General features: G+C 39.2%; 6 protein-coding genes and 1 long non-coding RNA gene across 17 annotated transcripts; 3 read left to right on the top strand and 4 right to left on the bottom strand.

The window, feature by feature from the left end:
- Positions 1 to 45,740: 45,740 nt before the first annotated feature.
- Positions 45,741 to 85,175, bottom strand: ino80d (INO80 complex subunit D). Its single transcript, XM_002936387.5, has 11 exons — positions 84,355 to 85,175; positions 81,814 to 81,889; positions 81,424 to 81,670; positions 80,215 to 80,951; positions 66,442 to 66,550; positions 58,202 to 58,426; positions 57,430 to 57,539; positions 56,416 to 56,549; positions 50,013 to 50,230; positions 49,034 to 49,191; positions 45,741 to 48,604 (listed from the first exon to the last, which is right to left on the bottom strand). The coding sequence occupies exons 3-11, from the start codon at positions 81,639 to 81,641 to the stop codon at positions 47,439 to 47,441; spliced, it is 3,075 nt and encodes a 1,024-aa protein (XP_002936433.3). The 5' UTR covers positions 81,642 to 81,670; positions 81,814 to 81,889; positions 84,355 to 85,175; the 3' UTR covers positions 45,741 to 47,438.
- Positions 85,176 to 98,612: 13,437 nt separating this feature from the next.
- On the bottom strand, positions 98,613 to 102,493 carry eef1b2 (eukaryotic translation elongation factor 1 beta 2). Its single transcript, NM_001006876.2, has 6 exons — positions 102,368 to 102,493; positions 101,681 to 101,803; positions 100,426 to 100,561; positions 99,840 to 99,906; positions 99,101 to 99,226; positions 98,613 to 98,831 (listed from the first exon to the last, which is right to left on the bottom strand). Exons 1-6 carry the CDS (start codon positions 102,445 to 102,447, stop codon positions 98,677 to 98,679), a joined length of 687 nt encoding a protein of 228 aa, NP_001006877.1. The 5' UTR covers positions 102,448 to 102,493; the 3' UTR covers positions 98,613 to 98,676.
- A 378-nt stretch (positions 102,494 to 102,871) lies between these two features.
- ndufs1 (NADH:ubiquinone oxidoreductase core subunit S1) lies at positions 102,872 to 127,853 on the top strand. Its single transcript, XM_002936386.5, has 19 exons — positions 102,872 to 103,018; positions 106,010 to 106,074; positions 106,248 to 106,339; positions 107,343 to 107,450; positions 109,303 to 109,379; positions 111,442 to 111,523; positions 118,018 to 118,148; positions 118,360 to 118,545; positions 119,014 to 119,148; positions 119,444 to 119,558; positions 119,647 to 119,792; positions 120,901 to 121,029; positions 121,581 to 121,710; positions 121,917 to 122,077; positions 122,901 to 123,055; positions 124,495 to 124,670; positions 124,796 to 124,930; positions 125,021 to 125,093; positions 127,146 to 127,853. The coding sequence occupies exons 2-19, from the start codon at positions 106,014 to 106,016 to the stop codon at positions 127,235 to 127,237; spliced, it is 2,184 nt and encodes a 727-aa protein (XP_002936432.3). The 5' UTR covers positions 102,872 to 103,018; positions 106,010 to 106,013; the 3' UTR covers positions 127,238 to 127,853.
- An 8,253-nt stretch (positions 127,854 to 136,106) lies between these two features.
- cops8 (COP9 signalosome subunit 8) lies at positions 136,107 to 143,182 on the bottom strand. Of its 2 annotated transcripts, NM_203775.1 has the most exon segments (8): positions 136,959 to 137,498; positions 137,552 to 137,828; positions 138,281 to 138,343; positions 138,812 to 138,919; positions 140,568 to 140,700; positions 141,347 to 141,395; positions 142,764 to 142,834; positions 143,001 to 143,119. In NM_203775.1, coding segments are annotated over 7 exon segments (582 nt in total). In that variant the 5' UTR covers positions 143,079 to 143,119; the 3' UTR covers positions 136,959 to 137,498; positions 137,552 to 137,748.
- A 49-nt stretch (positions 143,183 to 143,231) lies between these two features.
- LOC116407539 lies at positions 143,232 to 154,596 on the top strand. The gene is made up of 3 exons (XR_004220397.1): positions 143,232 to 143,416; positions 147,351 to 147,441; positions 153,984 to 154,596. It is a non-coding gene; the product is annotated as an uncharacterized LOC116407539 (long non-coding RNA).
- Positions 154,597 to 160,833: 6,237 nt separating this feature from the next.
- On the bottom strand, positions 160,834 to 187,164 carry gpr1 (G protein-coupled receptor 1). 5 transcript variants are annotated; one of them, XM_031893429.1, is made up of 3 exons: positions 186,889 to 187,164; positions 170,594 to 170,766; positions 160,834 to 161,926 (listed from the first exon to the last, which is right to left on the bottom strand). In XM_031893429.1, the coding sequence occupies exon 3, from the start codon at positions 161,910 to 161,912 to the stop codon at positions 160,857 to 160,859; it is 1,056 nt and encodes a 351-aa protein (XP_031749289.1). In that variant the 5' UTR covers positions 161,913 to 161,926; positions 170,594 to 170,766; positions 186,889 to 187,164; the 3' UTR covers positions 160,834 to 160,856. The 5 variants fall into 5 exon arrangements, with proteins under 5 accessions (XP_031749289.1, XP_031749287.1, XP_031749288.1 ...); XM_031893427.1 differs by having other exon boundaries at positions 160,834 to 161,932; positions 186,889 to 187,163; XM_031893428.1 differs by lacking the exon at positions 186,889 to 187,164 and adding an exon at positions 177,905 to 177,947 and having other exon boundaries at positions 160,834 to 161,932.
- Positions 187,165 to 191,672: 4,508 nt separating this feature from the next.
- Positions 191,673 to 211,128, top strand: zdbf2 (zinc finger DBF-type containing 2). Of its 6 annotated transcripts, none has more exons than XM_004917749.4 (7): positions 191,673 to 191,767; positions 193,269 to 193,370; positions 193,831 to 193,882; positions 196,259 to 196,313; positions 198,501 to 198,606; positions 201,299 to 201,426; positions 205,289 to 211,128. In XM_004917749.4, exons 3-7 carry the CDS (start codon positions 193,831 to 193,833, stop codon positions 207,969 to 207,971), a joined length of 3,024 nt encoding a protein of 1,007 aa, XP_004917806.2. In that variant the 5' UTR covers positions 191,673 to 191,767; positions 193,269 to 193,370; the 3' UTR covers positions 207,972 to 211,128. The 6 variants fall into 6 exon arrangements, with proteins under 6 accessions (XP_004917806.2, XP_004917803.2, XP_002936437.2 ...); XM_004917746.4 differs by having other exon boundaries at positions 191,694 to 191,865; XM_002936391.5 differs by having other exon boundaries at positions 191,694 to 191,885.
- Positions 211,129 to 227,277: the final 16,149 nt, after the last annotated feature.

The raw sequence follows: 227,277 nt of genomic DNA, 5'->3' as shown, positions 1-227,277 counted from the left end.
ACAAGTATGGCACACACTGGCAGCATAGGGCAGGCGGAGTATGGGACACACAGGCAGCATAGGGAAGGCAGAGTTTGGCACACAAGGGGCATAGGGCAGGCAGAGTATGGCATACACAGGGGGCATAGGGCAGGAAAAGTATGGCACACACAGGCAGCATAGGGCAGGCAGAGTATGGCATACACATGCAGCATAGAGCAGGCAGAGTATGGCATACACAGGCAGCATAGTACAGGCAGAGTATGGCACACACAGGCAGCATATGGCAGGCAGAGTATGGCACACACAGGCAGCATAGGGAAGGCTGAGTGTGGGACACACAGGGAGCATAGGGCAGGCAGAGTTTGGCACACACAGTGGGCATAGATCTAAGGTGTAAACAACTGAAGGGCCTACACATGTGACCAATTGAGGAACTTCCAGTTGGACAGCAGTGTACTACATGGGCGTCCACAGAAGGGGGCAAGAGGGGGCACTTGCCCCCCCCCTGGAAAAGTAGCAAAAAAAAAAAAAAAAACCTTACTCCGTTTCTGTCCCCTCAAGCCCGTTTTGCTGTGCTCTGATTGGATCTTTCTTCTTGTGGATTCTCCAATCAGAGCACAGCTTCCTTGACAGACAGTAAAATTGACCAATCAGAGCACAGATGCACACAGGGATCGGGAGATTTTGCAAACTGGAAACAGAAATGAAGACTGAAAAGAAGAATCTGCAGCTGTAACTTTACCTAAGAACCAACTCTCAACTTTTGCTGCAGTTTTCATCCCACAGGTACTATACACAGGCACTATACAGTTCTAAAGAATCACTAGCTAACATTAAATTGTTTTTTGCCTGACCTGACATCTATAATAATTTATAATCTATCCCCTACCCTAACAGATGGAGGGTAAGTTAACTCTTTCCCTCTGAAAAAGCTCATTGTGTGTTTATATATTTGTTGTTGTTTTTTGCACTTACTATTTTTTTTTTTTTTTTGTCATTGTTTTGTTCATTTATAGTAAGTTACAGTGGGGCCAATGTTGTATATCCGTGCCAGTGTTATAGTGCCAGGGCCTGAATATCTGCCATCTGTACCCACTGCTCCTCATGGCATATAATGTGCTGGTTTTGTAAATAAGGACTGCGTCTCACTGTATATAATGGGGAGTCAGTATCCACTGCCTTTCTTGCTATAAAACTAACATAAACACATCTAAAGTATGCGCTTTGGGTCCCACGGGAGAAAAGTGCTTTACAAATGTTTGTTGTTGTTGTAAAGGGGTGGTTTACTTTTAAGTTAACCTTTAGTATGTTATAAAATGGCCTATTCCTAGCAACTTTGCAATTGGTCTTCCTAATTATTTTTTTTTAATAATTTGCCTTTCTCTTCTGCCTCTATACAGATTTCAAATGGGGGCCAAAAAATATTGCTCTGTGAGGCTACGATTTTATTATTATTATAATTTTGTATTTCTTATTTTTCCAAGTAGGCCCCTTAACTATTCATATTCCCATCTCTTGTTTAAACCACTACCTGGTTGCTAGGGTAAATAAGACCCTAGCAACCAGATAGCTGCTGAAATACCAAATGGAGAGCTGCTGAACAAAAAGCTAAATAACTGAAAAACCAATAAAAATAAAAGTGAATTCGAATGCGAACTACCCCTTTAAGCTAACTGATCACAAACACAAATGTTTGCAGATCCCCTAACAGAAGTGCGCGTATAAATACTTTTACATAATAAATATTTTAGGGTAAAAAAAAAAGCCCCCCCCGCACTTTTGTACAGTATCCCTGGGAGTCAGTGGGAACGGCAAGAGGTAGTTGGGAGGTTAACTTTTTACGCCAGCAGCGAATCCACTAAGTGTCACATTAGCTGTAGGTCAGTCTGTGTATGGGCCATCTTTAGCCTCCCCTAGTATCATCCTGCAAAAAAAAAATATATATATTTATATATATATATTTGTCTGTTGCAGGATGATGCTAGCTTACTTGCCCCCCCTTGGAAAATTTTCTGCGGACGCCCATGGTGTACTATATTATTAAGTTTTATTTGTTTGCTGACAGTAAGGGGCCTATTACAGGTACAAAGCTGTGTAAAATAAACAGCAAAGTTATCAAGGAGTGTGTTTTATTTAGTGACAAGTAAATTCCGTCAAAAAAAAAAAGTACAAAAAACATGATGGATAAAAGTTGTATTTTACCATGGCATTTTTAAATGTCACTGGATTTTTACACAGAGGTATACACAGATGATAGCTGGAAATCATTACACAGCTTGATAAGTACACTGTTTATTACACAGTGATGCTTGAATACCACATCCATTTTTTTTACGTGACCACGCCCAATTTGACACCCAATTTGATATGCGACAAAAAAATTTCCGGATAACGAATTTTCACAAGTTTCGCAAAACAATTCACCAATGGCAAAATGCAGAAATTCACTGCGAATCCATGCCTGGCGCAAACATTCGCTCATCACTAAGGGAGATGTCTGATCATGAAACCCTGGTTAGGGAGTGCAACCACATACTAGCCTCCTCCATTGACTCACTTGCATACTCAGGCTCAAAACCACTGCCACTGGCTGAATTTACAAACCAGATTCTTACACTCCAGTACAAGGTCTGCAGAACATATTTGGAGGAAATCCAGTATGCAAGTATGCTTTATCCATTATAAATTCCTATTGTCATGCCTCAACTCCGCGTTTCGCCATTGGTGGATTATTTTGCGAAATGGGCACAAAAATTCACCACGGCAAAAAGTCACCAGGCAACAAAAAAAATAATGTGCCTCAAAACCATGCACACGTGTCAACAAATGACGCAAGCAAAATAAATTGTGTCATTCATGTCATTTTATGCGTTTTGCACATTTTTAGCTGTTTCGCTAATTTTTTCACAGTTTTGCGCATTTTACAGCAAATCGAAATGAGACAGATTCACTCGTCACTACTGCGTACATAAGTAGCACTTTAATAAAGATATACATACATAATCAGAGGATGGCTTTTTTTCCAAATGCTTTTGCTTTGTTCTGCGGAATGACCAAATGATTTAGCAGGGTTCAATTGGCTGATATGGAAATAAAAAATATATATAGATATAGATTCAGTAATCTTTTCAAAACGTTCATGAAATATTTTATGACTTTCTTCTCATATAGATGTAGGGATCTAATTAGTGCACGTAACCTAAGATGGCTGCTGGTTACTTTCTGGCAGGTTGTATGAATCCTAGTTTGCTAACTTATGTTAAAACTGTAGAGTTTACCTAATAAGCAAATGTTTCAGATCTGTATTGATTCCTCAGCTAATACACAGACTGTTTAACTGCACCTGCCGTGGATTCATTTGTGTGCAATTTTATCTCAATAAGGATAATTGTGATGCATAATCCCATACAGCAGTGATCCCCAACCAGTGGTTCGTGAGCAACATGTTGCTCCCCAACCCCTTGGATGTTGCTCCCAGTGGCCTCAAAGCAGGTGTTTATTTTTTAATTTCTGGTTAGGAGGCAAGCTTTGATTGCATAAAACCCAGTATAAAGCCAAACACAGCCTTCTGTAGGCTGCCAGTCCACATAGGGGCTACCAAATAGCCAATTATAGCTCTTATTTGCACCCCCAGGAACTTTTTCCATGCTTGTGTTGCTCCCCAACACTTTTTCCATTTGAATGTGGCTCACGGGTATAAAAGGTTGGGGATCCCTGCCATACAGAGCGGAGGCACCAGCACTACATTCAAAGAGCAGAGTTATCCTATATTAAGCGGAGGCTCAGGTCTGCTATTACCTAAGATTCATGCCATTAAACATGCTACTGTGAATATATATTACCACCAGAGATTCATACATAACCTGTTACATACCCAATTCTTTGCATAGCCTTTTCCAGTCCTAAAAGTAAGCACTTGCTACAATGCAAGTTGCACTCCATTCCTTGATCCAAATTTTAAATCAGCAGAGTTCTTTGCTTGCAGACTAAAAGGGGCCCGGCACTAAATGCCTGTCTTAAATTGGCAGTAAGGGCAGGCTTCAAATGTGCTTTATGCCAGACAGCTCCCATAAGGCATATGCTGTTTGGCCTCCCTAAGTTTGACTACATGCAAATGTGCAAGCTGCTCCTGACAACATAAGTGCATCTTGGGGGTGAGATGCAGTGGGGGCAATTAACATGGAAACGGCACCTGCATTTTGCACCTTCTCCCCCTTAATAAATGTGAGTTTATAATCTATATTTTGGCATTAGGACTGATTTATTTAAGGTCACAAGCTTAAAACTAGCTTAAACAGACAAATTCAGACTTTCTTTAGGTGGTTTCTTTATGGGTTAGCTATATGGGCACATAATAAGCAAACAGGGAGGTAATGGTACAGTCAGGATTTATTTGCTCACAATCCCTTTATGGAAACAGCAAAGTAAAATTGCTCACAGGAACTTAACTTTAGTGGTAAAGTGTGTCCACCCAGACTACTAAAATAACGTTCCCAGTAATTCTTTTACAGTATCTCAAAATAATATTCTAGTTGCAGTCACTTACAGCCTTCAGGCAGTTCAGCCAAGGAATGAAGTCCCTTTGAGTATAAGAGCTGCAGCTAGGGCTGCCCCCGACCTAGTGTAAATCATCCTTTAGGGCCGGGGTCAATACAGAAAATTTACCGGCAATGTACTTGGCCACCTGGGACTGACCCTATTTTGACCATGACCTAGATGAATGAAAATCTTCGTAGTCATATCTGCAAGGATTTTGTATGTTCTCCCTGTGTCTGCATGTGTTTTCTCTGAGTGCTTCAGTTTCATCCCACACAAAAAGACAGGAAGGTTGATTGGCTCCTGATGAGTGATTAGTGTCAATGCACCTTAGATTGTAACTGCCACTTGGGCAAGGACTGATGTGAATGATGTATAAAAATATGTTGGCAATATATATAAATAAATTATATTAACGGTCAAATAATAACTCAGGACAAAATCACTTGCAGTGTCCTGTTAAATCATCAAGACTGCCTGGTTGGATTGCTTCTCCATTTTCTTCAGAGGTCTGTGAAGTGTACCAATCAGTCCACTCTGATACAATCATGTGGATGTGAGTTTTCCCCATCCAAACAATGCTGCCTAGGTTCATCCAGTGATTGAATGAAATGTGTGTCATTCAGAACATACACAGTGCAATGTAAAACACAGATTCCAGCACTCACTTAGCACTGTCTAGAGCCTAAACCCATTTCAAACATTATTGGCTTTAATCTTTTATTTAACTATACACCAGGACAGCCACCATGAAAATACAGTAATGCTTCAGTGAACCCCTATAGACCTTGACAATCCAATCACCACCATCTTATAAAGCCATAGATAAGCCAGTTGGTACCTGTCATAAATAATACAGTAATACAAAATAATATTCAAAGAGAGGAAGACCTTCCAGAGTTTTATGGCTCTGACATATGGTTATTCTATTAGAACAACCATAGCAGACAGTGGACAGAGGCCCACTTCTTTCAACTGGGTAAGTGGCCTATCAAAATGTCTGGTATTTTGATCAGTGCTATTCAGAAGCACAAATCATGGGCCATGGCCCTTCCAATATTCCAATCATTCTGAGAGCTGTGGAACCCAATGGCAAATAATTGTCTAGTCTTGTAGTAAAGGGGACCTGTCACCCTAAAAAATAATTTCAAATCCTTTTCTATTATATCAGCAGAATAAATGTTACAGCTGGCCGGCACCATTTTGTGTACAGTATTATTAAGGCAAGCTTTGTATCACCCCAAAATCTTATGCATTTGCAAGTGATATCTAGAAAGTACTGAATGGAAAATTAAAGTAATTGTAATGAAAAATCTGAGCTGTCAAGCATATATTGCATGCCCTGCATCTATGCCTCATAGTTTCTATGCACAAGACCCTCCAAGAACATATTTTTCACTAATAACAAGTGCTGGGAAATCAATGGGAATGCCAAACAATTACAGGGTAGTAACCGCAGGTACACTAGAAGCAATGCCAATTTACCATGTTTTTTTCAGACCTTAGGTATGATACAGGATAATAAAATATTTTCAATTATTTTATCTAACAGTCAATTATTATGTTTTTACAGCCTTATCCATTTATTTATGTTTAGAATCAAAACCCAATTATATTCAAATTAAGCTGCAAAATGAAAGTTTTGAGCTCATAAATTACAATGTAAATGTGGGGTGTTGGTATGGGAAATCAGAATGAGTTCTTAACCTGTATGAAAGAAAAGTATTGCTAGAGAAGGGTTAGGTTTTAAAGCAGGTAGTAAAGAAAGTCAGTTTACAGTGTAAACATACTTCCATGCCCCACAGAGCTATATTTCTATTTTATCTGTAATTTGTAGAATTCACATATTTCTATTCTTTATAATAAGTTACTGTACCTCCAAAGCTAGCTAGATTGTGTAAAGTTGGCACTTGCATGGCTGCATCTTGCAGCAGTATGTGAGTTGTGTATAGGCAGAAAACGAATGTAATTAGAGAGATTGCATTTCAGATTAAAGTGCAGGTATAGTTTTAATGTCTGCAGTACTTTATTAAATGATGTCATTTAAGGTTAAAGCAAGCAGTAAAATGCATGAGTCAATTGGGCCTTTATTGAAGCCACACAAAAAAAAGCTAAATCTTGGCAGAACCCAGAGCAGAAGAGAGTAAGTGGAAGAAAGAAATTGCTGGCTGATGTAAAGAAACCATAAGTGTGTATTTAATTAAAATAATATCCAAGTATTCAGCAATACTGCCTGGTCAGCAGAAGATGGATTGTAATCCAGTTTTCTTAGCTTGGGTTATTGATGCATAGTTGTTTAATGCTTTAAAGTCACAGCATTTCCTAATATATGTGCATATCATTCAGATAGAGCCGAAACAGGATTATCTGAATAACAAAGGCTCAGTTGTTTCTTAAAACATGGAGATTATATCCATATATTTCTATGTTAACCCCATTTTGAAGCATATCAACTCAAAATGACCCATCTACCCATAAGTAAAAACAAAATATGCTATAGAAGAACTGAAAATCAACTGGATGTAAACAACAATAAAGGGGACATTTCACACTAATAAATAAATTCAAACTCTTTTCCATTATGTTTGTCTAGCAAAATAAACTTTACTGACACTATGAAATTACTTAAATCCATTTTGTGAACAGTTAATAAGGCAAGATTTGCATTATCCCAAAATCATTCGGATCACCAAAATGGGGGACCTGATGCCCATGCTACAAAATAATAGACAATGATGGAGTGGGAATGTGAGTAGTGCAGTGACATTTAGGAAGTGCTGAATGGAAAGTGAAAGTCTTGCCTTATGCCTGAAGCATAGAGGCAAAGCAGGCAATATATGATTGACAGCTGAGATTTTGAAATACCTTAACAACAGGTATGAATGTGTTCAGAAAAAAATGAATTTTAATTAATTTGAAAAGGACTTTTATTATACAGCTTTTTATGTCTGGGTGACAAGTCTGCTTTAAAGGACATGGAAACCCCAAAAATATTTTTTTGCCTAATAAAAGATAACTCTGAGCAACTTTCCAATACAAATTTATTACAAATTGTTAGTGCTTTAAAAGTTGTTGGTAAATGTAATTGCTACTGAAAGTAGCATTTGCTTAACTCCTGGTTATCATTTTTTAAACAATGTTGCAAAGGCCAGTCTCCCGAAGCAAAACAGGTCTGTCAGTCTGCTGCCTTGTGTTACACTGTTTCAAAAGCCAGAGCCACCAGGGCAGAGAAAAGAAAAGTTTTGTCAAACACTCCTTTTAATAGCAGTTATATATACAGTACAAGTAATTTAAAAACCATTACAAATATGTAATGAATGTATAATGCAATGTTGCATAGAATTGTGTTTCCTTATGTAGGGACCCATAGGGTTAAGCTCCCTATGGCTTTATCCCCTACCTCTTCACACCTTTACTATTATTGGGCAGAGGCCCTTGTACTCAGTTTACAGTTGTAAAGCTATCCCTTATAGGTTTAGCCTGGTTGTACACGCCCCCGCAGACTGATATAGTGTCTGGCAGGAGGGTGTGACTTCCTCTTTGGCTGCCGGTCTGCTACCTGAAGCACCTCTCTATTGAGCCTGGCTACAGAACCGGCCCATAGCCATATTCATCCAAATTAAAGTCGGGGACAGGGCCCCGTGAATGAGGCAAAGACAGCATAGCAGCGTTTGTAATAGCACCCTCTAGGAGGTGTGAGTTCAGTCAGACTTATTTAGCAAGGGCAGTCTTTAGCCCCATCTAGGATAATAGGAAAGGAGCAGTCTTCCTACTAGGCCTTTATTGCCTTATTGTAGGGACACAGAAGTGCTAGGGAATTAGGTTAGCAAATATGCCTTGCCCGACCTCTTGATGAGAAGGGACTACATTATATGCCCAAAATAGTGAATGTCTTGTATTTGTGACTTATGATAGTGACAGCCTTCATAAAAGTGAATGAAACCTAATTATGTAGTCTAGAAATGATGTACATAATGTTTTCAGAGTCTGTACCAGCTCGTGGCCCCCACTGTCCTTTAGCAGTAAAGATCTGTGAATCTGAAGATTCCCCAGTAGTTCTCATGGCAGAAACCAGTTCAGTTTGCATCACAATTTATTGATCAGTTCTGTAGCATTAGCTTCCATGACAGATGATTTTCTGCTTGATGATTTGCAACAAACCCAAAGCTGCAGCTACCCAGAGCACTATTAACTGACTAGTAGTCGTTGTTGACTACTAACAAATCAAAAATGTTGACCCCCCCCCCCCCCATACACAACTTTTAGGGCCTGTTACTTTAGGCTGCTCTATTAAGTTTAGTATATAAAACACAGCTTTTCTACCCATATTTATTTGTAGGGTTTAGTTTTCCCTTAAAACAGGAGGTATTCATATACCTTATGCTACATACATAGCAAGATAAAAGGTATAAGGTAAGATAAAATAGTGAAATGCTATTATCTACCCGTACAGGTAGAATTCAAAATTTCTAGTTCCTAAAGCTTACACGGTGTATATTAATGTGTTTTGAAACCTCTATATGTCTGAACAACAATGACTCCAGAAAGTTCCTAGTAAGTTGGATGTTAAACTATGTGCCATTGATTTCCTAAACCAGGGTTCCCCAACCTTTTTAACCCATGAGCCACATTCAATTGTAAAAAGTGTTGGGGAGCAACACAAACATGAAAATTTACCTGGGGTACCAAATAATAAGGGCTCTGATTGGCTATTTGGTAGCCCCTATGTGGACATCCAAGGGGTTTGTGATGTATGTTGTTTCTGAGGGATGGGTGTCTGGGGATCACTGTTCTAAACACCCATACTCTGACAGCTTGGAAATGGGATCACACTGCGCAGTGATTTTAACTTTATAATTTTCCTTCTTTATCTATTCTTTTCTTTTAACTTTAGGATTTTAAAATTAAATTTAATAAAAAAAATTTTTAAACGTTGTATAGTGGAGTGCCGAGATTTGTGTACTTTTTTCTATTTTTTCATTTTGTGATCTGTAGCAGTGGCTCAACAACTATTCCTGTTCTAAAAACTAATATTATACTTAATACACCTTCAGTCTTTGCAGCTGGAATACAATGGAGAGATGATATTATTTCATTCAAATCAGAGACAGTGTAGCATTTTACAAAGTTACCACTGATCATCAGGCTAATTCATATTTTCAGTTGCTACTCAATATAATATTAATGCTTTGTTTCAATCAACAGGAGCAGTCAGTATCCTTCAATCTGAAACTACAGAAGATTTACTAAGGTTATTGCATTACTTGACTGGCGAGGCTCCAATAGAAATGTCTTTTTAAAGTTCTAGCCTGCAGAGTGGAAATTAAGCAGATTCATCAATGTGACTACAAAGCTTCTCCCTGATGTTGTGACTGTGTAAAAACACCAACTCCCAGTAACCAACCTTTCGCCTGAGAAATGAGCCATTGGAAATTAAAGTGTTTTGTTTATCCAACACACAGCCACTGCACAGTGCAATTTTCCTCACTCTGTCTTATTAATGATCCAAGTCATTTAAAAGCACAGGGGAATCAGATTCAATTATCACTTTACCCTTGATTAGTATCCCTCTGTAATGATAATACTGACTATGATGAGTGACCACATAGGCACAAACCTCAATAAACATATTCACCTATACGGCAGTTCACAGCAATTCCCCACAAGCAAAATCCTGCCACAGGAAACAAATTAAGATGGTCTAAATCTATTCTCTAGATTTAAATTTTAAAAGAGAGGGAAAGGCTAAATCACTGAGGGGTGGCAAATGTTAGGCACCCCCCAGTGATTGTAATCGCTTACCTGAAACCTGCACCGGCCAGGGGTTAATGAAGGTGTGCAAACCTCTTCCTTCTCCTTTTGAAGAGATCCCAGAGCCCGTGCATGCACAGTTTAGCGAAAAGCCGCACTGAGATGGCTGCCTACACACCAATATTACAGATAGAAAAAATATATATGTTGGTTCAAGAATAACATTTTAAATGGGAGAGTGAATTATTTGCTATGTTAGCAATGTAATTTAGAAATAAAAAGTATACCATAAAAATCATGACAGAAACCCTTTAATAAGCAAGATCTATTAACAGAAAACCTGGAAAACTGGTGTCAGGAGCTACTGCAACCTTTCATTGTCTGGTAGTCAACACTTCCTTATCTGGCACTCTAGCAAATATAAGCATTTTGAACTATAATCTTCTCTTGGTCTGCTAGGGTGAAGACACATGGAGCTACTAGTAGCAGCTACTTGTTGGGGCTACTAAAATAGACAGTGCTGACCATTTACTGATAATTGTCTCTACGTGTGTTTTAGCAGAGGCAATTCTCAGTATTGTCTATGGAATAGCTGCTACAAGTAGCTCCGTGTGTCTTCACAATTAGGGCAAGAACCCATGGAGTGAGTTAGTCACCCGAGATAGATTGCTGCTATTGTGACCGAATAACCACTCCAAAAAGGCTTTCCGCCGGCAATAATAGAAGTCGCCAGTGGAAAGCCCTTTGCATCGCTTCAGTAATCTGAAGTTGCACAATTTACTCCTGCAGGCAACTTCGTGCAACTTCGAAAAACTAAGCAATATGCAAGGCTTTCCACCGGTGACTCCTATTGTTGATGGTGGAAAGCCTTTTTAGAGCAGTTACTTGCCCACGAGTTCTATCTTGGGTGACTAACTTGCTCCATGGGTTCTTACCCTTAGGGTTGCTAGCTATGGGACTTGGGCACATGCTTCGGGATCCATAGGTAAAGCCTTGCACATCACAAAGGGGACAGTGTAAACAATCCTTACAGGTGAAGAAAAGGTTAATGATTCAACTAATCTACTTCTGCAGTGCTGCACTACAGGGAAGTGGGCTATTCCATTTGAGCCCACATTTCCTGTACTGCAACCAAGCATACCAGATGTTAGACAGCTAAATCACAATTTAGAAGGGTATAAAGTGTAATAAGAGAGGTAATGTATGCAGATTATAAAAAGAGACAGATTACTTATGCGTTGATAAATCCAGTCCAACTCACCTACGTTTCTTTTTAAGTTCAAATGAGCAAACAAAGGCACTTTCTAATAAAAGACCTACAGCTGAGCACTGCTCCGACACTTTGTTAAAAGCATGCTTAGCCACTAAAACAGAGCATGACCTCACGGTGCTAGCACCAAACACTGGACATCATGATTCCAGCACATTGGCTGAAGATGATAACCCATCAGTATCATGACTGAAGCAGGTCCAGCATGATAACCCTCCAATGCTGCAACTGGGACACCATACAACCCAACAGGGAAGTCACATAACCCTTACTTCCAAACTTTTGAAGGAATTGGTAAAAGTCCTGGACAAGGCAAGGGGTGTGCTCAATCCAACAGCATATTCTATTGTCAATAATGTTCTCTACTTGTATTCAACACTTGTTGACCATTCACAATAACTGGAAAAGGATTATTGTTTATTATAAAAGAAACAATTTTCCACCACAGGCTTAACAAGGGTAGCATGGAAAGCAAAGGTATGCATATGTTTGGAGGCACCAGTAGACAAAAGGCTACTGGACTTTCCACAATAGCAAAAGGACCAAGTTTGGGAGAAGCAAAATTGAGATGAATGTTCCTAGTGGACAATCATATTGTTGGAACTATGAATAGATTGTATGTTGTTTGTCAACAAATGTTTTTGTGAGATTTCACGAAAAAATACTGGATGCTTAAAATAAACACACAAAAAATAGGTTTGCCTGTGAATCTTGAGAAAAGTTGTTGTGAGGGAATTCAGCCAAAGAATGATGGTTAGCCCAATCATCTTGGGTAACATATGTGACACCTGATAAATTGCTTCAATTGCTTCATTTAGCATGAGAGTATTGTGTGTGTCAGAAGGTGCCACTAAGCAAAATTCAGAACAGGAAGAACCATCAAGTGCAGCTATTTGAAAGTGCAAGGAGCACATGTTGATGCAAGTAACTTTAGGGAATAGAATTTTTTATGCAACTGCATTTGCTGTCATAAATATAGGGAGGGGGATCTTTCCCATTAAAGGCTACTTTGCTTCTTAGCTCAGAAGTAAGCATACTGCTTTACTCCCTTGTACATCAAACACTTCAACACCTCATATGTGTTAAACATAAAAAGCTGTGTAAAAGCTATAAGCTATATATAAAAAATATACCTTAAGCGTAATTTACTAAAGCACCAACAAGTGCAGGTGCTCTAAAATGGATGCAATGGAAAACACATATTGATGCAATTCATTAAGCATCTATTTATGCCGGGGGAACCCTGGAACTGGTCGTAGGTCTGGGTTCCCACAGCAGGTTGCATCCACAGGAGCATTAGACTTGTGGCACGAGAATAAGATGCAGATGCTGTTTAGAACAGGTGCTTAAGAATTGACGCAATCCTTACTTTGAAAACACTAGATAAAACATTCACTCAACTTGTGTCAGTTGTGCCCATTATAACGCGTCAGGTGCAACTGCAGCAGACTCAACATGGAGTGTAGCCCCAATAATGCCAGGAGTATGGAGAAATTCTTGCAGTTCATACATGGCCTCTCTTATTTCCCTACAGCAAAACATAACACAATAACATTTTTAATTGTCTTAATATTGTTAGATTGTTACACAGTTAGTGAGGTTATATATAGACATGTCTATTAACGTTAACCTTTGCTAAATCCTTTCTGTATTGATACAGGAAAAGCAAACATCAGCCTTGCAAACCAGTAGGAATGAGACTGAATAGAGGAAAACATCCCTCCTGACCTGATAACTGTCAGTCAGAAACATTGTGGATCAAATAATTTTATTTATGAATTTGTAACTTTTCTAGAAAAGCATTGAGCCTATATTAAATTGAATCAGCCTGATACATTGATGTACTTTAATAATAATAATCAACAATCAATGAGTATACATAGCATATACTTTACTATAGAAGCTTTAATACTTCTATAATTTTTATGTAGTAGGGTTAAGGTTTTGTTACATTTACTTTAAGAAATCTCCAGATTTCAGCCTAGGGTTGGGCCTGTTTAGTGCTGAGAGAGAAAGCTGTTTTCCTTTCCTTTCCAGGTTAGAGTTTTCCCTGGTAGTTTATTTTTGGCTATGGGTTTATTGGTAAGAGCCCACGGAGTGGTTCAGTTGCCCGTGATAGATTTCTGCTATTGCAGATGACTAACCACTCTGAAATGGCTTTCCACCGGCAACAATAGGAGTTTTTCTGAAGAGGCGCAAAGTTGCTGCAGGAGGAAACTTTGTGCAACTTCGGAATATGGAAGCGATGCAAAGGGCTTTTCACCAGCAACTCCTGTTGTTGGCGAATTCCATTTCGGAATGGTTAGTTGCCCACAATAGCAGAGATCTATTGCGGGTGATATTCAGAAAATAAACAGTTAAGTGATACTGACACTGAGATGCTACTCTTCAAAATATTAATGTACAATAGAATATAGAAGGAAGTGCACACATAAAATAGTATTGTCTTAATTAATTAAAGATCGGTAGTAAACCACAAAGTATTCAAAGAGGTGCCTGGAGAAGTATGTTGCAAAAGATCCACCACTGTGACACTTTTCAGGATTCCACGTTTTGGCTATATATTCAGAAGATTTTTCAGAGTATTCATGCATATAATAATATCAATCCTTCGGCTTATAGTTTCCCTCCAGTCATTCACCAAGTGATAGAATAAAAATATAAAGCAAAATATAGAATATTATTGCTTTAATAAATATTAAAATCACTGAAAAGCAACCTATTTTCTACTCACAAGGATAGCCAAATGGTAAAGCACATTCTGATGAATTTTACTGATCGCATAGGAAAGAGCCTTCAAAAAAGTGGATTCAGCCAGCACAGGTATAGGATCTATTATCCAGAAATCAATTATACATTAAGCTCCAAAATATAATGTCAATTCCCACAGATAACATTTTAAGGTTTTATTTAATGATTTCATTTTTCTCTATAATAATCATGACTGTAACTTAGCATAGCTACTATTAAATAATAGTAGCTATGCTGCATAAATCCATATCTGTGGCAAAATAATCCTTCAGGGTCTTTTTGTCTTCAATGTTTTTCGCAGACAAACATATAGTGATCCAAAATACAGATAGATCCCTTATCTGGAAAATGCTAAACATTTCAGACAGATTTCATTACACTACCATTACCAATACTAATCTAATCCACTGTGAAAAGTGTAAAAAAATAAACATTTACACTGGCCATAGCATCCTATGGAATTCAATATCTCACATCAATCATTATTTTGTCAGTCTGAGATAATGATTTCCTAATCAGCCATTTTGTTGGGATGCACTACTTAATAATCGGGTAAGTTTTTTTTAAAATACAGGAGTTTAGAAACACTTAAAAGCCAGTGTATGGTTCCCACATGAAACTCATAAAAGCACTTCTGGGTCAAGTGCTATATGACATCTTGTAAGAAAAAAAACAAAAAACGGTGCAACGTGAAACTTCCATATAAAAGTCTATCATCTCAATTGTAACCTTAATAATCTTAATAACAGCAATGCATTTGTGGAGATCACATGCTTTTACGTTTCATAGCCACCTAGCTACATCAGTCAGAAGCAATCTGATCCCATAGTGCTTAACTACACCATTAAATACATCACTAGTATACACCCATCCCAGTTTAAATACATTAGCCCTTGCTTGTCTGCACAAAACCAAATAGAGAAAACCTTGGTCCTTGCCCCATCCCTGTTTTGTCAGGGCCACATTTTTCAAGCCCACCTTGTACCTCTCTAAAGTATAGAAACCTTATACCCAAAGCCACTGTTCAAATATCTTGTGCACTATAGAATTCCTACTCAGTCTGCAACAAAATTACCTCCATTCACAACCTTTTCAGTACTAGGTTCTTTATTTTATTCGCAATAACTGAAACCTGGCTTTCTTTTACAGACACTGCCTCACCTGATGCTCTGTCTGCTCTGGGGGTCTACACCTCACTCGCACTCCCAGACCCGGAAACGGCAACAAAATTCACCCCTGCTGTCTCTAAAATCATGTAACTAACATCCTTCTATGGTTTATCTCTGATGTGCTTTGATTCCCCCTCCCACTCCAATGGGAACTCCCTGGATCTTATATTTACCATATTCTGCTCAATTTCCAATTTAATTAACTGTCCTTAGCCCCTCCTTAAACACAATCTGCTCTCATTTCAGCTCTCACTAACTCCTTCCACACCCTCTGTAGTTCACTAAACACTAGGCGAGTCTTATCTCTCTTTTCTTTCAAAAAATACTTCTAATACTTCTTGACCTCTTAGCTGCTTTTGACACTGTCGACACCCTCTCCTCCTCCAGTCTCTTGGCCTTCGTGACACTGCCGTTGTTCTACTGTCTTGTCCTGGCTTTAATTTTATCTCACAAATCCTTCTTTCACTAGTGATGAGCAAATCTGTCCTGTTTAGATTCGCCATAAAATTCGCAAAATGGCAAGAAAATTTGCGAAACGCATTTGTCGGGCAATTTTTTTGTCTCCTACAGTCTTTTTTGTCGCCCGTGTCTTTTTTGGTCGCCCTCGCCTTTTTTGGTCGCCCTCGTCTTTTTTTTGTCGCCCATTTTTTCTCCCATTTTTTATGCGACCGTGCCCAATTTGTCTTGAACCACGCCGAAATTTTCACCTGTGAATTTTCACAGAAGTTTAGTGAAACAATTCGCCAATGCGGAAATTCGCTGCAATTCCATGCGTGGCGAAAAAATTCGCTTATCACTATCTTTTACTGTCTCTTACAATGGTGCATCATCTTCTCCCTTACCACTTTCTGTAGGAGCTCCTCAAAATTTTGTCCTGGGCCCCTTATAATTTTCTCTCTATACTTTCTCCCTTTGCAAATTACTCATATGGTTTTTAATACCACATCTATGCTCTACGCTTATAATACTCAGATCTGTCTCTTCTCTCCTAATCTCAGCACCGAGCTCTTCCTGCCTGTCTGCTATCTCTACTTGGATGTCCCAACTCTACCTCTCTAAGACAGAATTGGTTTCTTTTTTCCCCATTCAACACCCATAACTTCCCAGTATCTATCACAGTTCAGAATGCCACTATTACCCTATCTCTCCAGGCCTGGTGTCTTGGGGTTATCCTTGATTCTGCTCTGTCCTTAACAAATCGTGTCACTTTCACCTAAAGGTGGCCATACACAGACCGATTCTAGCTGCTGATATCGGTCCCTTAGGCCGTTACAGCAGCTTAATGGCCATGTACGGGCACTAACGACGGGCCTGCCCTTTTTTACAAAAGCAAAGATCTCTATGGGGCACATTTACTAAAATGCGTTTTTTTCTGGCCTTGAAACACAATCTGGTATAAATTTCGAAGTGACCACAATAATTTCTGTAGTTCTAAAATACCTCAGCAATGCTTTTATCGTTCGTATGAGAGTATCACAAATTAGTTCCGAAAGTCACAAAATTTTCAGTCCCAAAAGTTCACAAACACCACAAAAACAGTTCTGGATTTGAAGCCTTCCATTGCTGGCTTTGGAAGCCTTCCATAGAACTCAATGGCACTCGACAGATCATACCTTGCAAAAATAAAGTCCCAATGAAAGTGTAACCAAAGAGTTAACGAATTCCGAAATGTTTGTATTCTTTGCGCAAAATATGATTTTAAAATACCACATTTTCGCATACATTCCGAAATGTTCTATTTATTTTTTTAATGTTCAATTTATTTTTTTAGAAAAAATATGAATTTATCTCCTAACACTTCTACGTCAATAGGGGAATACCACCACCAACAGGGCATAATAACACTAGGGGATCTCTCACAAAAAAGAGGAACACTAAACCTTAATGCTCCTTACTTTCATTCAGTGTGCTTACCGCTCACAATTTTGCGTAATGGTGTTTAATCTTAGGCCTCCCCAACATGAGTAATGGTGAATCAATAACATCGATCTGCAATCAGAGTTCAGATCCTGATACATTTATGTTTCTGTGATGATATCTTGAAAATATGCCCAGCTCGATAAAGGTTGGGAAGTGAAGATAATTCACACCTGATAAAGAATTAGAAAGGCTACACCTTAGATTTCGGTCATCTTCCCACGACCGCAAGAGCAACGTTTAGCAATGAAGCTCTGTGATTCCAAACATGCCAAAAGAAGCTTAACATATATCTCTGCTGTCAGTTACCTGAGCATATACAGTATATAATATGGGCCCTATATATATTTCGTATTTTATGAGTGGGCCCCTAAACTCAGGTAGCTGACAGCAGAAAAGAAAGAAATATTTCCTAACAAGATTAGTAGTGGATAATATAGGGATTCTGTACCTGTGGGCTTGTACAGTAAGTTCAATAAAATACAGTATTACTTTTTATGAATTAGTTTTCTTTTAAGTGAGTTCTACAAAAAATCAAGTTAGAAACAAAAAATAATGCAATTTAACATTGATTTCAGTTTTGTTAGCTGAATCTTTTATAACTGTTTCATTAGTACTTCCTTGAAGTGGATATTGATTCATGGTTAATAGTAAGGGTTGTAACTTAAGAACTCTTAGGGCAGAAAATTCTGCTGGTGTACATTAAAATGATAATCCTTAGGATGAAATTCTTGTTATCATTTGACAGTAGATTGTTTCAGGCTGCAATATAACAAATGCTGTACTCTTATCTAATACATCCCATGAGAGAAGGGATGCAGAGAAGGAAAATTCTCAGTCACTCTTATCATAGTCACTCAGAAAATAACTGGCTCTAATATCTGGGAACAAGAAAGATCATGCAAATAATAACAATTAGTTATTTAATTCTATAATGAACAGTAATGGTACAGTAACAAACCACAAAGTACTGCAGCAATGGCTAGTGTTGGTAGTTATAAATAGGCACACTTTAATCTAATTTTTAATAATATACTGGAGTTAAGAAATATCATGAATAGGTTCAATGATATTTAATAGGATCAAGTATGAATGTGTAACAATACCAAGGGGCTGATTTACTAATCCACGAATCCGAATCCTGAATGGGAAAAAATCGGATTGGAAACGAACATTTTGCGACTTTTTTGTATTTTTTGCGATTTTTTTCGTCTCCGTTGGGACTTTTTTGTGAATTGTCACGACTTTTTCATAGCCGTTACAACTTGTGCGAATTGTCGTGACTTTTTCGTAGCTGTTACGACTTGCGCGAATTGTTGCGACTTTTTCATATTGAGCGCTAGTAAACGGCGGGCAAACCTTTCTGATTTTTTCGCGACGGCTACGAAAAAGTTGCGACAATTCGCGCAAGTCATAACGGCTACGAAAAAGTCACGACAATTTACAAAAAAATTGCAAAATACCGATCATTGCGAAAAAAACGCATTCGGATGCTTCCGATCCGTTCGTGGATTAGTAAATCGGCCCCCTAGTGTTCTAATGGGGCAGCGGGGACGCCCACCATCTTCTTTCACTATACACATGCGTGCATGTCCGGCGCCTTTTTGGCGCACGTTCTTTCGCCTGGCACACGTCTTTCCGTTCAGCGCAGCGTGTGATGTCATTTTGGTGCTAAATTTGAATATTTAAAGCTCTCACTGCCCTGCACTCATTGCCCAACGTAAGTCAATTCTAGATTGTTCCTGCGTGCTTTCCTGTTCTGATTTCCTGTGCTTTGACTCCTGCCTGTTCCTGACCTTTGCCTCATTGCTGTCTGAACTGAGCTTAGCCTGTCCTTTGACCACGCTAACCCCTTGCCTGTTCCTTCTGTCAAACGACTTGGTTACCCTGCCTGCTCAGAACTCTAGCCTTGGGTCTCTCACGTTAAGTCTTGGCAGCATCCGAGTAGCGAAGGGCTCCCCCCGACGTGAAAGGCAGCTGTTATAGGCAGAAGCATGAGCCGTGACTGGATCCTTGGCGTCTGTTCTGAGTTTGGGGATACCAATGGTGACAGAATAAATCAAATACAGTGATGCTTAAAAGTTTTTAAACATATAGATTTTCAATATATATTCAATATTTCTGCATGACTATGTCCTAAAATGCAGTTTGTATTTCACAAAAGTCCTAAAACTAGATAATGAGAACCCAATTAAACAAATGAGTCAAAATCATAATGCTGGTGCATTTATTGACTGAGGAAATTGATTCAAAGATGCAAATTTGCATCTAGAAAAAGTATGTAAACATTTTGGAGGAGAAAAACAAAGTCATGTGTTTAAATCAAATGGGATGATAATCAGGAGTGTGGCAGGCCCTCCCTTATTTAAAAAACTGAAATTTGGGTTTTCACTATCGTAGGATATCAGGGCCGCCGCTCCCTATAAGCAGAGTACTCAGTCTGCATAGGGCACCAACTCCCAGAGGGGCACCATCCCAGCTGCTCCAAAAAAAATTTTTTTTATATATTATAACATACCCCCCAACACTGTCCCGACGGTTTTTATAGCGCATCCCGCTGTCCCGGATAGTTCAATCAATCTATGGGGGCAATTGGGGGCACTTACTATGGGGCAATTGGGGGCACTGTGTGTGGGGCTTAGGGCACCCATTTGGCCAGCAGCGGCCCTGCTGCGAACATTATATAAAGTAGCACTGTGGCAACCTATGACCAATGAAAAATACTAATCTCTAATCAAGCAATGAGTTTTAGGTCCAAAGTGGGTGGTTAACTGACGACTACATGTGTCAATAAATAAACTAATTCTTTAAAAAGAAGTATATGCATTTCAATCAAGAAACAAGTGTAATGATCTCAAATCTCCTTACCCAGGCCTTTCACATGATTTAGTTTAAGCACATTCTCTATACATTATATCCTCTATATCAGTGATCCCCAACCAGTGACACCCAACTCCTGTATGAAGAGAGAATGAAGAGAAACTGATGCTGAGAGGAGAATTTTGAAGATAAACAGGTCGGCACACCTGAAACATATGAAGGACAGTATCCTGGTGGGTCAATGAATTATTTTATTGTTTATCAGTATGTACTGATACGGGACTTTGCAGTGTCCTGCATACTCCTACAAGCAGCTTGTGGTAATAATTATTTTTCAGAGAAATTAGAAAGAATACAACCCCCTTTGTATCAGATGTACAATATTACAAAACATGCCTTCACAGCCTTAATTGCAATTATAATCAGGTATAAATAGTGCATTAACCAATCTAGGAAAGTGAAATGCCTGATAATTTCACGTGCTTAAAAAATGCACAATTTCAAAACCCGCAATTAATATGATTTAAAAAGAACCAACTTAAAAAAGTGCTAATATAAAGTGCTTGTGCTCCAGTGCTGTATTGTACAATTAAAAAAATCCCACTTGTAAACAAATCACAGTATATAGATTAGTTAATTGGTTTTATATTAGCACTTTTTTAAGTTGGTTCTTTTTAAATCAGATTAATTGTGGGTTTTGAAATTGTGCATTATTTAAGCACGTGCACTTTTTAATCACCAGGCACAAGTCACTTTCCTAGATTAGTTATTGAATTATATATACCTGATTATAGTTGCAATTAAGGCTGTGAAGGGATGTTTTGTAATATTGTATGTCTGATACAAAGGGGGATGTCTTTCTTTCTAATTTTTCTAATGTTGTATATTACAATCCTAAGAGAACACTAATCTGGTAGAAGTAGTATACTAGATGAGAAGGACTCCTTTTTCCCTTCCCTGTTTTCCTTCATAACATCAAATACCTATTTTTTGTTATGAGCTGGTGGCCCTTTCTGTGCTCCCTAAAAGCCTGGTCTTGAAAAATTGAAACAAGCTTTTGTTCCTGCCCTTGCTCACCCCAATTCTTTCAATTACTTTATAGTTAATGCGAATGTGTCAAATGAAGTGGGAGATATTTTTCCCCCACAATTCTAGTATCTAGTATTTACAGTATATTGTATTATACCATTTTGATAGGAAATTGTATCTGGAGAGGAAATTTGCTCAATGTGTACTCTCTTCTCCAAATTCAGTTTTGTCATTTCCTCTAAGAACGCTAGAGCCAGTGTCTTATCCAGATCCTCTGCTGAACCTATTCCATTTACTCCCAAAGTGATCATTTCCTAGTAACATGATATTTAAACAGTGCTCTTGTCTTTCTAGAATCCATTAAGTAAGACACTCCTTCCCCTCCTAACTGTCCAGACCCCATGGCGACAAAATCATTGTCGCTTCTCAAACTGCTGTTGTTGTGCAAGGCCATCCAGTGTTTGAAGTTCAATATACTCTGGATGAGATCTAGACACAAGCTTAAATTTCTGGCTGACCAGAAGGGATTTGCCCTTGAAGAGGTGCTAAATATGGTAATGCTTAATGTTTACAAGAAGAATCAATCAATTGAATGAATCAATTTGAACCCAAATCTACAAAAACACAGTTACATGATGTTAGGGGCAATTCTCGGCGGCTATACTGCTTCCCGCACACCCGTGCCTTTCCTTTCCATCACTGGAGGGCTCCAGGGAGAGGTACATTGCTAGTGCAGAGAGTTCTGTTTGACAACCTTGGTAAATAATGGAGCACTGCTGCCTGAGGGAAGGTACTTACTTTGCCTCATGGCAGGAGCGCCTTTTAATTTAGCATATAGTGTTGCCACCTGTTCGATTTTAACCCAAACAGTTTGGTTTTTCTGATGCCTGATCAGGTCTTAACTGTCTGGTTTTCAGTCTAGTGAAACTCAAACAAGGATTTGGCCAATAAATGAAAAACACTGAAATATTAAAATGCTCACCATGATTTTGTTCTATCACCATGGCTTAGTTAGTTAGCAAATCAGTAAAAAAATAGACATTGTTGTTGGTTTTTTTTTGTAATTAGCATTGGTGTATTTCAGAGCTTTCCAAATATTTGTATAATAGATCCCATACTTTTAATTTAAGGATTGGAGTTACTAATTAGGCAGAATATAAATAGAGCTAGCATTGCCAATCATTGGATTTTAAACTAGACATCCCAGGTTCAAAGGGCTGGTTTAAAACCAGCCAGTTGTGTCTAAGTGATACAATAACCCCACCCCAGCATCATAACCCTACCCACATTATTGTGTGTGCCCCTGACATTATCATGCCCACCCCCAGCATCATGCTCCACCCTTGATGCCATCAGCCCCACCCCTTTGTGGCAACCCTAGTAACATAGCTCCTGATTAACTGGTCTACGATGCTATAAGATTTCCACAAAACATGCAATGTTGTATGAAGTTAAGTTAGGGAACCTATGATATTACATGCACTAAAGTTAGGACTAATTAGTAGTCATTCCAGACATGTGTAGCACGGTTGCATATTAACCATCTGAGGTTGCAGCAGGCATCCAGACATTCAAGTGGATTTTGTAGGTACTCTGGTTTCTAAAGATTAGATGCCAATCCTTATCCAATCCATTTTTCCTTAAATTGTGCTGACAAAGCATATGAAAAAGGGTTTTCTGCTAAAGGTCAATGTGAACAGTGAATTTTCTATGACTGATTTTTAAAAAAGAAATGAAAGTGAATAGAAGGCATCCAAAACACAAAATGTAATTTATACTTTATGGTTTGCTTTCCAACAAGATGCAGAGTATAGACAAGCTTATACAGACTGCTTCAACAGAGGAAAAAAACATATCAACACTTAGGGGGGATTTATTAACATTCGGATTTTCGTTGTTTTATCTTTTTTTAAAAACCAACTAAACGCATTTCCATGAATGGTGGTCATTTACTAAAAAATCCAAATTGAAAAAGCACGAACAAAAAAAAAAAGGCATAGAAACAACACAACTTTTTTGTATTGCAGCAAAAAAGCCAGCGTCAAAAAACCCTGAAAATGAAGCAAAAAAGGATCTTTTAATTGTAAAAGGGACATCTGCCATTGCCTTCTTCATGATATCAAAAGATATTAGTTGGCTTATTTTAGCTTTCAGAATTGTTGTGGTTTTGTCGCATAATAAACCACAAAAAAAAATAATATTTTTCTGCAACAAAATCAAGTTTTTGGGAACAAAAAAAAACTAACCGACAAAACAAGCTTTACTAAAGGCCATAATCTGAAATCTGTTTAGTGAAAATGCACATAAAATACACAGCACAATGTAATAGAAAACACAAAAAAGGTTAACATTTTACATGCTTACTGCTACAATTGCACATCTGAAAAACTATAATTGGGGGATAAATGAGTACCCAGTACCATACTATTAATAGCAGTTTTACTGAAAATGGCAACTCTGCAGTTACAAGAGTTACCGAGAGTATATCGGGTGGGTCTGAGCTTTTTCATGATTCTGCATTGCAATATAAAATAGTTGATTGGCACCTCTTGCAACTCACCACTTGGTAAGAGAGTCAAACTGCAGTGGTAGAAGTCCATCTTTTGGCCATTATATACATTTTCCTCATTCTCATTCTCCCCAGCAATTACGCAATCTTACTGTCTCTCAGAATAGATCTGCCAATCAGGATAGTACTAGATACTGTGTACTAGATATTTAAAGTACCTCCAGTTGTTTTACACTTGATGCATTAGTACAGCCTTGTGCCTTAACTATAGAGCACTGATTTTGTATTAACATGTTGCCAGAAGGCCAAATCCAAAAGAATCCAGACAAATATAATCCAATCACATAGCCTCCACTTGTTGAACCTTTGCTACTTTATTGGGTGTATTATACAGTAATGCAATGGGGCCCAACAAATCATTGAACAACCCCAATACGTAATGAGAAAATTGATTTTAAAGCTTTTCATTTATTTCTCAGATGTTCTATTGGCATTTTAGTCAATTGTTTTACATAATGAATTCATTATTGATTGGAAGTCATTTAATGTTAAAGTCTGGAAGGATATAATGTCCTTGATAACATTTCCTTCTTAGTGGACTATTTAAGAACAGAATTCAGAGCACAATTTTTCAAGAAAAGATTTAGAAATTATAATTTTACACAAAGTTTTTCTTTGTAAATGATGATCTCCTGCTGTGCTCCTTTTTTGCACCAGCACAGACAATATAGCAAACTGTTCATATCCATTGTCAAAAAAAACAGTAATAGAGTAAATTCTGATCGCGTTTTCTCTACTGACATAGTGTGACATTAGCCTTAATGTTAAGAAAAAGAATGGTTTAAGTCTGCTCTTGTGTTTTCAATATGTTTCTTGCCTTCTAGCAGATGGACAGAAGCATTTGCAAAGCACAGTCCATTAAATATCAACATCAGTAACACTGTACCTATCCATTTACAGCTACAGCCAATACAACAGACATCACTCAATGAATTTTAACTAATCCATAAAACTACTTAAAGGGACAGTATAAACTCTTGTTCAACATGAGTTCAATAAGTAGGGCTTTGACCTACCGTCTTAATTATGAAAAAGTTTTTTTGTTATATCTTGGGCTAAACAGTGCAAACGGGAAAACTGAAGCTGCTCCATGTTTGGTTCTTGGAAGGCAATTAGACTACTTAGATTAGATTACTCTGCTTTTCACTCTACTGCGCATGCACACGCGCGCAAAGACAGAAAAAGGAAGAAGAGACGCTCACTCGCAGCTACCATGGCCTGGTGCTGTTTTCTCCTAACAGGGGCACCAGCCTGGGGTACATGGTAAGCAATTAAAGTCACTTGGGGGTGCCTAACATTTTGGCACCCCCCACTGGCTTAGCCTTTCCTTCTGCTTTAATACATTTTGTATATTAAGCTACTAAAAGATGTCCCCCTATTAACAAAACAACAATTGTTTGTCCAATATTGTTTGACCACTATATTTTTAACATATACAATATACTGTATATATGGGACATTTTTTGCATTTAGCTACTAATAAATGTCTAATAAATGTCCTTTAAATAAATGTCCCTTTAAAGGAGAAGGAAAGGCAAAGTCACTTGGGGGTGCCAAAATGTTAGGCACCCCCAAGTGACTTTAATCGCTTACCTTCCACCCCAGGCTGGTGCCCCTGTACAGAGAGAACAGCACCAGCCCGGGGTAGCTGCCAGCGCTTCCTCCTTCCTAATCGATCGCGCACATGCGATGTAGAGTGAAAAGCCGAACTTTAACAGAGAAGTCAGCTTTTTACTCTACTGAATATGCGTTTGTCCGGGACAATTTGCTAGCGAGCGAATAGGAAGGAGGAAGCACTGCGCTACAGCTACCCCGGGCTGGTGCTGCTTTCTCCTAACAGGGGCACCAGCCCGGGGTACAAGGTAAGCAATTAAAGTAACTTGGGGTGCCTAACATTTTGGCACCCCCAAGTGACTTAGCCTTTCCTTGTCCTTTTAACAAAGTTGAGATTGTTTGTCCATATATTGCAGTTTATTCAAGTCATTCCTTGTCTGGCCCTTACTTTCACTAAGAATTCTGCTGCTTCATTATACCAATAAAAAAGGAAAGCATTTGGAGGGGTTTAACCTTGAAAGCAAGCAGGTAAAAACTAGTACCTGAAAAAATGTCTAAAAAAAGTAGTAGAATTCTTAATGATTCTTAAGATTCTTAATAGTTTGCCAGCTTGAATATATTACAATATATGGAAAAACAATCCCTGTTTTGTTTAAAGGACATGTGAACCCCAAGAATAATTTTTGGCCTAATAAAAGAATTCTAAGCTTATTCTTATGTCTTTTTAAACAATGTTGCAAAAGCCAGTCTCCTTCAGCAAGACAGGTCTGTCAGTCTGTTGCCTTGTGTTACATTATATTAAAAGCCAGAGCCACCAGGGCAAAGAATTGAAAAGGACAGGCAAACCCTGCTTTTAATAGTAATAATATATATAATCAATTTAAAACCCATTACACATTTGTAGTAAATGTATATTGAAAAGTTGCTTAGAATTATGTTTTATTTTATTAGACAATTTTTTTTCTCTCTCAGTTGACATGCCCTTTAAAGTGGAGGGCATAATGGGTGAGTGCAGAGGACTGTTGTCTTTGTTTGTATGAATTTTGTGGTCACAGCCTCATTAAACCCTTTCATAATAGTTTAGTGGTAAGCTCAACTTTTCTAACCAATTAATAAACAAAGATACTAAAAATACAATCTTTAATACACATCTGTTATTAATGACAAATCAGTTAGCATATGGGTCAGTACATATATTAACTCTCCGTTTACAGATAACATGTGTATTCAAATAACAAAGCATTGGTTATGAAATCGCCTAGAATGGCAGAGACCTGCAATGATGCAGCAAATGTAAGTGCGTCTATTTTCATTTGCCAGATGCTGCAGGATCTGCTGATTGCAAATACAACAAGAATCTTAAGAAGTCTGCCACATCTTCCAATTCACTCTAATGTGAAGGCCTACAGCACCACTTAGTGGCCACAAGGTAAACATTTACTGAGATGGAGTTAGCATGAGTTAGCATGAGTTTGGCAAACATACCAGCAATGAAATCCCTAAATAACTGTGGGGTTGCTTCTATGGTTCGTATGGGAAGATACGTTCTCTGAATTGCCTATTATATTATTAAAAGTATCTATTAGTTCATAGCTTTAGGGACTAGTCCAACTGCCTTATTGGATTCAGGAAGTAGCTTTTCCCTTTTAAGGCAAAGTTAAGACTCTTCATATGGGATTTATATTTGCCTTAGTCTCAATCAACTAAAAGTTAAACAGGTTCACTTAGACAACAAGGTAAGTTGCTATATTATGTATATATGTGTATGTATGTATATATATTTTTATTATTATAGTGCTACTAGTAAGAGTAGCCAAGTACAATATCACAATACATTAACACAATATACATGGCTCAATACATTTTACTGTGAAGTTAAAGAATTTGAATTCTACTGCACAGAGGGGCCAATTCACTAAAGGTCGATAGCGCTTATAGAAATAACGCTTTGTGATGTGAAATGCGTCTTAACGCATGCGAAATGACTTTGATGAATCAGTACTTATTTATCGCATGCTTTTTAACGCAAAAAAGCATGCGATAAATAAGTACTGATTCATCAAAGTCATTTCGCATGCGTTAAGACGCATTTCACATCACAAAGCGTTATTTCTATCGCATTTCGTTAATAGAAATACAAGGATGGGACCCATTATGCAGAATACTTGGGACCTGGGGTATTCCGGATAAGGGATCTTTCTGTAATTTGGATATTCTACCTAAAGATTGCTAAAAACATTATTTAAACAGTAATTAAACCCAATAGGATTGTTTTGCCTCCAATAAGGATTAATTATATCTTAGTTCGAATCAATTACAAGGTATTGTTTTATTATTACAGAGAAAAAGGAAATAATTTTTAAAAATGTGAATTATTTAATTAAAATGGAGTGTATGGGAGATGGCCTTTCATGTAATTCGGAACTTTCTGGATAATGGGTTTCCGGATAAGGGGTCCGATACCTGTAGTACTAAGGCATGATTCACAAACACATATGAAGCATTAAATGAGCAAAATATCGTTTTAATCTGTGCGAATATTAACACCTACTTGGGATAGGCGGTACTTAAACAACACTGCGGTTCGTGAGCGTTTGGCAACACAACATGGAGTTTGCAGTCGGATTTTTTCAAGTATGTGATCACCCTAGAGTGATGCATCCTCCATATTTCAGGGAAATAGTAATTTTCAGAACTGTAGTTTTCAGAAAGTAATGGTTATGTGCGGAATATTGTGCTAATATCGTATGCGGCGAAATATATTGCGGGCGGCAAAATAACGCAAGAAAATCGGGAGATAAATAACGCAAAGAACATCGCTTCTTAATTATGACAAGTGTCCTTTTCGTGAATCGAGCGTTAAGTTGCAAAAAATAAGAAGTGATAAAATTTTTAACGCATGCTATAAATAGCACTCGTTTTATCGACCTTTAGTGAATCGGCCCCAGAGTATTAAAAAAAATTTGGCAGTGTAGTTAAATTGTGTTGTCACTTTATACCATGGTGACTACAGTGAATCAGAGATCACAGCTTTCTTATGACAACACTGCTGCTACCTTTCAGGTTCAGTTATGTGACTAAACAATAACAATTATCCACCATTGCACTACAAAATTTCTATCCTTCACTGTGCTGCTCTTTTTTTAAAAAAAAGGGGGTTCTTTTAATTCACTCCCACTTTCTTGATTTTTTTTATGCATGACCCTTGCGTGCCTGCTTCCCTTGCCTCCTTTCCCTTCTATTATTATACTGCCCATTGTATGTTAAATGAATGTATTGTTTTAATATAAAAATATACAGTACATACATTATTTGTATTACTCTAGATGAAGTACCTGAAAAACAGCATAAACGAATCTGTCTGATTAATTTATCAGTCACATACTGTAGATTCATTGAATTCATTGAAACTTTTTTGGCTTCAACCAAATGAATATATCCTAAATAACAGAAATAAACTATTAGTTAATTCGCCAGCGAATGCTAATATTTAGCTCAATAAATTCACACAAGAGTTTTCATCCTCTAGGTAAAATAACACAGGTTTGGCCCAATTATCATCCTTATATGTTGTTATGCTAGTCACAAGCCTTTTAGAAGGATTACAGCTGAATGATTGGTGTAAATAAATCCATTTAAACAATATCACCTTTGAAAGTAGATTTCGTATAACAAGGGTATCTCAGATTTTCTGTTACAGTTCAAAGACTTCCTCTTATATGGAATATACTTGTCCTTATACAAACCCTGAGCAGTGTAATTTACTGTAGGCTCCTCATAATAGATGTGGTAAAATATACAAATAAATTGTTTTTACTTTGCTACCTTGGCTCGCCCCCCGCCTTCTTTGCTTTCCTCTGAATATCCTTTCTTATCATTTAAAAATCCAACAGAACAAATAATGAAACGGATTCAAATTATTATATTATATTTTATCCACCTGTAAGGCAACAAAACGGTTATTTACGAAGCCCAACTGGATCATTTGGGAAGCAATTTTTTTCCTGCTGGCCCCTGATGTACACACAGGTGTGAGTCACCTGGAAAAAGATTAGAATGTTTTTCTGCTTGCTGAAGAAACAAACTCATGAAAGATGTGAATAAGACTCCGGGGAAGACCCATAAACAGCATTGCTCTTGTGACTCTTACTGAACAAAATGAATAAGATATGATTAAATTGTGAATACTATATGGCTCACTTATGACTGCTTGGCACAGTAGTAGGTGCTAAAATGGCACAGAACAGTGCCCATGAAAATGGCATACATAATCTGCTTGCTCCTACTTGCATGTATCTATGCACCAATTTATACCTCTGGCTCTAACTTTGGCTCCTGATTGTGGCAAGTGCCCCTATATGCTGATTAACTGATTTCTGGCTCCTGACCTTCTTGATTTGACTCCTGCCTACGATTGACGAAACGACCACAAAATCTCTCAACCCTTGATTGCCGCATACCGGATTATTTCCTACCTAGTCTGTACATCACCTTCCTGCTTGGTGCTGACTCCAACCTGTAATCCACTAGGCCCTGACAGTATACTTGGGCCAAGGACCCTACTAGCGAAGCATCCCCTGATTTGAAAAAAGGCTTAAGCAACATGGCAACCCGCATGGAGGTTGGTCCTGGAGGCCAGCAGTTCCACCACCCCACAGCTACAGCTAAGGAACTCTGCATTCCACCACCTACACACTACAGCAGGGATCCACAGTCCTGCAGGGGTTTTGTGAACCAGTGCCTCATACAAGTTGAACTGCAACCTTCTCAATTTGCTTCTAAACTAGCTAAGGAGGGATACATCATCTTCACGCTGGAGAGCAAAGCGCTGGAATGGGCATCTCTTTTCTGTGAAAAGTATTTTCCCCTCATCAATGACCAAAGCCTTCTTTCTGACCTTTCACACTGTCTTTGATGCCCCTGGCCGTGTAGCTGCCTCTTCATGCCTCATGCAGATCTGCCTAGGATACCACAGTGAGTATGCCATTGCATTTCATACTCTGGCTGCAGAGGCTGCCTGGAACAACAAAGCGTACATTGCTCCTTATTGACAGGGGTTGTCTGAAATGTTAAAAGATTACCTATTCTCCAGAAAACTTCCTGAACAGCTTGAGGATTTCATTGACACCCGCCTTAGAGATTGTCAGGCAGAGAAAGAAAGTGGCAAGAAGTTCCAGGCCATCCTGGCTTCTCAAATCCAAAGGCCCCTGCTCCAGAGCCCTGCTCCTTAGGTCCCATCCAGTTTCCCTGAGGAACCTATGCAAATCGGAAGGGCACATCTCTCCGAGCGTTCAGCTGGCCTGTGCTTGTACTGTGGGGGCAAGGCTCACTTTGCCTACAGCTCCCTTCTGAAGCAGGGAAACACCAATGCCTTAGTAAGATTGGGGAGTCATATCTGGGTGGCATCAAACCTTCTCCCCAAAAGAATTCCCACAGATTTGTGCCCCCTGGGCAGTTCCAGCTGGCTTCCAGAACAGTTAACTTTCAAGCCTTCCTTGATTCCATTGCCAATTCCAAGGCCTACAACCGCTTATAAGGACTTTTCGGATGTCTTATGCATGAAGTCCACTGAAACTCTTCCTCCTCATCACCCCTACGACTGCCCCATCAATCTCCTTCCTAGAACCATGCACTCCAGACCCAAGCTATGAAGGAGTACATACAAGATAACATTCAACGTGGGTTCATACTGCCCTCTTCCTCTCCTGCCGGGGCCAGATTCTTCTTTGTAGAGAAGAAATATGGAGGTCTTCATCCTTGCATCAATAGGGGCCTCAATAAGATAACTACTAAGAACTATTATCCCTTTCCCCTCATCTCTGAATTGTCTAACTAACTGAAAGGGGCTAAGGTTTTTGGTAAACTAGATCTTTGTGGTGCCTACAACCTGATGCAGGTATGTGAGGGGGACGAGTGGAAGATGGCCTTTAACACCAGAGATGGGCACTATGAGCATCTAGTAATGCCCTTTGGGCTCTGTAATGCCCCTGCTGTCTTCCAGGAATTTGGTAACAATATCTTCCAAGATCTTCTGGGACAGTCTGTGGTTATCTATTTAGATTACATTCTTATATTTTCAAAGGACATATTTGAAAAATATATTGCAACATATGTGAAAAAATCTATGTGATATATGATTACAGTGGAGGTATTTCCTAATTTTTTGCTAATTATTTTGGGTTGAAACCCAAGATACTGTTCTTCAACTTCAGCTTATTCTTCCGCTTTTTCTTCTTATTCTTAGCTCCCCCCATTTTCTAAACGCTACTCCTCCTACAGTTTTAGGGGTGCAACACCCAAACTCTCCACACTCCTTCACCCTATAGCGGAGCAGGTTGCTTGTGCTTTTCTAAGCGATACCGCCCCCCTACTTTATGTGGCGCCACTCCGAACACTTGTTGACTTTGACAAGGAAGCTTTTCAAACTACTGCCACTCTTACAGCTTTGAATCTACACCCCCCAAACTTAAATAACATAATCATGGGGTCACCCTGAATAAAACAGCGACATTTGTTGGATTATCTAAAGTGGGAGGGGCCAACAACAGGCAATCAAATTTCCCCCGTTGACTTTAATGGGAAAATTGAAACTGCTACCAATCTTACGGCTTTCAGGCTACACTCCCCAAACTTGAATCACATAGTCATGGGGTCAGCCTGAATGAAAATATGATGATTGTTGGATGCCCAAAAGTAGGCGGAGCTGTGAACAGCCAATGAGATTTTACCTATTGACTTGGCGGAAATCCAACCTGCACAGAGGGGACAGCCGTCCCAGGCCCAGGAGATGTTACCATTAAAGGGGGCCCGGCCGTGCTATAGTTTCCTTAGTAGCTCGGGCCATCTTTAATTAATTTCGGGCCCCTGTCATTGGTGGTCAGCAGTAATCCTATTGGTTGCGCCCCGTGCGTACGTGTGACATCAGTACGCACGGGGCACAACCATATAAAAGTGAGAACGCAGCAGAGGAAGCCTGTGGACACAGCTGTATGAAGCAGGGGGGTCACAGCTCTACGAAGCAGAAGGAAGCCATCCAAAGCAGGAGGAAGCCGTAGGACGCAGGGGGAGCTGGAGGATGCTGAGGAGGACGCTGGGGGGAGTTAGAGGATGCTGGGGAGAATGCTGGGGGAAGAGTTGGAGGATGCTGGGGTGAGAGTTTGAGGATGCTGGAGGGAGAGCTGGAGGGGGAGAGTTGGGGGATGCAGGGGGGAGAGTTGGAGGATGCTGGGGTGAAGGTTGGAGGATGCTGGGGTGAGAGTTTGAGGATGCTGGGGGGAGCTGGAGGATGCTGGGGTGAGAGTTTGAGGATGCTGGGGGAGAGCTGGAGGATGCTGGGAGGGAGAGTTGGAGGATGCTGGGGGGAGAGTTAGAGGATGCTGGGGGGAGAGTTGGAGGATGCTGGGAAGGACACTGAGTGGGGAGCTGGAGGATGCTGGGGAGGACACTGGGGGGAGTTGGAGGATGCTGGGAAGGATGCTGGGGGAGAGTTGGAGGATGCTGGGGGGGAGCTGGAGGATGCTGGGGGGGAGTTGGAGGATGCTGGGGGGAGAGTTGGAGGATGCTGGGGAGGACGCTGGAAGGGAGTTGGAGGATGCTGCAGTGGGGAGCAGGCCATAGTATAAGGACACTGGGGGAGGACCAGCAAAGTTTTAGGGGGCTCTGGGCTGGCTAGCAAAGTTTTAGGGGGTCCCTGTCCTGGCACCACAGCAAAACGTAGCCCCACCAATGTTTTAGGGGGCCCTGGCTACCAGTATCTGTGTGTCTTTTGTACTTGATGGGAGAGGTCACTGGGGTAGGGGCCACTGGGGGGCAAAGCGTGGGAGAAAGGGGGGCCCAGAAAATTTTGTTGTGAGGGGCCCGTGATTTCTGATGGTGGCCCTGCATTCCCTATATCAAGCACATTCATATACAAAATGTTTGGTATAGTATCAATGGGCTGGTGGAAATTGGTTGTAATTTTAATATTAAGAAAAGGTGGAGTAAAACAATATTTTAGTTCCTGCTAATAAGTAGAGTTCATTATGTATAACAATATAGTAGGTAGGATGCCTATGTATATTTATATATCTATGGCTCTCTGTGTCTTTCAGCCCCATCATGTACATATTAATAATGTTAAGTCACAAAGCAGAACCTTCTAATCCAATTTTTCAACTAAACGTTTAATCAGCAATGCCACCCACATTTAAACCACCATGCCCTGCAATTGCCCATTTTGAGCAGCCCCAGTGGTATCAATTACCCTGTCAGACGATTGGTTAGTCATCTTTAACAAAATGAAGCACAGGAGCCCCTCCCCTCAATATATACGGTACCACAGTGATTCAAGAAAAACACAGAAACACGTTTACAGGAAAACTTGGTGGTGGTCACAGGATTGACATTAATAGCCAACTGGGGCTTGGGCTTTCCTAACAGCCAATGATTTACAGACCACTTGCCATCCCTGGAGTTTTCCCTTCAACAGGGCATAAATAAGTGCCCCCAGTATCAATAATAGAATGTAACATCTATGAAACTGCTGATTCTCTGCCTCTCTGCTCCTGCAGAGCTCTCTCTCTCTCACTCTGGCAGCTGTTGCAGCACTCATAGCTGGTCACATGACGTGCTGCGTGTTGTTCAATATGGCTCTGCTTCAGTGTGGATGAGGCTAATTGCACGTGTGTGTACTATCCCAATAAGTTCCTCTCTATACTTCCCTATATATAATGAAAGTTCCAGTTGGAACTGAAACGTTGGACTAAATAAAACCTCTTTTTGTTTTCTTTAACCCTGTGACTCCTGCGTGAAAATCCCTGTGCGTGCCATCAGCCCTTGTATATACACATGTGCAGTAGTCCTCAATGGAGGGATCAAAAAAGCCAGGTTTTTAAATAAACAGCATATGCAAGAAAGTCTCCATGTATTCAGACAAGGTTCTGACTGAGGATATGTGCATAATGCATGAAAATTGTCAAGATCCCGAACTGCTCTCTTTCTTTAGCTTAAACAGATGCACAGCATCTCAGGAGCCCAGAGGCTCCATACTCCTTATTACCCACTTTGTGTCATCTTTTTCCTCTTCTATATGCTGGGGTAAAACACATTGCCTTCTATAAAATTCTGGGGTGGGGGCACTCACTATATTTATCATGAAATGCTGGGAGGGGCATTTGCTATACCTTTAGTGAAATTTTGGGGGGCCACCCCCTGTGCCTTTAGTGAAATGTTGGGGGGCCACCCCCTGTGCCTTTAGTGAAATGTTGGGGGCCACTCACTGTGTTAGTCATGACATGCTGGAAGTCATACACTGTGGCTGGAGGGCCACTCACTGTGCCTTTCATCAAATACTATGGCTGCTGTGAAATGTTAAAGGCTCTGTGTTGTCATGAAATCCTGGGGGGCCACTCACTGGGTGGGCATGTGCTGTACCTGTTAAAAGTAGTGCCCATTGGGCAACTATGGCTTTAGTGTGAGTTTTAATACATACATTCTTCATGCATACTCTTGGCTGTCTAACCTAGTAAATATAATTACTGTAGTGGTAGACAGCACTTATTATTATTACTTATTATTGTAACTGATAGATATTACCAGGTTGTTACTTACAAATCAGCCACTGTTGTTAGTATTTCATTGTTTTACATGCTGCAGGTATTATTGATGCATGAAGTTATTTGCAGCTATATTATATATATATATATATATATATATATATATATATATATATATATACACACACACACACACACACACAGTAGCTTGCAAAAGTATTCGGCCCCCTTGAACTTTTCCCCATTTTGTCACATTACAGCCACAAACATGAATCAATTTTATTGGAATTCCACGTGAAAGACCAATACAAAGTGGTGTACACGTGAGAAGTGGAACGAAAATCATACATGATTCCAAACATTTTTTACAAATAAATAACTGCAAAAGGACGACAACCGTGCTATAAAACATTTGTCAATCACTTTTGAGGGTTTGTACAGATTCCATTTGTCCTAAGTATTGAACATCCACCCAGCAAGGAAAACAGTGGTATTCACATCTACTTATGTCATGTTTACTTATTTTAAATTACTTATTACTGTTATATATAGGTGTAGAGTAGCTAAGCAGATTGGCTAATGAAAATATCTTCAGAATCCACACAGACATCCACAAACAATTTTTGCTTGGCTGTGACAGTTCATGTCTGCCCTGTGAGTCAATTTCTTCGGAAGCAGTGGGTAATATATTGGAGAAATCCGGTCAACAAAGAAAAAAATAATGTATGTGATGCATAGCATAGGCATCTGAAATACAGGAGTAGCACCCCTTGATGCCAGTGCACATGAAAAGTAAGGTACCTACTGATGACCAAAGATAGGGTAAATGGTGGCTTGCAGCTCTCTTATGCGAATGCCAGACACAGTCCACACAAGCTGGACTTTCTGTATTAGAGACGTATTAAGACGTTTTCTCACATTTGCCTAAAACACAGCATGCATTGGGGGAAATTCAGAGCTATGCAAAATAATTTACACTAAAATGGACTTGTCACCCAGACAAAACAGGCTGTATAATAAGTCTTTTGCAAATGACATGAAATCCAAACTTTGTTTTTATTAAAACATCTGTATTAGAAATCTGAGTTGTCAGTCATATATTGCCTGCCTCTATGTCTTAAGGTGGCCATACACGCACCGATAATATCGTACGAAACCTCGGTGCGTGTATGGTATGTCGGCGAGTCGACCGATATCGCAGGAAGCTGCTGATATCGGCCGACTCGCCGATCGGACCAGTTGGAAAATTTTGATCGGGCGCCATAGAAGGCAGAAGGAATCGGCAGAAGGAGGTAGAAATCCTATTGTTTCTACCTCCTTACCTGCCGATTCAGCCCTGAATGGTGTGTGGCACATCTGACGATGTTTCGTGCGACCGATGCCTTTAGGCATAGCAGGCCGACTTCTCATATAGCGATAATGGTATAGGTACAGTAAGTGGCCACAAGCATTAGATATTTTAAATAGAGTCTAAATTTCATTGGTGTTGGGTACATTCTTTTAAATGTGTGCTCATTGTTAGCTTCTTATTTTAATGCACAAATCAAGCATAACTGCAGGAGAATTACTTCACAGCAAGATTTATTAATACATCCAAAAAAAGAAAGAAAATCATTTTGTCACACTATATACAGATAATACACAATTATTTATACACTTATGTCATATTTTTTTTTTCTTCTTTTTACACAAGAAAAATATACATAAAATGTAAACTTCTGTATACAAAAACCCTTGAACAAATCAAACAAGAACCAGATAATAAAAGATCAATCTATTATTTTCTGCTGTAGTTGGTTTTAACTCCTTAGATGCCTGAGAGGTCCTCAACACCCTGCAACGCAGTGGTTGCTGACCGCCGGCACCCACAAAGTTAAGTAGAAAGGTGGTACATTCATTGCCAGAACAATGGGGAGATGCCAGCGAAATTGCAGTACAAAAGATGTGTAATGGACATATCTGCTGTATTCCTTTATGAGCCTTGGCAAGCAGCTAAGTATTTTGGAGGTCATACATTGAGCAGAATTTTCAACAGAGATATTGGACTAACCCCTTCAGAGCCCACATATTAGCTTGTTTTATGGTCCATGAACTGGTTATTTTTAAACTTATATAAAAATGCTTGAGTTGCTCTATACCCCTAACTTGACTGCAATAACACTAAGGCATATGCATCTATATTTGATTAACCCAAGATAAAAACAAAGGGAGATGAATTCCACTAGGAACACCCTTTGTAATATGGGTCACATTTGTTGAGAAGCATTAAGCAATATATTTGCAAGCACTGATAAACCCTTTTACAAACTGTGAAATTCAATTTGCCATAAGACAAATTCAATGGTTTGCAATAACATAAATGAAGATGTTAATAAAGGTGTTTTCATATGTAAGCCATTAACTTTGTTGCAGTTCTACGTATGATGAAGATAGATTACTGTTTCAAACACTGAAGGGGTTAAACCAAATGACAGCACAGTATTCAATTCTAGTTGCTGCCTAAAATGGGTTTTATACATAAAAGACAAAGAGCAAATTAACCAGTGTGCTGCCAGGGACACTTCGGCAGAACAATGAATTGCAGGACTCTGGCAGAACCAGGTTAATAATTACAAACAAGTCACATACGAGAACAATGCATTTAGAAAATGAGCCTTTCCTTGCTACCATGCAGCTACTATACAGAATGGAGGGAAATGTTTTTGTACTAAATAAAATCTAGAGGCCAGGTGCAACTTAGATCTCAGGACTATAATATTCACACAAGTAGAACATGTAACAAAAAAGCAACAGAGAAGTCTTAAAATAGCAAACAGCATTTTGCATTTAAAAATTAATTTAGTGGGAATAATGCCAAAATGTTGATTTTAAGCACAGTGCAGCTTCTTTTTATTGCAGTCATAGCATGTTAGACTTTAATCTGGAAAATTGTTTCAGTCCTAATAAAGTAACCCAAATCTGTTTGAAGTCATTAAGATATAGTCAGAATTATGATCAGGGTGGACTCTGGCATTAATAAGCATACATGGCATACTTATATAAATTAAGCACAAATACATGCAGCCAACTAGGAGCTGTATGAAAATATTGTGAATAAACAGTAGTTCTAAAAACATTTTTATCTATTCCTATAATGGTGCAGGGGCAGAGACTGCAACTGAGTCAGGAACTTGAGAGAGTCCCTGGAAGAATCATGGCGATCAACAACTCTCTGATTCTGACATTGTTTTTAGTTGTAGGTTCTCCATAACACCAGAAGGTGAAAATTGCATATAATTCTTAATTTCACACATTAAAATAACTATCTCACCTAAAGACTTTAAAGTTTAAATTAACACTTTCTTTAGCTATTACAAACACTTTCTACACATTCGATACATCTCATATTCACAAGACAACGCACTTATTTTTAATAATTTCCTGTATTTATATAGTGCCACACATTTTTCGCAGCGCTTTACAGAGCACTTGTACAGTCTTCAGCACGGAAAGAATTAGGGATAGGGGGGATATTTAGTAGTTAATAGATATAGCTTATTGAGAATTAAAATTATCATCTGCTGGATGAAGTTAAAATCATTTTATGGGTATTCAATGTAATAAAATCACTTTAATTTAGCATTTTCTGTACAATAACATGGGCATTAATAAGCACACTGTAGGGTGCTTAGAAAGGAGTTCTATTTTTAGTGAAAAACATACTAAACAGTCAGTATATGATCAACAAGTATAGATTTCCAGCACAGACCTGCAAGGCAGCAAGGAAAGAGCAACACCCCAACACTGTATTTCCAGTGTAGCAAGGCATATAACTATTTCTCTTCATATATCAAAGTAAAATAAAAGCCTGTATATATTTTTATAGAACTATTAAATACACATATGCAACATAATTTAGTACACTTGATACAGCTTTAGTATAAAATGTATAATTTAAGAGGCAATGTTAGCATAAATTAATATAACTTTTCTCTTAAAGTCTACTTTAGGCATTCAAAAAGCTCAAGAGGAGAGTAAGGGATTGATAACTTTAAATAAAACATTAAAGCTGAGAACAAAATGGATATAAAATGCTCTGAATATATATCAATCTGGAGAGGAGGGCAGAAACATCAGGAAGATTTTTTTTTTTTTTTTACTTAACTAGAATTTTAAAATTGTGTTAGTACTATAATCTCCCTTGTTTTGAACAAGGGAATCCCTGAGATAATAGATTGTATGGCAGCTACTAGGGTGCAAAACTGGACCAATGCACCCAATAATGATGCATATAACACATGGTGGTAGCAGTCAAAAGAAAACATAATGGCATGGAATATGAAGCCTGTTATGAAAAGTAACAACCTGTTTCTGGTAAATAGGATTATTAGCATGATAAAGTAAAGTCCTAGCATTTATATTGGAAGATTATATTTATTGGTATTGTGAGCACAATAGCATCCTAGTATTCTTGCCCCTATTTGTTTCATGGTATATGCTGTATTCAGAACCTGTAATAAATAACTATTTCAAACAAAGTTGTAGTCTATACTCATTACATCTGAGCCTCCATATGACAGTAATGATCCAGGGATTCAAAGTTGTAAACAGGAGCTCCCCATCTTGGATTCTGTTAGATTTTTTTCTTTGCTAAGTGTGCTCTGGGCAGCTTTTGGAAAGCTGGACTTAGGGGTTGTAGCAAATTTTCAAGCAGAAAATATAATATATACAGGGCTGATTATTAAATTCTGTTGTTTATTGCACTGGTTTCAGAGCAGCCATGTACTAATAATCTGATTTACCAATCAGCCTTATATTTTGACACGTATATTTTATATATACAGTATATTGTGAGTCAGTCCCTAAGCTCAGGTACCTCAACAGCAGCACAGAACATGTGCAGTGAATCAACAGGAAAGATGTGGAGCTACTGGGGCATCTTTGGAAGTCCAGATCTAAATTGCTGTGGTCGTCTTGTGTTTGTACAGAAGCCCAAAACATAATCTACAACATTACTTCTTTTGTTTAAATTTAGTTCTCCTTTAAGGTTCACCATAAGAACCCACCAATAAAATGAATACATACAGACCCACTCTTATCTAGTTTTGGAATGGAAAATTGCAGAATTAGCAAGAAAACTATTGGGAAAATACCAGATACCTGTGCCAATTATAGCTAAAAACAAGAACATGAATTATTAAATCCTCTACATAATCCTCCTGACTGCTATGGATACCTTAATTCGAAATCTTGATGATTAGACATGAATGGTTACAGTTACAAATAAACTGCAAAACTGAGCTATTTCAATCTGTCCACAAAATATAGAATCCATGAAAGATTTCATCCTCAAGGGTGGCATCTTTAATAAGATGCGACTTCACTGAGATTTTCTTATAATACATATTTCAGATATATTCCTATGGACGCCCTGATCAAAAGATTTTGCAGAATATAACCCTCAAATGTGCCAATTTATTACGCCACCCAGGGCCGTATTTACCATAAAGGCACTCGAGTGCCTGTGCCTAGGACAGCAGCTTTAGTAGGAGGCCCTCAGATGTCTATATGTTAATAATAAAAATTATGGTTGAAAAAAAAAAAAAAAAAACCCTTTCCATAGTCACTGGATCCATTTCCTATGAAATTCGGTGACAGGGGTAGAGGGGTACCTGGTGAGCACCACAGGTGGATGTGTCACGTACGTGGCATTGACGTCATGTGCAGTATTTTGCACAAAGATGCCACTTCCGCCAAGGGGTGCAGCAGCAGTCCTTTGTCTAGGGTAGCACTGGATCGAAAATAGTGCTGTGACCCACACTCAAGCAAGCTATATAGAAACAAGGTAACCCATAATTGTTGGATAAGTCACCAACAGACCTGATATCATTAAGTCTCTGAGCATTAGGAATAGTACATAGGTACAGGAGTATAGAAGAATACTAAATTGCAAATTCCTTTTTAACAATTTAAAATAAGGGGGTGGAGGAAAACGTATATAATTTTGCTGAATCATGCCTAGGACTTGTAGTGTAAATTGCACAATAACCCATACAAAAGGTTATCAATAAGCTAATATTTCAGCTCACTGGGGTTGCCTAAAATTTTGGCACCCCCTCAGTAATTTAAAGGAAAATAACACTAAAATTTTTTAAGTAAAAAAATCTATTCTACCCTGCACCAATAATTGCCCTATCCTGCAAACCATTTAGTATTTTGAATGCTTTATCAGAAAATACCTGCTAAAACTTGGCTTTTGGTCATTTGAAATAAGGCGATACGGCGAAGAAAGGAGCAGCACCCACTATACGACGATCAATTGATCGAGCCTAGCCTGACTCCTTCCTATACAGAAGGAAGGCTAGGCTCGATCGTCGCATAGTGGATGCTGCTCCTTCCTTCGCCATATCGCCTTATTTCAAATTACCTGAAGCCAAGTTTTAGCAGGTATTTTCTAATAAAGCATTCAAAATACTAAATGGTTTGCAGGACAGGGCAATTATTGGAGCAGGGTAGAATAGATTTTTTACTTAAAAAATGTTAGTGTTACTTTTCCTTTAAACTTTAGTTCTTTAAAAACAGCAAATTCAGTCAGTAGAAGTCAGTATAGCTATAGAACTGCCTTACATAGTATATGGTGCATTTCTCTGTGCTGACACAAACTATGCATTTCTTTAGAAAGGTTTAATTTTATTTCATTGGAGATAAGGGTTAAATGCCACAAGAAAATGTTTGGAATGCTCCTGATGTATTAGGCTGTCCAAAACAGACCACATTGCAATGGATAGTTCAAACTTTACTAGCATATTAAACACTCTATACCTATCACCTAATCAGACTCTACAGCACTTGCACTAAAAATTATGTGAGTAGGGACTGGCTGACCGGTGTGCAAACATATTGTGACTGGCTGTGTACCAAAGGTAGGTAGGTGGTCACTATACTGAAAATTGTGTAAGCACATTAGCTGCAAGAAACATGTTCAGCGGCGTAACTACATATCAGCAGAACCTGCAACTGCATTGGGCTCCAGAAAGGAGTGAAATCCCCTCAGCACCCTCATTCCTACATGCAACCATGCTCTTAGATCAATTTGCTTGTGCGCATGGGGCACAGGAAATGAAATGTGCAGGGGGCACAGGAAATGAAGTTACAACACTGCCTGAAGTGATGAACATTATGTCAGCAGTATACATGGATGACAGACACAGATGACCCTCGATGCCACACCTAGGTTCTTGGGAATAAAAAAAAGCCACTTTGGTTTGCACAGAGTGCAGGAAGCACGGTGATATTTCTCACGCAAACAAGGGAAGACTACTAAAGAGGCATTCCGCTGCAAGCATTTTCCCTTCAAGCAATATCATAAGGGTTCCCATTATAACATTTACTTTTACTGAAAGTTTTCAATTTTGGTTGGGGTAACAAAAGCTGATGTAAATATTGGTATCTAAAAAGCTCTTTATAAACAAAGTTGCCCCCCAAAAGTCATATATTGTTAATAATACTGATACAACTTATAAAGTAGAGATGCTGGCTTACTCATCTCTGTAATATAGGTACATTGTAGCTATTACTTTAAAATACCTAAAAATGTATGGCTTCACTTGTAAAAGGATTAAAAAAAAAGAATAGCTAAAAAAGTGCTCGGTAGTGAAGGAAAAGCCAAATGGGGCTAACTCTATTAGCAAACAAAACATGGTGTATGAATTTTCAAACATTCTAAATTGACAGAAGGAAAGTGCTATGGTAATGGTTATAGATACAGATGTGGCAAAAAAATTGTCCTCCTAGCTGCTAGAAAAGGCTAAATGCACGTTCAACTATATCAATATTGTTAACATGGAGAGGACTTTGAATACAGTTTATAAATAAGTGCAGGTACACAAAGCGGAGTAGAGGTTGGCGTTTGCGTTTTTTGGGCCAATCCCTGCTCCTCTCTGTGTACCTGCACTCAAGCGGAAACTGTACTGGACCTGCAGAAGGGAGCAGATCCAATTCTCTCAGCCTGCAGAAAAAAATACAGGCTTAGAGAAGTGAAGCAAACGTGTGCTCATGGCCTAAAGCCCAAAGCTCAATTATCAAGCCAAGACCAGTCACTAAAATATGCTTAAAAAGCCAGTTACCGCCATACGGGTGATGGCACACGTGTACATTTGTCGCCTGCGGCAGATATAAGTGCGGGCAACAAATCTCCCCGTTTGCCATTACCCTAAAATGAAAATGCCCTAAAGTAGTTACAATGTGCAGTTTGGACTCTTCTTTATTACTATAAAAGTATATTTTTTTACAAAACCACCTAGGGGAGAATTTATTAGCATTGAAGACAAGCATCACTAGAGCTGTTGCCCATAGCAACCAATCAGCAATTAGATTTGAACGGTCTTCTACAAGTTACAAGACAAAAGCAAAATGGTTGCTATGGGCAATATCACAGGTAATGTTTGTCTTCAATGTTAATACTGTAAATACACCCACTTAATGTTTTTCTGGTAGGTGTTGTTGGGACCGATCATAATTATGTATACTTTGAGGCTCCACTGAATGAAAAAATGAAAAAGAAGCAGAGCTTTTAGACAATAGATGAAAGATAGCTGAACAGAGCAGACTGGACAAAAACATGCTACAACGAAACTCAGGACTTTTGCTTATAACTAGGGATGCACCGAATCCCGTATTCGGTTCGGGATTCGGGCCGAATCCAGTCTTTTTTTGATGGTTTCGGCTGAATCCACGGTCCCGGCCGAACCAAATCCGAATCCGTATAAATTAGCATATGCTAATTAGCATTCAGAAAGGGTTAAAATTTAGAGGGGGGGATTTTAGCAACTTTTTGTTTGTTGTGGCAACTTTTAGCCCTTCACGATAATTAGCATATGCTAATTAGGATTCGGATTCGGTTCGCGATTCGGCAGAACCCAAAAAAGTGGGTTTGGTGCATCCCTACTTATAACAGATTCTTACATATACATGATATAAATAAGCATAACTGTTACACTACTTATTTTAATTTTTTGTTGCAACTGATCTTTTAAGGTTAGCCAGTGGGGTCAAAATAAAGCTGTAAAGTTAACTTTTAGCATGATGTCAACAGTTACACTGAGAAAATTTACATTGGTCTTCATTACTCAATTTTTAATGTGCCTCTCTCCACCCTGAAATTTAAAATAACTGTCCTCAGCTATCGGAAAGCCAACAAATCATGCTGCTTGAATTGTATTGTTATTTTTTTTATCTTTACTTATCTTTATATCATAAAATACCGGGTGCAATTTTGTGACTCCAATTTTACTGTCCGCCTTAGGCTAATGCCAGACGAGGCGTAGGGCGGAAATTTCGCATTACGCCTCCTACTTGTGCCTGCACCCGAATGAATAGAATACGCTCGGGTGCAGGCACATGTAGCGGAAATACACATAAAGGCACAAGTAGGAGGCGTAGGGCGGAATTTTCAGCAAGTGTTTTTCCGTTTGCCGAAAATATCCGCCCTACGCCTCGTCTGGCATTAGCCTTAATTTTAGTAATTTTTAGCAACCAATAAGTGTGAAACGTTACCTGTATGAAAGCAAACATAATTAATTATTAGGGGTTACTAAAACTGGTGCAAACTTTTATTACCTTTTATCTTAAATTCTAAACTAGAGAGCTGAGGAAAACACAAATAATTTAAATCTCCAAACTGACAAAGTGAGCAAATGTTAAATTCTCTGTGCTCTCATCGTAAACCTAGCACAAGGGTATGTAGAAATGCCACATCACCAACTATAAATGCAAGTTCAAAATCTAGCAATCACCTATATTTAAGGGGTATTGGCTTATCAGATATATAGAATACACAGCATATCTGAGCTGTTAACTGCCATACAAAATGTTTACTTTGAGATATGAATGAGATATACATAAATTATAGGATGTTATATATATATATATATATATATATATATATATATATATATATATATATATATATATACAGTTCAAAATGTACAGCACTCACGAAAATAGATGATCGCCGATTGCCTGGGTGCAGTCCTCATTAGCGTAGACAGTAGATGAAAATGGATCGCATCACACAGGACTTATAGAATAATATAGAATTTATTTGGGTGCAAAGCAAAGAACTGACGTTTCGGCTACAGCAGTAGCCTTGAGAAAGGCTACTGCTGTAGCCGAAACGTCAGTTCTTTGCTTTGCACCCAAATAAATTCTATATTATTCTATAAGTCCTGTGTGATGCGATCCATTTTCATCTACTATATATATATATATATATATATATATACACACATATACATACACACATATATACATATACACACACACACACAAACACAAACATACATATACACAGACACAAGAACTTTTTTCTTGAGTAACCAGAATTCCTCATAAATGGGGTTAAAATGTCCAGGGTGTATTGAGTGATCAATTCCACACCTGCAACAAATACTCAATACCTTTGAGACATAACAACCACAGATAAATGAACATAGCAAATAAAACCTATGACTGATTTTAAAAATGATTGACGGGTGTTATTGTTACTATCTAGTCCAGTTTTATATTTTTATTTTGGTCGTAAAATATAAGTTTTTTATGTTCTAGCAACAACATATCGTGGGTATATATATATAGTTGGAGATATATATATATATATATCTATATCTATATATATATACACATACATATATACACATACATACATACATACATACATATACCAGCTAATATAGATATTTCTATACACATGACTCTTTTGATTTAATTGATAATAAAGATTTGAGATGGGAGAACATACCTGAAGAAAGATAGTCATCAAAAGCTGTAAATTCCTACAACAAAACATCCACTTTTTTATTATTGTTTTTTTAAACTTAGTGCTCAGTTTCCACAAACATGCTCCTTTTTCAGGTTTCAAAAAAACTTGAGAAAAGGAAGTTTTTTTGCACATGCTGTGCATGTGGTATAAAATTTAAATTGAGCAACAACCATTTAAAGTTTAGATAAGCTGCATCATGTACTAACCATAGGACCTGGTATGGACTAACTAGTTGCAGATACTTTTTGTATCCCACAAAATGCCAGATTATGATTACAAAGCAATAATTTAAGGTAACTCTTTATAATACAGGCTCGTCTTTAATTCCTTTTCAATAGCTTATTGACCGGAAATTCAATCAATCACCACCATTGTCTGAAAGCATGGCATGATCTGACTGCTACATTTTGCATGCAGACAACCACATAAAACATTTTTTACACCAAACAGCTTAGGCCCAGATATTTAATGCATAGGCTTACCAAACTGTGGGCCCCGCTGCCTACGGGAACAGAAAGGATTGAGTGGGAGACCAAATTGAGGATCGGTTATGGTCCTACCTAGGCCAAGTGCTCATTGGCTTGCAAGAGACAAAAGGCAATCCGAGCACAATAGCAGGGTTACAAACCTATATAAAGCATTTTTGTGAGTTAATGGGCAAAATGTTGTATTTGATATTAACATAACTATTTATGTGACTGCTACAAAGAAGCTTTTAAATATGCTTTTAGCCATATTGTGAGTTGAAAGAGGCCCTGCCAAAAAGTGAACTTTAAGGTGGGAAAAGATGCGAAATATAAAAGTCTCAATATTTTTACTTTAATATTTGAGCAAAATAAAAACCCTACTTAAAAATAAGGTACACCTTATACTATAACAGAGCTTGCTAAAGTTTTGTTTATTCTTATGGAAACTGTATAATCCAACACCATGCTAAGATTGTCATAGTTAAAAATAAAAAAAAAATTATGAAGATGAAGATGAAAAGGGAAAATTAAACCTGTTATATACCAGAAACATCACAAAAGAAGATTCTTCCAAACTTTTGCTTTCGATTTATTTGTCCCAGACTAGCACTGTTTGATGTAAACAGTTAGTGCTAACTTCTCCTCTGATCTTTAGCCTTAATGTTTACTCTGAGGTATGATCCAAAAAGTCATTTTAAGGCCAAATCAGAAAGGAATGGATGCCTTTGGAAGGGAAAATAGTGCCAAAATTATTTGCCAAAGGTTCTGCAGGGCTCCCCTCCAGAATTCAGAACACACACGCACACACACAAATTCACAAGATCAAAACTGCTGGACAGATACAGGTAATTACTCTTGATTTGTACTGCAACAAATCATTTCAAAGAATGCAGAGTTGCAGAATTGTACAGCTCTCCAATTATATTTGTGTTTCCTGCCACGGTTGCTAAAATTTGCCCTGCGGTCACTAGTCTAATCATTTCCATCTCCTAGGTGAAGTCATAGTATATGGAACAAGTAGTTAATGAAACAAATGTATGTTCCCTGGAATAAGTAGGCCATACGTTAGAACCTGATGTTACTCCGCTGAAGAGAAATAAAGTGAAAAAAGTGAACCTAAACAAATTCTAGAAGCACCAGTGCTGGCATAGCACAAAAATACAGTGCAGAAAACTATTTCTTCTTTCTGCAATATTGTGTTTGGAGGGAACAAATATTTCAGAAGGAATAAAAGAGCAACACAAAACATTTACAGGGACAATCTCCCTTCCATCCAATTATGAAACATGTACTCAGTTAGGACTTGCAAATGAGGAGGAAGCGTTGGTGGTAGTTGTAGATGTGGCACCTGTTACAGAAAATCCTGTAGGAGGAGCAATGGAACTATGGCTGGGTTGAAGGTCTTTGGGGATGCCACTGTGAGAGGTCAGCTGATGGCCAAATGCTGCAATGAACTGAGGGAGCTGATGTTTGAGGGATGCAGAGTCCATGAGTTCAGAGGCTGGGGGACTTAGGCCACTAAAGCTGGTCTGTGGTAACCCTGGAAGCATATTAGAGCTATTGGGGGTCACAGTGGAGAAGGTAGGCTGTGTTGTCTCTGAATGAGAAGTAGCCGGTGGGGTGGACAAAGATGTTGAAAGCAGGTGTCCATCAGAAGTGATGAACGTACTGAAACCTGATGGATCACTAAGATTAACTGGCAGATTTCCCCAGTGAGTTCGGTTCACCACTCCACTCAGAGGCATATTCAGCTGGGTGGTTAGTAAGTGCTGTGTAATAATAGGTACATCTGAAGAGAAGGCAGCAGACAAACTGTCAGCAGAGTAGGAGGTGGCATGTGGGGATGTAATTTGGTCACTATAAGGAGAGGGAACATGCTCACTGTCATAATGGCTTCCTTGGGGTGAAGAATGTGAATGGTCACTATTATATTGCTGCTGTGAGGTGATTAGATCATCTGCCTTGATCAAGATCTCTGCCTGAAGTGTCCTTTGGGGTGCACTGTTACCTTCATGAAGACCATGAAATGTACCAGGTAAAGCTCTCTCACCAAGTGAGCTCTGGCTGATTAAAGTGGCAGAACTAAGGCCAACATTGGCAGGTGATGAGAACTGCCCCTGAATATGTCCACTCAGGGGTGCTGATGGGCTGGATAAGGTAGTAGAACCAAGTAGGTTCTCATCCAATTCCAGACTGGTGAAGTTATTATGACCTATACGCCCATTGAGTAGATCTCCAAGGTCTGTTTGATCTTCCCGACTCAGTGATTGTATTACTGAGCCTCCAGAACCGGTTGAGAATGCTGCTATCCCACGATCGGACAGGTCTTGGCCAGCTGCATTGTCAGCTTGAGTTAGCACTGCTATAGAGCTTAAGCATTCCAGAGATGTAACTGCTTGCAGGGCCCTCTCCAACTCTTCAGCTTCTTCAGTGGTAGGAAGAAGTTCACCATTTTTACCTATCAAACATTAATAAAAGTAGGTTTTCATTTGAATGCAACACTGTGCTAACCAACTTTACATAACAGTTCCATAAAGAACATAAAAAGGAAAATGCTAATGTGGTCATTTTGTGACCAACTTGCACTATACAATCAATTTTATTTAGATAAACTTTTCCCATTTATAACATAACACAGGGATCTTTAAGTTTCAGTTGTGGAAGACAAGACAATGCCTAAAATGGGTTAGTACAATAAAAAAAAACTATTAGCATTATTTTTTACTAGAATATAGGATTTGCAGAAAAAATATAAATTATTAATTAAATAGTTCTTAAACTCATATTAAGATTTGGTGGTATATAATCAGTTTCACATCTAAGAAAACAGTAATTTTAGCTAATTACAATTATATAATAATATAGTAAGACTTTGTAAGAATGTAACCTTCAAAGAAGTCAAAGTCTTGCAGATCATCAGGCAGACGTGGCAGAACATCTGAGAAGTCCTCCTGATTGAGCTCTAAGTCATGGGGAATGTCTGTTATCTCACTAGTGATGTCATCAGGCAGCTCTTCTGTGCTCAGATCTGGTGTGGAAGGACTCCTGTAATACAAAGAATTTAAGCACAAAAGAACATTCATACATGGCATAAACGGTTTTGTATTGTATATTACAAATATGTGCATATGTTACATTTATTGGGCATTAGTAGTATCTGACTTGAAGAATGAAACCAATTCCAGTACCAAAATATTCATGAAAAAAAAAAAAGACCAATTATTTGATTTACCAATGTAAATGGCTTTTAAACAAATTATCAAACACAGAAAACAATTTACGTGGCAAGAAAATCCATTATTTAACAAGAAACTTGTCATAAGCTTGTCAGCTTAGATGTTTTTTTTAGTCTGGTGTAGGTAAAAAAAAAAAATGAAATAGTAAATGGATTAAGGCTTGACAATTTGTGAAATTTAGACAAAATATTCTAGCAGTAATTTACATTATTTTCCTTGTCAAGTCAAAATATTACGAACACAGATTTAAAAAAATGTGCAAGTTGTGAATTGAAGTAGATATATAAGGGCTTCTGAACAGTTTTGGCTAACGATGAATATTCGACTAGATAGGTCCTCTGCGCCCAGCCTTCCAAACCTCATGCATCAAACCCCCAGCAATAGAGCCGCACTCTCAGCCAATGACCAATCGAAAACTATATATAGGGGGGAGCACAAGACAAAATGCAAAATTGCTGCAAAAAAGGTTTTTATTTTGTATGGCATAAAAATAAAAGCACTTTTTTTGCAGCAATATTGCATTTTGTCTTGTGCTTCCCCCTATATATATATTTTTCGGCTAACGATGAATATTGACTGATGAGCCTAAACCAGAAAATAATACAGGATTAATTACAAAATGATACTGACCTTAGGCTGGAGACCTCCATTGGCAGTGAAAGGCTGCTGGGCATACACAGGTTGCCCTGGGGCACAGCAGGTGGAATGGGTTTCTGAGGCCGTCGTGGACCTCGCCTCCTTTTCTTCTTATTCTTTTTGGTAAGCGCAGGGGGTTTGGTCTTTTTCCTGGGTTTCCTTTGTTGCTGGTGCTGAACTTTACGCGAATTGTCCCCTCGCAAGAAGTTATCCTGGTTAAGAGAATAAGAACACTTTATGCTGGCTGCCAAAGAAATGTAATGTGACTCTTCTCAAGAGTAACTACCACATTAGGCAAAGGAAAACAGAGAATAAAAAGTTCCTCTTGTAGTAGGAAACTAAAAAAATAACAACAATAATTCATTTTTAAACACTGCAGGTGCAACCTTTTTTCAGACAGAAAATCTTTAGCAGTACACAAGATACAGATCACATAGGCCTTGTATGCAAGAATGTGATTACAGAGTGAAACTTCTACTCTTTTACCAAACTATATATTTCTTCCGCAAAACAAATTTCCCCCTTTGCCACCACTGCTCTGTTAGGATAGAGAAATATAAAGCTGTTGGAGATAATTATTAGGTACTTTGGGTAGCCAGTGTAGCAATGGGAAACAATGGATAATAAATGACTGGGGTAATGGTGATGCCTCATTCAAACTACACAACGTTTTAAAAAGTTTTAACAGCAATGTGTCATAGAGGGGCTATTTACATGATTAAACCCATTATAAGAAATAAAAGGCACATAAGTCAGTTTACTCACATAATATTTTATATACTGGAAGATAACCGTCACAACTAGTAATGGACGAATCTGTCCTGTTTTGCTTCGCCCAAAAATTTGCAAAACAGCAAAACATTGCAAAATGCATTGAAGTCAATGGGCGGCAATGTTTTTTTTTTAAAGCCATTTTAGTGTACAGGTGTTTTTTCATAGTGAAACCTTTGCTCGTCACTAGTTGAAGCTTATTAGTGTTATAAACAAAGGCAAAAATTCCCCATAGAGAATGAGCTTTAGACAGTAAAGAGTCAGTAAGACAAATTAAATGCAATTTTTATTGCAAACAGAACTGATCAAATTATAGTAAGGAATTCACTTAAGGTTGCAGCAGCCTAGATTAAAAAAAACTATTTCTAGAGTAGAAAAGTAGTTTTTCTTGGATATTTATTCAGAGATGCTTTCCAACATCTAAGAGAGCCACATTTAAGCCTAAAGGAGAATTAAACCCTAAAAATGAATATAGCTAGCAATGCAATATTTTATATAATAAACTGGCTGGACTGGCTTAAAGTTTCAGCATCTCTATAGTAGGTCTTTACAGTTGTCACAGTAGCTTCCTATCCTGGATTCTGTTAGAACTGTCCGGGACAGTGCAAATGCTCAGTGTGCCCGAAACAGCTGTTGAGAAGCCAAGATTGGGGGTCGTTGTAAATTATCAAGCAGAAAATGAGATGTCTGTCATATAAGCTGATTCTATAGGGTTAATTATTCAGTTTTGATGCAATTGCCCTGGTTTCAGGTCATTTAATGTGAATCTGAATGAATTACTAATCAGCCTTTTACTGATACATTTCTATTCTATTTATGTAGTATATTTTGAGTCGGTCCCTAAGCTCAGTAACTGAAAGCAGCACAGAACATGCGGTGGGCATCTGTGGAGGCACAGATCTTCCCTGCTAAAATGCTGTGGTTGCCTTGGGCTGGTACAAAAGCCCAAAACATAATGTACCTACTTCTTTAGTTAGGTATCCTACTTCTTTAGTCTTTAATTCTCCTTTAGTTTTCATGTGTTATGTTAGGTTTGGTTATAAATTACTGGAGAATACCATCTTTTAAAACTTAAACAACCAGGTCAATATATGGGTGAGTCCCACATTAGATGTAAAAACACTTTAAACTTAATAGCAAAAACTGCTCTCTCTCTCCTCTTCTGTGCCTTCCTTTTCTCTCCCTTCCTTTCTCTTCCCTACCTCCCCAGGACCCACATTAATGGAGACGTACTTGGTGATACAAGCGAGGGCATCCGGACCTCAAGCGACTCATCTGGTAAGACACATTCACTAACAGTATACCTCTCACAATGGGTGACTTAAAAATTATATCATGGAATGTTAGGGGCCTGAATGATAAAATCAAGAGATCTCTGGTCTTTAACTACCTCAAAGCCCACAATCCACATATCTTACTATTACAAGAAACACACTTAAAGGAACAGTAACACCAAAAAATGAAAGTGTATAAAAGTAACTAAAATATGGTGTTACTGTTCCTTTAACAGGCCAAAAAACTCTCGCTCTAAGAAAGCCTTGGGTAGCATACGCTTACCACTCTACTTACTCCTCATACAGCAGAGGAACCTCAGTTCTTATAAGGAAGGGCGTACCTTTTCACCTGGGGGAGATGCGCACCGACAGGTCCGGCAGGTACCAGATAATTGCATGCACGGTAGCAGGATCTCCTATGACCTTAGTCAATCTGTACATCCCACCACCATTCTCAGAAACAGTGCTACTTGACATATCGTCTATTCTAGCACAACTACCCCCATCCCCCGTCTGCATAGCAGGTGATTTTAACACTTACCTAGACCCAGCATTAGACAAACTTCATCCCTCTACAATCCACCCCTCCAAACTTGTGGACTGGCTTAAAGCATATAACCTAACTGATATTTGGAGGTGGAAGTACCCACACACCAAAGATTTTACGTGCCACTCATCCACGCATCATACCCTGTCCAGGATAGACTTAGTACTGGTCTCGCCAGACCTTTTGCCCAAAGTAAGAGAGATCAAATTTTTACCCCGAGCAATATCAGATCACTCTCCAGTATACTTCTCCCTACAATTATCAACGCACCCTCACCACAAACAGTGGAGACTGTCACCAGCCTGGCTCAAAAACCAAACAATAGCAAATGAATCTGCTACTTCACTCCAGAACTATTGGTCAGAGAACACAGGCTCGGCCAGTCCGAGTGTTGTTTGGGATGCAAGCAAAGTGGTACTGCGAGGGGTCCTGATAGCTTCAATATCCAAAGTAAGAGCTACTTCTAAAGACCACATAGCCACCCTAAACTATAACGCAGCTCAGGCAGAACAAAAATTTATAGACAATCCTAACCCGCAAAACCACGCCGACTTTGCTGCAGCCCTCAGACAGGCGGACTTGCATAGACTAGACCTCACTAAGAAACAGCTATTACACTCAGCCAGTAAATCATTTGCTTTAGGAGACAAAAACGGTAAACCGCTAGCTTTTCTGACCAAGGTACTGGAAAACACTACAGCAGTCCCCAAACTGATCTCACCACAAGGCGAAGACATTCTCTCCCCATCCGACATCGCCGCAGAATTTGAGAAGTACTACTCAGACCTATATACTTCCAAGGCACAATACACAAATTAGGATTTACACACTTACTTAAATACAATCACCCTCCCTTGTCTAACACAACAACAGACAAAATACATGGACAATCAAATCACACAGTTAGAAATTGCAGAGGCCATTATGTCTATGCCAGCAGGGAAATCCCCCGGTCCTGATGGATTTGGCATCGAATGGTACAGGCTCCATATTCGCCAGCTAGTTCCCAAACTGCTAGAAACATTTATGTATGCACACGAAAACTTTCTACTCCCGCCCTCCTTCTCCGAAGCAACCATTATTGTCTTACCCAAACCAGGCAAAGAACCCACCCTTTGTGCTTCATATAGGCCTATATCGCTCTTAAACACTGAAATTAAGATCCTAGCCAAAATCCTTGCAAGAAGACTAACAAAGGTAATCACCACACTGGTTCACCCAGACCAATCTGGTTTTATGCCCTCCAAGTCTACGACCATTAACATTCGCCGCCTCTATTTTAACTTGCAAATAAACCACGAAAATGGAGGATCCGGCTTGGTAGTGTCCCTTGACACTGCTAAGGCGTTTGACTCCAGTGAATGGCCCTACTTATGGGAAATTTTAACCAGACTAGGATTTGGCCCCAGTTTCGTAAAATGGATCCGCCTGTTATACAGCAAACCCGTGGCAAGAATAAAAGTGAACGAAGTACTATCCTCCCTGATCACACTAACCAGAGGAACTAGACAGGGATGTCCCCTATCCCCCTTGTTATTCTCCCTAGCCATAGAACCAATGGCGATATTAATTAGACAGAACCCAGAGATACAAGGGCTCAAATACAAAGGCACCGAAGAAAAGATCTCTTTATATGCTGACGACACCCTGTTATACTTAGCCGACCCATTAAAATCCCTAGAAACAACCCTTAATACAATCTCTCTATTTGGAAAGTTCTCAGGCTTACAGATAAACTGGGACAAATCCCAAATCCTTCCACTTACAGCCCGAGCATCTCAATCTATCAACCCTGCAATTAATCTCAAGACAGTGGACACCTTCAAGTACTTGGGAATCAATATACACAAAGACCCCACCAACTTCATCTCCTTAAACCTACAACCTCTCATACAACAAATGAAAAACACACTATCACGCTGGTCCGCACTACCCCTTACACAAATTGGCAGAGTTAATATATGCAAGATGATATATCTCCCCAAACTACTCTATGTCTTCACCAACTCGCCTTGCTATATCCCCAAAACCACACTACGAACAATAGACCGTATACAAGCTGACTTCGTCTGGGCCAAGAAAGCTCCAACAGTAGCTAGGACTACTCTCCATGCATCAACCTCACAACTGGGATTAGCAATGCCCAACTTAGAATTCTACTATCTTGCAGCACAGGCAGTACATGCTTCAAACTGGAAAACATTTGACACCGAAAACCCGGCTTCTCTACTAGAAGCACTGTATTTTGGCTCCATTGAATCCTTACACCATGCTCTATATAGACCAAGCAATTGTCTACCCCCCCTAATACCTCTTTTAAATCCCACCAAAAAAACCTGGGACATGTTGTATAAAACCTCCAACATAAAAAACTCAATCTCACCTGACACACCTCTGTGGCACAATACCCTTCTTAAAAATTTTGCAACTTTTGAAAAAGGCGCTACATGGGCAAGAGCAGGGGTCAAACAACTCCACCATCTACTACACTCAGGATCCCTAAAAACCTGCAGGCAATTCCAGGAACTTCCTACCCTGGCGGACCGGTCGGTGCTCAGTTACATGCAAATACGACACCTCTTCCTTACACAATTTCAGCAAGATACCCACCCCATAGAATACACGACAGTAGAAAACATAATCTCTGCTCCAGACAAGCGTAAAACCCTCTCCAAAACATATGCAGCAATCACTTCTCACAAATATGACCCCAGACCCAGAGTCAAACTCAAATGGGAAACAAGCGGCCTCCACCTAGACCCAGATGACTGGGAAGAGGTGATAGACAATCTTTATTTCCCATTAATAAGCACAAGAGACAAACTAATTCAGTTCAAAATTATACACCAAACATACTTAACACCTAAGAAACTATACCAGATGGGTCGCTTGGAACACTCCCGATGCCTTCGCTGCAATGAACCTGATGCGGATTATATGCACTTGCTTTGGAATTGCCCAGACATCCAGAGATTCTGGCAACAAGTTATGCGCTTCCTAGCAGACGAACTTTCCTTACCTCAAGTTTTAAACCCAATCACATGCTTGCTGGGCCTCGTAGACTCCCTACTACCAAAGACAGCCTCGAGATCACTTATGAGAGCTCTGCTATTCTATGCTAAGAAAACTGTGGCCCTACACTGGATGGGTCCCCAACCTCCTACTTTGAATAAATGGATAAAATTGATTAACTCTCAACTTGAACTCTACAGGTTAACATACCTAGCCAGAGGATGCCCACTAAAGTTCGAGAAGATTTGGAACCCATGGCTGGAGTCTCCAGCAACAACGGTCTAAAGCACCACAATACGCTCTCCATTCCCTACTTCCCCTCCTCTCCTCCCTCCTTCTCTCTTTCTTCCCTCTATCATTTCTCTTGTTTATAAAAAAATTCAATAAAAGTTGACTATTAAAAAAAAAACTTAATAGCAAAAACACAGGTTACCTATCATAAATCCAAATCTGTTTTACTATCTTGATCTGCATACAAGTTTAAGACTTCCAGGCTAATAATATATAACTGAAATGTGTTTCTGTCTCCCATGCAAGCACAATACAAAAATAATCATGGTTTAACCAGTGTGGTGCCAAAATGCAAAGATTGATTATTGAAAAGAAGGAAAAGCACACAATGTTGATTTTCAATCCTGAAGCCCACTAATTTATTTTGAGCTTCTAGATCAAAATTGTGTGCAGTTACTTCTTTACATTTTCTTTGCCATGGTGTGACAAAGGAAATATCCTTACCTGGACAGGTAATAATAATATCATATTGCAAGATTACCTCCATTTTTAAATAACTTACCATTTTCTTGGCATGTTCTTCACACAAAGGAGTCTGATGTATAATATCAAAAACAGGCACAGAACATTGCTGGCCATCTGCAAACTTTGCTGTGCAGCTAGAAAAAAGCTGTTGGGAGCTGTTGGACAAGATATCTGTAGAAAACTGTTAAGAACAACAAAAAGCACAAATAAATACAATTAGCACAGTGTCAGACTGAGCTTGTGGGGCACACCAGATAACCTCACACCCAGGGGCCAAAATATACTATACACATGCACCCACTAGCTGCTGCCAAACACCACCCATTATGTACTAAGCCATTTAACCCCAGACCTGCCAGTAAGATCAGTGCAGAAAATGGGTAATATAAACACATTAACCAATACAGACATGTCAGAAAGATCAGTGCAAAAAATGTGTGGAACAGAAATGTGTGAAGCAGAAGATCACCAACATCTGATTCTCTCTGAGCACTCCCATTTTGTAAGGTAAATTGGATAATACCATATCTCAAAAACTATAGATATGGCACTTTTTTTTTTTTTAAATAACAAAATACATATCCACATTCAGGACAAGTTCCAATGAAAATAAAAACATTTTCTTTCTAAATTTTCTGTAGCAAGAAATTAGATTAAAAACCTGCCTTTCTGGCTTTATATTGAACAAACATAACATATTACAAATATCTGAATGCTTCAAGAAACAAATAAAATCAAGTCTATCTTTACAAAAACATCCCGTTTTAGGCAATAGTTTAAATACATCAATTCTATTTGTTAGAACCATTCTAGCCCATTTAATCATTAAAGCCCTGTTCAGCGCCGGATTTCTGCTATCACCACCCCCCCACCACTGCGTACGAACACGCATGTGCAAGCGCCAAACTTAAATCTCCCATACGGAGCAGTGGGAGATTTTTGAGGTACACAGACTTTGTGCATGGGTTTCCGTAAAGAATAAACCTTTAAACTAAAAATTGTTAATATGTTAGAAAATAGTGTGAAAACAAAACAAATTGAAAAAGGATACGCTGAAAGCAGTTGCGTGAGTAGGGTAGGGCTCTGTTCTTACATGTCCTGTTACTGATAGTTGCACTGCAAAGGGTTACTTCTGTCTCTCTCAATTCTGGTTGAATTGGCCTGTAACAAAAAGAACCTGTAACCTCTACACTTTACAAATTACACCCTCAGTCCGCCACTACTATGCTTGAAACACTGGATTTTTTTCAATAGATAACTTGCACTGGATTCCTTATGAGAGTGGCACCATACATGTGTGCATATACATATACACATCTAAAAAAGGAACCACATTCTGGATTTAGCACAAATAACTAAATTTTATTAATGTGTCATCATATTTTATTGGGGATTTCTAGTCCGACAAGTCACCTCCTATGTATGCAGGTGAATAAAAATAGAATAAGAACGGTGGTAGTAGTATTTACAAATTGTAGATTTAGTTAAATTAAATGCCAGTATGAATGATGGCGGTGAATTGTGTGGCCATATTTAAACTCAAGTATTAGTCCATGTATGCCAATATAAATAATGAAAGCTGATTTAAGTATATACAGAAAAGAGGCAATATGGAAGTATTTTAATTACACACCTCTTTCTCATTCTTTTTAACCCCCCCCCCCCCAATTATTTCCCGTTGCGCTTACTAAGCTATACAAGCTTTATATTGATATTTTTAGCTTTGTAACAACATACATTTACATATACAGTTAGTTTACAAGATCCGTTGTTACAATGCACACCCCAAAATGACAGACCACAAATTGAATGCTGCTCCTAACCTGGTCCTTATGCATGTGGTTCTTCGCAGTTCCTGAAGCAGCTGCCCTGTGGTCTCTGGTTCTCTGAGGGCAGCCTGCTGTAAGGCTCTCCGGAATGTATGTCTGTATTTTTTCTGACAGGATTCTGCTCGCTCCAGGCGGCAGAGGTGCTTGTATTTTTGCTGAAAGTAAGTGCAAAGTTGTGCAATCCTGGAGCTCCTACCGTGCGCTTCTTCAATATCTAGCCTGAAGAGAATAAAATTTCATGCTATTAAATGATTACATTTCCCCACCATATAATGTGGAGCACCATGCCTTAAGGCGAATAAATACACAGTGATTAAAATATGGATTCTTTTGTCATACACATGGATTTGTGCTAGCATAGTCAACATTAAATTACTGTTTATTACAGAGAAAAAAAATTAATCAAAACTATGTGACATTGCATTTGCCTTATTTCAGCTCTATAGTAATAGTTCCCATACCTCTCAAGTCTTGAAAGGACTGTAAATTTTAGTAAACTTAACTCTTTTACTGCCAAGCACGTATGGCATACGTGCTGGCAGTAAAAGGGCTTAAACGCCAACGACGTGTCTCATACGTCGTTGGCGTTTAAGCGCTGCCCTCTGCAGCGGCGGCATGTGCCGCCGCTGCAGAGGGCTTCTAACAATGACAGCCCCCCTGGGCAATGTGCCAGGGGGGCTGTCATCAGGGTCCTGCGAGCCGATCGCTCGCAGGACCCTCCAGGAAGCAGCAGACGCGATCGCATTGCATCTGCTGCTTCCTGCTTCCTCCCTCTCCCCCAGCGCCGGCCCAAATGAGGAAGGAGGCGATCGGGTCTTCAGGAACAGGTAAGGACTTTTTTTTTATTGCATTTACACACTTTTACACACATTTACATACATTTATACACACTTACATACATTTACACACACTTACAGCACACATTTTAGCATTTTTTTTTTTTCATTTTTCACACTTTTATACACTTATTTACACTCATATACACACTTACACACTATCACACAACTTTTACACATGTACACACATGTATACACAAACACTTTGGGTTTTTTTTGTTTTGCTTTTTTTTTTTTTTTTTTCATTTACCACTTTGTTTTTATTTTCTTTTACCTAAAAACTGTTTATTTTGACAGCGTAACTATTGGATCAGATATTCTGGCCACTAATTACACTGTCATGTAACTTATTTTGTTGTTTCACTGATTTGCACAATTTTTGTGGTTTTATCACATTTTATCCCTGTATAAGTGTTCCTAATCTGTTTTTAGCGTAGCTTTGCCAGGTGTAACTTTGGTGTACAAAAATAACTTTACCTATTTTGAATTCATCAGAATGTGTACTTTCCAAAAATATATGGTTTTGTGGGGGATCTGTATAGTTAGGGGAAGTTTCGGCACATAATACACTGACAGGGGGCTCTGTGTGCAAAAGCTGAGCTGGCAGGCGAGAAATCCTTATGCGCTATTTTCATTTAGGGTTCAGTACATACCGCAGACTTTGGTATATCTATGCATATTGGGCATCAAACTGTTCAGTAGGCCTCTGGTGTTCCTATTGGGGGTGATTTGCCTTTGTACGCAAGAAATTGTGTGAGATAAATGCGACAAATTGCAACATTTTTAGGCGATTTTCTGAAATGTCATAAAAACCAATAAATTTAGGAAAGCTCTGCAGATTGGTACTTTGGTGCAGAAAGGACTCTTTACCCTTGTTGGATTTGTCAGAATGTGTACCTTCCAAAAATATATGGTTTTGTGGGGGTCACTGTATGGTTAGGGGAAGTTTTGGCACATAATACACTGACAGGGGGCTCTGTGTGCAAAAGCTGAGCTGGCAGGCGAGAAATCCTTATGCGCTATTTTCATTTTGGGTTCAGTACATACCGCAGACTTTGGTATATCTATGCATATTGGGCATCAAACTGTTCAGTAGACCTCTGGTGTTCCTTTTTGGGGTGATTTGTCTTTATCTGATCTTTATCAAGAAATTGTGAGAGATAAATGCGGCAAATTGCAACATTTTTATGCGATTTTCGAAAATGTCATATAAATCTGCAAACTTAGGAAAGCTTTACAGCTTGATACTTTGTAGCAATAAGAAATATTTACCCATTATAGATTCGGGGGGATGTGTATTTTCCAAAAATATATGGCTTTCTGGGGTGAATGTACTTTTTTTGTAGCATTATCCCACATAAAGGATGTAAATGTGTTGATTTTGCAGGAGCTGAAATGATAGATCATATGGGGGTATGTTCCCATTGGGGCCCCTACATGCCACATACTTAGGTAAACCTATACATATTGGGCATCAAACTGTTCAGTGGACCCCTGGCGTTCAAATTCAGGGTGTTTTATCTTGGTACCTAACACTATGTGGGAGATAAGATGCTGCAAAGTGGAAGCTTTGAGGCGATTTTTGGAAATGTCATCAAAATTGCTAACTTTAGAAAAGCTGTGCGGCTTGGTACTTTGGAGTAGAAAGACATGGGTACCCATTTTAGATTCGGGGGAATGTGTACTTTCCAAAAATATATGACTTTCTGGGGTGAGCGTACTTTTTTGTAGCTTTATCCCACATATAATGATGTAAATGTGTTGATTTTGCATGAGCTGAAATGACAGAAATGACAGTATATATGGGGGTATGTTCACATTGGGGCCCCTACATGCCACATACTTAGGTAAACCTATACATATTGGGCATCAAACTGTTCAGTGGACCCCTGGCGTTCAAATTCAGGGTGTTTTATCTTGGTACCTAATGCTATGTGGGAGATAAGATGCTTCAAAATGGAAGCTTTGAGGGGATTTTTGGAAATGTCATCAAAATTGCTAACTTTAGAAAAGCTGTGCGGCTTGGTACTTTGGAGTAGAAAGACATGGGTACCCATTTTAGATTCGGGGGAATGTGTACTTTCCAAAAATATATGGCTTTCTGGGGTGAGCGTACTTTTTTGTAGCTTTATCTCACATATAATGATGTAAATGTGTTGATTTTGCAGGAGCTGAAATGACAGAAATGACAGTATATATGGGGGTATGTTCACATTCGGGCCCCTACATGCCACATACTTGGGTAAACCTATACATATTGGGCATCAAACTGTTCAGTGGACCCCTGGCGTTCAAATTCAGGGTGTTTTATCTTGGTACCTAATGCTATGTGGGAGATAAGATGCTTCAAAATGGAAGCTTTGAGGGGATTTTTGGAAATGTCATCAAAATTGCTAACTTTAGAAAAGCTGTGCGGCTTGGTACTTTGGAGTAGAAAGACATGGGTACCCATTTTAGATTCGGGGGAATGTGTACTTTCCAAAAATATATGACTTTCTGGGGTGAGCGTACTTTTTACTAGCTTCATCCCACATATAATGATGTAAATGTGTTGATTTTGCAGAAGCTGAAATGACAGAAATGACAGTTCATATGGGGTATGTTCACATTGGGGCCCCTACATGCCACATACTTAGGTAAACCTATACATATTGGGCATCAAACTGTTCAGTGGACCCCAGGCATTCATATTTAGGGTGTTTTATTTGGTTACTTTATGACCTGTAGGAGATAAGATACTATAGACTAGAAGCTTTGAAGCGATTTTTTAAAAAAATCACAAATTTTGATAAAAACCAATAACTTTAGGAAAGCATTGCGACTTGATAGTTTGGAGTAGACAGACAGTTGTGCCTATTCTGTATTCCCCAGAATCTGTTCTTTCCAAAAATGTACAATTTTCTGGGATAAACCTTCTGTTAGTGGAATTTTGGCCTTGAAATCCAAAGTATGCAGTTTTTTTGGAGCAGTGCTTTGGGAATTTGGTAGTGTACTGCTGGGAGTTTTTGACCTATACAAGTGAGAAATCTCCATAAAACTATATATATTTGGTATTGGCACGTTCAGGAGACATGGAACTTTCCAAATCAGTTGTATATTCGTGCATAAAATAATTTTTGTTTCTAGTATGTGTGATTATATTATGGAAAATTTGATTTTTTTTGCATTTTTAGACATTTAGAAGCCTATATCTTGTTACAGAATTGGAATTACACAAAAATTCTACCATATTTTGAAAGCTTAGGTTGTTCTGAAAAAAACGATATATTGTTTTCCTTGGTAAACTAAAAGTCCCCCCGAGGAAAGGCCCCTAAAGTGAAACAGTGCAAAATGTTCAAAAACTGTCTGGCAATACAAGTTCCGCTTTGACCAAAATGGCTGGCAGTAAAAGGGTTAAAGAACTGCAGTCACTATAAGAACACAGTGTAAATATCAACAGCCAGTTTGAAAAGAACACATCCATACTGAGCTGTTGTAACTTTATTGCACTGAACCAATATGGTCTGGTCCTGCACAAATTGACTGGCATTCCAGTTATGGATTGCTTGACTGTACATCCCCAAAGCTGTTTCCCACAGATTAATAATCAGCCTTTGCTGTGAGATCTCATGCAAGAGACACTGGTTTGATTCTCTGTGGCAACTTGGAATTGTGACTTGAGGACACAAGAAGGAAATAGTTTATATAGTGCTTTTTCTCCTGTGGGACCCAAAGCGGTTTTACAGCAATCATGGCAGCCCATCACAGGTAATCTAAGTATGCTGGGGCACTGGCAGGTTAAAGGAGAACTAAACCCCCATTGGTACAAATTCCCACCTAAAGTGCCCTCCATCACCCCCCTTACCACACCTTATATTACAAAGACAAGTGCCCCTACTTGAAAACCTGAAATGAAAAACACAAATCAGCACAGCAGAGTTCAGAACAGTTTCCCTGCACTTTTCACTGCAGGTTTTCCAATTGGGGAACTTTCTATGTAAGGTCAATGGAGGACAGTTGAGGGGGGCTTGTGTACCTAGGGGGGCATATTTAGTTCACCTGTGGCGGCTGCCTTGATTGCTGTAAAGTTGCTTTGAGTTCTACAGGAGAAAAAGCACTATATAAACAATTTCCTTCCTTGCACCCCATGGCACAACAGAAGTGCCACAAGGCAAAAAATGGGCAGCAAAATCTGGTATTTTGGAACACTTTCAAATATAAAATCCATTGGCGAAGAAATCTCTCCCACATGATGATTCTACTGAAGTTGTATTATGCTGATCCTGGTTGCTCCCAGATACTAGACAAGTATGGAAATATATTCCTAATGCTATATGCATGGGTAAGTGAGTGGTTTTAAGCAAAACTATCTTGAGCTTTTATTTCCAAAAATGTTAGGACACTGTAAAAACAGAATGGAATGATTTGCAAATCATTTAAACCCTATATTTAATTGCAAATAGTATAAAGACCACATATATGTTAAAACTGAGAAATTTAATGTTTTCTTAAAAAAAAAAGACAATTTTGAATTTGATGCCAGAAAAAACATTTTAAAGTGTCATTGATGTAAAAATGGGGAAGGGTACACCACCACAAAAACATTGAACAAGCAAATATCACAATAATTTAAGAATAACATTCCTCAACATAAAAATAAATATATTTTTATATTTTCTATTCCTCAAGATAAATACAAAATACAATTTACATATAATGTAAATAATATAAAGAAAAAATATAAATCAAAATATATATATAATAAACAAACTTAAAATTAACATATCATTAAAAGATTCAAAGAATCCAGAGAAATCTATGTACACAATGGTCAAGGCCCAAAACCAATACTAGATGGGCCTTCAGACAGCACAGCATTAAAAAAGTCATGATTTTGTAGTGGAAATTACTGCATAGGTTTAGCAATCCTTCCAAAAATTGTCTACCGTCTGTGAATATAGTTCATTGCTACATCTAGAAATACTGTACAAGTTAAAACTCTACTATGCAAAAAAGAAACCATAAATAAACAGGATCCAGAGGCACCACAACCTTTTCTGGGACCATGCCAATTTACACTGTAAGATGGACTGAGGACAAAGTGAAAAACTGTCTTGTGCTATAATTAATTACAATTTTTTACTTTTTGGAAATCATGGACATAACATCCTCCTGGCTAAAGAGAGAAACCATCTGTCTTGTTATCAGTACACAGTTCAAAAGCTAGTAACTATGATGCATTAGTGGACATAGCATGAGTAACTTGTGTATCTGGGAGCTTGCTAAACAATACATAACGGTTTTGAAGCAAAATATGCAGTCATCCAGGCAACATCATTGCAGGCCTTGCTTATTTCAGCACAACAATGACAAACGGCATTCTGCACATATTGCAACAACATGGCACAGTAGCAAGAGTCCAGGTGCTCAACTGGTCTGCCTGCAGTTTAGAACTATCACCCACTGAAAACATCTGGCGCATAATGAAATAAAAAATTTGTGCGGGCAGAAAGAGGCTCTATCTGCCAAGCACAAACCCCACACGTTCTTGGGCAGATATACCAAAGTATGCAGTATGCATTGATCTATCTATGCATATAGGGCATCAAACTGTTTAGTAGACCACTGGTGTTCATATTTGGGGTGTATGTAATACACTGTGCAAGATAAATAAGCCGACTTGAAACATTTTTAGGCAATTTTGAGAAATGCGGTCAAAACCCCTTACTTTGGTAAAGCTTTGCCTTTTGATACTTTGGGGTACAAATAAATATTCAGTCATTTTTCATTTGTCTGGCTGTGTACTTTCTAAAAATATATGGTTTTCAGTCATCCTACTACTTTTTTGCAGCTTTTACCCCACATAAAATTGCTATGTGTTTGGATTAGGTAAATGTAAATCATGAAATTAGTATGCACAAGTTATATTTTGGGGTCTCCAAGTGCCATGTGCTTTGATAAACCTATGTACAGCATGCATCAAACTGTTCAACAGACCTCTGGGGTTAATATTTAGGGTATTTTAAATAGTTACCTAATAACCTGTAGAAAATAAGATGCTGCAAATTGTAAGGGGCACATTTACTAATCCACGAATCAGAATCACGAATGGGAAAAAATCGTATTGGAAACTAAAATTTCGGAAGATCGCAAATATCACGAAAATGCTTACGAAAAAATCGTATTAGTCACGATAATATCGTATTGGTGATCCAAAAGTCACTACATTTTCGTACCAAACAATTGTAAACAGCGGTAAAACCTTTCCGATTTTTTCGTGCAAACGTCCGAAAAAGTCGTGCGGCGTACGAAAAAGTTGTGCGCCGCGCGAAAAAGTCGTGCGGACGCCCGAAAAAATCGGCGAAAATACGCTCGGAGTGTTCGCATGAACGCTCGAGCGTTCGTGCTTTTGTAAATGTGCCCCTAAGTTTTGAGGTGATTTTTGGAAATGTCAAAAATTGGCGAATTTAGGAAAGTTCTGCAGCTTGGTACTTTGGAGTAGAAAGACATGTGTACCCATTTTTAATTCAAGGGAATGTGTACTTTACAAAAACATATGGCTTTCTGGGGTGAGCATACTTTTTTTTTAGCTTTATCCCACATAAAATGATGTAAATGATTTACATTAGCTGAAATTGCAGAAATGATAGGGGCAAGGGGTATGTTCAGCCCAGGGCCCCCTAAATGCCAAGAAAAAAAAAAAATGCCACATTTTTAGGTAAACCTATACACACAGGGTATTAAACTGTTCAGTGGACCTGACTGGCTTGCTATGTTTCTGGTATTTGTGTTTGTTTTTATATTATGGAAAAAAAAAATCTTTTTTTCCTTTTTTAAGATATTAGAAGCCTATAGTGGAATTACAAAAAAACCTAGTAGATTTTGAAAGTTTAGGTAGTCCTAAAAAAAACATATATCATCCTCCAAAAAAAGGCCCCTAAAGTGAAAGAGTGCAAGATTTTGACAGACTGGCAATAACGGTTCCGCCGTGACAAAATCAGCTGGCAACAAAAGGGTTAAAAGCACATTTTTTCAGAAAACAATAACATTTCTAAGATTCAACATTTGATATTAAATACAGGATTTAAATGATTTGAAAATCATCCCATTTTCTTTTTTTCAAACAGGCAACTAGCAACATTACACTATTAATATGCCCTTTATACATTTTTACTTATTATTCACTTAGTGAACAAAGTTTTAGGTACATATTTTACAGGCATAGTGTATTATGCTGAAAGATCGACAAACTGTGCACTCATACTATGTTTCTGAACAAACATTTTTAAGAGCAGTCCTGCAGCTCACTAGCTGCTGATTAACAATCACTATCATCAATTGCAAGCATAAAAAAGTCAGCAACAGGGACAGTTATTCTTGCATGCTACAAAACAGAAAAGTATAAAATTAAAAACATACTTTTTGCAGTCATATTGGAAACTCTCTCTGAATGACCACGCAGTGCGGTATGGGGATGTTTGGTCACTGTCCTCCTGTTCTTCTCCACTGTCTTCTGACCAGTCCAGACCTAATAAAAAATAAATAAAAAGCAATCTAAATCATAAAAGCAATCTTCCATAAGTCCCACATCCTACCCAAGTTAAATGCTAGCTAAAAAAGATGCCAAACTGATTACCAAGTCTTCATTTATATAAAATAGCAATATATGGTTACATTTATTGAAATGTGAATATTACATTAATCTTACAATTTCTTTTATAATTATTTAGTTTAGAAAAAGTTAAAATTACCTCTTCAAATAAGGTTGCATAAAAGATTATAATGCAGTGCTCTTTTTCAGCCACAAGAGGTCAGAGAAAACCTACAGTTGAGCAGTGCACAAATTTTACTGAGCTTTCAGGGATACTTCAAATACAAAACCTTTGGTTAAAAATGAAAGATATAAAAAGTAAAAATATTTATATTATTTTGAACAGGAACTGAACAGTATATATATCAGCTGATAGCAATGCAATATTAATATACCACTAGAATTTCTAGCCATATTTAAAAGGCCAGCCTAATGTTCCTAAACTTATAAGGGTCCCTTTTAAATTTCTGCTATATTTTATGAACGGATCAGCGATACCTCTGTCTTCTATCCTCCTGCATGTTGTGCTCTGCCAGAGATTCCCAGGACAGAGATATAGGTTAGGGGAGGACAAGGTGAAACTGTCCAGCGCACAAATAAAAAGACAGCAGCCTCTGCACTATAAAAGACAGAGCACACTCTCAGTCCCTGACCCAGTGTGAGAACCCAATTCACCCAAGGAGACGAATGCATACCATTGCCAATAGTTGACTCAAGTCTGTCACAAATGCTCCTCCCAGGACAATTAAACATCAAGGTAAGCCTGTGAGCTGTGAGTGTAGCAGAAGAGATTCAAGAGAAAAGGTGGCAGGGTAAACTACCTAATTGCCCTGTTAGGTACTGTATTGAGATATTATAAATATATTAAAAACTATTGATTTCATATAGATATATTAACCATATTAACTCTTAAATTCCGGTTCCCAATAACTGCGCACACTCCAATATTTTCGAAAACAGTTTATTCCATAACTTGCAGCATCAACGTTTCAGTTCTAGTCTGGAACTTTAATCAAGATGTCAAACCCTAATCATTACACAAAGTTAGACTATAAAAAGGTACATAGTTCAACCCACCAGATCTGCATCAGTGTACCGACTTCACACCCCCCAGGTCCCAAGCATACCCGGTGGCCAAAAGTTGATAATCATATGGAAAATGTACAAACCTAACAGTATATAAATATGGTAATAACAATGCTCACACGTCATCGAACATCAAGAAAACAATTAAAAGAGCAATATTCATTAAGGCCCTTGGGACAGTGTCCAACTTTTTGATCCAAAATGTTTCACACTGCAACAGAAGCATTTCGGCATTGGCATATGATCAATGGCTATATAGTTAAAGGTTGGAAACCTATGTCCCATCTATGTTACATCTATGTGTAAACGCAACATAAGATCAGTTTTGCCCATATATGACAACCCACAAGAGCACATGATCAGATAAATCATGTGTGGCAATACAGGTTATATGGTGCATAATCTTAAAACGTCTTAAAACTAAAATAGTACCCACCTTTTGATTTCAATGGGGCAGAGCCAGTAACCACTCTTGCTATATCTAAATAAAGAAACTGCACCTCCCTATCACATGTGATGCAACATGTAATAAGAGGTGCAGTTTTTTGATTTACAGCTTAAGATTGAGGGTACCAGGATTGGATACTTTCTGTATAGAAAAGTGACGGATTGCGACACACTGTCGCATGCCACCAGTGCTCACGCACCTGCTCTGAAGCGTTCTCTCTCATTCTGTAGGGTTTCGGGTAATAATTCTGATACTACTACTTGTCAACAGTTGGCTTATGTGAAAAACAGATTTTTAGAGCTTGGATATGGAGAAAAAGCCTTGGAAATAGCTTTAGATAAAGCAAGAGTTAGTTACTGGCTCTGCTCCATTCAAATCAAAAAGTTTAGTTTTTTCCACAAAATATAATAACCTATCCCATCAATTCGGGCAGTCAATTGGACCATTATTAAGGCGGATGAAACCACAGGTAAAATACATCCTAATCCCCTTGTGATGAAGTAAAATAGGGGCAAAAGTTTACGTGACCTACTGGTGGTTCAGTGATTATTATTATTAACATTTATTTATAAAGCGCGAACATATTCCGCAGTGTGTTACACGTGGGAAACTGGGTCATCTTCAGGGCTTTCTGCAAATAAAGTTGGTTGTATTAGATGTCTTATGTACCTCCTGTTGGTATATGACACCAATTTTTTGGAGGTGGGACATAGGTTGCCAACCTTCAAATGTATAGCCACTGATCATGTGCCAATGCAGAAACGTGCAGGGGATAGATCGAGACTGTTGCAGCGTGAAACATTTTAAGTTGGACACGGTCACCCAAGGGCCCAAGGTGTGCACCTGCCTCATATATATTTAATAAAAGTAGCTTATTTATTCCATTTAAAAAGTCTGTACTATTGAAAACAGTCTCATGTCAAATTTCAAAATTAAATATAAAAAAAAAAAAAATCTGATTGAGCTTTTAAAAAACAGATTTCAATTCAGGATTCTGCCAGAGCAGCTCTGTTTAATGATTCTAATAATGTTTTCCCATGGCAGTATTCCTTTAGGGCTCTGGCACACGGGGAGATTAGTCGCCCGCGAATCTCCCCAAACTACTATCCCACCGGCGAACATGTAAGTCGCCGGTGGGATGGTACACGCTGCGCAGGCGATTCCGGCAAATCGCCAAAGTTACCTCGCGAGGCTTTTTCGGCGATTTGCCGAAATCGCGCCGCCGTGTGTGCCATCCCACTGGCAACTTACACTTTCGCCGGTGGGATGGCAGGTGATGGCAACTCGGGGAGATTAGTCGCCCGCGAACAGGGAGATTTGTCGCCGTGTGCCAGAGCCCTTAAGGCGTATAACTTGTTGTGGGTGATAAAGCTTGTTTGGAATGTGGTTACAAGATAAATAAGTAGTTCTATATTCAAGTTGCTACTGACCTTTTCAGGCTGCAGATCTGTATTCCAGGTACAGATTAGTTTGAAGCATTGTATCCAGTTTTGATTCCGAGTTGCCTGCTGACTCCTTTTAGGTAAACCCTAAAGGCTCTGGCACACGGGGGAGATTAGTCGCCCGCGATTAACTCCCTGTTCGCGGGCGACTAATCGCGTCTGCCATCCCGCTGGCGACTTACATGTTCGCCGGTGGGATGACAGGGGTAGGCAACTCGGGGAGATTAGTCGCCCGCGAACAGGGAGTTAATCGCGGGCGACTAATCTCCCCTGTGTGCCAGAGCCCTAACTGCACACATTACCTCTCCTACAACAAATCGCTTCCCGACCCGGCCTGTCAGACCTCAGATATGTAAAGATTACATGTCTCTGTGGAATACAGTTCCAACAACCGCCACAAATACAGTACTCAGACCTAGAACATCTGATAATTCAACTAAGCAAAACTAAACTGCTTTCAAACACCTACAAGCTCTTCATTATTAAGAGATATGACCCACGGCCTAGGGTAAAGCTTTAGTGGGAGACTTCAGGGATACAATTGAATCCCGATGATTGGGAAGAAATCATAGACAATCTATACCAGCCCCTGATAAGCACAAGAGACAGACTTATACAATTTAAAATTATCCATCAGACTTACCTTACCCCACAAAAACTACACAATATGGGGAAAACTGACTCCTCTAACTGTCCAAGATGCAAAGCCCACATGGCCATTTTCATGCACCTAATATGGGACTGCCCTGAAACACAAAAATTCTGGAGCAAGGTCACAGAATTCATGGGAACAGAATTGGAACTACCACACGTATTTAACCCAGCCACTTGCATACTGGGCACCCTAGACACCCTGGTACCCAGAAGGAATACAAAACTACTAATGAGACTGCTATTCTTCTATGCCAAAAAAACCATCGCTCTGCACTGGATGGGCCCGACACCTCCATCTCTTCGCAAATGGATTAACCTGGTCAATTCGCAGAGGTTGTCGGGCAAAATTTGAATACATTTGGTCTCCTTGGATAGACTCACCAGCCACAACAGCACAATAACTGTTTACTCTCCAATCCCTTTCATACTTTCCTTTTCTCTCCTTTTTCCTTCTATTCTATTTTATTGTTATAAAAAACAATAAAAAATAACCTTTAAAAAAAAAAAATAATAAAAAAAAAAAAAGAAGAACATGTAAACCCTACATTTTCTTAACAAGTAAATTTAGTTGGGCAGACAACTAAACAGAGTTTCTATGGGAACAAGCAATGCCATCTCTACACTGGCTGCTAGACTGGAGGACGTGTTTAGTAATCTGAGCTGAGAAGAACTGAGAATGCTTAGTAGCCAACAGCCAAAGGCAATTCCTGAGGGAGGGGACCGAGTGGATTAGAGGAGGAGAAGGAATCCTAAGTGATTAAGGGGATGCTGCAGCCTTACTACTAATCTTTAAATAACCAGAATGGCAGGTATTTAAAGATGTTAAAAGAGGCTGTTCACCTGTGGGGTTTACGTGTCCTTTAAGCTGCAGTTGATTTGGTGTTCACTATCACCCACTATCAGTACTGTGTAAAGGGGGCACTAAAGTTATTCTTTACTCTGTATATCAATGAGACACTTAGGGGCTGATTTACTTACCCACGAACGGGTCGAATGGAGTCCGATTGCGTTTTTTTCATAATGATCGGTACTTTTCGGATTCTTTACGAATTTTTCGGATCCAATACGATTTTTGCGTAAAAACGCGAGTTTTCCTATCCATTACGAAAGTTGCGTAAAAAGTTGCGCATTTTGCGTAGCGTTAAAACTTACGCGAAAAGTTGCGCATTTTTCGTAGCGTTAAGTTTTAACGCTACGAAAAATGCGCAACTTTTCGCGTAAGTTTTAACGCTACGCAAAATGCGCAACTTTTTACGCAACTTTCGTAATGGATACGAAAAACTCGCGTTTTTACGCAAAAATCGTATTGGTAACGAAAAATTCGTACAGAATCCGAAAAAATCGCAAAACATACGAAAAAGTTGCAAAATGTTCGTTTTCAAGTCGGAACTTTTCCAATTCGGGTCGGATTCGTGGGTTAGTAAATCAGCCCCTTAGTAATTGCATACTGGGTATTGCACTACAGGTGTTTTTGCATTTAGGGCCACTCAGCAGTTTAGTTTAAAAAACCTTGGTATATCACAAGAGTGGGTGGGTCTATCTAGGTATAAAATCATTGAACATACTGATACCATTAGAGTGGCACCTGGCCATAACTGATCCTTTATGTCTTTTTACATTAAATGTACATATACTGACTTGTCAGTGTAAGAACTCCATATCTCACGCATTCATTAAAACAGGTCATCTTAATCACTACATCTGGTCCAGCACTACAGCCTTAGACTCATCAATGTTACTCTCCGCCACAATCCACACATTGAAAATATGGAGAAGGATGAAATCCAACCTGTCTCCCCTGGATTCAATCAACCAATTATTCCTTAACAACCCAAAATATCAACCGGGGACTACCACTTATTTTCTCAACAAATGCAAACAGTGAGAGACCCGATCAATCCAATTAATAAAGAGATCTGCACTTTTGACAACTCAATATTGAAGTTCCCCCAAGGGACCCTGCAATTCGTCTAATATCTCCAGCTTCATCATTTTGCTAAGCCTCTCTCAGACCATGCCAAAGCCTTGCCACCTATGCCCTTCGAGACAATAGCCAGACTAGGTCTTCCTGAAAAATCTATAAACTACTCCTCCAACCTCAACTGATGGATCACCCATACACCAATACATGACCAAATGAGACCCATTTGTTCATCACCCCCTAACAGATAAAGACTGGATCTCTATATGGGAAAATGCGAGAAAAATAGTATGCTGTAGCAAAAAGAAAGACCAACTATATAAAGTCTTAATGTTCTGGTACCATACTCTGGCTAAGCTACATACGCTTTTTCCTAATTGCTCTTCATTATGTTGGAGAGGATGTGGTGACAGAGGTACCCTACCCCATATATTTTGGTTTTGTCCTATAATTCAACCTCTATGGGATGAGATTGCAGCTCTCACAAGTAGACTACTTTACAAGCCAATACAAAAAGAGACTAAGCTTAGGGAACGTAGTAAATTATCAAAACAGCACATCAGGTAATATAGAAGTTAAATAATAATAAGAATCATAATATGCAGAATGCGCTGGTTCCGGTGTTGCCATGTAATTTAGTGTGGGTTTTAGAGTTTTTGCATTGTTTAATGAAGCATTTCCCAGCTCTCCAAAGCCAGTGGCTGCATAAATATGCAAAATAATCCTCCAATGAGAGTCCCAGTTGATCTGTGTAAATATTTCCTGTTCTTTGTTCCTGCAATTTGAATTGGGAGCATTAAGCACAGTTTCCCAGCACTAAACAAGTCTGTCCCTTTATCCCCATGTCTGATTCCTGTGTGATATAATGAAGGGAAAAATTATGTAATGATCTCTATATACAAGATAATATCAAAATGGCTCATATAGTGCTGGGGACCTAATGAGCATTCTGATTGGTCAATTCTCTTGTGTATATAATTTTTTCCTTCAACCTCTCTAGAGAGCCAAGTGGAATCTAAAAATGAATCCATAAATTATACTGGCCAAATGATCCCTTTGGCATAGAAACACAGGTGTATCTTGGATGCAGGTACATATAAACTAGTGCTGCCAAATATTACCATATCTCCATCACCCAAAATATTAGTTTAGAAAGTAATTGTGGCTTTTTCTAACCAAAAAACATTCTGAATTCTATTATTCTACAAACAACTTTCTCTGACGATGTTGAGTCATCGCCTGTGAGTCCTACCCGAAGGCATGGGCTCCGATGCCCACGTGTCCAAGGCCAATGAACAGCATGTGCGGGCAGATCCACCTTCGCCGAAGCTAGGGTGAGAACCATCAAGTCTTGGCCTAGGGTCAAGCCCAGAGGACTATGACACCTATCCAGGGTGCACAAATCAAACACAAAAAAGGTGCAGAAGTGTACGGGTGCAATGTCATTAATTGCCTTAGTAAGGCTTCAGCTGGCAGCTGGAAAGGAAAAAAGGAAAATACCTCCTGCCCGCCTAATGGCTGGGGCAAAGGAAGTGAAGCTTGATTAGGCAGAAGGAGCATGTGCGAAGCCCCCAACGAAAAATAAGCCAGCAGCTCTTCCCTAATGGGAACACAGCTCTCCGCTTTCATCAAGCCTCAGCTTCAGCACAATTAGCAATAATCTCGCCTCGGTTAGACCTCATTGGCTATGATACTGCCACAACTTTCTCTGACACTTTAGTTACACCGACAGTTACAGCACAACCCAATCCTTGACCAAAGCAAAGGTTTGCTGAACAGACTGGGGGTTTCATACACAGCCTGTTTATACAAACCGGATTCCAAAAAAGTTGGGACACTAAACAAATTGTGAATAAAAACTGAATGCAATGATGTGGAGGTGCCAACTTCTAATATTTTATTCAGAATAGAACATAAATCACGGAACAAATGTTTAAACTGAGAAAATGTACCATTTTAAGGGAAAAATATGTTGATTCAGAATTTCATGGTGTCAACAAATCCCAAAAAAGTTGGGACAAGGCCATTTTCACCACTGTGTGGCATCTCCCCTTCTTCTTACAACACTCAACAGACGTCTGGGGACCGAGGAGACCAGTTTCTCAAGTTTAGGAATAGGAATGCTCTCCCAATACAGGCCTCTAACTGTTCAATCGTCTTGGGCCTTCTTTGTCGCACCTTCCTCTTTATGATGCGCCAAATGTTCTCTATAGGTGAAAGATCTGGACTGCAGACTGGCCATTTCAGTACCCGGATCCTTCTCCTACGCAGCCATGATGTTGTGATTGATGCAGAATGTGGTCTGGCAGAGATGACGTCTGGATGGGAGCATATGTTGTTCTACAACCTGAATATATTTTTCTGCATTGATGCTGCAATTCCAGACATGCAAGCTGCCCATGCCACACGCACTCATGCAACCCCATACCCTCAGAGAAGCAGGCTTCTGAACTGAGCGTTGATAACAACTTGGGTTGTGCTTGTCCTCTTTGGTCCGGATGACATGGCATCCCAGATTTCCAAAAAGAACTTTGAATCGTGACTCGTCTGACCACAGAACAGTCTTCCATTTTGCCACACTCCATTTTAAATGATCCCTGGCCCAGTGAAAACGCCTGAGCTTGTGGATCTTGCTTAGAAATTGCTTCTTCTTTGCACTGTAGAGTTTCAGCTGGCAACGGCGGATGGCACGGTGGATTGTGTTCACTGACAATGGTTTCTGGAAGTATTCCTGAGCCCATTCTGTGATTTCCTTTACAGTAGCATTCCTGTTTGTGGTGCAGTGTCGTTTAAGGGCCCGGAGATCACGGGCATCCAGTATGGTTTTACGGCCTTGACCCTTACGCACAGAGATTGTTCCAGATTCTCTGAATCTTCGGATGATGTTATGCACAGTTGATGATGATAGATGCAAAATCTTTGCAATTTTTCGCTGGGTAACACCTTTCTGATAACATTGTGGGAATTGGTGATCCTCTACCCATCTTGGCTTCTGAGAGACACTGCCACTCTTGAGAAGCTCTTTTTATACCCAATCATGTTGCCAATTGACCTAATTAGTGTTATTTGGTCTTCCAGCTCTTCATTATGCTCAAATTTACTTTTTCCAGCCTCTTATTGCTACTTGTCCCAACTTTTTTGGGATTTGTTGACACCATGAAATTCTGAATCAACATATTTTTCCCCTAAATTGTACATTTTCTCAGTTTAAACTTTTGTTCTGTGATTTATGTTCTATTCTGAATAAAATATTAGAAGTTGGCACCTCCACATCATTGCGTTCAGTTTTTATTCACAATTTGTTTCGTGTCCCAACTTTTTTGGAATCCGGTTTGTAATAGTGAGAGCACAAACTCTGAACTCAGTGTCAGTCACTTTGCAAATGCAATTCAGCATGTCTGGGAAGGAACATAGTGTTTGGGCAGAGGTTCCCCCTGTACATATAATTTTGTTCTGCCTATATATATGCAAAGAAACCCCCATGCAACTGGCTTCATAAACACTTTGAGAGAAGTTATTGGTCTGTTGTGTACTAAAGTTCTAAAGTGAATAATGTTCTGTATCTAAGGCTAAGATAGAGGAGATTGTAAGGTGCATATGCAAGTCACTGTATTACAAACAGAAAAACATTTACAATGGGAAAGTTTATTCTCAGATGGACTGTTTTGTAATAGCAAAGTGTCTAAAACATTTGTCACAGCTTCTGCCTATGTTTCCAACCTTTGAAACTTATATTTGTTACACAGCTTAGTATGTGCAATCATTTCAAGGTGGAAAGAAAAGTCACACAATAACAATTCAGCTAAAGTCTAGCTCCAAGTTCAAAGTACCAGAGCGGGACTTTCTTTTTTAAGGAGCAGCCAGACAGGACTGTGATTGGTTGGCTAGACAGTGACTAGAGCAAGCATAGGAAAGAAGAATATTGTGAGTGGGCAGTTTTGTGTGTGCTACTGCATTTGGTCAGTGCCAGCCTTTAGGTTGTGGGTCATTTAATATATTAATGCTGCATTTTTAGTGTTAGCCTTCTAGTTTTTTATTTCAATAATTTTTATTTGTTTTTTTAAACTTTTACAGAACGGATATTAAAGTAAAACATTTTCATAATGAACAGCTTATATCCTAAGAGAATAGAGGAAAGAGGAAGAAGGAAGGAAGAAAGAAGTCCCATTTTAATAACAATGGGTCGAAGGGTGAATAAGAAAAAGGATAGCATAGTAAACATGTAAACTAAGCATTGAGTTGACAGTTCTTTTAATCATTAGATCTAGTGGTCTTTGAGTAACGGTGCCTTTGAGGTCCCATAATATAGACAAAATTCAGAAAGATTAGCGTCTGTGAGAGTAAGGTTCATATATAACCCAAATAAATTTTCTTTTTGTTCCTATGTCACCAGAGTATTATTTCATCTTTTGGTTCAGGATGTAAATGAATATAGGTTATTTGTATTTGGGAAGGAATAGGTATACCATGGTTCCCATATCTTCATAAATTTGTCATGTCTATCCACAAGTACACTAGTTAGTCGTTCGTTAACCATGACCCAATTCATCTTATTTTTAAAGTGCGAGATGGGAATTTCGGTTGTTTTCCAAAATTTAGCAATCATTATTTTGGCTGTCAAAAATCTGGTATAATTGTTGAGGTTAGGTATTCTAACGTTCATATTTGCGTTACCGAGTAGATAATATTGTATATTCTGGACCAAAATCTTTGAACGTTAGGACAATCCCACCAAATGTGGATCATTGAACCAGTTTGTCCACATCTCCTAAAGCAGTCTTTACTAAATTGGGGATTTATCCTACGTAAACGAGAGGGGACCATATACCAACGCATAAGAACTTTATATGTAGTCTCCAGCAATTACGTATTTCTAGAACAGCTAGCTGTAGTTTGCCATATCTGGGTCCAGCTTTCAACAGTAACCGTGGTATTAAGATCTTTATGCCATGCTTGGATGTATGGTAGGGGATTTTGTGAATGTGTATTCAGTAACAAATTGTATAGGTTGGAAATTAACCCTTTTGAATATGGGTATTTAATGCAAACCATTTCAAAGTAGGTAGGGGCTGGGGTGGAATTATCTTTATTAACTGTACGAATGAAATGGTTTATCTGTTGGTAATGAAAGACCTCTGAAGAAGGTGGATCATGGGTGTTTTGTATCATTGGCCATGTTTTAAGGCCTGATAGGGAGCAAAAGTTATATAAAAATTGAAAACCTTTTGACATCCATCATTGAAAAGCAGCAAAGGAGAGTCCCGGAGAGGAAAATGGGTTACCAAATAATGGTGTTGCTGGGAGGGTTGGTGACATAAGTTTGGCAGAATGTTTATATTTATCCCAGACCGACATAGAGAGGGTCAAGAAGGGATCTGGATATTTTGGGCGTTGTAGAGGGGGGGACCAAAGTAATGCTCATGGAGAAATTGGATATAGTTGGTGTTTTAGTATGGCAACCCATTTAGGAGGATTAAGAGCGTGTATATGAATCAATGGGGCCAGCTGTGCTGCTATATAATAATTTTGTAAGCATGGGACACTCAACCCTCCTTGTTGCTTGGACCTATACATAGTTTGTCGAGTAATTCTGGGGTGTTTATCTGCCCAAATAAATTTAAATATTTTTCTCTGCATGGTCTTGAGGTCTTTGTCCAGGATAGGAATTGGTAATGTTCTAAACAGGTAAAGTATCTTAGGTAAAAGGGTAATTTTAAAAGCATGAATTCTCCCTAACCAGAATAAGTCAATTTTGGACCATGATTGTAAGTTTTCTCCTGCTATTTTCCAGAGTTGTGGATAGTTATATTGATATAGGGTTGATGTGTGAGATGAGCCTTCTATTTTTAATGCAGTTAGTAACTTATGTGCATTGTCATGGTATTTACAGTTAGGGCCACTTAGTTTTCTAAACTGCATGCTTCAGGCCAAGCCTTCTGTCTATTAGGCAATTTATTATAATGAGAGTTCTGGGAAGACCTCCTGGGTCCAATGCCATTTATTATTCTGTATACAATTTAGCACCAGGGGCTTCACGGCCCCTTTTGAGTTTAGGCCATTGAATATTTTAAGATTGTGTTTATTACTGCAAGCCCCATACAATATCTGGTTATATTTGGTTATACCAAGGAAAAAGTGCAGTTGTATTGTGCTATCAGGTTCTGCTGTTTATTATTGGATACTGGATATATGGCAGACGCTGGTACGTCAATATGTCCATTCATTTTTTTTTTAAATTCATTTTTCTATACTCAGGTATGAGCAATTGAGTTCAGTTTAATGCTGGGTTGTTCTGATCTATAGCAGTACTCTTATACAAATAGAATATAAGGTATATTGCGGCAGTTGGTCTGCAGTATAGTACAGCAGCTCAGTACTTTGGTGTGTATATATATAGTATATCTCTCATCATTATTGACCATGTTGTCTTTGGTTTATGGCTGTTAGGGGCATAAGGGTTATATTTTACAATTGATTATAAGTAGAATATTGCAGGCTGGTTTCTACAACTGACCATTGGTATGATGCTTCTTAACTACCTACCTTAACTACGCTGGTATTGGTAACTGTTACAACAGTTCTGCACAATGGATATACTCTCTATTACACATTCTGTATGGATAGCTGGAATTGAACTGCTCAACACTACATTATTCCATTGTTTTTTTTAATGAAGGGCATATCATAACTGTCTATTTTTATACTTGGGGTTACTATGACTTTGTGCTTCTCAGTTTTAGAATACCCGTGTTTTTTGTTTAGAACTACTCATAGGGGTATTCAGTACAGACTCATTTACAGACTGCTGATACAGATGATGGACAGCTTCGGATTCTAGCAGCACTAGTATTGCATGGATGAAGATTTGTAGAAGATATCTTCTAGACATACGGCAGACCAAGTATTAACACAGTCCTTTCTTCTACTACTGTATTAGAATCCTAGGTTACAGTGGACAATTCCAATGTAGGCATATTCTGAGTATTTACCATAAGTGACTTTACTTTGTTTCAGCAGTCACTCACTATTTGGGGACTAGGCCACAATGGTAGGTGTCCTCTGTCTTAAGGTTGACAGTGTGGTTTTTACATTTCATCTCGGCTTTTCAGTGCTAACACTGTCAGATTTGTTGTTCTCTGGCTGAGTATCAGGAATTCTACCTGTGTTCATCTTGTTTTCCCTACACTGGGCCCATTTCAGGGAATATCATGTCCAGTTTGGGAGAAGGGAGTATTTCTGGTAGGGCATATTTCTTGTGCATTGGTGGTGTTTTATTTTACTGTACTAGAATCAAAAAGAGGGCTTGCCTATTTGGGAATGTTCCATCCTCACATATCACCTTTATGCAAGGAGCATAATGCCTTTAGCTTTGGTGCTTTTCAGTTTTAATGATAATGATAATCAGGAGTCTAGTTTTTTCCCACCCTATTCGATATCATAAAGGAACTGGCAGCTTGGTACTTAGACACCTGTGTAAATTGGTGGAAAGGCTTTAAAGTCTTCTCCCTGGGGTCAAAGAGGAGGAGCTAACCCATATATAGTGGACATAGATATGACCAGGAATGGAAAATCGCAGTAAGTATGATGCAATTTTACTTTTAATTCCATATAGACATTGCAACCTCGTTGGGGTGTTTATCATAACATAATCCAGTATTACCAACAAAGAAGCAGATTCACCCCAGGAGTGTAAGAATTTTGAAACAATTCTTTTGGTGAAAGGTTAATGGAAGCTAATATAATGTAAAATGGTGTTACAGTCAGTGGACTTATGATATAATTTATAGCCAAGGGATACACTTTCCATAAAAACTGCATTTTACTTTCACTTACTGTAAGGGTTAAATGTACTGGGAAATGTGAAGCATTTTTTTCTGGTTGCAGTAAAACAGTTTGCTGGCACCAGGGGCTACTGGCCATATACAAACAATAAGACAGTAAATCAACCTATAATGATTACATTGAATACAAGTGTATTGTCATTATTTAAAGCACAGGGCATCAAATAACAAGTTATATAACACACACACATGCTTCTGGGTTTACTTACCAAAATGTGGGAATAAATCAGTATCCAGCTGCTGCTTTCGTGTGCACAGTTTAACTAGTCTCTGCAGTCGGCTCACATAATATGAGTAAGCTGGTAAGGCGGTGGCTGCCAACTGGATCCTGTCAGTCCGTGGCAATTCTGTAACAGGAGGTAAGACAGAAAAAGGTCTCTTGCTAGACTGATGCCTTGTTTGTGCTACTGTGTTTGTGACAGGCGATACTCCCTGTACTGGTTGGCTGGTGTTCGGAGGTTGAGGTGACTTGCAGACCAAATTCTGTGGTATCCCAGTGGGTTTCGACAAGGTTGAAATTGGCTGTACAAGTGCGTGCTGCTCCTGCAAAGATGGAGAATGAAGTGGAGAAGGTGCAGGATGAGGGCTAAAGTGCTCTTGATGAACATTTACAATTTCTGTCTCTCTTAGACGCTGCCGGTTTTGAGCCAATTTGCTCTGGAGCTTTTTCTTTACAGATGTCCCTTTCTTTAGCTCTTGCTTTTCTTCCTCAAAACTGAAAGGATCTTCCAAGTCAGTTTCTAAATAGTTAATCGGAAGCCTGGCCCCTGGGGGAGAGAGATTCATTCCATCAAGTCCATTAGGCATCTTCAAGGGTGGCACCGTAAGGCTAAAAGCCATGGTTTCCATCTGATGCCTGGCCTTCACATCCTCCAGTGCATCGTTCTTTTTCTTCCTTTCCTTTTTTGGAATAAATCCGAGAACCTGCAGATGGCTATTGCAGTACCTTTTGGATTGGGAGAAAAGAGTTACTCACATGACACAGCAAATTCTTTAGATGTTCATGAAGCTTTTAAAAAGACTGGGAATCATCCAGCCCACAGGTCACAATATGACCAGTCCTGCCTAAACCCCTCTCATTTCTACTCAAGAGAGTATTGTTTTTAGGAAAAGTCTGAAAACAGAGTAATCTTCCCTACTGTAAGATCTGTGTCTTATAGGAGGGGCAACTGCACTTCCTGAGCAGAAAAGAGGCAACCTAAGGAAACACCTGAGGACATAGGAACTAAAACAAGAGCTTAATACAATATTTTAAAAATATTTTAAATGTTTGAATGATTTATATTAAGACCCGGTCAACAGCATCATTATAAGATTTATTTTTATGCTGTTTTACTTTGCTATCTGTTTCTTCACATTACTATGAGAGGATAATAGGAAAAATGCTTGCTCCATTATTTGGGATGGGATTTACGTACCTACGGTCCTCAGATTTAGGGATGGGGTTAGTGCAACGCTGGCTATTGTACTTGGCCACATATTCACATTGCTTGAAAGGTGCTGTCTTATCTTCAAGAACGTGGCGGATACAGAAGGCGTAACCATTGAGTCTTCGCTGCTTACAAAGCTTTGGGCTATAGGAGCAAAGGGGCTTGTTGTCAACCTCGGAAAAGTGTATGTGTTTGCCTTCATACATCACGTGACTCTGTTCCGTGTGAACATCAGCTGGTGAAAGAAGAACAATTATTAAGGGCAACAGTTGTTGCATTGTGTTAAAATCAATCCCCTGATGGGGGGTTGGTAACATTATCCACCGCAAGTTCCGGTCATTCCCGGAAACATTTGTAGCTTTAATTAATATCCTTTACCTGATTTTAAACTCTGTGCACCATATCAGTATCAGGGAACTTCCTCATGGACACCTCTTGCAGTGCATATGATACCCTGAAGAAAAAAAAAATGTGTCAAGCCAAAAAAAAAAAAATCTGTACTGTGATTCATAACATTGTAGATAAACTCAACTCACAGTCAATTCTCAACACCAAAATGCACCATATAATGCCATCGAAACAATGTTAAAAAAAAAATCACTCAAATATATTCTCAAAACTACTTCAACATGAAGTAAAGAAAGGGGCTTTGGATTTAATCATTAGCTTAATTTTTCAATTGCAAGTGAGATGGAAGTGCAATTTACAGATTACCAATGGTATGGTTCAGTGAGAACATATGGGGAGCATTCTTTTAAAAGAATAAGTAACCTTGGTAACAATCAATAGTCCTAGAGCTATCAATTTCCACCATTGTAACTGTTGGAAAGGTTTGGGTAAATAATTCAACACAAACACAAACACAATTAAAACATCTCTATGAAAAGCAAATTTACGTATTTTTCAAGGGAACTGAAGTGTGCTGGTCTGGTTGTGCTACAATAAAGCAATCCAGCCTTTTCTAATACACATTCTTTAATACCCCTTTTAAGTAAATCACGGTTCCATCAACTACATTAAAAACAAGGAAGTACTCCAGTATTTTAAAGAGCAGTTTTGTACTGTGCAGAGTTGCAAGTAAATTGGAAAAGATAAGGCATTTCTGTCCCTACAGTGTGTACTGACCTTACAGGATGCTCTGCAGTAACAAATGCTTTCTCAACTCCTACTGGTAGCTCTCGTATATCTTCTCTCTACTAGTCTGTTTTACAGTTCTACAGGATTAAATGGGAAAGATACTAATGTTGTCAATTGATGCCAACATTTAGTAGAGTGCTTGGTCCATTAAAAATGTGAGGAGATAATAGAAAGTTCTATTACAAGACACTCTATATGTTTATAAGAATTCCCCATGTTTGGCCTGAAATCAGCCAGTTCTCGATTGGACAGGTTTGATTTTTCCGAAACACAGATCAGGGACCTCATTGGCTCGTTGATGCGGTCCCCGAACCGTCGGCAACTATGCCTGCTGTTTTAATGCCATTGTTTGGCCCTAGGCCCAAATGATTGAATTAGACCAATATCGCCCACCCATAGGCGGGCATATCAGAAGATCCGGTCACTTGGCGACCTCGCTAAAGTAAAATACAAGTGTATTTTGTAGCCCAGTGTGAGCAGTCTGAATGCTAATTACACAGAGTAATTATTTATTTTATTTTGGAGATTCGAATGCATTTGTAGACAATACAAATTTCAGTTCTGCATTACTGTTGATTGCTTGCTAGTGGTCCTAAAACATTTACTGCACAGGGAAAGTAGAATTATCAGTGAGTAATAGTGATATCAATCTCACTGTGTAATAGTTTTTGTTTTTCATCCTTTTGTATTCATTTTATTTGATTTTTTGTGTGATTTTATAGCATAATTCATGATTACTAGCTTTGGTGCCCCACCCCCCCCAGGGTTTCCTTGTCATTTAAATGCAAAATACTTTACAACCGGCACTTTTCATCCTAAAAATGCTTTAGTGACAGCACTGGCACTGGAATGGAAGGCAGCATTTGCAATTTCTGCAACTCTTTGAAATGTTAAAATTAAAGTATCTTTCCAGCCATTATTTTGCTACAGATAATTAGCAAACACAAATGGGTACCACGGTACTCTACAAGTATAAATGATGAGGGGGGGGGGGGGAAGCAGAGGTCCGTCAGTCATAGTGGTCACTAACTAAACGAAAATGGACTTAGGATTTCAATGAGCTAATAGTTGAAATAAGTTGAATGTAATGTACAGCAGAATCATTTTCTAATCATCGTGCTTTCCCTGACAGGTTAACATTGCACAGTATATGATGATGACACGGTTGAGCTATTTTTTTTTTTTTTTTAAAGGAACGGACACTATCCTTACTAGTAGAACCTGCGGAGCTCCAGCAGCAGTATAACTACAAATACCCCCGACAACCTTGAGCTGCCAGAGGTTGTGAAAAAGTCGGCAAAAAAAAAGCTGTAGGGCCGCAGGTGGCACGTACTGTTGGGAAGACGCGGGGGATGAAGCAGTAGGACCTGCGGAACATATTCCCATGGACCTAGGTACTTCTTGATGGCCGGTAAGCCGCAAGGGACTGGCAGTCGCTTATGGGTCGAACATAACCCTAAAAAACATAGAAGGCGCCTCCTGCATTCGGAAATGTATCCCTGATGCAGGGATAAGGGGCGGGAAGGTCCGGGAACTAAAAACCGGCCTAATAAAAACAAACCGGCAACTTGCTCAGTGTAGAAAATCTTCCCTTTCCATTTTATATCCTTAAAACGCGTAAGAAAGCTAAACATGTATAATCGATGAGGGAGAGGCCTAGCGCGGCCTTCCGAATCCTCGGCCTCTAGTGCGCTGTGTCCCCGTCTCCCAAGCTCCTGCGCAAAGCCTGCTCGGCTCACTGTAGGCCGAGGCTCCAGCTGGGGCCCAGTTGTCTCCGCTTACCTTTTCAGGCTGCCTTTTTTTCTCCTCCTTTCTCCCCCCTTTTCTGTTTGGCTGTCAGATTGCAGGACCTCCCCAGCCGGCTACGAGCGAAGACCGGGGGCGCTGTGTTCCTCTCACTAGATCTCCTCCTTCACAACGAGCCCCCCACTAACATGTACACAATACCAAATAATTTCTATGAGGGGAAGGTGGCGAGCATTAAAAAAACCACACACAGTAATCGTAAAAGTGCAGGGGGGGTCGGTGCTTAGGAAGGGAATCCCTGAATATATAATTCTCCAGCAGCAGCAGCAGCGGGGAAGGCTGGGCTTTCGCTTCCTAAGAAGGGCCAGCAGCCTCCTACAGCACCACTACAGGCGCACAGAGGACATAGCACCAGGGCTGCCTCCCCTGCCCTCCAAAACAACAACTTCTCAACCATCTTGGAGCTACTGCACTTATATTCACGTAAGAAACATAAAAACTCAGAGGAGATGGTGATACGATGTCAGTAGAGACTGCATGGCATAGCTGGAGGTTAGCTGGTTTGTATGAATGTTCAGATTTTGTATGCAGAAACAGATACGCAGCACCTTTGTGCAACACCACTACATCTGCCAGTAACTAAACATATGAGCTTTCTATTGCATGGGGGCAGAAAAGGGTTGAGGGAAATGGCATTGTCCTGGTATCGCCTTCAGCCTGGCACTGTCAGCCATTCCTTTTGGAATAAGTTAAGGTCTAAATCCAATTTCTCATCTTGGCTTTGTTACTTACTTAAACTTGTTGAGAAGTATTTTGTAAATGATACTCTTTTTTTTTTTTTTTTTTTTTTAACAAAGTATTTGTGTCAGTTTTTTAAATTCTGAGAGTAAAAATAAATAAAGGCTTGGGAACCATGGAGGCATGACAAGTATCAGGGATAGGTAATGTATTTTGTGACCCTTCTTGTGTTCAGCTAAAGCTCCCTCATTTTTCAAGGCTTTTGCCAGTTCAAACCCGAGTAAATGTTTTTTTTTTTTTTTCAAACCTTTGCTAGTTGGTAGGGCGAATACGCATACCTTTGTTTATAGTTAACATTAAGCACTTATAGTAACGTACAAATTTGTAGTTGTACTTTGACTAAAATACCTATTATTATTTATATAGCACCACCATATTCTGCAGCTCTGTACATAGATTATAGATCATTCCCATCAGTACCTGTCCCAGTGGAGTTTATAGTCCCTATCACATTCACACACACTGGTCATTTTATTAGAAGCCAGATAACATGCCTGTTTGTCGTAGGAAGTAATGAGAGTACCCAGAGAAAACTCAATCTGACACAGGGACACCTGTACTAAAGGGCGAATTGTCTTTTTCTGCTAAACATTGGCCAAAAAGACAACTTGCAGCACATTCTACAATTTACCTAAGGGCAAAGGAGAAAAAGCTAAGCGCTTGAGAATTTTTGCAAAAATTTGGTAATTTATGAAAGGGCGAAATGTTTTTTTCATTCCCATTTTCGTCAAAGTTTATTTTGCCTGGTTCTGACTTGTGAATTGACAAAACTAGATCCACAAAATGACTGTATCATTGATATAAAATCCTGCATTCTCAACAAAAACTTCATATTTGGCGTCAAATTGCATGCGTTGCTTCATTTAAAGGGATATTCTTCATATAAGTTGTAAATTTAAAACATATTTGACATAAAATATTTTGAATACCTCCTGTATTGTTAATGACTGTGCATTTCACACATGCCCATCCTCCGACAAAGATATTTGGTTTTGTGGTTTTTTGTTTGTTTTTTTTAGTGCTCAAATGATTATAAATAAATAACATTTTAACCTGTTAATTGTTTGTGGTTCAATAAAGTCAATAACATATTAATACTTTGTCCAGGTATTAATACGTTCAGAAATTTCAACCCCCATATTGCAATTTGTTAGAAAATATATTAATGTTGTTGTACTGTAACAATGATTTTTCTTTCTGCGTCTGACTTTGTTCTTACTGCAGCTGACGAGAGTTTGCAACATTATTAATAAATACACACATCTGTCCTGTATATCACCATTGCTTTCAATTAACACTAGTTCGCCGGTGGGATGGCAGGGGAAGGCAACTCGGGGAGATTAGTCGCCCGCGAACAGGGAGTTTTGCCGCGGGCGACTAATCTCCCCGTGTGCCAGAGCCCTTAGAGAAAATTCCAGGGCTGTGGCTTAGTAGGAGTCGGTTCATTTTTTGCCGAGTCCGACTCCAGGTACCCAGAATTGTCTCTGACTCCTCGACTCCGACTCCACAGCCTTGGAAAATTCCATAGGAAAAGTAGGCACTGGCAAAAATTTGTCAGCTTTCTCTTGCTGTGCCGAAAATTTGCATTTTAGTGAATAAGCCTTTTCCATATGAATTCCCACCTATAGTAGTTTCAAGTGTTGCGAAGCTTCCCAAGGCAAAACTTCACTCCTTAGTAAATGTGCCCCACAGAGAGAACATACAGACTCCTTGTAGATAGTGCCCTGGCTGAAATAGAACCTAAGACCCCTGCACTACAAGGCATTGCACCACTGTGCTATGGGAAGAGATTTTTGAGAACACTATTCTGTAATTGACATTTGAATTTATTGAAAATAATGGTTCTGATGTTTTTTTCTGAAGTTTACATGTATAATGCAATTTAATAGTTTGAACTTGCTTCCTTATATAATTAAATTATTCATCATATGCAGCTATGTTGTTGCGATCTATTATTATTACTAACATGTATTTGTAAATCGCCAACATATTCCACAGCGCTGTACAATAAGTGTGTTTATACATTGGACATACATAATAACATACAAACAACGAATAACCGATACAAGAGGTGAAGAGGGCCCTGCCCAAAAGAGCTTACAATCTATAAGGATAGGGGGTAAGATGAAAACCAGCACAGGGCAGTGTCATGAAGGCCAAGAGAGTGGATGGACTGGAGGAGAAGAGGGTGATCCACAGTGTCAAAAGCAGCTGAAAGATCAAGTAGTATTAGTAGTGAGTTGTGGTTCTTGGCTTTAGCCTATAAGAGTTCATTAGTTAGTTGGGTTAGAGCAGTTTCTCTGGAGTGTTGTTAATCTACAATCTAAAACCAGATTGTAGGGAATCCAGCAGGTTATTATCAGTGAGGTATAGCATCAGTAGTTTGTAAACTTACTAAAACGATACTTACATAACGATACTTACATACCACATACGTCTAAACATACTTATCTATCATCACTTCCTCAGTCTAAACTAAGACCATTATCGGAGTTTTTACAACATGGATTTGGTATCAAAAAAAGTCTGGCAAAGATATATAACTTTTTTATGAAACCAAGAGATACTGTACATCTAAAATTCCATGATTAAATGGAAACAAAGGTTCAGGAAACCTATACTGTACAAGATTGTCAAAAGGCTATTTCTAAATCGCAACAATTGACTAGGGGGCTGATTTACTAATCCACGAATCCGAATCCCGAATGGGAAAAAATCGGATTGGAAACGAACATTTTGCGACTTTTTCGGATTTTTTGCGATTTTTTTCGTCGCCGCAGCGACTTTTTCGGAGCCGTTACAACTTGCGCAAATAGTCGCGACTTTTTCTTAGCCGTTATGACTTGCGCGAATTGTCGCTACTTTTTCGTAGCCATTACGACTTGCGCGAATTGTCGCGACTTTTTCGTATTGAGCGCTCGTAAACGGCGGGCAAACCTTTGCGACTTGATTTTTTTTCCCGCATGATTTTGGAAGCCTCCCATAGAACTCAATAGCACTCTGCAGCTCCAACCTGGCCCAAGGAAAGTCACGATACTGAAGCTTGAATGAATCCGAAACTTTCGTACTGTGCGCGTCAGTACGATTTTTTCGCGGCGGCGACGAAAAAGTTGTGACAATTCGCGCAAGTTGTAATGGCTACAAAAAAGTTGCGACGGCGACGAAAAAAATCACAAAATACCAATCATTATGAAAAAAACGCATTCGGACGCTTTCGATCCGTTTGTGGATTAGTCAATCGGCCCCTAAGTGTGTTATGCACCAAGAAAATTAATGCAGAATCCTATATCATTTTTTGTACCTAACCCTCTCAGGAATTTAAAACATTTACACTGGAAATTTATTAGCTCTGGATGGCTAATATCCAAACCTAGTACATTTACTAGTTATTTTTCATTCTTCCTAATTTTTTTTCTTTTTGTATCTAAAATTTTTATTGGAAAGTTTTATTTCAAAGAAAAAAAGACATCATAATCTATTATACATTAGTCTCATCTGTAGCACAAGCTTATTAGGTGGAGAAAAGGAAAAGGCACATGGATATAAGTACAGTTTACATAAGGTAAAGTTGTCCTATTCATTTAGTACAATATTTTACAATTGTTGATATTTAAAATCAAATACAAAGAAAATTTCAAGGAGAAGTAAACCTGGGTAAATTGTTAACATCAGTAAGAAGAGGGGGGGAAACAGAACATGACCATGGCTTCATAGCAAATATGGTTTTTGTATGACGGTTGCTACTTCTAGTTCTAGGCATTCTTCTCAAATTTAAGGAAAAGCTACCCTGGGAAACCTATGGATGTTATATGTGAGTGCTTTGATACTGGTCACACAGCTTATAAGTGATTTCTAATATTCTCATATTTTACAACATTGGGTACAACTTTCAATGACACACATTATGGCACAAAGCAACAATCATAATCAATTACATCACTAAGCACCATTTATATGGGATTCATGGCTTTTCAGTACTTTATAGAAAATAATGTACACCTCATTTTAAAATATAGTGAATATTGTACCCCCTGTTGTAAAATATAGGGATATTATATATATTATATATATATTGTTATTGTCACAAAAGAGTTCCCTGACCATGGAATTCAAAGGTGACATCTAATATCCTCATATTTTTACAACAGGTAGGGCATAATTATAATACGCAGATCTAGTGGATCATGTGACAGAAATTTCATCAATAAGTGATATAATTTACAGGATATTCATGGCTCTCGTGTATTACAACACATTATAGCACAGAGGCTTAGGGGCACATTTACTAACCCACGAACAGGCCGAATGCGTCCGATTGCGTTTTTTTCGGAATGATCGGTAATTTTGCGACTTTTTCGTATTTTTGCGATTTTTTCGGCGTCTTTACGATTTTTGCGTAAAAACGCGAGTTTTTCGGCGTCTTTACGAAAGTTGCGCAAAGTCGCGATTTTTTCGTAGCGTTAAAACTTGCGCGAAACGTTGCGCCTTTTAAGTTTTAACGCTACGAAAAAGGCGCGACTTTGCGTGCAAGTGTTAACGCTACGAAAAAATCGCGACTTTGCGCAACTTTCGTAAAGACGCCGAAAAACTCGCGTTTTTACGCAAAAATCGTAAAGACGCCGAAAAACTCGCGTTTTTACGCAAAAATCGTAAAGACGCCGAAAAAATCGCAAAAAATACGAAAAAGACGCCAAATGTTCGTTTCCAATCGGAATTTTTCCAATTCGGATTCGAAATCGTGTCTTAGTAAATCAGCCCCTTAGGGTACCTGAGCTAACTTCTATGTCTTGGTCAGGCATAGTAAATCAATAATTTGTGTGATATGCACAGGGATGCCACACGTGTCATTGCCTTAAGGGAACAGTTCAGTGATAAAATGAAACTAGGTAAATAGCCTGTGCAAAATAAAAATGTTTATAGTTAGCCAATAATGTGCTGGAGTAAGCGAATGTCTAACATACTTGCCAGAACTCCGCTTCCTCCTGCAGCTCTCCAACATGTAACCAATCAGTAAGTTATCAATTTTCCAGATAAGGGATCTTTCCACAATTTGGATCACCATACTTTAAATCTACTAAAAAATCATTTAAACATTAGGTTATTTTAAAACTCCCAACAATTAATTGTACTTTAGTTTTGATAAAGTAAAAGGTGCTTTTTATTATTACAGAGAAAAAGATCATTTTTAAAAAATGTGAATTATTTGATATGAAATTGATATGAAATTTTTGCTTATACTTTCTCAGAATGTAAATAATATTACTCCTCTGTTCATATCTCTCTGCCTCCATTGTATGTCGCATACATGATCATGCCCCATGTTCAAGAAAATTTTGTGTTACATTCAGAAAATAAACATTTCAGAAATAAAGGCTACAATTTGTCCTTTTTCCCTCTTTGTCCTAACAGCCATTTGTAATGATGCTAAGACTGCGCTGGATGTGCGCTGGATTACTTGTAAAATGGTATTTACTGTCATTTTTATTAAGAATTAAACTTACAAAATGTATTTTATACAGGTATGGGATCCCTTATCTGGAACCCATTATCCAGAAATTTCGGAATTACAGAAAGGCTATCTCAAGTACCTTGTACTTGATCCCAACTAAGATATAATTAATTCTTATTGGAGGCAAAACAAGACTATTGGGTTTATTCAATATTTAAATGATTTTTAGCAGACTTAAGTTATGGAGATCCAAATTACGGAAAGATCCCTTATCTGGAAAACCCTGGGTCCCGAGCATTCTGGATAACAGGTCCCATACCTGTATCATAATTTTCTAGACAAAAATACAATATACAACTATTGTAAACATTAAAGATACAGAATTCCAAATGGATTTATCTTTATGTAATTTCGTTGTAGCAAAACTATTTATAATTTGTTGGTTTATTTTTATATATACTGAAATGAGGCAATTTCTGAGAACAAGCAGGTTGTATTGTGTTTGAAAGTCTTGAATAAACAGACCCAAAAAATTTTTTGATTATCGACATATGAATGAAGTAGAATTTTGGAATACTTTTGCTTTCTTTAAGTTAAATTTTTTAGGTATGTAATCTACCATTGGATTACAAAGATATGCGTAAATCAGAGCCATAATAGTGAAATTACAGGGAAAAACATAATATTTTGCTCTACTAGTTATTTTTTAGATGGTCTTTGAATTGGAGCGATGTTTGTAGGAAGTTTGGTAATAGCAGATTCCCACTAAAAAAACTCACCAGCTAAGTATAACACCACATATGTATTATGTCTAAGGCAAATGTACTTGTTCTTAGGTTGTGCACCAGTTTTATTACCCAGTCTTTTTTTAAGGACAAGGAAAGTCAAAATACTTTAGTAGAATTAGTAGAATTTCATACTAGCAGTAGGCAGCCCAATAAGTCCTGATGTCTGTGTAATCAATTAACCCATAACATTAGTTTTGAACACTAGTATGTCAGTATCTATAACTCTAAAAATGTGTGCACAGTAAGTTCCCCAAGCCCTGCGCATGCACATTTCAGGGTTAAAAACTCCTGCTCTAGCAATAAAACACGCCCTGCCTGCCGGTCCTCTTATTCAGATTAGCTTTGTGTTTTGTTGCCATAGCACCTGCTCCCCCCTCACTTCACTTATGCTGCTGTCTGGCTGAAGGGGGAAGTGACCTGTGGAGTCTGAAAATGCTGGTCCCTAGCCTCTGTTTCATCAATATGAAATCAAACATTCTGTATGAAATCTGTATCATCAATATGTCAAAAGTTCCTAAAGTTGTGTTTCCTTTTGATTTTACTATATTCCATTTGGTGATGCAATTTCCTTTCAATTCCAAGGTTGAAGCCTGAACTTGTGTCCCTGCAATTGTACCATCCATGAAGTAGTGGTGTCTCTTGGAATAATATTTCTGCACATTACTGTGGTATATTTCTAATCCTCTAATGTGGCAAAATTCTGTGCTATTTTCCGTTATTTCATATTTTTTAAGGTGTGTACCTGATCCTTTCATTAAACAGTCGACAATGCTCACACTCATTGTATTGCTTTTCAACTTTACATCTGTTTACATTAATTACATTACAAAAGACAGAAGCATATCAACATTTTAATCACAAGTTCAACATTAAAATGTACATTTTTCTTTGTTGTGGATTCCAGGAATATGTACACACTGTATTTGGCGGACTATCCTGGGCTGTCAAACTGTCCGTCTACAATCAGGAATACTGGTTTGTCTTCAATTTTGTGCAAAGTGTTACTTTGCTCTCTTTGCCAGTGATGATTAATTTATGCAAAAGATATGTGTGCTGGTTTTGATAATGTGTTGATTTGCTAACTTGTTTTAGTCCAAGGATCTTCATGTGACTGACTTGGTAACAGTTTGAACCACTCAGTAGAATAGTGGACATCATTAAATTACCTACTGGCTTTTGTCCTGTTTTTTGGTTGACTGTCCCAAAGATGGAATTTGTGCCTTTATAACATTCAGAACACACACTTAAGATTGGAGATGAACAACTGATTCCTCCCTTGCATCTAGCTGAAATTAGTATGTTATCAAGGCATGATTCAAAATCCATAAATTTGTTTTCAGTTATAAAGTCCTCATTTTTTGTGTTGGTAGACCACTTCAGAGTCAGTTGTGGAATATATAACAGTATCTTCTTGCTTTTTCTTTGTTAATAACAAGCTTTCTATAGAGGGCAGATAAGATTTTTCAAGAGGATCAGCACCAGTGATTTCACTGCTTTCCGCTATTGTCTCCAATAAGTCCTCAAAAGGTTGATAAATATCTGGAATTTGAGAATGACTAGGACCATCAGAAGCACTTGTTTACAAGAGAGATGCAAGTCCATGTTTGAAAAGTGGAATTTTGATTGTTATTGATTTGATTATATTTGGTAATGATGATTCAAATTCCAAGATAGACAAATTTCTCTGTGATCAATGAAAAATTCCGCATTGTATACATTTATGCTTCTGCGGAAGATGTGTCTGAAGAGCTTTGTTTTTAGAGAACTGTTTAGGATTAGTATTCATACCAATTGTCTTTGTATTGGAAAAATAGAGAGAGTGGCTCCCGGTATCATCAAGTAATGGATTTTTTGACAATATAATTTTCTTTTTATACTATGAAGTAGCAACCTGGTGAATTGAAATGCTTGGTTGGAAATCACTTGTAATAATAGATTGAGAGGATGGTGATATTTGAGAGACAAGTGCACTAGATGTTGATGGTTTTGATAATTCAGTTGTTTCGATAACAGTAGTTGATGAACTTAGCTAAGAGATACTTAAATCCATTGAAGTTGTTGAAGATGTGGAGGCTCATGTAATATCGCAAATATTGCCAGATTGCATATTTTTCTGAAGTTCCCTTGGTCATATGGTCGATTTTATTTCATTTCCTGTGCTGGCAGATAGTGGAGAAGATTGAGAAAACACCCTTTTTGTGCCTTGGTACGTACTGTATAGCTGTTACTAGAGAAATGTTTGAAACACATCCTGAAAGTGTAAGAAATTAACATGTTGGTTTTACATTATATTTGTGTGTATGTATGTATAGTTTATATTCACTATGCCTTATGGGTAAAGTAGGCCTGCTAGAAAACCACTGGTCCATGTCACACCCAAAGCCAAATCTCAATATCAAAGGGTTTTCATGTGAATGGTGGTTGGGCAGTATGTTTGCTACAGGAGCCATAAAACTCACTGTACTCACTTACTGTATGTAAGAAACTCTTTCAACAGTTTTTGAACAATGGGAAATTTGTGTTTTTTTTAATTTTCCCCCATCTGATCAGTTGGGATCTTAGCTGTGGGGGCAGCGGATGAAAACTTTGTATTAATTTAGACACCAGATAGTAGGGGGAGCAGCCTGTTAGGGCTCTGGTACACGGGGAGATTAGTCGCCCGCGGCAAAACTCCCTGCTCGCGGGCGACTAATCTCCCCGAGTTGCCTTCCCCCTGCCATCCCACCGGCGAACATGTAAGTCGCCGGCGGGATGGCAGACGCGGCGGCGCGATTTCGCGCAAATCGCCGAAAAAGACTGGCAAGGCTTTTTCGGCGATTTCCCGAAATCGCCCCGCCGCGTCTGCCATCCCGCCGGCGACTTACATGTTCGCCAGTGAGATGGCAGGGGGAAGGCAACTCGGGGAGATTAGTCGCCCGCGAGCAGGGAGTTTTGCCGCGGGCGACTAATCTCCCCGTGTACCAGAGCCCTAAGGAGATGGAGTAGTCTATTACCCAGCAACTTGTGAGGACTGCAGACCAGATGTGCTGGAGCCTGCAGTGTGAAGCTGTGATGGGCTTGCTTGAGAGAAGGAACAAGACCACCATGTTTTGTGTTTGTTGCTAACTGTGTGGTGTAGACTAGGTAATAATCCTTAAAGGAGAATTAAACCCTAAAGATGAATATGGCTAGAAATGCCATATTTTATATACTAAACTGACTGCACTGGCTTAAAGTTTCAGCATCTCTATAGTAGTAATGATATAGGCCTTACAGTTGTCACAGGAGCTTCCCATCTTGGATTCTGTTAGAACTGTTTGGGACAGTGTACATGCTTAGTGTACTCTGAGCAGTTATTGAGAATCTGATCTTAGGGGTCGTTGCAAATTATGAAGCAGAAAATGAGGCTGGCCTGGCATATAAACTGATGCTACAGGTCTGACAAATTCTGATGCTAATTGCACTGGTTTCAGAGCTGCTATATAATGTAAATGAATGAATTGGAATGAAGTGTTATACTGTTACATTCTATATATTGTATATTCTGTATATTGCATGTCGGCCCCTAAGCTCAGTAGCACGGAGCATGTGCAGTGAATCAGCAGACAATTATATGGGGGTGGCTTCTAGGGGCATCTACCTTTTCTTCTAAAGGGCCGTGGTTGCCTGGCTTGTACAACAGAGTTGTCCAAGCGTTAAAGTGGCCATACACAGGCCGATTCTAGCCCCTTAGACTGTTTCAGCAGCTTATCGGCCCGTGTATGGGTCCTAGATTGGTCCCAGATACTGCCTCTTGTGAGATTGGCCAGATGAGTCCACCATGTGAGACTCAGAAACTCTGACTGGAGTGGTCTTAAAGGAACAGTAAAGTGTTTTAAAGTAATTAAAATATAATGTACTGTTGACCTGCACTAGTAAAATTTCTGTGTTTGCTTTAGAAAGACAACTATAGTGCGAGTCGATCTTAGCGTGTATGGCCACCTTAAGTCATGATGGATGCCAGTCACATGGGCTAGGGGGCAACTTGGCCACCCCAGTTATGCCAGGACACATGGATACAACAAGAACTCAAGTAGCACATCAACACCCTCGAACTGAGAGTGGCTCCTTCCTTACTGGCAAAGGTATTTGCCAGGCAAGCACATCACGATCCAATCAGACAACACCACCGTTGCTAATCTGAATTGACAAGGGGGAACAAAAATCACCTCAGCACTTTAAGAAGTGTCAAAAATTAGACATGGGCGGACTAATATTCCTAAACTCTCATATTGGGAGTATTCATTCCCGGGGTACAGAACTTGGAAGCAGACTACTTTCGGTAGTAAACAAATGCGGTCTCCCTTGCCTGGATATTATGGCATCATGATTCAGCACTTAACTACCCCAATTCCTGGCAAAAGTCCATGACCCCAAGGAAGAAGGCGTAGACGTACTTATCAGCCCATGGTATGGTCAGATGGCGTATGCAATTTCCCCCCCATCCCTATTATTCCACTACAAAAGATATGAATGGAAGGAGTTCCAACGATGCTCATAGCAGCATGGTGGCCTCACTGAGAGTGGTTTGCAGACCTCATTCAGATGTTAATGCAATGAACCCTTACCCATGAAAACAAAAAGGTGACCCCTCTAAAACCATATATTTAAAAAAAAAAAAAAAAAGTATACATTTGGGTAAATTCAAAATGGGCGCCCATGTCTTTCTACTCCAAACTATGGAGTTACAATGCTTTCCCAAACTTTGCTGTTTTCATGAAATACCTAAAATTGCCTCAGAGCTTCCGCTTTCAAGCATCTTATCTTCCACATAGAATTAGGTATAATGAAAAAAAACTTATAAATATGAATGCCAAGGGTCCATTGACCAGCTTCATGCCCATTGTGCATAGGATCACCAAATTATCTGGCATTTAGAGACCCCAAGAGGAAGTTAGTGTATACATATTGTATGGCATATGTTTCTACTACCAAAAAATACACCGCCTGATTTATGTGTGGTAAACGTGGCAAATAAATAAGTCAATCCCAGAAAACCGCATATTTTCAGAAAGTACACATTCTTCCAAATTCAAAATGGATCAATATGTCTTCCATAGGGCAAAGCACCAAACAGCAAAGCCAAGCTAAATGTAGCGATTTTTATGTAAATTTTTATGAAAATTGACTCAAAGCTTGCAATTTACCCCATAAAATGCCCCACATTTCATAACATTCCAGCATAAAATATTCTAAATATGAATGCCATGCCTATTGAATAGTGTGATGCCCAATATGCAGAGATTTACCAAACTATGCAGTGTACAAAGGTACCCAATGAAAATAGTGCATATGTATTTTCACGTCTCACACTCTGAAATATAAGCACCCAATATGTATATTATGTACCATAACAGTACAGAAACCCTGGAAAACCATATTTTCCCCAAATGTACATATGAGTAAATAAATATGTCTCTCTATGGAAAACTACCACACAACAAAAGTTTTGCTAAATGTAGTGGTTTTTTTTTTATGAAATTTAATGCCAACATCCTAAATATGTACACCAGGGGTCTACTGAACAGTTTGATGCTCAATATGCAGAGATTTACCAAACTATGTGGGATACAGGTGCACCCAAATGAAAATAGTGTATATGAATTTTCACATCTAGCTGCTGCAATATAAGCACCCAGTATATGTATTACGTACCATTAGCCCCTCTAACAGTACAAAGACCCTAGAAAACCATATTTTCAAAAAGTATACATACTGACAAAACCAAAATGGGCATATATGTCTTTCTACTACAAACTACAATGTTTTGCTAACCATAGCGGTTTTTATGAAATGTCTAACAGCTGTTACAAAGCTTGCTTTTTAACTAATTATATAGCCCACATCACATAACGTACCAACAAAAAAGTCCTAAATATAAACACCAGGGATCTGCTGAACAATTTATGCATACATCTACCAAGCTATGTGACATACAGAGACCAAATACAAATAGTGCATATCAATTTTCATGTCTGACATTCTGGCTGCTGCCATAAAAGCACCTGGTATGAGTATTATGTGCCATAAGACCCCCTAACGGTATGGAGACCCTAGAAAACCATATATTTTCTGATAGTACACATTCTGATAAAACCAAAATGGTTAAATACTTCTTTCTACTACAAACTACCAAACAGCAAAACTATGCTAAATGCAGCAGTTTTCATAAAATTCCTGAAAATCACAAAGCTTGCATTTTACCCTATTATATGCCCCACAAGTTGTAACCTACCAACATCAAACATTCTAAATATGAACACCATATGAACTACTTACAGTTTGATGCCAATATGCATATATGTTCTTATGTTTGGCATGCAGAGGCACCCAAAATAGATAAATAACAGACAAAATTTCCAAGGGCACAAACAAGTACCAAAGAACAATGGAGAATGCAAAAAAATAATTAAAATCAGTAGTTTGAATATTTTAGCTTAGCCAAATAAATTTTACAGACAGAAACAAACCAACATCTTTGCAGAATTGAAAATTGAATAAAATGGCTAAAAATGTGCCAAAAATGTAATATAATCACTGAGACAACATAGGGATGTAAATGTTACAGGGCAACCCTTTTGAAATAAACAATAACAAAAGTGGTATAAAAGGTGATACCTTTATTGGCTAAGACAGTGCTGTCCAACTGGTGGCTCCCAACCCCCTCCTGTCTGGCTGTAACCTGGGTTAGAAGGCTACAAGATCCAGCAGTGTCTGCCTGTCCTATTCTCTGCCCTGGTGGCTCTGGCACCTGAAACAGTGTAACACAAGCAGATTTTACAGACCTGCCTTGTTTGAGGGGTCTGGCAACATTGTTTAAGTAGTAACAACCAGGAGTTCAGCAAATGCTGCTTTCTATAGCAATTTGATTTACAGATTAACTATTAAAAGCACTAATTTAATAAATGCATATTGGAAAGTTGCTTAGAACAAGGTTTTTTTTTTTGGTAAAAATGTTTGGGGTTGACATGCCCTTAAATAAAAACTAAGTTTCCACATGCATACCACAAGTCAAAAACTTGTTACAATTAGCCAAGAGTGCTTTTGTGGACTTCAGAGCAACAATGGACACCAAGTTATGACCCATTAGAGATCATCTTCTACATCCAGACAACCATCCACAGTGGATTGAAACACATTGATGCCTATTTGGCATACTTTAATCCTACAGAGGCAAGATAGATTGAATGCGTGCAACTTTGTTGCAAGGAAAGCAGCCACAATACAAAGTGAACACCAACTTCACATTAAGCAAATGTTTTTATTTGAAGTGCTGTAAAAGTATGGGGGCTTCATGAAATCAGTTTAGATCTTGTTGAAAGCAGCAACATCCATGGATTGCACAAAGTCTTCAAATGCAGTGATGTTCTCCTCTAAAACATCTGTGCCAACTTTGTCATCTTCAACCACACACTGGATCTGCAGCTTTTTAATGCCATATCCAACAGGAACAAGCTTTGCTGCAGAAGGAATAGAACAATTGAGATAACAGATGACGGTTGATAAAGCCATTAAATGTGCATTTTAAATCAAGTCTACTTGCTACATATTGTCAGAATGTAAAGACTTGTACATTCAGTAAACACATACCTTTACAGTGTTTAAATAAAAGGCAGTCAGAATAAAAATACATCCATCATTAGCATCAGTCGAAAGATGGTGATATTTTAATCATCATTACAGTTAAGGTGAAGATATTCTTTAGACTACCTACAAAATATAAACTTACATGCTCCCCACACCAAGCCTTCCATCTGTATACTTCTGACACACTCTTCTAGCTTGGCCATATCCGTTTCATCATCCCATGGCTTCACATCAAGAAGAATGGATGATTTGGCAATAAGTGCTGGTTCTAAAGAAACAAATTGGTTAAGATTTAATCACCTTTGGAGAATTTGAAGATTGTGAAGAAGTGTAAATTAGATTATGTCCGCAAGTAAAGGACTAGTAATATATAAACTGAATACACATTCTAACAGCCTTAAGCCACACATTCAGACTACCCCAAAATCCCACAAAATAAAAGCACAAGTAAAATTCTAGTGGGAAAGTCAAGTGTTACACCTTTCTAAGTCACAAACCATAGCCACTGCCTTGCTGAACATACTATAACAATACTATATGGCATTTTTTACACTAAGGTTTACACCATATAGTTTGTAGACAGTGGTACAGAATAAAACAGAACCATGTTTGAAATACAGCCAAGTCCTCCCAGACTGAGAGGAAATAAAGCTGCAAAACATTTTAATGTGCCACAGGAGGAATGCTGGAACTGCCACATAGTAATACAGCTCCAGACCAGTATCTGTGGCAAGTATTTCCATTCCACAAAAAAAAAAAAAAAAAAAGGAACTGAAGACCAGTATGTAAACAGGTAGTGATTGCACTTTGCTTTTCTTAAGGCAAAACAATTAAAAACATATGCCTTAAGGAGAATAAACACTCGGGAGAAGGCCACTTACTTTTAGACTTCTTTGCTTCATACTGTGCTAAGCGTTCTTCGCGGACCCTCTTTGATTCTTCATTTTCCTATGAAATAGAAAAACTTAAGATTCTGCACAATAGCAAGTTTTTTTTTTGTTTTTTTAAGTTAACAGGCTGGTGTAGTCAGTTTAGAAGACAATATGCATCACAAATCAGCCGAAAGATGGTGATTTAGCTCATTCATCACATGACCAGCCTGAATATAGTACAGCCAAATTTGTGTTTTACACAACTCCCTTCACATGTTTAGAACCTTAGTAACCAACAGCAAACACTGCTTCAGGTATGTGGCCATAGTAGTGTGCCTTGGGCATGTAATATAATGAATTTGTGGTTACAGTGGAGCACAATTAAAGCATGCACGCATTTTTGCTACGTTCATTGTCCACAAGGAGACTACATGAAACACAGCAAACTCTCTTTACATTTCAGTCTGTAGAACAGCATGTTAAAAAAAAAAAAAAAAAAATTATGGACACAGCTGTACAGCCAGTGTAATTTATTCTGCACCTTATGCTTCTTAGGTCTAATTTTATTACATCTAAAGATTGTTACACATCCCACCTCTTCATCATCTGAACCAAACAAGTCAATGTCATCATCATCATCCTCTTCCTTGGTATCTTTTGCTGTACTGCCTGTAGTATCTTCTATGTTAACAGGGCCATAGTTTCCCAGAGGCTTCTTCACACCAGGCAGGCTAGGAAAAAAAAAAAAAAAAAAAAAAAAAAAAAACTACTTTACAAAGGAGAAATATACTTCTAGGCTATTTGCATTAGCAGCTGCTTAGAGGTGAGTCACAAGGAATATACAGTTATCTAGAATTACATACAACTTTAGAGAACAAATTACAATAGAGAACAAATTACAATACTGACATCTTAACTGCAAATGACTGCAAGCTGGCCCAAATATGGGTAGCCACGCTACTATTTGACGAGGCTCCTCTGCATGTCTGACTGGGCATTCTGTGTGCTCAGCTAGCATCAATTAAGCCAAGAGAATGCAATTCTGTCCTACTGTCAAAGAGAACACTTCAGGTTAACATTTAGTATGTTATAGAACAGCCTATTCTTAGCAACTTTTCAGTTGGTTTTCATTTTTATGGTGTATAGTTTTTTTGCCTTTTTTCTTCAGACTCTTTCCAGATTTCAAATGAGGGGGGGTGGTCACTGACCTCAGAATCCAAAAATCTGTTGCTCTGTGAAGCTGTTTTTTTTTGTACTTATCTTTCTATTTAGGGCCTCCTATATTGAATTTTCCATCTTTCAAACTACTGGCTAGTTGCCTAGGTTAAATTGGACCCTAGCAACCAGATATGTGAAACTGGACAGCGGTTTAACAAAAAAACAATCATTCAAACACCAAAATAAAAAAAAAAAAAAAGTTGTCTCAAAATTGTACAGTATACTAAAATTTAACATAAGGGTGAACAACTCCTTTAAAATACTTCATAGACCACAAAAATGATACACATTCATGATCCATGTTAATTAGAATTGTGCCCATTTACATTCTACAGCAGGCCAACAGTACTATCAAAGCTTATGTATGTTGCAGCCACTTTCTGGCTGCATGAGCACTACAGCCATAGGCAGTGATTTTTCAGCTGGATGTTAACCAATAAACCGAATTAAAAAAAAAAAAAATCTGATTCAGATTAGATAAGTATAGTAGTGAACGTGCTTCAAAGTGCTGTAGAACAGCTCAACCTAAAACAAAGAATATTGTATTCAGCACAGTATCATATTTTTTCAACCATGCTCCTTTATCAATCACTGCTGTGAAAGCAATAGCTATACTTTATCATACTGCTTACCTACTTTTCTGCTTTTCATAAGACTTGATGTGGTTGTACCAACGCAGAGCATGGAAAAGGTCAGCAGGGGGCGCACCAGAGAGGGCATCAAATACTGCAACATCAGCCTGGGAAGGGACATATCTGAAAAGGGTGGGGGTAAATATACAATTAGCAGCATAACCACTAAACATAATATAGTACAGTAGAAAAAACTGTATAAATAGTGTCCAAACATTTGTTTCCTATAAACATTATCCAAGTTTTAAGGCTATTTGCACATTTAGTTACACTGAACAGTTTATATAATTTTCCGTTCTCTGACATAGTGCAGTTTAAGCAGCTGGCTTCTGCTACATCGGCTCAGCAGTCGTAGCCAGCAGTGCCGAAAGTGTAGAAATCCAGACCTATTCTGCTTTTAATACAAATTACATTTACAAATGATTCCAAGAAACACTTAATTATTAACATTAGAAAGAATACATAACTAAAGCACAAGGCACAATTAACCAGGCAGCCTTTACATATTACATCACTTGGGATTTTGTGACACGTTTACGGCACTGCAGCTAAAAGAATTCAGGAGTCAGGCAGCAGGAGGTTGCGGCCTAGGACCACGCGTTGGAAGCCAACACGTTCATTCATATTACACATTCCTTGTCCTTTCGAACATTAGCACAACTATAATATAGCATTTACCACACTGACCCCTCGATGTAGCTCTTGTCGGCCAGGAACTCATTCAGGACCTTAAGGCCTGCAGGGGATTTGAGATCGCCGAAACCCATTACAGCAATTCACTCAAGAAGCCTAGCACACACGGGTAAAGAAAAGAACTTGCAGGCCGGGTAGATGCCTTTTATAGACAGGGGGCGGGGCTACGAGGGGCGGGCTAAGCCTTCCTTAAAGACTCACTATGTAACATGTACATCATTTCAAGTTTATATTTTTTTTTATCCGCACCCTTTCGGCAAAGTATTACTTACTGGAGACCATATCTTCGTTTTCCGACTGCAGAAATATTTGGGATTGCATGTGTTGCCGCTTATCACGGAGATAGCCGATGTTAAGTCGATCCGGAAACTGCCTGTGCCGAAGACTAACGATGTTGCGTTCGCAACATTTCGGAAACGAAGTTTCTCCGAGTCTCGTTCGTCATTTTTGCCGGACTTTGTCGATCTCTAGTCTTTGCCTGTGCGGAAGTTACCGAAGCTTTCTCAGTTACGTATAATTCTTACCATCTTCCGTGGCTTGTTCCGGAGGTTGCTTAAATCCGCCATATTGGTCAAGGGTGCCGGCCAGGGCTGTTCTGGTCTAGAAGGCCAAATATTCCCAGAGCTGTTTAGGGGAGTCGGTGGGGTGAGTGGTTTGGAAATGGCAATTCTTTGTAATGTTTTGCATAACCGATGCGGTAACCCTGCGTTACGGTGTAATGGTGTTGGCTGTGTGTCTAGCAAGGTAGTAGGTCACTCTTGTGCCCTTGACAGATGTAGTTTAGTTCGGTAGGACTTGGACTCTTCTATTATTCGCTAAAGATTTCCAGACTCCATCCCTTCCTATACTAGCAAACCCGCGGGCTACAGCGTTCCATAGTCTGTGCATGGGTGCGCGTCTTTACTCAGAGCTCTGCTGGGATTCAGTAATGCGCTTCTCTCCTTGCACATCCTCTAACCTCTTAGTTATTGCACATTGCGCGAAAATTACACATGCAATTGGTTGCGCTGGTTAAGTCGTTACTCAGCAAATAGGGAATATTGTAATATTGATTAAAATTAGTTTTTATGACCTGGCTTGTGGCTCAATGGCTATGGCAGATTTTTTTTTTTTTTTTTTTGTGGGGTGGGATAAAGTATAATACAGGTATGGGACCTGTTATCCAGAATGCTTGGAACCTGGGGTTTTCCCGATAAGGGATCTGTCTGGAATTTGGAACACCATACCTTGAAGGGCACCCTGTCACCCTGAAAAATGTTTCCCCAAGGACAGTTGCAAGCTAATAGAGCCAGCATTCTGTTTGGGAAAAACAATTTTTTGGTGTGTGTCAGCCGCACTAGCCCACACACACTGGGAGAGAGCTTTTGGTGAAGGCTGTCATGTTCTATAGCAGGCATCCCCAACCTTTTATACCCATGAGTCACATTCAAATGGAAAAAGTGTTGGGGAGCAACACAAGTATGGAAAAAGTTCCTGGGGGTGCAAACAAGAGCTATAATTGGCTGTTTGGTTGCACCCTATATGGATTGGCAGCCTATAGAAGGCTCTGTTTGGCTTTACACTGGGTTTTATGCAACCAAAACCTACCTCCAAGCCAGAAATGCAAAAATAAGCTCTTACTTTGAGGACCCTGGGAGCAACATGTTTCTTATGAACCACTGGTTGGGATCACTGTTCTATAGCGTGCATAAAAAGCCAGTCTCCTCACATGCTCATTATCATCTGACATTAATTGCGAATTGCAATTTATGTCACATACCTGTGCATAATGAGCGAGATGTTGCTCTCGCTCATCCTTTTGCATGTGCCCCAACATAGCCACCCACACCAAAAGCTTCCTACTGGTGCAGGCAGCCTAGTGCTGGTGGGGGCTATTTATTATTATTTTTTTTTAAACTATTGTTTCCCCCAACTGGAGTGCAGGCTCCATTAGCCTGCACCACTGGTGGGGGAAACAATTTCAGGGTGACAGGTGTATCTGTAAATATAGCTCTCATACAACAAAATCCTGTATTGAAACCCAGTTTTCAAAAGAGCAAACATATATTTTTTTTTCATATTTAATTTAAATATGATGTGGGCTAGACATCTTCTTAGTTTCCCAGGTGCCCACAACCATGTGACTTGTTCTCTGATAGACTTCAGTCACTCTTTATAGTGGCAGTGCAAGTTGGAGTGGTCACCCCATACCTATCCCTTACAGCAGCATAAAAGCAAAATAATGGGAAGGTAACAAGATAACAGCTCCCTGACACCTGGTAGATATGAGCGTAGCACTTAATAGTTTAAAACTGAAGTCCTGAGTAGGAGAAAAAAATCGCTAATCTAAAAGCAGTTGCATTCTGAAGTGCTGGCACTTTCTAAAAGCACAGGATCTAGCACAATGCTCTGAAATGACTGCCTACACGTCAATATTGAAACTTAAAAAAATACACCAAATATTATTTATTGTTTAAGAATAACATTTTAAATCGTAGATTCCTTTTCAATGTACCAATTTACGCAGTGTCATTTAGAAATAAAAAGTACACCATAAAAATCTAGTTTTGGAGAGGCTGTCAACCCACACATTACTAGCAGTAACCTGTAGCAGTCAATAAGATGTTTGACCTGTACATGCCTCCGTATTGCTTAAAGGAGGACTATACCCCCAGGCACAAAAAGCACCCATAACTATCACTGCCTAGACCCCCCTCACTTCTTCCTTATTGTTTAATGTCTGTCCCTATCTCTAACCGCTAACTAAAAATGCAGAGAAGCGCAGCCACATACATCGCCGACATCTTATTTCCAACTGAAGACACTTCTGGTCGCTCTGCCGATATAAACCTGCTTGTGCATGCGCAGTTGGAGGTAGGAAATCCGCTTCAACTGCACGTGCACAAGCAGGTTAGGTGACGGCGGTGAGACCAGAAGTGTCTTTAGTCAGTAAGAAAATGTCGGACAGGTAGGGGGCTGCGCTCCTCTGGATTATTAGCTAGCTATAAGAGATAGGGACAGTCATTAAACTTAAAAACAATACAATAAGGGAGAGGTGAGGGGGGTCTAGATAGTGATAGTTATGGGTGCTTTTTGAGCCCGGGAGTATACTTCTCCTTTAAGATAGGTGATTAGACCTATAATAAACTAATTGCACCCTTTATAACATAACTCAAAGAGTCTGAATAATAGAATAATAGAACATTTTAACTAGCAATGCATTCACAGAGGATTCTATATTCTACCCCCCCCCCCCCCCCCCCCCCCCATTAATAACCATGGTATCAGGCATCGTTTTTACAGGCTGGGGTGGTAACATTTGTCAGGGGTCTAAACTATTCCGTGCACAGCTTTTGGCCCTTACTTACATTCAAGGACAATCTGTTTGTTATACAAATGCTATTTTTATAAGATGTTCTCACAATAAAAAGGTTAAGCAATCTGGTTCAGGAACTACCACAAGCATTTATTAAGGATTGAATTGGTTATTTAACCTTTTATTCTATGAAAGAAAAAATAATGCATTTGGTGGCTTCTCCTATTTAATAAGTTAAAAATGCATACTTTTTCGCAAATATTATGTGTTGAATTATTGCATTTTCTAATCTTCAGACAGCCTCAAAATGTGCCAGGCTAACCTTTTCTTTTGATTTGTAGCAAAATGCTGAGGCCTGTAGTTCGCAGGGTACTGGCAAGTGCCACCCAAAACTCTAAGAATAATGGTAAGTTTTCTATTTTTGTGTTCTGTGACCATTTACAGTTTCAGCTTTTTTGATGTATGCCCCTTTCTTAGTTATTTATCACTTGCTTGTACTTATAAGGCCTTATCACACCAAACTTTAGTTTTCCTATTGTAAACTTTTCTAAAAAAAAAAATATTTTTTTTTTCTCTCAGTACGGACAACTGCAACTGCTGCCAGCAATTTGGTTGAGGTGTTTGTTGATGGAAAACCAGTGATGGTTGAACCAGGCACTACTGTGCTACAAGTAGGTTTTTTTTTTTTTTTTGTTTTGTTTTTTTTTTTTATCTGTGGCTGTAACATTTTACTACACTTCTTGAAGATTCCACTTAAATCCTAAAATACTTCCAATAATTTATACTGAACTTTATTTTTAATTATCTAGTTGAATTAGAAGAAGGCTAGAAAAGGGTTCTTCTGTCAGGGTGAAGACACATGCGGCGACTTTTTAAAAAGTTGTGGGCACGTGTTTTGTTGCAGCAACATATACTCTACCCTGTGGCAGGAAAATCTTCACAATTGCTTGCCGCGACTGATTTTGTAACCGAAAAAAGCAGATAACAGATAAGCTGAGCAGCTCTTATCTGCTATGTAACCTGTGCCTGTTCTCGTTTTTCCAGCTTGAATGGCTGCCCCCATGGCTACACAGCAACTTTGATTATATAAACACAACTTTTACCAGCGCAGGGCAACAGTAAATTATATTTTAACTACTTTAAAAAAATGTAAATTTTTTTTGGTGTTACTGTGCCTTTAAGCCTTGCGCACAACCCTTTTAAAACATACAATATTTTTCATGCTTTATTTTTAACAAGTTTTCATTGCTTGCATGTCTTTTATCTACAATAATTCAATTAATTTAAGGTCCCATTCAGGGTATAAGTTGTGTGTAATTTGTTTTTAAAGCCGTTATAACTAATTAATCTACACTGAATCTCATCTTCCATGAAAATTGGGTATGTATGGTCCAGCTTTAATATTATCTGATCAACCCATAGAACAAATTGACAGATGCTGTACAATTTGGCTGTCGAATGGGATGGCTAAATTCCGTTGGTCAAATAGCCTGAATAATGTGAAAGAATCTGTTTTCCATCTGCTGATGTAACATGTATATTAGCTATAGTTTTACTTAATTTAAAATCTGTATATTAAGTTGCTTGTTACGTCACATCAACTACTGTTAGCCTTGACTATGCTGGCCACATTTCACAAAAAGGTATTGCCATGTTATATTCTTTCCTGTTCAGGCCTGTGAAAAAGTTGGTGTGCAAATTCCTCGCTTTTGTTACCATGACCGTTTATCAGTTGCTGGAAATTGTCGCATGTGTCTTGTTGAAATAGAGAAAGCTCCCAAGGTAAGTTTGCTTCTGTGTAGCTCAGGTCTCCCTTAAGGTAGCCATACACGGGCAGTTTGAAGCTGGCGATTTGGGTCCTTCAGGTCAATTTGGCAGCTTATCTGCTCCTGTATGGAGCCTCCAACAGGCTTTCCTGACTGATATCTGTGCAACATTTGGCAAATGCCGATCAGACAGGCTTGATTTTTCTGTTGCGTCAATGAGCTGATATGGTCATCGCTCCAATTTCTCATATCCCCTTCACTGTAATGCTCCCCCCTAGGGCCAAATAATTGCATTAGAGCCATATCGCCACCCAAGGTGGGCATATCCACGGTAAGATTTGCTTGTTTGGAGACCTTGCTGAAACGAGCAAACTTTACTACGTATGGCTATCTTAATTCATGTCAAGACTTAAAAGGCAAGGAAAGTCTGTTTAACATTAGGATTCAGTAGATAAGCTTACCTGCAGTAAGATCAGCAGTGCTAATGAAATCACTAATTTTGATAGCGTTTAGCTCTGGCAGTGCTTTACTTTAAAAAAAAAAAAATAAAAAAAAATATGTAGACTTTAAAGGAGAAGGAAAAGCTAATAAAGAGTTAATCTCAAGCTGCAGGCATACCTTCAGTTGTCTCAATAGTGCCCTTAAGTCTCACTAAATTTCACCTGTTCAGATGATCAGAAGCCAAACAGGAAGAAAAAACGCTGAGCTGTGTAAAGAAAATTCCCATAATGCCTCACTCCTGCACAGACATCCAGACCAAGTGAACTTGCTCAGTTAGTTAGACTAAGGGGCACACTTACTTATCCACGAACGCTCCGAGCATTCGTTCGATCGGTCCAATCGTATTTTCTGCGACTTTTTCGTACTTTGTGTGACTTTTTCGACGCTTGCGCGACTTTTTCATATTTTTAGCACAAAAAAATCGGATCGGTTTTGCCACGTTTTATGATCATTCGGTATGAAAATTTCATGATTTTCGGATCCCCAATACGATATCGTGACTAATACAATTTTTTCGTAAGCATTTTCGTGATATTTGCGATCTTCAGAAATTTTCGTTTCCAATGCGAATTTTTCCCATTCGGGATTCGAACTTGTGTTTTGATAAATCTGAGTCGGCTTTCTGCTGATTGGCTCAAATCCACATTCCTAAGGGGGGGGAGTGAGTTCCTAAAGGTGGCCATACACGGGCCCCAGGGCCAAACGATCGGATTATTATTTTTTTTACCTAAATGGTCCCTGATATCGCCCACCCGTAGGTGGGGATATCGGGGGAAGATCCGCTCGCTTGGCGACATCGCCAAGCGAGCGGATCTGCTCGTGTATGGCCACCTTTAGTCCTTAAATCCGCATGTGCAAATCAATCAAAACACTCATCTTAGTAATGGCACTTTCTGCAAAATGGCATCTGCAACAAAGAAGGAGAAAATAGATTTTGAAGAGGGGAACTCAGACTAAATATACCTTTATTTCTGAGAAATAAACTAACGTTCTGGGACAGGAAGGGCTCCTCTCTAACATACTACAAAGTTGGTTAAAAGGCTTTCCTTGTCCTTTAATTCAAATTTGAAGGCTCTAGTAATATTGCATATTTTTATTTAATTCGCTATAATTCTGTGTTGTCATAACGGTGGTACCTGTAGGTGCATTATTTTGCTGATTCACGACCACTGCATACACATTTACCATAAGAAAAAGTCTTGTCTTGTAATAAGTTCTATAAAAAAATATTAGGGTAGGGAGTTTAAATATGTATTGTTTTATATTAAGGTTATATTTGTTAATAAAAGAAGCATTGGTGTTTAAACTTTTTTTTTTTTTTGCTTTGTTTTGTCTTCTAATATTTTTTTATTTCCTTTAATTTACAGCCTGTAGCTGCCTGTGCTATGCCAGTGATGAAAGGCTGGAATATATTGACTAACTCTGAAAAAACCAGAAAGGCAAGGTAGGTGACATCTCATATTGCTGCTCAACATCTCTACTTGGTGCCTCCAGTCCTGCTGCTTATGACTCTCTGCTTTTTCAGACTACTGTTTCCTTACCCACCAGATAGATATCTTAGTTTACAATTCAAATTTGAATAAGCTTTTTATCTGCAGGCCGAAAATCCTCCCTGTGTGACAGGAAATTGAAAAATAAAAAATGTTTTCAATGAAGTTAGTTAGCCAAAAATGTAATCTATAAAGTCTGGAGTGAACAGATGTCTAACATAATAGCGAGAACACTACTTCCTTCTTTACAGCTCTCTAAGGTGTTACATTGGTTTGAAAAAGACCAGAGTCCATAAAGTTTAATTCTTCCAATTGAACCTAGCACACACACAAACCTGTACTGACTTATCTATACACTCACGGGCATAACTACCAGTATATATACCAACACCAATACTAATTGTAGATTTTAGTATCAAAATAGCCTTGGATATTATGATTCAAGAAATCATCCAGGCCCCTCTTAAAGGCATTAACAGAATCTGCCATTACAACATCACTAGGAAGGGCATTCCACAACCTCACTGCCCTCACAATGAAAAACCACCTACACTGCTTCAAATGAAAGTTAGTTCCTCTAATATAAAGGGGTGGTCTCTAGTGTGCAGATCCTTTGGTTAAAAAAGAACATCCCTTATCTGTCTATAACTCCCTCTAAAGTTCTTTTAAAGAATAATCATGTCCCCTCGCAAGCACCTTTTTTTTCCAGAGAAAACAACCACAAACTTGACAGTCATAGTTTAAATCTTCCATCCCCTTTACCAATTTAGTTGCACGTCTCTGCACTCTCTCCAGCTCATTAATATCCTTCTTAAGAACTGGAGCCCAAAACTGCACTGCATACTCAAGGTGAGGCCTCACCAGAGACCTAGTTTATGCAAGACGGCACTTTATTTGCTTTAGTAGCCACTGAATGACATTGCCTGGAATTAGACAACTTGTTATCTACACAAATCTTTAGATCCTTCTCGACAACAAACTACAATTTAGTGTATAACTCACATTCATATCTGGCAAGATCTGTTAGGCATAAAACCACGCTGGCACAAACTTATAGTATTGTGATTAGCAATGTATATAAGTAACCTGTCCCTTATTACTCCTTCCAGAAGCTTTCCTACTACTGATGTCAGAGTAACAGCCCAATAGTTTTCAGGCTGAGAACGGGATCCCTTTTTGAATAACGGAACCACATAAGCAATTTGCTAGTCCCTCGGCACCATTCAAGACCTTAAAGGAGAATGCAAGTCAAAATTTAAAAAGCATACTGCCCAATAGTCCTCCTATTGTTTAGTAAAAACGCCACACTTTTGGCTCACCTAATCAAATATTTACTCAGTCACACTTACTTTACATTTTCTAGAACAAGCAGCCATCTCTAAAAAGGTATTCTCCCTTCCTTTCCCTCCTTGCTTCATACTGCACATGTGTTTCGTTCCCTCCCCCCTTCCCCCCCCCCTCTGGCAGATCCGCTTCTGATTGGCTGGCGGACATGTGTAGCTTAGAACAGGAGACAGGCTCAGAGAATAGGAAGGCTGCCGCTGGCAGCCTACAGGAAGGGGAGAGAGATTTCAGTGATGTCACTGTAGTCTTCACACTGCTGTAGGCTGCCAGCACCATATCTCAGAGAAGCAAGCAGGGATCTGGGAATTTAGATATGCAGTAAGTACTTAAAAAGAATGCTTTTAGACTTACTTGCGGCCAAGAAAAGAATTTTCGCATATCAGAATTATCGTGGTTGCTCTGAATTTTTTCCAGTCATGCTTTTAACCATCCAAAATTCATGCTTTCATGAATGGACCCCTTACAGTATGTCATTGTTCATTGTGTAAAAAAAAAAACTCCACACCAGATTAAAATTCAAAAATTAAAAATTGTTCATTTGAAATGGCAAAATTACAAGAACAAGACCACTGAAACTGCTGACTGGAATATGGTCTTTTTTAATTTCAAAAGCTTTCCTGGCACTGAATTCTGAAATTCTTATGGTTCATATGTATTTTGTTATTTTAATAGGGAAGGAGTAATGGAATTCTTGCTTGCAAACCATCCCCTGGACTGCCCTATTTGTGATCAAGGAGGCGAGTGTGATTTACAGGTAACCAAATAAATCATTTATGCTTCTGTCATTCTTTAGTTATATATTTTCATAAATATGTAGGGTTTAAAGCGGATGTTCATCTTCAGACAGTAGTCTGAATTTGAAGAGCCCCTGTCAGAAAAAAAATGTTTAATTAATCTTTATTATTTACAATGTTTAGTTTTGATGCTACAGACCAGGATTAGCAAACTTTCCTCTGTTCTCACTTTGAAAGGATCACCAACACCAACTTGCATTCTGCTAAAACAAGAAGTTGACACTGAACCTGGCTACTATGCATGCCTTTCCTCTCCTCCTTTATTTGAATTTCTCCCACGTCTAGGGGGACACAGGGACCGTGGGGTAAAGGACCCCTCCCATCAGGAGGCAGGACACTGAAGAACAGAGTTGTGGACCCTCCTCCTCCTCTCCCCTTTATCCCCTCTCAACCCGGAAGGGATTCAGTTCTTTCAGTGTCCTGCCTTCAGGAGGTTAGGAGTGGCCTCTAGGTAGGCCCATCAAAGGAATCTGCGGTTAGTGGTTAGCACTAACAACCGGGGCGAAGCCATGTCAGCCTAGCCTGTTCATTGAGAGCTAGCCCCCCCCCGCGGGAATAACGAGCCGTGCCCTGTCAGGGCACAGGTAAGGGAGACAAATGCTCCGCATCGGCGCTCCCCCAGCAAGAGGTAAGGTGAGCGACACAACCCCTAGAAACCCCCTACCTGCCTGCCCGTGCCCGCACTCCTACCCACAGTGTCCCCGTGCAACCGCACACGTCGGCTCCGCTCTGCCCTCAGGCCGGCGACGCGTCTCAGCCGGCGGCGCGGCCAGCGTGACGTCACCTGTGCGCGCCCTTCCTTCGCGCCACTCTCGCGCTCCCCACAACGCGGTCGGGCGCACAGGGAGAAGCAGCCAACAACTCAGGGGACTCACCTGGGGGACAAGGAGTGCGGACACCCCTCTTCTCTCTCTCCACACCTCAGCACTCCAGGCAATCAGCATGACTGACGGTAGGGGGGATCTTTTCTCTAGGGGGGGCAGACACCCTAACCATGCGGTGTCCTTTTTTGCCTGCTCAAAATGCCTTACCAAATTTAGAGAGGGCCAAACTGAACCGCTCTGTTCAACTTGCAGCCCAGCTCTGCCCCTATCATCTGACACCACTGCTGCATGCTCCGGGGCAACCTCAGAGGGGACACCCAGGGTTCCCTCACCCACAAGGGCCGCTGACCCTCAGGGCCCTTCTGATGTCCCAGCCTGGGCAGTCACACTGTCACAGTCCCTGGCCAGTTTGCAATGCATACCGCAACTGACATCATCCATTGACAAAATGCTAACCAAACTAGCTTCTTCACCTAACACTAGCAAGAAGCGAAAGAGGATGCCCAGTCGCCCAGCACCAACCACCAGGGACTCACTATCTATCCCTTCATCTGACGAAGAGGAGGCGAGCGAAGGAGAAATATTTTCCTCTTCCTCCACGCCCAACTCAGACGAAGAGGACAATGCCGTCAGCGCAGCCCCCAATATAGACAGCCTAATCAGAGCAGTACTAGAGACCCTGCAGATTCAAGAGGAAGAGACCACCAAGACGAAATCAGCGTCACTATTTAAGAGACAACACAAGACCTCTGCGGTCTTTCCAGCTCATGATCAGATGCAGGCCTTGATCTCAGAGGAATGGAAGACACCAGACAAAAAATTCCAGACCTCAAAACATTTTAACCGGCAATATCCCTTTCCCAAGGAGGCCGTCGAGAAATGGAGCACCCCCCCAGTGGTTGACGCTCCAGTATCACGCCTTTCCAAAGCTACCGCCCTTCCAGTACCAGATGCCTCGGCCTTTAAGGACCCTACCGACAAAAAGATGGAGGGCCTGCTCAAAGCAAATTTTCTTTCCGTGGGATCAGCCCTACGGCCTGTCCTAGCATCCACCTGGGTGAGCCGCGCAGTTGAGACATGGTCCACCTCTCTCCTACAGACTGCTCAGGAGGGGGGATCCAGGGAACAAATGATCCAGCTAGCGGCCTACATTCAAGAAGCCAACCAGTTCCTAGCCGACGCTTCCCTGGATGCAGCTAGGGTCCTAGCCAGAGCATCTGCCCTCTCGGTTGCAGCCCGCAGGGCCCTGTGGCTGAAACTTTGGTCCGCTGACTTGAGTTCTAAAAAATCCCTGGTTGCCATACCTTTCCAGGGTTCCAAATTATTCGGAGAGGAACTCGACAAGATTATTTCACAAGCCAAGGGGGGCAAGAGTACCCTGCTGCCTCAAACCAAACCCAAATCAGCCTTCAACCCAAGAAGGGGTCACTCCTTTCGCAGTCAAGGCTTTCGCAACAACAAGACCAATCCGACCACGACTCGCCAGTCATCATTCAAGGGACGCTTCCCCAACAAGGGAAAGTCCCCCTGGCAGTCCCGCAAGCCTCAATCCAAGTCACCAGTCGATAAGACCACCCACTCCTGACTACACTCGGGAGACTCCAGAAGCGGGTTCCATAGGGGGACGTCTTCGGTTCTTCGCGGATGTCTGGAGATTACACGTGGAAGACGCATGGGTAGTTCAGACCGTCACATCCGGCTATCGACTGGAATTTCACGAAATCCCTCCAGCACATTTCTTCATGTCCAGGGTACCACATCAGACACCCAAACAGCAAGCCTTTCTCTCCATAATAGAAAAGCTGCGCAAGACCGGGGTAATTGTACCGGTACCCCAAAACCAGAGGTTCCGGGGATTCTATTCGAACCTGTTTATAGTCCCAAAGAAAGATGGCTCCTTTCGCCCTATTCTGGACTTAAAGCTCCTGAACAGATGCATAGTCTACCACAAGTTCAAAATGGAGTCAGTCCGCACCATCATTCGAGCCCTGGAACCAGGAGACTTTCTGGCCTCTTTGGACATTCGGGACGCATACTTACACGTTCCAATTTTTCAACCACATCAACAATACCTCTGGTTCGCCTTTCGGAATCAACACTTTCAATTTGTCGCACTACCCTTCGGTCTATCTTCGGCCCCCCGAATATTCACGAAGATCATGGCATCCATGGCAGCCTTCCTTCGTGTCCGAGGTGTATTCATAATGCCTTACTTGGACGACCTACTAATCAAGGCGAGATCCAAGACATTGGCCGAACACAATGTACAGCTGACAGTCCAGAGCCTCCAGATGTTCGGATGGTCCATCAACTTGGACAAGTCGTCCTTATCTCCCAGCCAGAACATGATATTTCTGGGTCTACAGTTCGGCCCCTTCAGACGGCGGTGTTGAAACTCTGGAACAGGACATCACTTCATCAGAGAATAATACTACCAGAGGACACCCTGAGGTCGCTCAGCTGGTGGCTAACACCGGAACGGCTAACACAAGGAAAGACATTTCTGGAACCAGTGTGGCTAATAGTAACCATAGACGCCAGCCTCACCGGATGGGGAGCAACCTTTCAAGGAAAAGCCGCACAGGGACTTTGGACACAGGAGGAAGCACTTCTACCAATAAACATATTGGAACTACGAGCCATACTGCTAGCCCTCCAGTCATGGGAACGCCTTCTGAGAAACAAAGCGGTTCGAATCCAATCAGACAACGCCACAGCAGTGGCATATATAAATCGACAGGGTGGCACAAGAAGCAACAGGGCGAATCAGGAAGTGTCCTTCATCCTAGAGTGGGCAGAAAGGACCGCCACTCTACTTTCGGCAATTCACATCCCCGGAGTGAGCAACGTAGAGGCCGATTTTCTCAGCAGGCACCATCTGGACCCGGGAGAGTGGCAACTACACCAGGATGCATTCCTGTGCCTGACACGGAAATGGGGGATGCCGGAAATAGACCTCATGGCCTCCAGGCACAATCGGAGAGTCCCCAGATTCTATGCAAGGTACCGCGACCCCCTGGGCGAAGGGGTGGACGCCATGACCCTACCGTGGAGATTTCTACTGGCATACGTGTTTCCCCCTCTCCCAATGCTACCTCGCTTATTACGGAAGATAGCCAGGGAACCGGTCACAGTGATTCTCGTTGCACCACGGTGGCCCAGGAGATCCTGGTACTCAAGTCTAGAACTCTCATTAGAACCTCCAATATCTCTCCCAGTGTTTCCACAGCTTCTGGCCCAGGGCCCGGTTTTTCATCACAAACCTCAGCTCTTCACCTTAACGAGATGGCTCTTGAGGCGTCAGTGTTGAGACAGAAGGGATTTTCAGAGGAGGTAATCATGACCATGATCAAAGCCCGAAAACCGGTGACGTCAAAGATCTACCACAGGGTGTGGGAGTGCTATCGACGATGGTGCGAGGACGAAGAGCTCTCCTTCACGGAATTAAGAATACCTCAGATTCTACAATTCCTCCAAATAGGACTTCAAAAGGGTCTCAAACTGGGTTCCCTAAAGACTCAGATCTCGGCCTTGTCCATCCTCTTCCAGGAACGCATAGCCCTCTCAGAGGACGTTCGCACGTTTCTTCAGGGTGTTGCTCGCATCTCTCCCATGTTCAGACACCCCATACCTCCATGGGACCTAAACCTGGTTTTAAACGCCCTCCTCGACAGTCCCTTCGAATCTCTGTCGGAGGTGGGGATAGAGACACTCACATGGAAGACCGTTTTTCTAGTCGCAATATCTTCAGCCAGAAGAGTGTCAGAACTGGGGGCACTATCCTGCTCAGAACCTTTCCTAGTTTTCCACGAGGATAGGGCAGTACTTAGAACAACACCCGGCTTCCTGCCCAAGGTGGTATCTAACATCCATATAAATACGGAGATCGTGCTACCCTCATTCTGCAATAAACCTAAGAATGACAAGGAGACCAGGCTGCATCAACTGGACGTGGTCAGAGCACTTAAGACTTACACTTCTCGCGCTCGAACCTTTAGGAAGACAGACTCCCTATTTGTGATTCCGTTGGGAGCTAGAAAAAAGGTCTTCCAGCCACGAAAACCACCATTGCACGCTGGATAAGTGAGACAATAAGAAGATCTTACCTGGCGAAGAAGAAGGTGCCACCAATCAAGATCAGAGCACACTCTACCAGAGCTCTGGGAACTTCATGGGCACACAGGAACTTCGCATCGGCTGAACAAGTTTGCAGAGCGGCCACTTGGTCCTCTCTCCACACTTTTACAAAGTTCTATCAATTCAACACATACCTGTCGGCGGAAGCTACCTTCGGAAGGAAGGTACTCCAGGCAGTAATTTCCTAAATGGTCAGAGTTCTGCCCTCCCTACTGTGGGGTGGCTTTGGTACGTCCCCACGGTCCCTGTGTCCCCCTAGACGTGGGAGAAAAGGAGATTTATGTACTTACGGTTAAATCCTTTTCTCTCCAGTCGTAAGGGGGACACAGGGCTTCCCCCCCTGAACTCTTGTTCTAGATATCCTCAGTCTGTTGAGAGTCGTAGTTCGGTTATGAGTTAATTCTTGTTACAAACTGAATCCCTTCCGGGTTGAGAGGGGATAAAGGGGAGAGGAGGCGGAGGGTCCACAACTCTGTACTTCAGTGTCCTGCCTCCTGATGGGAGGGGCCCTTTACCCCATGGTCCCTGTGTCCCCCTTACGACTGGAGAGAAAAGGATTTAACCGTAAGTACATAAATCTCCTTTTCATTGATCAGATTGGCTGAATCTTGCCAGCCAATTGTAGCAATGGTATGTAAATGAAGCTGGAGAGGGGAGGCATGCACAGAACCAGTGCACTGTGAATTCATCTTCTTCTGGAAAATTCCCTATTAAAAGCAGAGAGGAGAGACTGTCAGCAGGGCTGATCCTGGTCTGTAACTTTGAAAATAAACATTTTAAATCATGAAAATGGTTTCTCTGATAGGGGCTTTGCAAATTCATAGTATTGTTTGGTGAATATATAGCAGTCGCAAAACACTTATTTCTCTGGCAGCAACCTATTGAAATTTGAACAGGGTCTGTATTTCAAGGGGCAGCATACCCCCTTGTTCAACATGAGTTTAAAGGGAAATGAAGTTTGAAATTAGTTCATTCAGGTGGGCACATACCTGATTTTACAGATTAAAATGGAACCATGATAGAATTGTCCCTGTGCACCCACTAAAGCTGGCCATACACGTGGCAATCTCACGATGTTTCGTACGACCGTCGGTCGCACGAAACATCGTCAGATCCGCCACACACCATTCAGGGCTGAATCGGCAGGTAAGGAGGTAGAAACAATAGGATTTCTACCTCCTTCTGCCGATTCAGCTCTGAAGGGAGAATTTTGGTCAGGCGCCTTCTATGGCGCCCGATCAAAATTTTCTAACTTGGCCGATCGGCGAGCCGACCGATTTCAGCAGCTTCCTGCGATATAATAATATAATATCGGTGCGTGTATGGCCACCTTAAGGCTCACAGTGTAATGCACTCCCTTACTTATCTATGGTCAAATCACAGACTTGCAGCATAAAGCTTTCTCTTTTTTTCAGAATTGAAATATTTTGGTTTTGTAACTCGTCTTTGCATTTAAAAACACTGTGTTAACTTTTAATTTGTTTCTACTTTAGGATCAGTCCATGATGTTTGGCAGTGACAGAAGCCGGTTCTTGGATGGAAAACGTGCAGTGGAGGATAAAAACATTGGCCCTCTAGTCAAGACTATTATGACTCGTTGCATACAGTGTACCCGCTGCATTAGGTATTGGAATTGTTTTTTGCAGTAATAATAAATGTTAGTGTATTGTTTTTTTATTTTTGATAGATCTGGTCAGATTACAAGTCTGAGTTACAGTTTCAGAAACGAGTTTATTACACGGAGAGAAACACAACATTTTTGTCCATTGACAGTTATCTGTTAATCTTCTCTATGACATTCTTTACTTTTAACATGTGCTTTGTGAACTTGACAGATTTGCCAGTGAGGTTGCAGGAGTTGATGATCTGGGAACTACTGGTAGAGGAAATGATATGCAAGTTGGCACTTATGTCGAGAAAATGTTTATGTCTGAACTCTCTGGAAACGTCATTGACCTGTGTCCAGTGGGAGCTTTAACATCCAAACCATATGCATTTACAGCCCGCCCTTGGGAAACAAGGTACATACCTTGGATATATTTTTTTGTTTGTGGAGGTTGCTGTCAGCTGTGGGACAGATACTGATTCAGTAGCCGTTACATTTACAGATACATATCAACTAAAAAATGTACTTACTGTATATTGGAAAGTTAATTAGAATTACATGTTATCAAAGTTATTGGGTGATTATCCTAGGTTATTAACAGCCCTACAATAAATATTGTCTTCGGCAGTTAGACAATATTGTCTTTGCAGTTATCATTTTGGTTACATAAACACACTGGTTCATCTTTACATGGTTACTTTATAATATGAAAACAAGTCAAATAGATGAGCTATACAGGATTCATGAAATGTTAGGAATTCCTAGAGCATGTGTGTTTGTTTTTATTTGGTACATTTTGAAAGCTTAAAGCCTGTAGGCTTTAGGATGCAATTTTATATTACATTTAATTAGTTGTTTTCCTCTTTATTCCTATAATTCACAGAAAGACAGAAAGCATTGATGTTCTGGATGCACTGGGTAGCAACATTGTGGTAAGCACGAGAGGTGGAGAAGTAATGAGAATCTTGCCAAAAATGCACGAGGATATTAATGAGGAATGGATTTCTGATAAAACTAGGTAAGATATATTAAAATATTGAGTTATCTGTATCAGGAACAATTTGATCACATTTCTGTGTACAAATCTATATATATACTCCAAATCCATACTCCCCTTTTAAGTTTGCTAATATTGAGTCTTGAGTACTGCAGATTTAACTTCAGTATCCTAGAAGAGGAGTCAATCTATATAATGTTGCATGTTTGCTACCCTAGTTGTAAAATACCAACTGAAAAGAAAGGAACAGCAGTACTGCCCAGTAGAGCTGACCATTTAAAGAAGATCTTTCTGTATACATTTCTGAATTTGACAGGTTTGCTTATGACGGTTTAAAACGCCAAAGACTGACTCAACCAATGATCAGGGATGAAAAAGGCCATCTCGTTCATACAAGCTGGGAAGATGTACTTGCTCGGGTGGCTGGAGTGGTAATGCAACACAACCATTTGTTTCTCAAGTATCTTGTATTAAAATCATTTAAGTGTAGTTGCACCATTTGCTCTGCTTGTTTTGCAGCTCCAAGGAGTACAGGGTAAAGATGTAGCTGCTATTGCAGGTGGTCTCGTGGATGCTGAAGCCCTTGTAGCTCTTAAAGATTTGCTGAACAGGCTGAATTCTGATACCTTATGCACAGAGGAAGTCTTCCCTACATCTGGTGCTGGGTATGTACGTATGAATATGAATGGACATTGCCAATAGTTCCCAAGTCTTATAACCCAGAATTAAGATTATAGAAACCCAAATCATGTTCTGAATTTTTCGATTTGGCCAAATTTTTAAAAATGCCTTTAATGTGACAGACATTAAAATTTCAGATCTGATTTAGCTAAATAATAAGGACTTTCCTGATCCAGACCCACAAAAGTAGATGTAATCCACCCATTTCCTAAACCAGTGGTTTCCACCCAGCAGCTCGGGAGTAACATGTTGCTTGCCAACCCCCGGGATGTTGCTCCCAGTGGCCTCCATGAAGGTGCTTAATTTCTGGCTTAGTGCACCTGGTTTTTATGCAACCAAAACTTGCCTCTGACAAACAAAACCTATTGTAGGCTGTGAGTCCACATAGGGGCTACCAAATAACAAATCACTGCCCTTATTTGGCACTCCTGGGCACATTTTTCATGCTTGTGGTGTTTCTGAATTATGTTTACATTTATATGTGGCTCACGGGTAAAAAAGTTTGGGGACCCCCCCCAAACCTGATCTCGCTATTTATCCCACTGTAGGTCCCTGTTGAAATGCCTGGTATCTCCATTACCTCACTGCTCCACCACTAGAAGACTATTTGCCAAACTCACAGCAGTTCTCATCCCAGTGTCACCTAACTCCTTTCTCACCTACCTATAGTTACCTTATGGCTGACAACTGTGCAAAATTCCCAAATCTTCTACTTTTCTTTTTCTTATTGCCTGTACCCTTGTTGCCCTCTATATGCTCAACACTTCCTGAGGTCTTCACATGTCCCTTTAATAATGCCTTTAATCTGTTTGGTCTCGCTACTCCTCAACATACCTGCGGTTCCTCTGTGACCTCCTTTAGTCAGTTTTTGCATTACTCTGTAAAGTGCAGATTTGTTACTGATTTTTGGAAGATTTTACAAAAATGTTATTTATTGCCACTTAAAGCAGTAGTATGTTATAGAAAGTCCTATTCTTAGCACCTGTTTAATTTCCAGTATCCATTAGTTACATTTTTTTTTAATTATTTTAAAACTGTTTTCTAATAACCTCCCTTCAATTTCTTTTTGAATGGCAATGCTTTATAATGAAGTACTGATCTCCGTTCAAACTATCTACTAAATTCAAGAATATCTGGCATTGAGGAAGCTGATGTCCTGCTGCTGGTTGGTACTAACCCTCGCTATGAAGCTCCCCTCTTTAATGCTAGGATTCGGAAAAGGTAAATTCATTAATGTTTGTTGTCTATGCCAGTGAAATACATTTTTTTCCAAAAGTAAATTAAGGAAAAAATTCCAGAGACTTAGGCCTGGGGAACACAGAGCGAATCATCTACTCTCCTCTGCCTGCATTTTGTACAAGGTAGAGAAAAGTGGCAGTAATGGGCACAACATATCCATTTTGTGTAGCTCCACACAGGGCTATCAGTTTAGAAACATGAAAGTATGCATTTTCACAACAATATCCGCTCATTGTAGCTTCACATAGGCTGACATTATGCCTGTTAGTAGAGCTACAGGAAGTAGCTCATGACATCGGATCCACTTTCCTTTGCCTGTGTACAAAACACAGGTTGAGGAAAGCAGCTGATCCTGCTCCATATGCCCCCTAGACTTATAGCAGAAGACTTTAAGCTTAAAAAGTATTGATCCAATGTTTTTCATTGATTGCACCACAGCAAACACAACTTATCTGCATTTGTGTCTCGGTACATTTTCCATGTAATTAACTTAGCAGGAAACTTAAATAAATCTTTTTGCCGTTTGCTTGCAGCTGGCTTCACAATGACCTGCAGGTTGCTTTGATAGGTAGTTCTGTTGACCTGACCTATACCTATGATCATTTGGGAGAGTCGCCTCAGATACTTAAGGAAATAGCATCGGGAAAACACCCTTTCAGCAAGGTCTGGAACTCTTACTTTGTGATTTTTTTATATATAAATATATATGAAAATATTTATCTTAAAAAGTTAAGTCTATACATTTGCCTGCTATTACCAGGGTAACTAATACAGGAAGACTGCACTTATTATACCTTTGATTTACAGTCAATAGAGAGTTACAAAGCATAAATAGAGTAAAGGGTGTTAAGATTTTTGTTTTTCTTCAGAAACTCTTCCAAGCTAAGAAACCCATTGTGGTGGTTGGCAGCAGTGCCTTACAACGTAAAGATGGTACAGCAATCCATGCAGCTGTGTCTACGATTGCACAAAATGCCAGGAGTAGTAGTGGCGTTACTGAGGATTGGAAGGTCCTGAATATTCTTCACAGGTGAGGATTCTGTTTTAACAGAGCTTTTCAGAGCTTTTTTACAATATGACCTTTGGGTAGAAATGTATTATATTAGAATAGGTCTGTCTGTGGCTAATCTTAACATCCTTCATTCATCTTACCTATGAGAAGTGAAAGGGTCTGTTCACATAATGCAAGCAGATCCAGTTTTAAGGGTCTTGTGAAGAGATGCCAAACATTATATGTAATCCACACATTCTCAAACTATTGCCTCCATATTAATCGCTACTATGTTATATTTTTATCCAATAAATATACTATTTACATTTTGCGATTTCCATACTGGGGTTTTTTGCTTTTAAACAGGTTAACAGTAAATCCCACCTGTAAATAGCAGATTCCACCAGTTCCTGTGTGAACTAGCTGCAGTCTGCCAGCTCTTAATATTCAGGACTCTAGCAGTAAATGTTGGTAGTTGCAGCTAGCAGGCCCCAGTTAAGGCACCCCGAAAGAAAATGACACGCGTATCTCTACTGTGTCCAGCTTTTAAATTACAACATCTCTTGATGTGGAGGTCACACTATTTATAGCTAGGGGGGACAAGCAAGGAATCTGCAAAAAAAAATGAAGCTGTATCTGAGAACCACTCTGTTCTCTCTTTTGAATTAGTAATTTGATTGTAGACGGTTGCAGTGCAAGAAGGCACCTCCATTCAGATTGGTATTGTAACAGAAGAGAGGATCAGTTGGCTCTGTCTATGAGAATATAGTAATGAGATCCTTTTAGATGGTTACATATTGCTAGAAAAACCCAAAGTTTTTCTATCTTGTTACTCAAACCCTTGATTTTTGTGTCTGTGCAGAGTTGCAAGTCAGGTTGCTGCCCTTGACCTTGGTTACAAACCTGGAGTGGATGCCATAAGGAAAAATCCTCCTAAGGTTCTATTTTTACTTGGTGCAGATGCTGGCTGCATTACACGCCAAGATTTGCCTAAAGATTGTTTTATCATCTATCAAGGTAAAGTCATCATGCCAGCATGCATATAGATATGTGTAATGTTTTTCACTAGTCTCCTTTCCACTTTTTTCTCTGATCAGCACAAAATACTCATGCAAAAAGATGTAAATTGCATATGATGAAGTAAGTATACACCCCTTCTAATATGATGCACCTTAGGCTAATGCCACACGAGGACATGTAGGAGGCGTAGGGCGGAATTTTCAGCACGCGCTTTTACGCTTGCCGAAAATATCCGCTCTACGCCTCGTGTGGCATTAGCCTAAATCACAGGTACAGCCAGTTCTTTTTCAGTGTCACAAAATTTGTTAAATTGAGATCACCTGTGTGTAGTCAATGGGTTTCTAGTAATTTTAGTATAAATACACCTGTATCTTGAAGGTCCAGCTTGTAGTTAGTCAGTATTGTGGCATAACCTACACCAGTGCTGTCCAACGTATTACATAACAACTGTGAAGCCTTTGAGCAGACTGGGGACCATTAAAAATCTTTTGGACAGTCCTGACCTATACCATGAAGACCAAAGAACACTTGAAGCAACTGCATGAAAAAGAGATTGAAAAGCCAGAGGATGGATCCAAGATAATTTCCAAGCCAAGTAATGTCCCTTTGGAGTACAGTTAAAACAATCTTAAAGAAATGGAAAGAGCACAGCTATAAAGTTGCCAAGGGCAGAACATCTCAAAAACCAGGTGTAGAAACAGCACCAGCATGCACTTATCGGACTCCAGAACATCTACCAAAAGTGAATGACCATGTAAGATGACTAGTAAGGGAGGAAAGAGACCTATTGCAACTTACAGGTCTTAGTGGCTTAGATTGGAGAGATTATGTATTAAAAAAGCTGTTGCCCAAGTACTTCATTAGTCGCAGCTTCATGGCAAAGTTGCAGAAAGAAAGCCAATATTAAAACTTACATGACATTTCACCTGCCAAGTGGTGGCAACTTCATTCCATGGGGATGTGTCTCTACAGCAGGCCCTGAAAAGCTTGCAAGGGTATAGAATAGAATGAATGCAGAAAAATATATTGAATTCCTGGAGGAAAACCTGATGGTGCCTGCAAGAGACCTGAGCCTTAAGGAGGCCATACACGTAGCAATTCTGACCTTTCCAGCGACTATTGGTCGCAGGAAAGATCGTTTGTTTCCTCCACTGATATTCAGTGCAATTGCAGTGTCCACGTGTGCAATGCTGATCCAAAGCCCTATCCACACAGACTCTAAGCAATCCGTTATTTTGTGTTTTAGCATTGTAATTATTTAAATCACTTTGCAAGAGATCTGCTTTCACTTTGACATTAAAATTGTCTACGTCTATTGATCAAAAATAAGAAAACAAAATAATAAAAATCTGAATGTTTTATATCTGTGATAGATATAAAACAGAAATACTTGTCACAATGTATTTTTTTGTTAATAATTCTCTCTTAATTTTAAGGACATCATGGAGATGCAGGTGCACCTATGGCAGATGTTATTCTCCCAGGTGCAGCTTACACAGAGAAGTCTGCAACATATGTCAATACAGAAGGCAGAGCTCAGAGGACCTTTGTAGCTGTAACACCACCAGGAATGGCAAGAGAGGACTGGAGAATCATCCGTGCCATATCTGAGGTATCTATGTTCACTATCCATAAAATCTTCATGAATATTTGTATATAACATGGTTTTCAGAGCTGGTTGTATCAAAAACAAGTAATTTACAAATGGGGAAAAATAACCAAAACAATTCTTTGTAGTTGGCAGGTGTCACTTTACCATACGAGGATCATGATGGTGTGAGGGAAAGGTTACAAGAAGTGTCTCCAAACTTGGTGCGGTATGATGATGTGGAAGGAGCAAATTATTTCAAGCAAGCAACAGAGCTTGCAAAGGTATTATGCCCAGCACTTTTACACCTTTTCAGAAATATTATATAAATGTAGCTAATTAATTATTATTTCTCTTTTAAAATCCTATTTTAGCTTGTTAGCCAGCAGATTCTGGCAGATCCTTTGGTTCCCCCTCAGCTAACAATTAAGGATTTCTATATGACAGGTTAGTAACTCACTCTGTTTGTGAATACCACATTCTTTTACTTTTTAAAGCTTGTCTAATAAAGCGAAGTTCAATATTTTATACCTTTTAGGAGTTTTCCCTTGGCATTTACTATAACTAGCTCATTCATCCTTACAATGACTATTTTTAGAGCTCCAACTCATGTAGTGATGTTAACATTGGAGTTCCTGTAGTACCTAATACAGATCATTGGAATTTATACCATTATTTAACAGAACTGTTGCTTTGTAAAAGAAAGAAAAGTGACTCAACCATTTCAATATGCCTCACTATAAAAGAGTTACAGCAAGTTTTTTCAATTTCCAAAGATCTCTCGGGGTAAAAATGCCCTTTTTTTGCAGGCATTTACTTCCTTTTGCTTTAATTGGAAATGCACAGTCCAGTGGCGCATTATGCCATTAGACTGGTATTGCTTGTGAACTATGTAGAACTATGTAGAACTATGTAGAACTCCTGTAGACAGTGTGTCTCAGTGAGTAAAGGTGTTTTGATCTCCATAGTTCACCTTAGAGCACATCAGAAATCAATAACTCGCATGTGGCATAACCTTTTAAAGGAGAATGAAAGGTACAATTACTGTAGGGTGCCAAAATGTTAAGCACCCCCAAGTGATTGTAGTTGCTTACCTTATACAGCAGCTACTCCAGGCTGGTGTGGTTTTCTCCTAAAAGGAGAACCAGGGTAGCTGTGAACAAGCAATCCTCTTCCTTCCTCTGTCTTTGCACCGCTTGCGCATGTGCAGTAAAGTGAAAAGCTGAACTTTAACAAAAAAGCGGGCTTTTTTTTTTTTACTCTACTGCACATGTGCGGGCCCCGGGATTCTGAAGAAAGAACACATAATTTAGAGAAACACTCCTTCGCAACTACCCTGGGCTGGTGCAGTTTTCTCCTAACACCAATCCAATTTGAAAAACCGGGCAGCATTCTCCAAGATTGATGCCCCGATGGGCTGATCGCAGTGTCATAGCCCCGCCCTGTGACATCACGTCCCATCTCCCTGCCCAGAGTGTCCAAGCAGGAAAGGTGCCAACCCTAAATACTGTAGCACTCGATAGTAAGAAATCCAAGTCCGGCTTGGGACTCCTCCAGTTACATGGGAGTAGGAGAAACTATAGGTTATCTGAATGCAGTTCTAATGTGTAGCGCTGGCTCCATCTGAAAGCTCAGACTCGGGCACAATGCAGTGAGATGGCTGCCTACACACCAATATTGCAATTTAAAATAAATGCATTTGTTTGTTCAAGAATAAAATTTCAATTGGTAGAGGGAAGTATTTGCAGTGTAAACAATGTAAGTTTTACCTGCAATTTGCGCGCTTTCAGTGTCAGTCTCTAGGGGAGGCATAGTCAGCAAGCTCCTGAAGCTACATTTGGACTCTCATTTTGCATCCCTAACAGCCACAAACAGGGTCACTAACCTATGAAACTTTACTCAGTCACGTGGAATAGAAGTGCCCACTGACAGTACAGGTATGGGACCTGTTATCCAGAATGCTCGGGACCTGGGGTTTTCCGGATAAGGAATCTTTCCGTAATTTGGATCTTCATAACTTAAGTCTGCTAAAAATAATTTAAATATTAAATAAACCCAATAGGACTCTTTGCCTCCAATAAGGATTAATTATATCTTAGTTGGGATCAAGTACAAGGTTCTGTTTTATAATTACAGAGTAAAAGGAAATCATTTTTAAAAAAATTAGAATTATTTGCTTATAATGGAGTCTATGAGAGATGGCCTTTCTGTAATTCGGAACTTTCTGGATAACGGGTTTCCGCAAAAGGGATCCCATACCTGCACAGCATTCTCTGGCTACTAACCTATTTATTTTATGAGCAGCTGGAAGACACATTCATTTTAAAACTCAGCTCCGGGTGGTGATCCACCCTATGTGTAAGATTGGCAAAGTCTTTTAACAAAATTTTATCTGAAATTTTTTCAAATAAACACACAACCATGCAACATGTATAATTACTAGTAATGCCAAAAACCATCAAATCTTATTTTAGTTTTAATGTGGAATCTTCTCTGCAGATCCAATAACCAGAGCATCACAAACAATGGCCAAGTGTGTGAAAGCTGTGACAGAAGGAGCGCAAGCAGTAGAAGAACCATCTATTTGCTAGAAATGTGGAGCAAAATGGAATTACATTGTATACTGCTTGATACATCCATCCTTGTAGAGCATATGCAATTGTATGCTGATGTGCTGTAGGCTTTCAATGTATTTGAGCTTGTTTTCAATGCATCTGAGGGTCTCTGTACTAAATGCATATACATACTATCTATTTGTGTGTACAAATTACTTGTAAAATTATTAAAATGGTTTATTACCGGTTAAGTCTACTTCTGCTATTAAAGTTAAAAGCTTTTAAAGGGTATATGATTTCCATAAAACGGTCTACCTGCACACCATGGCTCTCTGAAAATGGGCCACCTACAATTTTTTTTTTATAGGATTCGTCATGGGAAATCCTACTTGCCAGCACTCCATCTTCTTGCCTTTATCAGAAGATAACGCTGAAGTTTTGACTTGTCGATATGCACTGTAACTTCTAGTCTCACCAATCAGATTCTGAACACTTAACGATATCAGTGTTACAGTGGGCAGTAGTTAAGGGTGGCTGTTTGGTGATCTATACCTTCCTCCTTTATTCGAGAATGAATTTGATCATTGGACTCATTATCACTAGTTGATATTGTTGCTTTAGAGCCTCATAAAATTAATTTGTGTGGCCAGCTTAACACACGCTGACAAATAAAATTAACATATGGGAAAAGGCAATAAGATCATGCTAGATCTTTTACTAAATACAGTAGTGCTGTAATGACATGTTGAATTGGGAAGCTATATGCATCTCTTCAGAAGCAAGTCCCTTATTTATTTATTTATTTTTTTAGTTCTTATTTTTTTGTTCTCCCCAAATCTTAGTTAATTATATCGTGTTTAAACAAATGTCCACTTCCATTTTGTATCTTAAAATCTAATATAGCATCTAGGATTGAAAATAAATGTATTCTTATTTTAATTTGTTTGTGCATTAAGGCTCCAAAATTGGTTCATACAGTAATTCATTTGTCTTGTAGGTTTCCAGATATTCATACTTGTTAAATCAGTTGATTTTTTTTTTTATCTTTTGTAATTTAATTGCAGTTCATTCTAACAATACCATATGGCGGTAGACCTTGATTGTACTTTACTAAAAGCAGACTCTATGAGGCTAATACCTGGGTACATATGAATTCTAAATAATTGTAACTAGTAAAAAAAAACAAAAAAACATGCAAACATTTCCAACAAATCAACCATAAAGTCAAAAGAAGGTGGGCATATCGGGGAAAGATCCACTCATTTGGCAACCTCCTCAAACTAGCAGATTGTTTGATTTTGACTGGCATATGGTGCAAAGGTTTGTGTAATTTGCATAACGGTAACACTATTGTGTAGTTAAACAATGGGAATCTCCATAACAATGGGAATCTCCATATGTTAACCAATTACTCTGTTTTTGAAGGCTTTCCACTAGATGCAGGGACATTTTTTGAAGGAGCCTGCTTCCATTCATGCTGAAGATGTTGGGGACGGGGCTTAAAGGGACAGTAACACTAAAAAATGAAAGAGCTTTTAAGTAATAAAAATATAATACACTGTTGCCCTGCACTGGTAAAACTGGTGTGTTTGCTACAGTTAAGGTGGCCATACACGGACCGATTTTTTACTTACAAACGACCGATTCCCGAACGATCCGATGCTATCGTTAAGTTATCGTATAGTTGGTGGTGTACGAACGATCGTCGGCCCACTAAACGAGCCGACATTATCGTCCCCAAAATCGATCGGCCAGGTTTAAAAATTTTGGTCGTTTAACGATAAAATCTGCCAGTTGGTGTGAGTGTCAGACATTTGTCTTTCAACGATTGTTCTCTGCGCATGTCACGATTGCCAGCAGCGGAAGTCAACGACATCGATCGTACGTAGATGTACGATCGTAGGTATTTTACGATAATGATGCGACAAAATCTTTCCCGAATTATCGTTGCCCGTGGATGGCATATCGTATGGGAACTCGATCGCCATAAGATCGTTTGTCGATATAATCGTTCATCGCCCCCAACGAGCGAAATCGCCTCGTGTATGGCCACCTTAACACTACTATAATTTATATAATAAGCTGCTGTGTAGCCACGGGGGCAGCCATTCAAGCTGGAAAAAAGGAGAAAAGGCACAGATAACAGATAAACTCTGTGGAATACAATAGTGTGTTATCTGCTATGTGCCTGTGCCTTTTCTCCTTTGAATGGCTGCCTCCAAGGCTACATAGCAGCTTATTTATATAAATTATAGTAGACTTTCTGAAGTAAACACACAACTTTTACCAGTGCAGGGCAGCAGCACATTATATTTTAGTTACTTTTATACACTTTCATTTTTTGGTGTTACTGTTCCTTTAACACAGGCCAGTCAAGTTCTTGCAGTCCCATATCTAGGGCCTGTGTCAAGGGGAAATGTCAGGACTGTTGTTAGGAGGCCAGGGTTTGGGTGGTTGAGGGGAATGGTAAAACCTGCAACTTTGGTCATCTCTCCAAACCAATTCTATTTGGGAATTACTGGGTGCAGGGGTTTTTAAAGGATTATTAATACTTCAGGCCTAACATTCTTTTTTTTATCTCTAAGTGGATTGCAAGCGCGTGGCACAAATCTGCTCTTCTCTTTCTACTGTATCCTAGTACTTTGCTAACATAAACCCCGATGTACCATGCAAGCAGTGATCATATTGATTAGATACTGTGCCCAAAGGTAAAGGATGAACTAATGGGCTCACAGTACCTGTTAGTAACCCAGGGCTATGACTGTCAATTATTTTATCCAGAGACAGATATATTAATTTTCAACTGTATAATATTGTTTGTGACTTTGCCCTTGTTTGTGGCTTTCAGAGGTTTACAAAAGGAGAAATTAAAAATAATAACCTGATGGGCACAGTGGCCTACTGGTGTGCTTCTTTTGTCACTCAGTGTAGCTAGAATTTAAAGGGGGCAATCCACAACAAAGTAGCACAAAAACATCTGAATATGACAGGTGGAACCATTTTAATGCAATTATAAGGAATGGTGATGTCATTTGTGTCTGTGAATCCACCCAATATATTTTGAATAAGATATAGAGCTCTTATGTGCCAAAATGATTTGAAAAGCCTCATGAACAAATCACAAACACTTTACAACATTGCCGCTAGATGGCACTTTACACGAATTTATGCTTTCGTTCTTAAACTAAAGTAGTCCTAGAAAGCAAATAAGTGCATGAAACATAGGCATGCAGGGAATAAATCACTAATATTCATGTACAGTATGTGGCATATACTACAGAAACTGCTCCATCAATTTTAGCACATCTCCCATAAGCTTAATCAGTAGAGAGATGCTGAGTATCAATGTTTTACCACCTATAAACACTTATAGAAAAGTTTGATTCATGGTTTGCTCTGGTTTGATGCATTCTGTGGGGCCCTAGCATTGCTCCCAGCGTACTTTAATCCTTTATAATATGTTGGAACATACCGATACTTTGTAGATGGCCTGATCTGGGAGTATGACATTATTATTCATTTTTATATTCTGTTCTATAAATGAAATTAAACTGTATCCTGGGTGTCTGTAACATTCTGTTCTTTGCACAAAGGAAATGCGTGGATGTGTTCCTCACACGTACAGCTTGCCCCAAGAAAATAGTCTGTGTGAAGTTGGATGTTTCAGTGCTGAGGTTCACCACAAAAATACAGACTGAGTGACACGTCAAAGCCATGTGCTGGGGAGCGGAACAATGTGTTTATTGGCAGGTTCTGGATACTAATCTTGTTTTTATCCTGAACTAAACAATCACTTGTATGACTAATACTCAGCAGGACAAAAAGTTTTTCCCAAATACCATCAACCGACAGTTCATGTTGAAAACCCATATAAAAGCACTGGTGGAAAATCAGTGGACAAGGCAGAACTGTCAATTTTACCCATCCACTTATCTGATCAGGCAGTGTTGCCAATGGTGGTGGCTAGAAAATATGTTGGGATGCTAGCATTACCAGGGCATGTATCTGGGCCCCATTTGGATGTTTCTTTATATTGGCACTCTTCTATGTGTGTAACTACTTCTGTCATCAAACAAATCTGAATATGGCGTCCACAATTTGCCAACTTTTCCATTCATAACTGAAACAAACAAAAATAAGAAATATTTAAGTTTACAATACACATTCCCATTACGAGCCTTTGCACTATATAAATTAGCTGGAGACCAACTGCTCCTTGTTGTATCAACTAAAAGGAAGGCCGCTATCGAGAACGGGGTGATGGATATATATATATATATATATATATACAGGTCCTTTTCAAAAAATTAGCATATTGTGATAAAGTTCATTATTTTCTGTAATGTACTGATAAACATTAGACTTTCATATATTTTAGATTCATTACACACAACTGAAGTAGTCCAAGCCTTTTCTTGTTTTAATATTGATGATTGTGGCATACAGCTCATGAAAACCCAAAATTCCTATCTCAAAAAATTAGCATATCATGAAAAGGTTCTCTAAACGAGCTATTAACCTAATCATCTGAATCAACTAATTAACTCTAAAAACCTTAAAAAGATTCCTGAGGCTTTTAGAAACTCCCAGCCTGGTTCATTACTCAAAACCGCAATCATGGGTAAGACTGCCAACCTGACTGCTGTCCAGAAGGCCATCATTGACACCCTCAAGCAAGAGGGTAAGACACAGAAAGAAATTTCTGAACAAATAGGCTGTTCCCAGAGTGCTGTATCAAGGCACCTCAGTGGGAAGTCTGTGGGAAGGAAAAAGTGTGGCAGAAAACGCTGCACAACGAGAAGAGGTGACTGGGTCCTGAGGAAGATTGTGGAGAAGGACCGATTCCTGACCTTGGGGGACCTGCGGAAGCAGTGGACTGAGTCTGGAGTAGAAACATCCAGAGCCACCGTGTACAGGCGCGTGCAGGAAATGGGCTACAGGTGCTGCATTCCCCAGGTCAAGCCACTTTTGAACCAGAAACAGCGGCAGAAGCGCCTGACCTGGGCTACAGAGAAGCAGCACTGGACTGTTGCTCAGTGGTCCAAAGTATGTCATTCAGAAATCAAGGTGCCAGAGTCTGGAGGAAGACTGGGGAGAGGGAAATACCAAAATGCCTGAAGTCCAGTGTCAAGTACCCACAGTCAGTGATGGTCTGGGGTGCCATGTCAGCTGCTGGTGTTGGTCCACTGTGTTTTATCAAGGGCAGGGTCAATGCAGCTAGCTATCAGGAGATTTTGGAGCACTTCATGCTTCCATCTGCTGAAAAGCTTTATGGAGATGAAGATTTCATTTTTCAGCACAACCTGGCACCTGCTCACAGTGCCAAAACCACTGGTAAATGGTTTACTGACCATGGTATTACTGTGCTCAATTGGCCTGCCAACTCTCCTGACCTGAACCCCATAGAGAATCTGTGGGATATTGTGAAGAGAAAGTTGAGAGACACAAGACCCAACACTCTGGATGAGCTTAAGGCCGCTATTGAAGCATCCTGGGCCTCCATAACACCTGAGCAGTGCCACAGGCTGATTGCCTCCATGCCACGCCACATTGAAGCAGTCATTTCTGCAAAAGGATTCCCGACCAAGTATTGAGTGCATAACTGAACATAATTATTTGAAGGTTGACTTTTTTTGTATTAAAAACACTTTTCTTTTATTGGTCGGATGAAATATGCTAATTTTTTGAGATAGGAATTTTGGGTTTTCATGAGCTGTATGCCACAATCATCAATATTAAAACAAGAAAAGGCTTGAACTACTTCAGTTGTGTGTAATGAATCTAAAATATATGAAAGTCTAATGTTTATCAGTACATTACAGAAAATAATGAACTTTATCACAATATGCTAATTTTTTGAAAAGGACCTGTATATATGAGATGGAGTTTGTTTGGAGGGGTTAAACTTAATGGACTGATGGACTATTGTTGTCTTGTTTCAACCTAAATTAACTAGTCCCTACTAAACTGTTTGGATTTGCCTGGCAACATTTTCAACAGCTCAGGAGCACAATAAAAAAGGGAGCAATTGAAAGTAGGGGAGAAAGACACCGAGAACTGGGAAGAAAACTGAAAGGAACCAAAAAGACAGAATGGGAGAGACGTAGGAAAAAACAGCAGTAAAGAAGTCAGCATAGACTAAAATGTACCAAGATATATGTAGGTTTTGTGGGGATCTGTAAATTTCTGAGAGTGGAAAATAAATTCCTAGTTTTCTTGACCAATAACCTAGATGCACTCAGGCTGTAGGCTCTTTCCTTGATATGTATGGAGCACAAGGAATCTTATTCCTGTATAACGTTTTCCTCTACTTCTTCTGGGCACCTTATAGGGTTTCACAGTTGCTGTTACATGTAAGATGGTAAATAAAAGCTTTCTTGAGAGAGAGTAGAAGGTTTTCAAAACATTTGTTCCGTCAGTGCTGGTGAGCACTGGATATCATGCAAAATCTATTTTGTGGTTATTTAGAAATATAAATGTGTGGGTGGCTAGGATGGTGTTGGTTTTTGGTGCCCTGGTAGCGGAACTAGAAGTCATAAGGAGCCCACAACAGAATCTTTTCAGGCCCCTAGAATCCTTGGGGAAGCTGTGTGTTTTTTTCACACCTTAGGGTCATTTATGGACATGGGTGGTGCAAGAGTACCAGCACAAGCACTAAGGGGTGCAAAATCACTCCACTTAGTGCAAATTTGCAAAGCATTTGTGCCCCACCTGCCTCAGAGCTGTCAACTTGTAACATATGCTGGTTGGGGGATGCTGAGGCATGCAATATTTTGCCAAAGACCGGAAGTGACATCACCTGCAAGAATGCACCCCCAGAAGTGGTCATCTGCATGCACAAATGCTCTTCTGAAGTTGAGAAATTGCTACCCAGTCATGTGCAATTGCTTAAGAAGACATAACTGCGCATGTGCACAATGAATTTGCACAGAACTTCATGACAAATCGTGAGAATTCTATGGGGCGGCAGGAGACCAGGGATGAGGCACTAAAATCGGGTAACTCCTGAAAAATTTAGGGGAGCTTTACAGCTCTGCACTGAGCAGCAGGGCTGGGCCAAGGTATTTTGGCAAAGACTTCAATCGGTGCCCCCCCATCCTGCATCCATACCATTTCCCACCTTACCATTAATGGTAGACACATTATGACACATAGATCAAGGCAGGCATAAAATGTGATTTTAAAGTATTATGTTTTTATAATAAATCACACACAGTCACAGGCAACATATCAGCCTAAACTTAAAACCAAATAATCACAGCACACATGAAACAGTTGTCCACATAACCCTTTTCAGTTTCAGCACAGCAGTCCCCAGTCACAGCAGCCCCAACCAAGACCCAGATAGCACTAATAAATGTGCCTTTTTGCCATCATTTCCCCCCCCCCCTTCCTGATTGCCCCCATGTACCTGTGCCAGGCTGCCAGCAGCCATTTTATTGCCATCATATTGCCCCATGTACCTGTGCCAGCAGCCATCATATTGCCCCTTGTAACTGTGCCAGCAGCCATCATATTGCCCCTTGTTACTGTGCCAGCAGCCATCATATTGCCCCCCCCATCTGTCCCTGTGGCAGCAACAGCCAACACTATATATTACCCAATTTGCCCCCAGTCCGTACCTATGCCAGGAGGCAGCAGGGGCCAAAAAATCATATTGCCCCCAAATGATCTCTACCTGTGCCAGCAGCAAGCGCCAAAACTCCCAGGTTTCTCCTGTTTATATTTTCTCTCCACACTTCACGATGTGCCAGCTCTCTCTGTCTCTGCCATTTAAATGACAGCTTAAGCGCGCCAACCCCTACTGCACATGCGTCACAGCGCCAGCATGATTAGAGGAGAGCGTGTCAGTATATTAAGGTACATGCCAGCAAAGAGACGGGTGGTGGAGCGCTCTCGGGTCCCAGTACAGCACAAATTTATAGTTGCACAACACACGCCAGAGGGGATTGGGGAGGGCGGTTTTAAAGAACAAGGCTGCCAAGGAAATTAGTTTTAAAAATGAAAAAAATAAGTGAAAAAAATCTTTTCCCTTTAAAGCGCGCCCCCTAATGATTGCGCCCTAGGCGGGCGCCTACTCTGCCTAACCCTAGTTCCGGCCCTGAGCAGTGTCAGGCCACTCTGTATCTTGCGCCTCTGAATGACTTGTAAGGTAGGGGGGGCATTTTGCTCACTACTGGGGGCACTGTAAATGAGCCCTACTCCTGTACCCCTTACCAAATGAGTTTGCTGTTCCTTTTGTTATAACCCTTTCTCCTGCAGTCACAGAATTCTAAACCGCTAACATTAAACCATTAGGTTTATTTCACTGTTAATTCCAAGCTTTGGTCTGATATATACTGTATGTATTGTATCTAGTGATTAATCACTAACTGCAAGACTCCAATTGGCTAACATTTACTCGTAAGCCTAAATATAGGGGCCAGTATTTCAATGGTTTTGGTTTTACATTTGCTTCAGTACTAAAGCAGGACCAGCAGTAACCTACAGTAACATTACACTCAGTAACAGTACGGTCAGTCAGCCTCAGTGTAGGAACAAATGTGATACCTCCAGCCAGTCCACCAATGCCTCCTACTAAAATCCATAAATTGTTTATATAATGTCACAAGCTTGCAAATGAACATGTGGCTACTGACACTAGCAACAAGCCAGAGATGTATTCTTAGCAAAAATGTATCCCGCCTATGCTGTTAGGGTTGTTTGGGATCAACTGACTACTGAATCACATTTGTTCAGAAGTGGCCATAATACCAGTGACCGGTCTATCGCTTACACACAGGTTCGAGATAAAGCTAGCAAAGCAATAGGTACAGAGATAGTCTTGCAAGTTACTGAGCTCATCAAGTAACTACAGCATGCCACATATTTGAGAAAAATTGTGATTAACACAGATACACACATCTATAGTATGGACTCAACAAGCTTTAATATGTCACTTTTAAAGGACATCTAAGAAAAATGGGAAATAACAAAAACATCTTATTTACATTTGGACAGAGCAGTTATTCTGCAGAACTCAAACCGGAGACTCTTAAGCTGGTACCCAACTTTCCCCATGTGAGGGAAAGCAATGGCAAAAATTCTGTCTTCTAGACAAATCTGTTGGGAAAAATATAAGACATTTAATTGCCCACACACAGGGTGAGTCTCTATCAACCTTCCTTAATGGAATAGGCACATGAAAAAAAAAAAGATTTTTCCTTAACTATATCTGATTTTGCTTGTTCAGATAATGAAAGAGTGGCCATGGACTGTTAGTTTACGTAAGCATAGTCATCACAATTATACTGTCCCATTATCTGATTTAATCATATGCTCATGGCCATAATTTTGGAGCAATTATACTTGGCCCATCAATTCACATCTTAAAAATATATGACAAATGGCATAACTAAAGGGGAAACAGACTGTGGGTTGGGGATGGGTTATAGAGGAGGGTCTGCTAAGCAGTGGCAGATGATTGGTTTGTTGACTTCACCTGTGCACTGTGGGGAAAGTGTCTGCAAGAACATCCAAACATCACTGCCAGTAATCTTGTACCTGAAATTACATCCCTGCTGCCCTGACTACATCCCTCCCTGACTATATCTAATATCTTGTCCATAAAAACTTTGCTTCAATATATTTCTGCGTGGTTTACTAATGATTTACCTTGCATAAAGTCACAGCTACAGATTTAAAGTGTATAAATAAAATCCTATACAATATTTATGGACAAAACCAATCTGTAACAGTAGGCAAAGGTTTACTAGCCTTTTTTTTTTTTTTTTTAGAGACAGGCAACCACATCCCTCAATATTGTTGAACCACATCTTCCTGCATCCCATCAACAGATATGTGCTTAAGTTCTGTTTAAAGTTGTAGTTTAACATCTGCTTGATTAAAATAGATAGCAAATATCCTTTTAAATCAAAGCAGCAGTGTAATTTAACCTGTTTATGACCAGCACATTTACACCGGACTGTCATTGGGTCTCAGTCTCACAGTTTGAGAACTGCCAGAAGCTCACATCATAATCCCTCTCCCAGATGAATTCCAACCTTGAAAACAGCTTACCAAATATGACACAGGTCTATATTTACTGTGGAGCAGCATATGATTTTCTTATTTATTCATGGAGTTCAGACTGGAAAAAAAAATTCACCTCCTCGGCCGTAAGAGCAAGTCTCACTATGCAATTCACTGGTATTAACTCTTACATGTATAATAAGCAACCCACATTTATGGTATAAAACTAAAGAGCAATTTTCATAAAAGATTATGCAGTATCTTAACCATTTTATTGTCAAAGGGGCCTGCAACTAATTGCACTGCACAGAGCTGCTAGGCCCCGTGCCAGTAAAGGGGTTAACATACACAGCACCCAAGCTAACAGAATGCTCCAGATCTCCATTTGCATTAACCCTTTTCAGCTCCAAAAGACATCAGCTCACACAGCAGAGAAAGAGTTCAATGACCAGGGGTGGGTTTGGAGGTGCAAAAGATTTTGCCACTTTGCCAGCCTCCTGTGTCTGCGCCTTTTGATCTAGAAATAGGAGGGAACTTCAGTTCTCTAGGAAAGCCACGTAGTCAGTAAGTCTGGCCAGCTGCTGTTCGTTGGGGATCAAAGACAGGGGCGCCGAATCTATGAGCAGAGCAGAGAGAGAAATTACACTGACCGAAGCACCTCCTACTGGTCACAGTGTTGCAGTACAAAACTTGCTATTCCCTCTTAAAAGGTTGAAACAGCTTTAGGAAAATATGAACCATTTATAACACATTAACTAAGTTGTTCCTTCTCCATCACAAGAATGGAGGTAGTGCAGAGGGGAAAAAGATTCATTATTTTTATCACCGTATTACAGATGCAACAAAGACTTTTACTTACTGTAACATATGGTGAAAAAACGTATATATATGTTTAGCAATGTATTATTTTTTTTAATTATGATTTTAAAAGTTATGTACATGTAAGCAGAGAATCTATATTGATAATTTATATCATATATATGAAATATAAACGTGTGTGTACAACATGATATCCACAGAGTACCTAACAATGTTAATGCCTGCACCAAGAACTGCAGTGCCACCCACCTGGCTTTTTGGGCATTACCATCCGAGTGGCCAAATCAGCCTGCCAACCCTGTTCTATGACTCCTGTAACAAAAAAAAAAAAAAAGTAAATGTGTAAATGATGACCTCTGTGTTTTGGGGTACCTGAGCCCATCCAGCAGAAGATAATCTTTTTCCACCTCATAGAAATTGCCATCTGAACTTCATAAAAAGCATTGTAACAACGTAAGAGCATGTTTGTAAAGGAACTGCTGTGCTGGTGCTCCCGTTAGTAGAATACCGCACCAGCCCTGGGTAGCTGCGAACGAGCAATGCTCTTCCCTTTCTTGTCTAACTTCAGAATCCCAGGGCCAGCACATGTGCAGTAGAGTGAAAACATAAGCTTGTCTTGTTCATTTTACTGTGCATGCGGAGTGAAGACAGAAGAAGGAAGAGCATTCCCCAGCCCAGATGGGGAACTCTTATTCTCCCTGCTCCAATACCAGCTGAATTTCTACAAACCTTGCACCAAAGCTGCATGCTATCCATAAAAAAAAAAAAATATACACACACCTTTAACAGCCTCTTCTACAGAAAGGCCAACAAAAGCTGCAAAATCATCTGCAGAGATTGAAGTATATGCCTGGGAAACCAAGCCAAATGCCCGCCGTCGTGTTGCATCTATGAAACGAAAAACATATTCATCATAATTTTTTTACATACACTGTCTTTCATATTTCAGCCTCATTTAAGCTTAGCCTAATTGCTCTTTTTCAGACAAAATAAGTTCAAACAAAAATAAAACGCATCTGTTGTCAAGGCAGAAGCCAAAATGAAATGGATTTCTCTTCCTTTGAAGGCCTGTTGTATCTCCATCTAATTTTACAACTATCCATATGCTGGTTTAATGACACAATGACACACAGACACATGGAGCTACTTGCTCCTAGCTTGCTACTAGCCAGCTACTTGTCACGGTTACAAAAAGACAATACTGATAATTGTCTCTAAGTGTGTTTTAGCAGAAACAATTTTCAGTATTGTCTATGGCAGGTGTCATATTCATGTTTGAAATGTCGAGTTCATATGTACTCGTCTTCCCATATGATCCTTTACTAGGGAGTAAATCACTCTTGGACAGCTTTATTTGAGGTATAAATTAATACAGATTATTACTGTACAATACAAAGCATTAAATAATAGCTCATACATCCTAAAACACCAATACCTACAGCAGGGTATTTCCTGCCATTTTGTAGCCATGACAATTAGCACAGTGTGTCATAGCTCTTAGCTTAATATCTATGGCACCTTTTTATATATTGATTGGCTTTTTACGAAGTGTATAAACAATAGACTGCAGTATGCTAATTATTAGCAGATCATCTTCTAATTAACTTAGTATGATGCAGTGAGCAAATTTCCAAGACAATTTTTTTTTAAAAAAAAGGAAAATAAAATAGGTTTGAAAAGAAAGATAAGCAATATTACCCCCAGTAAATGTGATTTTAGGTTGCTGGGGACACTGACACTAACAACCAGACAGAACTTTCCGTTCTCATGTTGGAAACAGGCAGAACGTGAATAATTGAGGGGAAAAAAAACACATACAATATAAAATAAAGCTAAAATATTACTTATCTAAAAGATGCTAAGGGACAGATTTATCATTTGCCACATTCTATTCCTCTGTTATTCTTAGAAGTGCATCAACCAGAGGCTGAAAGTTAGAGTTCACCATTTGATGATAAATATGCTACTCAAAATGTCAGAAGAATTAATAGAGAGTGGGAACATTTTACTGTGATGAATGTGCCCCTAAAAGTCAATATGCACTTTTCCTTTAAAAGGAGAAGTACATTAATTTTTCTCCATGTTGTATCCAGTGCTCTCCAGTAACCCATGCAAGCCTCTGAATCAAAACAGTCTCTACAGAAACTCAACAGAGCATTGGAGGAGTGAGAGAAGGATGTGGCATGGAAGGGTGCAGGAACACAGAATTGGGAAGCTTTGAAACACACAACAATATCCTGTAAGCAGCATCTTTAGTATGGGTGCCAGCAGATACATACTGATGAAATGACTCAAGAATTTCTTGCATTTTCTTTCAAGAATTTTCTTGAATCTGTAATAAAGCTTGGGATACCTACTTTAGAAAATTTTGTAAGGTAACATTGCTGACAGCAACAAATTTTTGTGATATTTTTAAGTTGTTTTTACAGCCGCCATCAATAATTAGAATTTTACCAATTTACTCCATATTAACCAATCAGAAGTTAATGTGCAAGGAGTCTGATTAGAGCACACCTAGCTGTTAAGGGGGTTATACCTCTTACAGCCTCCATGACTGGTTGGATGGCCTCAGACCACTGACATGCAGAGATGGATGTGTAGATCCCTGGAAAATCTCGCTGCCAGATCTTCTGTCCTACCTCCCAGATCCCACCAAGCTCAGAGTGGGCCTGTAGGGGAACCACAATTAAATGCATAAAGTACTTTTTTTTTTTAAAAGTGGAAACAATCCTATAAGATACATTGTTTAGCACTAGTCCTGGGGATGACCTTGAAATGATTTTTAAACCAGTGCCACTATCCTTTAAAAGTAAGCACAATTAAGTCTGGGGGAAGGAAAACATGCCCATTTCACAAAGATTCTCTGTAAACTCAAAACAGGACAATTTTAATTTTCCTTACCTTTACTCTATGCAAAACTGAGATCCTTATATTACAAAATGCAAAAGTATTTAAATTATTGGAATATTTTTGAATTTCAGGGATGTACACACTGGATACCATGTTAACAAAGAGCAAAGTGAAAATTAGCATATACACATCATGTCAGACAGTTTTAACATTATAACCTGCCAAAGGATTACTTAAAAAGCATTTATACCCTCAATTATTGTACTTCAGGAGCACCCAAAGAAATAAAAAAAGGTTTAGTAAAGAGGTGGGCCAGCTAAGGCTGCAATAAGCATTCAATGAGCCATGTATTCACAACCATTCAGAACCTAATAGGGTTTTGTAGTAGTAATAGTAGTAGTAGAAACTAAGCTAATACGCTCATAACAGCAAGTCACGTCAAGCAAATCACATGACATTACTTACGGATTTGATTGCTGGCGGAATTCTTTTCCATAAATAACGTGCATTATTCCTAATAAAGAGAAAAAGCACCAAAAATGTAAAAAGTATTTTAAATTATTTCATAATTAAAAACTGACACTTTTATTCATGAATATGTTCACATAGTTTTACAGGTGTACAAGCACTATTACGACTAGTTTGTTGCTTATTCCTTCTGTCACTTGGCCATATAATGGATCTTACATAAAAAAAAAAACAAAAAAAAACAAGATTACCGCATTTTAATGCAAATCTGGGTGTTTTACTCCACAATACTATACCCTCCCTTCCTAGGACTAGGAATAAACACATGATTCATGAAACACTCTGTAGAATAAAATGTAATTTAATAAAATTTGCCCAATACTGTTCTTATTGTGAAGATAAATACAATAAATACATTGTAGCCAAATAAAGCAGTACTAGGGAGAATATGATTTATGGTCAACCCCGTTCATTGATATCTGTCAACTAGATTAAACCTAGCAGATGGGGCTGGGAGAAGCAATAGTTACACATATACCTTTCAATAAACATAAATTGTATTAAATTAAATTTCTATTAGAAAGTACCTACTACCAGTGAGTACACATTTGCATGATCAGCATTCTCTTCCTATTGCTATGGACACTAAAGTCAATTTAAATATTGAGTGAGATTGCTTCACCATTTCAAACTTTACAACCAATGCATGGAACACTGACCAATCAAAGGACAAATTATACCAGTCAAAGATGCAATTCAATCAGCCCTATTAGAGGAGGCGTGACTAGCCAAAACCATGCGACACCTGTCAAACTGCCAGCCAATCAACTGGTAGCAAGCAAGGACACCTTTATATATAGGAACAATGGTCCAGTAATGTTTATTAATAATTTGTAGCTACACCTCCACCTCATGAATACTCCTGTAATGGCAATGCAGAAATCACATAATGTAAGGAAACGATTCCAAGGGGCTGCACACACAAAAGTATGCAGCACGTTGTACTGGTGGTAAAAAAAAGTTTGCTACTTTTGATGTCTGATGTCACGATCAGGAAAACATGACTTATTTATATAACGTGTAGTGTTTCCAAAGTAAACTATTTTTGCCATGCAGGGTAATACCTACAGCACATGGAGCTTAGCTTCACTGGGAATGAAATGACAGGGGACTTCATTATAATGACAAGCTGCAAGGGGACATTCAGCGACCCTTTTACTTTTTGGGCATTACTGCTCCTTTAAATTGTATTCAGCTGTATAAAGAGCCATTCAATGAACAGCTGGATACTATGCCAATGGGGCACAGAGGTCTATGGCCTTTAGGTTGTCAGGAATAGCCCTGAGGTGTCCATAGTAATTGTGTCAGGCAGAGAAGAGATAGAAAACAAGTGAAAGAAACAGGAGAAACTTACATGTCATTATGCAGCAAGTACAATGCCAAGAGCTGGCTGTACACCTGAGGGTTGGCAATGCCTCCTGGAGCCTGGAAGACACATCTCTGGGTTAGAAAGAAGGTGACGATGACAAAGATTCTAATAGAAAAGACAACATAGCATGGTTTCCTACTGAAGCGCCTTATAATGACACATCTCCCTATCCCACTGTCACACTCCGCCCCACGCCAGGCAGCTAGGAATAAAACCGAGTACCTCAAGCTCCTGTTCCTCGCACTGTTCCTGAAGCCTCTGAAAAGACACAGGATTTTGAGCCATCACGGCCACTGGCATCTTCTCCCAGGGCCCCCGGGACCTCTTAGGGTCGCTGCAAGTTCCCAGTGGCTAATGGCCGCAAGTGACGTCACGAACACGTGAAGACGCGGTGACGTCTCCAGCACGTAACGTTCGGCGCATTCTTCAAATGGCTGGATATATAGATTTTACGTGAGTGCGGTTCTCAGTGCTTACTTGGGGATTCCATGGAGGAGGAGTTCTCTATTAGAGTCTGGGTAGCATTATTTATTTATTGGGACAGGATTAAATGCAGGAGTTTATTAAGTTCTTGCCTGAATACTGGGGCACTTTCTGTTCAGTAAGGCTGTGGATCTATTACGAATTTGTTTGTCTCTGTAAGTGTCTTAATATTAGGGGGTTACTGGAGCCTGCTTATATGTGGAGGGTGGTTGTTGAATTTTTTTGTGTGACCTTGGGTTGATGTGCTGCACGATTTTGAGCTATGGAGAGGAGTTTTGGAGTGTGCTGATGTTTTTGTGGTAGATCATTTGGGGGGGGGGGGGGGGTGGCTGTTTTTTGTGGGGGGAAGGTTTGTGTGCTTAGTCTGTGTTTTTTGGGGGGGGGGGGGGGGGGTTGTTAATTTTCTTGGTGCTGTTTTGCTAGGGTGCATTTTTAAGGTTTTGTTTTTTTTACCCAGAACTTTGAGGGGAGATTGGGTTAGTCCTAGTGTGGGAGGAACAGTGTGTGATGAAATTAGATGAGCTGTACTAGGTTTATGTCTGTGGGGGGCATTTGACTCTAGAGCAGTGTGTAGGGAAACTAGACATATCTATCACATAGTGGGTTGTGGCAGCAGGTGAGGTCTCTAGTTATGGATGGGGTGGTTTGGAGGTGTGTAAGTAAGGCATTTTGTAGTGTTTGTGTCCCTAGTTGTATACCTGACTGTGGGAAAGTGAGGCAGCATGTGTCACCCCTAGGTATGTTTGTGCATTTAGGGCTCAGGTTAGGGACATTTAGAAGCCTATATCTTGTTTCAGAATTGGAATTACACAAAAATTCTACCATAATTTGAAAGTTTGGGTTGTCCTGAAAAAACCCAAAAACAATATATATTGTTTTCCTGGGTAAACTAAAAGTCCCCCAGAGGAAAGGCCCCTAAGTGAAACCATGCAAATGTTCAAAAACTGACTGGCAATACAAGTTCTGCTTTGACCAAAATGGCTGGCCATGAAAGGGTTAAAGAAGGAAAGCTGAAATCACTGGGGAGTTTCAAATGTTAAATAGTTACATAGTTACATAGGGTTGAAAAAAGACCATTGTCCATCAAGTTCAACCCATCCGAGTAAACCCAGCACACAACCTATACTAACCAATCTATACACTCACATACATAAACTATATATATACAACCAGTAATACTAACTGTAGATATTAGTATCACAATAGCCTTGGATATTCTGCTTGTTCAAAAACTCATCCAGGCCCCTCTTAAAGGCAAATAGTGATATAACTGATACCCTAGGCTGGAGCTCCTGTTAGCAGAAAACTGCACTAGCCCAGCCACACCATGGAGAGATCACCTAATTCCATTTGTGGAAGACATTTATATGTGGATGTGCATCCAGATGCATACACATATCAGGTCCTTGGAAAACCATGTGATTTCACAGTACTTAACTATAGAAAGCTCTCCTATGGCTGCTTTAGGGCTGTGACACATGGGGAGATTAGTCACTGCGCAACAAATCTCCCCAAAATGCCATCCCACCGGCGAGAATGTAAATCACCGGTGAGATGGCATACTCGGTGCCGCGATTTGCAGAAGTTGCCTTGAGAGGAAACTTCTGCGACTTCAGCAAATTGTGGAGCCGCGTATGCCATCCCATCGGCGATTTACATTATCGCTGGTGGGATGGCATTTTGGGGAGATTAGGAAATTTGTTGTGACTAACCTTCCCATCTGTCACAGCCCTTAGAAGTGAGGTCTTCTACTGGGCAAGAAGATAGCCAATAACACCTGAAGAACAGCTCATTGGCATATTGGTTCCTTTGTGTATGCAAATTAGGGCTCAGACTCTGCATAATCCTTTATGAACGATTCAGCCGAATCCTAAAAAAGGGGATTCCCAGAAGACATGCGCCAATCATCAGGAGAAGGTGAAGGGCTGAGGTCCAGCACCTAGGGAAGCACCGGACATAAATACAGCCCTGACAAGGGGTAAAGCCATGATTTACTTTATATGGTTCCCCTTCCAGCATGCAAAGGGTATTAACACTATGGCATTCTGTGCTTCTCCCCTCTATGCTCCCTGTCTCCCTCAGTTTCTATTTGAGCTTTTTATCATCCCTGGTGTAAGGTTCTGAGTTCCTATTGTCTATTGTCATAAGCCTTTAATTCTCATACTACTTTTTTTCTCTTCTATGCCATTGTATGCTCTGTTGCTTATTTATTTCCCCTTTTGGCCAATGTGCCATTCAGTACTTTACACCCTGCACTACATCAATGGGCACATTCTATTCCAAAACGTTACTAGTACTTTTTGTTTCAAAACACCAAAACCCGCTGCATGGCCCAAAAGCCTTAGGAATGCCTCACACGATCATCCCCCAGATCATGTCTATGAAGATTTTCATTCATCCAGGTCATGGTATATCTAGTATAAATAAATGTAAAGCAACTGTATGTAAGCAAATGTAAAGCAATCATTGAAGACGTTTCACTACTCATCCGAGTAGCTTCTTCAGTTTATATCTGGGGGATATCTAGTATAAATTATATTAAATGATATTATATATTCTGGATATAAGGCTTCAGAAACAGGGAGCACATTATCCGCAGCATTCTGTAAGATTATTCAGCAAGGAACATCTCATCCCCAAACACAGTGTGAAACTGCTGCACAAGAGAGGGAGACATAGTAGAACCAGTGGTAATGACACAGATAAATATACTACATCTCCCTTCTTTGAAAGAAAGGTAGAGCAAAAGTACAAATGCAAACATTAACAACTATCAGATCACTTTATGTGACTGGTATCTTGGGTCAAAGCAGAATCTACGGTACTGGGTTCGGAAGGTCCTCTATTGGTTCTTGCTGTGGACGTGTTGCAGCTTCTTGGACCTGGTCTCCAAGGGGCAGATTTATCAATATTTAAGTTTAGAGCTTAATACATAAAAAAGTCACCCATGTTCTATTCATTCCTATGGGATTTTTAGAAGCATATTTATTAAATGGTAAACTCTAACTTTCACCCATTGATAAATACACTTAAAAAATCCCATAGGAATGAAGAGAACATGGGTGAGTTTTTATGCATTAAGCGCTAGACTCATATTTTGATAAATCTGCCCCCTTGTGTGTCATTGGTCTAACTGTCCATTTATCACTGGACCAGTGTCTTACTGCATTGGTACTTTGGCCTGAGGTGTCTTCTGATCCTCCTGTTAGCACTTTCCTTGAGATTTTAGCAAAGCCTCACGTCTAATGTACTAATATCAGATATGTAAAGCCAACCATAAAATTATACAAAACCTATTTTTGTATGATTTTCGGACCATGCGTGGGCTCTGAATTATCTTCCAGATAATTTTCTTACCATGGTGATCGGTCGTTTAGTCGACTGGCAAGGTTAGAAAATTTTGGTTGGTAGTAGGGAGAGATGGTGCCTATAGTAGCAGTGGGGGGGATAATACCCTCTGGGAAGGGACTGTGGCTGTGGGATAGCAGGTATAGTAGGGAGAGAACTCTGCATAGGTGCAAATGAGAATATGCACTTGTTCTGGTTGCAAATAAGTTCTTAAATATGTCCAAACTTAAGCATAAGCTTTTGTGGGCGAAGGAAAAGATTTTTACGCAAGGGCATTTTTTTGGCATTGTGTATGTTTTATTCTTTAATATATTTTTCCCATATATAATTTGCTGTGGTGTGTTTAGTGTTTAAGAATAGAAGAAGAAATGGTAGCCCTGCAGATACACTTAGGCAGACAAGACAAGAATTAAGGGGGCTTTATATACACACATATATATATACTATCTATCTATATATATATATAATCAAGTCAAGGAAACCCTGACAGGTTATAGTCAAAAACCCAGTATTTAGGGGGGCATTTTACAGTTTGTGTCAAAGCTGAAAGGAGGAACTAATGTTCTGGCTATTATGTTAGACATCTGATCACTCTAGCCTCTATAGATGACATTTTTGGCTAACAAACTATATTAGAAATATTTTTTTATCTTACTTAGTTTTATTTTTACACTGAACTGTTCCTTTAAAACCTCAACCTGCTGCAAAATACAAGAAACTAACTTCAATGTATTCTCTCAGTGGTACAGAGCAGCAAGTACATTTGCAAACATATTCGCTAAATGGAGGGAAAGATACTGCAGCTGTAAACCGGATTAAAGGAAAAGTAAAGGTAAAACCACAGGGGGGCGCCAAAAAAAAGCTGACTTTTACTGGAAAAAATCTAACCCACCTACAAAAATTCAAATTTGTATACTGGAGTTTGGATATTGGCTTTGTATATTTTTTTTATTACATATAACTCTTAACCAGCTACACAATACAAGAAAATTCCTTCTTCCCACTTTAAAAATGCAACATGCACTTACACTCACTTACATACATTTACACACACATACAGCACACAATTTAGCAGTTCATTTTGCACACTTATATACTCGTATACACACTGTCACACAACTTTTACACATGTATACACAAACTTTTTTTTTTTCATTTTACCACTTAGTCTCTTTTCCCTAAAAACTGTTTATTTTGACAGTGTGACTATTGGATCAGATATTCTGACCACTAATTACCCTGTCATGTGACTTATTTTGTTGTTTCACTGATTTGCACAATTTTTGTGGTTTTTATTGCATTTTTATCCCTGTATTAGTATTCCTGATCTGTTTTTAGCATAGCTTTGCCATGTGTAACTTTGGTGTACAAAATGGTTTTCTGGGAGTCTCTGTATAGTTAGGGGGGGTTACGGCACATAATACGCTGACAGGGGGCTCTGTGTGCAAAAGCTGAGTTGGCAGGCGAGAAATCCATATGCGCTATTTTCATTTTGGGGTCAGTATATATCTATATATCATATTTAGTATATCTATGCATATTGGGCATCAACCTGCTCAGTAGACCTTAGGTGTTCCTATTTGGGATGATTTGCCTTTGTACGCAAGAAATTGTGTGAGATAAATGCGGCAAATTGCAACATTTTTAGGCTATTTTCTGAAATTTCATAAAAACCAATAACTTTAGGAAAGCTTTGCAGATTGGTACTTTGGTGTAGAAAGGACTCTTTACCCTTGTTGGATTTGTCAGAATATGTACTTTCCAAAAATATATGGTTTTCTGGGTTTTTCTGTATAGTTAGGGGGTGTTACGGCACATAATACGCTGACAGGGGTCTCTGTGTGCAAAAGATGAGCTGGCAGGCGAGAAATCCATATGCGCTATTTTTATTTTGGGGTCAGTATATACCACAAACTTTGGTATATCTATGCATATTGGGCATCAAACTGTTCAGTAGACCTTAGGTGTTCCTATTTGGGGTGATTTGCGTTTATCTGATCTTTATCAAGAAATTTTGAGAGATACATGAGGCAAATTGCAACATTTTTATGTGATTATCTGAAATGTCATAAAAATCTGCCAACTTAGAAAGGCTTTATAGCTTGGTACTTTGGAGTACCAAAGCTATAAAAAAAATGTGTATCCATTATAGATTCAGGGGAATGTGTACTTACCAAAAATATATGGCTTTCTGGGGTGAGTGTACTTTTTTGTAGCATTATCCCACATAAAGGATGTAAATGTGTTGATTTTGCAGGAGCTGAAATGATAGATCATATGGGGGTATGTTCCCATTGGGGCCCCTACATGCCACATACAGTGGTGTGAAAAACTATTTGCCCCCTTCCTGATTTCTTATTCTTTTGCATGTTTGTCACACAAAATATTTCTGATCATCAAACACATTTAACTATTAGTCAAAGATAACACAAGTAAACACAAAATGCAGTTTTTAAATGAGGGTTTTTATTATTTAGGGAGAAAAAAAATCCAAACCTACATGGCCCTGTGTGAAAAAGTAATTGCCCCCTGAACCTAATAACTGGTTGGGCCACCCTTAGCAGCAATAACTGCAATCAAGTGTTTGCGATAACTTGCAACGAGTCTTTTACAGCGCTCTGGAGGAATTTTGGCCTCTCATCTTTGCAGAATTGTTGTAATTCAGCTTTATTTGAGGGTTTTCTAGCATGAACCGCCTTTTTAAGGTCATGCCACAACATCTCAATAGGATTCAGGTCAGGACTTTGACTAGGCCACTCCAAAGTCTTCATTTTGTTTTTCTTCAGCCATTCAGAGGTGGATTTGCTGGTTTGTTTTGGGTCATTGTCCTGCTGCAGCACCCAAGAACGTTTCAGCTTGAGTTGACGAACAGATGGCCGGACATTCTCCTTCAGGATTTTTTGGTAGACAGTAGAATTCATGGTTCCATCTATCACAGCAAGCCTTCCAGGTCCTGAAGCAGCAAAACAACCCCAGACCATCACACTACCACCACCATATTTTACTGTTGGTATGATGTTCTTTTTCTGAAATGCTGTGTTACTTTTACGCCAGATGTAACGGGACACGCACCTTCCAAAAAGTTCAACTTTTGTCTCGTCGGTCCACAAGATATTTTCCCAAAAGTCTTGGCAATCATTGAGATGTTTTTCAGCAAAATTGAGACGAGCCATAATGTTCTTTTTGCTTAAAAGTGGTTTGCGCCTTGGAAATCTGCCATGCAGGCCGTTTTTGCCCAGTCTCTTTCTTATGGTGGAGTCGTGAACACTGACCTTAATTGAGGCAAGTGAGGCCTGCAGTTCTTTAGATGTTGTCCTGGAGTCTTTTGTGGCCCCTCGGATGAGTTGTCTCTGCGCTCTTGGGGTAATTTTGGTCGGCCGGCCACTCCTGGGAAGGTTCACCACTGTTCCATGTTTTTGCCATTTGTGGATAATGGCTCTCACTGTGGTTCGCTGGAGTCCCAAAGCTTTAGAAATGGCTTTATAACCTTTACCAGACTGATAGATCTCAATTACTTTTGTTCTCATTTGTTCCTGAATTTCTTTGGATCTTGGCATGATGTCTAGCTTTTGAGGTGCTTTTGGTCTACTTCTCTGTGTCAGGTAGCTCCTATTTAAGTGATTTCTTGATTGAAACAGGTGTGGCAGTAATCAGGCCTGGGGGTGACTACAGAAATTGATATTGAAATTGAAAATTGAAATTGATAAACCACAGTTAAGTTATTTTTTAACAAGGGGGGCAATCACTTTTTCACACAGGGCCATGTAGATTTGGAGTTTTTTTTCTCTCTTAATAACGTAAACCTTCATTTAAAAACTGCATTTTGTGTTCAATTATGTTATCTTTGACTAATAGTTAACGGTTTTTGATGAGCAGAAACATTTAAGTGTGACAAACATGCAAAAGAATAAGAAATCAGGAAGGGGGCAAATAGTTTTTCACACCACTGTACTTAGGTAAACCTATACATATTAGGCATCAAACTGTTCAGTAGACCCCTGGCGTTCAAATTTAGGATGTTTTATCTTGGTACCTAATGCTATGTGGGAGGTAAGATGCTGCAAACTGGAAGCTTTGAGGAGATTTTTGGAAATGTTATCAAATTTGCCAACTTTAGGAATGCTTTAAAGCTTGGTACTTCAGAGTAGAAAGACACGGGTACCCATTTTAGATTTGGGGGAACGTGTACAGGGAAAATGATAGATAATATGGGGGTATGTTCACATTGGGGCCCCTACATTCCACATACTTAGGTAAACCTATACATATTGGGCAGCAAATTGTTCAGTGGACCCCTGGTGTTCATATTTAGGGTGTTTTATTTGGTTACTTTATGACCTGTAGGAGATAAGATACTATAGACGATATATAGACTATAGCGATTTTTAACAATTTCACAAATTTTGCTAAAAACCAATAACTTTAGGAAAGCATTGCGACTTGATAGTTTGGAGTAGACAGACAGTTGTGCCTATTCTGTATTCCCCAGAATCTGTTCTTTTCAAAAATGTACAATTTCCTGGGATAAACATTCTAAGCATGTCTGTGGAATTTTTGGCCTTGAAATCTAAAGTATGCAGCTTTCTGGAGCAGTGCTTTGGAAATTTGTTTACTGCAGGTAGCTTTTGACCTATACATCTCCATAAAACTATATATATATAAAATAATTTTTGTTTCTAGTATGTGTGTTTATATTATGGAATTTTTTTTTTTTTTTTCATTTTTAGACATTTAGAAGCTTATATCTTCTATATACTATATTTTGAAAGCTTAGGTTGTCCTGAAAAAATGATACATTGTTTTCCTGGGTAAACTAAAATTCCCCCCTGAGGAAAGGCCCCTAAAGTGAAACCACTTTCACTGTTCAAAAAAATGTTCAAAAACTGTCTGGCAATACAAGTTCCGCTATGACCAAAACGGTTGGCAGTGAAAGGGTTAAATCTGCAAACAGCATAGACACACAAAGACTCTTATTCAGCACACATTTCATCAAGAATACAGGGTCACACAGACAGAACTGTCTCTGATAAAAGTTCTGCTTTGTTTGAGCTGAGCTCAGGAGAGAAAATTAGGGAAAAAAAATTGAAGCAGACAGCTAGAGCTGAGTTTCTATGGGAAGCAGCAATGCCATCTCTTTACTGGCTGCTAGACTGGGGGCGTGTTTAGTAATCTGAGTTTAGAACAACTGAGCATGTCTGGCAAGCCAGAAATCAAAGCAAATTCCCAAGGGGGGGGAGGGGGCATGAGTGGGTTACTGGAGGAGAAGGAAATCTAAGTGATTAAGGGGATGCTGCAGCCTTACTATTGACCTCTGGACAACCAGTGTGGCAGGTATTGAAAGATTTCAAAGAGTCTGTTCACTGATTACATTTTTGTGTGTGGGGTTTACCTGTCCTTTAAATTATTTGCCTTGCCCTTCTGCCTCTTTCCGGCTTTTGAATGGGGATAATTTACTCTGGCAGCCAAAAACTATTGCTCTGTGAGGCTACAATTGTATTTTAAATGTTATTTTGTTAGTTATCTTTGAAGATCTATGAAGGCCCTCCTATTTATATCCTTGTCTTTCATTCAAACCACTGCTTGGTTGCAAAGTTAAATAATACCTTTGCAATCAAATTAGTAGCTTCAGCAGTAAACAAAAAGCTAAGTAACTTAAATACCATAACATCATATTGAAAGTTAAGTTAAAGGTGAGCAACCACTTTAATTAAGATTTTTTTAAAATAACTTCACAGTTGAAAGCATTATATCATACGGGACCAGGTTACTCAGACTATAATGGGTAATCTCTACCTTGCGTATACATTTTAGGAGGTTGGATTTGTTAGGTATGGGTCAGGCCACTAAGTGCTGCCAGTGTACTGTATAATGCTTTCCTTATGCCTCTTACTGGGTACTCCATTTTGAGCACTGGATGAGCCCAGAGTAATAGAGTCCCAAAAAGGGCAGTTAAGCTGGTAAAGAAAGTCTCGGTTATGAAGAAAAGTTGGCGTTGTTTACACTGGAGAAGAGGTGCTTAAGGGGAGATATGATAACTATGTATAGATATATAAGGGTACCTCTAGAATAATCTCTCTAATGTTTTATTTACCATTAGGACCTTCCATCAGACACAAGGGCATGAATTATGATTTGAAGAAAGGAGATTCCATCTTCATATTGGAAATAGTTTTTTTTCAATGAGGGTGGTGAAGTTGTGAAATCCTCTTCCTGAATCAATTGTACTAGCTGATACTTTAGATAGCTTTAAAGGATAAGTAACACCAAAAAATGAAAGTGTATAAAAGTAATTACAATATAATGTACTGTTGCCCTGAATTGCTACAACTGGTGTGTTTGCCTCAGAAAGACTAGTAAGTAAGCTGCTATGTAGCCATGGGGGCAGCCATTCAAAGGAGAAAAGGCACAGGTTTCTTTGCAGATAACAGATAAATCCCCATTATATGGGGCTTATCTACTAGTTATCTGCTATGTAACCTGTGCCTTTTTTCCAGCTTGAATGGCTGCCCCCATGGCTACACAGCAGCTTATTTATATTGTAGCTTTTCTGTAGCAAAAACACCAGTTTTTTGCAGGGCAACAGCACATTATATTTTAATTACTTTAAAACACTTTAATTTTTTGATGTTACTGTTCCTTTAAGAAGCAGCTTTTTAGCAAGCAATAAACTACAGGGTTTATGAAAACAGCTCTTAGTACTAAGTTGATAGAGGGACTCCTATTGCAATCTTGAAGGAGGGTGAAGGGTTTGCAGTTATAAATAATGTATCAACATATGAAATTAGTCCAAGACCAGGCAACAAGTTATTTCCTGTTTTATATATATATATATATATATATATAATGTATCGCTTGTAATGCAAGGACATTGTTAAACTGAAATCCTAAAATAGCACTAACCACTTAAGGGGGGCCCGATTCTGCAGGTGAGCTGTGCCTGATCAAATTTTTTCAGTTACAGTTCCCCCTGTTGTTTCTTATGGTAACAGATATACAACCCAAACTATATGAATAATAAAGAATTGCACAAAAATATATGTAAAATACTGTGAGTGATAATAGAAGGTAATTTGGAATAAATGAAACCCTTTAACATTTACTTTCTTGTGGATAAAAATGAATGGAAGTAGAGCAAGAAAAGCAACAAACAAGGCTGTGAGGCAGGCAGTATTTACACAGCCCTATGATGATGATAACAACAATCATGTACAAGAGTGAAAGATTCCACTGAACCACCCACTAATACCTTTGAAACATGTTGATGGATATAACCAAGAAAAGATAGACTGTTCAGTGTGGTTTGTGAGAAAACACTTTAATTTGCTTAAGTATTTGTCAACTGCCTCTTCTAAATTGTATGTTTTGTCAATGCAGTTACAACATGCTGTCATGTTTATGGTACATAATCGGTGCTGCAAAACTTCTTTCTTCAACTGCTAAAGTTCATTGCTATCTTAAATGTGTCTTCATATTCATTGATAACATCAAGCAACTGTGAAAATTTTGACATCACTATCCTATGGGACATCAAACAGTGCTTTAGCACTACCTTTGCTGGCATCCCATCTACCGTAATTGGAAGGTGTGCAGGGACATAAGTAAGTTTGAGATCTGCTGCTTCCATCTACCAGGTGGCAGGAATTAGCCTTGCAATCATACATATACCTCAAACCTGCAGGCTTCTTTTTCACAAACAAAACAGAGGAAGCATTCATTTTCCATTTTTTTTTTTGAGAAAAGGATTAAATTTTAACTCATGTCACAAATGCCACTCCACCAAATTCATCAGGGGAAGCAGTTTATTTACTGGTGCCTGCTACACTAAGAGGGATTAGAGTGGCATTATACTGGAACCTGATGTTGATGCAGTTCTTCCCACCACAGCTGGAAAGCCTTGACAACATGCTGTTTGACAAGGACCCAATCTCCTGGAGCAAGGGTATACATTTCTGGAATATCTGCTGGATCTGGCAATAAAGAATACACTTGAGAATGCAGTGTGGTCACTTTGTGTAACTGAGTCATACTTCTATAGTTCATACAGAGCAGATCAGCAGAAGGAAAGTATTGGGCTATAAGTGTGGGTCTCTCCAAGAGTATCTTATGTGGTTTAAGCTTAGTTTTTCATTTTAAGTGTGCCTAGTAGACATAAGTTGCAACAGGCCAATCAAGTTTTGTTTGGGTATATTTTTAATTACATGATTAACTTTTCAACTTTTCCACTAGTTGTGGGATGGTATGGCATATAAAGGCTTTGTTGTATACAAATATCTTTGTAGATTAATTGCATTACTTGTATTGTAAAATGTGTACCTTGATCTGTGGACAATACCTTAAGCTCTTTAGCTGTAGCTTTTGCCAAACCTTTAAGCACTGGCTGTCGGGTAGGTCTTGGTGGTGCGGGTTCACACCATTAGTCTGGAGCCCCATGGCTAGGTATCAAGCAGGTTAGGAGTTACAGGTTACCAGGAAACAGGAACAAGGAATCTTCAGCACAGAATTTTACTAGAAGCTCAAGATGCAGGAATACAGATGACCAAGTACTCGGGAACAGCACTTCGATAACAAGGTCAGCAACAACACAGGATACTAATTCAGAAACAACCCACAAATGATACTAATTCAGAAACAACCCAGAAATGATTGGTCCTAAAAGGCTGTTAAAACAGAACTAGAGGAAACAGGTAGATTCTTCTGCAACAAAAGTTATAAAGGTTATCACTGTGCTGTACCTTAAAGGAGAAGGAAAGGTTAAAACTAAGTAAGCCTTATTAGAAAGGTTGAATTAAATACAGCCATAAACAGTACTGCTGCTCTGAATACTTTGTGAAAAGAAACACTGCATTCCTTTTCTTCTGTTCCGTATACAGTGGATATAAAAAGTCTACACACCCCTGGTAAAATGTCAGGTTCCTGTGCTGTACAAAAATGAGACAAAGATAAATCATTTCAGAACTTTTTCCACCTTTAATGTGAACTATAAACTACCTGTTAATTGAAAAACAAACTGAAAAAAACTAAAATAATGTGGTTGCATAACTGTACACACCCTCTTCTAACTAGGGATGTATGTATGTATGTATGTATAACTTTATTTATAAAGCGCCACAAGGGTACGCAGCACTGTACAGTCATACAAAATTACACACAGGGAGGACAAGTGATATAATAAATAAATACAATAAATATATATATATATATGCACAGGGAATAAGTGACATGTGGTATGAGACACAGTAGGAAGGAGGTCCCTGCCCTGTAGAGCTTACAATCTAAGTGTAGGCTTAGAGAATTAAGCAATCACATTCAAAATCATGTTAAATAGGAGTCAACATACACCTGTCATAATTTAAAGTGCTCCTGATTAACCCCAAATAAAGTTCAGATGCTCTAGTTGGTCTTTCCTGACATTTTTTTCGCATGCCACAGCAAAAGCCATGGTCCCCAGAGAGCTTCCAAAGCATCAGAGGGATCTCATTGTTAAAAGATATCAGTCAGGAGAAGGGTACAAAAGAATTTCCAAGTCATTAGATATACCATGGAACACAGTGAAGACAGTCATCATCAAGTGGAGAAAATATGGCACAACAGTGACATTACCAAGAACTGGACGTCCCTCCAAAATTGATTAAAAGACGAGAAGAAAACTGGTCAGGGAGGCTACCAAGAGGCCTACACCAACATTAAAGGAGCTGCAGGAATATCTGGCAAGTACTGGCTGTGTGGTACATGTGACAACAATCTCCCGTATTCTTCATATGTCTCAGCTATGGGGTAGAGTGGCAAGACAACAGCCTTTTCTTACGAAGAAAAACATCCAAGCCAGGCTACATTTTGCAAAAACACATTTGAAGTCTCCCAAAAGCATGTGGGAAAAGGTGTTATGGTCTGATGAAACCAAGGTTGAACTTTTTGGCCATAATTCCAAAAAATGTTTGGCGCAAAAACAATACTGCACATCACCAAAAGAACACCATACCCACAGTGAAGCTTGGTGGTGGCAGCATCATGCTTTGGGGCTGTTTTTCTTCAGCTGGAACTGGGGCCTTAGTTAAGATAGAGGGAATTATAAACCGTTCCAAATACCAGTCAATACTGGCACAAAACCTTCAGGCTTCTGCTAGAAAGCGGAACATGAGGAGGAACTTCATCTTTCAGCATGACAACGACCCAAAGCATACATCCAAATCAACAAAGGAATAGCTTCACCGTAAGAAAATTAAAGTTTTGGAATGGCCCAGCCAGAGCGCAGACCTGAATCCGATTGAAAATCTGTGGGGTGATTTGAAGAGGGCTGTGCACAGGAGATGCCCTCGCAATCTGACAGATTTGGAGTGTTTCTGCAAAGAAGAGTGGGCAAATCTTGCAAAGTCAAAATGTGCCATGCTGATAGACTCATACCCAAAAAGACTGAGTGCTGTAATAAAATCAAAAGGTGCTTCTAGAAAGTATTAGTTTATGCAACCACATTATTTTAGTTTTTTTGGTTTTCTCCCTTCCACCTAACAGATTTCAGTTTGTTTTTCAATTGAGTGGTACAGTTTATAGGTTACATTAAATGTGGAAAAAGTTCTGAAATGATTTATCTTTGTCTCATTTTTGTGCAGCACAGGAACCTGACTTTTATCAGGGGTGTGTAGACTTTTTATAAAAACTGTACATGAGCTTCTGTGACTTCCTTCTCTTAGCAAAAATCTTTAGGGCACGGCACGAGACAGCGCAGCTTGCTCCTCTCCCTTCTCCCTCCTTCTCCCACTTCCCCCCGGAAGTGATGTCAGACCAAGCAAAAATTGCAGCTGCTATCTGCTTATCTAGGGCTGTTTCTTCGGTATGTTAAAGCATCCTGCAGAATAAATATAGCGTTCTAGCTTGCACTATTGTAGCTAATCTATTGCCAATAAACTGCCTCAGTAGCTTTCCTTCTCCTTTAATGCAATGACATCAGAAGGCCTTGTGTATACCTTTTACTTAATGACAGAAATTGCAGATGGAAGCAATATAACTTGAAATAGCTGAGAAAACATAACCATGAAGAGAGTCAGTATATAATAAAATGACATGAAAGTACCAAACAATGTGAAAAGTTTGTATCCAATAATATAGTAGCTTAGTGGTCTATGGGAGAGATCAACAGGAAGGTATAGAAACAAAACATGTCAGTTACTTTCAAGTGTCATGTATTCAGGTTTATAGCAGTTTTTTTAGCACATTTATAGTGTTCATTTATGTGTGTTCTGCTGCCATGTTTCCAACATTTCCATATTCCCACTATCCCTCAGAAGGCATCTCCCATAGCTTGCCCTGAGTAAGCAAGTTCCCACTGTGGAACATAGAACACTATTTCATTTCATTTTCTGCAATCACCTATATGGGCGACGAGGTATAGGTCCTAGACCTTTGATAAATAGATTCCTTTCCTCTTGGGAAGGCTCTAAGGCTTTAGCAAGGCCCTGAAGGCTCTAGCAAGAGTCTTACTTACTTTACTCCCCATCCATCCTCCTCAGTGATCCCTTAAAGTCCCAGACTGTCTTGGGGTAACATGCGATACCTTATAATAACTGTTTGGGGAAACAACCACTTCTGCCTATTGTTCCCACGCATATGCACTGTTATAATGGACATATGGTTAGGGCAATAACATTGCAAAATATAGAATCCATGACTATGCACCAGCATCATATAAAAAGGCAATCTTTATTCTGAATGTCCTACCAGTGATTTATGGTACAAAACATTAAAACACTCTCGCCCCCACCTATTTATACAATGCACACAATAATATAATCATCTCCTTAAAGGTCCCGAGCAATCCATGTGTGCCGTAACCCCCAGGTGTATCAACATTCAATAGTACTAGTCACTCAGTTATCATAATAGGCAAAGCCAAATTGAAAGATGTTAAAAGGATTACAAATATATACTTTTTGATGAATCTGCCTAAACAATTTCCAAGAGAATCTTGAGCCACATTAGCACTTAAGGTCCAATGGCCTAACCTTTGTGCACTATTGGCCTCCTATTTATGCTTGTATTAAATCCACTCACTTAGTTTCTAAATTATACAAGGCAGGGCTCTATCTGGCACATCAACTCTGTAATTAATTACAATACTTGTCCTCCCTATGTGTAGTTTGATATCCTGCAAAATTATATGTAGCTGTGTATCCTAGCAATGCTTTATAAATAAAGATTTTTATTTTGGTGCCCATACACACCACATGTTTAGGTAAACCTATGCACAAATCAGATGTTATTTTAAACAAAAAACAAAACATTTAAGAAAAGCTTTGTAAGTGGGTAGTTTGGAGAAGAAATACATATTAACCCATTTTGGATTTTTCAGAATGTGTTTTTTTTTTCCTGAAAAAATTGTATAGTTTTCCTAGGTAATCTCCCCCCACCAGAAATGCCCCTAAAGTGAAAATGTTCAAAAATGGTCTTACAGTTTGCATTACTAAAGTACAAAATCCTTCTGTAAGGGTTAAAAAATATGGAACTCTGTAGATCTGAAAATCAACCAAAAATATTTTCATTTTTCTGATAAAAATTAAAATGTATTATTGTAAAATGTGATGTACTGTTTGAAAAGGTACTAGAAAAGCTCTGATTCTGAAAGATATGTGGATGTGTTAAGTTCAAATCATTTTGAATAATTTTTAAAGGGCTTCATAGTTTTAATTAAAAATACAATTTTTCTGCACACTGGGTTTAAATATATCACCGCATGAATTTTTATTCATGTTTGATGTATTTATATATTAGGGATGCACCTAACCCACTTTTTTGGCAGACTCTGCCAAATCCGAATTTGCATATGCTAATTAGAATTAGGAAGGGTTAAAAATTGCCACGTGCATATGCTAATTTATGCTAATTAGGATCCGATTCAGCTGGGACCATGGATTCGGCCGAAACTGAAATCCTTAAAAAAAAAAAGGCTGGAATCCAGAACCGAATCCAGGATTCAGTGCATCCCTAATATATATATTATAATAATAACACTAATGGTAACACTTTTCAATTAAATGTAATATGTTAAAGTTCCTATAAATTATCTCTAGGTTTTAAAGTTGAAATTAAATAAAATATACAAGTGCTATGATAACATAAGTCATTACTGCTATATTAAGAGATATAAGACCTCATTTATATCCTCAGATGCAGTGGCCAACTTGCGATTTTCCCCACAGTGAGTTGCTTATAAAACCACTCTCGTTAATCGTACTTGTTTTCAAATGCGCTCTGCACACATCCGTATAGTTGTGCTCAGTGCCAACCAGTCCTTTCTGCCTTTCATTCCAAAATGAGTGCTGTGGTGCTGTGTGAGCTCTGAGCTACCATCAAATCCTAACCAGGCGGTAGCTCCAGGGTTTTCTTAGCACCCTGCTGGAATAGAGACAGCACACTTACAGCAAAACAACGAGGTTCAGATGTCATTCTCACACTGAACAACGGAAATATGCCAGGCAGACATTCAGTGCAACTGCGTCCAATTTGCAACAAAGAGTACACACAGTTGTGTTCATTTTGACAACTTGGATGCTGTTGTTCCAGACTCAATTGCATCCAATTAAATGCCCACCATAACACATGAATTCTGGGAAAACTGGTGCACTGAAGCGAAAAAAACATGCCAATTGTGTCCAAAAGTGCACTTTGCCCATTACTTCTTGGTTAGTGTATGCGCCCTATAGTGTGGAGAATATCGCAATGCTTGATCTAACCCTAATACTTTGCACTAGTAACAAACAAAATCTATGGATGTCGTTCATCATATCAAAATAGTAAAGAGAAAATATATCTTTAGCTGCTAGCATTCAACTTTCTTAACAAGATACCCAGGTATATGGTCTGCTAAATGTTTTCTTTCTAAATATTTTTATCTACTACAATTTTTAGAACAATAAAATGCCAAGGATAGCAATAACTATATTACATATAAGCTGTTTGTAGATGTTCCCTGGTTTATGATATAAGCACCTGCTCTTTTGTGTATAAATTGTTTGCAAAACTGTTGGAGCTTATAAGAAAATGGAAAATTTTAGAATACAGTAGAACCCCGATTTTATGCTTTCCAGGGGTCCCTATCAAAGTGGTGTAAATTATGGGAAAACGTTAAATCTAGGAATGAAAAACCACAGGTAGCCTAATTAGAAAGCAAAATAAGGCATACATTTTGGGAAAAAGTAAAATGTGTTGACGTAAAATCAGAGCTCTACTGTAATTTCTTTTCATTTGACTTTTTATTCACCACACGGTCTCACAGACAGTAGGATTGCTTTTGGAGTCCACAAACTGCTCACTTTTAACACCTGTTTGGCTTATATCTCGAAGTGTGTTTTTAAATATCTCTGTTAATGAGGCTCCTAAATGTACCATGAATGCCTTGCTTATCAGAACATAAATAATTGGGTTAAGGCAGCTGTTAATAAAGGCCACACTTGTGGAGATGGGCATACCAATTCTAATCCACTCACGGAACTCACTACTGTGATGGACATTCAGTTCCAGCAAACTAAAAATATGGTAGGGAGTCCAACAAACAAAAAAAGCAACAACGATGGTAAAGACAGTCCAGAAGAATTTACTAGAACCCAGTGCATTTTTGTCCTTTATCCTGATGGCAAGTAATGAGTAAGAACAAATCATAGTCAGAAGAGGAAAGAGGTATCCAATGAAGAATCTTATTAGTGTAAGAAAAGTATGAGTCCTTTTTATGACAGAATGGTCATAGTCATGGAAATTGTTGAAGCAGATGGTGACTGACTTTCTGATTTCAGTTGTGTCTCTGTAATAAAGTGCAGGAGCAGCAATGATGCCAGCGGATATCCAGACAATACCACTCAAAATCATAGATTTACATAATGTCCTGTGTCTCTGTACAAACCTTGTGTGAGCCAAAAATAGGTACCTATCCAGGCCAATCACAGTAAGGAAGAATACACTAGCAAACATGTTGAGCACAGCAATGAAAGAGTTGATCTTGCAGAAATATTTTCCAAAAGGCCAGTGGAAATCAGTGGCCACATAAGTAATATGTAGGGGAAGAAATAAGACAAAGATCAAATCAGCAATGGCCAGGTTGAGAAACCAAAGGGTGCTTACAGTTTTTTCCCATTTGAAACCAGTAAACCAAATGACCATGGCATTTCCAGGCACCCCTAAAATAAATGCCAAGGAGTAGATGACAATGGACACGATGTGGAGAGCATGAGGGTATGCAGAATCATGGGGTGTTTCCTCAAAGTCATAGTAATCATATTGACTGGAGTAGTTGTCGTAATCTTCAGAGGCGATATCCATTTCAATTCAATTGTCTATTACTAGGAAAAAAGAAACCAAGACTCAAAGTTAATTAAAAATTAATTTGGCTACTTCTTGAATTAATACCCCATTCCCATACCTAGTTTTGCTGGCATGTTAGAATTACTGTATGTACATCTTTTTAATGTTACAGCCAATTCTAGAGTTTATTCACATGCAACAACAGGGCATACAAAACAGATTTATAGAAATCCCCTTGGCAATGAATGCAGGGGGTTGCATTACCCAGGCATAACAGAGATCGCCCCCTTTAAATGACCCCAATGCACCAGCAATGGCATAGGCACATATTTAAGTTTGCATTTTTTTGCTTTTTTCCTACTTACTTTTGCACATACATATACTCACAAATATAAAATATACTCGCACATACATACACACACACCGTTGTAAGTGTGCACACATACATATTATTTTACTTTTTATTTTTTTCCATTGTATCATTATTTTGCCCTAAAAACTGTTTATTTGGTGGTGTGACAAGTGGAAAATGTATTTTGAACTCTTTGATTATTTTTTTTACATTCTGTGTTGCTCTTTTATAATTTATTGCTTGTGTGTAGTGATTTTGCTGTGTGATTAGTGTTCAGGTAGCCTTAAAAGCAAATCGCACAGTGTAATAACTTTTATTTTTTGTTGATTTTGAGGTTTTTTTGTAGTATTTTCAGTTATTTTTATTGCATTATCAGTTACTGCTGATTACTTGTTCTAACTTTTTCTTGCTTGTATATTGTATTTTGAGTTTTTGCGAAGGGCTTTCCATGGGCGACTCCTGTTGTTGCCAGTGGAAAGCCATTTCGGAGCGGTTAGTCGCCTTCTATAGCAGAAATCTATGGTGGGTGGTCCTCTATACCAGTCTATATGCCAAGCAATATCTTAGCCAAAATTAACTAGATATGCTCAAACTCATGCATGGCATCCCACTGATATTGCCGAACTGAAGAGGTTTGTGGAACTCACTTTAGAAATGGGTCTCATAAAAGCCAATTCTTTGAAGTCCGACTGGAATACCACTACAATGTTGTCCATCTCTGTCTTTTCTGCCATGATGCCTAGAAACCGTTATCAGCTACTGCTCTAGTTTCTGCATTTCAACAATAATGCTATAGCTGCACCCCCTGATGAGCCTGGTCTTGACAGGCTGCATAAATGTAGGCCCGTCATAGATAGCCTGTCTGAGTGGTTCGCAGCAGTGAACACCCCCTCCCAAAACATTTGTATTAAAGAGTATCTTCTCAAAGGTCACATAAAATTCTGCCAATATACCCCAAGCAAACATTCCCGCTGTGGGATCAGACTTTATAAACAGCTCAGGGTACACCAGCTATGTCATGATTTATGAAGGCAAAGAATCCCAGTTAGATCCCCCTGGTTGTCCCCTTGACTTACTTGACTGTCAGAGGCAAAATTGTATGGAAGCCCATCTCTCTACTTCAGGGTTACCACTTGTATCCCCCTGTTTAGAGCCTTATATTCTTTGGAGACCCCAGCCTGTGGCACTATAAATCGTACCTGAAAAGGACTGGCCAGGGATATACCAGACAAAAAACTGAATCGTAGAGCAATGTCTTGAGGAATAATGAGCTCCTTGCCATAAAATATTTTGAAAGAAAAAATATATTCATGCTGAGGACAATTCACAATGAGTCAGTAATTACAGAACAGAGAGTTGGTAGGCCCCAAAATATAAGCCTCTCTGTAGCAAAGAATACAGCAAGTATATGGGTGGTGTTGATAGAACTCCAACATTATTACAACGCCACCTGCAAAACAAAGGCCCTGGTACAAGAAAGTTGAAATATACATGATCCAAATGGCCCTTCGAAATTCATATGTTGTATATAAAGCAGCAATATCAGACCCCAAATTGCCCTATTATAAATACCAGCTGCAGATATTCCCTGCCCTGTTGTTTGGTAGCGTAGAGGAGACAGAGATGGCTGCTAGTTACAATATGGGCAGATTGATTGGGAAGCACTTTATTGATACATTTTCACCCACACCTGGCAAAACAACAGCTGCACTATTAAAAGGGTTACCCCCTTTGTGCAAAATTTATTTATTATACTTGTGGTTTATGTGTTCAGGGCACTTACAGATTTTTATGTTTTAGTTAATTTGGGATTGTAGCATGTTGTTACTTCATGAGAAGGAAGTAATCAAGGATTTTTTTTACTAACACCTCATAAGCTACCCTTTCAGTGCACTTGTTGAGGCTATCTGTATTTCTGGGGAACATTTCAGATTTGGCTAGTATATTAGGTCTCCTCTGAAATCTTTTCTGTTTGTAAAGTGAATATTTGCATTTTCAGGGTTTTTGTTGGCAGTTTTGCAAAAATAAAAAATAAAAAGTTTTTTTGGCGGTCTGCATTTCAAAAGAGAGAAACAGGGCACTTGACTGAATTAACAACTCAATAGCTCTGCTTTCAGTACAGATATTGAGGCTACTTTCAGCTTTTTGCAAAATTTTGGTGGGCATGCCTACTGAAGTGCTCAAACACTAACTTTTCAGTGCAATTACAGAAGCTACTTGTATTTCACGGCATCATTTCCTTTTTTATTTTGGTGGCATAAATGTCTGGTGGCATATTTTTTTCAGAATTGTGTAGCTTTTCTATTTGGGTTATAAAAGTAAAAAAGAAAGGAAAAGTAGCATTCATTGAAGATACACAAGTTTACAGATGAAACTAAAACGTCCAAAGATGCTCCACTAAACAGATAAAGGTAACTCACGGAAAAAGTCAGCCTTACCTTGTACTTGTATTTGGTGGCTGTGTCCTATATATCATACTATATAGGAGATGTTGGCTAGATATTCAGTAGGTTTTTGTTACTTGTCTTTGGGGTTTTTGGAGAAATCTAATATTGATTCTGTTTTTCCCGTTTTCTTAGAAAATGTGCAAAAACGTTGTAATTCTGTAAAGGACACCACTTCTGAAAAGCTGAAGGTGTGCATGTTTAGTACTTATATAGTTTGTCTGCAATTTTACAGGTAAAAGGGGTGTTTAGACTGAAAATCTGCAAGGTGTGATCTTAGAACACAGCCCCAAATTTAGCTATTGCTCAATTTTTAGGGTGTTTGGTGGGAATGTCTTTAGGTGTACCCATACTTGTGAGGTTTAATTTTGTTCAGGAGAAGTTGCAGATTGATATTTAACAGGGTTTTTGTAAGTTATCATAAGAATTTCAGGGAGAAATCTAACTATGGATCTTTTTTCATTTCATGCCAAACTGCAAAATTCTGCAGAGAACTGTGTCCAGAATTCTGCATGTAGGAAAAAAAGGATGGTGTGCAGTTTCAATGAATATATAAAATAATTTGTGGGTGTATTTCACAGGTAAGGGGGAGTTAAGACTAAAAAACTGCAAGGTGTGCACTTAGAGTGCAGCCCCAAACTTTTCAGCTGTAATAATGCAGCAGTTCTGGGGTGTTTGGAGGCCATGTCTTTAGGTGCACCCCTACATGTAGGGTATTGTTTTACTCTGGAGAACTTGCTATTTCATATTTGCCTTCATTTGAAGATATTGGAATTTTTTTCTCATTCACTTTTGACCTGTGACTGTGATGGTATTTCAGAAAAAATAAAAATTCCTGATAAATATTGTAGAATTTTATAGTGATCTGTATGATGTCCGTTACATTTAAAAACTACACCAGAACTAAAAACCTTGAGGTATGCAGTTTCTGAAAATACCTAACATATGGGGGTATTTTACTGTGATCATTAGATATGCCACGTTAACACAGAGATGTGTTTATCTGTTTTGTTTCTATGTAAAAGTGTACAAAATGCTGTTTTATTATTGGGGTGCTTTTTGGTTTTGGTTTGCCTTTGGCTGTCTTACAGGGTAAACATGTAAATATCCTATTTTACCTAACAAAAAATCAAGTCCTTAATTGTCCATAACTATTAGTATGCAAGAGGATCTATTGCAACACATTTCCAATGACAGGGCTGCTTGAAAGGTGTTTTGATATTTAGAATCTTCTTCTCCAGTGAATACAAAAGCAAAAAAGAGCTTGAAGTTCTGGATGTGTATATATATATATGCAGATGTAACTAGCAAACAGGGTGTGAAAATCCACAATAGGGTGTAGCTCAGAAAGCTGCCTGTGCATATGAAAAAAGTCATGCTTTTTCTTCTGCCTAATTATATAGGAAGAATATTTAAAGGAACGCCCAAAGGCTAAGGAGACCAGATTAATGCTCTCATTTTTCTTTAACCAAATATATGCAATATATTACAAGCATCTGTGTTTCATGTTATGAACTGTAGCAGTGTTCTTGTTTTCTTGTTTGTTTCCAAGTGGTTGCAGTAGTGTTGATTTCCCCCTTTGATGCATATTTGTGCTGCTTTAGACCACAGTCTTGAACTTTTAATTGTTAGATTTTGGTTGCATTGAATTTGTAAATCATGAAATAAATAAAATTCAGCTTGGATTTGGTCTCTCGCCATGTGTGTTACTCTGGAAGTAGACTGATTGTAAGTAGAGGAGAGCTTGCATAGCCATTTATGTCCTCTACCTTATCCTGAAAAGCAATGGAATTCTATTTCTATGAACTTTGCTTTGTAACGTCTTCCTTCCACAGGTAATTACACAATTTCACTGTTATGTTGATTTCCTGACTTAAATGGTTCAGTTTGTACCTTACTAAAGTTTTCACCTAAGAGTTTATCACTGAAATAAGGGTACATTTTACTATTCCGGATTATCCTTTGCAAAGAAATCACTCTAAAAATATTTTCCTTATACTCCGCTAAATTGGAAAACTGAAAGAAGATCAGACTTTCAAAAAATACTTCTGCTGTTTTCAAGGACTTTGCTTTCAAGACTTTCAGCTATAAGACAAATTATGGATTTTACAGTTAATTTACAACTCTATAAATCCTCGAAAATTTCCTGTGATACCAGCACATGCCTCTTAAAGAAGGCTTAGTAATTCTCTTCTTTAGAAAACAAAACTTTCCAACTGCACACATCATATTTTTAATACTATGGTCTAAGAAGTTAATTTTATGCAATGCTGAGAACATGCCTTAAGTAAACATCATTAATAGAATAGTAAATGCTGATAGTGTTTTTGATAGACAACCCTTCTCTAGCCAAGAGTACTAACAAGGTCTTCAGCCTAACCTAACCAGGAGCTGTTAGCAGGGCAAAGGTATGGGAAGAAAATGTTTAGATATAGGTTTAAATCTTCTTCTGGTGAAATCTGATGCCAATCTGGTACTAATCAGGAATATCTGCACAAGGTTTGGATCACTGTAAAAATCAAATATCAAGTATTGCTGCTATTTTGAGTGCATACTTGTTAGTAGATATGCTTTGTAGTGTAAGTCAGTGCTTTGGCCTTATTACACTACAATATCTTACTTCAGTTCAAAGGCAAGTAAAAGACTTCTATGTTGTTGACAACTACAATGATCCTGCACATTGTTATTTTTAGATCCTCTAGAAAGAGACCAAACTACTTGTGGCAAACAACTTTTATGACATCAAAGCTAAAAATACCTAAGTATTCACATCTCACATCTCACATGCCAAGGTTCTTTACCCACATTAACATGCCATATAACTACAATATGCCGAGACTGTTCTGATATGTGACTTATGAGACAATGCCGTACTATAAATAGTATATATTCCAACTACTTGGTGCACACAGAACACCAACAAACTATGCCTGAGTGTTGAGTTAAAAAAAATCAATAATAGTAAAACATACACTTGCAGGTCTGTAAGGGAATTCGATGTGTGATGAGTCCTTCAAGCAAAAACTGGTTGTTGTGACCAATCAGAAAGAAGACAGGAATGAAAATGGAGAGGCCGAAGGTCAGGAACCAAGTAGACAGGTTCAGGAAGTAAGGGCAAAGAATAAGTGACAGGCAGGAGCAGTACAGAGGGGGCATAGAGTCTGGGACAGGAACACAGCTGGAACAGGACTAGAACCAGACAGGACTGGAACAGGACTAGGAGCAGGGGTAGGAGCCAGAGCAAGAACTAGTGATGTGCCACAGTGTTCAAGCTACAGAGGCAAATGCTATGGCCAGGAAATGAGGTAAGGGCTGGGTTTAAATAGGGAAGAGTCAGCCCTGATTGGAACAGATTGTAAAGGCCAGATGAAAGGTAATGAGCAAGCCTGCTAACTGCTCACCTGGCCTAGTGGATAGGGAGAACAGCCAGAAAGCTAGAGGTTTCTAGTTCAAATCCTAGAAGAGCCTTACACTGTATTCATCACCAAACAAAATGCTGAGGTTTATTCAAAAGGTTTCTACTCAAAACTTGAGTTAATGGCTCAGTGTCTAGTAAATCATAAATAAATATTTTCCAAGTCTAACACAATTTACATCAAAAACCAGAGTAAGTTATAGGTTATATGAAGTTGCCCTCATTGTTTTAAATCCGTTTGGTCATTTCTTTCCCTTACTGTAAATGATCATGATGAGCACCATCTGTGCATGCCAAATGATGACTAACAGCCTCATTGTGCAACAATTCTATCTTATCCTTTTTGGGGAATTACCAAAGGGCTTGGTCATTAATAGTCAAATCCATTTTAATTTTTTAAATGAATGCTAATCTTGTAGTCTGCAGTGCTGTGAATACAACATTATATTTCAATATTTACTATTATTTGCCTGCAAAATAAAGCCTCACCAATCTGTCAAATGCTCCACTGAATTTGTTTACATCATCATGTTTGTTTTAACTGTCCTGTATATGTCCAAAAAAATCACACATCTAAAGCCTTGGGGGGGGGGTTGAAAGAGCCTATTTTTCTTGCTTATGAAAGGACTGCATTCCAAAGCATCTAGTCAGAGAATGCCTCCATTCAGTGCCCTGAGTGTATCTGCATGGCAGACAAAAAAATAGGGAACAGACTCGCACTGTATTTGCTATGCTGTGCTGAACAATTACAGAGGAAATGTAAATGCTATATACTGTAGATCAAAAAAGGAAGAAAGGCAAAATTCTATTTTCATCTCCTGTCTGGCAAGTCCTACACTCACTTTCATCTGATTCATTAACAATTATACTGCTTCAATTATACGTTTCCCACAGGGACTGAGTTTTACCTGCAGCTTACTTACAAGTTTAAAACTCTCAAATAGTTGCCCTTTTATTGACCACCACTTGGATTATCTGACTGTAGTTGGGAATGATGGGAGCTACATCATGGAGCTGGCCACTGTTTCTGTATAAACTATAGAAAATAATGAAGTTGTGCTCACACTATATTGTAAACCATTAGTTATGGTGCAAATGAGAAATTTATACATAAATAAAAGTTTTCTGCACTTACCCATTATAAATATATATAGGACATTTAGACATTTGTGCAATAAGTTACTTAAAATGTTCTTCCCCTTAAAAAAAAACAGGGATTATTTGTCCAAGGAATTGTTTGTCACAAGTAACTGCTACTAATCCATGCCTTTATCCTTTGTTACTTAGAGTACTCCAACCCTCTTACTAAGGGGTCTCCCAGACTCCCACCTCTCTCCCCTGCAACCAATTTTAAACTTTGCTGTTAGAATTCTCCTGCTATTCCATGGTAAAATGGCATGGCTGCTTTTTAAGCAAACAATAGAATACAAAATCCTTCTGCTAACATTCTATGCCCTTCACTCCTCTGCTCATCACTACATTTCCTCACTTGTCTCCCTGTACGTTCCTGGCCATCTCCTCCGCTCTTCTCAAAGCTATACTATCCACACCCACTGCCATATCTTAAACCCTTCTGTCTTGCTGCTCCTTACCTTAAGTGTTTTATCCCTGAATTTCTGTGTAAGAAATACTCTCGGAACCCCTTTAAAAAGGAACCCTAATCATACCTTTTGGAGAACTAAAAAACGACCTGCCCAGTTCTGGAACTTAAGGGCCAATGCCCAAACTTTGCCCTCCTATTTGTGTCCACCCTCTTAGATTGTCAGCTCTATGAGGCAGTGTTTTCCTTATCACTGGATTAAGAGCACATGGCACTTAATGTCTATGAAGATTTTCATTCATCCAGGTCATGGTATATCTAGTATAAATAAATTTAAAGCAACTGGACTTGTTTGGTAATCATTGAAGACGTTTCACTACTCATCCGAGCAGCTTCTTCAGTTCAACTGAAGAAGCTGCTCGGATGAGTAGTGAAACGTCTTCAATGATTACCAAACAAGTCCAGTTGCTTTAAATTTATTTATACTAGATATGACACTTAATGGTTGTATACTTATGCCTATTTATTATTTTTTATAATGTCTTCCCTGTGAGAACTTTTCTATATTGTAAATTTGTACATTGCTGTTTATCCTAGTAGCACTTTATAAATAGTTATACATACATTAAAGTGACAGATTATTTCTTTGCTAATTATTAATATCCCTCACTTACACTGTACAGACATATTAAACATTATTTAACATCACATAACAAAAAATGCTGTTAGTTCCCTCCACAAACTCCATTCCACTTTACCAAATGCAACATGCATGCTAAAAATAAATTTAGGAATAAAAAAAAAGCCATAATCCAGCATTTCTTCTGCATGTTTTGTATGAATATTTTCAACAAATTCTAGCCAGACATGTTCCCCGAAAGGGATGCTACACTAGTGCATAGAACCTGAAAACGAACCCCAAAGCCTGGAAATAAAGCTGTCACTCACCTTGCTCTGTACAGAGGAACTGTTCAGTTGTTTTGCAAGAAACGAGACAGGAATTAACTTCCGACAGAAACACATTGAGTAAGCAGCCTCCCTCCAAATGGGAGTAATTTCCAGCTACGAATCGGACACGTAACATTTCCCATATGAGCTCACATAGGGAGAGGCAGTTCAAGCTGTGTCAGAGGAAAGCAAACATTTGAATGTACTGCAAAGGATTCACCTATCCAGATGTTCAGAGGACAGCTGGAGAATAGTGGCTTGAAAGAATCCCAGTGAAAATAAATATACTGAATTATAGCAACAGTGTTATGTTACCCCATGCATCTCACTTGCAGTTCCATCTTATCTCCAAGCTGGCATTTTAAAGAACATTTATAGCCATCAGCAAGAGAACTCTTACAGTTTAAATAAATACTACTTTTAGTAGTGCAGCACTCCTACGGTATTAACCATCTGTATATCAAAATGGCATGATCACAGTATTTAGTAGAATTAAGTCTAAAGCAACTGGGTTTTCATGAACAGGGGAACACTATTCCAATATAGCCATGAATATCCTGTATATTATATCCCCATAAACGTTTCTTAGTGAGGTCATCAGTTATAATTGATGCTCAGTGATGTAAATCCTGTCAAACACGCACTGGAAACTGTGTGTTATAATACATAAAGTGCGCCCTGTTGTAAAATATGAGGATATTAAAAGTTACCTCAGAGTTTTTATGATCTGCATAAAAGCACTCGCCCTTAAGCCTTTTGCTCTTATATGGTCATTGAACTCAGTGACTTATAATATCCTTATATTTTACAACAGGGCACATTTTTCACTATGTATTTTTTCTTACACTCAGGCTTCAGATGTTGTACAGGTATGGGACCTATTATCCAGAATGATCGGTACCTGGGGATCTTCCCGCAATTTGCATCTCCATACCTTTAGTCTGCTAAAAAATAATTTAAATATTGAATAAACCCAATAGAATTGTTTTCCCTTCAATAAGGATAAATAATATCTTAGCTGGGATCAAATAAAATATGCTTATATAAGAATGGGATCTGTTATCCAGACTGCACGGAACCTAGGGTTTTCTGGATAAGGGATCTTTTTGTAATTTGGATCACCATACTTTAAGTCCACTAATAAATAATATAAACCCAAAAGTATTGTTTTGACTTCAATATAAGGATTCATTATCTCTTAGAATGAAATACAAGGTAAACTGATTTATTATGCCAGATAAAACGAAAATTCATTTTAAAAATTTGAATTATTTGTGGAGTCTGTAGGAGATGGTCTTCCTGTAAATTAAAGCTTTCTGGATAACGGATCCCATAAAATGCTTTACCATCATTACAATACATGATATAATGTGTATTAAAATAAATGTTGTACTTAAAGGATTCAGTGAATATTTAAAAAGCACAAAAATTGTTTATTAAGTAACCTTTCACTTATACTTATGAAGCTTCCCCAGAACAGGTTCCTGCATGGGCAATGAAGAATAATAAAGTTATAGGGGGGCTTAGCCTCTCCAAAAAGAGATCAACAGCCATATAGACTTATACAGGAAAAGCCTCCGTAAAAACACATTGTTCTTTATTGCCTATGCAGGAACCTGTGACAATCTCTTTTGCACTTTTTGGTAGTTAAGCAAATGGGCAGCATCTGATTTCTACCTCCAGCAGCTTAATTACCCACCATATAACAGCCAGGGGTTTAAGTTAGCCTTTCTGCCTCAGTTTTTTTCCATTTTAGTAAGCTGGGGGTTCCTGACAGAAGCACAATTCTGGAGATCCCAAGAGATAGGAGCTCTCCTGGCCTGCTTTTGCCTCTTTTTGTGTCCCTTGCACACTTTGTCATTCACGTTGTGACATTGCAGCGCACCAAACAAGAAGATGTCATTAGTGTGCGCCGAACACGCTTTGTTTATAAACAATAGGGGCATTTTGTATTTTACTGGTCATATGTCTTTGTTAGCCCTTTCCTGTTTTGCTCATTGTCCTTTAAAGGACATGTAAAGCCTACATTTGCCTACAATGTATATCAGTTGGGCATGTCTCCCCCACCCAAATGGTATAATTTGTACTGCATATATCCCCTGTCTGTTTGCCAGCACCATCACATTTTCCTAGAGCAAATAGAAGCTTTCACCTGGTGGCCATTTTTCCTGTGATAAATAGTTAAATCTGCAAACAGCATACACACACATACCCTTATTCAGCATACATTTCATCAAGAATACAGGCTCACACAGGCAGAACTGTCTCTGATAAAAGTTCTGCTTTGTTTGAGCACTGTAATGGTAAAGCTGAGCTCAGGAGAAAAACACTGAAGCAGACAGCTAGAGCTGAGTTTCTATATGAACCAGCAGTGCCATCTCTTTACTGGCTGCTAGACTGGGGGCGTGTTTAGTAATCTGAGCTTAGAGCAACTGAGCATGTCTGGCAAGCCAGATACCAAACAGTTCAAACAAACCAAAGCAAATCAAACCTGTTGAGGCTTCTTTAACCAGTGCAAGATCCACTTTGAGCTTTCACAGTTTCCAAACTAAAAATCCAAGGTAGCTTATGTAATCACCTTGCTATTTGGAAAAACTCTTCTGTGGACCTCTCCTCTTTGGGAACGTGATGATCCATTGGTTTATGACTTAACCGGAAAATGCTTTGGCCCGTCTTTTAAGAGTTTCACAGGGTTCTCTCCCAGCAGCAGAATATCCTATTGATTTTTGTACACTAGCAGCTGAAGTCTCATGGAATCATGAAGCCTTAGTAGCTGCTATTTGGAAAACAATTAAACAATTTTTAAGTCTTGCCTGCATGTTATAAAGATTTAGTTGATGTATTTAAAAAGAAAAGTGCCAAAGTCCTTCACCCTCATATACCCCACGATTGTCCTATCGATTTGATGCCAGGTACTGTTCTGCATAAAGGAAGAACATATCCTTTGTCCTTGCCCAAGACTCAAGCAATGAAATACTATATTCAAGGAAACTTAGCCAGACGGTTTATTAGAACGTCTAATTCTCCTGCTGCAGCACTGATTACCATGATCACCATAATCCGATCTACGCAGAGCATATAACCTCATCCGTATTAGACAAGGAGACGAGTGGAAGACTGCTTTCAATACCCATGATGGAAAATATGAGTATTTAGTTATGCCTTTTGGCCTGTTCAATGCTCCAGAAGTATTTAAGGAGTTTACCATTTTCCGTCACCTTCTTTACTCCTTTGTTGTTGTGTATCTTGATAATTAAATTTTTTCTCCATCTGAAACCATTCATAATTTCCAGTTCTTCAGCATCTTTTCCTCTGTAGAAAGTAACTATGACACTGGTAACAGAGAGCTTTTAGCATTCAAATTAGCTCTAGAGGACTTGTGCCATCTTTTGGATGGCTCTTCTGAGCCTATTCCCATTCTTACAGATCACAAGAATCTGAAATACATTTCATCTGCCAAAAGACTTAATCTATGCCAGGCTTGATGAGCTCCCTCCTTTTCAAGATTTAATTGTATCATCCCTTATAGACCTGGCTCCAAGAATTCCAAACCTGACGCCTTAACAAGATCTTTTTCTTCTGATGAAGTTACTACCCACCTGCCCCTATTATTTCTCCAGATTGTATTGTCTCTGAATGTCCTTCTGGGAAGACCTTTGTTCCAGGTTCTTCTTTACCTCAAGTTCTTCAATAGACGCATTCATTCAAATTGGCGGGGCATCCTGGTACTAGGAAGACCTTTAACCTAGTTAGGTAATTGGGGGCAGTCCATGATTCACAACATTTGCAAGTTTGTCTCAAATGTCTCATTTTGTTCTATTAAAGAAGTTGCCTTCTGCTTACGCTTTAGTCAAAGTCTTCATTAAGTTCCTTCTTCCATTGTTAATACAAAGCATAAGAGTGCACACCTTACCCAAACTAAATGCTGACAGAGGTACAGTCCACTAGAGGAGACCCATTTAGCAACTCCAAAAAAAACCACAAAAACAAAAAAGCGTCTGCATACTCAAAAAATACAAAAGAAAATACAAAAGGACAACATTTTTATTGAATACAAAACATAAAAATTACAGCCCAACGCATTTCAACCCCACAAGAGGGTCTTAATCAAAAAATTTTTCCTTTTGTATTTTCTTTTCTATTTTTTAAGTGTTCAGACCCTTCTTCCATTGTATCTGACCGTGGTGTCCAGTTTGTTTCAAAATTTTGGGTGGCTTTTAGTAAGGTTTTAGGAATTCAGTTAAATTTTTCCTGTCATTCCAAAAGCAGGTCAAACTGAAAGAACCAACACCCAAGTACCCCCAAGTGACTTTAATCGCTTACCTTTTACCCCCTGTTAGGAGAAAAACAGCACCAGCCCGGGGTACTTGTAGCGAGAGCTTCCTCCTTCCTGCTTCGTTTTGCCGGGACCCCACGACTAGCACATGCGCAGTAGAGTGAAAAGCCGACTTCTCTATTAAATTCGGCTTTTGCACTCTACTGTGCATGCGCGCACGTGAAGCAGGAAGTGAAAGCACTGTAGCTACCCGGGCTGGTGCTGTGCCTGGGTTTAAGCCTGGGGTTAAAGGTAGGAGATTTAAGTCACTTGGGGGTGCCTAACATTTTGGCACCCCCAAGTGACTTTGCCTTTCCTTGTACTTTAAAGGCTTCTTCTCAACAGAAGATTGCTGCAGATAGGCATCACCGTTCTGGTCCTTTCTTTAAAGTAGGGGACTCTGTTTGGCTCTCAACTAAGGACATTAAACTCAAAGAAACTTCTCCCAAATTGGGGCCCCGTTTCATAGGTCCCTTTACTACCAAGTGTATTATCAATCCTGTCTCGGTAATGTTGCATCTTCCCTCCAATATGAACATTTCAGATTTTTTCCATATATCTCTGCTTAAGCCTGTCATCAAGAATGCCTTTTCCCCTGTCCCATGCCTCCTCCTCCTGCCATTTTGAGAATTTGAGCTACATGACATTGTTGATTCTCGTAAATCTAAAGGTATAATACAGTTTCTTATTAATTAGAGGTGATTTAGTCCAGACAAGCTTTGGGAGTCCCTGGAGGATTCTCCTGAAATGGGGGGTACTGTGCAAGAAAGGGGTCTCCAGCGCACTTGCACACTCCATCGTTTGCATTGTGATGTTGGTTTCCCGTCTTGTCTATATTTGTTAGCCCTTAAGCCTGTTTTTCATTTGCTATCTGGTTTTTAACTCTTGCCTGTTTCCTGACCTTGATTCTAGCTGCCTGACCCGACCTTTGACCGGCCCTGACTACAATTTTGCCTCCTCCTTGCCTGTACTGCATTTATTTCTGAAGTGTTCAGGTTCCCTGAACACTAAGGGACATTGGTGAAGACCAGGGTTAACAGGGGTTGCCTGTTTCACTGAAGAGTAGACAATACTAGCTGTCTCCCTTGTTAACCAGTCGTTACAATCCCTGACCTCATTAACCCTTATATCGCCAGGCCAACAGCTAATACATGCAATAGAAATATGTCACCCAGGAAAAGAATAGGGGAAAATACCCTAGACCCCACCTTCCTACAAGTTTCCAGAGTGTATTCTCCCAATTTTCAAGTCATTATTTTCCTATATATAGGTAATTCAGAGCTTTTTGGATAACAAGTGCACTCTGTAAACAAAAGTATCCAGATGCTTGCCTTTCCAACATCTTATTCTGAAAGCCAGAATTACACTTGATGTTGAAACATTTTTGTTAGGATTCATGCACACATACCTGTACATAATACACATTTTACTTTTCTGGGTTTTTTTTTTCTTTTGCACACTTTTGCACATATTTACACACTCACATATATATATATACAAAGTATATATATATATATATATATATATATATATATAGCATGAAATAATCCATGGCCGGCACACCCTTAAAATTCAATAAAAAAATTTTTTTTGAATTTTAAGGGTGTGCCGGCCATGGATTATTTCATGCTAAATACTCAGATTTTGGCTGGATTGTAACATGTTTGCACGGTCTAAAATGTGTTTTGTTGATTTCACACACGAATGTTGTCTCTCTATGGTGCACTGACGTCACATCCCTACGTCACTAGTGTATGTTCCCGCCATATCCTGTATTTAGGGTTGTCTCACAATGCTGTTTGTAACTTTGAGAAAGGCTGGTATTCCAGCCGAAACGTCAGTCTTTGTTATTTGCCTTAAATAAATATCTTTGCTGATTATAAGTCCTGTGTGAAGCGGATAAACTCTCCGTGAAAATATATATAATATATATATATATGCATTCATACACATTTTAGGCACATGTAGCTGAAATACGCATAAAAGCGCAAGACTTTCGGACTCTCGAGTTTTTATGCGTATTCCGGCTACATGTGCCTGCACCCGAGCGTATCTCATTCATTTGCGTGCAGGCACATGTAGAAGGCGTAGGGCGGAATTTTCAGCAATCGCTTTTCCGCTTGCTAAAAATATCCGCCCTACGCCTCATCTGGCACACAATCATACAAACATATACTTTTTTTGCTTTTTTTTTAGTTCTTCATTTTATCATTTTGTGTTTTGTTTTTCCCCTTGTAGGGATTACTGTTAGCGAATCTTGGTCTCCTGAGGCAGACTGGGCACACTCTTGCTCAGACACCCACAAAATAACAAAATGAAGTCCCAAAATAGGGTACAACTGGCCCACAGTCAGTTTTTAAGGAAAAACACAAAACCTATGCCAATTTGGCATCTAATACAGGCAGGACTTGGTGTCCAGTTTCTACAAACAGAACATAGTTTTGTTTAGGAAAATTTACAAAAATCCAGCAGGCTTTCACACTGCTTGCAGCTCCTGCTTCCTTGGGCACAGAGAGAGGGCTAAAGCCTCATTTACCAGGGATCAGGCCTCCCCTGCACAGCTGTGAGTTAATCAAGCAGCTACCTGGCTGATCAGCTGCAAACTCTGGACAGGTCATTGAAATGGAGGGCCCACCATACGCTCCCTCCATTCACTCCAGGGACCCATTATCCAGCTTTTCCTAAGCTGGTACAAGAATGTAGCATATACTTGCTACACTGCATTCCCTGTAGCTTAGTGCATGTAACTTTTTTATCACTGGTGAAAAATACACCCCATCAACTACCTGCCCAGCACTTCTCTTACACCCTAAAAACTATTTATTTAACAGCATGCGTGTTGGATCGGGTATTCTGACCACTAACCACACTGTCAAATCATTAACTTTGTCAAGTCATTGATTTTTTTTTAAGTAAAAAAATCTATTCTACCCTGCCCCAATAAATGCCCTATCCTGCACACCATTTATTATTTTGAATGCTTTATCAGAAAATACCTGCTAAAACTTGGCTTCCAGTCATTTGAAATTAGGCGATACGGCGATGCAGGGCTGAATCCACTATGCGATGATCAATTGATCGATCCTAGCCTGACTCCTTCCTATACAGAAAGAAGGCAGCTGAGAAAATGCATATGCACTATTTTTTAGTCTGTATATACCAAATACATTGGTAAGTCTATGCATATTGGGCATCAAACTGTTAAGAAGACCTCTGGTGTTCATATTTAGGGTGAAATTTTGGTGTAGAAAAGAGTTTTTACCCATGTTGGATTCGTCATAATGAGTACTTTGAGTAAAATATATGATTTTCTGGGGGTTTCTGTACAGTTAGGGGGTTTAACGACACATAAAATGCAGTTGGCAGGCGAGAATTCATATGCAATATTTTTCATTTGGGGTCTGTACATACAACATATTTGGTATAAATATGCCAGTTGGGCATCAAACTGTTCAGTAGACCTCTATCTTTCATATCTGGGGTGATTTTTATGTAAGAAATTGTGCAACATAAATGCAGCAAATTGAAGAATGGACATTTTCAGAATCCCCATCAAAACCGCTAACTTTACGGAAGCTTTGCTGCTTGGTAGTTTGAGTTAGAAAGAAATATGTACCCATTTTAGATTTGTCTGAATGTATACTTTCTAAAAATATATGGTTTTTAGGGGTCACCCTACTTTTTTGCAGCTTTTACAACACATAAAACTGGCTTTGTGTTTATGATTTAGATATATTTTGGGGTCTCTAAGTGCCATTTCATTTAATAAACTTATGTACATAGGGTATCAACCTGTTCAGTAGATCTTTGGTGTTCATATTTAGGGTGCTTTATTTTGTTACCTAATGACCTGTAGGAGATAAGTTGCTGCAAACTACAAGTCGTGAGGTGATTTTTTTTTGGAAATTGTATCAAAATCGCCAATTTTAGGACGTTTTGAGGCTTTGTACTTTGGAGTAGAAAGACATGTGCACCAATTTTGGATTCAGGGATGTGTATTTTCCAAAAATATATGGTTTTCTGCAGTGAACTTACTTTTTTGTAACTTGGCTTTTTTTAAGCTTTATCCCACAAAAAATGCAGTTAATATGTTGATTTTGCAGGAGCCCCTACATGCCACATACTTATGTAAACGTAGGAACACTGGGCATCAAACTGTTCTGTGTACCCCTGGCATTCATATTTAGGGTATTTTATCTTGGTAGCTATTGATATGTGCTGCAGACTAGAATAAGGTGACCAGATTTTCAGAATGAAATCCGGGCAGAAAAGCGGTGATCAGCGCACTGCAGCAATTTTTTAGGTCACGCTCACTTTGGAAGCCACACCTCCAATAAACCACACCGTGGATGGCGATATGGCACAGTGGCATTTCCATGTATAACACCGCAGAACTGATAGCAGAATGAAACAGTGGCTATTCCATATATAGTACCCCCTAGAACTCATCCATACCTAACAAAAGCAGAAGAGAGCGCCGCATCACGGAGGGCAGGACATCAGGCTTGGGAGTGGTGCATGTACCGTGAAGGATATTGGAGGGGGAAGGGGTGGGGCTGACAGCAGATCTCTTGTTCTTCCTCTGTGTCCTGCGATACCAATAGTTGCTAAGGGAATGGTGGAGGTGATTGGTTCCCAATTGTAGCCAATGATAAAGCACATTACTTGACAGGCATTTGCCTTGCCCAATGAGGTTTGTTACCTCATTTTAAACTTTATTTCAGCTGCCAGGGACAGTCCACGGGGCAATTTTCAATGGGGCAGGAGGTCTTGAAATGGGGCCTATCCCCGTGGTATGGGGACGAATGGTAAGCATAGGCTAGAAGCTCTGAAATTAATTTTCATAAATTTCACTAATTTTTATAAAAACTGATAAGCATTGCAACTTGGTAATTTGGAGTAGGAAAACAGTTTTGTCTATTCTGGATTTATCAGAATCTGTTCTTTTCAAAAACGTATAGTTTTCCACAATAAACCTACTGTAAGTGGGATATTTGAAATGTAAAGTATGCAGTTTTCGGAAGCAGCGCTTTAGAAATTTGGTAGAGTACTGCTGGGAGTTTTTGACCTAGTGAGAAATCTTCATATAATAATATGCGTGGGTTGTCTTGTATCTGGTAGTCTTAATATTCAAAACAGTTGGATTGGTAAAGTTAGCAGAAGTGTAAGCGACAGGTTATTTGGCTGTCTCACGCTTATGTGTGCCATATTACCATATGGGGCTCATTGTCAGGCGGGATACAGGAGTCGAGATGATGTAAAGCAGCCTCTCCTACACCTCCCACACAAGACACAGTACCTGGAAGTGAGACAGGACTGGCTCAGAGGAGGAGTGGCAGGAGTGCGGGAACGAACAGATTTCCTGCTGAGATGTGTAGTTCAACGTCAAAAGTCCAAATCAGGAAACAAAAGCGTAGTCGGGTCCGGATGCAAAGTCAAAGGCAGGCAGCAACAATCAATAGGTCAAAACACAGGAGCAAGGTCAGCAACAGGCAATCAGAAGAATAAACGCTTAGTAACAAAGTGAAGAATCAGCTCAGATTACTCAGCAAGGTCAAATTGGCTCCGTGGCGTCTTTTAAGGGCTAAAGCGCATGTACACCCGAGCGTGCGCGTTGTTGCACGCGTGCATACGCTTACGTGCACGTGCGCGCATTGCCGCGCGCATTGTACTTATTCGCGCGCCCGCGCTAAGACACGCTGACAGTCCAGATCCGGAAGTGCAGGTAGGAGGGCGCCGTACAGGACGCACTCGGCGTATCTGAGCCGAGCGTGCCTGATAGTGCCCCCCCCCAAGGCGTGGTCTCCGAACACGCCCAATCTTTTCAGGATGAGAGTCATGAAATTTTTTTACCAATCGTGCCGCATGAATGTTAGCAGCTGGTTCCCAGGAATTCTCCTCAACCGAAAACCCTTTCCACTTAACCAAGTACTGAAGACGACCTCTCCGTAATCTTGAATCCAAAATTTCCTGGACCTCAAATTCTTCCTGACCCCTTATCTTGACTGGATTAGGCGGAACTGGGACACGACCTGGAAAAACGTTTTCAACCACTGGTTTCAATAGTGATGAGTGAAAAACAGGATGTATCCGCAGAGAATTAGGTAATTTCAACTTAAAAGTTACAGGATTGATTTGTTTAATGATAACAAATGGACCAACAAATCTTTGACCCAACTTTTTTGAAGGGCAAGAGAGCTTAAGATGACACGTGGATAGCCATACACGATCTCCTACCTTGAATCTTGGATTCTCCCCTCTCTTCCGATCAGCAAACCTTTTAAAATCTTTTTGAGCTTGTTGAATTGTTTGGGCAAGAAGTTTCGTATTATTGGTAAGAAAAGTTAACCTGTCCTCAACAGCTGGTGATGAAATCTCTCTCGGCAGGCCTGGCAAAATAGTGGGGTGAAAACCGTAGTTGGCAAAAAAAGGCGTTTGTTTAGTAGATGAGTGTAATGAATTGTTATATGAAAATTCTGCCAGGGGAAGAAGAGAAAACCAATTGTCTTGTAAATGGGTAGAAAAACACCTAATGTATTGCTCAAGCACTTGATTGGTTCTTTCTGTTTGTCCATTGGTTTGCGGATGAAAAGCTGTGGATAAGGAGAGCTTAATGTTAAGTCCTTGACACAGGGTCCTTCAAAATCTTGAGGTGAACTGAGTTCCCCGATCAGAAATGATGTCTTTAGGTAACCCATGGAGTCGAAAAATCTCTTTAATAAAGACTTCTGCAGTAGTAGATGCCGAGGGCAACCCGGTAAGGGGAATAAAATGTGCCATTTTAGACAGTCTATCAATGACCACGAAAATCGTATTATGTCCAGATGACACAGGTAAGTCAACAATGAAATCCATCGCGATATTCTCCCACAAATTTTTTGGTACCGGAAGAGGTTGTAGTAGACCCATTGGACGGGAATGAGAAGACTTAAACCGGGCACATGTTTCGCAGGATCTGATAAAAAGGTTACAGTCTTTGATCATGCCTGGCCAAAAAAAATATTGTTGCAGTAAGTTTTGAGTTTTCCTAATACCAGAATGGCCTGTAAGGGAATGCTCATGCATGAATTTAAGGACTTGTAAGAGCATAGAGGAGGGGACCACGATCTTACCAAGATGTAGTAAGAACCCTTCCCTGGAAATAAGTCCTTCAATTTGGGAAGAAGAGTTAGTAGTTTGTTTCTGGATTTCTGCTAAAAGTTCACTTTGTAAAAGGCAAAAGTTGGCGGGGTTCAGAATAGTTTCCTGGGAAGGTTCAGAATGACTGGTCTCAGGAATCCGGGAAAGAGCATCTGCTTTACCATTCTTGGTCCCAGGCCTGTAAGTGACATGAAAGTTAAATCGAGAAAAGAAGAGAGCCCACCTAGCTTGCCGAGGTCTCAATCGTTTGGCTGATTGGAGATATTCTAAATTTCTATGATCTGAATAGACCAGAATAGGATGGGAAGCCCCCTCCAATAGGTGTCGCCATTCTTCGAAAGCGGCCTTAATGGCCAGTAGTTCACGGTCCCCAACGTCATAATTCTTCTCAGATGAAGAAAGTTTTTTGGAAAAAAAGGCAGTGGGATGCAGACGACTCTCCACACCAACTCTTTGTGAAAGAATGGCTCCAATGGCGATTTCGGACACATCCACTTCCACAATAAATGGTTTCGCTGGATCAGGATGAACCAATACTGGAGCAGAGGTAAAACAAGCTTTAAGTCTGTCAAATGCTGACTGAGCTTCTTGTGTCCACTGAAAATGCCTACTTGAGCTTGTTAAATCTGTAATAGGTGAAACAATATGAGAAAAGTTCTTGATAAATTTTCTGTAGAAGTTCGCGAACCCCACAAATCTTTGTACGGCCTTGCGAGTGGTTGGAACAGGCCAATTCATGATTGCAGAAACCTTTCGCTGGTCCATCGAAATACCCTCAGTTGAAATTCGAAAACCCAGAAATTCAATAGCAGTTCTTTCGAATTCACATTTTTAAATCTTAGCATATAGCTTATGAGCACGAAGTCTATAGAAGATCTCTTTCATATGTTCACAATGTTGCAACAAGGAAGAGGAGAATACCAGTATGTCGTCTAAATACACAATGACGAATTGATCAAGGATGTCCCGAAAAATATCGTTGACAAAATGTTGAAAAGTTGCTGGTGCGTTACATAGCCCAAAAGGCATGACCAGGTATTCAAAATGCCCGTACCTGGACCGGAAAGCCGTCTTCCACTCGTCCCCCTCTCGGATACGAACAAGGTTGTAGGCCCCACGTAAGTCAAGTTTAGAAAAGATTCGAGCAGACCGCAATCTCTGGAATAATTCAGGTACCAGCGGTAAAGGGTAACGATTCTTAATAGTAATTCTGTTTAAGTCTCGATAGTCAATACATGGTCGAAGGGAATGATCCTTTTTCTCCACAAAAAATATTCCTGCTCCGGCTGGAGATGTAGAGGGCCTGATGAAACCTTTCTGGAGATTCTCATCAATGTATGCTTTAAGGACTTTAAGTTCTGGTTCAGAGAGAGGATAAATTCTTCCAAAAGGAATATTAGCTCCTGGAAGTAGTTCAACTGGGCAATCATAAACTCGATGTGGAGTCCACTCCCTTCTTATCAAATACATCACAAAATTCATGATAGACTTTAGGTATCAGGTTCAGGCAAGAGTTCTTTACTTGGGGTGATAATGAATCTCGTCCCATGGACACCGCAGAACAAAGTTTCCTTGGAAAAGTAATTTTACCAGAGTACCAATCGATTACAGGATTGTGCCGCCTTAACCAAGGTAAACCTAAAATAACTGGATATAAGGGCGAAGAAACCACATCAAAACGAAGAATTTCTTGATGCTGTGAGTGCTTTATTAACAATGGGTGTGTTTCCAGTCGGACAGGACCGGACGAAATAGGGGAACCGTCAGCCAATCTAATCAAAAAAGGTTCTTCCTTGGACTGCGTGGGGATTTCATGAGTCGTGATCAAAGAATGATCCAAAAAACAGCCGCACGCAGCCGGAGTCAAGGAGTGCTTGGAGCTTGAGTTCCCCTCCTGGCCACTGCAAAAGAAGGGGTAAAGTAATCAGAGACCCCCCTCGGGCATAGGTGGCACTTAAAAAAGTTGCATCAACAGACTTACTGGAAGGCTTGATGGGACAATTGAAAAGGAAGTGGCCTGGTTCACCACAATACAAACATAAGTTCAGCCGCCGCCTGCGGAGTTTCTCTTCGGAGGTCAAGGCTGAGCGAAGTGTACCTATTTGCATAGGTTCCACGCCTTCAGTCATCGGAACGGGAACTGCTGATAGCGGTCTGGGAGAAAATGGAGCTTTAGGAAGGACCCAGCTAGGATGAAAAGTACTCATCTTCTCCAGGCGTCTCTCCCTAAGGCGACGGTCAATTTGAGTGACCAGATTCACCAGATCTTCGAGGAAGTTTGGGACGCCTACTCGGGCTAGTTCATCCAATCGGTGTCTGGAGCAAATTTGCGAAATTCCGCCACATAGTCTTCAACGGGCCTCTTTCCATGACGGAGAGTTCTTAGCGCGGCTTCGGCGGTTTCAGCCCTCTTAGGATCGTCATAGAGGGTGGCCATTGCCCGGAAAAAAGCTTGTAAGTCATTCAATAACGGACTCTGCTGTTCAAGGAGCTGATGTGCCCAAATTTGAGGATCTCCCAATAAGAGCGAGATTACCAACCCAACCTTAGTTTGGTCGGAGGTAAAGGAACGTGGTTGCAGAGTAAAGTGGAGCCGGCAAGCACTCACGAAGGTCCTGAAGCTTTTTCTGTCCCCAGAGAGAGGTTGCCTAAAAAGCCTGGTGTCTGGAATTGGTTCTGCAGCTGTTGGTATCCCCCCTGGAGATCTTGCACGGCTTCGGTCAATGCTGCCATTTGCTGTACCAGCATATTCATTGGAGAAGCCTCATCTCTAGACTCCATTCTGTGGCTGAGTAATACTGTCAGGCGGGATACAGGAGTCGAGATGATGTAAAGCAGCCTCTCCTACACCTCCCACACAAGACACAGTACCTGGAAGTGAGACAGGACTGGCTCAGAGGAGGAGTGGCAGGAGTGCGGGAACGAACAGATTTCCTGCTGAGATGTGTAGTTCAACGTCAAAAGTCCAAATCAGGAAACAAAAGCGTAGTCGGGTCCGGATGCAAAGTCAAAGGCAGGCAGCAACAATCAATAGGTCAAAACACAGGAGCAAGGTCAGCAACAGGCAATCAGAAGAATAAACGCTTAGTAACAAAGTGAAGAATCAGCTCAGATTACTCAGCAAGGTCAAAATGGCTCCGTGGCGTCTTTTAAGGGCTAAAGCGCATGTACACCTGAGCATGCACGTTGTCGCACGCGTGCGTACGCTTACTTGCACGCGCGCGCATTGCCGCGCACATTGTACTTATTCGCGCGCCCGCGCTAAGACACGCTGACAGTCCAGATCCATAAGTGCAGGTAGGAGGGCGCCGTACAGGACGCGCTCGGCGTATCTGAGCCGAGCGTGCCTGATACTCATTTATCAATGTACGAATTTCTATTGTATTAAAGTAGAATGTGTGAAAATTCGTATACTTAACGATAATTTCTGATGTGCGGAAATGTTACGAACGTTACGATATGAAAATATTGTGGTACGATACGAAAATTACAAAATATCCATATCCGAACGATCGTAAACGGCGCAAAAAACTTTGAACCTTCAGTGCATGTTTTTGGAAGCCTCCCATAGGACTCAATGGCACTCTGCAGCTTCAACCTGGCCAAAGGAAATTCACAATAACGAAGCTTAAATTAAACACAAAACTTTTGTACTCATTGCCACAAAAATGATTTTGTCTCACAAATTGTCGCAAAGTACAAAAAAGTTGATCAAATTAACAAAAAAATTGGAGAAAATATAAGTTCTAAACTTTAGAAAAAGTACGAATTTTTAGTAATCGGACCTGTCGTACTTTAATGAATGTTCCTCTATGTGTGTTGTGGTGGAAATCCGAGCTATAATTAAATCAAAACAAGCTAAAGAATATAATGCAAAACTTTCAATGAAACCAGTATAAATTATTTACATTTAAGTTCACCCGTTCAGGACAAAGTTATTTAAGAGAATACCTGTTTTCTGTTATATTATGGGAGGCAGCGATGATTTGTTTCATCCTGAGGCCATTGTGGCATATAGTAGGGGGTTGGTACCTTTGAGACTCTTGGTCATACCAGGTTGTATATTTAAATGTATCAACTGTCAGCTGTCTGATGTCTGGGGAGAGGCTTAAGATGTATGTGGACCATAGAAATGGAATTACACAAAAATTCTAGCATATTTTGAAAGCTTAGGTTGTCCTGAAAAAAACATTACATTGTTTCCCCAGATAAACTAAATATACCCCCTAGAAAAGGCTCCTGAAGTGAAAGCACAATATGTTCAAAAATGGTCTGGCAATAAAAGTACCATGCTCTCCAAATCAGCTGGCAGTTAGAGGGTTAAACCAGTCTCATCAACAAATGGCAATGATAATGGTGTTTTTTTTTTTAATCAATTTTGATTGATCAGAAATCGGCTAAAAAGGTTTTCTTATTGTAATGTTTTATATGTTTGTTTAGACTTCCTTATAATTTTTCTAATGTTCCAGAAGAGTTTAGATTAATCCTTGTTTGTTAAATTATTATTATAAATTTTAAAAGGTTATTATAAATTAAATTATTGTTATAAACCGATGACATGTCAAAATCCACTTTGTGGACCTGCACCTGGGCTAGAGCAAAGACTCCAGATGCAGGCACAACAATAAGCTTTTTGAAGCATATGGGTGGATTCGCCCCATGTGGCATGAATGTAAAAACTAATGCAACTCAGAATGGAAACTGCCACAAACAACAAATAAAATAACCCTCTTGTTAAAAAGCTGCCTGCACATTAAAGGAGACATATAGAACATATTTTTAAAAGGCACTAAACCATGTAAACTAATATAAAATAAAAGGAAGAATTTTATTTTAATACCTTTCAGGTCTGTATCCGCTTGAAAACTGTCCCTTTTGCAAGTTTTGGGAGTCTTCAGTATATGGCTTTGGTGCAGCGCTGATTCTGGGGAGCAGCCCTGATGCCACCCCTCTCCTGTTCTGACCTTACTCCTTTAGTGTCGGAGTGGGTCAAGGGGGTCATTTTAAAAAACAAAAACTTGGGAGGACTGGGCATGGAGAGGTGGACAGTACTATTCGTGATGTCATGTTCAGTCCCTCCCTGCAGACAGCATTCCATCCCACCCTGCATTCCTCCCACAAATCGGATCAGCACGCCCTGTTTGTCCCCCCCCCCCCGTCTGCTCTGATTGTTCTTCTCCCTCCCTGCTCTGCATACCTTTCAGGTCAAACATATCAGCTTGAAAACTGTGCTCAACCTGTCCCTTTTGCAAGTATCAGGTTTAGGAGTCTGCAGTATATGGCTTAGGTGCAAAGCTGATTCTGGGGAGCAGCCCTGATATCACCCCCTCCCGTTTCACGCTTACACCTTTAGTGTCTGAGTGGGTCAAGGGGGGGTCACATCCCTAGTGCAGACTAGCAGAGACGAATGTTCATTTTAAAAAAACAAAAACTTGGCTGAGGGAGGACTGGGCATGCAGAAGAGGGAGGACTGGGCATGCAGAAGTGGGAAGCACTGTTTGTGATGTCATGCTCAGTCCCTTCCTGCAGACAGCCTTCTATCCCACCCTGCATTCCTCCCACAGATCGGATCAGCATGCCCTGCTAGTGCTCCCCCTGCCTGCTCTAATTGTTCTTCTCCCTCCCTGCTCTGATGGTTCTTCTCCCTGCCTTCTCCAAACCTTCTTCATCCTGCCTGCTCTGATTGTTCCTTTCCCTCACTGTTCTTATTGTTCTACACTCTCCCTGCTCTGATCATTCTTTTTCCTCCCTGTCCTGCTATGACTAAAAAAACAGGGAAAAACAAGTTCTATAAATGAAAAATCAATCTACAGGTATGGGATTCGTTATCCAGAAAGCTCAGAATTACGGAAACCCTGTCTCCCATTTTAATCAAATAATTCAGATTTTTCTCTGTAAAAATAAAATAGTACCTTGTATTTGATCCCAACTAAGATATAATTAATCCTTTTTGGCTGCAAAACAATCCAATTGGGTTTAATTAATGTTTTATTGATTTTTTTGTAGACTTAAGGTATGGAGATCCAAAATAAAGAAAGATCCTCTTATCCGGAAAACCCTTGGTCCCGAGCATTCTGGATAACGGGTCCTATACCTGAACTAGTAAATGCCTTCTAATCTTTCCTGGGGGCAATTTATTGCAGATCCATACAATAAATGAGCAGCTTTATTAATTATAAATGCCATAATAATTTTATTATTATACATTATTATCATGTTGTATACAAAAAGCAATCAACATATTTTTAACAAAAATTACTATGTAACTCCTTGCAGACATCAGTGTTATCCATTTCCATAATAACAGCTGTGACTTTGTTCCAGAACACCAGCTGCACCTTTGGTTTCTCTGCAACTCTGTGCACCTGATTATATATCAATGTGCAGAAACAGCATATAACGCAGTGAGGGAGTTGCAAAAAAAAAAAACCAAAGCCACAGCTGTTATTCTGGAATTGTACATGCGCACTGTTTGTATATCTTTTATAACTTAATAATAGGTGCAGGGAGTTTCATAGTGTGTAACAATATATTATGAACTATAGATTGTTATGACCATTTAGGCACATACATTTGAGAATTATGCATATTTGCTGTGGAACATGCCAAGCATTATATGTATATTTATATAGATCTGACAGCAGCATAAGCAAAATATGTGCAGGAAGGGAACTGAGAAAGAGAGGCAGGGAAAACTTGGGAGGGGTTTTCCCTGCTACTGCTGAGTTCAGCCTGTCAGTCAGTGCTGTGACCATTTCCTGTGGCAGAATAAAGAGATATTCCTACCCCTCATTTCAGTCTAGCCCATACCTCCCAACATTTGAAAAATGAAAAGAGGGACAAAAAGATTTGGTGCGCAAATTTTTTTGACCACGCCCACTTTTGTGTCCACACCCCAATTACCACACCCCATTAAAAAAAAATACTCCTTTTATATAGATGAAATGGTGGGATCAGACACAAATGTGCTATACCCTCATACTGAACGACCTAAGGAAAACAATATAGCAACTCCTACATTAAAATACAAATATAGAGAGAAGGCAGTCAGTTATAAGTGAGTTATAACTATGTACCAGTTTTTCCCCCCATACACAGTACCCCCATACACAGTGCCCCCATACACAGTAGCCCCCATGCACAGTAGCCCCCCATGCACAGTAGCCCCCCATACAGTGCCCCCCATACACAGTATCCCCCCATACACAGTAGCCCCCCCATACACAGTGCCCCCCACACACAGTAGCCCCCCCATACACAGTGCCCCCCATACACAGCCCCCCCACACACAGTAGCCCCCCCCACACAGTAGCCCCCTATACACAGTACCCCCCATATACAGTAGCCCCCTATACACAGTACCCGCCATACACAGTACCCGCCATACACAGTAGCCCCCTTTACATAGTACCCCCCTTTACACAGTACCCCCCAGGCCCTTTTATAAGGTTGCGCCCCTGCGTAATGACATCACACATACCCAGGGGCACAACCTTATAAAAGGGCCTGTCGCGCTGTATAAGGAGCCGCATAAGGAGAGAAGCCGCAGGAGAAGCCTGAACGTACGGCTCCAGCCAGCGCATACCACTGTGCTGGATAGTTCAATGCGGGACATTCATGGGACTATCCGGGACAGCAGGATGCGCCATAAAAATCGGGACTGTCCCGCGAAAAGTGGGACAGTTGGGGGGTATGGTCTAGCCTCTAAAGTGAAAGGATCTCTCTGTAGCTCTAAAATAATATTTTTAGAATGTAAAATGCTTTTACTGCAACATGTTTTGTGCATCATAACAAATTTTGAGGAAGGATAAATAGTACAACTAAAAATAAGTACTATATAAAATGTATCCTTTAAAGAGAAAGTTTGTGGGTGACACACAAATATGTTTCAAACAATAATATTGTGCTAGGTTGTATCATATTTTTTGTTTTTTTCCTGTAGCCTTTGGCACTGATCAACTGTGCATTTAAAGGAGAAGGAAAGGCTAATAAAGAGTTAATCTCAAGCTGCAGGCATACCTTCAGTTCTCTCAATAGTGCCCTTAAGTCTCCCCATATTTCACCTGTTCAGAAGATCTGAAGCCAAACGGGAAGAATAAACGCTGAGATGTGTAAAGAAAGTTCCCATAATGCCTTGCTCCTGCACAGACATGCAGACCCAAGTGTACATGCTCAGTTAGTAGGACTATGAGTCAGCTTCCTGCTGATTGGCTCAGATCCACATTCCTAAGGGGGGGGGAGTGAGTTCTTAGCATTCTTGAGGGAGGGGGGAGCAGGAAAGAGCAGAGAACAGAAAGCTACATGTCTGTGGCACAGGAATTACAGACACAAGAAATCTTTTTTCAGAGAAGTCAGTGCAGCTTTTCTGTGAGTGCTTATGGCTGTATTTACATAGATATTTCTGATAAAGCTTACTTAGTTTTTACCTTTCCTTCGGTCATGATTTTTATGGTGTAGTTTTAATTTATTAATTACATTGTTTATATAGCAAATAATTCACTCTACTATTTACCTTTTTTGGTATGTTATAGAATTGTCTGTTTTTAACTTTTTAATTTGTCTTTTATTAAAGTTTTCACCGCATCCCCCAGCTCCCGCTCAACTTCCTCCAGTTCCCTCCCAGCATCCTCAAGTTCCCCCCTAGTATCCTCTCCAACTCCCCCCAGCATCCTCCCCAACATCCTCCAGCTCCCTCCCCAGAATCCCCCAGCTCCCGCCCCCAAAATCCTTCAGCTCCCCCTTAACTTCCTCCAGCTCCCGCCCCCAAAATCCTTCAGCTCCCCCTTAACTTCCTCCAGCTCCCCCCCTAAAATCCTTCAGCTCCCCCTTAACTTCCTCCAGCTCCCGCCCCCAAAATCCTTCAGCTCCCCCTTAACTTCCTCCAGCTCCCCCCCTAAAATCCTTCAGCTCCCCCTTAACTTCCTCCAGCTCCCGCCCCCAAAATCCTTCAGCTCCCCCTTAACTTTCTCCAGCTCCCGCCCCCAAAATCCTTCAGCTCCCCCTTAACTTCCTCCAGCTCCCCCCCTAAAATCCTTCAGCTCCCCCTTAACTTCCTCCAGCTCCCGCCCCCAAAATCCTTCAGCTCCCCCTTAACTTTCTCCAGCTCCCGCCCCCAAAATCCTTCAGCTCCCCCTTAACTTTCTCCAGCTCCCGCCCCCAAAATCCTTCAGCTCCCCCTTAACTTTCTCCAGCTCCCGCCCCCAAAATCCTTCAGCTCCCCCTTAACTTTCTCCAGCTCCCGCCCCCAAAATCCTTCAGCTCCCCCTTAACTTTCTCCAGCTCCCGCCCCCAAAATCCTTCAGCTCCCCCTTAACTTTCTCCAGCTCCCGCCCCCAAAATCCTTCAGCTCCCCCTTAACTTTCTCCAGCTCCCGCCCCCAAAATCCTTCAGCTCCCCCTTAACTTTCTCCAGCTCCCGCCCCCAAAATCCTTCAGCTCCCCCTTAACTTTCTCCAGCTCCCGCCCCCAAAATCCTTCAGCTCCCCCTTAACTTTCTCCAGCTCCCGCCCCCAAAATCCTTCAGCTCCCCCTTAACTTCATCCAGCTCCCCCCGCAACGTTCTCCCCAATGTCCCTCTGCTCCTCCCACCAGCCGCCTCCTGGGTCCGCCTGCTTCCCCAGCTCTTCTTCTCTCCGTGGCGTCACATTCACTTCTCTCGGGAGCACCGAGCTTCACTTGTCACTGCGCCGAATACGTCACATCCTTGCGACGGCTATATGAGTAGGTCGGCCGGAGCCGAATAGCTCTATATTTACATGGCGTTGCGGGATATTTAAACAGCAAGCCGGGACTGTTGTATTTGCGATGCTGTGTAAACGGTACTGTTGGGCAATATGATGTGAGATTCGCTGGTTCATACAATCTATTGTGCCTTAGTGCATGTGTGAGGGGTTTAGTAGTGAGCAGTGCAGCGGATCTGGATTTTAAAGGGCTCCCACTTTACGACTTTGCTGCTTTCTTTTGAAATATTGTGCTTCAGAATGTTAGTTTTATGCCTTTACAATGGCTTGCTACATGGCATTCCTTTGTACAATACTGACGCCCATAATATTTACTTGGGGTGAATGAGTTGCCTGTCTACGCTGGAACAGAGACTCAAAATATTTAGTGGACAGACCAACATCTATACTTGTACTCTTTAAGAAACAGAAACGATGATCTGACTGATGTTGAGGCTCTTCCTTGGGTGACCCAGGCATCACACCTGTATTCCTGAAAAAAGTGGCTTTGGCAGGCAGCTAGCATTGTTCCCTTTTGCCCTGGATGATGGCCTTTACCTATTGGTAGGGGAGCCTTCTAGCATCATTGCTCAGTAGTTATGGCAATATTGAAGGAGGTGTCAAGTGTTTCTGACTAACGAGGATGCAGTTTGATGAGTGGAAATGATCAAGTGTTTCTGCTATGTGTTTGAATTAGCAAGACTTGTCTTTTGCAGGGTGGTTGTGCACTAATTGCCTTGCTTTTTCTAAGTAGGAAAAAAATCTGAATAAAAAACAGTATTGTAAATATCTACAAAAGCACTAATGCGCAAATTAATTGTTTTAAAAAAATTAATATACTTAATGCACTAATGTGAAAAAAACATATGATTGCCTTTTAATTCTACTTTAGGCTGTCAGAGGCTTCCTGTCTAGCCCCCCCAATGTTTGTAATTGCTTACCTGATACCCTGGGCCAGTGCTCCTGTTTGCTAAAAACTGCACTAGCCCATGGTATTTCTGTAAAAGCTCCTTGTCGCCATCTTCTTCAGCGTCTTCTTTTGTTCCAGGCAGGTGCATGCGAATTAGCATGAGAACTAGACTTAGACACAGTAAGCCGACATTTTCACTTTACTGCGCAGTCACCTGGCCAGGCTTGGAAAAAAGACAGTGGAAGAAGATCATAGCAAATGAGCATCTACAGAAATACCCTGGCCCAGTGCAGTTTCCTGCTAAAAGGAGCTCTGGCCCGAGGTATCAGATAAGTAATTATAAACCCTGGGGGTTGGCTAGCATTTTGGCACCAGCCAATAATGATACCTTTAGTTCTCCTTAATGTGTTTAAGATTTTTATTCTGTCTTGAATGTTCTTGCTGACTTTGTAATAAGCCAATATAGAGGCTAATGCTGAGACTGAATGCAATTACCAGGAATTATTTACTTTTCTGAAATATGTAACCATCTTCAAACTTGCTTTCTTGAATGCTAGTAAAGTAACCTGTAATTTTTTTTCTTCCTTTAAAGGTGCAGGCAACCTTGAAAAATGACTATCACTGAAGGACTTGTGATCCTGGAGTTTTACTTCATTCATTTATAATATCAGGTCTTTTGTTTAAGACTAGTAAGGTACAAAGTCACTTTATTTACTATTTCTTACAGAACTATTGTTCTACAGCAGATAGTCTCCAATAGTAACGAAGAGGAATGCATGCTGGCTGTGCCTGTTTCTTGGGATTGTGCATACTACCTTGAGAAAAATCACCTCAGCAAAAAAAAAAAAAAAAAATTTTTTTTGTTTTGTTACCAACAGTTCCCTCTTTAGTTAGGGTAGTTTTCATCTGAATCAGTAACAGAAGGGCAGCATTTCAGTTGCCCCAAACTAATTATTGTTAAGGGCTATTACCTTTTAAACTGAAGTATTGATGCCAAGGCTTAAAAAATTTGCACCTAATTAAATGAGGCCCGTTATCTTTGTTCCACCAAACTGTTTAAAGTCAATCTTATACTAAAATCTGAGTGTGATTTTTTTTAATTTATTTTTTTATGACTACGCCTTATTTTGATGTTCATCTTTTATTTTATTCAGATGTTTGACAAGAGAAAACCGTCCGAGGAAGGTTCACCGGCTTCACAACGTGGTACAGAACTACACTAGCTTACTTTTTATCATTTCTTAAGTTTTACTCATTCCTGTTAGCAAACATAGCCATGACTGTGATATACATATAGCCATGATAAAAATATGCTGTTTTGTAAAATACTACCTGTAACATTTTGCATCTCTGATCAGGAAGACATTACAAAAGCAGCAATTCTAGAAATTGATTTAAAAGCAGTTTAGGTGACTCTATACATTTTGCCTATGGACTGTCTACATGCCTGAGAACAGTAGGGCATATGATTGGCCATTGATGATCATTGCCAGCAGGTACAAACTGACAGATCTGCCATTAAGGGAGCTGTGTCTGTGATTGCACAGTGGAAGAAAACATTTACAAAAGAAATTGGGGTTTTGGTAAGGAACAGCAATTAAGCACCTAAAAATAAGATTTAAAGGAGAAGGAAAGGCAAAGTCACTTGGGGGTGCCAAAATGTTAGGCACCCCCAAGTGACTTCGGAGAGAACAGCACCAGCTCGGGGTACCTGTAGCGCTTCCTTTTTCCTGCTTCAGTGCACGCATGCGCAGTTGAGTGAAAAAGCCGAACTTTAACAGAGAAGTCGGCTTTTCACTCTACTGTGCATGTGCCTGTCGTTTAGTCCTTGCGAAACAAAGCCGGAAGGAGGAAGCGCTCCGCTATAGGTACCCCGGGCTGGTGCTGTTTTCTCCTAACAGGGGCACCAGCCCGGGGTACAAGGTAAGCGATTAAAGTCACTTGGGGGTGGCTAAAATTTTAGCACCCCCAAGTGACTTTGCCTTTTCTTCTCCTTTAATGGTTCTCGCTTTAAGCAACCAGCCTTTTTTCTCTCTATTTTTAACAATATTTGCTGGAGACCTAAGTGGTGATTGCCTTGTAAATATGTGTAGGTAAGGGGAAGTTGAATGATTTATTACCAACAACAGTAGAACCAGAAAAACCATGGATTAGGTGCATTGTGGGCATAAACCAGAGCATTTCCCTCTTTCCCCACTAGTCTTCTCTTCTTACTGCTGGTGAATTTCAGAGGCTTTTTGGATCCCAGATATGATGAGTTGATATGTTAATGATAGCAGTTCCTTATTGCCTTTTTTAAGCTTGGTGAAACTTTTATATCCAATCATCTAAATTGGAGGACCTTATTAGTTGCAGTTGTTGCCACTAGTGTACAAATCATTTTTTTATTGTTGATGGTTAAGCAGTGGTCAATGCAGAATAATGGCCATACATGGGTCTCTAACAGCTGCTGATTCAGTCTTTCTGGACTGAGTTGGCAGTTTATTGGCCTGAGTATTGAGCCCTTGACAGGCCTGCCGACCAGAATCTGACTGATTTTTGATTGATCAGGCAAGTGTAAAAATCCTGCCGGGGTGAGGACTGCATTTAGGTTGTTTATGTGGTCCTTGCCCAGACAGCCTGCATTCCTGTTGTTGTGAGCACTCCTCAAGCTAGGCATTACGGGGGAAAAGTAGGAACAGACAAGGTCAGCTGATATATAAACTGTAGGTCTTTTGGTTTTGTTGGATTGACACATCTTTTGAAGCCCTTTAGTTGGTAGATCTTAAATTGATTTACAAAGTCATTTCAGCTCCTGCAAAATCAACACATTTACATCATTATATGTGGGATAATGGTAGTAAAAAGTACATTCACCCCAGAAAGTCATATATTTTTGGAAAGTACACATTCCCCCAAATCATGTCTTTCTACTCCAAAGTACCAAGTCGCAAAGCTTTCCTAAAGTTAGTGGTCTTTTTGACAGAAAATCGCATAAAAATGTTGCAGTTTGCCGCATTTATCTCACACAATTTCTTGCATACAAAGGCAAAAAACTAAAGAAAAAGGGGTAAAAAAAAAAAAAAAATTGTGTATACACGTGTGTACATATCTAAAATGTGTGCTAGAGTGTGCAAAATAGCAAAAAAAAACAAAACAAAACCTGTGCTAAATTGTGTGTAAATGTGTGTGTGTGTGTGTATGAGGCAAATAAACAGCACTTACAATTAGAAGGTCTCAGGGATCGCAGGCAGGGGTCCTCTCTGTGGTCCTTCCAGCACAGGAAGTGCATGGGTGGTGCTGGGGGGGGCAAACAAGACACAGCACAAGCAGCAGACGCAATGCAATCGCGTCTGCTGCTTGTAGGTCCATGCTGTGATGCGATCGCATCGCTCGACTGTCTTGCCAGCCCCCTTGGCTCGTTTCCGAGGGGGTTGGGCGCACAGCTGACTTTCTGCAGAGATAATTGCATTAGCACCAATAACCTAGGTACGTAGGTAACGGTGAATATTAGTTTGTGGGGAGGGGAAATGTGTTTTAAATGGTGATTGTTCATTTTTTATATTAAATATAGTTTGATAGACCATGCTTGCTTTTTTGCAGGTGTAGATAACAAAGACACAGAGGAAGAACATATTAAGACTGAAAGCATCAGCAGGTATTTTTGAAGAAATCACATTGAATGGTTACAGAAAATATTGTATTTCAGAATAATATATAAAAAAAAATTATATGAAAAAATATTAAAAAAAAAAAGAAACTCGAAAATTAGAGGAAATAACATATTTATTGCAAAATGAGATGGGGCAATATCGAACAGTGTGGTTACCCTGGTTAGAACTAAATAAATTAGACTGTTAACTAGTTTATCTATGAAGGGTTTAATTGAAGTAAGGTGTCTTTTTTGTAAAGGATTAATAAGCATTTAGAATTAACTTGGTGTAAGCTCTTGACTAATTAAGTTGATTTTTTTTCTGTGTGTCTATTGTTGAATAGTGCGTTGTCCCTTTCCCCTTTATCCCAATTTTTCTTTTTCTTTCTGTATCTTTGCTTTTCTGTAATTATATTGGAAATTAATAAAAAGAGATTAAAAAAAAAAAAAAAAAAGAATTGCAAAAAAAGAAACAATTATGCCACTTTTGTGTAATGCCACTTTTTGGTATGGGAGATGTGTGCAAAAAAACTAGTTGCCCTTTTACAGTCAGTATCTGCTTGTGTCTCATTTAGCTGTAATGATGGCAACAAAATGATTGTAGCTGTTGAACAAGGTGTCTCTGCAAGCATTTTGGGCCATGTGTTAATGCAAAACTGATTTAGCTCTGGACATTTCAAGCATGCTGATCTCTTTTTAAGTTATCCCAAAACATTGTAATGGGGGGTGTTTCAGACATTCTACTCTTGGATTATTGCTGTGTTTCAGCTTTAGCTTAAAACATCTGGCTTGATATTGAATAGGGAATCATCTAGGTCCTCTGATAGACTGCCACTTTGCTTTATTGTTTGATTGGTTCCTGTAAAATTATGTATTTGGTTTTCACTTTCAAGAGGTCCCATGTTTTTGAAAAAGAGTGAAAGCAGGAGATTTTGTATGTGTGTGTGTAGAAACAGAAGCCACTGAAAAGTATATACACTCTACCGATATTACGATTAAAGAATATTTCATAAAAGTGCCAAAAAGCTATGTGGTTTCGGAAAGTTATAGTTCTACAGTAGTTTAAAGGAGAAGGAAGTTAATCTCAAGCTGCAGGCATACCTTCAGTTGTCTCAATAGTGTAGAAGATCTGAAGCCAAATAGGAAGAAAAAACACTGAGCTGTGTAAAGAAAGTTCCCATAATGTCAAATATATCTGACTTATATGTCAACTGTATAAAGGTATGGAGTGACCTAGTCAAAGTCCTTACCTAGAACATAAAAAAAACATAAAATTATGGCCCCTTTGTGTATATTTATGTGAGACATGTGAGACACTGACAAACAACTTGATGAGTCTTCAGCTGCATTTGTGGCTGCTAAATGTGGCCAGCAATTTGTTTTTATCTTGTCTCCTTTTTTGGTTATCTGACTTCCCCTCTCAGAAAAATACTTCATTCAGTGGGCCAGAGTCTGCAAGAAGTCAGAGAAATATTTATGGCTGTTTACTCAGGTATGATAAAGCTTTCTGCAGAATAAATATAGTGTTCTAGGTAGCACTTATGTTGCGAATCTGTTGGCAGTAAAATGCCAAAATGATTTTCCTTCTCCTTTAAACGTTACATAAGCCCAATAGGGTTGTTTTGCTTTCAATAAGACAGGACATAGTCTTTCTGTAAAACAGGTTTCCATATAATGCATCCCATACATGTATTGAAATGGGATAAAATAAAAATATCTGATCAAATAATGTCCAAAAGCTGGTTGCAGGAAGAAGGCAAATACATTTTTCAGTATTGAAAGTTTAGTACAGGTACGGGACCTGTTATCCAGAATGCTCGGGACCTGGGGTTTTCTTAATAAGGGATCTTTCTGTAATTTGGATCTCCATACCTTAAGTCTACTAAAAATCATTTAAACATTGAATAAACCCAATAGGTTTTGTTTTGCCTCCAATAAGGATTAATTATATCTTAGTTTGGATCAAGTACGAAGTACTGTTTTATTATTACAGAGAAAAGGGGAATCATTTTCAAAAACTAGAATTATTTACTTATAATGGAGTCTATGGGTGATGACCTTTCCGTAATTCCGAACTTTCTCGATAACGTGTTTCTGGATAAGGGATCCCATACCTGGTCATTTGCTTTACAGCATATCTGATTTATTAGTTTGAGGGGGAGCCGGAAATAATACATTTTTTTCTCTTAATAGTGAAAATGCACAAATTACAGTGCATTCTGGAAACAGTGCACCTCCAGGCCATTACAGACAAGGGTACTGCAACTGCTGCCAGGTTCACTACATCAACTTGGAAATGGTAAGAAAAATGAACAGATTAATATACCACTACTGATGGAAATTCAATTTTAGGATTGGCTGTCGACTACATGTCCAGTGTGTTTTTTTTTTGTTTTTTTTTTGTAAGCAAATTCTTAAGCTATGCTGTGGCTTTAGGCTTATTACACACTTGATGTATTCTCCCCAGGTGTAAAAACTCCAGTACAGAAAATGGCATCTGCCTGTCAGTCAGCACAGAAGGCAGATTTTGGCCTGAAAATTAACTGTTGGACATTTTCAGACTGAACACTGGCCTGTGTGAGCCCTTACAGGTTGGAGCTTAGTTTGACTATGTTGTTTTAATAGATTATATAAGAGATCCATTGAGACCACGCCAGGAGCTGCCTCAGTTGTGCGGCTCATCATGTCTTTGTATGTTTGGGACACCAAGACCACCATGCCTCACTGCTGTCATTGTTACTGATTTAGGGATTCAGTAATAAAACACAGTTTTTCATGCCCATGATAGAGCATAGGGAGAAGTCCTTTGCTAGCTATAACCTGTGGGCAAATTCTGAAAGAGCTGTTACCACTTGCTATCTCTGGGCCTGAAAATCTAAATAAAGCGCTTAATCTCTGGAAAAGAACTGTGGTTGGTCTCCATTTACCTCGCTGTGGTAAATAGTGGAATATAAAGTATATTTGCAATCTACACTATGCACAACACCAATTTTTAAAGTAAACTATATATATGCAGTAGAAGTATTCTTGATTATTACTGTATTGCATTGACACATTCTGTACTACAATGTATAATTATCACTGTTGCATCAGCTTTTATATTACTTTCTGCTAACATTTGTATAATTTATGACAACCTCTATGGTTGTGTTCAACAGCAGCCTAGATTGCATAGATTATGTGCTGCACACAAATAACTGCCAAACAAGATAAAACAGTGCTTTTAAAATATTTAATGGCACACATTTTTGTATGTTGTAGACTTAAAGGTATGGATCATTATTTTTATAGGGCTGCTGTGCATTTTGGGTGGTATGGTAAATTCAGAATATTATAAACAACATTTCTAGTCATTCTTTTTAGGGTGTTGTAAAATATTACATATCATAAAGCTATGGGATCCCTTTATCCAGATACCTTTTATCCATAAACCTCCAAATTACAGGAAGGCCTTCTCCAATAGGAAATAATTCAGATTGCAGTTATTTGCATACATTTCAGTTTCACCATGTAAAATTGAAAACACTTTTTATACATAGTCCCCCTCATTTCAGGGCACCATAATATTTGGGACAATTAACTTCACAGTGTTTCATTAATGAATGTTGCATTGCTTCATTAGTGCAGGGATAAGGTACCTAGGCTTGCATCAATCATTTGGAGTCTGTAGTTGCCATTGTTAAACATGAGGAGACAAGCTATGCCAACAAAAGTCAAGGAAGTTATTATATGGCTGAAAAACAAGAATACAACCATTAGAGACATCAGTCAAACATAAGGATTACCAAAATCAACTGTCTGGAATATCATTAAAAAGAAACAATGCACTGGTGAGCTCTGTAATCTCAAAGGGACTGGTATGCCAAGGAAGACCTTCACTGCTGATGACAAAAGAGAGAATCTCAGGAGGCAGGTGTGTGTTTGTCAGACTACTATCCGCAGAAGACTTCATGAACAGAAATACAGAGGCTACACTGCAAGATGCAAACCACTAGTTAGCCACAAAACTGGCCAGATTACAGTTTGTGAAAAAATAATTAAAAGAGCCTGCAGAATTATGGAAAAAGGTGTTATAAGCAGACAAAACCAAGATTAACCTGTATCAATCACATAAGGGGGCCAAAATCTAAAACACAGTCTAAGTCGCCAGCCAAATTTTTTTATTAAGATCTGTAGGGTCAGGCACAGTCACAGTTCAGTGAGGCGATTGGCATGCAAGGGATATGCAACAAAGTACTAAACATGACTGCTTTAATATACCTACCATTACATTGTCCCAAACCTTACGGTGCCCTGAAATAAGGGGGTCTGTGTATAAAAAGTGTTGTAATTTCTACATGGTGAAACTGAAAGGTGTGCAATTTAACTTTGTTAAATCTGGAATGTGCATTTTAATCACATCTAAATTGTTTGATTTATAATTTTACACTAAGGAGCACAGGAGTATATCAAAGAAAAATGTTTTTGTCCCAAACATTACATTCCCTTGCACAAACATTTTTTCCTTGTGCAAATATAATATGGCTTTTGCAAACTGTTTAGTGACCACATCTGCCTGGAAGAAGGATTGCACATTTTGTATTTTACACCTGTGTGCAGTGTACCATAATGAAATTTATTTTTGCTCCAAAGAAGTATGTCGTGTTCAAGCACACCTTAAAAATGTGCTAAGCGCAGTCAAAATTTGTTATTCAATAACAATGTTACATTGTGAAATGTTTTTTTGTCTGGCACTGAGAGGGTTAAATCATTTCAATATCAATACGGTGTTCAACCTTAGAAATGTGAATTTAAATGTTTGGTCTCATTTTAGTTCACCTCTTTGAAATAGAAGCCACAGATTCTATTATGAGCATGAAGCTCACCTTGGCTTTCCCCAGATTTTCTAGCAAAGTTGATCTCTCCGTTTATGAAATATTTTATTCTGTATAGAACTTTTGAAATATAATATGGTTACAGTCAAATATGAGTTATGTGCTTTTCTTAATCAGCACCTTGAAAGTGAGCAGCACAGACAGATATCAACTTGCAACAGGAATCGACTTAGTGCCGGAATACTAATGGACCGCTTCTTGCAGGATGTTCATCTCTATCATCCACAAAATTACCATGACAGTAGGTAAGCCTTTAAACTGTGGTACAGGCATGGGACCTGTTATCCAGAATGCTCCAGACCTGGGCTTTTCTGGATAAAGGGTATTTCCTTTATTTGACTCTCCATACCTTAAATCTGCTAAAAAAAAAAAATATTTAAATATTAAGTAAACCCAATAAGATTGTTTTGCCTCCGATAAGGATTCATTATATCTTTGATGGGATTAAGTACAAGGTACTGTTTTATTAGAGATAAAGGAAATAATTTTTACAAATTTTAATTATTTGCTTATAATGGAGTCTGTTTGTGTTGGCCTTTCCCTAATTTGGAAATTTCTGGATAACAGGTGTCTGGATAGCAGAATCCAGACCGATCTGTAGTAGTTGTCAATAAAACTAGCAATTTAGGATATTTGCTTGTACAGGATTAACTTGGAATTCACTTTGTTGATTGTGCAAATATATGGAAATCAAATTAATATGTTCAAATTAATTTATTGAGTTTCTTTTCAATTTAATTGAATATAAAACTGACATTCAACAAGTTTGAATGTTTTTTTTTTATTAAGGACACCACAGCATATTAATAAAATAAGATAGATAGGATTTATACTCACAGTAAATACCTTTTCCCTCAGTCCCAAAGGCAGCCCTTACCCATGACATCAGCTCTTCCCTTTAGGTTAAAAAAAAACATTGTCCAATTAAAAACATCCCACCCCCATAAAGCTTGCATTTGTTCTCCCATACCTCAGTGTTTATAAAACAATACCAACTACCAAGGGTGGGCCAAGCTGGCCAGGCACCCTAAGCAACATGGCCACCTTATGGGAAAAGGCAAGATCCTATTTTGGGATATTTGACAAGAGTATCTTCAGGTTTATGGCTCTGGTTTTTAATAATCCTAATCTTAGTGCAGCTGTTGAAGCAGATTTATTACATCCGTGGCAAGGACAGAGGTCAGTGGCTCAATATGCAGCTGAATTTCGCAGAGTGATCACTGATACTAATTGGAACGAATCTGCTCAAAGATATCACTTCCGTAAGGGGCTTACAGATTTGATTAAGGATGAATTGGCCCAGATTGATCTTCCTGATTCATTGGGGGATTTAATGGAAGGTTCCAACAGCGGAGAGCAAAGAGGCAAGGTTCAAGTAACCCAGTGCTGGCACAAAAACCGGGACCTTATGGGGCCACTTTCTCAGGAGGAAAAGAATTGTAGAAGAAGAGAAGGACTATGCCTGTGTTGTGTAATTAAAGGGCATTTTGCCATTGAATGTCCCCAGAAAAAGAAGAGTGACAAAAAAAATCTCAGCAACCTTATTCAGTTTTGCAGTCTCTTTCTTTATCTGAATCCTCTATATTTAAGTATTTCAAGTGCATTTAACCCACAAATAATATACTTCCTCTTCTGCCTTCCTTATACAAATAGAAAAGAGGACTCATTACTCTACAGTCATAGGGATCCAGGTGAGCTAATCAAATAATTTCTGACAATGACACACTTCTGGGTAGAGTGCTCATTTGTCTGGAAGAATATCCTTCAGACTTGGGTAATCTGCCCAAGAATTTGCTGTACCTTTTATATACAGACCCAGAAGATTTTCTTCAGCCCATGAAAAAAAAGTTTGTGACATTAAAACTGCTCCTTGTTCCACCCTGATGGTTTAAATAGCAGACTGCTGCAGTATTGTTGGTTTGAATCTGTACAAGGTGGCCCTTTACCTAGTATTTTAATGACAGGAGTGACTACCAAATGGCTTCCATTTCAGAATGATTTGCTGGAAGATCCCTTATTTGATGCTCCCAGCTGCCTTTATGGGATATGACATTTAGATGAACTCCCCAGTATTTTTGACTGGCATTTGTTTTTAGCACAATGGGCTGGCTGTAGAAGAGATGCTCCTTTAAAAGTACTTACCTGGAGCCACCAAAGCAGAGACTGTCTTACTGCCAAGGGAAGATGAGATATTCTGTCTAAGGATCTTTCCTTTTGGTCCCAACCACCTAAAAGAAAATTTTGCAGTTGTTTCTTATGGCCCTTTGACCATGGAACGGCCTATTGAAAAAAAGCCAAAGAACTTCTAGGATTTGCCTTAGGGATGATCTTTCCTTTATGTAAAGGTCTTTTAATGTCAGAAGGATCTTTTGATACCTGACTTTGGGTAAAACAAATTTCCTGTTTTTGTATAGAAAATGAAGCCCAGAAATTTTTTCCCAGTTTGCTAACCAACCCATTTTTTTTTTTAGAGTAGAAATGGTAAGCAGAAGATCTCTCCTAAGGTGGTCTATGGAGCTTGCCTTTAAAAGACAATCATCTAAAAACTGAAGCATTGATACTCTGAGACCTTAAATGTGGCAGTCATTACTACCAGAAATTTTGTGAAAACCCTTGGAGCACTTGTTTATACCAAATGAAAGGGCTACAAATTGTAGATATTCTGGTGTTGTCATCTTTAATACGTACACTTAGATATTTCTAATGTTAGTCTCTTGCACATGTACGTAAGCATTTTTGAAATCTAAAGTAACCATTTAATCTGGAAGAAGATAATTTATTACCGACCAATCTTTCTTGATCCTTTTTTTGCCTATGAGGAATCTTAAATCTAAAATTAGGAGGATGGGTACCCGCAAAGTTCCTTATCCCTTATTCTGGTTAGATAAAATTATTCATTACTAAAGATGATAATATCATTGGCTATGGGGCTTATTATAAACATTTTGGCTAATATTTCATTATTATTTCATAATTTTCCTATATTATTAAACTGTTAATATTCTTGATGTAAATTCCCATAGTTTTGAGTCCTTCAACAGAGGTAAAAAATCAAGTATCTTTCAATGTAGCTATTAGATATTCCACTCCTAGTTTTATAGAATTTGCTTGGAACTTTCCTTTATTGATGCCCCTTATTATGGAAAGCTCAGATTTATATTATAACATCAGTATTGTGAGCAGAGTGTAGAGGGGAGTATATGTGCTTGCTCTCTGAACCCGTGAACATGGACATTCTTATGCATTCTGTACCACATGTTTCTTCAGAAAGGGGTGGCTTTATGTATGCATCTATGAAAGATAGAACCAAACACTAGATAAAAATGCTATTTGACAATTATATTGTAAGATGTACATAGGTATTATGTTATTTTGATGGAACTGTATTACAATATAGATTGTAAGCTCTACGGGGCAGGGACCTCCATCCTCTTGTGTCTTTGACTCTTAACTTATTGCAACTGTAACTGTATCTTGTATTTATTGTTATACTTTGTATTTATCTATTATCTTATTAACCCCCTGTTTGTATTAATGTATTCTACTGTACAGCGCTGCGTACATAAGTAGCGCTTTATAAATAAAATTATACATACATACATACATACATACATACATACATTGGAAATCTCTTACTAATTCAGTTCATTATGTAAGCATTAAGAACTGAATGTAAAAATATTTGCTTCGCTTTCTTTAGTTTCTTTCAATGTATTACTTTCTCAAATTACAGTTTAAAGCTTTACTAAGTCTGTATTATTTTCACTCACTATAACCATCTTTCTCATTGTCCTGTAGTATTACAATTCTTTTACAAAAAAAAGAAAAAAGTAGCAGCTTCCCACCGTGGGCATGGTCTAATATCACAAGAGACGTGGCCAGCCAAATGTAGCTGACAATGTAACTCTAAAAATATAGCATGTGTATTTACTTTGTATCCATACTGCCTCAGTTTATTTATAGCCTGTAGAGAGCGCTACAAATTATAATTCTCTTCAGTATAACTTTCCAGTACTGTTTTTACTGTTCACAAAAACAGCAAAGCAAAAATATGTGAGCATTTGTATGATTACTTGGTAATGCATGGTTACTATTTTCTTTTTGTAGGCCAACATATGATGACATGCCAGATGTTATTCTACTTCCTTGTTTCGAAGAAAAGAGATCTGACTCATTGTCTCCTCATCACATCCTGAAAAATGATCTTATTAATATTAGTGATGAGCTACCCAGATTAGAACCAGAGAATATTCTTACGTCACATACTGCCAGTGAATTTCAAAAATGCAGTTTGAAGATCCCTTTTACACAAACAGTTATTGAAAAGCACGGAAAGGAGCAATTTTCCGTAGCAGTAAAAACTCACAACAAGTGTACTCTGAATATTAGGCAGGAAGACTTAAGCTCGACTGTAAGTATCATACCTCACAGACTCCCTATTTGCACTTTACCAATTTCTTCATATAGCTCACTGCCATCAAAACATAGGAGTTTTGATACACCACATGCTCCGTTATATTCTTCACCCACAAAAAACAGTTTTTCAGATTGTAAGGCATATGAAATGTTGACAAAGTGCCCAAGTCCTGAAGTGACCCCAAGTTCAACTGGCAATTTCCAAAAGAAACATTTGAACATTTTTAACATGGACTCCACTTCATCTTGTGGGAAACAAATTCCCACTCTCAGGAATCCTGTATTGAGGAGTCCCCTGGAAACACATGACAGTATTAGGAAGAACATCCAGTCCCAATGCCAAGCATCAGTTTCAAGTGAAGGTGAAAGAAACACAGTGGATAAAATTATTGAAGAAGTTATCAGAAGGCATTGCCATGGAATTGCATGTGATGATTTGCCTGGAAATGATAATGAAAGTGTTTCATCCATCAACATTAAGTCATTACTTGGCTGCACTGATAGTTCAAGTTTAAGTTTTGACTGGAATGCACAACTGCAATCAGAAGAAGATAAATCAAAGGCTGTTGTGAAAAATCTGGATATGCTGAGAGCAGTTAATGTGAAACTTAATGAAGATTATAAATCAAAGTTAACATCTGTACTAAATGCATGCCCATTAAAGAAATTAAAAGATGTAACAGCTAAAAGGGAAGAAGTAATTCTTCCAGCCCTTCCTCATGTGCCTCCATCTTTTATTGGTAAAACATGGTCACAAATAATGTATGAAGATGATCTGAAAATTGAAGCTCTTGTTAAGCAGTTTAGGAAAGGAAAATTCCATTGCTACTTTGAAAGTGATTCTGTGTCCAATTGTAACAGAAAGATAAAAACTAAAATGAATCCCGAGGAGAGTGAAATTAACATTAAAGACCAAAAACAAGATTTTAATCAGCTGGAAGCATCACTTGAATTGCCCATTGTTATTGATGCCCCTTGTGAAGATGATGATTGTGACGTTTCCTCATTCAAACATGAATCTATTTTAAGACCAAATCTAAGTAAACCTGCTAGAAGAACATGGAGGCTGGCATCAAGATGTCAAATAGTTAAGGTTAGTCATGGCACTCAAACAAGCTTAGTCAACTATCCAGTAGTTAAGCGAAAATGTATCGAGAATGAATCCCATGACAGAGGCCAACATATTGATGATTTTGAAGCAGAAAGAACCCCAGATATGAAAACTAAAATGTGTGCTCTTAAGCTTCCCGAATCATATACCAAAATTTTAACTCCTGTACAGCCCAAGACTATGGTGTACGTTCTGTCTTATCCTGATTCAAGGCTCTACAGTGTAAAACCAGTTTCTGCTTTAAAGAAAGCTCGAAACCAGTGTTCCACTGACAGCAGGGACCCTGTTATTTATAAGTATAAACAGTCACCGCTGAAGTATTATGATCCAATAACGAACCGCATCCTTAAAACACCTCCAAATAATTCTGTGAGAGGATTGGGTACCAAAGGCCCATGTGTTCGAAAACTGTTCAGAAGCCTGAGTAGTGATGTAAATGTTGATAAATTAGACACCGAACAGAAAGATTCAACTGCTTCTAAGAAATCTTTCAGTACCTCTTCTGTTACATCTTTCTACCTTGATTCTGTTAAAGGAAAAGATACAAACTCAAGTTTAAAAGGAAGTGGAACATCTGTTAGCACAGAATTATCTGATTGTCTGAAGTCTGTAAATCCTGATAAGCCATATGGACACATTCCCGTTTCACCCTGCAATGTCAGTCTTATCAAGGACAAAAAAGACATCCTATCAGCTACTAAGACTAAAACTCCTCCCTCTAAGCCCAAGAGGGGTTCGTTGCTCCAGAGAAGAAATGTAAAAAAATCAAAATGTAAGATGAATCAACATACAGAATCAAAATATGCCACAAATTCTAAGCTTGCAGAACAAGGATTGGTAAGCTATAAGAGAAGACTAGAACAAGACCAGGTATCCGGAGATAAGCGTAAAAAAAGCAATTCATTTTCACTCTTAAAGTCATCACTGCCTCTTGTAAAGGCATATAGACCAAGGCCAAAGACTGTGAATAAAGGTCGTATGAACAAGCCGCCTGCCAGTAAACACGTGAAAACCTCTGTAAAATCCAGACTTGTTTCACAAACTCGCTCTAAGAGGAACCAAAATACATATGTAGAAACATGGAAAACTTCTGGGCCCAATAAATCTAAAGGTAGAAACAATGAGGACCTTAGTAACAATAGAGCCTCTAAACAAAATCCAAATAAACTGTTGCCGTATAGTTTGCGTAAAAACAAAAGCAGAGTTACAGCTTCTACTACCAGAACCAACAGAAAACAAGTTAAAAGGAAACGAAGTGGATAATGATGCTGCTATTCGCATCTTGAGTACAATGTTTTTTTTTAAAAATAATAACGTGGACCATACAAGCTGAACGCTGTGTTTTTGAAAAACGGGTATCATGGTATTTTTTATACACATTTAGTATTTGAAATACAAATTCTTTGCTAAATTCCAAATGTGTTATTTCATAGATTGGCATCTACTTTACTTCACTATGGAGATTTGTTCAACAGTAGTATTTCTAAGTTCGTCAGGTAATGTGGCCTGGAAATGACAATTTCAACCAGTGCAGAATAATTGGCATTAATGCCAAATTCATGTCACTCTGCAAATATGGTGAATTTCAGCCTGCAAATGCATACGTTTTTGAGCCAAAATCCTCTGTATGTGCAGTGACAGGCTGTTTCATTAACAGTAGCAGTCTGCGCTTACAGTATTGGCATTTTTTATGCTAGGAGAAATCCGCCTTGGAGTAAAATGTTATACATAACTGCAAGCATGAACCAAGAATATAAACAAATTCTACTGTTAGACTACCCACTATAGCAGTATTTTGACCTAAGTAAGTCATTCTGTAGGCCAAACATATTGTGTTTAAATAAGTGTGTATTTAAAATCATTTCATTATTATCCAGACAAATCAATGTTCTGCTATTTTAATACATTATAGGATCTCTTATACGGACATTTCAGGACCTGAATCTAGCTCTGCTAAAATTGGCAAAAGCCACAGCAGCCAAGGACAAAATGTTACTAAAGAAGATGTAAGTATATATAATGCACAAACAAAAGAAGCACTTCTAACTAGTTATATCTGATTATTTTATAAAGATATTATAGTTATAATGTAAGAATATAAAACTAGTTTGAAGTGAAGGTGGTATTTGTGGATTATATGTTGATCTCGGCAAGAGAGCTGAAGTTGTGCAAGGGGAAATTTTCTTGAACATTTATTCATTTTATTTCTTTTATTTATATTTTTAGCTTTGTAGGCCACAATGGATGATTTAATTGTTGGCCCTAAGCCAGCTATCGGATAGGCCAATTTTGGCCCAGCTTCATCAAATGAGTAGATCTAGCTATGTATTTGCACCTTCAGTTCTGACTCAGGTTATCTGCTTGGAGCAAGCGATGTTTATCTGGTGCATGTCTGTTAACCTTGTAGAGAGATCTTTACTTTTCCTTACACATGTTCAATGTAGCCTGCATAATGCAGTACATTTTAATGAATATGAGTTTGTGTAGCCATAGAGTGGGTAATGATGCTGCAATAAAGACCCACTGCGCTAAGGCTTGGGACAAATTAAGGTCTGCTGTTCTGAAGCAGCTATCTTTGTGTCCTTGTGTTGAGCCTTTGCTGACCGCAGCAGGAAGTCAAGCCCGGATTGATTGGCTATATTAAGTATTGGAACTCTTTGATCTTTTATATTTTGATGTGCAGAGGTGATCACAGGTTGTGTTTTTTTTTTTTAGCAAGTACTAGCTGTTGCTTGGGAATGCTGGCTGATTACATTTTTGCCCACCTTACTGCACTATAGCAGCTGATTTGGGAATGCTGAATAGCACGTAGAGAATCATTTGGCACTTAAGCAGTGGATGAAAAACTTTCATCTGGACCCCCAGCCTACTGGAATAATGCTTATTGTATATTACTGTAGCTAGGTATCTTATTCTAGAAAGAGCATCTGTATCAGTGCTTTACCTATTAGATTCAGCTATTGACTAAAAGTCCTTTTTTGGGGACATGACTTACAGGTCATATTGACAACCATTGGTGTTCATATTTGAGTCTTCTAGCATATTTATACAGATAGTGTGTTAGATGTAGCCTGTGGCAAACCATAATGCAGAACATTAAGCCCAGTCTTGTGTGTTTTCTACGGCTTAGATGAACAACAAACTTTAAATTGTATTTGTAGGCTTTCATGTCAGCTTACTAATTTTGGCTATTCGTTTTTCTCCTCTTAATATTTTAGAAGAAAGAATCACTGGTTACAAGTGTTGTTCAAAACATTAAGGGGCACATTGATCAAAATTTGAGTTTGTGGGGAAAAAAGACTTGGAAAAAAATAACTGACAAAAACCTGTGCAACCTTTCTTCTTGAATGCTAGTTTATTTAATACAAAATTGCAACGGAATATTCATGTGCACATTTTGTCTGGGGAAAAAGTGAAAAAGTCTCACACTGGTGAGAATCACATTTTTCCATTCATTTTTAATGGCTAAAAAACTGGTAAAATAAGTAAAGTTGACTTCTTCGAACCTTGTCATCTTTTACTTTACGACTTTTTGCAGCAAATACAGAGCATAAACCAGACTATTTATGGTTCCTAAGAACATTCTTGAGTATATTCGCATTCACATTTTATTGTATTTTTTCCTCGAAGTGTGAAAAAAACCACAAACTCAAGTTTTGATCAGTTGCCCACTAAGAGTTATGGCACATGTGTTGTGTTAGTCGATGCTACATGTGGTGAAAATTATGCTACCCACCACATATTGTCCCCCGTTAACTAAAGAAAAAGCTACCGGTCACTCTGGACAATTATTATTACTAAAATCAGTGCCTATAAGTGAATGGGGAGCAATCACAGCAGGGATCAGCATTTTGCTTGCTGCTACAAGTAACATCCTTTACTGTTCTGCATGTTCGTTTGCCTTTAACTATTCGTAAGTTCAGATTGGCACATAAAGTAGAAGTACAGAAATGAGTATACAGCTATGCCATTCCAAATAGCCACAGTCAGCCACTTTAGAGTGACATAAGCATGGTGGGAAGGCCATCAGTAATCACCAAGTGGCAAGTGTCTCTCTTCTGCTTCCTATGCGGTTTAAATGTTTAGCCTGTAAATGCTCATACTTGGTCCAAAGGCAGCTGATCTGACCCATTACAAGAATGTTGTTATATGAACAAGCTTAGAGTTGTCTGCATATTTCATTGTGCATTATACTAGCACATCATTTTTTGCAGTTTAGTGTTCTGAATATTTAAAGCTAGTACAAAATACCAGTCTCCTTATTTTCATTGCAATATAAGAACAAAAATGAAAAACACACCTCTTTGGTTATGACAGGGTAAACACATAAATTAATTTTTTTTTATTTTGTTCCTGCCATTGTGCCTTCTTAATGACCCTGCACTTTGACAATCACCTAATTATGGAATTAGGCAGTAATGATGGTATAAATGACAAAGCTTTACAATGCCTTCTGCAAAACAGTAATTAGTAAAGATGTATGAATATATTCAAGTTTGCAAGTTGAGTGTATTTTCACAACATTAGCCAATCATTTAGTTAATATTTGGGAAAGATTTCAAAGCCTATCAATTTACTCTTTACACATATTGTGTTTATATAGTGTTCATGAGCTGGTTACCTCTTTTATGGTTTGTAGTTAATCACTAATATTCATTAAGATGATACTTTAAAAAAATATCTTGAGCATTTTGTTAGCCCCAAATCAAAAACCATTGTTATTTGTTAGGGTTGGTGCCCACACAGCATCCATTTGCACATCCTGCTTTCTACCAAATGATACTTTAGCATAGTGAACAAATGTAATATTTGTCATGGTCCGGTCTGTTATGCCAGGTGAGTCCAAAAACCACTTACCAGCTACATAATTACTTCACAACCTCCTTTCCCAAGTGCAGATTCTAATAGATTATAAACAAGTGGTTCTGAAGCATGTTTGGAGGCAGCTATCACTGAACTGAGTTGTAAGTTTGAACTCTTACCCTTACAGCCTCCCAACAGATGCTGTGTCATTGCATGAAAGGGAATTAAAGGGGTTGTTCACCTTTGAGTTAGCTTTTAGTATGGTGTAGAGAATAATATTCTGAGACAATTTGCAAGTGCTCTTCATTTTTTATTTGTAGTTTTTTAATTAGTTTGTTTTCATTTCAGGAGCTCTCCAGTCTGGAGTTTCAGCAGTGATTTGATTGCTAGGGTCCAGGCTACCTTAGCAACCAGGGAGTGGTTTAGATGAGAGACAGTTATATGAAAAGGACAGAGCCTGAATAGAAAAGAAAGTTACCAGAAGTAACAATAAAACTGTAGCTTCACAGAGCAATATTTTTTTTTTGGCTGCTGGAGTCAGTGACCCCCATATAAAAACTGCAAAGAGCTGTAAAAAGAAGGCAAATCATTCAAAAGCTATAACAAATAAATAATGAAGATCAATTGAAAAGTTGCTTAGAATAGGTCATTCTGTAAGATACTAAAAGTGAGCTAAAAGGTGAACTACCCCTTTAATTCTATTTGTGTTGCCTAAACCCCAAATTGCATATTTCAGTGTATGTGATATCAATGACCAGTAACACATCAGCTTCTGTAAAAAATAATTCTCATGAAAAGATGAGACTGAATGTTTACAAATGTTCTGTAGGTAACCTTATCCACCAAAATCTAAATTTGTTATATGTGACATATGTGCATCAGGGTTATCATTCAAATGGTTTCCCTGGTTTTTGTTTTTACTGTACTAGTCTACAAACTTGGGTACTTGAAGACATGGTGGTTTTGTATATTTTTCTCCACTTTAAACTTATCTTTTATTTAAAAAATGTTTTTTTTGTCAGAGGGAACTGCTTAAAATAGTATCATACACAAAGAAATGGTTATTAATGCTCATAAGGCTCACAGTTTGTACAGTTTGACATGCATTATGTAAATAAGGTGTACAATCCTGGTTCTATTTTTATCTTTCGTAGTATATGCAACTAAGCTATATTTAATAATGTAATTATATTTTAATTTGCAATTGATTTAAAGATTGATATTTGATATTATTGGGTGTAGGAAACAATTTCTTTGTATTCATACAATTTTGAACTTTTTGTAACACCAGCAATTAATTCTCAACTTATTGGTAAAGTTTAACAAGATTTTTATATAAATTTGATGTAGTTAGATGCAGACTTTATCGTTATTTATTGGTTTGAATTTATTTTTGTCAAATATTCTTGGAGGTGAAAATAAGACTATAAACCCCAAAAGTTACTAGCACTAGATACTAAAATTTGAATTTACTATTCTTTTATTGTGAAAGAAGAATGTCTCAGACACAGCAAGCAATATGTCACCTCACATGTTATACTGTATAGATTAAGATATTTAAGAACATAATCAGTTTGCAGTGCGCTTCTACAGTTTTATCATTGGAAGAAAAAGTTGAACCTTACAATTTTTATTGGATGTATTTAGGGATGTCATTTGGCCACGGGTGTATTTTGGCAAGGCCAATATCACATCTGCAGTGCTGCCCCAGTTGTAGGCAGATTGGGGTTCTAATCTAAATGATAGTGTTAAAATGACTTCAGGTTCAAACCACAGAAAGTGCTGACATGTCTGGTATTTGGTTACTAATTTTACTTTGGGTGGAGAACCTTTTAAAATGTTTATCCTCCAGTTTTAAAACAGTTTGTAAAATCTCTCCCCTCTTGACACCTGTTGCACTGCTAGGATGATTGCAAGGACAGTGCAGTTTGTTCACTATGCAGCAATCTTCCCCAGTCAGAAACCTTTCTGCATAGTATGTCCTTGTTTCACCCTGTCCCACATGTTCTGCCAATATTCTGGGCTTTGAATCCTATCACAGTACTGTTAATTTGAGTAGACCACTCAGATGCAAGCCCAGAGCTAGCCCTAGGATTCTAAATAGGCCCTGGCATTTGAGGTACACAGAGGCCCAATACTGTGACTATGTCTATGGCAGGGATCCCCATCATTTTATATGTGTAAACCACATTCAAATGGAAATGTAATTGTTGGGGAGCAACACAAGAATGAAAAGTTCCAGGGGTGCCAAATATTTGGTAGCCCCAATGTGGACTGGCAGCCTACAGTAAACTGTTTGGCAGTACTCTGGGTTTTTATGCAACCAAAACTTGCCTTCAAGCCAGGAATTCAAAAATAAGCACTTGCTTTGAAGCCACTGGGGAGCAACTTCCAAGGGGTTGGTGAGCAACATGCTGCTCCTGAGCCACTGGTTGGGGATCATTGGTCTATGGCATCTTAAAGCAGCCCCTCTGGCATTTATTCAGATTGCCAATCTGGGCCTGCTCAGATACCTTATCGGTCAACTGACAGGGACTCAATAAAGAAAGCACTGTTTCATTGTATTCTTTATTGCTAGTGTTGTGATTAGCACCATGTTAACAATGGTTTTAAGTCATCTTTTGAAGCTGTCACACTGCAGGAGAACTCTCAAAAGCTGCACAGCTGCCCAGGGAAGCCAATTAAACATATTTAATTTGTAGGGAGAATTATCTTCTGCCTGTAAAAGATATCTACAACACAGATACCCCTGCTGATCAGCACGTTAGGCGTTTCCCTCCTTAAACTGTTTTTCTTTAAATGATGTTGGGAAGCATCAGTCTACTTTTTTGGTTGTACATAATATTTTTTTTCTGTTATGTGCCTCTAATGATACAGTTGTACAAATTTTGTTATAAATATTTCTGGTTTCTTATGTTTTGTAAGGTGTTCAGTCACCCAGATTGCATTCTAAATTAAAATATTAAAAAAAAAAAAAAAAGCTTTGTCCCTATTTTCTGGGTTACAATGTATGTCTATGCTAAAGGCAAGTAAAACATTTTCTCTCCCAGGTCTTGGCTGCCAACCAAGGTAAAGTGCTCATAAATTTATATGGAGCTGTGAGAATAAACATTTTCTTGTTATATTAGCAGCATCTTTGAAAACGATATATATAGTTACATAGGGTTGAAAAAAGACCAGAGTCCATCAAGTTCAACCCTTCCAAGTAAACCCAGCACCCACAACCTATACTTACCAATCTATACACTCACATACATAAACTATATATATATACAAACATTAATACTAACTGTAGATATTAGTATCACAATAGCCTTGGATACTATGCTTGTTCAAGAACTCATCCAGGCCCTTCTTAAAGGCATTAACAGAATCTGCCATTACCACATCACTAGGAAGGGCATTCCCCAACCTCACTGCCCTCACCGTGAAAAACCACCTACGCTGCTTCAAATGGAAGCTCCGTTCCTCTAATCTAAAGGGGTGGCCTCTGGTGCGTTGATTGTTTTTATGGTAAAAAAAAAAGAACACCCCCTATCTGCCTATAATCCCCTCTAATGTATTTGTACAGAGTAATCATGTCCCCTCACAAGCGCCTCTTTTCCAGAGAAAACTCCACTAACAACACGGGTCCAATTAGAAAATGTTCCATTTACCACCACTCTTTGTAATCTATCCTTCAGCCAGTTCTCTATCCAATTACAAGTATTATGTTCTAGGCCAATATTCCTCAATTTGATCATTAACCTTCTGTGAGGTACTGTATCAAACCCTTTAGCAAAGTCCAAGTAGATGACATAAACTGCCATTCCAGCATTGAGTTTCCTGCTCACCTCCTCATAAAAGGCGACTAAAATAGTCTGGCAAGATCTGTTACGCATAAAACCATGCTGGCACAAACTTTTAATATTGTGAACTGCAATGTATTCAAGTACCCTATCCCTTATTACCCCTTTCAAAAGCTTTCCTACTACTGATGTCAGACTAATAGGCCTATAGTTTTCAGGCTGAGAACGGGATCCCTTTTTAAATAACTGCACCACATTAGCAATTCGCCAGTCTCTCGGCACCATGCCAGACCTCAACGAATCCTGAAAAATTAAGTGAAGAGGTTTGGCAATCACAGCGCTCAGCTCATTTAATACCCTGGGATGAATCCCATCCGGTCCTGGACCTTTGTTTACCTTTACATGTTCAAGTCTCTTTTGAATTCCCTCCCGAGTGACCATGCGTCAGTAGCTACTGTATATTACTAGAACTGGGCTTATTAAAAGGGAAGCCTTCATGCAACAATGTAATGAGATGATGCTAAGTTGGTATGTCTAATGTGTAGATTTGTGAGTTTTAAACCTGTTAAGCTATTATATAAGTATTATTATTTTTTACAATAGTGAAAATCCAAATGAAAAACGTTGCCACCTAAAACCTGTTCAGAATATGTCAATGGAGGTGCATTTGATGACGTTGATGTTCAGCCCATTTTTGCTGAAAAGCTTTAATTTCTACACAGTACCTGCAAAAACTTATTCTGCAATAAGGGGAGAGTTGCAAAAGAGATGCAAGTAGCTTGCATTTTTCTCCTGCAGCGTACATCTTTTCTAGTCATCAATTTTCTGATGGCTTTGCTGAATTTTTGAGAGAATTATCAAGAGTTCAAGTGAAAAATTAAAGTGACAAATGAGATTTTAAAAAAATGCAAAAAAAGCTACATGGAATTTACTACAAATGAAATGTATTTGGAAAAATTTAGATTTTTGTTATTTTTTAATAAATCACCACCTGCACCTGATCTGATTTTTTTTTTTGTAGGGCTCAAGTGCCCTACAAAATGAAATACAAGTACATTTCAGTAAAGACATAATGGATTATCAAAAGTAATTTTGCCAATGCAGACTGTGTACATTAAATATTACTATTTACATGGCATTTTTAATTGTTGCATTTATTTTACTGTATGATGTTTGCATTTGCATCACAACTGAAGGGCAGGACAGAAAAACACAAACCTTTTTTTCACTGTGCTAACAGCTGTAATTTGTAAAGGTAAAGTTACTATTGATAGATTGAAAGGGAAATTATTCAACAGTGTATCTCCCCAACAGCACTGGGTGTTAAGCCAAACGATTCAATTTATTACACTTTATTGACTACTGTTTTCTCTGTTGCCTTAGGCACTGATCTATATATATTTTTTGTTGTGGAGATTTGTGTACAGTTGAGAGACTGGGTAGATTGGCTGGAGAAAACAAAATGTTCATAATAGGTGCAAAAAATTACCAATAAAAAAAAAAATGTTAATAATAGGAACTATTTGCAGATTTAGTTTTGTTTTATTTGCACAGTTTTATTGTGGCATTTTCCAGTCATTTTAGGTACAGCTTTGCTGGCTTTTGCTACACCATATTGCACCAACTAAAGGGTAATATTATCTTGTCATCTGACAGTGTATTTATCTGCTCATGTGGGTTGGAAACTCCATTTAGGAGAGGACAGCTGGAGCGGTAGACAACCAAACAAGGGGTATTAGGGCGGATCCTGAAATATCCCAATAAAAAGCATGTGTTTATGTGCATATGTTTCAATGCTCTTTACTCTGTAAAGTGCTGTGCGATATTATAGCACTATACAGGTCCTTCTAAAAAAATTAGCATATTGTGATAGTTCATTATTTTCTGTAATGTACTTATAAACATTAGACTTTCATATATTTTAGATTCATTACACACAACTGAAGTAGTTCAAGGCTTTTATTGTTTTAATATTGATGATTGTGGCATACAGCTCATGAAAACCCAAAATTCCTATCTCAAAAAATTAGCATATCATGAAAAGTTTCTCTAAACGAGCTATTAACCTAATCATCTGAATCAACTAATTAACTCTAAACACCTGCAAAAGATTCCTAAGGCTTTTACTCCCAGCCTGGTTCATTACTCAAAACCGCAATCATGGGTAAGACTGCCGACCTGACTGCTGTCCAGAAGGCCATCATTGACACCCTCAAGCAAGAGGGTAAGACACAGAAAGAAATTTCTGAACGAAAAGGCTGTTCCCAGAGTGCTGTATCAAGGCACCTCAGTGGGAAGTCTGTGGGAAGGAAAAAGTGTGGCAGAAAACGCTGCACAACGAGAAGAGGGGACCGGGCCCTGAGGAAGATTGTGGAGAAGGACCGATTCCAGACCTTGGGGGACCTGCGGAAGCAGTGGACCGAGTCTGGAGTAGAAACATCCAGAGCCACCGTGTACAGGCGTGTGCAGGAAATGGACTACAGGTGCCGCATTCCCCAGGTCAAGCCACTTTTAAACCAGAAACAGCGGCAGAAGCGCCTGACCTGGGCTACAGAGAAGCAGCACTGGACTGTTGCTCAGTGGTCCAAATTACTTTTTTCGGATGAAAGCAAATTTTGCATGTCATTCAGAAATCAAGGTGCCAGAGTCTGGAGGAAGACTGGGGAGAGGGAAATGCCAAAATGCCTGAAGTCCAGTGTCAAGTACCCACAGTCAGTGATGGTCTGGGGTGCCATGTCAGCTGCTGGTGTTGGTCCACTGTGTTTTATCAAGGGCAGGGTCAATGCAGCTAGCTATCAGGAGATTTTGGAGCACTTCATGCTTCCATCTGCTGAAAAGCTTTATGGAGATGAAGATTTCATTTTTCAGCATGACCTGGCACCTGCTCACAGTGCCAAAACCACTGGTAAATGGTTTACTGACCATGGTATTACTGTGCTCAATTGGCCTGCCAACTCTCCTGACCTGAACCCCATAGAGAATCTGTGGGATATTGTGAAGAGAAAGTTGAGAGACACAAGACCCAACACTCTGGATGAGCTTAAGGCCGCTATTGAAGCATCCTGGGCCTCCATAACACCTGAGCAGTGCCACAGGCTGATTGCCTCCATGCCACGCCGCATTGAAGCAGTCATTTCTGCAAAAGGATTCCCGACCAAGTATTGAGTGCATAACTGAACATAATTATTTGAAGGTTGATTTTTTTTTTTGTATTAAAAACACTTTTCTTTTATTGGTCGGATGAAATATGCTAATTTTTTGAGATAGGAGTTTTGGGTTTTCATGAGCTGTATGCCACAATCATCAATATTAAAACAATAAAAGGCTTGAATTACTTCAGTTGTGTGTAATGAATCTAAAATATATGAAAGTCTAATGTTTATCAGTACATTACAGAAAATAATGAACTTTATCCCAATATGCTAATTTTTGGAGAAGGACCTGTATAAAGTCAAGCTTTGCTTAGCTAGGCAAAATATATTTCTATATATTTTTGTTAAACCATAGTCTGTCTCCCTTTTAGACATTTGTTGACCATGGGGCCAATGAAGATAAACAGTTTCAGAAGCAGTAATGAAAAAAATGATTTGAATTGATCCAGACAGACATTTTTTATGTTAATGGGCCATTTCTTCTCTCTGCTCTTAAAATTGGCTTTTTTTCAGATGCCTAATCATATCAAAACCTAATAAACATAAAAAAATGAATTTCTTCTGATGCATCAGAGAAGTTTTATTTATTGTCATCAACTGTCCTTGGGTTCATTTTCTTTGGTGCTAGAAATAAACATTTCCATTTTCATAGCTTCAGAAATTGACTGAAGGCCAGTGGGGAAAATGCAGTTATCAATAATTGATGGAGCTGCAAAATAAAAATGGAGCACAATCGGCACGTTATTGTTTATGTACCATCATTATTACATTTAAGTTCAAATTCAAAACACTATTGGGGCATATTTATCAAATGGTCCCATCAGTTCCCCTCAAAATTCTCCCATAAAAAGTCCAAAATGTAAAGATCCAATATTGTTTTGTACCTGTGATTTTCCAACATTTTAAAACAATTTAACCCTTATACACCGTGATTGGTAGACTTTTTAGATTGCTAAGTTTGCACCCCCATCTCTCCTTCATTGAGCCAAGAAAATGTAGTGAGGGTTAACTCTTGGGAGCAACAACCAAATGGCCAGACAGCCATTCTTTAGAACTGGCCATGTTATCCACTCAGTGCCATTATAAAACATTAAAACAAAGACTCCTCATCTCTCTAAAGTTGAGGTGGTTTAAGAATGGGCTTTAGCTAAGGGATCTGTATTAGGTAATTTGTGACCATAATGTTATTTCTTTTGATGTTTGGTGCAAAAAACAAATATATGCTTGGGCAACAATGAATTTTAGAAAAGCAAATTTTAGCTTTAATGTTTTTATGTTTTTATTAAAAACTTCACAAGAAAAAATTAACATAACTCAAGGGCAGTGCTTCAGAGCATAGATGGGGCATTATGTTTTCAGCTAAAAACATAGAGCAGAAATGGTTGTCATTTAAAGGAAAAGGAAAGGCTAAGTCACTGGGGGACTCATTCTACTGAGCATGCGGCGGCCCCGGGATTCAGAACACAGAAGGAAGAGGAAACACTTGTTTATTAATGACCTGGAGGTGGGCATGGAGAGTGCTGTTTCTATTTTTGCTGACAACACTAAATTGTGCAAAACTACATGCAGGATGCTGCCGCTTTGCAGAGCGATTTGACAAAACTGGAAAACTGGGCAGCAAACTGGAAAATGAGGTTCAATGTGGACAAGTGCAACGTTATGCACTTTGGTAGAAATAATATAAACGCGAACTATCTCCTGAATGGTAGTGTGTTGGGGGTATCCTTAATGGAGAAGGATCCGGGGATTTTTGTAGATAATAAGTTGTCTAATTCCAGGCAGTGTCATTCTGTGGCTACTACAGCAAATAAAGTGCCGTCTTGTATCAAAAAAAGGCTTTGACTTAAGGGATGAAAACATAATTTTGCCCCTTTATAGGTCCCTGGTAAGGCCTCACCTTGAGTATGCAGTGCAGTTTTAGGCTCCAGTCCTTAAGAGGGATATTAATGAGCTGGAGAGAGTGCAGAGATGTGCAACTAAACTGGTAAAGGGGATTTAAGCTATGAGGTTAGACTGTCAAGGTTGGGGCTGTTTTCTCTGGAAAAGAGGCAAGGGGACATGATTACTCTGTACAAATACATTAGAGGGGATTATAGACAGATAGGAGTTTTTTTTCCCATAAAAACAATCAGCGCCCTAGAGGCCACCCCTTTAGATTAGAGGAACGGAGCTTCCATTTGAAGCAGCGTAGGTGGTTTTTCATGGTGAGGGCAGTGAGGTTGGGATTTGTCCTTCCTAGTGATATTGTAATGGCAGTTTCTGTTAATGCCTTTAAGAGGGGCCTGGATGAGATCTTGAACAAGAATAATATCCAAGGCTATTGTGATACTAATATCTACTGTAAGTATTAATGTTTTTATATATAGCTATGTATGTGTTGGTATAGATTGTTAAGTATATGTTGTGTGTGCTGGGTTTACTTGGAAGGGTTGAACTTGATTTTAACCCTATGTACCTAGGGTAGGTTAGGTAGGTTATATATTGGGCTTTAAGGCTAAAGTTGAGTGAACTTACTATATTACTAATAGTACAATTCATTCACCCAGGCAGAGTTTAGCTGGGACCTTTCAGTGTAGCTAGTGTAGAGGGGTCAGTTTAGGGTTTTGAATTACTTAGCAGCACAGGCTTCTAATTATGTCATACGTTACTGCATCCACAAGACTTACATTATCCACCCTCTACTTTGTTTTATTTTCCTAATCCCCCCACCTTGCTTTAGGGGGAATATCTAAATCCTTCTAAAGGCAAGGGCAGACAAAGCGTTAATCCACTTCTCTCAGCCCTGCGCTTTTCTGCCTGGCTGGGAGAAGCGGATCTGCTTCTGTACACCGCTCTGTGTGCGTTTATTAAAAGTTATGGTAACAGCCAGGGTGTGCACACAGAGTGGTGCGGATTGGCGGTTGTTATCCAGGTCGACCGCTGATCTGCTCCGCTCTGTGTGCACACACTGTGGCAGTTGCCATAACTATTAATGCACACACACAGAGCAGCGTACGGAAGTGGATCTGCTTTTCTCAGCCAGGCAGGAAAGCACAGGGCGGAGAGAAGTGGATTAACTCTTCGTCTGCCCTCGCCCTAAGCTTTGTGGAATTGGAAAAGGTAGCATGCAGTGAGGAGGTGGTTTTCATTCAGTTTCACATATTGTTGGGGTTTTAAGAGGCAGTCAATAGGTGGGTGAGAAGATATGCTAGTTTTGGCAGCTGTACTCTGTGAAGAAAACAGTGGTGGGAAATCAAAATTAAGACTCACTTTTTCACTTACAACTGCCAACTGTATTAGCTATTTTATATTCACGCATAGAGTTTTCTACATGTATTTGTAGGACATAATACATTTCCCAATTACTGCACAGCAATCCACAGATATGAGCCAAAGCCATTGATGTTAATTCAAAAAATTCTTAATTACACTTTAAGCAACTAGGCAACATGCTCCTCTACTCTGTTACTTTAATAGATGATAAAGACTTGTTTGTATAAAAAGTACAGGAAGTACTTCACAAGTTTTTGTTATGTTGGGTTGAAAAACCCCAACATACTGTTCTTCGACTTCAGCTTATTCTTCCGCTTTTTCTTATTATTCTTATCGCCCCCCATTTTCTAAACGCTACACCTCCTACAGTTTTAGGGGTACAACACCCAAACTCCCCACACATCTTCACCCTATAGTGGAGCAGGTTGCTTGTGCTTTTCTAAGCGATCCCACCCCCGTCTTTTTGTGGCGCCGCTCCGAACACCCCAGTTTTCCCATTGACTTTGACAGGGAAGATTTTCAAACTGCTGCAATTCTTACAGCTTTGAAGCTACACTCCCCAAACTTGAATAACATAATCATACGGTCACCCCGAATGAAACAGCAACATTTGTTGGATGACCCAAAGTGGGAGGAGCCAAAACAGCCAATCAAATTTCACCCATTGATTTTATTAGGGAAACTGAAACTGCTGCCAATCTTACAGCTTTGAGGCTACACTCTCCAAACTTGAATCACACAGTTATGGGGTCAGCCTGAATGAAAATATGATGATTGTTGGATGCCCAAAAATGGGCAGAGCTGTGAACAGCCAGGCAGATTTCTCACAGTAATAGCACCAGGTAACTGCAGTTCAAGGTTAGAAAAAGTGATTTTCAGATTTCACCTATTGAATTTTATTGGTTTGATGCCAGGGTTCCCAAACTTTGCACAGTCAGTCACTGGGTGACCACATATTCAAAGTTAGAAAAAGTGGGCGGTGCCGCAAAAAGCCAATCACATTTCTTTCATTGTTTTCAGTGGGGAAATTTTAACTGCTGCCATTCTCACATGTTTAATGTCAGGGTCCCCAAACTTTGCACAGTTTGTCACTGGGTGACTATGTTCCAAGTTTAGAAAAGTGGGTGGGGCCAACAACAGCCAATCAGATTTCACCTATAGACTTCATATGTTTACATATAAACTGCTGCTATTCTTTAAATATTAATACTAAGGTCCCCAAACTTTGCAGAGCTAGTCACCAGGTAACTGCAGTTCAGAGTTAGAAAAAGTAGGTGGAACCACCAACAGCCAATCAGATTTTACATATTGACTTTCAAAGGGGAAATTCAACCTGCTGCCATTCTTACAGTACAGTGCATTTTTAGGTTTTAAAAAGTGGGTGGAGCCGCCAATCAGACTTCACCTATTAAATTTTTTTGGTTTAAATTTAAAATGCAGCCTTTCTCACACACAGGGTTCCCAAACTTTGCACAGTCAGTCACTGGCTGACTATGCATTCAGGGTTAGAAAAAGTGGGCGGAGCCACAAACAGCCAATCACATTTCTTTACTTGATTTCATTGCTGCCATTCTCACATGTTTAAAGCCAGTGTCCCCAATTTTCACAGCTGGTCATTGGGGGACAAAAGTTAAAGGTTAGGAAAAGTGGGCAGAGCCACAGACAGCAAATCCATTTTCACCCATTTAATATAATTGGTTTATATTTAAAGTGATGCCATTATTTAAGTATTAATTCTAATGTTGTTAAACTTTACAATGTTAGTCACTGGGTATTTGCTATTCAAAGTTAGAAATAGCTAGTTAGAAGAAGTGGGCGGAACCACCAACCGCCAATCAGATGCCAGTCATTGACTTTCAGTGGGGAAATTTAAATTGCTGCCATTCAGAGGCTATTAAAACCAGGGTCCCCAAACTTTGCACAGTGGTGTTTGCAATATAATTGTGATGAAGGCTAGAAAAACTGAGCAGAGCCAACAACAGATCAGATTTCATTCAGTGACTTCACGTTTTCAAGCCAACATGAAGTTTGTTCTCAAGCTTCCCTTTCTAGTTTGTATTTGCACCCTAAATATTCTTTTGGTTATGGCACACAAAGCAGATATTGTATTGTATTAGAACAGCAATGCTTTTGTTTCAGCCAAACTAGTTTGCATAAAAGATGTGTTATAGAAAGCAGTATACATTATGCTGACATCTGACATCCTATAAGATCCCATTTAATAGCTGTATAAAACTGGAAAGGAGAAGGTGCGGAAACATTTTAGGGAGGAGTTTTCCCATTGGGAGTTGGAGAGATGGAGAAGAGATGAATCATTAACTTTTGAGTGAAGGTCCAAAACAATTAGCTGTAAAGAGCCAAAGTAAGAGGAACATAATGCAGGAAAATGGTCCTTTGTGTCTTGTCAGCAAATTGTTAACTGGGTATGATGAACAGAGTTGATATTACTCTGAATTGTCTAAGCCGTTGCACTGGTGTGAGCATTAGAACATGCATTAAAAAAGAAATAAAGTTATCTATTGACAGCCTATTGTCTCAGTATGGCTTGTGGTGCCAGCAGCACTGCAGTAACATACAGAGACCAGAGAGGCTACACCAGTATGCATTATTTCCTGTCAATTAGCGTAGGTACATAGAAGAAATGTGCACCGATCCTGCCATTGACTTATATTGATTTCTATTTACCAAGTTGCTCGTAAATAATTTATTTAAATGCATTGTTCTTAGTGCTGTTTGTCATTTGAGATAAAACACAGGGTATATCTCCTGTTTAAGGCCATTGGTACATGTAATATTTCTCCACTTCTGTATTCCAGCTAGCAAAGAAACACCAGATGCTTCTATGTACCAGGTCATTTAGATGGATGAAAATTGCTCTCAATGCTTGTGACAAGTGGCATTCGGCTTCAAAATATACATTTATGAGGTTTCCATTCATTTCCTATTTGACAGGCGGTAATTGGTATGCAGTTGGCATCATACCTAACATACTTTTAGGGAATACTAATTATGGGTAATATTACCGATGCTGGACAACCTGCACCTTGGCATAACAGCCAGTTAGTGATAAGCTTTGGTTTCCATGGGTTACTGCACTAAGGCAAATACATGCTAACTAGCAATAAGATATGTTGTTGATAAATGCTAAATAACAATAACATATCTGTCACAGTGATGCCAAACAATAAGACACATCCTCCTAATTGCTGTTGGTCATCCATAATTCTCTGATGCTTACACTTGCACAGATGAAGCACCAAATCAAAGATATCAGATAATGCATTTGGGTCTGATGGTTCTATTTACATGTCTCAAACTTATTCTGCTCTTCATGGTGTACTACTCTTTTCTCATGGAACATCCCCACTATACCTTGTTTAGGACAAGCTAAAGATCAGCAATGACACATGTTTAGCAATGACATGATAACTAACTTAACCTGCTAACTTTGTTAGAAGAAGCTGCTTCACTAAAACTCCTTGGCAAAGTTCATCCACTACTTTGAAAGTGGTGGCTAAGAGAAACTTTAGATGCATTGCAATAACAACCTTCATAACATTTTAATGCACACACATCAAATGCACACGCACAAAAACATTAAAAAATCAAATATATATATTTTTAAAACTTCTATTACGCTGCAGTTCATTTTCTCAGTCATGTTAGTCAACTTCTTTAAAGAAAGAATACTTTACAGAGCCAGATTTTTATAATATATGACAGATGAGGTTTTATCCATCACTAAGAGACACATAAAGACATTAGGGAATTCCCTAGTCAGCTCCTGTTTATGAGTTTCAGTTAGCCTTATGATCCCTTCCTGAGCATAAATGCAGCATTCTGAAAATAACACCCTGGAGAACGAAAGAGAGAGAGGTTCATAAAGATGCTGCACTTTTAAAGGGGCAATAACCAGTTACTACCTATGCTATACTCCCACTCCCATAGACATATACATTTATGAGGAACCACAAATAGGAGTCTTTTTACCACCATATATTTGTTTCTACACCCACCCTCTGAAAAAGCATACAGGTACACAATAATGCTACTTATAAACACAGTTTATTCCAATAAGTTGATTACCGATGTATGCAGCTATCCTTGTTGTGACCACTGTATATACAGGAATCATACTAACCAGGATGGCGAATGGGGTTGCCTCTGCCTTGGCTAAATAAATGCCTTAGTGGCAGATTTATAAACATTTGATAGAAATCTATTTATCAAATGGTGAACTCTAACCCACTGATAAATACACTTCTAAAAATCCCATAGGAATGAATAGAAAGTGGGTGAATTTCTCTATTGTAAGCTCTAATCTCACATTTTGATAGATCTGCCCCTCTGTGTCTGCATTGCCATTAATATTTATTTATGGTTTGGGTGCATTTAAATGAGAAGCAATTGTTAAGCCACATTAGCTATGGTGCTACACGGATGGAATGAAGTGGCTCCTTGCAATGATTGTTAATAAAGCAATAGGCCATGACCACAAAGAGAAATAGCATAATTTTGGAATTTAACAGATGTTTTGTAAAATATAGTGTGGATTTAGGATTAACTAGCAGTTAGGCAGGTTTTACCGTACAGGCTGAGCTTAAAAAGCACATATTTTTTTCTTCCTAAGCTGTTTTGTTATTAAGGGGCAGATTTAATAACTTTCAGATTTTCATGGTTTTAAAGGTTTTTTTTTTAAACCACAAATAACTTATTTCCACTAAAACCAGGAGTGTTTAGTGACTCTAGTGACTCATTTATTAAAAGATCTGAATTGAAAAAGCATGAATGTGAAAAAAAGTGAAAAACCGCTGCTTTTTCATATTGCAACAGAAATTAGGGTCAAACAAACTAGCCACACATCCTTACAGCATCAAGTTCACTTTTAGCAGCTAATTGGAAACACCTACACATCCCAGGCCAACAAATGGTAATAAAAAAAGTAAACTGTATCAGAGCCATGGTGACCATGAGAAATAAACCTCTGGGCAGAAGCTAAGAGAGCGATCTGGAGTGGTATCTGTGGGCCTAATACCTGGAGAGCCAGCAGACAGAAAATGAAGGTGTATCATCAGACACCTAATACCAAACATTACCTAAGGTAACATCTTTCAATACTGATACCTAAACTGGAATCCACAACCCGTTCCGCCCCTACCTCTCCACCCCCCTTAACCCTCTCTTTATCTTATATATAGTTATGATTAAACTGTTGACTGCATAAACAAACATAAAAGACTGATAAAAATGTAAAAATTATTGCTAATTTTAGCGATATTGGATTAAGTACAGGTATCGGACCCCTTATCCGGAAACCCATTATGCAGAAAGTTCCGAATTACAGAAAAGCCATCTCCCATAGACTCCATTTTAATCAAATAATTCACGTTTTTTAAAATGGTTTCATTTTCCTCTGTAATAATAAAACAGTACCTTGTACTTGATCCCAACTAAGGTATATTTTATCCTTATTGGAGTCAAAACAAGTATATTGGTTTTAATGTTTAAACAATGTTTTTAGTAGACTTGAGGTAAAAAGACGAAAAGACCCTTTATGCGGAAAACCTCAGGTCC

The sequence above is a fragment of the Xenopus tropicalis genome, chromosome 9 (assembly GCF_000004195.4).
Source record: "Xenopus tropicalis strain Nigerian chromosome 9, UCB_Xtro_10.0, whole genome shotgun sequence".
Lineage (NCBI taxonomy): Eukaryota > Metazoa > Chordata > Amphibia > Anura > Pipidae > Xenopus > Xenopus tropicalis.
The sequence above is the reverse complement of the archived record's forward strand: the minus strand, read 5'-3'. Positions and strand labels throughout refer to the sequence as shown.

What these genes read in the sequence shown, in the direction of transcription:
- ino80d (XM_002936387.5), bottom strand. Translation starts at nt 81,641, where the DNA reads ATGTATGAAGGCAAACACATACACTTTTCCGAGGTTGACAACAAGCCC. An exon ending in TGATTTATTCCCACATTTTG is followed by an intron (nt 66,551 to 80,214) that starts GTAAGTAAACCC and finishes ATTTTTTATTAG; the next exon opens with GTCTGGACTGGTCAGAAGAC. An exon ending in TTCCAATATGACTGCAAAAA is followed by an intron (nt 58,427 to 66,441) that starts GTATGTTTTTAA and finishes TATTCTCTTCAG; the next exon opens with GCTAGATATTGAAGAAGCGC.
- eef1b2 (NM_001006876.2), bottom strand. Translation starts at nt 102,447, where the DNA reads ATGGGTTTCGGCGATCTCAAATCCCCTGCAGGCCTTAAGGTCCTGAAT. An exon ending in GACAAGAGCTACATCGAGGG is followed by an intron (nt 101,804 to 102,367) that starts GTCAGTGTGGTA and finishes CACCCTTTTCAG; the next exon opens with ATATGTCCCTTCCCAGGCTG. An exon ending in AGGCTTGGTGTGGGGAGCAT is followed by an intron (nt 98,832 to 99,100) that starts GTAAGTTTATAT and finishes TTCCTTCTGCAG; the next exon opens with CAAAGCTTGTTCCTGTTGGA.
- ndufs1 (XM_002936386.5), top strand. Translation starts at nt 106,014, where the DNA reads ATGCTGAGGCCTGTAGTTCGCAGGGTACTGGCAAGTGCCACCCAAAAC. An exon ending in CCAAAACTCTAAGAATAATG is followed by an intron (nt 106,075 to 106,247) that starts GTAAGTTTTCTA and finishes TTTTTCTCTCAG; the next exon opens with TACGGACAACTGCAACTGCT. An exon ending in GTCCTGAATATTCTTCACAG is followed by an intron (nt 122,078 to 122,900) that starts GTGAGGATTCTG and finishes GTGTCTGTGCAG; the next exon opens with AGTTGCAAGTCAGGTTGCTG.
- cops8 (XM_012970259.3), bottom strand. Translation starts at nt 143,078, where the DNA reads ATGCCAGTGGCCGTGATGGCTCAAAATCCTGTGTCTTTTCAGAGGCTT. An exon ending in TACTTGCTGCATAATGACAT is followed by an intron (nt 141,396 to 142,763) that starts GTAAGTTTCTCC and finishes TCTCTTTATTAG; the next exon opens with GAATAATGCACGTTATTTAT. An exon ending in TTCCGCCAGCAATCAAATCC is followed by an intron (nt 140,701 to 141,346) that starts GTAAGTAATGTC and finishes GTTCCCCTACAG; the next exon opens with GCCCACTCTGAGCTTGGTGG.
- gpr1 (XM_031893429.1), bottom strand. Translation starts at nt 161,912, where the DNA reads ATGGATATCGCCTCTGAAGATTACGACAACTACTCCAGTCAATATGAT.
- zdbf2 (XM_004917749.4), top strand. Translation starts at nt 193,831, where the DNA reads ATGTTTGACAAGAGAAAACCGTCCGAGGAAGGTTCACCGGCTTCACAA. An exon ending in TTCACCGGCTTCACAACGTG is followed by an intron (nt 193,883 to 196,258) that starts GTACAGAACTAC and finishes GCTTTTTTGCAG; the next exon opens with GTGTAGATAACAAAGACACA. An exon ending in AAGACTGAAAGCATCAGCAG is followed by an intron (nt 196,314 to 198,500) that starts GTATTTTTGAAG and finishes TTCTCTTAATAG; the next exon opens with TGAAAATGCACAAATTACAG.